The sequence below is a fragment of the Carcharodon carcharias genome, chromosome 34 (assembly GCF_017639515.1).
Source record: "Carcharodon carcharias isolate sCarCar2 chromosome 34, sCarCar2.pri, whole genome shotgun sequence".
NCBI classification, from domain to species: Eukaryota; Metazoa; Chordata; class Chondrichthyes; order Lamniformes; family Lamnidae; genus Carcharodon; species Carcharodon carcharias.
Window position 1 is genome coordinate 8,836,088 of NC_054500.1, and position 288,358 is coordinate 9,124,445.

Consider the following 288,358-nt stretch of genomic DNA (forward strand, 5'->3'; position numbering starts at 1 on the left):
GGGTAAAACGTCGTTAGACCCGCCCGCTACCGCTCCTCGTGCAAACCTGGGACGATTGCACCCACTCCATAAATACAAGCTGCTCCTCCCCCGATCACTCCAGTTTCCCTCTCTTGCCCTCCAATTGGAACGCTCGTACGGTGTCTGAGAAGTGGAAATGCTGCACAATCTAACATCGTTCAACAAAATACACCACAAAACCATTTAGGGAAATATTTCCGATGCAAAATATTTATCGAAAGGTCTTCGACACCAAGGGAAGAATTGTACCCACCCCCACCAGTGGGTTTGTCGGCGGGTGGAGGGACTGAGCGTTAAATTTCTCGGATGACCTTCCCACCGGGCTCCCGCCCACTCTGACCTCTCCACAATTTTACTCTTGGACTTACGAGGCCCAGGTTGGCTCATCCACTCTTGTCCCAATTGAGGCCTTTAAGTGACTAATTACTTAAGGGTCGTTTCCGTCAATTTTCAGGCTAATGGGAGGATTTCTGGGGCAGGGTCTTGTGCCGTAAGGGGGGACTGGGGAGCGGCCTCCATCAACAGCCCCTTTTTAAGATCGGGTGGCCCCCCCCCCACCCCCTAGAAGGCCTGGTGCTCCCTCCCCACTGGCCTCACGAGCAACAACACCACCTCCCCCTCTGCCCGGACAGGACTGGCCCGGCAGAGGTGGAGGCACAGTGGTATACAGTTGAGAGGGAGTTGCCCTGGGAGTCCTCAACATCGAACATGGGCAAGGAAACCCCTGCTGGCTACCACCTACTGCACCCCCCAACCCCTCCACCACCTCAGCTGATGAATCTCCCATGTTGAGCACCAATTGAAAGAAGCACTGAGGGTGGCGGGGGCACCATCAAGAATGTACCCTGGGTGGGAGCCTTCAATACCCATCACTAAGAGTGGATCAGTAGCATCACTACTGACCGAGCTGGCTGAGTCCCAAAGGACATAGCTGCTAGGCTGGGTCATGGCTGGGAGTGAGGGAACCAACAAGAGGGAAAAACCTACTTGACCTGATCCTCACCAAGTTATCTGTGCAGATGCACCTGTACATGACAGTATTAGTAGGAGTGATGACCACACACATAAACCTTGTGGACACCCTTAAGTCCCATCTTCACTTTGTTGTAGTTTTCCTTGACAAACCACCAGGAGACTCCGGTACAGGTTTGGATTGTTTATTATCCAAATGGATGCAGAGAGAGACAGCCTTGGGCAGTTCAAAACTGTACTCTAAAAAGTTACAGGTGTTCCCTCCTTATATACACCTTGAGTCACGTACACATATCCTAATCTTGTCAATTTACAATCACATGCTTCTCCAGTCTCAGTTACTTGTGTGTACATACATCAAGCATTGTTCTCATCCATGCAAGACCACCATATCTGGCTGATTGTGAAGGAGTCTGGGCCTCCTTGATTTCAACACCCATTCCCTGGCCTTGTCCTTTGCTCTACTAGCTTGTTTGTTTCATTCCTTACCCTGTCTAAAGCACATCTGCCACTTTCCAGTTCTACTTTTCTGCTTATATTTTATGTTTACGAAAAGACACTTCTCGCTAAAATTGTTTAAAATCATTTAACCTTTTTGAGGATACCCTCCATTGCGTTATGTGGCACCACCACCACAATGCTAAATGGCCTACATTGCGAGAAGACTTGATTTCAGGAGCATCATACTGCAGCTGTACAGGGCCTTGGGGAGACCACACCTGGGGCTGAATTTTGCCCTTGATGGGTGGGCGGGTCCAACCAACTTGGCAGTGGGCAGGCAACTGATCGCTGCCGCCGAAACGGGCCCTGCCGCCATTTTACATGGGCGGGCCAATTAAGGCCCGTCCAGCGTGATGCCCGAGGGAAGCGCTATGTGGGGGGGGGGGGGGGGGGGGGGGGGGGGGTGTGGGGTGGGGTGGTGGTGGAATTCCCCAACTGCATGCATGTGAAAGAGCGTACATCCCCCTGAGGCTAAGTGCTGCCTCAGGGAGATCGCTGAAAGGATGTGAAAGATTAAAAATAGAATGATAAAAAAAATCATTAACATGTGCCCCTTATGTGAAAATGTCACACAGGATGGGACATGTTATGGAAGTGCACAAAAACTTTATTAAACTTTTTAAAAACCGAAAGCAAACCTCATCCCGTTTATTAAAAAATAATTTATCCATCCGCCTGTTGGGCCCGTGTGCCGAGCGGAAGTTTGCACGACCTCCTCAAAATCTTCGTCAATTGGTGACTTAATGGGCTTAACAAGGCCTTTAATTAATGGCGGGCGCTGCATAGCGCTCCCACCCACCAACAGAAACATCGCGATGCTGTGCGCTGACATCGGGATGCTCGCGTGACATTTTAAGCGCTGGCATGCGGGTTCTGCCACCCACACGTCAGCCAGAAGATTCAGCCCCTGGAGTATTGTGTACAGTTTTGGTCTCCTTATCTAGGAAAGGATAAAACTTGTCTTAGAAGGAGTGCAGTGAAGATTCATCAGACTGATTCCTGGGATGGCAGGAATTTCTCTCTTCCAGCGGTGCCATTGTATAGATACAGTGATGATGGCGGTTCGTGAGATCCTAGGTATTGTTGGCTTCACCTCTACCCGTAGACATGACCCATCTTCGAATCATCGGGCGCATTCATAAGACTGATTCCTGGGATGGCAGGATTGTCTATGAGGAGAGATTGGGCTGATTAGGCCTCTGTTCACTGGAGTTTAGAAGAATGAGAGGTGACCTCTTTGAAACATATAAAATTCTAACAGGGGTGGACAGACTGGATGCAGGGATGATATTTCCTCTGGCTGTGGGGGTCTAGCACAAGGGGTCACAGTCTCAGGATACGGGGTAGACCATTTAGGACTGAGATGGAGGACAAATGTCTTCATTCAGAGGGTGGTGAACCTGTGGAATTCTCTACCACGGGGAGCTGTGGAGGCCAAGTCACTGAATATATTTAGGAAGGAAATATTTGGTTTTCTAGACTCTAAAGGCATCAAGGGGTATGGGGAGAGAGTGGGAGTATGGCGTTGAGATAGACGGTCAGCCGTGGTGACATTGAATGGCAGAGCAGGTTCGAAGGGCTGAATGACCTGCTCCTGCTCCTAGTTTCTACGATTAGACCCAAGCTCTGCAATCCTGTCACATCCAGTCATGAATGGTGCTGGATGATTAAACATCTAACTGGAGGAGGAGACTCCACAAATATCCCCATCTTCAATGATGGGGGAGCCCAGCACATCAGTGCAAAAGCCAAGGCTGAAGCATTTGTAACCATCTTCAGCCAGACGTACCAAGTGGATGATCTTGGCCTCCTCCAGAGGTCCCCAGCATCACAGATACTTCAGCCAATTTGACTCACTTCAAGAAATAGCTGAAGGCCCTGGACAATGCAAAGGCTATGGGCCTGACAATATTCTGGCAATAGTACTGAAGGCACTAGATAATGCAAAGGCTATGGGCCCTGACGATATTCCGGCTATAGTTCTCTAGAACTAGCCATGCCCCTAGCCAAGCCGCTGCAGAACAGCTACAACACTGGCATCTACCCGCCAACATAGAAAATTGTTCCAATATGTCCTGTACACAAAAAGCAGGACAAATCCAACCAGGCCAGTTATCGCCACATCAGTCTACTCTCCATCATCAGTAAACTGAAGGAAAGTGTTGTCGACAGTGCTATCAAGCGGCACTTAGTCAACAGCAACCTGCTTACTGACTCAGTTTAGGTTCTGCCAGGGCCACTCAGCTCCTGATCCCATTACAGCCTTGGTCCAAAAATGGACAAAAGAGCTTAACTCCAGAGGTGAGGTGAGAGTGACTGCCCTTGACATCAAGGCCGCATTTGACTGAGTGTGGCATCAAGGAGCCCTCGCAAAACTGGAGTCAATGGGAATCAGGGGAAAATTCTCCATTGGCTGGAGTCAAAGCTAGCAGAAAGGAGGATGGTTGTGGTTATTGGAGGTCAATCATCTTGGATCCCAGGGCATCACTGCAGGAGTTCCTCAGGGTAGTGTCCTCGGGCCAACCACCTTCAGCTGCTTCATCAATGACCTTCCTTCCATCATAAGGTCAGAAGTGGAGGTGTTTGCTGATGATTGCACAATGTTCAGCACCATCCAGGGCTCCTCAGATACTGAAGCAGTCCATGTCCAAATGCAGCAAGGCCTGGACAATATCCAGGCTTGGGCTGACAAGTGGAAATGACCACGTCCAACAAGAGAGAATTTAACCATCCCCCCTTGACATTCAATGGTATTACCATTGCTGACCTGCTGAGTATTTCCAGCATTTTCTCTTTTTATTACAATAAAATCGAATCAGTGGCATATCAATGTTTGTGACTCAAGAGAATCATAAGCGAGCCTTGACTGGTCTTGCAATTAATCCCAGCTTTGGAGGAGGAATGAATGCATGTTACTGTTAAAAATTAGTTGCATCCTGCCAAAGACAATTAGAAAATGAATCTAACCACAATCTGAATAAACAAAAGCACTCTCACTTTTATCGTGTACCAAATGTAATTGTTGAATGTGTTCATAATTCATCATTGTGTAACCTCTGCACTATGTTCACTCATCAGTATTAATAAGCGGTGTATGGGTTGACAAGAATGCTGATGTAATTTATTTTAATTTCTGCAGTGTTTTAATAATTTTTACCAAATGGATTTTGGAATCTGCTTAGTGTTGCAATGTCTCTGAAAGGTGGAGTGGACTTTCTTACCATTGTCTTGCTCCGCAGTTTTTTAACCGGACCAATAATTCTTGACTTTGCTTTTTTACGGCAGGTACTGGACCCCTTATCCGACATCCCAAAACCCTGAAGGACCCGAAAACGGGCTACATTCAAAGTTGGCGGCCTGGATAGTGATTTGAATAAAACATTTTTATTCTTTATTTTTCATGCTTTATGTATTCTAAGTGCATGCCAGACCTAGGAGCCAAAGTCCCTAAGATCCCCAAATCTGGCACACGTCCGGTCCCGAGATTCCCGTGTACGGGGTCCGGTGTCTGTATGACCTTTCCCACTCTCCATGACATCCTTTGTCATTTAATCTCCCTGCCCTCTGACCTTTCCCTGACCTTCTACTTTGCTCCACCTGCCCCTCCTCCCATTTTTAACAGCATAAAAGCCATCACACTCCTACCTCCCTCCGATTCCAAAGAGTCAAAACTGGACTCAAAACATTCACCCTGTCTCTATCTCCACAGATGCTGCCACAGCTGCTGAGCTTTTCCGCCATCTTTTATTTTCATCTCAGATTTCCAGCATCCGCAGTATTTTGCGTTTACTCTTTGGAAGCGTTGCCTTGAGTCAGCAGGTCTGTCAAGTTCAAGAGGAAATCGCTGGAAAGGCTGAAAGAGTTCCATTTCTATAGTGCCTTTCATGACCTCAGGACATCCCAATATGCTTTACAGCCAATCCTTTTGAAGTGTGGCCACTCTTGTATGAAACACGAAAGCCAATTTGTGCACAGCAAGATCCCACAAACATGAATGTGATAATGATCTGTCTCAGTGGTGCTGGTTGAGGGATCATTATTGGTCAGGACACTGGGGAGAACTCCCCTGCTCTTTGTCGAATAGCATCACGGGGGCTTTTGCATCCACCTGAGGGGGTAGATGGGGCCTTGGTTTAAGGCCTCACCTGAAAGATGGCCCCTCTACTGTGCAGCGCTCCCTCAGTACTGCATGTAAGCATCAGCCTAGGATTTGCACACAAGGGCTGAATTTTACATTGCGAAAGTAGGGCTGGTATCGTCCCACAGAAGCATAACATTCAGTGTGATGACATTGGCTCACAGGAACATAGGAACAGGAGAAGGCCATGCAGCCTGTCAAGCCTGCTCCTCCATTCAATGTGATCATGGCTGATCGAACACTTCGATGCCTTTTACCCACACTATTCCCATAGCCCTTTACATTATTGTTAATCAGAAATCTATCAATCTCTACCTTAAACATACTCAATCGCTGACCTTCCACGCCCCTCTGGGGTCGAGAATTCCAAAGATTAACAACCCTCCGTGTAAAGAAATTTGTCCTCACCTCAGTCCCAAGTGGCTTCATTATTGCTCATGCAGTAATGTCCGCAATATTATAGTAGGTGGGTGGGCTCGAAAATCGGAAGCCCTCTGCCATTTTGAAATGATCAATTAAAGAAGGTTTAAGCTAGTTAGCAGTCCCAGTGACTGCAGTAAGATGCTCCTGACGTTATAATAAGCTGGGTGCATGTGGAACATGCCCAGTGGGGAGCTCGATTTCTTTCAGGGTCTCATGAAAGGCAGGTGCAAAGGCTGGAGGCGGGTCTATGCCTGACTTTAGCAGGAGACACTGCTGAAAGCAATTCCTTTCAGAAATCTTTGCATCGCATTAACCTTTGATCATAATCAGGCCCACCCCTCAGGGGAGTGTCCGGAAAAAGTTGGTGCTCCCATCATCTTTGAGCACTGCTCCATTCGTGGCGAGGAATGGGTGTCCTCTATGGGATGCCATTGAGTGGGAGGTGAGGAGGAGGAGGGGACGGGGAAGGGGAAGAAGGAGGCCAGCTGTCCAGGGGAGGGGGGCGACATGAGTGGCAGGAAGGTGGGTGAGCTGCTGTGGGGGCGGGGGGGGGGGGGGGGGCAGGCAACAGCAGGCACTCGGGGTGGGCAAAGGCCGTATGCGGCCAACCGCATTTACAGGGGGCAAGTGTCATCTTTTCAGATGACGGAGTCACAGTGTCTCTGCAGACTTTGCCTTTCATGAGCGATTGCCACATCCATATGTGATACGCTTGTGCCCGAGAGAGCCTCCAGTAGTGTGGGTGACCACCCAACACCTGTGGTAATATATGTGACAGTTGCATTACACTTCTTCACCTCTGGGACATTTCAGACCGCCTGTGGAGACCTGAGTGGGATCCCCCAGCCTGCCGCACATCCGTACATAAAGGAGTTCACAGATACCGTGTTTCATCGTGCCCATGGGATGTTTTCGGGCCTGGATGCTTTCAGTGGATGGCTGCTCGGATATGAAGGGTACCCAGAGGAGATGAGTGAGATAGCCCAGTCCTCTGATGAGTAGTGACAGGAAGAGGAGACTGAGCTGCACAAGGTAGATGCCTGAGCTGGTCCCAGGGAGGGTCTTGCTGGCTGGGAGACATGGGAAGCTCTGAGCATCGGAAGATTCCAGTAGCGGAGTCTCTCCAATTCAATTGGCTTCATGGCCAGTGACACATTCACCGTGCACATCCATGACAGGAACACCAGTGTTGCTTATGGCAACGTTACTCAGCCAAACAATGTCAATCGGTAAGACGCACATAATCACAGAATCAAATAATAGCATCAATTGAACCCTTATCTGTACAAACAGTCAATGAATGAATGCAGTCCGATAACATGTGGAAAACAGCAATCATTTATATACATGTTAACTCATGAAAATGTGCAAATCTCAAAATTTAGAAAGGCACCCACCCAAGTATGACTAATGTATGGTTTTGTTCGTTCGTTTCCGTGTGGCACAACTTGGCAATCCTCCACCCCCACCCCAACCTGCAGCGGAGACAGGCTGCCGACCCACCTGTCTGGGATCACTTTGGCAGGTGCCCTCTGGTTGCGTGAGGCTGGGAGGGCCCTGGCGTGATGGGAGTCCCCTGCAGCTCAAGTGACAAGGTGATGGAGTGCAGGTCAGAACGCGCATCCACTATCATAACAGTGATCTGCTGAGCTTGGCCATCCAAGATAGTCTCCAGTTTGTCAAATTTCCGCTCCTACTTCCCTTAGGCTGAATTAAATTTTACCCTCCATGCTGATTCCACCTATTAGTTGTTGTAGCTACATACATTTTGCATTATGCATGTGGGTTCCAGCAGTGTCCTTCCAACATGTACTCATGTGAATGTTCCTGTAAATACACATGTGCTCAGATCATCTGTGAAGATGACTCATTGTGAATCCTAAATCTTTTTGAATCATTATAAAACTTCATTTTATTTGGCTCCCTTTCATCAAGCCACCTCAAAACAATCCACTGCTCTGCCTGTTCTGCAGGTTTAGGTGGGTATAAAGGACCTGACAAGGCAATGTAGCCTAACACTCACAGAAACCTACAACCCATTACTGGAATAGTGAGACAGGATGTAGAAACGCTCACCCTATCATGACTGTAGTAAAATACCCCACAAGGAGAGGGTTTTAGTTCCCTGTCTGCAAATCCTTCCTTTCTAACTCCGAAAGTCCATCACTGTCAGTCCAGGATAGAAATTCATAACATTCTCTCCTCCTGCTGCATATTGCCCCCTACAAATATGGCAGCCATTAAAGTTGGGCCTACAGCTGTGCATGAATGGTGTTTGCAGCAAACACAGCCGAAATGAAATTATTCAGAGACACAGGCTCAATGGATTGATTTCATGAATATCCTAACCAAGAAATAACTGGTTCAATCAGACCACACTTAGGTGTCAGTTTGCCCAGATTTAAGTGACTGTCTTGACCATTGACCACCCTCCTCCATGGCCAACCTGTTAACAGCACCTACAAACTAATAGCCATGGCTCCCCATGTCAGGATTGGTCACCAGATCCTTTGGAAATGCAATCCCCCAAACTGTTACGGAGGGTAAAACTCTCCCACCAACCCGATGATGCTAATAAATCTGGAAATTTCCCCATCAAAACACTTCTGTATGTGAATGGGCTGTTCACCAGCCCAGGGTGTGGAATTGATGCAAGATTTAAGAAGTTACAATCAAATTGGGGGTGGCAGTAGTGGGGTTGTCATGGAGGTTGCATCAATCATTGTCACAAGCGTGATTTTCACATATAGGAAGCAGATATTTAGGGGCAGGGGAGTGACTTGCAGGGATAACCACAGGCAGCAGTGATCGTTGCACAGGTGAGTGCTCATCCAGGTGAGTACTGTTTGAAATTAAGAAGAATTAAAGGGAACAACTTATGTGGGTACAAATTGATGGGAACCGTGTACTGATGTTTGTGTGGCATCCATGGTCAAATAAATAGTTAAAAGAATCTGGAGTTGGACTGAGTTGTGAGCCTTGACCATTTTACCCCACCTGGATGGATTCAGGTCGGAGTCTGGAGTTACAATCTGGAGTATAAGAGGGTTGGTGGGGGTTTACCTATCTATAAAGGGTAGAGAGATACCCCCCTGGCTAATAGTCAACCCTAACCAATACCAGAAAAATCAAATTATCCGGCCATTCATTCATCTGAATCTTGTGTTATCTTGCAATGTATAACTTGGCTATCAAAGCAACATGCTGACATAACATCAGCGATGCAATCCATTGGTTGTAGAGTGATTTGGGCTATTGTTAGGATATGATGTAGCACTACATAAATATATTTTATTCCTTTCTTGTACAAATTCTGCTTACTGTACCCTTCAGCATCCTTAGTCTGTAACATCGCTAGTTAACTTTACCTCTGTTTGCAATCTCGTTAAATTCACTGCTGAAGCTGCTACAGTGCAACCTTTCAACTTTCTCAGAAAGAAATGTCAGCCAATTACTTCCTCCCCACAGAAGAAGCTACTTCTGGCTATTTGCCAAAGGTGCCCGTTAATTCTTCTGCCTCTTCTTTTCCATTCCACTCCTTTCTTAGACTGCGGCTGCTAGAGGTTTGTGAGTGTGTGCAACTCTCTTCCCCAGAAAGTGATGGGGTTGGGGGGGTTCAATGAATATTTTTAAGGCGGAGGTAGATAGATTAGACTCACAAGGGAGTCCAAGGTTACAGGGGGCAGGCAGGAAAGTGCAGTTGAGGCCACAATCAGATCAGCCATGATCTTACTGAATGGTGGAACAGGCCCAAGGGGCTGAATGGCCTACTGCTGCTCCTGATTCATATGTTCATACTAGCTCTTCTCCAGAGGAAGCCACACTTTTTAGCCCATTTACACCTTTCACTCCAATTCTTTGCGTTGCTCCATTCCAGTTGACCATTGTGATCCTTATTAGATTTTACCCGTGCCAGGAATGTCAGGACTTATAAGTACCTACAAACAGATGGTGAGGATGGTCTACCAAGCATGTCCCACCATGGCGCTCAGAGTATCATGACCAAACACTTCCTCCCTCCACCCAACCCCCTACCCTCTCTCCCTCCTCCCCATCTTCCCTCACTCGCCCAAAACCTTGTAAAAACACACAGAAAGAACAAACAACAATGCTTATAAGGGAAAAATCTACTCTGGAAAATTCCCCTCCAACCTTCCAGGCATTTAAAACCTGCCCAGGATATCACAAATCACGAGGACCTCGTACTGTCTCTATAGGCATGCAACATTCAATATCAGCTCTTCGCAAATTATGTTCCAATGCCACCCCGTTTTAATAGTCAAAAGTTGACACACCCTCCAGGACTCCAACAAAACCAAAACAACAATGAAGCAAAATAGTAACAGATAATTATTAAATTTAGCATATTATAGATCAATAATTAATTCATCATATAAATATGAAAACCTGTGTTCTTAAAGTATTTTGCAAAAGTGTGATTATTTTACGTACTTGCCAGTCCATTTAAAAAAAATATTCTTTCATGGGATGTGGGTGTCACTGGCAAGGCCAGCATTTGTTGCCCATCCCTAACTGCCCTTGAACTGAGTGGCCATTTCAAAAGGCAGTTAAGAGTCAACCACATTGCTGTGGGCCTGGAGTCACATGTAGGTCAGACCAGGTAAGGATGGCAGATTTCCTTCCTTAAAGGACATTAGTGAACCAGATGGGTCTTTACAACATCAATTATAGCTTCATGGTCACTATTACTGAGACTAGCTTTCAAGTCCAGATTTAATTAACTGAACTTAAATACCACCAGCAGCCATGGTGGGGCTTGAACCCATGTCCCCAGGACATTCGCCTGGGCCTCTAGATTATTAGTTGTAATGATTGTAAGTTAAACCATTTCTTACTGTTGTGGGGATCATGTGACTGTTTAGATGAATCAGCCCTAAGTGTGGGGAATCTTTGGGGTGGAGCTTTTCAGCCTTGGTCTTGGAACAAGCATGTAACCTCATCTGGAGCCTGTAAATAAAGTTTACTGTTTCTAACCAGAAACTAGTCCTGCACTCCAAACTTATTACAACTGCCGACGAGGATAAATAGCTCCGATGCAGCACCTTGCCTGTGAGTATTAAGATATTTTAAAGGAAGGAAAAATGAAGTATACTCAAAAGCAATGCCTCTCTTTGGTAGAATTGACCTGTACAACTCATCCCTCGAGGACTGGAGTCAATACATTGAGCGATTAGGTTTCTATTTTGTAGCTAATGAAACAACGGTGGAGGAGAAACAGGAGGCAATTCTCCTAAATGTCTGGGGGAGCAAAAGGTATAGACTAACCTGTAGCTTGACAGCTCCAGACGTGCCAAATTCCGGATCCTTCACCAAGCTAATCAACCTTGTGAAAGGACATTTTTAGCCTAAATCCTTGGTGGTCATGCAAAGATTTAAGTTTAACTCTCGAGTAAGGGCCCCCGGTGACTCGATCGCAACGTACATCACAATGTTAAAACAGTTAATGGAGCACTGTGAATTCGGTGATACTTTAAACGACAAGTTGCGAGATCGTTTGGTTGGTGGCATAAACAATGATGCCATTCAGCGCCATTTGCTTGCAGAAGTTGAGATAGACCTGAAGCGTGCCATGAAGACAGCGCTAGCAATGGAGAGTGCTGAGAGGGACTCACAGGCTCTGCAGAGTGTGCAACATGGCGCTGTTTTGCAGCTAAGGTGGGAACCTGCCACTGGTCGTGTCGCCAAGATCAGGGAAGCTGCAGTGAAGTGGGACTTGGTCCCAACCACTAGAAAAATAAAAAGAAATGCTGGAAGCAGTTCACCAGTAACCCAGAAGTTAAAGTGTTACTGTTGTGGGGGAAATCATGTACCTGAAGTCTGCAGCTTTAAAGAGGCAGAATGCCAATACTGCCACATAAAAAGGCATGTTGTTAAACAGTGCAGGACTAGATTAAGGCAGCCATTCAGATATCAGGTCAAGTTAAATGAAGTGCACAATATAAATGAGCCAGAAGTTACTGAGTCTGACGCTTATTCCCTACATAACCTGAAGGCCAGGAAAACTGAACCAATCACTGTTACAGTTCAAGTAAATGGAAAGCCTCTGCTCATGGAGGTGGACACAGTAGCATCGACCACAGTGGTGGGAGAACACAGCTTTAAATACCTAAGAGAAGGTACCCAGCCATTGAGTTTGGAGAAAACCGCTGCTCAGTTAAAAATATATACAGGAGAAGCAATACGGATGAAAGGCATCACCTCTGTACCTGTATCCTACAGGCCACAGACAGCTCAGCTGCCAGTAATTGTTATAACAGGAGAAGGACTGTGCCTTCTTGGCCATGATTGGTTTAAGGAAATCAAATTTAACTGGTCAGAATTTTTTCAGGTCAAGACAGGAGGAATGCCAGAGTTGCTGAAAAAGTATGACAGAGTATTCCGAGATGAGGTGTTGAAAATCAAAGGTGTCCAAGCTAAAGTATACATGGACTCTGAAGCAACACCCCTGTTTTTTTTAAGGCAAGAGCTTTGCTTTACACGGTAAAAGAAAAGGTAGATGTGGAATTATGTCATTTGGAGAAGTTAGGAATAATGCTGCCAGTTCAATTTGCAGAACGGGCAGCGCCCGAAAACCAGACCAAACCATTCACCTCTGTGGGGATTTTAACTTAACGGTAAACAAGGCTGAGAAATCACAAATACTCAATACCAAAGATTGAAGATCTGTATGCTAAACTTGCAGGAGGAAGATGCTCCACTAAACTGGACACAAGCCATGCATATCAACAGCTCGAGTGGGACAACACATCAAGAAGTTATGTCACCACAAGTACGCACAAGGGCTTCGGTGTGTCATCTGCCTGTGCGGTTTTCCAAAGAACCATGGAAAACATGAAAACAAGGACTTCCCCGAGCTACAGTGTACCTGGATAACATCCTGATCACAGGATCCACAGAAACAGAACATGTGGCAAACCTGGAAGTGGCTCTGAAGAGATTTTTAGAGCCTGGCGTTTGGTTTAAAATAGAAAAGTGCATCTTCCAAATGAAGGAAGTAGTGTATCTGGGTCATCGAGTGGATGCCCAAGGGTTGCATCACTTAGAGAAGAAAGCCAGGGCAATCGAGGGAGTGCCCTTTCCTACCAACTCATATCTTTTTTGGGGCTGGTAGACTATTATAGGTCGCTTCTTGCCTAATCTATCTACAGTTTTAGCTCCTTTACACTTATTATTGAAAAAGAACAACAGGTGGCCCTGAAAGGCATGACAAGAGGAAGCCTTCACTAGAGTTAAGAAGCTTTTACACTCGCCATGTCTGCTAGTGCATTACGACCCGCCTAAGGATGGGTCCCAGGTACAATCGCCCCTGAAACAGGAGCTTTATCTTATCAAATCAAAGTGGGGAAACGGGATTGTTGGGAAACAGGATTGTTGGGAAACAGGATTGTTAGGAAACAGGATTGTTGGGAAACAGGATTGTTAGGAAACAGGATTGTTGGGAAACAGGATTGTTAGGAAACAGGATTGTTGGGAAACAGGATTGTTAGGAAACAGGATTGTTGGGAAACAAGATTGTTGGGAACAGGGTTGTTGGGAAACAGGATTGTTGGGAAACAGGACTGTTGGGGAACAGGATTGTTGGGAAACAGGATTGTTAGGAAACAGGATTGTTGGGAAACAGGACTGTTGGGAAACAGGATTGTTGGGAACAGGATTGTTGGGAAACAGGACTGTTGGGAAACAGGATTGTTGGGAACAGGATTGTTGGGGAAAAGGATTGTTGGGAAACAGGATTGTTGGGAACAGGATTGTTGGGGAACAGGATTGTTGGGAAACAGGACTGTTGGGGAACAGGATTGTTAGGAAACAGGATTGTTGGGAAACAGGATTGTTGGGGAACAGGATTGTTGGGAAACAGATTGTTAGGAAGCTGGATTGTTGGGGAACAGGACTGTTGGGAAACAGGATTGTTGGGAACAGGGTTGTTGGGAAACAGGACTGTTGGGAAACAGGACTGTTGGGGAACAGGACTGTTGGGAACAGGATTGTTGGGGAACAGGAATGTTGGGAACAGAATTGTTGGGAAACAGGACTGTTGGGGAACAGGACTGTTGGGAACAGGATTGTTGGGGAACAGGAATGTTGGGAACAGAATTGTTGGGAAACAGGATTGTTGGGAACAGGATTATTGGGGAACAGGATTGTTGGGGAACAGGACTGTTGGGAACAGGATTGTTGGGAAACAGGATTGTTGGGGAACAGGATTGTTAGGAAACAGGATTGTTGGGGAACAGGACTGTTGGGAAACAGGATTGTTGGGAAACAGGATTGTTGGGGAACAGGGTTGTTGGGAAACAGGATTGTTGGGGAACAGGGTTGTTGGGAAACAGGATTGTTGGGGAACAGGATTGTTGGGAAACAGGACTGTTGGGGAACAGGACTGTTGGGAAACAGGATTGTTGGGGAACAGGATTGTTGGGAAACAGGATTATTGGGGAACAGGATTGTTGGGGAAAAGGATTGTTGGGGAACAGGACTGTTGGGAAACAGGATTGTTGGGAAACAGGACTGTTGGGAAACAGGATTGTTGGGAACAGGATTGTTGGGGAAAAGGATTGTTGGGAAACAGGATTGTTGGGAACAGGATTGTTGGGGAACAGGATTGTTGGGAAACAGGACTGTTGGGGAACAGGATTGTTAGGAAACAGGATTGTTGGGAAACAGGATTGTTGGGGAACAGGATTGTTGGGAAACAGGATTGTTAGGAAACAGGATTGTTGGGGAACAGGACTGTTGGGAAACAGGATTGTTGGGAACAGGGTTGTTGGGAAACAGGACTGTTGGGAACAGGACTGTTGGGGAACAGGACTGTTGGGAACAGGATTGTTGGGGAACAGGAATGTTGGGAACAGAATTGTTGGGAAACAGGATTGTTGGGAACAGGATTATTGGGGAACAGGATTGTTGGGGAACAGGACTGTTGGGAACAGGATTGTTGGGAAACAGGATTGTTGGGGAACAGGATTGTTAGGAAACAGGATTGTTGGGGAACAGGACTGTTGGGAAACAGGATTGTTGGGAAACAGGATTGTTGGGGAACAGGGTTGTTGGGAAACAGGATTGTTGGGGAACAGGGTTGTTGGGAAACAGGATTGTTGGGGAACAGGATTGTTGGGAAACAGGACTGTTGGGGAACAGGACTGTTGGGAAACAGGATTGTTGGGGAACAGGATTGTTGGGAAACAGGATTATTGGGGAACAGGATTGTTGGGGAACAGGATTGTTGGGAACAGGATTGTTGGGAAACAGGATTGTTAGGAAACACATGGATCATCTCAAAAGTTGAGAAACCCTCCAACAGCCAGTTAATCCCCCTGAAATCGAAGTCTATACTCAGTCCCCTGCCAGATCGACAAAGAATAGACATACCTGATGTCCCTGTTGAAGTAAATGATTCTGAGCTGCCAGTGTCTAGGGATGTCCCTGAAGCTGTAGTTCCTGTGCAAGTCGATCCAATAGGAGAACCTCCAGTTGTAGAGTTGCACCGCTCTACCCGAATCCAAAAACCTCCTCAAAGACTAAATTTATAACGGCATGGACTGTATATAATTGTATATAATATGGGTTAAGATGCTTTTTGTAACTAAGAGAGTAAAACAAAATTAAAGGGGGAGGAACGTAATAATTGTACGTTAAACCATTTCTTACTGTTTTGGGGATCATGTGACTATATAGACCAATCAGCCTTAAGTGCAGGGAATCTTAGGGGTGGAGCTTTTCAGCCTTGATCTTGGAACAAGCATGTAGCCTCCCCTGGAGTCTGTAAATAAAGTTTACTGTTTCTTACAAGAAACCCGTCCTGTACTCTAAGTTTGTTACACTAGCCCAGTGACATTACCACTACGTCACCAACTCACCCATCATCTGAGCCACACCAGGTCATGGACCTTGACCAAGAGGAATCTGAGCACGGGCTGAGGGTCTTGAGTTGGCTAATGTTGGAGCCCAAGTTGTTCTGCAGAGCCAGAGCAATGGGGTTGGGCTCAGGTAGGTGGAGTAACTATGAGGTTCACAGCCAGGGTTTATGAGGAAAGTGGAGTGTTCCCTAACGGGCGTGGAACATAATGTGTGACAGTTACTGGCCACTGAGGTTTCAGACAAGCTCTCCACATTCTGGAGTGGCAGAAGACGCAGTGAAGCAGCCACGGGAAAGAGCCCATCATCCGGAGAGAGAGAGAGAGACGGAGAAGCGAGCAGGGCAAAGGGAGGTCTGGACTCTGCTGGGCCTCGGTGGCGTGTAGGGCACAGTCTCCGAAGAAGGGGAGCTCGCGACCTCATTCTCTGTTCCTGTGACCCGAATTGGGGTCTTGACCAACAGTTTGGGAACCATTGTTCTATCTGATATATCCCCCTGCCTAAATCAAGGACTGGTCCAGTCCTTTCTAGGAGAGAGGGAGCTGCAAAGAGTCAGCGCCCGCCAGAGTAGCTGGCAACACACTCCAGAGACTCTCTGCTCGCTCGTCATTCAGTAAGGTGATGCCATTTCGATGCCATCCCTCCCATCATCCTCTCGAAGTATCCCATGCAATCTCTTCACCTTCACCACCCATCTCTTTCTCCATGGAAATTTGGCCATGCCTACCCAAACCTAAAGAAAGCTGGTTTCCTTTTCCCATTCGAACTGATGACCTGTAGCCTTTACATCAGCACAAAAGTGGCTATTAGTCCTCAAATTATCCATCACCTTAAAAGTCCTGGCCCAATCCGTCTGCCCCAGTAAGATTGAGGCGGGGAACATTGACCTGGATACAGGGTTGGAGGGGGAGTGGGAGGGGGTTGAGGGTTCTCGGAGTGTGGGGGGGGTGCTCCTCGCTGGTTCTCCATCTGAACCAGCTGACAGAGCTTTTCCTCTGGAAAACTGAAAAAAAAATGAAGTCCATAGGTACATGCGGACATCCCAATGAGGAGCAGGAGTAGGCCATTCAGCCCTTCGAGTCTGCTCCGCCACTCAATAAGGTCATGGCTGATCTGATTATAAACTCAGCCCCACATTCCCACCTGCCCCCGACTAACCTTTCATCCCCTTGTTAGTCAAGGATATATCTACCTCTGCCTTAAAAATACTCCATGACCCTGCCTCCAACGCTCCCTGGGGAACAGAATTCCAAAGATTCATGACCCACTGTGGGGAAAAAAAAATTCCCTCCACCTTAGTTGGGAGACCGGTTATTTTTAAATAAGGAATCTAAATTTAAATTTACAATTTAATTGAAATTCCCTGGGGCTGGAAATGGTAGATGACTGATTCCTGCTCAGGGAAGACCTGGAGTATAGTTCTGCCAGAATAACACATCTTTTGGGTTGGACACTTAAACGTTTGGTGAGGAAAGGTTCTGTCTGCTGATTCAGATGGAGGAACAGCGAGGATTCCCTACCAACTCCCCCAACTCCCCCCCTGCCATTACCCCTACCCCCACCCCACCCCCTCCACCACCCAGTGACCCCGTGTCCTGGACAATGTTCCTCCCGCAATCAACATGGCATAAAAACAGGCAGAGGCCACACATGTCACAGCTGTTTCTGGGATCCTGCTGTGCACACAAAGCAATGTCACGGAAAGCTCCGGCATAATGCAAGAGAAATCTCGTTACCTAATAAGTCATTGCTTTCTCATCTCTAGCTCCCAAGCTTTATTTTAACCCATACTTTACTCTCGCTCTTTATTAATGCCAATTTCAGGGTTTCCCTGGTCTTCCCCTTTTTGTTTGTTCTAAGCTGCAGTGGCCTCATTTTAGGTGTTCTTCCTCCTCCCTGTGTCGTTACCAAAATTAAGGCTTATTTATCTTTTACTTCAACTCCTTTTTTGCCAGGACTTCAAAGCCGTACAATTCCTTAATTCACAATGGTCCTTGGCATTTCATGTTGGTCTCTGAGAGAAAAAAATGAACAACAACCATTTGCTTTTATAGAAGCTGTCAAAGGAACAGTGTGTCCCGAGGTATTGTTGAAAAAAGAGACATGTCAAAACTTTCCATCTTGCACTCAACAGGACACCTCGCAACAATACCAACATAGAGGAAAACGACACTTTCAACCCTGAAAAGTGCCAAGTCTACCTCAGATTAGCCCCGGACAGACAAGGAATCTCAAAATTTGAGCAACAGGTGAAGTGAGCTGTTTCACGCTGCTACTATGCAGTAGCAACATGAGTGGTATTCACCACTAACAGGATGCTGCTGCCCTGTCAAAAGGACATTCTGACTATCACACAAATGAGTAATGTGGTGTATGAATTTCAGTGCTAGTGTGATGCTGGGTATGTAGGCCGAATGTCCCAAAGACGGGTGGATTGTATCAAACAGTCTGTCCCAGCTACTGTTCACCACGGACAGGGTACAGACCATATCCAACCAGCCCGTGCTTGCAAAACTCAAAACACAGTGTCCAACATTAGATGTGATTCTGTGATTGGACAACATTTGCTAAATATTCCTCAGTGTGCTAAGCTACGCTGACAGCCAATTTAAGATTGTCAGTCAGTCTCGCAGTGTGGCACATTTGCATGTACTGGAAGCTACATGTATTAATACACTGTTCTTTGCAGACAGAAAGAACATGTACACACATTGCGCCTGCTTCAGCTAAACAAAATAAGTGACAGCCATTCGCTGACTCATTCCTCAGGACAATGCCTTGACCAATCAGGGTCAAACTGCTTGGTTTAAATTTCAAACAATGCTTGGCAGTTAACTGTCAGTCACCATCACTGCTGCATTCCCCATGGCAATGCCACTTCTCAACCAATCAGCACTCTCTTCACATACAGTATAAATTGTTGTTTCGTCCCCTTATATTGGTATTCATGTGAGGTGTCCTGATGAGTGCAAGACAAAAAGCTTAGACTTGTCTCTTTTTTCAGCAATACTCAAGTTCTGTACTACCAAGTGACTACTTATGTCCCAAGGTACTTGATGAGCATCATCAGGCAAAATATGACACCAAGCCACATAGAGAGGCTTTTTTCATTCTTTCATGGGATATGGCCATCGCTGGCTAGGCCAGCATTTATTGCCCATCCCTAATTGCCCTTGAGAAGGTGGTGGTGAGCTGCCTTCTTGAATCACTGTAGTCCGTGTGGTGTAGGTACAGCCACAGTGCTGTTAGGGATTTTGACCCAGTGACAGCGAAGGAACGGTGATATATTTCCAAGTTAGGAAGGTGAGTGACTCGGAGGGGGCCTTCCAGATGTTGGTGTCCCCATGTCTCTGCTGCCCTTGCCCTTCCAGATGGTAGTGGTCGTGTTTGGAAGGTGCTGCCAGAGGACCCTTGGTGAGTTTCTGTAGTGCATCTTGTAGATGGTACACACTGCTGCTACTGTGCGTTGGTGGTGGAGGGAGTGAACGTTTGTGGATGTGGTGCCAGTCAGGCGGGCTGCTTTGTCTTGGATGTTGTCAAGCTTTTTGAGTGTTGCTGGAGCTGCACTCATCCAGGCAAGTGGGGAGTATTCCACCACACTCCTGACTTGTGCCTTGTAGATGGTGGACAGGCTTTGGGGAGTCAGGAGGTGAGTTACTCGTCACAGGATTCCCAGCCTCTGACCTGCTCTTGTAGCCACAATATTTATATGGCTCATCCAGTTCAGTTTCTGGTCAAAGGTAACTCCCCAGGATTTTGATAGTGGGGGTTCAGTGATGGTAATGCCATTGAATGTCAAGGGGCGATAGTTAGATTCTCTCTTGTTGGAGATGGTCATTGCTTGGTACTTGAGCAGTGTGAATGTTACTTGCCACTTGTCAGCCCAAGCCTGGATGGTGTCCAGGTCTTGCTGCATTTGGACCTGGACTGCTTCTGTATCTAAGGAGTCACCAGTGGTGCTGAACATTGTGCAGTCATCGGCGAACATCCCCACGACCTCATGATGCAGGGAAGGTCATTGATGAGGCAGCCGAAGATGGATGGGCCTGGGACACTACCCTGAGTCAGGAGATGAGTTACTCTGTGCAGAACTCTCAGCCTCTGACCTGCTCTTGCAGCCACAATATTAACGTGGCTGGTCCAGTTCAGTTTCTGGTCAATGGTGACTCCTCGGATGTTGGTATTAGGCTGGTGACCTGGTCAAAGTTTAAGGAGTGTGTTAAACGAGGAAAGAGAGGTAGAATGGCAGAGGGATTCAGGGGAAGGAATTCCAGGTCTTGGGTCCAGGTAGCTGTGGACAGTTCAGGGAAATGATTCACAATCAAAGGGGACGGAGTGATTAAAATCAGGTATGGTCACGAGGATCGGGAGTGGTGGGGTGCAACGATCCTGGGAGGGCTGTAAGGTTGGAGGAGATTGCCGAAATAGAAGCGGGCAAAGCCAGGGAGGGATTCAAAAACAAAGATGAGGATTTTAAAATCAAAGACGGCTTAACTTGGAGTCAATGGAGATCAGTGAATGGGTCTTGGTACGACTTAGGGCATGATTTGTGGAGGGTTGAAATAGATGGCTGGCCTGTAGTGCATTGGAATAGTCAAGTCTAGAACTGTAACTAAGGATTATGACATGGACTTGGCATTAGTACGTTTTAGCTTTTGTTCTTTCATGGGACATGGGTGTCAGTGGCAAGGCCAGTATATGTTGCCCATCCCTAATCGCCCTTGAACTGAGTGGCTTTGCTAGCCCATTCCAGAGGGCAGTTAAGAGTCAGCCACATTGCATTGGTGTAGCCCAGACCAGGTAAGAACAGCAGATTTCCTTCCCTGAAGGACATTAGTGAACCAGATGGGTTTTTATAGCTTTACATGGCAAATTTGTGAATTGAATTCCACCAGCTGTCATGATGGGATTTGAACACATGTCCCCAGAGCAAGGGCTTCTGATTACTAATCCAGTAGCAGTACACCATCACTACATCACCACCACACCACCATTACACCATCACTACACCACCATTACACCATCACTACACCACCACCACACCACCATTACACCATCACTACACCACCATTACACCACCATTACACCATCACTACACCACCACCACACCACCATTACACCATCACTACACCACCACCACACCACCATTACACCATCACTACACCACCATTACACCATCACTACACCACCACCACACCACCATTACACCATCACTACACCACCATTACACCATCACTACACCACCATTACACCACCATTACACCATCACTACACCACCATTACACCATCACTACACCATTACACCATCACTACACACCACCACACCACCATTACACCATCACTACACCACCATTACACCATCACTACACCACCATTACACCATCACTACACCACCATTACACCATCACTACACCACCACCACACCACCATTACACCATCACTACACCATTACACCATCACTACACCACCACCACACCACCATTACACCATCACTACACCACCATTACACCATCACTACACCATCACTACACCACCATTACACCATCACTACACCACCACCACACCACCATTACACCATCACTACACCACCATTACACCATCACTACACCACCACCACACCACCATTACACCATCACTACACCACCATTACACCATCACTACACCACCACCACACCACCATTACACCATCACTACACCACTACCACACCACCATTACACCATCACTACACCACCACCACACCACCATTACACCATCACTACACCAAGACCACACCACCATTACACCATCACTACACCACCATTACACCATCACTACACCACCACCACACCACCATTACACCATCACTACACCACCACCACACTACCATTACACCATCACTACACCACCACCACACCACCATTACACCATCACTACACCACCATTACACCATCACTACACCACCACCACACCACCATTACACTATCACTACACCACCACCACACCACCATTACACCATCACTATACCACCATTACACCATCACTACACCACCACCACACCACCATTACACCATCACTGCACCACCAATACACCATCACTACACCACCACCACACCACCATTACACCATCACTACACCACCATTACACCATCACTACACCACCACCACACCACCATTACACCATCACTACACCACCACCACACCACCATTACACCATCACTACACCACTACCACACCACCATTACACCATCACTACACCACCATTACACCATCACTACACCACCACCACACCACGATTACACCATCACTACACCACCACCACACCACCATTACACCATCACTACACCACCACCACACCACCATTACACCATCACTACACCACCATTACACCATCACTACACCACCACCACACCACCATTACACCATCACTACACCACCATTACACCATCACTACACCATTACACCATCACTACACCACCACCACACCACCATTACACCATCACTACACCACCATTACACCATCACTACACCACCATTACACCATCACTACACCACCACCACACCACCATTACACCATCACTACACCACCATTACACCATCACTACACCATTACACCATCACTACACCACCACCACACCACCATTACACCATCACTACACCACCATTACACCATCACTACACCACCATTACACCATCACTACACCACCACCACACCACCATTACACCATCACTACACCACCATTACACCATCACTACACCACCACCACACCACCATTACACCATCACTACACCACCATTACACCATCACTACACCACCAGCACACCACCATTACACCATCACTACACCACCACCACACCACCATTACACCATCACTACACCACTACCACACCACCACCACACCACCTTTACACCATCACTACACCACCATTACACCATCACTACACCACCACACCACCATTGCACCACCACTACACCACCATTACACCACCACCACACCATTACACCACCATTACACCATCACTACACCACCATTACACCATTACACCACCATTACACCACCACCACACCACCACACCACCACACCACCATTACACCATCACTACACCACCATTACACCATCACTACACCACCACCACACCACCATTACACCATCACTACACCACCACCACACCACCATTACACCATCACTACACCACCATTACACCATCACTACACCACCACCACACCACCATTACACCATCACTACACCACCACCACACCACCATTACACCATCACTACACCACCATTACACCATCACTACACCACCACCACACCACCATTACACTATCACTACACCACCACCACACCACCATTACACCATCACTATACCACCATTACACCATCACTACACCACCACCACACCACCATTACACCATCACTACACCACCATTACACCATCACTACACCACCACCACACCACCATTACACCATCACTACACCACCATTACACCATCACTACACCACCAGCACACCACCATTACACCATCACTACACCACCACCACACCACCATTACACCATCACTACACCACTACCACACCACCACCACACCACCATTACACCATCACTACACCACCATTACACCATCACTACACCACCACACCACCATTGCACCACCACTACACCACCATTACACCACCACCACACCATTACACCACCATTACACCACCATTACACCATCACTACACCACCATTACACCATTACACCACCATTACACCACCACCACACCACCACACCACCACACCACCATTACACCATCACTACACCACCATTACACCATCACTACACCACCACCACACCACCATTGCACCACCACCACACCATTACACCACCATTACACCACCATCACGCGATGTAATCGCTTTGTTTATATTCCAATATGGTTTGGGCCAGTATAGGAAATATTTACTCCAGAAACTTGAGTGCACAATCCAAGCTGACACACTCATCCTTCAGTCTGAGGAGGAGCCATATTAGACTCGCAACGTTAACTCTGTTTTTCTCCCTCTACAGATGTTGCCAGACCTCCTGAGTTTTTCCAGCATTTTCTATTGCCAGCTCTGATTTTTTAGATGGGATATTAATCTGAGACCCTCTGTCCTCTTCTGTGGGCATAAGAGATCCTTCACATTATTTTGCAGAAGATCAGGTGATATTCCTCTGGTGCCCTGACTAACATTTACCCCTTAACCGACATCACCAGAGAACAGATGATGTGGTCATCATGACATGCTTTGTGTGGGACTTGGGCGTGCAAAAGTTGGCTGTCGCTTTTACCACACTGCGGCAGTGGCTACATTCAAAAGTACTACATTGGTAGTAAAGTGCTTTTTGACATCATGAGGTTGACCTGGATTGGCTCTCGGCCAAGCAACATCTTGATATTAAAATTTGCATCCTTGTCTTCAAATCCTCCCATGGCCTTGCCTCCTCCCTATCTCTGTAACCTCTCCCAGCCCCACAATCCTCTGAGTTATCTGCTCTCCTTTAATTCTGCTTTCTTGAGCACCCCTGATTTTAATCCCTCCACCTTTGGTGGTCGCGCCTTCAGTTGCCTGCGCCCCAAGCTCTGGAATTCCCTCCCTACACCTCTCCACCTCTCTACCTCACTTTGCTCCTTTGAGACACTTCTTAAAACCTACCTCTTTGACCAAGCTTTTGGTCACCTGATCTAATATCTCTTTACGTGGTTCAATTTCATACTTCGTTTTATAATGTTCCTGCGAAGCTTCCTTGGGATGTTTTACTATGTTAAAGACACTATAAAATACAAGCTGTTGTGCTACATAAACATTAATCTTCCTTTAGCACAAAACAAGCAGGACTTCTGTGTTTACAGTGCAGTAAGGCTTGATGCTGTACCTAGTGATGACTTTAATCAGAATTGGTACTCATGGTTTATGTACCGTAAGATATATTTTACGCGCTTGGATTGGAAACAATTTCAAAACACTGGTATAAACAGGTCTTTAAGTAAGTGCTTGTTTGGAGAAGGGCTCTGCTTGTTCCTCCATCTGAATGCAATTTTGCTTGAAAAATGCTAATGCGGGAGCTGAACCTTGACGAAATGTGATCTGGGAAAGAAGTTGAAGTGTGGTACTCAGTGGGATTCATAAACATTTCATCCGACATCAAAGCTGCTCTAGCCATGTCTCTGAGCCTGGCCTCACATCAGTAGGCCACTCTTGCGTGAAATCTGTGTGAAATGGCTATCAGCACATCCCACTCACTCCCCAGAAAATGTACATTCTCAACCGTAGAGCCCTCAGTGAATTCAAATAAACGCTGCAACCAAAATAGACCCTGAGCTAGGCGGGAAGCTGGTTGGGAACGGCTGGAAGGCTGATGCTATATTTCAACAGAGAACGAAAACAGTTCGGATGTAAGCGTGTGTGCATCCAATTTGGTCAGTTTCCCAACAGTCAGGCTTTAAGTTAACGTGCAATACACTGTTAGTGAAACTCATCGTCACCCAAGTACAATCCAAATTCATGTGATGCTTCTAAGATTAATTTTAAGCTAATTTGGTGTTTTTCTTCCCCTATTTCCACACCCCTTATCCTCTCTAATCTGTCCTGTTTGTCACACCTGCTGCAATATGCCTTTAAGGGAATGCGGCATGACATCGCGAAGAAGGAAGTGTGTCATGTGATCCAGTTTTAGTTTCACTTTTGTTTTTAAGCAGAGCACAGCACAGACAGCTCTGCCGTTGGTGTTTTCAAGCTATATACCCATGGATATCTATTTTTGTGTGCCTAGTCTCAATAATGAACCTGAATGTGTTTACCCAATCACCTATGAGTGATTGGTGCCTTTATATCATTTTAAAAACACGACAATACCTCACCAAAGATTTCTCTGTCGGTAAATATACACCACAGCTTGGCACTTTCCCCATTCACCACACTAGCACCTTCTTAAAGAGCTCGATCAGGTTATCCAAATACAATCTTCCTTTCTGAAATCCGCATGTTTCTAACTAAATTTTTCTTCAATTAAATGTTTAGTCAATTTGCTTTTAAAGACAGCGTCCAACATTTTCAAAGCATAGGTGTTAAACTAGCTGGCCTGTGATTACCTGGGTTCACCCTGTGCCCCCTTTTGCAAAATAGGTGTTACCCTGGCTAGCTAACCCACAGGCCGCTGACACGCACCTGCTTAACCTTCTCGGACTGGTGGGCTGGCCTTCAAGTCAGGGTCTGGAGGAATTTCGGAGACGTACACGTCTGGTGAAATTTTGTCAGTGACGTGCCATTCCCGGAGACGGATTCGGAATTTCACACCTCTTCTGGCTTTTGTGCTATTTCCCACGTGATGACAATTAAAATTTGAAGCGTTGGTGGCCCTGTACAGGGAGCATGTGCGATCACACAGCGCGGGGAGTCAGTCAGGGGTGAAGCCTGCCATCTGCTGATGGTGCTGGAGGTCCACGGCCGGGCTATAGAACAGCCTCCCGGACAAACAGGGAGGATCAGCATCGCAACCCCAACATTCCTGCTCAACTCCACTGCCATTAGCATTGAGGCTTATTCAGATCACAAAGCTGGCATGGGTGTTTTTTTCACATTTAAACTTTTCACCTGGAAATATTTTGCTTTGCATTGGTTTCACTTTGTTCGTGTGAGCATCATTGTTATTTTTTGAGAATAGCTTAGTCAGCGATCTAAACGCATTGACGCGCCTCATGGTTGACGTACGTTGATGGTTACAAGGAGTTAGGTGCATTCCCTTTATTGTGGAAGAAACAATGTTGTGTTTTTTGTTCACTCTTTATTGAATGTTCATGTTAGTGTCCAGTGTTGTACCCGCCACTCTGTGGGACATGGCTGAAGCTGCAGGCTCAGCTGGTCCTCCCTTCTATGCATTGTGAAGGAGCCTGCCCGAGATCACTCTCAGCGGGGGTAATTGGTGAGCTCAGAACCCTATGAGGATTCTGCCAGGCCACACCGAGCTGGGCTCACATTTAGACAGCACTGACACTGCCCTTTAGGCTTCTTATTTTCTTACCTTGACTAACTGTCTCCACCAACCCTCTCCCCACCACACACAGGATGCCTGGCCCTTCCCACTTCACTCCTCCATTTCCCTGACTCCACGCTCTGTCCTCCCTTAATCCCTCTTCTACTCCTCCATGCCCCTGGCCCCACTCCACACCTCCCCCCTCACCGCCGACTCACCCTTGCCAGTCCCGAGACTCCATGCAAGCTGCCATTCTCCTGCTGCCCTCCCTTGTGCCATTGAGTTAAACAAGGAAAACCGCTGACCTGGTGCACGCCAGCTACAAACAAACATGAAATGGATTCTCACATAACCGCTGACTTTATCTTGAAGGTAGGCCATAACTTGAAAAAGTTTTACGCTAACGAGGATTCATGGGATGCAAATGTATTACAAACACAGGCTGACGTGAAGCCCAATACACCACAGACATGCCATTGGTTCAATCTCTGCAACTCAACCCGTCATCAGGAAATCAAAATTGCACATCCTGCCTAATTCAGTCACCCCCCCACACCACGTATCCCCTTCGTGTGGGTTCCATAAGATCCTTCCTGCTGGGTCAACAGCCCAACCCTTTCATGCCCTGGAACTCTTTACCCAGAGACAGTTCACCTGCAGCAGAGCCTGCCAGTCCGTAGTGGTCCCGACTCATACTCACAGCTGAAAAGCAGAAGATTCCAACCAATAGAATTGCAAAATACAATCCCTTTGGCCTTCACAATTTTTCCACACACCTCCCTCACAATCTTTGGGTGTATCCTCTCAGTTCTCAGTACCTTGTCCTCTTTCAGTCTGTCCAACTTATCTAACACCGTGGTTCCTACAGCATAGCATTGCCTACACTTCAAAGGACTATAAAGCACTTTGAAACATCCTAAGGTTGTGAAGGGCATTATAGGAATGCATGACTTTCTTTCTCTCTCTCTTAATTCTCCCTCATTAATATCCGTTTGGGTTTTGAAATTCAACAGTACTACATGTCCTACCTGGCTTGCTGTAGTCATGTGATCTCTGCCATAAGGCAAGCTCCCTGTAGGCTGCCATTTTACATCAGTTCAATAAAGACCTCACACTGAGAAAGACACTAAGAAGAACTGCTGTCTTTGAACACGAAACATGGTGTCAGAAGTGGGGATAAAGTAAAGTTTTGAGACCCTGGAAATGCTGCAGAAAAGTCACAGCTCAAAGGCACACAGAAATGTTCAAATCTGCTAAAAACTGCTGAAAAAGGACAAGGAAAAGCAAACTCAAACTGAAAGCTGCAAGTAAAACACTGGGTGAGTTAACATGGCTGTACACTTTCCCACCCCTGCTCCAGTAGAAATGAAAGGCGATATGTGGAGAAACTGGCAGTTTTTCCACTTGCAATGGCAAAAGTACGGGCTCACAACAGATTTACTTAACAATCTGGAACCGGTACGAGTAGCCACACTTCTAAAACTGCTGGGGAGGAACTGCTACAAATTGTATTTCACCCTAAACCTATCTGCCGAACAAAGGAAACAGACAGAAAAGATTTTGAAAGTTTTAAATGCACGCTTTGAACCCTGAGTGAATGCTGTTTATTTAACACTAGAGCTCAATAGATCGATACGTGATTGCAGTAGCACAGCCTGCAGACTCATGTGAATTCAGATAGCTAACAGATGATCTGATTAAAGATCGAATAGTCTTAAGCATACAAGACCCCAGTGAGAGCAAGTCTGCTGAAAGGGGAGAAACTTACATTCAGGAAAGCAATAGGTGTGTAGAAATGCAGTGCTTGTAAAATGTCAGTTAGAGACCATGTACAACAAAACTGACCAGGAGATGCATTATGCTGAGAGATATTACAGGCCAAAAGGGCAGAGCAATCTGCTCAGACTAAGGGCAGGATGCAAATACTGTAGACAATATCATACAAAGGAAAAGAAGGATTGCCCAGAGTGGGGAAAGCAATGTTTTAACTGCAAGAAGCCAAATCATTTCGCACATAAGTGTTTGCTAGAAAAAAAACAAAACGAGCCTATACAGATGGCCACAGGAGAGATATCAGCAGAAGAGTCTATTGAAGAGCTATATATGATACAACAGGTTGGTTCCATCAAGTCTATAGGTGAGAACTAGTTTGTGATTGTTACAATGATGACCACAGAAGGAGAATATCAAGTGAACAAAAAATGTCAGATGGACACTGATGCATCATGTAACATAATGACCTTCACAGGTCTGTGCTTAGTGGCTCAACATGATGATCTGAAAATAAAGCCCCTGAAAGTGAGGTTGAGACTGTACAGTGGCACCAACACTCATACTGAGAGGACAACTTAGTCTGAGAGTCCAATACAATGGCAAGAAGGAAGGTCTAGAGTTCTAGATCATAGGTGGGACACAGCGGCCACTCATCTCAGCTGGAGCAAGTCTAAAGCTTGGACTGGTAACCCTGAATGTGCCAACAGAGATTTACAATGTGTCACCACACACTAAACCATTGCCTGCCCAAAGATCCTAGAGGAGGACAAAGATGTGTTTCCAGGGTTGGGATGTCTACCAGGAGAAGATCATCTGGAAGTAGATTAGTGGACCAGTTTAGCATCTACCGAGAAGAGTTCCAGCTGCCCTCAAGTCAAGCCTGAAAGACAAGATAGAAGAGCTGGAAAAGAAGGGAGTAATCGAGAAAGTGACAATTCCTGCAGACGGGATTAGCAGCTTGGTAACAGTGAAACAACCTGGGAAGCTGAGAGCTTAGACCCAAAGGATCTAAATGAAGCACTGAAGAGATCTCACTACCCTATGCCAACCATCGAACAAATTTTGCTGCAACTTGCCAAGGCAAAGATCTTTACTACCCTAGATGTGAAGGATGGTTACTAGTAAGTGAAGCTGGATGAAAGCAGCAGCTTTCTAATAACATTCTGGACTCTGTTCGGGTTGTGCATGCTGTTTGGCTCTAGAAGATCATCAACATTGACAGCATGAGATAGTCAGTGATCCTCCTAGAGTGGAATCCATAGTGGATGATGTACTGGTCTATGGATGTGGAGACACAAAGGGAGAAGCCATTGCTGACCATGGTCAGAATGTAATATGACGGCTGGAGAAAGTGCATCAGATGAACCTGAAGCTGAATGAGAAAAAATTGCAACTGAAGATACCTAAATTCAAGTACACAGGTCATGTACTGACAGCAAAAAGTCTTTGCCTGGATCCTGACAAGGTGAGAGCTGTAGCAGCGATGCAGCGACCAACAGATGTGAAGGCAGTGCATGATTTGTTGGATTCATGAACTATTTGGCAAAATGTTTGTCTAATTTGTCATCGGAGTGTGAACCATTCTGCAAGCTCACTGCCAAGGATGTGCAGTGGCATTGGGGAACAGAACAAGAAACAGAGTTCACTAAAATCAAACAACTAGTGAGGATAATACCATAAGTATTATGATGTCAGTGATGAAGTCACCTTGCAGTGTGATGGCAGCGAGACAGGTCCTGGAACAACCCTAATGTAGCAAGGACAACCAGTCCCACTTGCATCCAGGGCACTAACGAAAATGGAACAACACCACATTCTGATCAAGAAAGAGTTTTTGCTTGTGAGCATTTTCATTTTTCATCAATACCTGCTTGGGAGAGACAAAGTAACAGTGGAGTTTGACCACGAGCCACTTCAAAGCATTTTTCTCAAATCGCTACTCTCTGCTCCAAAGCATCTGCGAAGAATGATACTTCGCTTACAGAGATATCATCAGGACGTGACATACAAGCAAGAGAAACAAATGTACATCGCGGACATGCCATCAGGAGCACCACTCTCCATGAAGAAAGTTGAGGATGCTACAACAGAATGTGAAATCTTCCAGATACAACACAAAGCAGGGACATTGAATCTTGCTCAAATCAAGTGAACCACCCAACAAGATGCAACTCTTCAAGTGGTGCAAGAAGTAGTGATGAAAGGAAGGCCTGACAGTGAAAATCACCAAAGGAATCACCATGAAATTGAATAAATCCAGCACAGATATATACAAAGCAATCCTCGAGTGGAGAAACCCACTGACTGAAGGCATGGAAAGTAATCCAGTCCGAAGAGCAATGTCACGCCGCACCCAAACTACTCTTCCAATAGCAAAAAAGCTCCTGACACCAGAAGCATTAACAGGCACGAGTGAAAAATTCAAAGTGAAACAGCAAAAAGGCAAATTTCATTTTGACAAGCCTGCAGAACCATTTTCAGAGCTGAACATTGGAGAGCCAGGCAAGGTGCAAACCTTCAACACTCTCAGCAGGAGTCAGCCCACATGCAAACTTGAGACATGCATAAAGGAATTGTCACCTCAATCGTACATGGTAAAAGCGAATGAGCAAATATAACTGTGCAGCCGCAGGCATATACAAACAACTAGCGAAGCTGCTCCTGCACTGCAGTTGGCTGGTCAGAGAGAAGGGATCTCACCAGCTGTACTGAGCACAGAACTACCATCAATCCCAGAGGTTGAATGACCCCAACAATGGAAATGGAACAACAACAGTTACCATGGCAACATGTGCCATGGGGACAACACCCCCCAGAGAGGGAACATCATCTAGATGAACAGCCAATGACAACACGCATGAGTACCACTAAAAGATCTGCATGATTTAACTACTATCTATGCATGTGCAGCGACCGATGAACAGTGGCTGAGTAGTGGGTAACTCATAGTTACACATGATCGTGCATGCAAATTTGTCTTTTGCTCGTTCAGAAAAGGGGGATGTTTGGATTATGAAATGCAACAGTACTACATATCCTATCTGGCTTATTGTCATATGACCTCTATCATGAGGCACTCTGTCTTGAAGCTGCCATTTTCCATCAGTTCAATAAGGACCTCACACTGAGAAAGAAACTAAGAATCACTGCTGTCTTTGAACATGAAACAATATCTATCTTGCTTCTTTAATGTCCTCCCCTTTTTTAAACATTGATGCCAAGTATTAGTCAAGCATTTGTAGAATACTTCATTGATCTTTTATATTTTTTTGAGATTTTTCTTTCATTTTTTCCTTATATCCCTTGGAGAGCTGTAGGAATATAATTCATCAGAGTAGCTCATTCAGCACCTTGAGCCTATTGTAACATTCAATTAAAGCATCACTGATCAATAACTCATCTCACTTCACCTGTCTTTGATCCATATCCCTTCATATCTTTTATCAGATAAAAATCTGTCATCTTCAGTTTTGAAAATTTCAATTGACATAGCATCCGCAGTTTTTTTCTGGTGAGAATTCTAGAATTTCACTATCCTTTCTGTGAAAAAGTGTGGCTGATTTCACTCCTAAATGGCTTAGCGATAATTTTAAAATTGCGCTGTCTCATTCTGTGACATCCCGCCAGAGGAAACAGTTTATCTACTCTTATCAAATCCTTATCATTTTAAACATCTAAATTCGATCACCCTTCATTCTTTTCAGAGAAAACAAGATGAGTTTATGCAGACTGCCCACAGAATTTAATCCTTTAAACCCTGGTATGAACATGGTGAATCTGCACACCCTCCATGCCAAACATACTCTTCCTAAGAGCTCTGCCCAGGTCTGAAAACAATATTCCAGATGACACCTGACTAAGGCAACTCACCACCATCTTCTCAAGGGCACTTAGGGATGGGAAGTAAATACCAGTTTTGCCAGTGATGTCCATGTGCAAATATATAAAAAACAAGGCTCTGTACAATTGAAGAATGGCTTCTTTATTTGACTGCTTCTCTTATTTTCTCATATTCGCTTGAATTTTTTTAAGCATTGTATCCCGCTCTGCTGATTTAGTTTGCTTCCACTATCTTCCCTTACCCACAGCATCCTGGAACCTGTCATAGCTTTCTTTTGTAATCTATTTATCCTGCATTACTTAAAAATAATTACCCGTTGTTCAGCTATAGTCCTGTAGGCCAGTGTTTCAGTCTGCCTCACTCCAAGGACATGTTCGCCTGGAACGTTGAACAGGCTGGGCCCATATCCATTGGCGTTTAGAAGAAAGAGAGATGATCTTCTTGAAACATATAAGGCGCTGAGAGGACTCTATAGGGTGGATACCCAGAGAATGTTTCCTCTTGTTGAGGGAAACTCAAGCTAAGGGACATAGTTTAAAAATAAGAGCTCCCGCTTTTAAGACAGATGGGGAGAAACCTTTAGGCGGGATTTTCCGGCCCTGACACCGGTGGGCATCATCGTGGGTGGGACGGGAAAATTTGGAGACCGCAACGGTGTCGGAGCTGGAAAATCCCGGCCTTTGTTTCCTAGATGGTCATTGGTGTGTGGAATTCTCTTCCCCAGAAAGCAGTGGAGACTAGATCTTTGAATTTATTCAAGGCTGAGCTGGATAGGTTTTTCTTAGGCAAGGGAGTCATGGGTAATGAGGGAGCAGACAGGAAAGTAGAGCTGACACTACAAGCAGATCAGCCATGATCTTATTGAACAGTGAAGCAGACTCACAGGGCTGAATAGCCTAGTCCTGCTCCTATGTTCCTGTGAAACAGAGCACTGACTAATTCATAGCTCTGGAAGGTTGAACTCAGTAATTGGTTATGTCCTGTTTCCACAACATAGTAGGGAGCAAATCAGTGCAGCCAATGCAACAGTGGCCTGGTATATCAATAAACAGGGTCCTGATCCCATGTTCAATGGAATTTAAAAGATTGAGAGGAGATCTCATTGAAATGTATAAAACTCTGACAGGGATGGACAGACTAGATGCAGGGAGGCTGTATCCTCTGGCTGGGAGTGGGGTCTAGAACAAGGGGTCACAGTCTCAGGATACAGGGTAGATCATTTAGGACTGAGATGAGAAGAAACTTCTTCAATCAGAGGGTGGTGAACCTGTGGAATTCTCTACCACAGAGGCCTGTGGAGGCCAAGTCACTGAATATATTTAAGAAGGAAATAGATAGATTTCTAGACTCTAAAGGCATCAAGGGGTATGTGGAGAGAGCACAGGAGGACGGCTTTGAGATAGAGGATCAGCCATGATCATATTGAATGGTGGAGCAGGCTCGAAGAGCTGAATGACCTACTCCTGCTCCTATTTGCTATGTTTCTGTGTTTCAGTAACACTGCCAAGGGTGGACAAGGACTTAACTGGGATGAGCAACATGACAGCTCATGCCCCGAGAGATTTGGCAGTGTACTCAGGTAACACGATTTTCCATTCAGAGGGTTAACAGCTGTCATTAAAAAAATGCATTGAGCGTCTGTGAAGTAACAGAATTAATTTTATCATGGAGTCAGAGTCATTGCAGCACAGAAGGAGGCCTTTCAGCCCATCAAGTCCATTCTGGCTCTCTGTAGAGCAATCCCGCCAGTCCTATTCCCTGCTCTATCGCCGTAGCCCTCCGAGTTTATTTTCCTCAAGTGCCCAACTACTTTGCTTTTGAAATCATCCATTGCCTCCGCTTCCACCAACCTCATGGGCAGCGATTTGCAGGTCATTACCACTTGCTGTGTCAAAAAGTATTTCCTCATATTCCCCCTTGGATCTCTTGCCTAAATTCTTAGATCTACGTCCCCCTAGTCCTTGTACCATCAGCCAATGGGAACAGCATTTCCTTGTCCACCTTATCCAAACCCATCATAATCTTGTACACCTCTCTCAAATCTCCCCTCGATCTCCTCTGCTCCAAGGAGAGCAAGCCCAGCTTCTCCGACCTAACCTTGTGGCTAAAATCCCTCATCCCCGGAGCCATTCTGGTAAACCCCATCTGCATCTCTCTGAGACATCAAGTGCCTCACATAAAAGAGCCTTTCTCAGAACTTCAGCAGCTGGACTTGCGTAGACAAATGGAAGTGGGTGTTTTGCGCACAGCAAGATCCCACACGCTAGCAACACCCTGCCCTCAGCCACCCCTCGCCCCCCCCGCCCCCCAATCACAAACAGCCCATAACCACTCATGACTTGACTAGCCCACTATACTTTGGCCACCCCATTAGCGCTGGAAATGAAATCTGTATTTGCACCAATTCCAGTTGCCGTGCAGCCGTGACTAGGTAGATGAAGATGACACACGTTAGGTTGCTAAAAACCTAACTTCAGCACTGAAACTCACCCCCTCAAATGATGCCTCACTTCACCACAAGGATACACACACCATCTTAAGGAGATGCTTTTCAAATCTGTTCAAGACAACCTCTGGTTTAGAGAACACAGAAGCCCTTCGATTCTGGCTGCAATATTTTTGTTCTTGCTTTAGCACGCACAGTAATTCTTCTGAGTCAACCAAACAAACTAAATTTACAAAATCAGGGACAAAGTAAAGGGCAGCCCCTTAAAGGGAAACTGCAAAAACAAAAGACAAATTGCAGAGGAAACTTGAAGAACATCAAACCAAAATATGATTAAGAGGATCAGTAAAACACTGCACGGAGAATAATTAAATAGAGGTTTGTATTCTGTCCCACCTATTTTTAGTGAAGCTATGCATTCAAATCTCCCATTTAATTCCTTTACCTCTGTGATTGGTTATAATTTTGGTGCATTACCTTTATGCGGTGCATCAGCCTCAACAAAATTCCAACTGCTCCCTGTCATAAATGAGTTTTCAAGCTGTTAACTTTAATCAGTCAGCGCAATGACCAGGGCCTGTTAACCTAATCACGTACACATTATCACATGGCCCATCATTTGTCCCAACCGTTCTCCCTGCTCCCTTTCAGCTGAGCACCTTCCCTCCCGCGTCTCAGCCATAGAAGGACAAAACCAGTAAGAACTGGGAATTTTGATTATTGATCCGAACTGTCTTTTTCCTTTGGGAGTTCCTTCAGTATTACGTTCTACTGAATTGATGGAATTTTCCGTGACACATACCATTTTTGCTGAAGGGCTGGGGGTGCCTTAGTTTACAGGCACCTCACAGCCCTCTGGCCTCGATGCTGAGTTTGATCATCTCAAACTGTAATCTTTTTGGTTCCTTTTCTTTTCGTGTTTCTGCCCTAATCTTGCTTTTCTCTTAATTTCGCTTTCGGCCAGCAGTTGTTCATTATACCGTCATCTCTGGGTGCATCCTTTATAGAACCGTTACAGCCCAGAAGAAGTCCCTTCGGCCCATCACCTCCATGCTGACCTGCCTCAGGAGCCCGCTGCCACTCCCCCGCCCTCTCTCCACATCACTGCAGAGAGGTTTATGGCACAGAAGGAGGCCACTCTGCCCATCACCTGCCACTTTGGCTGCGCCCCACTGACACTTTTTGTCATTTCACGTTCCCCGTCTTCCACGCTCCCACATTCCTTGGGCGGAATCACCCTATCCCATTGGCGGCAGGTGTCACGGTGGGGGGAGGGGTAAAATTCGGGTGTGAGGGGCGGAAACCAGTTTCGCGCCGGTGCGAGATCACGGCGGCAGCACGTCAATCCTGCTGAAGGCTGGCGTGAACCTGATTTACAAACTGTTAATGGGATGCAAAGTAAGGACCGACTGGAATGGCCCTGCCTTACCCACCCCTACGCCCGGTTTGCCATTACTCTGGCGGGAAAACACGCCGGCCCAGAACAGGTCTGGACAAGTGGGACGTGCAGAAGTCGGGACTCACCATTAGGGCCTCACTCAGATCGCGGACGTCCGAGGAGCAGAAGACGCTGGAGCCCTACAGCTACTGGGCCCTGGAGGAACACGTGCATCACGTGCTGGGTGGAGTCTCACGGACATGGCTCCACCACGAGGCAGCTCACGGGAGGTGGGAGGTCTCCATTGATGCCTAGGGACATCATGGTCTTGGCCACAGGCTGCCACGGATTCTCGGTGAAGGTGGGGAGAGGTGGGTCTAGGTGTGAGTGGGAGAGGAAGGCGAGGTTAGGATGTGGAGGGTGAAGGTTTCAGGGGGGTGTAAGGATGGGAGAGGGGTCAAAGGTGTCCGGGGACAGGAGAGTGCAATGGGGGAGAATGCTGCAAGTGGGGAGGTAGGCCTGAGGGGGAAGGAAGTTATAAGGGAGGGAGTTTGGAAGGGTAAAGATGTCCAGGGGAAGGAGGGAGTTCAGAGGGGGTAAGGTGTCTGGTGGGAGGAGGGAGTGAGGGGGGAGGAGGGAGTGAGTGGGGAGGAGGGAGGGAGTGAGGGTGGAGGAGCAAATAAGGGTGGAGGAGGGAATAAGGGTGGAGGAGGGAGTAAGTGGGGTGATGTCCAGATGACCATGTAAGGGAGGCGTCTGTGGAGTCAATGACTGCCTCCAGGTGAGTGAACTGAGGGTGGGCGTGGCAGAAGAGAATGGTGAGTGTGAGAGGGAGCAGAGGGAGCTGGTAGGGTGGGAGGGTGAGGGTGCGTTGGTAATGGTAGAAGGGGTGGTGAAGGTGGTTGATGGGAACACAGACCCTGAACCGCCAGTGGAGGAGGTGGGGTGGGGGGCTAGGTGGGGGTTCAGAGAGAGGACTCATGAAGCCTGTCAATGAAGCTGAAAGACACCATTACACATTATTCAGTGAAAGTGAATATATTTTCAGATCATAAAGTGACAAAATGTGTTCACCTGTCCAACCACTTGTGATCAGAAATTCTTAACTTTTCTAGGCCAATCACTTCTTCTAGGTGCTACCCTGACATCCGCAGGAGGGGTGGAATCAGCCTGTGCAATGGTTGGCCCTGTTGCCTCTGGTCACTTTGGCATGCATCCCCTGGAGGGCCAAGGCCTTGAGGCCCTGGCTTGCTTTGGCTGTCCTCCTGTGGGCCAGCTGCTCCCTCTGCATTGACAGAGGACAAGATTGAGGGGGGTCATAGGCAAAGGGGACTCGGAGGGAGAGGCCAGACTCTGAGATTCCTGAGTGGATGACCCAGGGGTGACCAGCTGCTGCTCCTCTTCTCTTCAGATGCCTGAGGGCCCCGGCCTGACTCCTTGAGGAGAAGGAGCACCTAGAGGGCTGTCAAGACACCCCGTTTCCCTCTGGCATTGTCACTGCAGAAACTCACCCATGGCTCCGGCGATGGAGTGCAGGTCTGCACACATCTCCGCGTTCTGCTGGACCAGGGTCCCCATCTTCCCCATGGAGACCTCCATACCCGCACATGTGGGCACCATTTCATCAGAGAGCAGGCGGATGCTCTCCTCCGACTCGTGTGACACTCCGCTGTGGGCTTCCAACAGCTCTGCGTGATGTTCCCCCTCCTTCCGCTGACTCTCCACGACGAGTTGGAAGCCAAATCCAGAGGCTCATCCTCTGACTCGGACCTCACAGATACCTCTTCCCCAGCCGAGTCCTGGGGAACTCAGCTGAACCTGCCTCCTCCTGCTGTGGTGACCACCAGATTGTGAACCCGAGCCTGCTCTGGATCTAGGTCCCTCCGAGGTGTGTGACTCTGCACTAGGGGAGGGTGTGGGTGAGCTCCGTGATGGGTCTTCAATGGTGCTGCCCTCAGAGTCCTCATTGAGGCAGTCTCAGTGCTGTGGTTGGGGTCAAGGTTGCCTAAGGGTGATGCGGCATGTGTGCCTGGGACAGAAAGTGGAGATTATTAGTGCTTGGTAGCCGCGTTACACACAGAACAGTGGACTCAGAATAGCGTTGAGAGAGGGACCATGCGGTGCAGGACCCTCATGTGCGTGTTCACCGCCGACCTCACCTTCACCGCAGGAATGGTCCACATCCTCTCTGCCAGGGTGGGGGGTAGAGGACTTCGCGGTGGGCCTCCACAGTGTCCAGAAGGCGTCCCAGGGATGCGTCACTGAACCAGGGAGGGAGCTGCACTCTCCTTGGCTTTTGGGGCCAAGTCTTCACTGGAGCAGCCCTGGGCTGCAGGCATTGAGAAGTCTGCACGCGGCTGAAGTTTAAATATGGCACCCGGTGTGAGGGAACGGTGAGGTTGTGGGCCAATCAGAGGCCGGCTGCCAGTGAGATGGCCTGTTTCCCGTGAATGTATTGTTAATGAGGCCGGATGCGCTGGGAATGAGACGAAATGGCGGAAAAACCCACCACTGCGGCCAGTGGATAAAACGTCATTGTTCACGCCCACTACCGAACTTGTTGCAAATCTGGGACGATCCCACCCAGTACCCTTTGTTCTTTCCCCACTCTCCACCATTTGAACTACTTAAAATCTATTCCATTTCTAACGTCTCCCAGTTCTGACCAACGATCGTCGATCTTAAACCACGTTAACCCTGTTTCCCTCTTCCTCCACAAATGCAGCCTGGCCCGATGGGTATTTCTAACATTTTTCCATTTTTATTTCAGATTTCCAGCATCCTTATGCTTTTGCATTAGCTTACAGGCCGGTTTATTTGTTCTTATCTTTGAAGTTAGTGTACCTGTATTTGTTTTTTCCTACTTCCCCTAAAGCCGGGAGTTCAGAACAAATGAGCAGTTTTGATTCTGACAAATCACGTTGATCTCAGACACAGTGTTACAGCAATCTTATTCTCCAGCAAAGAGACCTTCCTTCTCAACAATCGGATGAGGTTCTCCTGGCCACTGTTAGCTAATGGCTGTTGCTTCCTGGAGGCTGGCCTTCCACTCTTAGTGGTGGACGATCTATTAAAACATCCGCAATTGAGCTGACAATGTGAAATGGCAACGATTCATTCAGTGGTGGTTCACAGAGCCTCGGAGTTACGAGGGCCAGTTTAGCTTTGGCCTACTTCCATCACCTGGCGTTCTCCCATCTGTGAGTAACTTATGTTTGTGCCCATGTGGCAGCCATCATGCCTGCCCCCAAACCCTTCCAAACGAGCCTCTCATGGGTCATCCCCTTAATCCCTCACTTTAAGAAAGGATTGTGAGAGTGAAATCCCCTTTCATTCTCTTTTAGTCCCGCCAACGGATTCAAATCTTGTTCCGGGCGATGCAGATATTCTCCCTTTGGATCCTCGATTTCATTCTTCAAATGCAGGCGGTGTTCAGGCGCTGAAATTTCAGCCGAAATGCCTTGCACCTCCTTGAGCTTCATTTGTACTGGGTGATCAGGACAAAATGAAATGACATTCTACGCCTGGGACACACCCTTTCTGAGCAGGAGGTGTGGAGTCAGGGGGTTAATATCAGCAATACTATTTAAAAGAAATATTGTTCCTTCATGATTTTCCCCATATTTGGAACATGACTGTTTTGATGGGCCAATCAGTCTGCAGACGAGTACTTGGTTAGAATCGTGTCCTTTGACAACCATGACCCGAGGTCTAGTCCAACCCCACTGTCACGGGCTGAAAATGGCTTTCTCAAATGTTAAATTGATTTGGGCAACTTTAACCCTGTTTCCATTGGACGTAAGCTGTTTCCCGCTAAGTCATTATGGAGTTGGCAACTTCAGTCAGACAGGACATGCGATTTTCCTACATTTGGAACATATCTGGCAAAGCAATTAGCCTGTAGGACACATCCAGGTTTGAGAAATGCAGAAAGACCTGCAAGAAAGCTTTGACAGGTGAGTTGACTGAGGTGTTCAAAATCATGAAGGGTCTAGACAGAGTAAATAGAGGGCTGCTCCCATTGGCAGAAGGATTAAGGACTGGAGGATGCAAATTTAAAGTGGTTGGTAAAGAATCAAAGGTAACATGAGGAGAAACTTTAGTACGCAGTGAATGGTTATAATCTGGAATGCACTGCCTGAGAGTGTGGTGGAGGCAGATTTAATCATGGCTTTCAAAAGGGAACTGGATAAGCGCCTGAAGAGAAATAATTTGCAGAGTGCGAGCCGAGGGAGTGGGACTAACTCAACTGCTCTTGCAGAGAACCAGCACAGCCAAGCTGGACTGAAAGGCCTCTGTCAGCACTGTGACCATTCTGTGATTCTATATGATTAGATGTTTATATTGTTCTCCGTACAAGTGGAGACTGAAAACTGGGAATTACCTTTTTTTTTGATTTTCTCACTCTCGTCACCATTGTCCAATCTTAGGTTAGACGTATCCCAGACCAAATGCAAAGAAAGGCTCCCTTTGCTCCACTTCAACACTAGCACCAGTCTCATGAGACTACAGCCTAACCTGCCATTGTAAATCCCCTCTCCAAATCAGCAATCACTATGTCCATGTAAGATTGCCAATTCCTTAACAAATCATTAGATTGTTGACAGCTTGTGGCATGCAGCCTCCTAGTAGAAAGTGGGTTAAAATTGCCCAAGTTAAATTAGAGTTAGACAGAGAATCCAGTCATTCATCCCTGCACCACATGTTGGGCCACGTCATAGGTAACATATATGAAGGGACATTAACCTAAGCATGTGCACTGCTCTACCCCCACCACTGACAATTATGTTACACTTTAGTTAACCCCCCTTTTTATGCACATCAGTCATGTGAAAAGATATGACAGAATGTGAGTCATAAAATAGAGTTAAGCAAGAGCAGATAGGAATATTGTGTGATATGAAAGACATTTCATTTAAATCTAAACACATCTTTATGCCAGTGCACAGATTAATTGTGTATCTGTATCATTCAGACAGCGAAATAACAAAAAAAAGTTACAATTTAGAAATTAAGATCTTTTGTTGCTGGATAGTATGTTCCAGGAGTATATTTTTTATTCATTTGTGTGATGTGGGCTCCGCTGGCTAGGCCAGCATTTATTGTCCATCCCTAATTGCCCTTGAGAGGTTAATTAAATAATTACCCTTGACAGCCAGTGCAGACATGATGGGCTGAATGGCTCCTTCTGCGCTGTAACAATTCTGTGATTCTGAGAAGGTGGTGGTGAGCTGCCTTCTTGAACCGCTGCAGTCCATGTGGTGTAGGTACACCCACAGTGCTGTTAGGGAGGGAGTTCCAGGATTTTGACCCAGCGACAGTGAAGGAACGGTGATATATTTCCAAGTCAGGTTGGTGAGTGACTTGGAGGGGAACTTCCAGGTGTGGTGTTCCCACCTATCTGCTGCCCTTGTCCTTCTAGATGGTCGTGGTTGTGGGTTTGGAAGGTGCTGTCGAAGGAGCCTTAATGAGCTCTGGTGGAATTTGAGGCCAAGACTCTTTCTGACTCTTTATCAGGTCTGATTTATTCCATTGCTGTTTCATTAAACTCTCTAAAAATTTGTTAAGAATAATTAGCAACATAGGAACAGGAGAAGGCCATTCAGCCCTGTTCTGCCATTCAATGTTTTTTTTTATTTATGCTTTCATGGGATGTGGGCATCACTGGCAAGGCCAGCATTTGTTGCCCACCCTTAACTGAATGTCTCGCGAGGACCATTTCAGAGGGCAGTTGCTGTGGGTCTGGAGTCACAGGTAGGCCAGGCCAGACACAAGTGAAGCAGATGGAACATGGCCACCATTGCTGAGACTGGCTTTTCAATTCCAGATTATTAGTTGAATTTAAGTTCCACGAGCTTCTGTGGTGGGAGTTGAACCCTTGTCCCCAGGACATGCTGGGCCTCTGGGATTACTAGTCCAGTGACATCACCCACTACACCACTGTCTCCCCTCATCCTTGCTCCCTCTGTACCTTAACCCCTTCTACCTGCCTTGGTTCATTATCCTTAGCTCAAAGGAAGCTATCAGTTTTGACTTTTTAATGGACACCCCCTCCCCTCTCCCCTCCTCTCCTCTCCTCCTGGTCGGCCTCCCCACCTCCATTAGACCTAGTTTGGCAGTTTTCTGTGTGAGTTTCAGGTTTCCACAACCTTGACATCACCCAATGGCCTGACTTTTATTTCATTAATTATTCGTCCCTTTAGACTTCCCCATCAGAGGAACTAGTTTCCAGCTAAGTTAATAATTATTTTAATGATCATAAACACCTCAATTAGACCACCCCTCATCTTTTACGGCCAAGAGAACGCAGAGGTGCCAGCTTAAATTTTTTAAACTATTCATTTTTGGGCTGTGTGGATATCACTGGCTAAGCCAGGATTTATTGCCCAACCCTAATTGCCCTTGTTCAGAGGGCAGTTTTAAGAGTCAACCACATTGCTATGGGTCTGGAGTCACATGTAGGCCAGACCAGGTAAGGATGGCAGATTTCCTTCCTTAAAGTGCATTAGTGAACCAGATGGGTTTTACAACAATCAGCAATGGTTTCATGGTCATCATTAGACTTTTAATCCCAGATTTTTATTGGATTCAAATTTCAACTTCTGCTATGGTGGGATTTGAACCTGGGTCCCCAGAGCATTACCCTGGGTCTCTGGAATACCACTAATACCATTCAGTGACAATACCACTATACCACTGCCCCCCCCGCAAATGGGCACGTAGACAGTTTTCCTGCCCATTTAAGGGTTGCCAGTTTGAGACGAACAGCTAGCTGCAGTGGAGGGTGAGTAATTGGGAGTTACCTTCAACATAGGGTTACCCCCTCACTACCTCCTTTAACATAGAATACAGATTCAGCAGCCAGGCCACTACTGTGGGTGGGTTGGGGGAATCCCTCTACAAGGTGGCCTTTGGCTGTACTCACACCCAGGTAGGCAGGAAGGGACTGTAGGCCTAGCTGGGGCACTATCCCTGCATAACCTGCAGCTGAAAGGCTACCTCCAGGCAGCTAAACTGTCCCCTTTTGGATCAGGAAACTGGAGGCTGACTGGAAAATCGCAATTGGCCTACTTAAAATGCTTTTTTCATTCATTCCACGGAGTGTGGGCTTGGCTGGCTGGGTCCAGCATTTATTGCCCACCCCTAGTTGCCCTTGAGAAGGTGGTGGTGAGCCAACTTCTTGAACCGCTGCAGCCCATGTGGTGTGGGCACACCCGCAGCGGGCCTTGTAAAGGCTCTTAATGAGCCTAATTGGCTACCTGCCCCTTTATGGGTGGGTTGCCCAGCTGCTCCCAAACCTGCCGTTGCCAAAATGGCTGGCGGTGAGAACGACATCAGGAAACAGGCATGCCAGCCAGTGCCAGTATTTTTGGGTTCCTTCCCTCTCTGCACCTACCCTCAGCAGGGCCTAAAAACCCAGCTAGCCAGTCCTGTTGCGGTCTCAAATTGGCGCGAGCGGGTACGTGCAGCGGTTAAAGTGTTGTACCCGAGAGATGTCGGCCCATTAACAAATGCTTGCAAATGTTTAGCTTTAGGGCACAAGGAATAAGCATGAAAAGACTTGCCTGTCTTTTATTTCCCTTTTTTCTTTATAATTAAGTGTCGTCACACTGTCAAGTTCTTGGGGGTCGTTTATTGACCTGTAGGTTAACTGTGCCAGCCGTATAAAAACAGGGAAGAGCCTGTACACTGAGTCACGAGTGAGTTGCTCCTGACCATTCGACAAGAGGGATCTTCCCCTCCGCGGACTAAGTGCGGTGGTGGGCGGGTGAAGCAGCTTTAACCCCGCCGGCTGCCATGGCGTTTTCTCGGGCCCAATCGTCCGCCTCTCGCTTCACCAGCTGGAAACACGCCAAGCTGCCGGCAGGCAGCCTCTGATTCGCCCGCCCCGCCATGATCTCAACGGGACCTCGCTTCGGCCGCCAGATTTAAACCGCACCCACGCACAGATCTTTCAAGGGCAGGAGGAAGGGCCCAGCCGAAAAATGGGCCCCCCCCACCCCCCACCAAGAGCAGGAAGCATGCAGGCACAGCCCCTGGAGTTTCGCGATGCCTCGCTGGATGCTGTCAAGGCCCGCAGTGGCCTTCTCTACCCTGGGGGTGGCCAAGCAACAGGGTCACCAACCCGGCTTGGGGAGGAGGTGCCTCTGGCGGCGAGCGCCCCCTCAGCTGGCAGGAGAGCAGCAACACAGTCCCGCAAACGGGTGAACGATCTCACCCGCACAGCCAGGGTAAGTCAACCTCCTCATTCCCCTCAGCCCACAAGCTCCCCTCACACGTTGGCAGGGATGACAGTCCGCAGGGATCTCACACACGACCAGCACAGGGGACATTGCCACTCACTCCCGCCCACCCGCGCACCCTCACACCCCGTGCCGTTGGCGCCCTCACCCCGTACACAGCTCCACACGCAAGGCGGGCACCCTCGCCATCTGCCTTGGCATGCTTCCTGCTCTCACTTCTCTCCGTGCAGGACAAACCCATCCAAAACAAGAGGGAGAGGTCCCAGGCCGGTGTCAAGATGGCAGAGATCGGGGCTGTCACCCAACATGAGGAGCGGGCAAGACGCCTGGCTGGAGAGGACCAGGATTGGGCCTGCGGCGATGGTGACGTTGGCAGCTCACACCCAAGTGAGGATCCCGCACCAGCTGATCCTTCAGACAGCGAGACTGTGGGTGCAATGTTATGTTTTGGAGCCTGTTGCCATGCACTGATTACCTCTACTTTCTTTCATAGGCATCGCAGCCAAGCACCCCAGGGATACCGGGAGCCAACCCCTCATCTCCAGCCCCAGAGATGCCTCGGATGAGGATTTTGCGGGTCCACTTGTGGAAGACCCGTCACAGCCCTCAGTCACGCCCTGCTCCAGCACAGAGATGTGCCACAGCGGGACCTGGATCCAGAGCAGGCCCCGTGTCACAATCCGGTGAGCAGGGCACAGATTCTGGCCCATAGCAGGCGGAAGCAGGGACAGCCAAGGTCACCGATGCTCGGAGGACTGCCCGAGGCCAGGATTCTGCTGAGTCGCAGTCAGATGACCAGCCTGTGGACTCGGTCCTGAGGCAGATGTTGGAGCAGCAGCAGCAGACATGGGGATATCAGGCAGGGCTGTCAGCTGCATTCCACAGACTGTAACGTACGATGGAGGAGCCCATCTGCGTTCAGTCTGAGGTGATAGCGTCAGCATGCCAGCACACCAAGGCCAACACTGGGAAGATGGTGCCCGCCATTGAGATCTTAGTCCAGGACATAGCGCCTGCTGCAGGAGTTGCACTTCATTGCGGTAGGCATTGGTGACATCCACCATTGGCATAAGAGAGGGGGCCTGGACACCTAGATCTTACTTCAGTTGCCCCTTTCTCCTCAAGGTATCAGCCACAGGCCCTCGGGCACCCATAGGGACAAGGACCAGAAGCTGGACACCCATGGCCATCCATCCTGGGGGCTGCAGGAGTGTCTAGCCAATCTCAATTCCTTCTAACTGTGACCCCCCCCCATCTCCTCCAGCTCCACAGGCCAAGAAGGGCACACCTGCCCCACAGCAGGAGACCCAAAGCAGGCCGGGGCCCTCCAAGTCTTGGCCCACCAGACGACGCCTACTAAAGTCATCACAGAAAGCAGGGCGTAAGAGTCAGCAGGATTCCTCCACCTCTGCTGTGGATGTCAGGGATACACTAAGCTGTGGCCATAGGGTTAGGAAGATCACAAAATATTAGGGGCACAACGGAGGCTTGGACATTCACCACATGTATATACTTTCCGCCAATGTAAATAGAATTGCATCCATTCCACATCTCCTCTTGTGTATGCCTCCTCTGTGTGCTGAGTTGTGTTGTGCTCAATCAGGTGTCACACCGTCCCCCCCAACTTATCACAGATTTTGCACCATGTGCCTCTGGTCGTTGTTGTGTGCATCTCATCACAGTGTGTGTCCCTTCTCAGGCCATTCCCAACGTCGGCGATGCCTCACCCTCAGTGTAAAGTGTGCTTGTGCCAGGCGTCTTGTCGGCATACTTTGCAGGTTCAAGTGATGTTCGTTCTTGGCTGTGTACGATGGAGGCTCGCGTAATCACCCAACTCACCTGCATCGTGGAAAGGTGAAGGTGTCGTTTAGAAGGAGAGATGTAGAGGTGTACGGGGAAGGGTCATCTTTCCTTGAATGCCACGAGGGCTTTCAAATCCACAAGCCCATACTCGGAGGCCGTGTGCGCTCCTGCCAGCCTTGCTGGTTGCCGACTCTACGAGTGTGCGTCTGCTAAGCTGACCAATAAGTGTGCGCAGCTGCCCACCGCAACCATAAGACCACAAGACCATAAGACATAGGAGCAGAAATTAGGCCATTCGGCCCATCAAGTCTGCTCCGCCATTCAATCATGGCTGATAAGTTTCACAACCCCATTCTCCCGCCTTCTCCCCGTAACCTTTGATCCCCTTACCAATCAAGAACCTATCTATCTCGGTCTTAAATACACTCAATGACCTGGCCTCCACAGCCTTCTGTGGCAATGAATTCCATAGATTCACCTCTCTCTGGCTAAAGAAGTTTCTCCTCATCTCTGTGCTATACACTGTGCCAGTGCTCTGCTCCTCGCGGGCGCGATTTTGCCCTGGCTCTCAAAGCCAAGCTTTAACCATTTCGCACCTTGGAATTGTCTGCTTAGAGTCCACAAGGCTTTCATCAAAAAGACGGGGAGCAGCGCTGGCACATTCATTCTGCTTAGCCTCCCCTCCCTTAATCACTAGCTGAGCTCAGTGATCTACATCCATATGGGATGTGTGCTGGGGTCAATGGAACTGTTGAGCATGGTCTCAATGCCCATATGTTAGCTTGATGTGCCCAGAAGGAAAAAGCAGTTTGGACCAATATCCTTATTTCCCAGTTTTTACTGGTGTTCCATTTTAAGGTATACAAGACCAGTTCGGACCAGTACATTTATTTCCCAGTTTTTACTGGTGTTCCATTTTAAGGTATACAAGATCAGTTCGGACCAGTACGTTTATTTCCCAGTTTTTACTGCTTTTTTTCCTCCTGGGTGGGAGGACAATGCTGAGGGCAGCTCTGGGCTGGGAGCTGGAATATGGTGCAGCTGATTTGTCCTGTTTGATATCAGTGAAACACAGCCTTGAGGGCTTCACGGTGTGTCTGTATTTTTGGGGTCACAGGGGCTGACTATTATGGGAAACTGATGATGTCAAAAAGGAGGCTTATTCATGTCCATCAGGCAAATGTGTGAAGATGGTAATCGTGAGGTGATCTAAGTCCATTGAAAGGTCAGGATAACTGGAGCCCCGCATCCCTCACTGAGAGTGGAGGGTCTCAGTGTAATGGGGACTAAGGTAATGCTGAGGGCTGAGGGCTGAGAGCTTTGAACAAGCGTTAATACCCGTTGAACACCCTCGCCTGCCTCGGCCTGAATCTAGCCTCGCAGAATGACTGGCACAATGGGCGTTTTCCCACTGCTGGAGATGGATCTCCTTGAGGCGTTTTGTTGGACTGAAGGTATACCGCCATGATTCCACTGAGGACTGCAGTGCAAGTCCTGCCTCTTGTAGGCTGCCTGAGTGACTGGGATGCTGGAGAGACACTCGGAGCAGCAGCATTTTCTGTTGTGTGATGCCAGAATATTTCATTCTGAGATTGAGTATTCCCATATTGTGCTCACTATGGCCTCCTGCTGGAACCTCACCTCAGCAAGGACACATACCCCTCAGGCTTCATCACCCTTCAAAGAATGAGGACATGGTGAGCAGAAAGGGGAAATACTCCTTCTCACAATGAAGAGGGTCGTTGAGAAGACTAGCCTTGCTGGTGATGATGTGGGCCCATCATGGAGGGCATTGGTCCAATAGGATAAGCTACTTGTCATCACCCTCCTGGAATCTGATGGTTACGAGCGCCTCATATACACGCCTGCCCCGTGTGGCCCACGCTATGGCTTCTTCCCCTGCAGCCACGGCTTCCTCAACCTTATTGCCCTCATCCGTCTCGATGCCCTCCTCATTGGAGGAGATGTACACCTGGCAAACCCTCCCCCCTTTGAAGCGCCAGATTGTGCAGGGCACGGCAATCCACGATGATCCGTGAGACCCCCCTGGGGAGTACAATGGGGTGCTCCACCAGATCAGCCGATGCATCGGAATCACATTTTCAAAATGCCAGTGGTCTGCTGTGCCAATGTTTGCATGGCGGAGTGAGCATTATTGTAACTTCCCTCAGTTGGAGTTCGTGGCTGTTGGGTGGGCATCATCAGCCCTGCCCTGTAGCCTTTGGCACTGAGGAGCCAATCCTGGATTCTGCGGGGTCCCTCGAAGATGTCCAGGACCTGCGATCTACTCAAGATGCAGGAGTTGTGGCAGCTTCCCTGGTATTTCGCACAAACTTGCAAGTTTCGTTTCTGGTGGTCGCAGACCAGCTGCACATTGAGCGAGTGGAAGCCTTTCCTGTTGATATATTGGAGTGCCTGTTGCCAGGAAGCGTTTATAACCACATGAGTGCAGTCCGGGCATCCTGCACCCGTGGGAATCCGGAAATCGCGGCAAAGTCCAGCTCTCCGGCGTTCCAGCTAGCTTGATCTCTAGCAAAGTGCACGTAATTGTGGGCCTCGGCGATGGGGGGGGGTCTGTTACCTCTGGTGCGTGGAAGCTTGAGAAATGCCACAGGGATCCCAAATGGAGCCTTGGAAAGAGCCACTCGTGTACAAGTTAAGAGCAGCAGTGACTTTTAGAACCACTGGCAAAGGAAGTCCTTCCAGTCCCCGCGGCATCTACTCCCGGAGGATGTGAGCCACCAGATCCCTGGACTTGTGGAGACATTGACAGCACTGTAACTCATTCAGCTGCAGAAAAGGACATGTGTGCTCTGTACACCCTCAGTCTTAAGAGGCGCCTACTCGCAATGTTTCTGTGAGCCTCATCCTCCTGGTCTGGAGGGAGCTCTGCTGCCTCTTGCTCATCAGGGTGAAGCCCCCTCCCTTCGGCGAGGCTTTTCTCCGTGATGATGCAGGCAACATTAAATATACCCTCCATCTTCCTGAAGGTTTCCACTCTGCAGGAGCATTGTAAGGAAGACATGACTGAGCATCAGACTCCAAAGGTTCTCTTCCTGACACTGACTCAGTGACTGTGGGTTCAGGGGCTCGGTTACAGACTAGGCACCTATTAGCCAATACAATCCTGGCCATCGCTATGACTGCTCTCAGTGTCAGAGGTATGCTTTCCCCAACCCCCTCCCACCACCGCACCCCCCCTCCCCCACCACCGCACCCCCCCCACCCTCCCCTCCCCAACCCCACTTCAGTAGACCTGCAGTGAGATTCGACCAGGCGCTTGGATGTCCTGCATTTATTTGAGGCAAATTACTCATTCAGTGGACTCTATGACTACCACCTTTGGAATACATATGAGGGCACATGCTCTGCGAGGGGATGGGATTCCTTTAGGGGGTGCCTGGGAGTTCCCATCTCTGAACCCGGCAGCTGCAAAGTTCCAAGAGGTTCCTCCTGTCTGTCGAGGTGCCCACTTGTTTTCGGAGTCATTATCACACTGGGGAGTTACCATGATTGGTCCAATGGGTTATTGCAGGGCGATCGATGATTGCAATGCATTGGAATTAATCTCACTATTACATTGAAGGCTCCAGATTGCCTCTATAGTCACTGAAATGCTCCTAACCTGTCTCCGCTGTGCATTCCTCCTCACGTGGTAATACAGATTCCAGATGGGTGCACCTTTAATTGTCCCCCTGACCCCCCAAGTGCTGTGATCCACCCCTCCCAGCAGCCCTAATATCACCCCCCCCCCCACCCCCCCAGTAGGGTTTTTTCTTAGTTTTACTTTCTCTATGCCAATACATGAGGTTCCAAGCTGGTAGTCCTCTGTTTTTATTTCCAGACCAGCTTCAACCTTCCCTGTGTGACTGTGGAAATCGCTCCCATCGTCCTGGAGGAGCAGAGCGCTCAGGATTCCCTCCCTCCTGTTACTCTTAGTCCTCCCCCTGTAACACTTGAAGCCGTTGTAATTATGGTTGATAGTCCTGTGTGTGTGTCCCATGTATACCTTACCCTATCCCATCTACTGCGGACTACCATACCACCACATATAGGGCCCCCCCCCAACCATGAGACCATCAAGTGCCCGCCCCTACACTACCCCATCTAGAGGCTCAGGTGTTTCCCCAAGCTACAAATGTACCACCTGAAGCTGAATATTATGCCAGAAAACTCTGGGCTGCCGTGTGTGAGGTGATGACCACACCCTGCGCACACTATGCAGGACACGACTGCCACTGGGCTGATATACCCTCTCTCTCCCAGGACTGGGACAAGGACTATCTTTGGAAACTCAGCAATGTAAGCAGAAATGCTTCTCCCCTCCACAATCCTCCCATTCTTGCCCCCATTCACTTATGTTCTTCTGTAAGAGACTCTGTCCCAATTCTGGCCCAGAGGACACTTCGAAATTGAACTGGACCAGCCAACTAAATAATATGGCTACAAGAGCAGGTCAGAGGCTGGGAATTCTCACTTCCTTATTTCCCCAAAGCCTGTCCACCATCTACAAGACACAAGTCAGGAGTGTGATGAAATACTCCTCATGTTCCTGGATGAGTGCAGCTCCCACAACACTCAAGAAGCTTGACACCATCCAGGAAAAAGCAGCCCGCTTTATTGGCACCCTATCCATCACCTTAAACATTCACTCCCTCCACCACCGACACACAGCAGCAGCAGTGTGTATCATGTACAAGATGCACAGCGGCGACTCACCAAGGCTCCGCAGGCAGCATCTTCCAAACCCGCCACCTCTACCACCTAGAAGGACAAGGGCAGCTGACACATGGGAACACCACAACCTGCAAGTTCCCCTCCAAGCCCCTCACCATCCTGACTTGGAAATATATCGCCGTTCCTTCACTGTCGCTGGGTCAGAATCCTGGAACTCCCTCCCTAACCGCACTGTGGGTGTACCTACACCACATGGACCGCAGCCGTTCAAGAAGGCAGCTCACCCACCACCTTCTCAAGGGGCAATTAGGGACGGGCAATAAATGTTGGCCCAGCCAGTGAAGCTCACATCCCATCAATGAAAAAAATACATGGTCTTCATTATATAAAGGGTTGCATAAATGCTGTTTATTATATAGAGGATAACATACATTGTGTATATTATATAGAAATAAACATATACAGTCCATATTTTACAGAGGGTAATAAATGTATTTTATATTGCAGAGACAATTGCATAACTAGTGTACATTATATAGAATAACATACACTACATACATTATATATAGGATATGATATACTGTATAGAGAATATCAATCAGTGTATTTTACAAAGAACTAACAAGTTGATAACACTCATAGTAAATATTATAGGCTATGATACAGTAAGTATATAGGTAATAAACAAATTGTCAACAGTGCTATCAAGTGGCACTTACACAGCAATAACTTGCACATCGATGCTCAGTTTGGACTCCACAAGGGACATTTGGCTCCTGACCTCATTAAAGCCTTGGTCCAAACATGGACAAAAGAGCTGAACTCCCAAGGCGAGGAGAGAGTGACTGCCCTTGACATCAAGGCAGCATTTGACAGAGTGTGGCATCAAGGAGCCCTGGCAAAACTGGAGTCAATGGGAATCGGGGGGAAAGCTCTCTGCTGGTTGGAGTCATACCTAGCACAAAGATTGATGGTTGTGGTTGTTGGAGGTCAGTCATCTCAGTCACAGGAAATCAATGCAGGAGTTCCTCAGGGTAGTGTCCTTGGCCCAACCATCTTCAGCTGCTTCATCAATGACCTTCCAACATAAGGTTAGGTGGGAATGTTCGTGGATGATTGCACAATGTTCAGCATTCGCGACTCCTCAAGTAATGAAGCAGTATGTGAGTATGTGTCAAAATGTAAATATTCAGGCTTGGGCTGATAAGTGGCAAGTGCCAGGCAATGACGATCTCCAACAAGAGACATCTAACCATCTCCTCTTGGCATTCTATGACATTACCATTGCCGAATTCCCCACTATGAAAACATCCTGGGGGTTACCAATGACCAGAAACTGAAGTGGACTAGCCATATAAATACTGTGGCAAAAGAGCAGGTCAGAGGCTGGGAATTCTGTGGTGAGTAACTCACCTCCTGACTCCCCAAAGCCTGTTCATTATCTATAAGGTAAAAGTCAGGAGTGTGATGGAATACTCCCCACTTGCCTGGGCGAGTGCAGATCCCACAGCACTCAAAACGTTTGATACCATCCAGGACAAAGCAGCCGCTTGATTGGCACCCCATCCACAAACATTCACTCCCTCCACCACTGACACACAGTTGCAGCAGTGTGTACCGTCTACAAGATGCACAATAGCAACTCACCAAGGCTCCTTCGACAGCACCTTCCAAACCCATAACCTCTACCACCTAGAAGGACAATGGCAGCAGATAGATGGGAACACCACCATCTGGAAGTTCCCCTCCAAGCCACTCACCATCCTGACTTGGAACAAAATCCTGGAACTCCCTCCCCAACAGCATTGTGGGTATACCTACACCACATGGACAGCAGCGGTTCAAGAAGGCAGCTCACCACTGCCTTCTCAGGGGCAATTAAGGATGGGCAATAAATGCTGGCCCAGCCAAGGATGTCTACATCCAGGAAAATTAAGAAAAAGGCATCTGGAGTGTGATGGAATACTGTCCATTACTTGCATGAGTGCAGTTGCAACAACACTCAAGAAGCTCGACATCATCTAGGACAACGCAGCTTGTTTGATTGGGCAGCCCATCCACCACCTTCAATATCCACTCCCTCCACCACCGCCACAATGTGTATTCTCTACAGGATGGACGGCAGCTCACCAAGGCTTCTTCAAAAGCACCTCCCAAACCCCCTCTACTCTACTACCTAGAACAGCAAGGGATGAAGGTGTGTGAGAACACCACCACCTTCAAGTTCCCCTCCAAGTCACGCACCATCCTGACTTAAGCATATATTGCTGTTCCTTCATCGTTGTTGGATGAAAATCCTAGAACCCCCACCCTGACAGTACCTTCACACACAGACTGCAGTGGTTCAAGAAGGTGGCTCACCACCACCTTCTGAAAGGGAGCTGGAAATGAACGACAAGAGTTGGCCTTGCCAGTGACACCCATAGCTCAAGGATAAACTTCGTACTTGGTATTCCAGATCTGAAATTTACAATAATTAGGGGCAAATTACTTTTTGAAGCCAGTGATTTTTAATTGTTTGGACTGGCTCATAAAACTTCCTCTGGGGTTTTAAGTCAAAGTTGTGAAATCCAGCAAACAGGTGGCGTGACGAATATGTCATGAGGTCTTGCATGGTGTCACATTGCTAGAATTATAAGTACAGTATATAAAACTTCCTGAAAACTCAACAAAGCTTTTTCTAATGTATGCACTCCACCTTCACAAGCAGCTCTGAAACCAGTGTAGCTCCTGTGACATGATGTAGAAACAGGTGCCGGGTAACTACATTCTGAGAACATGAGAAATGGGAGCAGGAGGCTATTTGGCCTCTTGAGCCTGTCCTGGCACTCATTAAGATCACGGTGGATCCTTGACCTCACTTCACTTCCCTGCTTGACCCTTATATCCCTTAATTCCCCTCTGGTCTAAAAATCTGTTGATATCATCCTTGAATATAGTTAATGACTGAGCATCCACCACGTGCTGGGAATGATAGTTCCAAAGATTCACAACCCTATTAAAGAGGAACTTTCTCCTCATCTCAGTCCTAAGTAGCCACCCCCTTATCCTGGGACTATGCCCCTTAGTCCCAGATTCTGTAACCAGAGGGAAACAATCTCTCAGCATCTATTCTGACAAGCCTCCTCAGAACCTTGAGATCGCCTCTTGCTTCTAAACTCCAATGTGGTCAAGTCCATGCTACTCAACCTCTTATCATAGGTCAATCCTCTCATCCCAGTAAGCTTTCACTGCACTGCCTCCAAGGCAAGTACATCCTTCCTTAGATATGGAGACCAAAACTGTGCACAGTACTCCAGATGTGGTCCTACCAAATCTCTGTACAATTGTAGTGAAGCTTTACCCTTGTACTCCAGCCTCTTTGCATTAAAGGTCAACGTGCCATTTGCTTTCCTAATGGCAGAGCATTAATTAACACTCCATCAGGGGTTAATCTTCCTTTTTGTTTTGCCTCTTGTTATTAGATTAGTTAGGCTAGCTACTCACTGCATTTAGTAGTCAGCCATCGTTTGCATATATACAATGTCATTTGACCACATCCTTACCTTTCTGACCTGCACGATAAGCCTGGACCCAGGCAATACTCACAATGTTGTATCTCCAGCAGCCCAGGGAGCATGGGAGACTCCAGAACTCGATTTCATTGAGAGAACGTCCTCACTCATGATATAACAACTTGCCTTTATTGGTTATTGTGATTTCAAACGATAGCACAGCAGCCCCTCACGTCAAAGGGCAAAATACAGTCGCACATTTGCAAAATTAAAAGCGTTGTGTCAAGTCGAAGAAGGCGGTTGTTCTGCGGAGTTCAAGTGAATGTTCTGGAATCCTAGCTTCAGTGAATGCTCAGAAGTAGCCTGACTGGAAATAGCTCGATTGTTAAAGAAGTTCTTTTTTTTAAAAAAAAATGCAATCATAAATACCTATCTGCATGATTTTTTCTCTTTTTGACCAACCCACTGTAATCGCTCCCTGGCAGACCATCGTGCTGTAAAAAAAAGCACTTCTTGATACTTTCAGACATGTTTCGACACTGATTTTTAACATTTACATAATTTAACCCCACTTCTTTGCAACAGCGGCCAACTGCGTGAATGTGTTTGCTTGCCCCTAACGGGTGCCATTTATACCCGCCTTGGTTTACTCCTGCCCTCTATTTTGCCGGCCTTTTTTGGGTTTTGTTTCGGGCCAATTCCCCAGGTTTATAAAGCGCTACTCTGGAAACAGACAGCAGCTTTTCTACAACTCTCCCCGGGCCCCTCCCCCCCCCCCCAGTGCCACCAACAAACCCAAGCCCACCCCTCCCTCCCCGCCCCCTAATCCAAATCTATGGAGATGCAGCGGCACTCCTTCACCAGCTGGATGCGCCGACGCTTTGATGGGGGGTGAAGCCTGGGGCAGTTGAAAGTGACAGTGACAGTGTTGAACTTCTTGGGCTTGCAGAAGGAGCAGGACCGGAACGGAGCCCCGCCGTGTTCGTGGCTGGGGATGTAGAACGAGTTGCACTGCCCATAGCAGAAGCGGTTGACCACTGTGCGGCTCATGCAACTGTCCTCCGTCAGGGTCTGGATGAGCGGGTGGGACTTGCACCAGTCCCTGCGCACGTTCCGCCGCTCGGTGACAGGCAGCGCGGCGTGGTTGGAATCCAGGACGTCCTCTTTCTCCTTCGTCTTGCGAGGCCGGCCCGGGTCTCCGCGCTGTCCTTTCCCAGGGGAGGGAACGGCACCAGGAGCTCCTCCGCGATCAGCAGTCTCTTCACCGCGTGAAAGTCCAGATATGATTAACAAAGCCAGAACGCTGTAAAACATCCTGCAAATAGAACAGGCAGGACATTAGGGAGATTGATGGCAGCAGCACCGTTGACAGACCTAAAGAGGTTTTCCTGTTGGTTGCACACTGATTAATACGCTCACATCAAATTATTTTCTGTCCCTTTTGAACTTAGATGCTATCCCATTTTAAATCAGTACATTAAGGAATCCCTACTCGAACATGTTAAGAACTGTGCTACAAGAGATCGGCCAAGAAAATAGGCAAAACGACTTCCACTAAAAGGGACATTCACCATCATATTGACTTGTATTTCCCCCACTCGGAGGTCTTGTGGTGCCCCTGCTTCTGAGCCAGAGGCTCTGGGTTCAAGTCCCACCCCAGGACTTGACGGCCAAGGCGGGTGTGTTCATAATGTGGCCAATCAGGTTGAGTGTCAACTTGTAAATCCTTACAACACAAGGGGCAGAATTTCCAACCCCCACCCCCGTTGGGGGGGGAAATTCTGGAGCGGGTGTGCCGCCATTTTACGTGGGCGGGCCAGAAGGTGTGACATCTGCCGGGAAGCGCTATGCGCACCCTGTGCGGACGGGGGAGGGGATTCCCTAAGCCGAGAGTGCATTCATCTCTCTGAGGCTAAGTGCAGCCTCAGGGAGATCGGCACCAAATTCAAAAATGTTAAAAATAGAAAAATAAAATTTTCCTGACACTGTCACATGAGTTGGGACATGTCTATCGCTTTTAGTTAAATTGTTACTACATTTTTAAAAACCTACATGAAACCTCATCCCGCCCTTTAACTATTGCAATGACTTTTTAAATGGCCTCAATAGGCCTTTGACAGGTCGGCGGGCACACAGCTGATTCGGCTGCACCCTCGCCGACCTGAGAATTGAAATGGCGTGGGGTGGTGTCGGGAGTTCCGCCCGATGTCGTCCAGCGTTATTTTACACGTCAGCGAGCGGGTCTCGTCCCCCGCATGCCAACCGGGAAATCATGCCCAAGGTGGTAAGAGTGTGAGAGGTTCCTGGTCAGCCGTGTGATGGAAAGGATGTTGGAGCCTCTACCGTCACTGTCCATGGCTACAACATGCATGTTATAAGTGAATGTGGCCACAGCAACTTGGACTCTGTGTGTGAACTGTAAATACCACCAATGCCTTCCATTCAACAATGATGACTAGCATTTATACTGGCTTTAAATGTGACAAAATGTCTCACAGCACCCACAGAAGTGTTAGGAAGAAATGTTGACATTAGCAGCTATCAGGAGAAGTGACCAGAAGCTTTGTCACAGAGAAAGGTTTTAAGGAGTGTCTTAAAAAATGACTGAGAGGTGGGGAGGTTTCGAATCATAGACTGGTTATAGTGCAGAAGGAAACCATTCAGCCCATCATTCTGTGCTGGCTCTCTGCAGGAGCGACTCACTTAATTTGCCCCCACCCCCACCCCTGCACTGCCTTTTCCCTGTAACCCAGCACTTTTTTTCTCTTCAGATAAATACCCAATCCGCTTTTGAAAGTGTCAGTTGAACTCGCCTCCATCACAATCTCAGGTGCTGTATTCTAGACCCTAACCACTCGCTGAGTGAAAAGGCTTTTCTTCATGTCACCTTCGTCATGTTATTATAATGATTATAATACCTTCAGCTTTCTTACTGTACAAAACAAGGCATCAATCACTCGTAAGGAGTTGGGTTAACACGTTGTGGGTTTACTTATTAAGATGAGGCGCATGAGAACAGTTATGCGCGGGCAGAATTTTGCCCTTGTCGGGCAGGCTCGGTGGGGGCAGGCGGGGGGAGGTGGGTGGGAAGCCGACTGCTGCACGCGCTCAGGGCCAGACTGCAATTTCTTGCTGGGCGGGGCCAGTTGAGGTCAGCGCTGCCTGTGGGGGGAGGGGGGCCAGAGGGGAACGTCGCTCATGCATGCGTCTGTGCGCTGGAAAAACTCCCTGAGGCAAGGAGCCGCCTCGGGGAGGTGAAGAGTTTCGAAAAACAAAATGTCCCCTCATGCGACTCGGTCACATGAGCAGGGACACGTTATGAATGTGATGTAAAATTTTTTGTTTCATTTTTATTTACTGTTCATTCCCGTCCGTGGATGAAGTTTCCTAAAAAGTGCCAAGGCCACTTGGCCTTTTTGCCTGCCCGCTAACCTTAATAGGCTGTCTAATTGGTGGGGGCATGCTGCCGACTCCTGCGCGTGCTCGCCGACCAAACTATCAGGCGGCTGCTCGTTGGCGTCGGGACGCTTACCCATCATCGCGCATCATTTCACGCTCGAGCGTGAAAATTCTGCCCCACAGGTATAAAGTTTGAAGGCATCAGAGCTGTATGTGTGTGTGCTCTGTTCAAAGCAGAAGTGAAACTAAGACTGGATCGCGTGACACATTTCCCTTCTTGTGATACCATGCTGCTGTCCCTTAAAGGCACATTACAACGACCTTTGCTTCTTTTGCCAATCACCTTCGATCAGCTTCCTCTGATTTTTGCTCCTTCCACCAACAGTTTCTCCCTATTTACTCCCTCCAGACTCTTCATTATTTTGAATACCGCCATCAAATCTCGGCTCTCCTTCTCCAAGGAGAACAGCCGCTGCATCTCCAATCTATCCACGCAACTGAAGTCCCCCATCCTGGAACCATTCTCGTGAATCTTTTCTGCACCCTCTCTCAAACATTCACATCTTTACTAATGTACAAGGTTATGAGGGGCATGGACAGGGTGGATAGGGAGCAGCTGTTCCCCTTAGTTGAAGGGTCAGTCACGAGGGGGCACAAGTTCAAAATGAGGGGTAGGAGGTTTAGGGGGGATGTGAGGAAAAACTTTTTTACCCAGAGGGTGGTGAGGGTCTGGATTGCGCTGCCTGGGAGGGTGGTGGAGGCGGGTTGCCTCACATCCTTTAAAAAGTACCAGGATGAGCACTTGGCACATCGTAACATTCAAGGCTATAGGCCAAGTGCTGGTAAATGGGATTAGGTAGGTAGGTCAGGTGTTTCTCATGTGTCGGTGCAGACTCGATGGGCTGAAGGGCCTCTTCTGCACTGGGTGATTCTGTGATTCTGTGATTCTGTGAATGTGTGATGGCCTGATATGAACGTAATATTCCAGTTCAGGTAGAGCCAATATTTTATACAGATTTATCATAATTTCCTTGCTTTTGTACTCAATGTCCCTGTTTATAACTGAAATGCTCTATTAAACATTTTCTCAACCTGCTCTACCAATGATTTCTGCACATACACCTCCAGGTCCCTCTGCTACTGTAATCCCTAGGCCACTGAAGGTGCGGCCATCGATGGTGCAGTGATTAAAACCAGGGATGCACATGAAGCCAGAATTAGAGGAGGGCAGACACCTCGGAGGAATGTGGGGCTGGAGGAGAACACAGAGGTAGGAAAGCGTCATGTCACAGAAAAGCTATTTGAATACGAGGATGAGAATTTAAAAATTCAGGCTTTGATGGATTGGGAGCCACTGTAGGTCATTGAGCGTATGGGGTGATGCGTGACTGGGACTTGCCGTCGGTTAAGATAGGGGCAGCAGTGAGGGTATTAAGGGGAGATGGTGGTGTAGTGATAATGTCACTGGGCTAGTATTCCAGAGACCCAGGGGTTCAAATCCCATCACGGCAGCTGGTGGAATTTGAATTCAGTTAATAAATCTAGCATTAAAAGCTAGTCTCAGTGATGGTGACCACGCTGATTGTTGTTCACTAATGCCCTTTAGGGGAGGGAAATTTGCCGTCCTTACCTGGTCTTGCCTACACGTGACTCCAGACCCACAGCAATGGGGTTGTCTCTTAACTGTCCTCCGAAATGGCCCAGCAAGCCACTCAGTTCAAGGGCAATTAGGGATGGGCAGTGATACCTGCATCTCATAAAAGAAAATCCCTTTTGGGATATCACAGAGGAGGATGCTGTAATAAACTGACACAACTGGGTGCTTCTGGGTTGCACTGGGAGCCCAGATCATCACGCTTGCTCAAGTTTAAATTGAAGCTGCACATAAGTGATATCTTGACATCCTTCCTAAGCTTAGTTGCATATTAATTGTGTGTAATGGTATAGAGCTGATGGGCCTTAGTGTTTCACTTGAACACATATATGAATAATTAAAATAAAAGCAAAATAGTGCAAATGCTGGAGTCCTGCAATAAAAATAGAGGGCGGAATTTTGCCGTTGGTGAGCAGGGGGCGGGGCCTGCTCGCCGACGCGTAAAATGACGCGGGATGATGTCAGGCGGAACCCCCGATGTCATCCCGCCCCATTTAAATTTTCAGGAAGGCGGGGGCGCAGTAAAATCAGCTGCGGGCCCGCCCACCTGTCAATGGCCACTTGAGGCCACTGACAGGATCATTAAAACAATTAAAGGACCTGCCCGTCCGACCTTAAGGTTGGCAAGTGGGCCAGGAGCCCCAGCGGGGAATAGAGAAAACACGAAACCTCATCCAGCGGCGGGAGGAGGTTTCATGTAGGGTTTAAAAAACTTTAATAAAGTTTCAGTGAAATTTATTAACACGTCCCATCTCGTGTGACATTGTCACCATGAGGGGGACATGTTAAGGATTTTTTACTCTTTCTATTTTTAATGTTTGTACAACTTTCAGCGATCTCCCTGAGGCTGCACTTAGCCTGAGACCAGCTGAGTTTTTCCAGCACCTTTTTTTTTATTAAAGAGACACTTACCCCTTTAAGGGGCTTTCAATTAGTTAATTAGTTTGTATTTGTTTATGTGTTTTACAAAAAGTATAAAGAGATACTAATTTAAATGGTGGTGTGGTGGAATTAGGAGGTGTATGCCTATAACGTGAAACTCTGTAAATAAATGTAAGATTGAGTAAAGACCAGCTCGAGTTCATCCTTCACCAACTGGCTTTCTAGAGAATAATAGTTTCCATTATTGGACACATAACTCCCACTGAGGGCTAATCAGTGATTTCTAAATGTTTAGCATAATTTCCTTGCTTTTGCCCACTCTGCCTCTATTTATAAAGTCAAGGATCCCATATGATTGTTTAACTGACTTCTCAACTTGTCCTGTCACATTCAAACACTTGTGTACTTACTCCCCCAGGTCTCCCTGCTTTTGCAAGCCCTTTGAAATTGTGCCATTCCGTTTATATTGCCTTTCCTCATTCGTCCTGCCAAAATGAAGCTAGTCCTACTTCTCTGCTTCAAGCTGCATCTGCCATGTATCCTATTCATTTCACCAGTTTATGTCCCCTTGAAGCCTGTTACTATCGTCCTTATTGTTGACTAGATTTTGAGTTTTGTATCATCTACAAACTTTGGAATTATGCCCTGTATACCCAAGACTGATGTAATTTGCACAAATGTCAAAAGCTGCCTAATTTAAAACAAAATAACATCAATAATGGATTTACTAAACTGACAATGAAAAGGTTGTAAACATACAGAAATCACCTTAAATAATCCATTGTATCGGTGGTGCAGTAGTAATGTCACTAGACTAGTATACCAGAAGCCCAGGTTAATGCTCTGGGGACACAGGTTCAAATCCCACTACAGCAGCCAGTGGAATTTAAATTCAATTAATTAAAGCCTGGAATTGAAAGCTAGTCTCACTAATGGTGATCATGAAACTTCACCAATTGTTGTAAAAACCCATCTGTTTCACTGATGCCCTTTAGGGAAAGAAATCTGTCATCCTTACCTAGACTGACCAACAAGTAACTCCAGATCCACAGCAATGTGGCTGACTCTTAAGTGCCCTCTGAAATAGCCTAGCAAGCCACTCAGTTCAAGGGCAATTAGGTCTGGACAACAAGTGCTGGCCTTGCCAGTAATGCCTACAATCAATAAAATGTTGTTTAAAAAATGTATATATTCATTCCCATTCATTAAGTGTCAGCAGTAGTATTCTTGTCTCTTGAGTCTGCACGTTCATGTCCCACTCTTGATCACACTGTCTTGGTTGACACTTCAATGCAGCACAGAGGGAGCTCTGCACTATCAGAGGTGCTGACTTTTGATGAGATGTTGAACTGAGCTTCCATCTGCCCCCTTAGATGCACATAAAAGATCCCAAGAAGCTACTTGATGAGAAGCAAGGGAGTTCTCCCAGTATCCTGGCAAATAGCAATTACTCAACCAACATTACCTGTGGGACTTGGCCAAGCGCATTTCGGCATTTTGGCTGCCTTTCCAACTCTATGACAGTGAGCACTTCATTGGCTGGAGAGCGCTTTGTGGTGTTGAGAGACATTATGTAAATACGGAAAATTATATTACAAGCCTTATAATCATCATGAACAAGTTTGAGAACATGGAAAGAAAATAGAAAATGCTGGAAAAACTCAGCAGGCCTGACAGCATCTCTGGAGAGAGAGACAGAGTTAACGTTGCGAGTCCATATCACCTTTCTTACGGACTTGAAACGTTAACTCTGTTTCTCTCTCCGCAGAAGCTGTCAGACCTGCTGAGTTTTTCCAGCATTTTCTATTTTTGCTTCAGATTTCCAGCATCCACAGGATTTTGCTTTTATCTTTGAGAACATGGAAGCTTTTCAGTTCGAAATGTGAATTACACCAATGTCATTAAAATGCATTAAAACAAACAGAAAATGCAGCAAAGGTCTCAGCAAGAATAAATATTTTAAAATTCTTTTGAAAACTTTAATCCTGGAACTCCCTCCCTAACAGCACTGTGGGTGTACCTACACCAGAGGGACTGCAGTGGCTCAAGAAGGCTGCTCACCACCACCTTCTCAAGGGGCAATTAGGGATGGGCAATAAATGCTGGCCCAGCCAGCGAAGCCCACATCCCGGGAATGAATAAAAAAAATTATAATTTTTAAATTATTTTAAAAACAAAAAATCAAAACAGAACACCTGTTAAATGATTTTGCTGCTGCCCAAAATTCTGGGTTTAACTTCACACCCTTTAAAATCAGCCTAATTGCTGGAAATTCAAGTCCGCTGTTCCTCAGCCTGGGGATGGATATAGCCGTTTGAGAGTAGGAACTGATAAGAGAGCAAGGAAATTTGGGGCTAATGTAATTATGACATAATACACTTGCGCTGGAGTTTCCTCAGCATTTTACATCGGAATCTGCGCCATGTTCCGGCCTCGTGTCTCGTGGTGGTAAAAACCCTGTGTGGTCACGACACCCGGGCTTTGGTTCTCTGGAACAAGTTCCCTGGAATGTGACTTGAGACACTCGCAATGAAATATGCCAGTTGCTCCCTTTGCTTATTTGTAACTTGTCCCATCTCCAGCCGTCTTTTTTCTCCGCGATTAATCAGGATAGGCCTAAGTCAAATAAAGCATCCTCTTTGATTGTAATTTATGTCAGAATCAAAATGAGAAATCCCATTATTTGTTCAACTTGGACACACTCCAGAGTCACACAGCAAATACATTTAGTTGAACCCTTTCCTCTCTGGAAGCCAACTCCTATTCACAGACATTATCGCCCCTCGAATTTTGACTCTGACTGACTGACATTCAAACTCCCATTTCAGTAGATCCCACAGTCATTATTACTCCTGCCATGGGTTTCTGGAACAAAGTCCCAACAAAATATAAAGAACTGTAACATTAGGTTCAACCAGTTCCCCTGGACTCCTAGTTTAGATTGATGAAAAGAATTGATGCAGTCACCACTATGTATGCAGGCAAATGGAGAGAAGAATCCTCATGCAGTTAAAGGGAAGGGTCATTTGACTAACACCGGACATTCAACTTGTCTGAACTTTTATTTATTCACTCATGGGATGTGAGAAACATCGGCCAGGCCGGCATTTATTGCATATCCCGAATTGCCCTTGAGAAGGTGGTGGTGAGCTGCCTTCTTGAACCGCTGCAGTCCCTGTGGCATAGGTACACCCACAGTGTTGTTAGGGAGGGAGTTCCAGGATTTTGATCCATGAAGCAATTGCCTTTTACCGGCTCTTGATATTTTCATCAAGAACTGTCAGCGTGACATCGGCCATCTTAATTTCTCTGCCCCTCCCACCCACTCCAATCTGTCTCCTTCTGAACTTGCCGTACTCCATTCTCTCAGGTCCAACTCTGACCTTGTTATCAAACCTGCTGACAAGAGTGGTGCTGGTGTTGTCTGGTGTACTAACTTCTACCTCATAGAGGCTGAGCGCCAACTCTCAGACACTTCTTCCTACCTCCCCCGGACCTTGATCCCCACCACCGAACATCAAGCCATTGTTTCCAGGACTGTTACTGACCTCATCTTCACCGGATATCTTCCCTCCACAGCTTCCAACCTCATTGTCTCCAACCCCACACAGCCCACTTCTACCTCCTTCCCAAAATCTACAAACAGGACTGTCCTGGTAAGCCCATTGTGTCAGACTGTTCCTGCCCACGGAACTCATTTCTTCCTATCTTGACTCTGTTCTCTCTCTCCTTGTCCAGTCTCTTCCCACCTTTGTGATTTCTCTGATGCCCTACGTCATATCAATAATTTCCAGTTTCCTGGCCCTAACCGCTTCCTCTTCACCATGGATGTCCAATCCCACTACACCTCCATCCCCCACCGGGATGGTCTGGCGGCTCTCTGCTTCTTCCTCAAGCAGAGGCCCGAACAATCCCCATCCACCACTATTCTCCTCCGTCTGGCTGAACTTGTTCTCTCGCTGAACAATTTCTCCTTTAACTCCTCTCACTTCCTCCAAATAAAAGGTGTGGCTATGAGTACCCACATAGGCCCCAGTTATGCCTGTCTCTTTATGGGGCATGTGGAACATTCCTTGTTCCAGTCCTACTCAGGATTCCTCCCACAACTTTTTTCTCGCTACACCAATGACTGTTTCAGTGCTGCTTCATGCTCTCATCTGGGCCTGGAAAATTTTATCGATTTTCCTTCCAATCTCCACCCCTCCATCATTTTCACATGGTCCATCTCTGACACTTCCCTTCCCTTCCTTGACCTCTCTGTCTCAATTTCTGGTGATAGACTGTCCACCAATATTCGTTACAAGCCTACCGACTCCCACAACTACCTCGACTACAGCTCCTCACACCCTGCTTCCTGTAAGGACTCCATCCCATTCTCTCAGTTCCTTCTCCTCTGTCGCATCTGTTCTAATGATGCTACCTTCAAAAACAGTTCCTCTGACATGTCCTCCTTCTTCCTTAACCAAGGTTTTCCACTCATGGTGGTTGACAGCGCCCTCAACCGTGTCTGACCCATCCCCCACATCTTTGCCCTCACACCTTCCCCTCCCTCTCAGAAACATGATAGGGTATCCTTTGACCTCACTTTTCACCCCACCATCCTCCATATTCAAAGGATCATCCTCTGCCATTTCTGCCAACTCCAGCATGATGCCACCACCAAACACATCTTCCCCTCACCACCCACCCCCCCACCCCCACCGGTGGCATTCCATAGGAACTGGTCCCTCTGGGACACCCTGGTCCACTCCTCCATCACCCCCCACACCTCATCCCCTTCCCACGGCACCTTCCCATGCAACCGCAGAAGGTGTGACACCTGCCCCTTTACTTCCCCTCCCCTCACCGTCCAAGGGCCCAAACACTCCTTTCGAGTGAAGCAGCATTTCACTTCCACTTCCCTCAACTTAGTCTACTGCATTCACTGCTCCCAATGCGGTTTCCTCTACATTGGAGAGACCAAACGCAGACTGGGTGACTGCTTTGCGGAACACCTTCGGTCTGTCCGCAAGCATGACCCAGACCTCCCTGTCGCTTGCCATTTCAACACTCCACCCTGCTCTCATGTCCACATGTCTGTCCTTGGCTTGCTGCATTGTTCAAGTGAAGCTCAACGTAAACTGCAGGATCAGCACCTCATCTTCCAATTGGGAACTTTATAACCTTCCGGACTTAACAATGGCCAGAATTTTACGTTCCGCAGGCAGGCACGCACCCGACCCGAACGGGCGTAAAATCACGCGAGATGACATCGGGCGAGCGTCTCGATGCCATCGTGCACTCACGCGATATTTTGCTTGGTGGGTGCGCGCAAAAGTCAGAAGAGTGCCCGGTGACAATTAAGCAAGCAATTAAGCTCATTAACAGCTCAACTGTAAACGATTTTTCACGGCCCATCCAACCTTACAATTGGAGGATAGGCCAATCAACTGGGTGGGCTTTACATTTTTGACGAAACCTCATCCAAGGACGGGATGAAACCTCCATTAGGATTTAAAATAAAAATAAATATCTGGGGTCTGTTTTATTTAATGTGGTCTGCTTTCAGGTGCATGGTTGTGTCGCATGGACATTTGCTGAAGCATTTTTGTGCTTTCTTTTATTACCTGGAAGCCTGCAGCTCCCTGAGGGGGTCTGTCTGCCTTCAGGGAGCTTGGTGGAAGTGCCCCACCCTCACTCGGGGTGAGGTCAGCACCTGCCCTCTTCCCACCACCTCCCCCCCCGGCAGCGCTGAGCCTTTCTCCGGGTGTGTTTCACACTGGCTGCCCCGCTAGTTGGGCCCAGGCAGCGTAAGGTCACATCCACAGCGCAATCTCGGCCGGGAGCGGGTTTTACCCCCGCTTCCGGCAGCGCCGACTTCGGGGGCATCCCCGGGGTAAAATTCAGGCCACTGAGTTCAACAACTTCAGATTGTGAACTCTCTCCTCCATCTTTACCCCTTTTTAATCGAATTGTTTTATTTTTTTTTATATTTTAGTTTCCTTATTTATTTATTTTTATTTTTATTTATTCATTTTTTTATCCTTTTTCCACAAATCCCCCCCACCCACAGGGCCATCTGTCGCTGGTTTCTACATTGTGCTTTCACAGAGCGCCGACTCTTGTTCTGCTAGTAACACATTCTGCTCTTACCTTTATGCCACCATCAGCACCTTCTTTAGTCTTTAACACCATCAATAATACTCCCTTTGTCTTGTGTCCATGACATCTTTGTCAATCTCTCCTGAGCTCCCACTTATCCCTCACCTATTATTTTGCTTCACTCGCTCTACGCCCTCTTAAGCAGCCTTAAATCCATCTGATTTCTACTTCTCTTTAGCTCTGGAGAAGAGTTGTATGGACTCGAAATGTTAACTCTGTTTCTCTCTCCATAAATGCTGCCAGACCTGCTGTGTTTTCCCAGCACTTTTTGTTTTTATTTCAGTTTTCCAGCTTCCGCAGTATTTTGCTTCATTTCCTCAATGCTACATTTGGTCAAATGCTGCCTTGACGATGGGCAGTCACTCTCACCTCACCTCCGGAATTCAACTCTTTTGTTTATGCTTGGTCCAAGCTGTAATGAGGTCTGGAGCCAAGAGGTACTGGTAGGTCCCAAGCTGAGCATTGGTGAATGGTTATTGGTGAGTAAGTGCCAGTTGATAGCATTGTTGATCACTTTGCTGATTATTGAGGGTAGGCAGATAGAGCAATAATTGGCCAGATTGGATTTGTCCTGTTTTTTGTGAGTAGGACACACCTATGCAATTTTCCATGTTGTTGGGTGGATGACAGTGTTCTGGTGCTACTGGTACAGCTTGTCTGAGGTGCAGCTAGCTCCAGAGTGCAAGTCTTCAGCACTATAGCCAGGATGCTGTGGGGCCCATAGCCTACACTGTCTCCAGTGCAATAAATTTCGAGATACTGCATGGAGTGAATTGATTTTGTTGAAGGCTGGCTTCTGCAATGGTTAAGATCTCAGGGTAAGGACCAGATGGATCACCCACTCAACACTCCTGGCTGAAGATGGTTGCAAATGCTGTAGCCATGTAGGGTGAAGGTGCAGCTTATCTGAGTGCAGTCAGGCCAAGTGCTTACCCTGGGCAATTTTGTAAGTGACATAATTTTAAGGTGTTGATCTCTTTTCTAAAGTCTAGTGAAGTTTGAATTTAGCATTTAACTGATTTGTTACCGTAAATTTTAATTTATTTCAATCTTAGTGAGAAACAAACTCTTGCTGAAAGGCAGCTGCAGCTACTTAACTAGGTACTAGTTAGAACTGCTTCCCTAGCCAGCGGTGACTGACTCACGTCACTGGAATTCCAGCTAGTATAAAAGTTTAGCAGATGCGCAAAGTTAAGTAGCACAAAAAGGCAACTTGTCTGAATGCAGCAAAGCCAAGTGCTTCACTCTTGTGAATCTGGTAAATGAGGGAATTTGGTGCAGTGAGGGAAGAGGAGCTGTCCGGTCTTTTACAAAAAAAGTGACCCATGAGAGGGAGCCGGAGACAACAAGACCTGAGAGCTGAAGTCCAGAGGCATTAATTGGGCGAGTATGTAAGTAATTGATGATAAAAGCAAAATACTGCGGATGCTGGAAATCTAGAACAAAAACAAAAATACCTGGAAAAACTCAGCAGGTCTGACAGCATCTGCGGAGAGGAATACAGTTAACGTTTCAAGTCCATATGACCCTTCATCAGAACCAAGGAAATAGAGAAATGGGGTGAAGTATAAGCTGGTAGAGGCGGGGGTGGGACAAGTGAAGTTGGATAGAGGGCCAGTGATAGGTAGAGGCAAAGACGAGATTACCAAAGATGTCATAGACAAAAGGACAAAGGGGTGTTGATGGTGGTGATATTATCTAAGGAATATGCTAATGGGGACATTAAGGGTAGGAAGCAGGACAAACTAGTGGCAGATGGCCCTAGTGGGGGTGGGGTGGGGGAAAGTGGGGAGGGATTGAAATGGGCTAAAAGGTGGAGATGAAATAATAGATCAAAATAAATTTTAAATAGTGGGAAAAGAAAAATATATTTGTAAAAAACTTATAAATTATTGGAAAAAGGGGGATCGGAAAGGGGGTGGGGATGCAGGAGAGAGTTCATGATCTGAAATTGTTGAACTCAATATTCAGTCCGGAAGGCTGTAAAGTGCCTAGTCGGAAGATGAGGTGCTGTTCCTCCAGTTTGTGTTGAGCTTCACTGGAACAATGCAGCAGGCCAAGGACAGACATGTGGGCAAACCCCTGTGGAACTCCACTCGTCACATTCTGTCAACCAGGAAAAGACCCATTTATGCATACTCTCTGTTTTCTACCAGCCAGCCAATCTTCTATCTGTGCTAATGTGCTACCTCCTACAACATGAACTTTCATTTTTTGCAATAATCTTTGATGTGGCACCTCATTAAATGGTAATTGGTGAGTTTTCTTCTCTCTCTCTAAACTGGGACAGTAATTTAAAATGGTATCGAGGAGAGGTAAGTATTCTATTAAATTTCTAGCATAACTAGTTAAACTCCATAACATAACTATTGGTAAACATTGAGGAAAAACTTCCAAATTTGAAACCTGATAAGTGAAATAAAATAAAATAAAGATGACAGGGTGATGTGCTGCAGCTGTTGCTTTTGGGAGATGGTGGATACTTGTTTGATCCACAGCAAACAAACATACGGGCATATGAAATAGGAGCAGAAGTAGGCCATTTGGCCCCTTGAGCCTTTCCCAACATTCAATAAGATCAAGGCTGATCTGTTTGTGTTTTGAATTCCACATTCCTATCTACCCCCAATAACCTTTGATTCCCTTTGATCTACCTACCACTGTCTTAAAAATGTTCAATGACCCTGCCTCCACTGCCTTCGGAGGCAGAGAATGACAAAGTCACACAACCCTCTGAGAGAAAAAAAATCTCCTCATCTCTGTCCTAAAAGGGCAACCCCTAATTTTAAAACAGTGCCCCCTAGTTCTGAACTCACCCACAAGAGGAAACATTATTTCCATGTCCATCTTGTCAATACCATTCAGGATCTTAGGCACTTCAATCAAGACACCCCTCAATCTTCTAAACTCCAGTGGAAACAAGCCCAGACTGTCTAACATTTCCTTATAAGACAACCCATTCATTCCAGGTATCAATCTAGTAAACCTCTTCTGAACTGCCTCCAATGCATTTATATCCTTCCTTAAATAAGGAAACCAAAACTGCACACAATATTTGAGATGTGGTCTCACCAATGCCCTGTATAACTGAAACATAACATCCTTTTATGTTCAATTCCTCTCATAATAATGGATAGCATTCCATTAACCTTCTTAATTACTAGCTGTACCCACATATTGACTTTTTGTGACTCATGTGCTAGAACACCCATATCCCTCTGCACCTCAGAATTCTGTAGCCATTCTCCATTTAAGTAATGGTCTGCTTTTTTATTCTTCCTGCCAAAGCAAACAACATCACATTTTTCCACACTATACTCCACCCGCCAGATTTTTGCCCACTCACTCAAACTATCTATATCCATTTTCAAAATCCTTATATCCTCTTCACAACATACTTTCCTACTTACCTTTGTGTCATCTGCAAGTTTAGCTACCATGCCTTCACTCCCCTCATCCACTCATCTAAGTCATTGATATAAATTGTAAAAAGTTGAGGTCCCAGCACAAACCCCTGCGGAACTCCACTCGTCACATTCTGTCAATCAGGAAAAGACCCATTTATGCATACTCTCTGTTTTCTACCAGCCAGCCAATCTTCTATCCATGCTAATATGCTACGTCCTACACCATGAGCTTTTATTTTTTGCAATAACCTTTGATGTGGCACCTTATCAAATGTCTTCTGGAAACCTGAGTACACCACATCTACAGGTTCCCCTTTATCCACAGCACATGTTACTCCTTCAAAGAACTCTAATAAATTGGTTAAAAATGATTTCCCTTTCACAAAATCATGCTGGCTGTTCCTGATTATCTTGAGTTTTTCTATGTGCCCAGATATAATCTCATTAATGATTGATTCTAACACATTCCCCACGACAAACGTCAAGTTAACTGGCCTATAGTTTCCTGTTTTCTGCCTTCCTCACTTCTTGAATAAAGGGGTCATATTTGATACTTTCCAGTCTGACAAAACCTTTCCACAATCTAGGGAATTTTGGAAAATCAACATCAACACATCTACTACCTCAATAGCCACCTCTTTTAAGACCCTAGGATGAAGTCCATCAGGACTTGGAGACTTATCATCCTGCAGCGCTATCAGTTTGCTTGGTGCTGTTTCCCTAATGATTGTAATTTCACCAAGTTCCCCTGTCCCTTCCACCACCTGATTTACTGCTATTCCTGGAATGTTTTGCATCAATCTGCAGTAAGTACCTGCAGCTTGAGGAACTTTAGCTCAAGGTTGATGAGCTGGACTCTGAACTTGGGCACTGCAATACCTCAGGGAGAGCGATATTTACCTGGACACTTTGTTCCAGGAGGTAGTCAAGCCCTTAGACTAGGAGCTTCAGATTTGGTCCATGGTCAGAGACAGGAGAGTGTAATAGAGGCAGGTATGGGGATCCAAAAGGAACTTCAGCCTTTGCAATTGGCCAACAGGTTCCATGTTCTTGTAGCTTGTGTGGATGAGGGCAGGAACTGCAGGGAGGACGAGTAAACTGACCACAGCACTGTGATGCAGGAGGCCATTCATGAGGGGAGAATGAAAAGTGGTGTAGTTGTAGTAAGGGATAGAATGGTTATGGGGATAAATACTGTCCTCTGCAGCCAAGAACATGAATCCTGAAGGCTGTGTTGCCCGCCTAGTGCCAGCATTAAGGACACCTTCATTCAAGTATATAAGATCCTGATCGGCCTTGACAAGGTGGACGTAGAAAGGATGTTTCCTCTTGTGGGTGAGTCCAGAACTAGGGGGCACTGTTTTAAAATTAGGGATCGCCCTTTTAGGACAGAGATGAGGAGAATTTTTTTCTCTCAGAGGGTTGTGTGACTTTGGAACTCTCTGCCTCAGAAGGCAATGGAGGCGGGGTCATTGAATATCTTTAAGACGGAGGTAGATAGATTCTTGTTAGGCAAGGGAATGAAAGGTTATCAGGGTAGACGGGAATGTGGAACTAGCAAATCAGACAGATCAACCATGATCTTATTAAATGGCAGGGGAGGGTCAAGGGGCTGAATGGCCTACTTCTGCTCCTATGTCAAAGGTTCGTATGTTTGAACATTCATATCTCCTTGGGGCTGGAGAGGAACTTGGATTGGGAGGGGAAGGATACAGTTGCTGTGGTCCACATGGGTCCTACATACGTAGCAGTAAGAAAGGGAGAAGAGCAGCTAACAGCTAAATTAAAAAGCAGAACCATAAAGGTCTTGGATCACTACCTGAACCATGAGCAAATTGGCATAGAGTAAATAAGACCAAAGACATGAATACATGGCTCAACAAATAGTATGGGAGAAATAGGTTTTGATTCATGGGACACTGACACCAGTACTGGGACAGAGGGAGCTATACTGTAGGGACAGGTTCCACTGAACTATGCTGTTTCCAGTGAATTGGCAAATTTTATAACTAAGATTATGGAGAGGGCTTTGAACTATATAGTGAAGGGAAGGCGGAGTTCACATGAGTAGAGATTTGGAAAGTTGAAGAGAAAGGACAAATCTGTAGTGCAGGTAGTGATGTGGGTTATTATAACCAGAATGGGACAGGAAAAGACAGAGCATACAAACTTAAGAGTGTAGCAGCAAATAAGGTCAGGGTAGGGTAAAATGGTAAAAGGGCAGATTAAAGGCTCTTTACCTGAATGCACACAGAATCTGTAACAAGATGAATGAATTGATAGCACAAATAGACATAAGTGAATATGATACGATAGCCATTAGAGACATCGTTGCAAAGTGACCACGGCTGTGATCTGTATATTCAAAGATATTTGACATTTTGGAAGTACAGGAAGAAAGGAAAAGGAGGTGGGGTAGCTCTGTTAATAAAGGATGAGATCAGTACAGTAGGTGAGAAATGATCTTTGTTCGGAGGACCAAGAAGTAGAATGAGTGTAGGTGGAGATAAGAAATAGGAAAGACAAGTCACTGGCAGGAATGGTTTATAGGCCCCCTGACAGAAGCTACACTGTAGGACAAAATATACATCAAGAAATATTGCGGGCTTGTTTAAATGTATTGTAATAATTGTGGGAGAATTTAATCTTCATGTAGATTGGATGAATCAAATTAGCAATGGTAGCCTGGAGGATGAGTTCATAAAGTGTATTCAGGACAGTTTCTTAGGGTAATACATTCTAGAACCAATCAGGAAATAGGTTATTTTAGACTTGATAATGTGTGTTGAGATGGGATTAAAACATCATAGTAAAGGAACATATAGGTAAGAATTGATAGAATTTCACATTCAGTTTGAGGGTGAGAAATGTGGATCTGAAATTAGTGTCTCAATCTTAAATATAGGCAATTACAGAGGTATGAAAACAAAGTTGGTTAAAGTGAAATGAGAAAATAGGTAATACAGTAGTGAAGAAAATTCTTCAATACTCTTAACAAAGGTATTTCCCATTGAGAGAGAAGGATATTAAGGATGTGCCATCCATGGCTAACTAAGGTAAGGATGGTATCAAGTTGAAAGAAAAGACTTCCAATGCTTCAAAGATTGGTGGTAGCCCAGAACATTGGGAAAATTGTAGAAACCAGCAAACTGGAAAAGGATGACTTAAAAATGAATGAAGAGCGAGAAATTGGAGTGTCTGAGAAAACTAGGAAAAAATACAAAAACAGACAGTAGAAGCTTCCACAGTTATATAAAAAGGGAAAAGACTAACTAAAGTGAGCATTGGACCCTTACAGGGTGAGACTGGGGAATTAATAACGCGAAAAAAAGGAAATGAAAGAAATTTTGAACAAATATTTTGTCTCTGTCTTCACAGTAGAACACACAAAAAATCCCAAGAACAGTAGAAAATCAAGAGGCAAAAGAGAGGGAGGAACAGAAAGCAATGCCAACCATTGGAGTAAAGGCACTAGGAAAACTAATGGCACCTGGATCTAATGCCCTTAAAAGTGGTGACTGAAAAGCTAGTGGATGCATTGGTTGTAATCTTCCAAAATTCCCTGGGTTCATGCAAGGTCCCAGTGGCTTGGAAAACTGCAAATCTAACATCTCTACTCAAGAAAGGAGGGAAACAGAAAGCTGGAAACTAGAGACCAGTTAGCGTAACATCTGTCACTGAGAAAATGCTAGAATCCATTATTAAGGAGGTAGTAGCAGGACGTTTAGAAAATCATAATATAATCAGGCAGAGTCAACATGGTTTTGTGAAAGGGAAATTGCCTTTGACAAATCTATTAGAGTTGCTTGAGGGTGTAACAAACAGAGTGGATAAAGGGGAACCAGTAGATGAAGTGTTTTTGGATCTCCAAAAGGCATTCGATAAGGTGCCACAAAAAAGTTTATTGCATAAGATAAGAGTTCATGGTGACATATTGGCATGGATAGAAGACTGGCTAAATAACAGGAATAAGGATAATTTTCAGGTTGGAAAACTGTAGTGACTGGAGTGCCAGAGGGATCAGTGCCAGGGCCTCAACTATTTATGATCTATATTAATGATCTGGTTGAAAGGACTGACTCTATTGTAGCCAAATTTGCTGATGGTACAAAGTTAATTAGGAAAGCAAGTTGTGAGGAGGATAAAGGGATATAGATATATTAAGTGAGTGGGCGAATATTTGGTAGATGGAGATTAATGTGGGAATATGTGAGGTTGTCCACTTTGGCAGGAAGAATAAAAAAGGAGAATCTTATTTAAATGGAGAGAGACTACAGAATGCTGCAGTACAGAGGGATCTGGGTGTCCTTGTACATGAATCACAAAAAGTCAACATGCAGGTATAGCAAGTAGTTAGGAAGGTAAATGGAATTGCGGCCTTTATTGCTAAGGGAGGATGGAGTATAAGAATACAACACTACAGAGCATTGGTAAAACACACCTAGAGGACTGCATACAGTTTTGGTCTCTTTACTTAAGGAGGGATATACTTATACTGGAAGCAGTTCAGAGAAGGTTCACAAGGCTGATTCCTGGGATGAAGGGGTTACCTTAGAAGCAAAGGTTGAGCAGTTTGGGGCTATTCTGATTGGGGTTTAGAAGAATGGGAGGTGATCTTACGGAAACATAGAAGGCTCTGAGGAGGGCTTGACAGGTTAGATGCTGAAAGGATGATTCCCCACATGGGGAAATCTAGAAGATATAGTAGACATAGATTCAAAATAAGGGTCCTCCCATTTAGGATGGGGATGAGGAGGAATTGCTTCTCTCAGAGGGCTGTAAACCTTTGGAATTCTCTTCCCCAGAGAGCAGTGGAGGCTGGGTAATTGAGTATATTCAAGGCTGAGTTAGACAGATTTTTGATCGACATGGGGAGCAGGCAGGAAAGTGCAGTTAAGGACACAATCTGGTCAACCACGATCTTATTGAACAGCAGAGAGGGCTCGAGGGGCCGAATGGCTGCTCCTTCTGCTCCTATTTCTTATGATCTTATTTTGAGTGCCACGTCACATGAGGCAGGCAGCATGCCAACTGCAGGAGGGCAGGGCATAGATAGGCTCCCAAGTGAATGGACAACTGGAGGCAGGAAGATGGGGAAGAGGTAAATCTGTGCGGGAGGTTGGAATGGGGGCGGGGGAGGGGTAGCTGGGGTTTTTTGTAGGCCCAAGGGGACGATATATTTGAAAAAATTTTCACCCAAATGTACACCGACTCCCCAGCTGCTTAAAAACACTGCCTGGCCATTTATTGTCCATGCCAAGTTGCTCTTGAGAAGATGGTTGTGAACCATCTTCTTGAACTGCTGCAGACTGTAAAGGTACTCTCGCAGTGTAAGGAGTTGCAGGACTTTGATCCAAGACTACTGTTTTATTTGCCAATTATTCCTATTCAGACGAGATTTGACTTCATCTCCTTGGCTTCATTACCCAGAAACAAGCCCTTCCTTGTTGAAGCAGCAATATATTAACTGAGGGAAAAAACCTGAATTTCAAAACATCTCTTTCTCGCTACAATCCTCTTCTCTCTCCCGGTATGTCTTGGCAGAATTAAAATCATCTGCCATTTTCAACAAATATCAACGACCCTGGGGTGGAATTTAATCCATGCCTGGAGTTGATAAAATGTATTCCTGGAGGTTCCATCACATGACTCACCCCCACACTCCAGCCATTAGTCGGCCAACACATCCATCCTTGTGACGCACGGCCTTCCTACGCCAATTGGAAAGCAAAAAGACTCATTACCCAATTGGATGATGATTGACTATCAACCAAACAGTCTTTTCTCCCCCCCCATTTTCAATATTTTCATATCTGGTAAAGAGAAATGAGCAAAGAATATGACCAAAAAAAACAATCTTTTTTCAACATCTGGATGATTTTCCTCTAAGATTGCACACAGCAGTGTCCTGGAGATTGATCTTCAATTCCTGGAGTCTCCAGACCAATCCTGGAGGGTTGGAAACCCTATATGTGAGGCACGGGTACCGATGGGGGAAATGGAAGGGTGCACTATTTCCACTTCTCTCTCGGCAGCCAACAGACACGAAATGTAATGTTAATTTTCAAGGTTGGGTGGTAGGTACGTGAGGCACGAGTGACTACGTGGCTGGGGTGGGAAGCAGGAAGCAGCCAAACCCACCATCAGGGGACTGCATCACAACTCCGAGCAAGCAACTAAACAGCCCCTTGCACAAGCCTGCAGGCTCTGCAGAGGCAGGGGACAGGTCAACTCGGGGGTTGGGGGGGGGAGGGGCAAAAGCTACAGTTTGGCAACTGATATCATCTGGAAGCCAAGTGCTCATCCCTCTTTGCAGCTCTAAATCTTCTACCCCCGTCATTCGCCTCCTCATAATTCCATATCATCTTCTGGGATCACTCCCCCACCACCACCCCCCTCATCACTTCCACCCCTCCTCCTGCAGTCCAGTCATCTCCGGGACTGCCCCCTCCTCCACTCGCCCCATCACCCAACCTCCCACTTTGCCCTTTCTGCTATTGGCAGTTCAGGTCCCCGAACGTTCCCTTGCTCCCCCCCAACCCCCCACCGTTTCCTCAGTGCTCACCTATGACAGCAATGGACCATCGGACTTGGTGGACCTTTAACCAGGCGTAAATCAGGTGGCGTGGACTTTCCGTCCGGCGCTGACTTAATCTTGAAGGTCTGGCGGAGTTTGGGGCAGGATCTTTACCTCGCTGGGCGGGCGAGGTGAACAGGCCTGGGAGCGGCCACGAAACCAACCACCACCCGTGATCGGGGCCCCGGCCAATCAACGGTCAGCCGGTGTGAATCGCGGGCTGCAACGCTCAGCGGTGCCTGGGTGGAGGTGGGCCAGCGCATGCGGGGAGGGGGGTTGCGCTCAATGAAGGCACAGAGCTGCCTCAGGGAGCTGAAGGTTTTTAACATTGAAAATAAACGATTGGAAAATAAGGAAAACACATCCCCTCACGTGACTCTGTCACATGGGCCTGAATTTTCCAGTCAGCGTGCAAGGGCGGGCCTAACCATGCCGGCGTGGAACATGACGTGCGATGGCGTTGGGCGTGTGTCCCGACGCCATCGCGCAGTCTCGCGATGTTTCATTCGACGGGCGCCCACCAGAGTCGGCTGAGCCAGCCAATATTTAAACTGCCTACGAAGGCCATTCAGGAAGTAATTATCGTAATTGTTAACGCTGCCCGTCCAACCTTCGGGATGACAGGGCAGGTGAAAAGGCCAAGCAGCCTTCACATTTTTTAGGAAACCTCATCCACGAGCGGGGTGAGATTTCCTACAGCTTTTATTAATTAAATTTTAAAAATATCTGAAACATCAAAACATGTCCCATCTCATGTGACACAGTCACATGAGGGGACATAAGAACAAGGAGCAAGAGTAGGCAATTCAGCCCCTCGAGCCTGCCCCACCATTCAATACGATCATGGCTGATCTCATTTCGGCCTCAACTCCAATTTCCCACCCTCTCCCCATAACCTTTCAACCTGTTACTAATTAAAAATCTGTCTATCTCCTCCTTAAATTTATTCAGCGTCCCAGCATCCACTGCACTCTGAGGTAGTGAATTCCACAGATTCACGACCCTTTGAGAAAAGTAATTCCTCCTCATCTCTGATTTAAATCTACCACCCTTTAGCCTAAAACTATGGCCTCTCATTCTAGAATGCCCCACAAGGGGAAACATCCGCTCCATGTCTACTGTGTCTACCCTTTAGCATCTTATATACCTCAATTAGATCTCGTCTCATCCTTCTAAACTCTAGCGAGTATAGACTAAACTGCTCAATCTCTCCTCATAAGACAAGCCCCACATCTCTGGAATCAACCTAGTGAACCTCCTCTGAATCGCCTCCAATGCAACTACATCCTTCCTCAAGTACGGGGACCAAGACTGTGCACAGTATTCCAAGTGCAGTCTCATCAATGCCTTGTACAGTTGCAACAACACTTCCCTATTTTTATACTCTATTCCTTTAGCAATAAATGCCAAAATTCTATTTGCCTTCCTTATTACCTGCTGTACCTGCATACTAGCTTTCAGCGATTCATGCACCAGGACACCCAGATCCCTCTGCACTGAAGCATTCTGAAGTTGACGGTGTTTAATTAAATTTTTAATCCATTTATCTAATAATTTCAAAAGTGCTTCAATCTACCTGAAGCAGCTCGGTGCCTCAGTAAGATTGAAGCGCTCTTTTCAAATGAGCGCTGGCCCTGACTCTCCCTCCTCACCCCCCCCGCCCCCCCACCGCCCGCACAGGTAGCGCTGAGTGCTATGGCTCACGTAGTACACTGGGAGGGCCTTAATTGGCCCGCCCATGTAAAATGTTGGCGTGGAGCTGATTATGGGCAGTGGTCAACTCCACGACCAACCCCCACCCTCTCCCGCCGAGCCTGCCTGCCTAATGAAAAATGCAGGCCATGATCAGGGACGTGTTAAAAATGAGATTTTAAGGTCTTTTGTTTGGTCACTGGTCCGAAACCTCATCCTGCCCGTGGGTGAGATTTAGCAAAAAATGCAAAGGTGATTTGGCCTTTTCATCCACCTGCCAACCAAACAGTTCGAAGGGCAATGAAAAATTCCATTTAATTAATTGACTAAGGGCCTCTATAGGCTTTTTAATTGTTGGTGGGAGCGCTGCCACCTCTCGTGAGTGAAATATCGCGAGAGTGTGCGATGACATCTGGACGTTTGCCTGACCTCATCGCGCACTATTTTTCTTCTGTTCGGGTTGGACACACGCCTGCCTGACAAGGGAAAACTGCTGCCCTTGGAGAAATTGTGACTTAATGAGTATTCTTGGCATGCACGCTCCTGAGCTCATTACAGCCTTGGTCCAAACAAGAGCTGAACGCCAGAGGTGAGGCGAGAGTGACTGCCCTTGATAACAAGGCAGCATTTGACCGAGTGTGGCATCAAGAAGCCTCAGCAAAACTGGAGTCAATGGGATTCTGGGAAAACTCTCCACTGGGTGAAGTCATGCCTAGTAGAAAGGAAGATGGTTGTGGGTGTTGGAGGTCAATCATCTCAGTCCCAGGACATCACTACAGGAGTTCCTCAGGGTAGTGTCCTTGGCCCAACCATCCTCAGCTGCTTCATTAAGAACCTTCCCTTCATCTTAAGATCAGGAGTGGGGATGTTTGCTGATGATTGCACAATGTTCAGATCCTGAAGCAGTCCATGTCCAAATGCAGCATGAGCTGGACAATAGCCAGACTTGGACTGACAAGTGGCAAGTTACATTCGCACCAGAAAAGTGGCAGACAATGACCATCTCCAACAAGACAGAATCCAACCATCTCCCTTTGACATCGCTGAATATCAACACTCTGGGATTTACCATTGGCCAGAAACTGAACTGCCATATAAATACTCTGGCTATAAGAGTAGGTCAGGGGCTGGGAATCCTGTGATGATTAACACAGTCCTGACTCCACAAAGTCTGTCCACCATCTACAAGGCATAAGTCAGGCGTGTGATGGAATACTCTCCATGTGCCTGGATGAGTGTAGCTCCAACAACACTCAAGAAGCTCAACACCATCCAGGACAAAGCAGCCTGCTTGCTTGGCACCCCATCCACCACCTTAAAGATTCACCCCATCCATTACCTTCAACATTCACTCTCTCCACCATCGTCGCACAGTAGCAGTAGTGTGAACCATCTATAAGATGCACTGCAGCAACTCACCAAGGCTCCTTCAACAGTACCTCCCAAACCCACGACCTCTAACACCTAGAAGGACAAGGGCAGCAGACAGATGGGAACACCAGCGCCTGCAAGTTGCCTCCAAGCCACTCACCATCCAGACTTGGAAATATATCGCCGTTCCTTCACTGTCACTGGGTCAAAAGCTTCCCTAACAGCACTGTGGGTGGGCCTACACCACATGGACTGCAGCGGTTCAAGAAGGCAGCTCATCACCACCTTCTCAAGGGGAAATTAGGGATGGGCAGCGATGCCCGCATCCCGCAAAATCATTTCAAAAGCTTAGGGAAGCAAGGTTCCTGCCACCGGACACTGTGGCTGGGATTTTCCAGCCCCCCAGTGGGCGAGAATCGTGATGAGCGGTGCGGGAAAATTTGGAGAGCGGCCCCTCTCCCGCCCACTGGCGGGGCTGGAAAATCCAGCCTTGTGAGTCCGACCCACGGCTGAAAGGTCACCTGTTTTATTGCTTAGACCTAGCCTGCCAGCGGGAAGTTTGAATTTTGTCTCCCGCTTATGTCACCCCGCGCACCCCGATATACGGGGCAAAATTTCAACGTCGGCAGGGAACATGAAGCCCAGGAAAGCATGGAGGACGATTGTGGCTATCAGCAGAGGATAATAACTACATCATCTGTTTCGGGCATTAGATGAGAGCAAAGGATTGGCAGTTGCTGTGTCGACTAATGCAGCGGCCACGTGTATGTTGAGTAAGGGATGGCAGTGTAGGGGTCACACTACCGGATTAGTAATCACAAGGCCCAGCTAATGCTCCAGAAACTTGAGTTCTCTCCATGTGAAGGCACTTCCATGTTGTGAATATGTAGGATTATAATTTAGATGAGGAAGAGCTCTGCAATTACTAATCCATTTGAGAAAAGGTCTTTCAATCTGAAACAGTTGAGAGCCATTGCTTTAAGCAGTGCTCCAGTCTTAAAAGAAAAGAGCAAAGAAAGGCTCATATTTATAAAGCTATCTCACGGCCACCAGACATTGCAAAATGCTTTACAGCCAATGAGATACTACTGAATATTTTTAAGGTGTCGTCACTGTTGGAATGTAGGAAACGTGGCAGCCAATTTGTGCACAGCAAGCTTGCACAAATAGCAAAGCGACAGAGGCCAGATGATCTGTTTTGTTGTAATTATCAGAGGCAATTATCAGCCAGGACAACAGGCCTTCTTCAAAACTCTGCCATGGGATCTTATACGTCCACCCCAGCAGGCAGATGGAGCCTCGCTTTAAAGTCTCATCCAAAAGACATCGCCTGTGACAGTGCAGCACTTCCTCAGTACTGGATTTTAAGGCAGCCTTGATATATTCTTATGAGGAGAGGCTGAGTAGGTTGGGCCTGTACCCATTGGAGTTTCGAAGAATGACAGATAACCTTATTGGAACATATGAGATTCTTAGAGGGCTTGACAGGGTAGATGCTGAGAGTGCGAGAGTCTAGGACCAGGGGGCATAATCTCAGATTAAGGGGTCACCCATTTAAAGCAGAGATGAGGAGGAATTTCTTCTCTCAGAGGGTAGTGAATCTGTGGAATTCTTTACCGCAGAGGGCTGTAGAGGCTGGGTTGTTAAGTATATTCAAGGCGGCGATAGACAGATTTTTAATCAGTAAGGGAATCAAGGGGTAAGGGGAAAAGGCAGGAAAGTAGAGTTGAGGATTATCGGATCAGCCATGATCTCATTAAATGGCAGGGCAGGCTTGATGGACCGAATGGCCTACTGCTGCTCTTACGTCTTATGGTCTTGTTTGTGTTCAAGCCCTGGGGCGCTATTTTACTCCAGCATCCTTTTATGGTCCCGCCGAAGTCAGTGGACCTTTGACCCACTCGCTGCATTTTACAGCCCTGCCCCCGCCATGAGGGGCTGTAAAATTCCACACCTGGAGTCCTGAACCTGGAAACCTATGACTGAGAAAAGGGTGGTATCCAGGGAGCCCCAGCTGTCACACATCAAACCTACCTGCTTCACTATTGCTCTTGAGGGAGGGAAATCTGCCACCCTTACCCGGTCTGGCCTACATGCAAGTCCAGGCCCACCGTGAGGCGCTTGACTCTTAAATACCCTCCAAAACGGGTGAGCAAGCCACTCAGTTCAAGGGCAATTAGGGATGGGCAACAAATGCTGGCCTTGCCAGTGACACCCACATCCCGTGAAAGAATATTTAAAAACGCAGCGTAGCAACATGTAGGCGTTTCTTAAAAGAAAATAGAAAACGCTGGAAAAACTCAGCAGGTCTGTGGGGAGAAACAGGACGGGATTGGCCAGTCCCGATGGGCTTCGTGGAGGGTGGGGGGGGGGGGGGGGGGGGTGGGGGGGGGGTGCTGGGGAGAGAGAATTCAGTGTGAGGGTCAGAAATCGGTGCCGGCGTGAAAGCACAGCGGGATCATCCGATGGTGTCCGCCACGGCAGAACGCCAATCCCGCTGCAGGCCGGAGTGAGCCTGATTTGCATCCTGGTAACGGGACGCTAAGTAAGGCCCGACCGGAATCATTCCCCACCCCCCCACCCCACCACCCCCCACCCAACGCCAGATTTACTGCTGCACCAGCAGGAAAATGTGCCAGCCCAGAATGCGTCCGGACAAACGAGAGGTGCAGATGTCGGGACTGGTCGTTAGGGATATGTTCAGATCGCGGGCGTCCGAGGAGCAGACGATGCTGGAGGCCTACAGCTACCGGGCCCTGGAAAAACACGTGCACCACATGCTGAGTGGAGTCTCACAGACGTGGCTCCGCCACAAAGCAGCTCACGGAAGGTGGGAGGTCTCCGCTGATGCTTTGGGTCCACTTCGGAACATCACGGCCTTAGCAATCGGCTGCTATGGGTGACCGGCGAGTTGGGGGGAGAGGAAGTTCTAGCTGTGAGTGGCAGAGGAAGGTGTGCCGGAGTGGGTGAGGTTGGGTGGGGGGACCCAAGGTGTTGGGGGGCGTCTGAGGTTGGGAGGAAGGAGTATGAGGAAGGAGGGTGTAACAGGGGAGAATGTGGCAGCTGGGGAGGTAGGTGTAATGGGGGAGGTAGATGTAAGAGAGAGAGTTCAGAGAGGGTAAGGTGTCTGGGGAGAGATGGGAGTTTGGTGGGGGAGCGTTCAGTGGGAGGAGGGAGTTTGGAGGGAGAAAGTTGTTGGGGGATGGAAGGAGTTTGGAGGGGGGAAGAAGTCTTTGGGAAGGAGGGATTAGGGGCAGAGGAGAGAGTAAGGGCGGAGGAGGGAATGAGGGTATGTCTAGGTGAACATGCAATGGAGGGGTCTGTGGAGTCAATGACTGCCTCCAAGTGAGTGAACTGAAGGTGGGCATGGTAGGAGGGAATGATGAGTGTGAAGGGGGCAGAGGGAGCTGGTAGGGTGGGAGGGTGAGTGTGCGTCGGTAGTGTTAGAAGGGACGGTGTGGGTGGTTGGTGGGGACTCAGAGATAGACACAGACCCTGGGGGTGGGAAGGAGGAGGCCGGGGAGGTCAATGTGGATGGGGGGTGGGATTCTCGGGAAAGTAGGAAATGTGCACATTCACCTGGACATCCCGGAAAGACATGGGTTCAGGTTGGTAGGTGATGGTAGGGAAGTGGAAGGTGATGCCAAGGGGCCATCAATGATGGGGGAAAGGACATGGGTGACTGGGGGAGGGGAAAGGATGGGGGAGCTAACAGCACACTTCACCACTATCAAAGTTGTCAAGTCAAAAGTGAGCGGAGCCTCATTTTGGATGGGCACAGAGTTACATGGGAGGGCAAACAGTGGGTGGGTGGAGATGCAGGTCAGCTCAGATGGACAACTGAAAGAGAACCCCAGCAGGCAACATTGAAAATGCTTGAGACAGTGAAATAGGTATGATGGATGAAGGCTCCATGTGCGTGGGGGAGTGACAAAATGTGTTCACCTGTGCAACCACTTGTGATCAGAATTGCTTCACTTTTCTAGGCCAACCACATCTTCTAGGTGCTACCCTGACATCCGCAGGAGGGGTGGAGACAGCCTGTGCAATGGTTGGCCTTGTTGCCTCTGGTCACTTTGGTGTGTGTCCTCTGGACAGCTGAGGCCTTGAGGGCCCCGGCTTGCTTTGGCTGTCCTCCTGTGGGCCAGCTGCTCCCTCTGCAGTGATAAGGTTGATGGGTTCACAGGCAAAGGGGAGTTGCAGGGAGAGAACGACCTCACAGGTTATGGAGTGGATGACCCAGGATGTCCAGCTGCCACACTTCCTTGCTTCAGGTGCCTGAGGGCCCCGGCCTGACTCCTTAAGGGGAAGAAGCACCTGGAGGGACGTTGAGGTGCCCCGTTTCCCTCTCGTGTCGCCACTGCAGGAACTCACCCATGGCTCCCGCGATGGAGTGCAGGTCTGCGCACATCTCCGTGTTCTGCTGGACCAGGGTCTCCATGGTGTCCGCCATCTTCCTCATGGAGACCTCCATGCACACACAGGTTGGCACCATTTCATCAGAGAGTAGGCGGATGCGCTCCTCTGACTTGTGTGCCACTCTGTTGAGGGCTTCCAACAGTTTTGCATGATGTTCCCTGCCTTCTGCTGACTCTCCATGATGAGTTGGAGGGCTGAATCCAGGGCTCATCATCTGACTCGGGCCTCACAGATGCCTCTTCCCCAGCAGCCCTCCGAGTGCCAGGGAGCTTGGTTGAACCTGCCTCCTCCTGCCGAGGGCACATGTCCACGCGGTGACAACCAGATTGCAAACCCAAGCCTGCTCTAGATCTAGGTCCGACCGAGGTGCGTGTCTCTGCGCTGGTGCAGGGTGTGGGTAATCGCTGTGATGGGTCTTCAAGGCTGCTTATTTTCAGCCGTTCCATCCAGTCCTCTTGGCTGGAGGTGAGGATGTGGATGGAGCTGAGGGATTGGCTGGCTGAGGGTGTCGGTCACTTGTCAGAGCTCCCTGTGAACCAAAGTAGAGATAATTGCTGCATGGCAGCAGAGTCAAAAGCAGGAGAGAGAGACACTCACAGTTGTGCTGAGAGAGGGATGATGTGGTGCAGGATCCTCACGTGGGTGTTCATCACCGAACTCACCATCTCCGCAGGCAGGGTCCATGTCCCCTCCAGTCAGTGCGATGGTCGCTCCTCAAAGTGAGTGAGGAGCCTAATGTGGGTCATTCTACCCCCGGTCTGGGACCTCTCCCTGATGTGAGCAGGCTTCTCCTGCATGAAAACAGATGGAGAGAGGGTGAGCGGGACACATAGCACTGAGTGGAATGTTTGTGTGGTGAGCAGAGCCATGGGCAAGATGAGGACACAATCTCCAGAGGAAATGAGCCTGATGGAGATGTGAGGGTGTGTGTGAGAGTTAGTGGTGTTGTCCCTTGAGGTGTGAGATTCCTGAGGATGTATGATGAGTGTGTGAGAGTTGAGAGTGATGAGAGGAGTGACTTACCCTGATGGAGTGAATGCCAGAATTCAGCATCTTCCCACACTGACTGGCTACGAGTGGGTGCTGACCACTGCTGCTACCCCTTTCCATGCTGGGTTGGTGATCTTGCTCGCTGGCCTTTGCCCAGAGCAGGGGTCGAGGATATCGCGGTGGGCTTTGATGAAGCACCGTGATCACAGAGTGGTGGGCAAATCCGAGCCCACCCACCAGCAATCCAGTTTGTTTCCACGGACGGATAATCAATGAGGCTGTGGAGGTGACAATACGCTGCAAGTACCTGTCACTGCGGCCGGTGGGTAAAGTGACTTTTTCACGCCTGCTACCATACTTAGTGCAAACCTGGGACGAATCCCCCCCCACCAAGAGTTAACATTTCGAGTGCGTTTACTTCTTTTTCAGAGTCCTTCATACCGACTCAAAACGTTGACTCAGTTCCTCTCTCCAGCGATGCTGCCAGACTTGCTGAGCCTTTCCAGCACTTTCGGTTTTTATTTCAGATTTCCAGCATCTGCAGTATTTTGCTTTTATTGCTGGACTTTCTGGTCCCAGCCAGACAACCGGGGTCTCTCACACCTTCACGTGCGAGTGTCTGGAAGATTCAGTCTGATAACATGCAGATGTGCGCTCAGAAACATCTCTACTTAACTTCCCCCATAAATCACCGACTCTCATCAATCATGTGAAGTCAGATCCTGCAGTTCTGATATCATATTGGTGCCCACAATCCGAAATCGGGGTCAATTCAGCTGATTCCTGCTGCCTTTTCTTTTTAGTCACAAACAGGGTGGGTATTAAATGTTTAACACAAAACGATAGCCTTCTCTGGTTTGCTGAAGCGGCTGTTAGGAGGGAAGCAATGTGTTATTGAATTCTCATATCCAGTTGCAGACACAGCGTCCAGGCTCTTGGTAGCTTTGCCATTTATGATACAGCAAAGTCCGAGTGGGATCACACCACGGAGGTAAGATCAGGAGGGAAATCCAAAAGGCCGATGTCAGGTTGGAGGGCTAACATGTTCTCACCTCTAGGCAATTGTTGCAGGATCAGCGCCCCACCCAACAGCAGCGGCTAGCCAACGCTAAGCAATTAAGCGGATAATCATTGGCGACAGGGAGGGATCTCCCTGGTGACCGAGTAGCCTCCAGCTGAGCACCCAGCCCAGCAGCTCAGTGGAGGCAGGGCCAACTAACCTCAGGGGCTGGAGGCTCCACGTCCCAGTGAAGGGGACCCGAGTAGGAAAGTGCAACCTGCAGCCCAAACCAATTCACCCTCTGCCCCTACCAGCCATCGTAATTTTTAATTGCGCTGCGTGTTTCCCAGGGGCGTCTCCATGTTGAGGTGCCCCTCGCGTTCTGGTTACTTCCTGGGCAGTGCCCACCTCGCCTGGCGAGACTGCTGACCTTCCGAAACTCCAAGCCCTCTGACTGGGCCTGCAGGCTCAGGAACCTGCCCGCCACCCTTAACTAGACGGGGCTCTGAGAGGCTCTGAGATGATCATGCAGACCGGATGGGACTCATAGGACTCATCGATCACTGGGATGGGACCCGTACATTTTCAAAGGTGGTATGACTCCCACCCTCAAAGAGCCAGCACCGGCACAGCCAACGAACTGAATGGAATGAATATAATTTAATCCAAAATGTCAAGAGTTGATAAAGAATAAATATAAGGCTGTAATTTAATCTCACAATTGGAAAACGAATTAAACTTTCCTGGTATAGCCTGTGATGTCTCATAGACGTTCACAGCACAGGAGGAGGCCATTCAGCCCATCGTGTCCGTGCCAGTCAACAAAGATCTGCCTACACTCAACCCATTTTCCAGCACTTGGCCCATAGCCCTGGAGGCTATGGCAACACAAGCAAATATCTAAATACTTCTTAAATGTTATGAGGGCTTCTGACTCAACCACTCTATCAGGCAGTGAGTTCCAGACTCCCACCACCCTCTGGTTGAAAAAAATTCTCCTCAATTACCCTCTTAGCCTTCTACCTCTTACCTTAAAGCCCCTTGTTTACTGGCTCCTCTACTAATGGAAAAAGTGCCTTCCTATGCCCCCTATCCATGCCCCTCATAATCTTATACACCTCTATCAGGTACCCGCTCAACCTTCGCTGCTCGAAGGAAAGCAATCCCAGTCGATCCAATCTTTCCTCCTAGCTCAGACCCTTCAGCCCAGGCAGCATCCTGGTGAATCCCCTCTGCACCCTCTCCAGTGCAATCTGAATACTTTAACTGGAGCACAGCCTGATAATCTTCCAGTGAGGCACTCAGTGCCCGTTCTATTCTGGGCTAACGGCTGGATTTATGTAATCGTTTCAATGTCCATATATTATTATCTGGCTGTATAAAGAAGGCTGGCTGCATAGAGTATTTAGCATTCATGGGGCTGGTTTTAATTCTGGGGTATATATTTTGAAGGGCAAGATCATGGCAACTTTACCAAGTTAGAACTTACATTCTTTTAATTTAAAAAAAAATTGGAATATTTACAATGTGAGTTCAACCCTTTCCTTTAGGCCTGAGGTGACCCCACTGTCTGACGCAGTCTGAAATAATAGCATGAGCGTGTGTAGATCAAGCACATTGTGGAGTGAACTGCCAGTGGAGTTCTGGGAAGTGGATCTTAAATTGTAGTTGCAAAATTTCAAGTCTGCTCATGGAATTCAGCGTGAGGTGGGTAATACACACTCGTACAAAACTGCACTGTCAGTTTAGCTCTGCAAATCAGGCATCCAATGATGTCATTGAATTGACCGAAAATGGCACAGAGATGCCTGTCCTCTCAAGGGGAACGTTAAGGTTTTTATGTATTAAATGTATTTGTTAAGAAGATATCGTTTGAAAAAAAGTAGCTTCCTCAGACCAACAACAGAAAATGATTTGCTTGGTAAAGAGTTGTTTGGTCGACCTTAACCTCATTCTCCCCCTTACCCCTGGGTCAGAAGGTCAGAGTTCAATCACCCCTTCTGGATTTGAGCACTGAATATAGGCTGCATGACCAGGCAGCCCTGAAGGGGTGCTGCACTGCCAGAGATCAGATGTTAAGCTGAGCTTGTCTGTTTCTGGACATAAGAGATCCCAAAAGCACTAGTCAAAGAGCGAACAATCTCTGTCATTCTCTGAAGGAGGGTCACACGGACTCGAAACGTTAACTCTGTTTCTCTCTCCACAGATGCTGTCAGGCCTGTTGTGTTTTTCCAGCATTTTCTGTTTTTATTTTAGTCTCTGTCGTGTCCTGTCAGCGTTCCTTCTTAAAGCGTCACCGCTAATAGCAGGTTAAATGGTTTGTGGAACCTACCAGTGCTCAAGTTGGCTGACAATTTGCCTGTAGGAAAACAGCGATTGGGATTATGATAAAAGCAAAATTCTGCGGATGTTGGAAATCCGAAAAAATGCAAAAAATGCTGGAAAAACTCAGCAGGTCTGGCAGCGTCAGTGGAGAGAGAAACAGAGTTAACGGGCAGGATTCTTACCTCGATGGGTGGGTGGGCCCCACCAGCTTGGCAGGCGGGCGGGCAGACGATCGCCGCCGCCGAAAGGGGACCCGCCGCCATTTTGAGTGGGCGGGCCAATTAAGGCCCCGCCCAGCGGCCTGCCCGACTGGAAGTGCTATGCTCTCCCTGTGCGAGGGTTGGGGGGGAGGGAATCCCCAGCTGTCAAAGTGCACACTGCTCCCTGAGGCAAAGTCATGTCTCAGGAAGGTTCGTGAGAGGTAAATAAACTCTTAAAATAGAAAAATATTAAAATTATTAACATGTCCCCCTCATGTGACAATGTCACACAAGATGGGACATGTTAATAATAAACACATAAAATTTATTACATTTTTTAAAAAACGGACATGAAACTTCATCTCGCCGGTGGATGGTTTCATGTATAATCTGCAGCCCGCTGAGACTCCTGGCCTGCCCGCCAGCCTTGAGGTTGGAACAGGCAGGTCTTTAATGATCTTTATTATCCTGTCAGTGGCCTCAATTGGCCATTGACAGGTCGGCGGGCGGACAGCTGATTTCGCTGTCCGCCCGCCTTCCTGAATATTTAAAGGGATCGGGAGGACGTCGGGGGTTCCTCCCGATTCATCCCGCGTAATTTTCCCCTTGGCGAGCGGGCCCCGCCCCCAAATCGCCAATGGGAAAATCCTGGCCAATATTTCGAGTCCACATGACTCTTCTTCAGGGTGATTGGAATCAATTTGCGATGAAGCATTTTGGGACATTTTGAGGGCACAGAGAGATACGATATAAGTACAAGTTCCTTACTCCATCTGGGAAAGATACACGGAAGAAGACAACTAGAAGTGATGGCTTCTGACATACATTCAGGTAGAAACAGTCCACTGGCAGACAATTCCCATCAAGCAAATACTTAATGATGAGGTACCAAGCAAAACAGAAAAGGTACTAGCTCAGGAGGATGTAAATGACTCCAATGCTAACAGGAGAAGTGGATTAAGGGGAAACTTGGGAACAATGTCAGAAAATATTTCTTCACGCAATGATTGACCAATCGTCTTCTAGATAAGATAGTGTAAACCAATAGGTTGTAGTGATTGATAGATTTTCTTGTTAGGCAAGGGTATTCATATTGATGGAACCAAGGTGGGCAGATGGACTTATGAATAGGGTAAGTTGGACTTACAGATAGACTTATGACATGGATAAGATGGACTTACAATTCAGCCATGATCCAATTGAATGGCAGATCAGATTTGAGGGGCTAAATGGACTCCCCTTGTTCCTATTTTCCTATGTTTCAAAGCTCTGGAATTATTCAAGAGGCACAGAGGTCAAAGGCGAGGACATTGTGATAAACCTTTATAAACCTCAGCTGGAGTATTGTGGGTGCCATACTTTAGAAAAAATGTCAAGGCTTTAGAGAGAGAGAGTGCGAAAAAGGTTTATGAGATTTGTTCCAGGGTTGAAGGACTTCAGTTGCGTGGATAGATTGGAGGAGCTGGGCTGTACTTCTTACAGCAACAGAAGAGCAGGTTGAGAGGAGATTTAATAGAGGTGTTCAAAATCATGACAGGTCTGGACAGAGTGGATGTTCACATTGGCAGGAGGGTTGAGAACCAAAGGACACATGTTTAAAGTGATCAGCAAAAGAATCAACAATGATATGATAAAAATCTTCTTACCCAGCCAGTGATTACAAAGTAGAATGCACTGCCTGAGAGTGTGGTGGAGGCAGATCCCATCACAGCTTTCAAAAAGGAATTGGATGAGCACCTTAAAGGAATAAATTTGCAGGGCTACAGGGAATGGGCTGAGGATTGCGACTAGCTAAATTGTTCTTGCAGAGAACCAGCACAGGCTTGATGGGCTGAATAGCCTCCTTCTGTGCTGTAACTGTTCTATGTTTCAATGATTCTAAGAGGCAGTTACATTGTGTGACAAGGGGTGTTGGAACTGTGTTTTTTATGGAGGTATGTGCTAGATGGACTGAATGGCTTTCCACGCCTGTGCTTTAGATATATTTCTTCATCGGAAAAAGATCTTCTCTTTTTCTCACCAGTCTTCTGCCCTTCTATCTTGAAACCTCCACCCCCAGCCCTCCACCAACTACAATGCCCAAGAGTTCATTATTAATGTGATGCTGACTGTCAACGGGCCATTTGGCTGCAGAAGTCATCACAGATGGAACCTGACCCTGTTTTACCTGCTGTGCATTCACAGATTTGGGTTGCTGAAGAATAATCAGGAATAAAGACCCTGGAAAATGTTCCTTTCCCTAATCCTGGATTCCCCAGCCTACATAAAACAGTTACTCTCTGGACAAACTACATGAGGCATTAGAGGAACCAAACTGCTTGCTTCAGATTATCCTGACTCAAATGGAGATTGAGGGCTATGAGGTCCCAAAGCTCCCCTTCCTCACCCATCGAACCAGTCTATTCAATGGAGCAACTCAGATCCACAGATGACAATCCACAACATTCTGCCACTATTCTGACTTTCATAATAATGGGACAGATTTGTAGCTGGGTATATACGGGCATCTGCCATTAGTTAGATTTTCTCCTCTGTCCTTCGGATCAAATGAAAGTGGTTGAAAGTGTGAGCCGTTAACAGCGCAGTGAACGAAACAGGACACAAGGAACCTGAGTAGCTGGGACAAATAATGCGGCATCTCCTTATCCCACGAGACACATGAAACATCGGAAAGATAAACAGTGCAAAGACTGAGAAGGAGGGTGAATTAAAGGGGAGATTTCAATATCAAATCAGGTACAGAAAGAGTAATAAAGAGAAGGAAAGAAAGATTGGACTGTGATAGAGGGAAAAAAGAGATAGAAGGGAAAAGTAGAAAAAAATTACATTTAAAACTGTGCATTATTGTCATCTGATAAAACAATTCACAGCCTGAAGGAATGAGACTCCACATTTATAATACTTCATCTTCAGTGCCAGAGAGGTTGAGTGTTAGTCATTAACACTTAGTCATTAACACTTAGTCATTAACACTTAGTCATTTAGTCATTTGGTAGTACAGAACTTGACTATTTCTGAGAAAACAGATTCATGGTCTTGAAGCTTTTTGTTTTGCACTCATCAGGACAGATTTGCAAGATGCAGCAAGAGTAAAAGGGACAACAATTTATACTGCATGGGAAGAGAGTGCTGATTTGCCAATCAATCAGCACTTTCTTCTCATGCAGTATAAATTGTTGTTGCCTTTACTGTTGTTTAATCTTGCATTGCTGTCCTGATGAGTTCAAGATGAAAAGCTTCAACAGCATGTCCCTTTTTTCAGCAAATACTTAATCCATTGTTAAAAGGGTACTAACTATTGAAATTCCTAATCCTAAATACCTGTGACAAATGTAGCTCACATGTATCATGCAGATACAGCACCTTCATGCCATTCAATGCATCTCGATGCTGAGGCACACAGTGAGATGCTGTTTTCACAAAGCTAATGGTAGAGGGGCATTTTTTGGGCCATTACTTTTAGATTTCCATGTTTAATCTCACCCGACATCACTGCAGCACTTGTGTAAATAACCCCGAGTGCTATTAGCCTTGCCCTTATTTTGACAAAAAAAAATCTGACTCAATACATTAATCAAAACATTAAAAAGACATCTTGTCTATTTTTTTCTTCATGCTTATTTTGTTCCTGAATTTGTTATTGGAACATTAAACATTATTGCTGGCAAACATGGATCTGGTCTCCATTAGTTATTGTAACACTGTCGTTCCATCTTGATCTCTTATGGAAGTTAATAGTCATATTATCAATGACTGAAATCATCCCATTAGGAAGTATTCTCAAGCCAATGTGTTAGGATCATGCCCGTATCCAGGTTTGGTCAGCATTCCCAATCTTTCTCTAACATGATCTCACCTGATAATTGTGTCATTAGATTCCAATTATCCATTATTTTCGGAATGAACACTAAACACATTCCACATGCTCTCTGGCTTCTCCCCATCCCACTTAATAATACTCAGGAGATCCTTTCCTTGTGTGGCTAGTTCTGAAAGTCAACAACATGAAAGGGAAGAGAGAGCAGCACTAAGATGAAAAATCTACCTTTCACTTCTCTTTCACCCCTCTGTCCTGAAGTTGATCGGGGCAACTAGTTGAGCAGAATCCGAACTTTCCTTGATTTGGGCTTGGAACGTTTGATTTCTTTATTTGTGTTTTTTTTGTGCTTTCATTTTTTTCAGTGTTGCTGTTGGATACATTGGCAAAGAAACAGAGCTGGACGCTTGAGCCAAGGCTTGCCATTGCCATCAAGCTAGGGGAATAAATGATCACATTTATCGGACTGGAATCAAGGTCAGTGGACTTGTTTATGTCCAGATGGAACCAAATGGAGTCATCGCTCGCAGGCTGCGTGCTCATCACTAATGCAAAACACTCCTCATCATTTTCCCAACAAGGTTTCAAAATGCAAGGGAAAAAAAAAAATCTTCCAGTCGTCCAAGGGTGAACCTGTTAAGCGGCACAGACCCTGCGTCTAACTTTGAACTGAATGCCTTGGGGACGAACTGGAGTCTGTATTTTCACTGGCACCAGGATCTTCCCTTTGTGAACTTTTCACATGTGTGTGCCATTATAGAAATGAAGGACACGTGAAGTAGATACAATTCAGTACAGATCCTCATCCAGCCTCGCACTATTATTTACTGTCCACTGGAATACTCTGCACTAAAAAAAATACTGATATGGAGCTCTGTGCCAAACAGTAGACAAATCTAATTGATGGGAGTCAGTCAGTTGTTGTGGCCATTAACTGTTTGGCAAAACAGTCAACAATCAATCCACCATTAACTGTTCTGATACTCTTAAAGATATTTATGTTTCAGCTCCATATTATTCAATTATTCTTTTCCCCTCTGGAACATATTTAATTAATATTATGCTATTTACACCCAAAAGATAAACACACTGTACTGTTTATACCCTAGAGAATGTACAAAATCTTAATACCGTGACATACGGTCCTTCATCGTTTTTCTGTTGAGTAATGTGCAATGAACCAACTGAGCTGCAAATATTAGTTCCATAGGAATTTGATCAAATGATAATGTTTCCTTCAAAGAGATATGAAGAAAAGATTAATGAGGAGAGGAATAGTGATACAATTTTACAAGGGGTGCAGGAACATAGGAAATAGGAGCAGGTTTAAGTCGACAGCTCATCACCCACCTTCCATCTTTTCAGTGCCAATTAGGGATAAGCAATATAAATACTGGCCATGCAGCACTGCCCACATCCTGTGAAAGAATAGAAACAGGAGTAGGCCATTCAGGCCCTTCAGCTGGCTCCGCTAATCAACTAGATCATGGCTGATCTTCCATCTCAAAGTCATTTTTCTCGAAAATCCCCATATCCCTTGATGCCTTTAATATCTAGAAATGTATCAAGCTCTGTCTTCAATATACTCAATGCACAGAGAGGCCTGGGGATTTACATACACAAATCTTTGAAGGTGACAGACATGTTGTTGGAGCATATAGGATCCTTGGCTTTATACAGTGAGACATAGAGGCAAAAGTAAAGACGTTATGCTAATTCTTTGTAAATAACTGTTAGACATCTCCTGCCCTTCAAGCAGGTTGTCAAGGCCTTGGGAGAGGGTCCAGAGGAGACTCACTAGAACGGAACAAATGATGAGGGGCGTGGGGAGACTGGAGAAGCTGGGGTTGTTCTCCTTGGAGCAGAGAAGGTTAAGAGGTGATTCAATGGAGATGTTCAAAAATTACGAGGGCTTTTGATTGTGCGAATAGTCGGTGACCAGAGGACAGACACATCTCTCAGATGTGAATTTTTTTTAATGCAGCGAGTTGTTATGAGCTGGAATGTACCTCCCTCAAGCAGAAACACCTGGGATTATGGTTCCATTGTCAAGTCCAGAGTCCAGATTTGTTTTAATAGCACACAGTGGGGTGGGGACAGGTGGGAGGGGGGGTGTGGTCCACAGGTAGCCTGGCAATACCTGCAGACAAGAATGTTTGCAGATTCTTATTATTGAGAATGTAGGGGGTCACTTTAACTTTCTCACAGATTTTCCACGCCGCAGTGTTGCACTGTATACGTCCCCCTCTCCTTCAAGCCGACAGGTAGGAATTTCTTTCAGAAAACAAGCCTTAGAAACATCATCAGGAGCAGCCAGAAAGGCCAGCCCTGATGGCAAGACTACAGATGTGCATTTCTAATACTCCTATATTCCAGACCACTAATCTCACCAAGGGCCCTGTCTGGGTGGGAACCTGTCCTGGGAGGTCATCCAGCTAGGCCTTGCACATAGCCCCGGACAGGAACTTTGTCATTAAAAATTCCATTCAAGCCGTCAGGAGCATGTTTTATCCTTTAGGGCCCTATATATTATAGGGGGTACAACTGTAAAAGATGTGCCAGGGCAGAGGGACATGGGTATCAATCATTAAAGGTGGCAGGACAGATGGAGGGAGCTGTTAATAAAAGCAAAATGCTGAGGGTGCTGGAAATCTGAAATAAAAATAAAAAATGCTGGAAAAACTGGCAGCATCTATGGAGAGAGAAACAGAGTTAACATTTTGAGAAGTAGAAATGTGATGAAATTTATACAATTTAAGGGGTTTGGAGTAGGAAAAGCTGGATAGGAGGTGTTGACAAAGATGTCATGGACACAAGACAAAGGGAGTGTTAATGGTAGTGGTAAGGGCTGAAGAAGGTGCTGATAGCAGCATAAAGGTAAGAAAGCAGAAGGTGATAATAGCAAAACAAGGGTCAGCATTGTCTGAAGGAACAACATGGTCCTTTTGGGGGTGGGGTGGGGAGAGGGGGCAGTGGTTGAGGAAGAAGATTGGAATAATGGTTAAAAAGGGGGATAAAACAATGAATAAATGAATAAAAATGAAAATAAGTGGATAAAAAATAAAAATAAATTTTTAAAAAGTGAGGGTTAAAAAGGGGGTGAAGAAAGAGGAGAGAGTTTATGGTCTGAAGTTGTTGAACGCAATGTTAAGTCCAGAAGGCTGTAAAGTGCCTAATCGGAAGATGAGGTGCTGTTCCTCCAGTTTGGGTTGAGCTTCACTGGAACAATGCAGCAGGCCAAGGATGGACATGTGGGCATGAGAGGAGGGTGGAGTGTTGAAATGGCAAGTGACAGGGAGGTCATGCTTGTGGACAGACTGAAGGTGTTCCGCAAAGCGGTCACCCAGTCTGCATTTGGTCTCTCCATTGTAGAGGAGACCGCATTGGGAGCAGCAAATGCAGTAGACTAAATTGAGGGAGATGCAAGTTTGGCGCTGCTTCACCTGAAAGGAGTATTTGAGCCCTTGTACGGTGAGGAGAGGGGAAGTAAAGGGGCAGGTGTTGCACCTTCTATGATTGCATGGGAAGGTGCAGTGGGAGGAGGTTGAGGTGTAGGGGGTGATGGAAGGAGTGAAAAAGGGTGTCCTGGAGGGAATGGTCCCTGTGGAATGCTGACAGTGGGGGTAAGGGGAAGATGTGTTTGGTGGTAGCATCATGCTAGAGTTGGCAGAAGTGGCAGAGGATGATCCTTTGAATGCGGAGGCCGGTGGGGTGAAAAGTGAAGGGGGACCCTATCATGGGAGGGAGGGGAAGTTGTGAGGGCAGAGCTGCAGGAGATGGGCCAGACATGGTTGAGGGCCCTGTCAACCACCGAGGGGGAGAACCTTGGTTAAGGAAGAATGAAGGCAGTTCAATAGCACCGTTTTGGGAGGTGGCAACATCAGAACTGATGCGACGGAGGCAAAGGAACTGAGAGAATGGGATGGAGTCCTTACTGGAAGTGGGGTGTGAGGAGCTGCAGTCGAGGTAGCTGTGGGAGTTGGTGGACTTGTAATGAATATTGGTGGACAGTCTATCACCAGAAATGGAGGCAGAAAGGTCAAGGAAGGGAAGGAGAGGTGTTGGAGATGGATCATTTGAAGGTGATGGAGGGGTGGAAATTAGAAGCAAAATTGACAAATTTTTCCAGGTCTAGGTGAGAGCATGAAGAGGCACCTAAACAGTCGTCGATGTACCGAAAAAAAGCATTATGGGAGGGGCCCTGAATAGGACTGGAACAGGGAATGTTCCACATATCCCATAAAGAGACAGGCATAACTGGGGCCCATGCGGGTACCCATAGCCACACCTTTTATTTGGAGGAAGTGAGAGGAGTTTAAGGAGAAGCTGTTCAGTGAGAGGACAAGTTCAGCCAGGTAGAGGAGAGTGGTGGTGGATGGGGATTGTTCGGGCCTCTGTTCAAGAAAGAAGCGGAGACAGTTAATAAAGCAAACAGTATCCTAGGTTTTATTAATAGGGGCTTAGAGTACAAGAGCAAGGAGGTTATGCTGAACTTGTATAGGACACTAGTTAGGCCTCAGCTGGAGGATTGTTTACAGCTCTAGGGGGGTGCCACACTTTAGGAAGGATGCAAATGCATTGGAGAGAGTGCAGAAGAGGTTTATAAGAATGGTTCCAGGGATGAGAAACTTCAGCTATGAAGATAGATTGGAAAGGTTGAGACTGTCCTCCTTAGAGAGGACAAAGCTAAGAGGAGATTTGACAGGTGTTCAAAATCATGAGTGGGCTGGACAGAGAAGATAGGGAAAAACTCATAAATGTCGAGAACAAGAGGGCACAGATTTGAAGTGATTTGCAAAGGAAGCAAATGCGAGGTGAGAAAAAAACTTTTTCACAAAACGAGTGGTTCGGGTTTGGAATGCACTGCCTGGAAGTCTGGTGGGGGCAGGTTCAGTTGAGGCACTCAAGAGGGCATTGGCTGGTTATTTAAATAGAAACAATGTGCAAGGTTACTGGAAAAAGGCAGGAGAATGGTACTGAGTCATAATGCTCATTCAGAGAGCCAGTGCAGACAGGATGGGCTGAATGGCCTCCTTCTGCACTGTAACAATTCTGTGGCTGTCTCCCTTACCGCTGACTGCATTCCCAAAGCAATGTGGTTGAGTCTTAACTGCCCAATGAAGTGGCCTGGCAAGACTCGCAGTTGTATCAACCTACTACCAATGGTTCTAGAAGGAGGATCACCACCACCACCACCCCCATTGTCTCAGGGCATTTAGGGATGGGCAATAAATGTGAGACGGCCAGGGATGGCTACATCCTTAAAACTAAAGGTGTGCCCTCAGGCCTTTGCTGCTCACTCTCAGCAAACTGCAATACCTGTGTCTGATGGGAAAGCTGCCTGAACGATCAATGGGGCCAGCGTCTCACTATCTCTTCACTTTGACATGGGGTTCGAGCATTGAGACTGCTTTAGCCCCCGGCCAAACATTCCTGCCTCCTCAGCAATCATGCCGCCTTTGAGCTTTGCCACTGCTGTTCAAACATGGATTAAAGTTATTGGTAAAGATTAGCAATTACTTTTGACTGCATTTGTAGCCACTTAGCTTTCAAGTGGCTGTATGCTTTTACATTTACTCATTCATCTTGTCTATGTAACCCTCTCATGGACTTCAACACCATTTCCTCATCAACCACCAACCCCCAACATTGACCTCCTAAAATGGAGGGGGGAAGGAATTGGCCACATTATGTAAATCCATCAGGGGCAAAACGCTAATGATCAGGCAGCACTAGTAAGTTACCATCTGACTAACTGCCAGTCACTAAATCTATGTTATGGAGTAAATCAGCTAAAAGAAAACAACATTGTTTATTAATCTGTATATTGGCATCTTGCCATCTGTGAGAGATGATGGGAATGCAGCCTCAGGACTTTGGTGAGGTCAGATGAGGTCACCCGCTGCACTTCTGTTGTTGACTGAGCAAACCTCTTCTGGAAAGGCAAAATCTGCCGCACACGAAGTTGTCCCTTACCAGAGGTGCGAGGTGATCTCGGCCGATGTCTCGTTTCCAGGGTTGGCGTCTGCTTTGGAGTTTCTGAAGCCCCATGTTGTTATGTGAATCCCTGGCCACAGCTGGTGCCGCCATTTGCACTGGTCCATCAGCTGGAGTTTCCCACTTGTTGTGATTGATGGCAAGGGCTTTCATATCTCTACTGGCAGCATCCTTGAATTGAAGCTTTGGGAACTCTGCTGGTCTCTTGCCATGGGCTACCTCCCTGTATAGCATATCCCTGGGAAGCAGCCATCTTCCATCCTGTGCACATGCCAAAGCCAGTGAAGCCTCCTTTGTTTGATTGGTGCTTGCATGCTCAGGACATTTGCCCTGGACTGCATCATTGGTGAATTTGTGTTATACAAAGATTTCTGAATATGAGTATTGCTGACCAAAGAGACATGCTGTTGAATCTTTTCGTCTTGCACTCATCAGGACATTTCGCAAGAATACAAATAGTAAAGGGAACAACAATTTATACTGCATGAGAGGAGAGTGCTGATTGGTTGGCAAGTGAACTCTGATTGGCAGGGGTGTTGCCATGGGGAATGCACCAGGGAACAGTTAACTGCCAAGCTTTTGCTCAAATTTAAACCAGGCAGGTAGACTCTGATTGGTCAAGGCATTACCCTGGGGAATGAACCAGGGAATGGCTGTCCCCCAAGCTTTTGTTTAGTTGAAAAAGGCGCAATGCGTGGACATGCTCCTTCTGTCTATAAAGGACAGGGTCCAATACTCAATTCTGCACTACCAAACAACTATTTCTGAATATTTTCAGAGAACAGAAAACAAAATGAATTTGTTTGGCCTGCCTTACAAGGGCAGAGAAAACCACTGTTTTCACTCCAATTTTATTCCCCTCTTTAATAACGTGGTAACTGTTTTTCTTCAAAGTGTTTTCATGTCTTTGTCAAACAGTCCCTGTTTCCAATCCTCTAACTGTATATGTTTCAGCAGCTGGAGTCTAGTCATGGAAGTAACACATCCATTCATCTGGAAAACTCTTGATTGGAAGCTCGAGGATGAAACAGCTTGAAAACTTTGGCCTAAAGCAATTGGTTTCTCTCTATTCTTCATTTAATGTAGTTCCACACGTACACAATACTCAGAAGGAAAGAGGGTGAGGGAATTTGCAGAACTTGAGCACATCTGCTAACAACTCATCTCTAAGCATCCCTCACTATTTCAGGGAAGAGTTTTCCTCAGTATTCTTGGCCAATACTTATACTCTAGCCTGTGGTCACTAAAAACAGTTGATCTAGTTCTCAAAACATTGCTATCTGTGGCAGTTTGCTGTGTGCTAATTGGCTGCCACAATTCCTAAATTATATCCATGCCTACACTTCAAAAAATATTTCATTTTCTGTAAAGCGCTTTGCGAGTTGTGCACGTTACTATATAAGTCAACGTTTTTTTTCAGAATAGGTAGTTGGCCAATTCTCTCAGGGGAGTGCTCCTATAGGGAGACCCAGAGGAGCAGAAAAAATTACTTCCTTTTAAAAAAAAATAATAAATTGTGGGTACATTTACAGAATCGTAGAATGGCACAGCGCAGAGAGAGGCCATTCAGCCCAGTAAGTCTGCGTCAGCTCCTTCCAAGAGCAATCCACTTGGTCCCATCGCTAATCTTCCCCTATATCTCTGCAATTTTTTTCTCCATATATTTATCTGATTCCCTTTTGAAAACAGTTGAATCAGTATCCACCCTAATCAGAAACCAAAACAGAAAATGTTGGAAAAACTCAGCAGATCTATCAGAATCTGCAGAGAGAGAAACAGAGTTAATGTTTCGAGACCTTATGACTCTTCTTCAGAGCTCTTCAAAGAAGAGTCATAAGGACTCGAAACATTAAATCTGTTCTTTTTCTCCTTCCACAGATGCTGTTAGGCTTGCTGAGTTTTTCCATTTTTTGTTTTTGTTTCAGGTTTCCAGCATCTGCAGTATTTTGCTTTTATCCACCCTAATCTGGCAGTGAATTCCAGGTCTCAACCATTCGTTGTGTTAGAAGATCTTTTGCTCATTCTGCCTCTGGTTCTTTTGCCAATCACCTTCAACCTTTTCCCTCTGGAGATCAACCCTTAAGCCATTGGAAACAGTTTCTCTTTATTTACACTTTATCTAAACTCTTCATGATTTTAAACAGCTCTATCCAATCTCCTATTAACCTTCTCTGCTCAAAGGGAAACAATCCCAGCTTCTCCAAACTCTCCACATAACCGCAATCCCTCATCCCTGAACCACACGAGTAAACCTCTTTTGTACACTCTCCAAATCCTCCTTGCCCTTCCTAAAGAGAGGCGCCCAGAATTGGTCACAATACTCCAGCTACAGCTTAACTCATGTTTAAGATTAAGGTTAACTGTTAAGGGAGCATTCTACTGCTGGTTTTGTTGGCACGTTAATTTTTCCAGTGCTAAGATTGCATTGTTATGGAAAATCATTTGGGAAGTGCTGTTCTAGAAGCTTCCCCATCATAGACAAACATACGAACATATGAATTAGGAGCAGGAGTAGGCCATTCGGCCCCTCGAGCCGGCGCCGTCAGTCAAAGCATCATGGCCGATCTGATTGTGGCCTCAACTCCACATTCCTGCCCGCCTCAGATAACCTTTGACTCTCATTAGTCAAGAACCTATCTACCTCTGCCTTAAAGGTATTCAATAGCCCCGTGAAATCACTGATGTTAAACTCGCTCGTCTGTAATTGTCAGGTTTAGCTGGCTCCCCTTTTTAATCAGCGGTGTAATGCCTGCAATCCTCCAGTCCTCCGACACCAACCCCCTATCCAAAGTTGACTGGAAAATTATAACCAGCTCCTCTGCAGCTTCTACCGTCAGTGCTCTCGGAAGCCTAGGACGCAGCCCGTTCTGAAAAAGAGTCATACTGGACTCGAAACTTTAACTCTGTTTCTCCCACCATGGATCCTGAGTTTTTTCCGACACTTTTTTGTTTTTATTTCATATCTCCAGCATCTGCAGTGTTTGCCTTTTATTTCATCCTGCATCCTGCACAGATAGGATGACTCATCTACTTTATATATTGCCAAGCTAGTTTTTTTTTTAAATTTATTCTTGGGACATAAACAAGGCCAGTATTTAGTGCCTGTCCCTGATTACCCTTGAGAAGGTGGCGGTGAGCCACTGTCTTGAACCGCTGCAGTCCGTGTGGTGTAGGTACACCCACAGTGCTGTTAAGGAGAGGTGGGGGGACCTCCTTTTTATCCATTTCTATCTCATCCAGTATTCCAGAAACCTCCTCAAGCTTTAGTGAAGCCACTTTCCTTGGTGACCACTGATACAAAGCAATCATTTAGACCCTTAGCCATGCATTCTGCCTCAGGCCTTTCATTTTGGAACCTTACCAGCCCCATTGCTCCTCTTTTTACTGTTAATATGATAGAAGATCTTTGGATTCTCTTTTGTGTTGGTTTCCTTATTCTTTCATGGGATGTGGGTATCCCTGGCAAGGCCAGTATTTGTTGCCCATCCCTAATTGCCCTTGAACTGAGTGGCTTGCTAGGCCATTTCAGAGGGGCAGTTAAGAGTCAGCCACATTGTTGTGGGTCTGGAGTCACATGTAGGCCAGACCAGGTAAGGATGGCAGATTTCCTTCTCTAAAGAGTGAACCAGATGGGTTTTTTTTACAACAATCAATGATAGTTTCATGGTTACTGTTACAACCTTTATATTCCAGATTATTTTTTTAATTGAATTTTAATTCTACCAGCTGCCATGGTGGGATTTGAACTCATGTCACCAGGGCATTAGTCTGGGTCTCTGGATTACTAGTCCGGTGATATTACCACATTGCCATCATCATCATCATCATCCTCCACCACCACCCCCACCCCCACCCCCACCCCCCACCACCCCCCGTCCCCTTACCTGCTAATCTATTCTTATTCTCATCTGCTCTTATTTCCTTTGTCATTGTCCTCTGTAATTTTCATGTTCATTCATGGTTCTCTCTTCTATTATCAAGCCTCACATCTGTCATTTGCCCCCATTCTTCTGCTTCACCTTACTCGCTAACACCTTGGTAAGATCTTCAGATTCACTTATGTGTGGGTTTCTTCATTCTTTCACAGGATGTGGGTGTCTCTGGCAAGGCCAGCATTTGTTGCCCCATCCCTAATTGCCCTTGAACTGAGTGGCTTGCTCAGCCATTTCAGAGGGTAAGACTCAACCCCGTTGCTGTGGGTCTGGAGTCACACGTAGGCCAGACCGGGTAAGGATGGCAGATTTCTTTCCCTAAAGAGTGAACCAGATAGCTTTTTACAATAATAGTTTAGCAAAGCCACCTTTCTTGGTAACCATCAATGCACAGCAATCATTCAGACCTTCTGCCTCTACTTACATTTTGGACCCTTACCAGCCCCATTGCTCTACTTTGTATTTCATTGCACTACATCTCCCTTTTTCCTCTTGTGGGAATGCACCTAGGCTTTACCCCAACCGTCTCCTCTGTCCAGGCTGCCCATTGCTCTATCCCATTCCTACCCACCCCAGTCTTTGACTCTACTTACCCAGGCCAGATTCCCCCCTCAATTCACTGAAATATAAGCAAGAATGAGGAGGCTTTGTTTCAGGCCCCAACAAACTCTGACAGAAAGTTCGGTCCTGTTGACCCGCTGCTTTTATTTCAAGATTCTGGCAGTTGCTGGGTTTGTTTTTCTCTTTTGATCTTAACTGCGCATATTTTTTCAAAATCACCTTGGACAATCTTTTTGAAGGAGCCATGCTGTCGAGCTATTCTAGTTTGATGCGTGCATAGCTAGATTTAAAGAGTTGCCCAGATTGGTCCAGGCTCGAGACGAGTGCCTCCAAACATGCGGACGGCCAATTTTTCTTTTAAAAAAAGAATTGAAAAATTTAACAGATGCTGTTTTATATTTTTCTCTGAAACATATTAACGACTGACTTGTTTCCAGGACTCAAAGACCTTTACCTATCCAAATTTATGATCGAGAAATGTTGGCAAATTTGCAAACCCTTTTCACTTTGCTTCCAGATTCGTCAAAAACCAGGCTGGAACCCATTCACATTGATGTTATGAAGGGTTGGGCAGCCAATGAACCACAGCTGTAAAATCAGCCCCAGTCAGTCAAACAATGAAACACAGATCAAGGGGAAAGTAATTGGAATCCTTACTTTCACTTCTTGGTATACCAGTCACTTGCCTTCAACAAAAAAAAAATCAAGAATCATAAAAAGCCACTGACAATAAAAGCTGGGTGTCACTGAGGTGTGAACGCTGGCTTTTAGGTTGTTAACCATCCAGAATTGCTCTGGGGGCTCGAGGATCGAAAGATTAGTCTCCTGGACACTGCTGGAAGCAACAGTGGAGAGACAAATGTGTTTTTAATAATTTCCTTTCAATGCTTTTGCTTGTTGTTAATAAAAACGTTGGAGGCGGGAGAAAAGAGTGACTGACAGTCAAGGATCATCCAACCAAGTGATAACGCCTGCTCCCCTTCCAACCAAATGGGGACCCTGCGAGGATTGGCGTGTGAGGTGACCAATGGCAGGAGCATGGGGACGGAGCAGTCAGAAGGAGGGCTGTCACGTGATCAAACCTCCAGGAGTAGATCTGATGAGAGTTGGCAACCCCGCCCACTTCAAAGTGATGACCACTGTCCCGTTCAAACTGTCATAAAATTCAGCAAATTCGACTGTCGTTCTCACATAAACAGTCAGAAGTTTACATAATAGAAGGAAGAACCAGGCTAAAAACCAATACTGGGTTTTGGTCGGGAGGGGGCACAGGTGGGGGCAAATGGATGGACAACTGTTTAGAGGTAACGTCTCTGCCAACAGATGCTGTGAGCTAGTGACATAAAAAAAGCACCTGAATTTTTGTAAAGCAACTGAGAACAAATACTTAAAATAAAAGAGCACACAGCACAGAAGGAAGCCATTTTGAAAAATTCACTCATGGGGTGTGCTAGGGTGTGCTGGCTAGACCAGCATTTATTGCCCATATCATTTATTGCCCATTCAGCTCAATATATCTATGCTAGCTCTCTGAAAGAGCTCACCAGTTAGTGCACCTCTTGTTTCCATTTCTTAAATCTCCACTCAGAAACAGGAATGTTAATTATGTCATCATGTTGTTGGGTTGGAATAGTTACAATAACTCCTGGCCACCAAAGCGAGTACCAGGTTCTGGCTCTGCACTTGGTAATACCTAAATTATTTGATGTAGGTGTTGTAAGATCTCAAGTTTAAATGCTCTTGGCTTTACTATCCTAACATCACGTACCAGTAAACCTTCAACCACTGCCAGATGTGCTCACTGCTCAAAATACGGGGCCGAATTTTACAACCCATCCTGCTGGCGGGATTTTACAGTCCTGTCAAAGCCAATGGAGTTTTGAACAGCTCATCACATTTTACAGCCCCATCCCCACGATAAGGCCGTAAAATTCTGACCCATGGTCTCAAGATAAGACTACGCGGTATATATATCCAATGCAAAATTCTCTGATTTGCTTGCATTCCTTGTCTGATTTTTGAGCCTCTTTGATTTCACTCAATCTGTGTGCAGTTGCCGGTAATGTATGGACTGGTCATTGTAGCAAACTCCTCAACTTCTTCCACAACTCAATGCCGCATCTTTCTGGATTCTCAGTTTCGGTGCATGATAATGAGTCTGCTGCGCTCTGTGGTCTCCCTTGGCCATATACCACCTGAGTACCAAACCTTATCAATTAATTTGAACCTGTGAACTCCTGATGTCGCCACTTCAAGCTCTTCAGAATTCGATAGTGTGTCTAAAGGTTTATGGTTTATTTCTATCGTAATGTGAAGATCTAAGGTGTAGGCAGCAAATTTCTCGCACACCTGCGTGGCTGCTAATGCTTCCTTTTTGATTACTGCATATCTCTTCTCTGTATCTATCAAGGACTCGATGCATAATAGACTGGTCTACGTTTTCCATCTCTTTGTACCTGAAAAAGTATTAAGCCCAATTGTGTAGAGGACGTGTCCAATGCTATTATTGTACGTAATTCCAGATCATAATATGTTAATATCTCTGATGACCTCAACCTTTCCTTGATTTTTTTCAAATGATTTCTGATGTGCTTCTTCCCAACACCATTCATTGTCTTGGTATAATGCTGTAGTGGCTCTTTACATTTTATTTTAGAAATTTTGCCACATGATTCACCATTCCCATGAACCTTTGCAGCCCCATGATACCTCTTCGAGCTGGAAATTCTTTGATCACTCCAGTCGTCAGTGGATCAACCATTATTCTTGATACACTCACTGGCCGGGATTTTCCTGCCCCAGCACAGTGGCTCCTGCGGCGGCCCATTCGAAATTCCATTCACTTTGGCGGGACTGGAAGATCCCACCGGCGGGAGGGTCCTGAACGTTCCGGCCACTGTGTCAATCCTGAGTGTCAATCCTGCCTCATGTACTCTTCTCAGCACTGATCTCACTCTCATGTCATGCTCAGCTTGAGTGGCCCCATGCATCAACACATCATCCATGTAGCCAACAATTTTGTGCAAGCCCTCTAAAGGATTTGACATTGTTCTTTGAGAGATCTCCGGTGTTGATGTTACACCAGAGGGTAACCTGTTAAAACAGAATCTTCCAAATGGTGCTATGAAAGTTGTGAGAAGCTTGGACTCCTCTTCTAGTGCTATTTGCCAGAATCTATTCTTAGCATCTAGTTTAGAAAATATTGAGCTCTTCCCTAATTTAGCTAAAGCCTCAGCTACTGATACTATTGGATGGACTTCTCTTTTCACAGCTTTATTGAGTTATGTGAGATCAACACATATTCTTATGGAGCTGTTTAACTTCAGGATGGGTACCATCCCTGAGCACCAACTTCTTGGTGACTTCTTGTCTCACCATTGAGTCAATCTTTGGAAGTAATGGGTATGGAATCTTCCTGGGTGTGTATAGCATATTCCTTTATGCTATATATGCTTGACACCTTCACCAGCGTCAAGTCTGTTCAGGGCTGAAAATTTTTATCATAATGCATCATCCACTACTCAAGAAACTATTCTGTCGTGATTTAGCTCCTCTTTCAGATTACAGTGCTCACATTATTCTTCTAATTGGTACAGATCATTAATAAATGCATCGATGCCTTCCCCATGTCTCTGGGGATGTATATTGAACTTTGCAGATTCCACAATGGTGTTCTTGCAGAGATTGGATTACGTCCCCAAAGCATCAATAACTTTGGCTTACGTGGCTTTACCCTCATTGATCCCAGAGTAACTAAAATGTCATCCACATAGTTACCCATTGCATACAAAAGCGTACTGACCTACTCACAGTCTGGCTTCTCTGTGAGACCCGATGTGGCGCGAAATTAAGCAAATCTCTTGTACTACTTAGGCCACACTTCAGTCTGTAACTTTCTCAAAACTCTCTGGTAGAGGTAAAGATTTTCCTAGCACCATCTTTTTACAGCCTGCCACCATACATTAGTGTGTGGTCAGGTTGGAGTAATTTCAATAACTTCTGAGGATTGCAAACACTAACTTTATTGTAACATATTTATGGTTAGGACAACATTCCCTTGCACTAGTTCATCCCCAGGCTGCTTTCTTCGAGACTCTGAGATCACATGAGTATATGTACTTCCTTCTATGACATCAAGAGAGGGATTGGACATAAAAGTAAGGATGTTATGCTTCAGTTATACAGGGCATTGGTGAGACTGCATCTCAAATACTGTGTGTAGTTTTGGTCTCCTTATTTAAGGAAGGATGTAGATGCGTTGGAGGTGGTTCAGAGGAGGTTCACTAGATTGATACCTGGAATGAGTAGGCTGTCTTATGAGGAAAGGTTGAATAGATTGGGCTTGCTTCCACTGGAGTTTAGAGGAGTGAGGGGTGATTTGATTGAAGTATACAAGATCCTGAATGATCTTGACAATGTGGACATCGAAAAGATTTTTCCTCTTGTGGGGAGTCCAGAGCTAGGGGGCACTGTTTTAAAATTAGGGGTCACCCTTTTAGGACAGAGATGAGGAGATTTTTTTCTCTCAGGATTGTGCGACTTTAGAACTCTCTGCCTCAGAAGGTGGTGGAGGCGGGGTCATTGAATATTTTTAAGGCAGAGATAGATAGATTCTTGTTAGGCAAGGGAATCAAAGGTTATCGGGGTTAGATGGGAATGTGGAAATAGAAACACAAGAAGATCAGCCATGAGCTTATTGAATGGTGGAGCAGGCTCGAGGGGCCAAATAGTCTACTCCTGTTCCTATTTCTTATGTTCTTACATTTTTATCAGAGATATTACAGTAAACCCTTTATGGTATTAACTCGGACATATTCCATTATAGTACATACATTGCTGCTGTTTTACTCAACGTGTAACAGGTCAAATATAAATTGCAATTCACAGCCTGTGTATTTGTAACCACCATCAGCTGCTTCATCAATGACTTTCTCCCCATCATAAGGTCAGAAGTGGGGATGATTTCTGATTGCACAATGTTCAGCACCATTCGCGACTCCTCAGATACTGAAGCAGTCCATGTCCATAGGCAACAAGACCTGGACAACACTCAGGCTTGGGCTGAAAAGTGGCAAGTAACACTCACAACATTCAAGTACCAAGCAATGACCATCTCGAACAAGAGAGAATCTCCCCTTGACATTCAATAGCATTCCAATATCTGAATCCCCCACTGTCGACATCCTTGTCACCGTTAACCAGAAACTTAGTTGGACCAGATACATAAATACTATGGTCACATGTGCAGCTCAAAGATTGGGAATTCTGTGGCAAGTAACTCACCTCCTGACTCCCCAAAGCCTGTTCACTATCTACAATGCACAAGTCAGGAGTGTGATGGAATATGTTCCACCTGCCTGGATGAGTGCAGCTCCAACAACACTCATGAAGCTCAACACCATCCAGGACAAAGCAACCCGCTTGATCAGCAACCAATCCACTGCCTTCACTCCCTCTACCACTGGTGAAAAGTAGCTGCAGAGTGTACCATCTATTAGATCCATAACAGCAACTAGCAAAGATTACTTCATCAGCATTTGCCAAACCTGTGACCTGGACTGTTCTAATGCAGAAAACCAGTAGGTGAAGGATAGAACTGGTGCCAAACTTTACACACTTTTATATTTACACATTACAAGCATATACTACCTAAACCAACAACCATAGCTTTAGTCTATTTCTATTTATAGGGGTTCAAGGGAACCCCCAGCTAATACCCACCACCTGTATATTTAAACACAATTAATATACAATTAAGATTAACCAGTTAAAAGAACAAAGGCAGCAAACACATGGGAATACCAGGACCTTCAAGTTCCCCTTCACTTCACATACCATCCTGACTTTGAAGAAGTTCCTTCACTGTCTCTGGATGAAAATCCTGAAACTCCCTCCCTAACAGCTCTGTGGGTGTGCCTGCACCACACGGACTGCAGCGGTTCAAGAAGGCAGCTCAGCACCACCTTCTCAAGGGCAACATCGCCAAAACAGATCATCTGTGCATTACTGGTTGTGAGAGATCGCTGGGTACAAATTGTCACATTTCCTACATTGTAACAGTGACTTCAAGAGCACATCATTGGCTGGAGAGCACTTTGGGGCATCCTGAGGTCACGAAAGGGTGCCATAGAAATGCAGGTCCTTCATTCACCTTGACTTATTTTGAAGTAATATGTGATTTCTCTCAGCAGCAATTGGTCGAATAATTATGCACATATATGAAACTGACAAACAGGAAAAGAGCAGCTTGGCGATAGAACCCACCCCACACTCTTAATGGCAGGCATGTGATGGTTGGAGCCAGTTTCTACTTCCTCCTCACCACACTTTCCACGACCATTTAATCTTCATCAAGGGTGAAAGGGAAAACGAAGAGAAACATAGGGTCAATAAGGGAAAAAATATACTCTGGAAAATTCCTCTTGGGTTCCCTCAGGCAATCAAAATCGTTCCAGGAGATCAACCTGCAGTGCGGAATTCTTCATTATAAATCACTCCAGACTTGCATTCAAGTCTTCCGGTTTTTTTTTTGACTGATAACATTTTCTTGGCTATAGGCCCGGATGAGGTAACCTAATCTTAGAACCTGACTTGACCCAGTTAGCTACAATATAGCTAGGAAATTATTAAACATTTCACATTCACTGAGTTGCAGCCTTCCTGCACTATCCACCTCAAGTTTCCCTGAATGAAAGGCTGTTCAGATCTTAAAAACATCGGGAATGGTGGTCCTTGAAAATGGGTCATTAGGCCCAATAAAAAAATCCTGTCCTTTTTTTCATAGGTAGCATCAGGTGTCTCACTTGCAAATCGGAGAGGGGAAAACTGTTAACTCAAGGGATTTGAACACCAGACAGGCTTTCCACATGCAGTACTAAGGGAGTGCTGCACTGTCAGAGGTGCCATCTTTTGGATGAGACATCAAGCTAAATGCAGTGGACATAAAAGAATCCCAAGGCATTATTTTGCAGAAGGGCAGGGGTCTTCTCCAATATTTAGCCCTCAATCAAGCGTTTTTGGTCATTATCACGTTGCTGTTTGTGGGAGTTTACTGTGCATAAACTAGCTGCTATGTTTCCTACATTACAACAGTGATTACACTTCAAAAGAGCTTCATTGGCTGTAAAACACTTTGGGATGTCCTGAGGTTGTGAAAGGCATTCTTTAAGGATTTACGTCACCGTGCCCACCCTTACACCAGAAAGGTGTCCTCTTGAACCCATTTAAAATGTCTAGTTTCTCCAAAAACTTATTCCATCACCTTGGTGTTCCACCACTATCATACAAAAGAGAGATCTGGCTTCATAAAAACATAAGATCATAAGAAAGAGGAACGGAACCAGGCCATATGACCCTGTGAGCCTGCTCCATCATTCAATAAGATCAGTGCTGATCTTAACTCTACTTTCCTGCCTGTCCCCCATAGACCAGAGTCCCTTGTTGATCATAAGTCTGCCTAACTCAGCCTTAAATATATTCAATGTCCCAGCCTCCACTGCTCTCCATGGAAGAGAATTCCAAAGACTAATGACCCACTAAGAGAAGAGATTCTCCATAATCGACATCTTAAGTGGGAGACTCCTTATTTTGAAACTATGCCCCCTAGTTCTAGACTCCCCCATGAACAGAAATACCATCTCAGCATCCATCTTCTCAAGTCCCCTCTGAATCTTACATATTTCAATAAGGTCACCTCTCATTCTTCTAAACTCCAGTGAATATAACCCCAATCTGCTCCATATTTCCTCCATATTTCCTCCAATCTGCTCCATATTTCCTCACAAGATACCCCATCAACCCAGGAATCAGTCTAGTGAACTCTCTCTGAACTGCTTCCAATACAAGTATATTCCTCCTTATCAAAACTGTACACAATGATCCAGTTGTGGACTTCCTCTACTTTTATACTCCATCCCCTTCCAATAAAGGCCAGCATTCCATTTTCCTTCCTAATTACTTGCTGTACCTGCATGCTGACTTTTTTTGATTCATGTACAAGGACACCCAGATCCCTCCGTACCGTGGCTCACTTTTGCGCTGCTGTGAAACACGTTGGCGTGCGGGCGATGCAGTGTGGGGGGGGACAAGTCTGGCGGGCTAGCCTTATAACGATATGTAGAAGGTATAACAATGAGATTCCCGCGGCCCCACTATGGACGGGCTGAGCGGACAATCGCAAACTGGTTTCACAACGTTGCGAAACCGATTTTTGGCCTTCTCGCCATATTGTCCACTCACTCCGCCAACCATGCCCGATGCCAGCTGGCATGGAAAGTTCTGCCCAATTTCACAAAAAAAACCATGTTGACTCTGCCTGTTTGCATTCAGGGCCAGTGTTACAGGTCCACATCCATTCTGTTGGCTTTCCTCCAGTTAATTATTCTTACTCTGGATTGTTCCTTATCCTTTTCCATAACCAACCTAAACCTTATGATCCAATGATCACTGTTCCCTAAATGTTCTCCTAATGACACTTGATCCACTTGGGCCATCTCATTCCCGACAGCCGGATCTAATAATGCCTCCCTTCTCGTTTGATTGGAAACAGACTGCTGTAGAAAAAATTCCTGAACACACTTTGAGAACCCTTTCCCATCTCTGCCCTTTACACTACTTCTATCCCAGTCTATATTCAGATAATTAATGTCCTTCATTATAACTCCCCAATAATTCTCTGTAATTACTTTGCAAATTTGTTCCTCCACATCTTTCCCAGCAGTTGGTGGCCTATAGAGTATGCTGAGCATGGGTGAGGTGGTGGTATAGTGGTATTGTCACTGGACTAGTATTCTAGAGGTTTTGAGGACCTGGGCTCAAATCCCACCATAGCAGATGGTCAAATTCAATAAAAAACTGGAATTAAAACTCTGATGATGACCATGAAACAATTGTCATAAAAACCCATCTGGTTTGCTAATGCCCTTTATGGAAGGAAATTTGCAATCCTTACCTGGTCTGGCCTACATGTGACTCCAGACCCCACAGCAATGAGGGCAATAAATGCTGACCTAGCCAGTGACACCCACATCCCATAAATAAAATTGCACCTTTCTTGTTTCTTAGCTCTGGCCAAATAGATTATGTCGTCGGCCCCTCTGAGACATCCTCTCTCTCCATCAATGTTCCTAATCAATACTGCTACCCCTACACCTTCCCTTCCTGTCTTTCCTGAAACCTTGTACCCAGGAATATTTCATACCCAGTCCTGCCCTTCTTTGAGCCAGGTCTCAGTTACTGCCTCAACATCATATTTCCAAGTGGTAATCTGCAGCTCACCAATTATATTTACCACAGGCAGTGCTGCCCTCTCTCCTCTACCTTGTTGGTGCGTTGTATGGAGCTTTTTGACGAGTCCATCAGGAAGGATCCGGGCATTAGACGGGTAAAAATCCCAGGCAATGGAGCCTCTCAGGCCAAAGCCTCCCTGTAAATGGAAGATGTCATTATCATCTGATCGGTTCCGCTGTCAGTTTGTAGACTGATGAGCATCTGAGACCCGTTCGAACTGACCTCGCCAGCCAAAGTAAATCATGGCCAGTTACTTTGAGAACTGGGCCGACCAATCCTTTGTTGCCTTCGCCATCAGGTCAGACTGCCTGAAGATGTGGTTCAGAGGGGCTGGGGCGTCTGCCAAAAACTGTAAGGAGCATGGCGCCATGGTGAAACAAAACTGGACATGTGGGAGTGACACTCCATCTCCTTTGAAGATAAGAACAGTAAGAGTCAGGTGTGAGCCAATCTCAGTGTTGCAGGCCTGGCCCACACTCACTGCTGGACCATGGCAGTCAACTGAGCCTTCATCCAATTTGGATTGTCCACAGGGACATGATGTATAAACCTTTAGATAAAGGAGGAAAAACGTACTCAACATTGCCCTCATCCAGATGACCAACTTTGTGTGTGCCTGCGCCGAGCTGTGCGCAGGCCTTCAGTACGCAAACACCAAGTGTCACTACGTGCTGAGGCTCTACCTGTCACGGCGTTGTGAAGGATGGGTCTGGCCATGTCAACGCGGAATGCTCCATTCAGTTGGACAGTGCTGTACCACCTGTCCCTCATGGAGAAGGTGATGCAGGAAAACACATTTGGCCACAAGTCCATCAGGCTGTGGTCACATAATGTCCTCGAGACCCTGCAGGAAAAGGAGCTGGTGGACCCTGTTGGATGGTTCCCCGAGCAGACTGTCTCAGTCACTTGGCAGAATGCCACATTGCCAAAACTTTCAAACAAGCACCAAGATGTAGCTTGGCTGGTGGTGAGAAAGGCCCTCCCCGTCAGATCCTTCCTACATGCCTGGAGTCTCACCCCCTCTGCATGTAGCCCTCAAGGAGGCTGTAGTGGGGAAGAGACCGTTGTTCGCCTCTGTCTGGAATGTGCCTTTGCAAAGAAGGAGATGCAGCGGTCGAGGTTCATTCTGAGCAGTTCCGTGATGAAGGGCCCTGTGCTCTAGAGGCTGTTCTCAGGGACACACACCAAGATCAGCACCAACTGCTGATGGAGGACCATCAACTCAGTGAAAGACGCTCTTTGGTCTTCTTGAAACTTCTTGAAACTTCTCCAGTGCAAAAAGCTGTCCATGACCGAGTGTTACAGGCTGGCATGTATTCCAAGATTCCGGACTACATGCTGAGTGATGGGGAAAGGCACAATGGAGAAAGGCATCAGTCCCCCAGCTGGAGCACATCAAAGGGTCTGGAAGCTGTGAAAACCCCCTCGGGCTGTGTGCTTGACATGTACACGTTGACTATAATCAAACATATAGTGAGTAACAACCAGCATTGGACAAAATGGATATTTTTCCTTTATGGGATGTGGGCATCATTGGCAAGGCCAGCATTTATTGCCCATCCCTAATTGCCCTTGAGCTGAGTGGCTTGCTGGGCTATTTCAGGGGGGAGTTAAGAGTCAACCATGTTGCTCTGGGTCTGGAGTCACATGTAGGCCAGACTGGGTGAGGATGGCAGATTTCCTTCCCTAAAGGGAACTAATGAACCAGATGGGTTTTTACAACAATCAGTGATAGTTTCATGGTCACCATTACTGAGATTAGCTTTATAGTTCAGATCTTATTAATTGAATTTAAATTCCACCAGCTACCATGGTGGGATTTGAACCCATGCCCCTAGGGCATTACTTTGGGCCTCTGGTTATTCATCTAGTAACACCACTACTGTGCCACCATCTCCCCTGGGTGCTTAACATGCCTGTTTAATGTTAACATTACATAATGTGCTTTTAGAAATTTTATGAAAAATGTACATTTCCAGAACAAAGATTTAGTTTGAAAAGATTTGACTCCAGTGGTGCCACTCTCAACCTCAATGCTCCAGCTCCACTCTCTCTTAACCATGTACAACTGGACATGTATTCAGTAGACGGAGCTCCCCCCCAGTGCTTTTTAAAGATGTCAGCTATCACTTGCAGATTAGTTGCTTGTTGATTTCTATTGGCTGTTGCTAGGTTTTTAGAAGTGCTTGGTAGCGTGTACAGCTATTTAAAGTTGGTGAAGTCTAAAGGGAATGGTGGTGGCATGTGATGACATCCTTGATTCAGACCACTTACCCCAGAAACGGGTGCAGTAGTTTGTAACCCTGCAGAATAACAAAGGGGGTGACCAGAGGTGAGACAGAGCAGGACAAGCTGCATGAGGAAGGAGGAGGAGAGGGGAGAAGGACTCTTAGTAGGGGGGCCATATCTGCCCAGGGTCTTCAGGGAGTGGCTATTTTTTTCATTCATGGGATGTGAGTGTCACTGGCAAGGTCAGCATTTATTGTCCATCTATAGTTTTGAAGAAGAGTCATATGGGACTCGAAACATTAACTTTGTTTCTCTCTCCACAGATGCTGCAAGACCCAATGGGTTTTTCCAGCACCTTCTGTTTTTATTTCAGATCTGCAGCATCTGCAGCATTTTGCTTTTAATTCATTGTCCCTCTGGTGTACAGTAGGAGTTCCAGGATTTTGACTCGGTGACAGTAAAGGGATGGTGATATAGTTCCAAGTCAGGATGGTATGGGACTTGGGGGGCAGGGTGGGGAACTTGCAGGTAGTGGTGTTCCCTTGCATCTGCTGCCCTTGTCCTTCTAGGTGGTGGAGGTCATGGGTTTGGAAGGTGCTGTTGAAGAAGACTTGGTGAGTTGCTGCAGAGCACCTTGTAGCTGGTGCACGTTGCTGCCACTGTGTGCCAGTGATGGAGGGAGAGAGTGTTTAAGGTGGTGGGTGTGGTGCCGTTCAAGTGGGATGCTTTGTCCTGGAGGAACAGTGCATTAAATGTCTGCGAATCACCAAGGGCGTTCTCATTGAAATTTGTCACCAGTCACATCCCAAACTGCAGCCTCAGAGCAGGGTGAGGACGGCATTGCCAATGGCTGGAAAAGCCATGAATTTTTATGTGCCAGTCTCCTTTCAGGCTGGAGCAGGCAATTGTTGCAACACCTCCCAGTTCACCATCCATTGTTGCATGAGTGAGATCACTGAGGTTCTGTATGCAAGGAGAACTGAGTACATTTCATTCCCTCTTGCTAATGAAAAGCAGATGGAGCGAGCACATGGCTTCATGAGGATTGCAGGTTTCCCCATGGTGCAGTGTGCCATTGACTGCATGCATATTGCCTGATGGGCAACACATGTCAATTTTGAGATGGATCACAGTCAGAAGGAATTTCACTCCCTCAACATCCGCTGCTGTGTGACCATACGGAGCATATCACCCAGATCAATACCTGGTATCCTGGCAGTGGTCCCGATGCTGTGTGCCATCAGCACTTGTGCCAGCATAAGAGGGCAGAAAACGGCAACTGAGTGACACAAGCTATTATGGGTCGCCAACCCTCCAGGACTGGCCTGAAGTCTCCAGGAATTGAAGATCAATCTCCAGGACACTGCTGTGCGCAACGCTGGAGAAAAATCATTGGGATATTAAAAAAGATCTTTTTTTCCCCACAATTTTCTTTGGACATTTCTCTTTGCCAGGTATAAAAATGTTGAAATTGGGAAAAAGAGGCTGTTTGGCTGACAGTCAAGCATCATCCAATTGGGTAATGAGTTTTGTTGCTTTCCAATTAGCGTAGGAAGGCCGTACGTCGCAAGGATGGACGTGTTGGTCGACTAATGGCTGGAGCGTGGGGGCGAGTCAGGTGATGAAACCTCCAGGAATACATTTAATCACAGTTGGCAACTCTAGAGTTATTCTCTGACCACAAAGCACATGACTCACGTGTGCAAACCGCACCTCTGTGACAGCCAAGCTGTTACACGGACTATCATTGAGCTGATCATTGGGATGCTTAAGAAACACTTGCACTTCCTGGACCGCTCTGGAGGTGCCCTACTGCACTCTCCAAAGGATGGGTCATCATCCATCATGATCTGCAGCATGCTGCACAACCTCGCCATCATGAGGGCCCAAATCTCCCCTTAGACTTTGAAATTCCAGGGAATAAAACCCAAGTTTGCACAATTTCTCCTTGTAATTTAACCTTTGGAGTCCCAGTATCAGTTGGGTAAATCTACGCTGCACTCCCTCCAAGGTCAATATATCCTTCCTATGATGTGGTGGCCAGAACTGCTTACGGGATCTCCAAGAGTGGCATAAACCAGGCCTTTATATAGCTGTAACACAACTTCTACCCTCTTGTGTTCTAGTCCTCTGGAATAAAGGTCAGCCTTGTATAAGCTTTTTGAACATTTTCTGTGCCTGTTCATGACATTGTAAAGGTCCACGAAGCAGAACATCCAAGTACCTTTGAACCTCCACTGTTTCTAGCTTCTCACCATTAGAAAGTTCCCTGTTCCATCCTATTTAGGTCCAAAGTGGATGACCTCACATTGGCCTACATTTAATCTGTTTGCCACAGTTGTGCCCATTCGCTTTACCTGTCAATATCTTTTTGCAGTGGTACTTTTGTGGCAGAATGATAGTGTCCCTGCTCTGAACCAGAAGCTCCAGATTCAAGTCTTACTCCAAGACTTGACGGTAAAGGAAGGTGTGTTCGTAACGTGGCCAAACAGGTCAACATGTAAATCCCTTCCATACGCGCCAGTGGCAGGTGGTAAGAGCAGAAGAGATTCCTGGTCCGCCATGTGATGGAAAGGAATTGGAGCCTCTCCCATCACTATTTGATAGCTCCAGACTACAACATGCATGGAAAAGTGTATATTGCCATGGCAACATGGACTCCTTGGGTGGGGGCTGGTTGGCTCAGTTGCCAGGATGGCCGGTGTGGATCAGATTGGTGCGAAGAGCACAGGGTTTGAGCCCCATTCCAGCCAGGGTGGACTTTGTCCCCATTGTGGAGTCGTGGTACTATGGATCGGACCCTGCCTCTGACAGGGAACTGAAGAAGAGAATGGTACAATTCCATCTACGCAGTTTGCAATGCTGCTTTTGTCATTGGCAAACCTGAATATGAATCTTTCAATCTAATTATCTAAGTCATTACTAGATATGGTGAACAGTGAGGTCCCAACACAGATCCTTGCAGGACATCACTAGTCACATCCTGCCAATTATAGTACCCGCCCATTATCCCATCTCTCTCTCCTGTCACTCAGCCAATTTTCTAACCAGGTCAATAATTGGCCTTCAATTCCTTGAGTTTCAATTTTAACTAATAGTCTCTTACAAGGGATTTTGCAAATGCATTCTATAAGTCCATATAAATAACATCCATAGACATTCCCCTGTTCAATATTTTAGTCACCACTTCAACAAATTCAATCAGATTCCTTTTCTGGACTTAGCGAATTTAACTACTCGTGTTTGTGCACACTTCTTGCCTACAAAATCTTCCTTCCTGTTGTCATGCTTTTCAATCACACTTTGGTGACAATTTGCATACATTATAAATTGCTGTGTCCACATAATTGTAATTAGCTCCATAAACTCATTACCCTGTAATTGCACAGTCTAGCCACCAAGTGGTGCTGTATTGTCTTCTCCCCAAAAACCTCACAAATGTTTTGTTCCATTATTTTTCCCCATTACTCTTTGAGCTTGTTTTTTTTTAGTAACTGAAATATCTAATCTCCAAAATAAGAGTTTAAATAAATTGTAAAATTCAAATAAATATATTTCACAATAACATGGCTGAATGTCTTAATTAAATTGTCTTTTCTCTATTTTGATGCCTCCAATAACATTGTTATTTGAAGGATCTCAACATTTTTCAAAACTCTGGGCTTGGACTTCATATTTTGAACCAGAGCTGTGACTCAGTGAGCTATGGCACTCATGGTTCTAAGCCAGGAGGTCGTGGAATCACATCCAACTGAGAGACTAGAATAATCAGACTATTGAAATTTACAGCACAGCGGGAGGCTATTCAGCCCATCAAGACCCTGCTGGCCAGCAAGGACTAATCCCACTTTCTAGCCCTTGGTCCGTAGCATTGAAGGTTTTGGCACTTCCAATGCCTATCCAAGTAATATTTAAGTGTTGTGAGGGTTTCTACCTCTACCACCCTGTCAGGCAGTGGGTTCTAGACCCCCATCGCCCTCCAAATGAAAAAGAAAGCCCCTAAAATCCCCTCTAAACCTCTCAAACTTCCAACTCTTACCCTAAACCTATGCCATCTGTTTATTTATTTATTTACTTTATTCATTCATGGGATGTGGGCATCGCAGGCTGGGCCAGCATTTACTGCCCATCCCTAATTGCCCTGGAGAAGGTGGTCGTGATCTGCCTTCTTGAACTTCTTGAGTCCATGTAGAGTAGGTACACCCACAGTGCTGTTAGGGACGGAGTTCCAGGATTTTGACCCAGCAACAGTGATATATTTCCAAGTCAGGATGGTGAGTGACTTCGGGGGGAACTTCCAGGTGGTGGTGTTCCCATCTATCTGCTGCCCTTGTCCTTCTAGATGGTAGTGGTCATGGGTTTGGAAGGTGCTGTTGAAGGAACCTTGGTGAATTCCTGCAGTGCATCTTGTAGATGGTACACACTGCTGCTACTGTGCGTCGATGGTGGAGGGAGTGAATGTTTGTGGATGTGGTGCAAATCAAGCGGACTGCTTTGTCCTGGATGGTGTCAAGCTTCTTGAGTGTTGTGGGAGCTGCACTCATCCAGGCAAGTGGAGAGTATTCCATCACACTCCTGACTTGTGCCTTGCAGATGGTGGACAGGCTTTGGGGAGTCAGGAGGTAAGTTACTCGCTGTACAATTCTTAGCCTCTGACCTGCTCTTGTAGCCACTGTGGTTATATGGCTTGTCCAGTTCAGTTTCTGGTCAATTGTAACCCCCAGGATGTTGATAGTGGGGGATTCAGTGATGGTAATACCATTGAATATCAAGGGGCAATGGTTAGATTCTCCCTTGTTGGAGATGGTCATTGCCTGACACTTGTGTGGCATGAATGTTACTTGCCACTTGTCAGCCCAAACCTGGATATTGTCCAGGTCTTGCTGCATTTGGACATGGACTGCTTCAATATCTGAGGAGTCATGAATGGTGCTGAACCATTGAACTATGGACCCCTCATAAATAGGCTCTTCATATCCACTGTATCTGGACCCCTCATCATGTTATACACTTCAATTATCTCTCCTCTCAGCCTCCTCTGTTCCAAAGAAAACAACATCCCTGTCTAATATTTCCTCAAAACTAAAATTCTCCACTCCTGGCAACATGCTCGGAAATCTCCTCCGTACCCTCTCTAGTGTAATCACACCTTTCCTATAGAGCAGTGAACAGTACTTAGCACAGTAACTTAACTCGTGTTTTATATGGTTTCAGCATAACATCCCAAACTATTCAAGGAACGTATCCTGTATAAAAGCAAAATACTGCGGATGCTGGAAATCTGAACACAGTAACTTAGTATCCTGTATCCGTTCTTAACCAACTGGTCTACCTGTCCAGCCACCTTCAGGGACAAGCACACCAAGGTCCCTATTCCTCTTCACCTATAGTTTCCAATGGTTTGAATGAGTATTGAGGCTGGTATTTCAGCGCAGTCCTAACACAGATGCTGTCTTTTGAGTGAGATGTTAAACCAAGGCTCCATCTGTCCTTTTAGGTCCAAGCAGAAGAACCTGTAGCACTAAACAACATTGAGCAGGGCTGTTCGCCCAGGTCTGCTGGACAATAGAAACAAGAAAATAGGAGCAGGAAGAGGCCATTGGGCCCTTCGAGCCTGGTCCCCCATTCAATATGATCACAGCTGATCCTCTATCTCTCAACGCCGTACCCCCGTGCTCTCTCCATACCTCTTGATGTCTTTAGAGTCTAGAAATCCAAATATTTCCTTCTTAAATATATTCAGTGACTTGGCCTCCACAGCCTCTGTGGTACAGAATTCCACAGGTTCACCACCCTCTGAGTGAAGAAGTTTCTCCTCATCTCGGCCCTAAATGGTCTACCCCATATCCTGAGACTGTGACCCCTTGTTCTAGACCCCCCCAGCCAGAAGAAACATCATCCCTACATCCAGTTTGCCCATCCCTGTCGGAATTTTAAACATTTCAAAGAGATCCCCTCTCATTCTTCTAAACTCCAGTGAATACAGGCCTAGTCCACCCAATCTCTCCTCATAAGACAATCCTGCCATCCCAGGAATCAGTCTGGTGAACCTTCGCTGCATTTCTTCTAAGGCAAGTATATCCTTTCTTAGGTAAGGAGACCAAAATTGCACACAATACTCTGGGTGTGGTCTCACCAAGGTCCTGTACAGCTGCAGTAAGACATCCTTGCTCCTGTACGCAAATCCTCTCACAATGAAGGCCAACATACCATTTGCCTTCCTAACTGCTTGCTGCACCTGCATGCTTACTTTCAGTGATTGGTGTACAAGGACACCCAGGTCCCTTTGTACATCAACATTTCCCAATCCATCACCATTTAGATAATACTCTGCCATTCTGTTTTTCCTACCAAAATGGATAACTTCACACTTATCCATGTTATACTGCATATCCCATGTATTTGCCCATTTACTCAACTTGTCTAAATCACTTTGAAGCCTCTTAACATCCTCCTCACCGTTCACATTCCTGCCAAGTTTCATTTCATGTCATCAATAAACTTGGAGATATTACACTTGGTTCCCTCATCCAAATCATTGATATATATTGTGAAAAGCAGGGGCCCAGGCACTGGTCACTGTGGTACCCCACCAGTCACCACCTTCCACACTGAAAAAGACCCATTTATTCCTACTCTCTGTTTCCTGTCTGCTAACCAATTTTCAATCCATGCCAATAAATTACCCCCAATCCCATGTGCTTTAATTTTGCACACTAACCTCTTATGTGGGACTTTATCAAAAGCTTTCTGAAAATCCAAATACACCTCATCCACTGGTTCTCCTTTATCTATCCTGCTAGTTATGTCCTCAAAAAACTCCAGTAGGTTTGTCAAACATGATTTCCCTTTCATAAATTCATGCTGACTCTGTCTAATCCCGTTGATATTTTCTAAGTGTCCTGTTGTCACATCCTTTATAATAGGCTCTAGCATTTTCCCTACAACTGAGGTTAGGCTAATCAGTCTATAATTCGCTGTTTACCCCCTCCCTCCTTTTTTAAATAGTAGGATTACATTGCCACTTTCCAATCTGCTGGGACTGTTCCAGAATCTACAGAATTTTGAAAGGTGACAACCAACACATCCACTATTTCCATTGTCACCTCCTTTAGTACACTGGGATGTAGATTATCAGGCCCTGGGGATTTATTGGCTTTCAGTCCCATTAATTTCTCTAGCACTGTTTTGTCAGTAATACTAATTTCCTTCAATTCCTTCTTCTCACTAGGCTCTCGGTTCCTTACTATTTCTGGGAAGTTATTTGTGTCTTCCTTCATTCCCCAATCTATCTTAGCCAACTCACGCCTCATACCTTCTAGTTTCCTTTGTTTAGATTTAGGACCCTAGTTTCAGATCAGACTCCACTTTCCATCCTAATGAAGAATTCTATCATGTTATAGTCACTGTTCCCTAAAGGACACCACACAACAAGGTTGCTAATTAACCCCTTTTCATTGCACAATACCAAATCTAGGATAGCCTGTTCCTTAGTTGGTTCCTTGATGTATTGGTCTAAAAAACCATCTCGTACACACTCCAGGAATTCATCCACCACAGTATTATTGCTAATTTGGTTTGCTCATTCTATATGTAGATTAAAGTCACCCATGATTACTGAGGCACCCTTGTTACATGCATCTCCAATTTCCTGTTTAATGCCATCCCTACCTTATCACTACTGTTTGGAGGCCTATAGACAATTCCCACTAATATTTTCTTCCTCTTGTTGCTTCTTAGCTCCACCCAGACTGATTCTACATCTAGATTTTTTGAGCCAATATCCCCTCTCATTGTCGCACTGATTTCATCCTTAACTAACAACACCACACCACCTTCTTTCCTTTTTTGCTTGTCCATCCTAAATATTGAATACCCTTGGATATTCAGTTCCCAGCCTTGGTCACCTTGCATTCATCTACCTTATTGTGAATGCTCCGTGCATTCAGATACAGAGCCTTTAGACTTGTCTTTTTAACATTTTTACACTCTTTTTGTACTATGGCCCTATTTGCTGCTAGCCTTTGTTTCCTCTGCCTTCCACTTTTGCTTTCTACTTTTCCGTCTTTAATCCCCCTCTTGTGTCTTCCTCTCAGGTTCCCATCCCCTGTCAATCTAGTTTAAGCCCTCTCCTCAGTACTAACGAATACCCCTGCGAGGATATTGGTCCCGGTCTTGTTGGGGTGCAACATGTCCAGTTTGTCCAGGTCCCATCTTCCCCAGGATTGGTCCCAATGCCTCAGGAATCTAACCCCTCTCTCCTACACCATCTCTCCAGCCATGCATTCATCTGGTCTATTCTCCTATTCCTGATCTCGCTAGCACGTGACACTGAGAGTAATCCTGAGATTACTACCTTTGAGGTCCTGCTTTTTAATTTATTTCTTAGTTCCCAATATTCTGCTCCCTCTTTTTACCTATGTCGTTGGTACCGATATGGACCATGGCCTTTGGCTGTTCACCCTCCCCCTTCAGAATGTCTTGCAGCCAATCAGTGACATCATTGACCCTGGCACCAGGGAGGGCAACATACCATCCTGGTGTCACATCTGCAGCCGTAGAAACATCTGTCTGCTCCCCTTATGATAGAATCCCTCATCACTATTGCTCCCCCCCACTCTTTTTCCTCCCCATAGCAGCTGAGCCACTCGTGGTGCCACAGACTTGACTCTAGCTGCATTCCCTGAGAAACCATCTCCCCCAGCAGTATCCAAAATGGAAAATCTGTTAGAGAGGGAGATGGACCCAGGGGACTCCTGCACTACCTGCCTTGTGCTTTTACTCTGTCTGGTGGTCACCCATTCTCTTTCCTTCTGTGCAGTCTTTACCTGTGGTGTGACCACCTCTATACACAAAGCTATCCATGTGCTATCCATGGATGCAAAATCCTTTTGGATGCTGCACAGTGACTCCAGCCACAGCTCCAGTTCTGAAATGCAGATTTCAAGTAGCTGCAGCTGGAGACATGTCCTGCACACTTGGACACTGGAAGTATCCCTGACTTCCCACATTGCACAGGAAAGCATTCCACATGGCCAAGCTGCCCTGCCATGACTCACCCTTATATTACCCCCTTCACTTTTACTTCTTCTAATTTAGAGAATATTAAGGACAAAATAAATGCTCACCAGGTCCTATTTACCAAGGCCACTGATCTTCTTTCTGAGAAAAGGTTGAAAATGAAAGGATCACCTCCTTCCCTCTTCATCGAACTCCCTCACTCACCAAACTCCAACTTAAGCACTCTAATGCAGCCCAAAGCAGCACTACAATATTTATCCTTCGATGAACATCACTAAAAACAGATTATCTGGCCAGTGTTACATTATTGTTTGTGGGAGATTGCTGCGTGCAAAATGACTACAGCAGTGACTACACTTCAAAGGTATTTCATTTGCTGTAAAGTGCTTTGTGGCCATCAAAGCTGCTGTGTAAATGCAGATGTTTCTTTTAGGATTTTTGGGTGGGGGTAAGGAAAATGACTGGGGGTCATGCATGCATGACTGGAACAGCAGCATGACATCACTAAAAGGAAAGTGTGTCATGTGATCCAGTCTTAGCTTTATTTTTGCTTTTGAGCAGAACACACACACACATGCACACTCATGCACACGCATGCACACGCATGCACACGCGTACGCCTCTGCAGCTGATGATTTCAAGCTTTCTTCCTATGTACAAATGGTTCCCTTGTGTCTAGTCTAAATAAATGAACCCATAATGTTTTTACCCAATCCCTCATGAATGAATGTTGCCTTTATATCATTACAAAAACACAACAAACCAGTTAAGTTTTTATAACAATCCAGTAATTTCATGATCGTTAATGAGACTAAAATTTTATGCCAGGTTTATTGTTTTTAAATACCCATAACTCCTATGGTGGGATTTGAAATCATATCGCCAGAGTATTAGTCCAGGCCTCGGGATTACTAATCCAGTAGTGTAACCACTATGGTACTTGAGCGTTGCTGAAAGAAGAGGCATGCTGTTGAAGCTTTTCATCTTGCACTCATCAGGACAGATGCAAGAATGCCAAATTTCAAAGGGAACAACAATTTATACTGCATGCGAAAAGGGTGCTGATTGTTTGGCAAGTGGACCCTGATTGGTATAGGTGTTGCGATGGAGAATTCAGCAGGGAACTATGGTACTGTTTAATCGAGAAGCCTATGTGAACAGTCAAGAGCAGTTGTGCATGACATCATTAAGACTACAAAGAGTAGGATAGGGAATGATGAGATGATACCAGGTTTCAGGTTTCTGAAGAATTATAGTTTGGTTTAAGATGATCTCAAATAAAATAGTCCCCATTCCAATTGGTTAAAAAGAGCCCAAGAGCCTTAGAGAAGACACCTTGTGGTCAAGAGTTATTTGGGCTCCCTGACTGGTGAAATGGTCTGAGTATTGCACTCTCCCAGCTAGTCTCCTCATTATGGCTGTGCTATGTATTAAACTGAGATAGCAAGCTGATGACATGAGGGCACCTGTTACTGGAAAGTGATTGGAATGCTAACACAAATGCAATCTCAGTCCAGACACCCCGCAGCTCAATTCCTCCATGCCTGCAAGCCCTTCATGCATCTCACCCATTCAACAGTGATTCAAGTCAACCCAGCTTCAAGTTGCTCACCCATTCCTTTCTTCTACAGGAGGCGATGGCACCATGCTAATCGAGGATGGGGGGGAAACTGAGGCTTGCGTGGAAACCACGGCAGGACACGTGACCCAGCATTTACTGTCTAACGTGAGCTGCCACAGGTTACTTTGCGAAAAGAGCAGCTCACCATGAACCTCCCTGTGGATTTCGAGGGTCCGCTGAGTTTGCATGTTTGTTACCCACTAAAGTCACCGCGGAAAGGCAGACTGGAACTTAACAGCCTAAGTACATTTTTAACGAGGAGATTTACGTTCCGGCAAAGTCGTTCAGCCTCTCCAGCCTTCAAATGGAACAACTTAAACTGCAGAGTTTTATTTCTAGGGCTAGTTTCCAAGTGTCTCCATAACCTTGCCCCCTCCCTATCTCTGCAACCTCCTCCAGTCCTACAATTCTCCAAGATATCTGCGCGTGTCTGATTCTGCTCTCTTGATCGTCCCCAATTTTAATTGCTCAACTATTGGTAGTTGCATCTTCAGTTGCCTTAAAGAGATCCTAAAAACTGGAATCCCTCCCTAAAAATTCCACACCACTCCTTCCTCCTTTAAGATGGTCCTTAAAACCTACTTCTACGACCAGGCTTTTGGCCATCTGCCCTAGTATCTCCAAAATCTGTTTGATAACATCCCTATGAAGCACCTTGGAATGTTTTATAATGTTACAGGCACTATATAAATGCAAGCTGTTGTAGTAAGATAGAGATCAGAGCATTTATAATTTTAACATTTAAAAAAAATCTTGCTTTTCTTGAATCTTTCTTTCTTGCCGATTCCATTCTTTTTTTCCCTCTCTTTATTTTTATTTCTGTATCCAATTTGGCTCTAATTCGCCCCGCTTTCCTCTTTGTTGCTCCTTCATTTCTTTCTCTGTCGTTGTTTAAGGAGAGAGAGCACTGGGCCTTGTGGTAATCTGAGGTGCAATATACCTTTAAGAGAATGTCAGCGGATCGGCCATGTGATTGCATTACCCAATGGCTGCGCTGAGCGGGCTGCATTGTTAACTGGTAGTTCAGAGTGGGTTTGGGTTTGAGAAGCACACGTGTTAGTGCTCCGTTACCTATGTGAATAAACAGCAGGTGCTTCATTTTGCAATGGTCGCTTCATCCACATCCTCTTGGCTACCACCTCACTCATCAGGAGATAAATGTGCAACAGTGTTCACTGAACAAAGCGATTCGATAGAAGGAACGTAACAGGCCTGTAGTCCAGCGAGGTCACAGGTTCCCCATCATCAGTCCGCACACTCAGCAACTTATGGGATAAAATGTTTTCAAACCAAAGCTTGAGGGAAGGAGACCAACTGAAGAACCGTGGGGATATGCCCTGTGACAGTGAAATGGCAGCCAGTGCATCTTCATGCATGTTAGCATTTCTGTCTGAAAACTGCGTCCCTCTTCAAATCCTTAGAAATAATGCATGAGTCCTCAAGGCGATACCAGCTATTGTACACATCCTGTAAACACTGAACTTGGAATCTCTTTTCTTCAAATATCCAGACAGCTGTGGCCTAATTCCCAATTATTGAGTCCAAGACCTTAAATTAGTCTCCCTGATCAGACTACTAGTAATTGTGACATGTCCCTGTGTAGCAAATTTATTACTTCATTATTGCCATGGCAACGGCAGTTAATGCTCCCCCTGTACCCAATGCAGGCAGCCATTATTGAACAACAAGATAAAAGCAAAACACTGCGGATGCTGGAAAGCTGAAATAAAAACGGAAAATTCTGGAAAAACCTCAGCAGATCTGACGGCGTCAACGGAGAGAGAAATGGAGTTAACGTTTCCAGTCCGTATGACTCTCCTTCAGAGCTGCTCATGGGAAATTTCGAAAGGACGGTCTGCATTTCCACAATCTGCTGACCCATGATGTGTAATCTCGGACGATGGGCCATCAGAATCAACGCCCAACTCTGAAGCTGTGCTGCCAGCAGGAAGACTACTGCCTCCATTGAATCAAATATGATTGTAAGGGCTCTGCAGTCCGTTGACAAAGCGAGCTTCCGACTGTGCAAACGTTTGTGTAACTTAGCAACACATAAGATTGCTAATGTCCCTTTCTCAACTTGTGAGCAATTTTGTTCTGACCTCATTAAAGTGCATGAAGTGCATGCTGTAGGCCTCTCCACACCTGATTCCATTATGTGGGGGTCACACCCCACCTAACCCCTGTGCTGAGCCATCACATGCTAAAACCAATTGTTTTTTGGGATGGTAAGTGGGTCAAACCAGCATCACTAGTCAGTATCTGACACCTCTACAGATGCTTCCTCCGTGCACCCGCTCTTAAACATCCCCCCCAACGGGGGTAAAATTCTGCCCCTAATCTATTCCATCTTTGGGCAGTTGATGTGGAGTGAATGTGTCAGCCAAGTCGGGGATGAACTTTGAATAATAGGCAATAATCAGTATGATTGTTCTAAGTTCTTCCTTGTTCTCTGGTCCTTCTGCTTTCAAAATCCCCTCAACCTTCTCCTGCATTGAATGGGATACCTACACCATTAAATTGGTGACTCAGGTTTGTTACACTTGGCGTCATGAAGCAACGCCTGTGTTTTTTTAGCTTTGATGCCATACTCTTGAAGTCGATCCGGGGACTTTGTTCAACCTTATCAGGTGCTTTTTCTCTGCCTTAGTGCTAATTAGAAGGTCTTCTAAGGAGGAACACTCTCCTTTCATCCCACTCAGTACCATTTGGCCTGTTATTGAGGAAGTGCTAAGAGAGCACAAAGTGGTCTCTGAGGAAAGAGGACCAAATGATGAAATTAGGCATCACGTACACACATACATATGGACATACGAATTAGGAGCAGGAGTAGGCCATTCAGCCCCTCAAGCCTGCTCCGCCATTCGATAAGATCATGGCTGATCTGATTGTGGCTTCAGCTCCACATTCCCGCCTACCCCCCGATATCTTTATCATGCCTTCAAGGCTGAAGTTCAAATAGAAAGCAGTGTACAGCTGACATGTTGCAAGGCTGGGCCAGTGCCTTATGCAGTGTTAGAAGCAGTAAGTAAAACACTGAATAGATTAGAAAGAACAGGGACAATTAGGAACGTGATGGGCAGTGAAAAGATCGCACTTGTTTCTTTTTTCACTCATTCACAGGATGTGGGCTTCGTTGGCTGGGTCAGCATTTATTGCCCATCCCTAGTTGCCCTTGAGTAGGTGGTGGGTGAGCTGCCTTCTTGAACCGCTGCAGTCCATGTGGTGTAGGTACACCCACAGTGCTGTTAGGAAGGGAGTTCCAGGATTTTGACCCAGCGACAGTGAAGGAACAGCCGATATATTTCCAAGTAAGGGTGGTGAGTGGCTTGGAGGGGAACTTCCAGGTGCTGGTGTTCCCAGGTGTCTGCTGCCCTTGTCCTTCTAGAGGGTAGTGGTGGTTCAAAAAGCAGACAGGTCTGCTTGGATTTATGGGGATTATAAACAAACAGAAAATAAGGTGACTGACGATAACACCAACGCACTGCCTGCCAATAGATAGAGGTTCAGTAGGATAAATTTGTCAAATGCATATTTGCAATTAGGATTAACTGACAAGAGCAAGGAACTGCTTCCCATTCATACACACAAAGGGTTGTACCAGTGTGAAAGGCTACCCTCTGGGGTGTCTGCTGCTCCCACATTTATGATGGAGATAAGGAAGAGATTTTTCTCTCAGAGGGTTGTTAGTGTTTGGAATTCTCTTCCCTAGCGAGCAGAGGAGGCTGGGTCATTGAATATATGTACGGCTGAGTTAGATTTTTAATTGACAAAGGAGTCAAGGGATATGGGGACAGGCAGGAAAGTGGAATTAAGACCACAATCAGATCAGCCATGATCTTATTGAATGGCAGTACAGGCTTGAGGGACTGAATAGTCTACACCTGCTCCTATTTCTTACATTCTTTGTTCTCGGCTCTCCCACCAGGGGTAAAATCTCTCAGCCCCTCAAGTCCACTCCGCTCTTCACTGGGGGAGAGAATTCCAGGCACCAGCTACCACCTGAGAAAAGAAATTCTTCCTCATCTCCGTCTTAAATGGGAGGCCTCTTATTTTTAAACTGTGCCCCTTAGTTCTAGACTTCCCCATGAGGGGAAACATTCTCTCAGCATCCACCCTATCAAGCCCCCAAGAACAAAGAACAAGAAAAGTACAGCACAGGAACAGGCCCTCCGGCCCTCCAAGCCTGCACCGGTCATATTGCCCGTCAAACTAAAACATTTAGTTCAGTCAAGCCCCCAAAGAATTTTTCAACATTTCAATGAAGCCTCTCATTTTCCAAACCCACCGTGAGCCAGGAAGTGAAACACAAAAATATCGTCAGGACCATACAGGGAGCGCAGGAATAGCTACTCAACCATGAGTTCAGCACTTAGCATAAGAAATTAGACAAGATCAAATTCAGCTTTAAGGGAATGATGTCATAGCCATTACAAAGACTTAACTACAAGCTTGGGCAGGAGTGAAATGTTCTCACCTGCAAGATCTTCGGGTAAGACAGGGAGATTGGGAAAGGAGCAGGAGGAGTAATATTTATAAAAAGCAGAAATACAGCAGAGGGAAGAAGGGCTTTCACTAAGGGTTAGCCAGAAGCACAAACACTATGAGAGGATTAATAGCAAACAAAGAAAGATTCTGATAGGAGTTGACTACAGACTTCCTAACGGTAACAATGTAGTGCTGGTGGAGGGAGATGTATAATCAGGCAACCCAGACAAGCATGGAGCAAAAACAATGAGGTTATAATAAAAAAAAATTGCATTTATATAGCGCCTATCAAGGCAGCCAATGAAGTGCTTTTGTTTTGAAGTCACTGCTGTATCAACCCTAATGTAGCACGTACCAGTTTGGGGCTTGATCATTACGGAAGGTGAGTTCATAATGTGGTCAAGCAGATTTATTATAAGCCTGTAAAATCTTTCCAATACACCGGATAGCAGAGAGTTTCCTGCACAGCCAATGCTGTGCAGATGGCAGAGGCAAATCACGTCAGTACTTTGCCAAGGAGAATCAACTAAAATGGAAGTTCATGGTCACTAACACCCTCTTGGGGTACAGGACCTGAAGGAGGAGCCTGTAATGTAGGAAACATCATATAATCAGAGATATTAATACTAATGCAGTCCAGGAAAAGTAGAACGGCTCAAGTTGTAAGGACAGCAGCTCTATTCAGAACAGTTTTAACTGACAAGGAAACAGGCCAGATCAGATACAGTAATGAGTAAGGAACCAGAGTTAGTCACTAATCTGATGGTGAGCGAACATCTTGCAGATAGTCCACATAGGATTAAATTTATTGTTAGGGAGAGGGAGAAGGGAGAGTCACATAGCGAGGTTTTGAATTTAAGTAAGGTAAACTTCAAAGGGATGGGAAATGAATCGGGTTGAAGCTACAGTTAAACAACGGGAAGCATTCAAAGAAGCATTTGGGATGATAGAGAACCCATATATATCTCGAAAGATCAAGGTCCCACTTGTGTCGTTAAGTAGCTTTGAGATACGATCAAGCTAAAAGAAAAGGATTACACAATTGTGAGGAAATCAGACAGCCTGAGAGAGCTATAAAAAGCAACAAAAGGATGACAAGAATGGAATGAAGGGTGCAAACAGGGAAGTTTGAAAAAGTTTTGCAGGGAAACGAAGGAGGAGCACGGGAAATGTCAGTTGAATTTCTTAGGGTGGAGATTGATGGATTGTTGCTGGGGAAGGGTACCGAGGGGTGTAGAACAAAGGAGGCCAGATTGAGTCGAGGTTCAGATCAGCCATGATCTAATTACATGGCCACACAGGTTTATGAGTATTCTAGGGTGGCCCAGCTGTGCTATTAGTAATAGAGTTGATCTGCAGACAACTTTCTAAGTGGAAACATTAAGTTTATTTACAATATACTCAGCAGCAACCTACATGTGTGCTTTCAACTCCAACTCTATCTCTACACTTACTGCTGAGGTGGTCCGCACTACTCTCTATTGGTTTCTACAGATCATGTGATCTTTCCAACCACTATTATTCTTGCACACTAAATAAAACCATGATTACGACATTCCTCCCCTTTTAACTCAGCTATACATATTATATTCACAAGTAACTATTTTTCAAGATGACATAATATTCGCACTGGGTAAGGAATTTACAAGTTCAGTCTTTCAGGTGGTTTCCTGGTATGTGTGGAACATCACAGCTCCACAACTTCAGATTCTTTGTGAGGAACCTTCTATTCCACAGTTACCCGAACTTCGCTGGGCACTCGCAGTTCTGTATCCTCAACTCTCACAGGAACATCAGACATCAGTCCTGGGTTGAGCATCTTCAACAGGAAACACAGACCTGGTCATGATCATTGGTGGAACCAAATCTTGATGATTTATCTCTCTCTTTCTTAAATGGTCCACATGTTTATGAATGATTCGGCCTTCCAACTCCACGTGTAAGATAGAGGTCTAGTCACTGCACTTATTTCACCCGGTAACAACTTTGGTCCTTCCCTGAAGTTTTTCACATAGACCGGCTCTCCCACGGTAACTTTCCTCTCGTGACTATGCCAGTTGTATCTAGTTTTCTGGCTTCCCTGACTCCTTCCCTTCTAAATTTGGCATTATTAAGCTCAATCTCATCCTGAGATGGTGTTTCAACAATAACTCTGCAGGTGTGACACCTGTTGTTGTGTGAGGGGTGGTCCTGTAATGAAAATGAAAGCATGCTGGCTTAATTGCCAAGAAATCTCCAGTTAGCTTTCTCATGCCTGTCTTGAACATTTGAACCACCCTCTCGGCCAGTCTGTTTGAGGGAGGGTGGGTACGGTGCAGTTTTCACATGAGTGATATCATTGAGGCTGATAAACCGTTGAAACTCAGCACTCGTAAATGCCATGCCGTTATCAGAAACGATTACTTCTGGCAGTCCGTGAATGCCAAAATGCTGACGTAGTTTCTCAATTGTAGCAGCCGACGTTGGTGACTTCACCTCATATACATCCAACCATTGTGAATGGGCATCAACAATGAGCAGAAACATTGTTCCCAGGAAAGGTCCAATGTGGTCAAAGTGTAACTGCACCCAGGGTCTACCTGGCCATTCCCATGGGTGTAACGGAGCTGACACTGGCAACTTTTGCAGTCGCTGACATTGCACACAGGGCTTTACTAAACTCTCTATTTCACCATCCATCCCAGGCCATCACCGAAAACTGCATGCTATGATCTTCATTCGGGAAATTCCTGGATGGGCACTGTGTAGTTCAACTAAAAGAGGCTCGCTTCCTTTTGGAGGAACTATCACTCGTGCTCCCCACAATAAGATGCCATCCTGACTGGTTATTTCAGGTCTTCTGCTGAAGTAGTTTCATTTCATCAGATACCGGCTCCTGGGACCAACCATGTGGCACTTGTTCTTGTACCTGAGATAGGACTGGGTCCCGACTTGTCTAGTCTCTGATCTGTTGAACACATACCGGCGAGGAATCTAAGAAATTTAACAGTAAAACAAGTTCCAGTGGAACTGGGACCTGCTTATCATTTCATTTTCTTGTAAAGGCAAAGGACTAAAGGCATTGGTGTTTGATTTGGTTGCCAGGCCTACGTGCAAAAGTGTATTCATATGCAGCCAGAATTAAAGCCCATCGTCGTATTCTTGCTGAGACTATGGGTGGTATTGCCCTGTCCTCACTAAACAATCCTAGCAATGGTTTGTGGTCTGAAACAATTGTAAAATGATGGCCGTGTACATACTGGTGAAATTTCTTGACAGCAAAGATGATGGTCAGGCCTTCTTTTTCCATCTGTGAGTATCCCTTTTCCGCTGTGGTGAGCGTTCTTGAAATGTAACCTATTGGCCATTCCGTGCTGTTGTCCATCCAATGAGAGACCACTGCTCCCACTCCGAAGGGAGTTGAGACAATTCTTTTGTCTGATCCCAATGCACCAATAGACTGGACGAGCGCAACAATTGCTTCACCTTTATGAAAGCTTCTTTCTGGGGCACCTCCCAAGACCAACAATGGTTCTTTTTGAGTAGAGAATGCAGGGGGGGCCAGCACTGTAGACAAATTGGGTAAGAACCACCCATAATAGTTGATCATTCCTAGGAACAATTTAAGCTCTGAGGCATTCTTTGGCACAGGTGCCTCTCTTATGATTCTCATTTTCTCCTCAACTGGGTGAAGGCCCTGTGAATCTACCCGTGACCCAAATAGATTACCTCCCTCGCTTGGAATGTGTGTTTTTATTTTCTTAGACACACTCCAGCTTGCACAAAACATTTCAAGACTTCTTCTAAGTTTGCCAAATGCTCTTTTTCAGTGAATCTTGTCACCAGTACATCGTCTAAACAGATTACAGCCTGGGGCAGTCCCTGCAGTAAGCTTTCCATTGTTCTCTGGAAGCTGGCACTAGCAGAGGAGACATCGAAAGGTAATCGTGTATATTGGTACAACCCCCTGTGGGTATTAATTGTGACAAATTCCTGGGAGGCATTATCCAACTCTAGATGTTGATAAGCATGACTCATGTCAAGCTTTGTGTACATTGTCCCTCCTACCAGCTTGGCATACAGGTCTTCGATTTTTGGAATGGAGTGTCTGTCTAGCTTAGCTACTTTATTAACCTTCAGGTTGTAGCCTCCACAAATTCGGATGCTTTGGTTGGGTTTAAGGACGGAGTGCTGCCCATTCCGAGAACTGAACAGGTTGTATAATGCTCAGTTTCTCTAGACTGTTTAGTTCAATGTCACCTTTTTTTCGCAGGGCATATGGCACCCGTCTCGCCTTCATGAAGCAAGAAGTTGCTTCCGGATCCACATGAATCTTGGCCTGCAGACCCTGGATTTACCCCAGTTCGTCCTTGAGGATGGTGATGTACTTTCTAAGTAGCTCTGGTAGCCCACTTGCTCTCAACTGGGAAATTTCAGCCCATTCTAACTTAATCTCCTTTAACCAATTTCACCGCAGGAGGCTTGGCCCTTCACCTACTACCACCATCATGGGTAGCTGTACCAATTGGCTTCCATAATGGACAGTTACTCTGCTTATGCCTTTTACTTGAATATCTTCACCCATTTATGTTTTTTGCTTGGCAGCTGTTTGTTCTAAACTTAATTGATGTTCACCATTATTCAGATATCTGAAGGTATGTTCCCCAATTACTGTAGTGGAAGCTCCTGTGTCCACTTCCATTCTAACAGGTTTGCCATTTACTTTCACTGTGACAAATATCGGTTCTGTCTTTCCAACTTTCAGATTAAATGAGTAAATGTCTGAATTTGTTGTTTCAGGCTCTTCCACATTGTAGATTTCATTGGGCTTCTTCTTTTGTTTACAAGCCTGCTTGAATCTTTCCTTGCACTGCCTCATTATATGTCCATTTCTGTGACAATAGTAGCATTTGATTTTTTTAAACTGCCAATCGCTAAAAGACTGCTTGTTTCCACCTCTATCAAAATTATTCTTCAATCTCACTGCTAAGTTATTTTTTTAAATTCTTTGTCTAACGGGGGCTGTTTCCCACTTCTTTGCAGGGTCTTGCTTTTTGGCACCACTTTCGGCTGAGGTTTCCTGCCCAGTGTGTTGGACGGCGCTATGTTGCGCACCCTGTGTTGCTATTGATTCTCTTACAGCACTTTCCATGGTCAGCACCATCTCTAGCGCCTTCTTGAAAACCAGATTCACTTCGGACAATAATCTTTTCTGAATAGTGTCTTCTTTCACCGCACACACTAAATATCTCTGAGCATGTCGTTCAGAATCATACTGAACTCACAATGTTCCGTTAGCTGCTTCACATTTGCCACGTAGCATGCAATTCTCTCACCTGGGGCTCTATTTTGCAAGTTAAACCTGAACCTGCGCATCGTGACTGAGGGCTTTAGTTGAAAATGACCCTTCACGAGGTCCACCAATTCATCACAATTCTTCAAATCTGGGGCACAGGGTGCTGTCAAACTCCACATCAAACCGTAGGGTTTTGCCCCCACAAATACTTAAGAGGATTGCTTGTCTCTTCCCTTCTCCTGTAATCTCGTTCCTTGAAAAAAGAACGTGAGGTATTCTATTTATTGAGACCAATCATCTGTGGCTGGTTTCCAAAATATCAATTCTCCTAATTTGTGGCATTTTGAGAGGGGATAACTTCTTCAAATGAAATGGAGCTTGCTACTTACAATCACTGGGCGAGGTACAGTACTGGTTTCTTTTTAACTTGATTTCTTCTGTTTAATCCTGTTTTATCCTCATTGCCAGTTTGCTGTAGGGTGGCCGAAATGTACTATTAGTGATAGAGTTGATCTGCAGACACTTCTTGGGTGGAAGCTTTAAGTTTATTTACAATATACTCAGCGTCAACAACATGTGTGCTTCCAACTACAACTCTATCTCTACATTGACTGCTGAGGTAGTCTGTGCTACTCTCCTATTGGTTACTACAGATCATATGATATTTCCTAACAAGTACTATTCTTAAAGGTACATTGCACACTAAATAAAACCATAATTATTACAAAGGGCTGAATGGCCTCCTCCTGATCCTACATTCTTACATATAATACAAATTCTTCTTCCTGAGCTCTCTGCCTGAAGGCAGGTCCTTGGTGATTAATCGGAGGACTGCTGTGATTTTCTTACCAAGACTAGGCCAAGGAGGCAGGCCCAAGTGTACCTTGGCCAGAATGGGGATTGAGCCCTGTGCTGTTGGCACTAATCTGATCCACACGTCAACAGTCTGGCCAATGGAGTTAACCGGCTCCCCAGCGCCGAAATGAAGGATGCTTAAATAAAAAGATCAGGCTGACATGTAAAAGAGGACAAGCAGAGACTTTAAGCTTATTTTTCTATGCATTACTTCCAGGTAAAAGAGGCACTACAAGTTGAGCATCTACCAATGCGTTTCAGGCCTACCTGGAAGGACCTCCTGCTCAGGCCTTGTTCCTGACAGGAAGCTCGTAGCTGAGGTATAACCTGCCATTTACAGCCAGATGGCAGTGACAGTAGGAAAGAGTAAGTAAATTGTTACTGGGTGAGCAATCCAGAGGCCCGGACTAATGCTACGGAGACACAAGTTCAAATCCCATCGCAGCAGCTGCTGGGATTTAAATTCAAATAATTAATAAATCTTAAAAAAAACATCAGCTTCACCAATTCCCTTTCGGAAAGGAACTCTTCCGTCCTTACCCGGTCTGGCCATACATGTGACTCCAGGCCAACAGCAATGTGGTTGACTCTTAGCTGCCCCCTGAAATGGCCTAGCAAGGTGCTCAGTTGTATCAAGCTGTTACAGAAAAGTTTAGACATTCACTCCCTCCACCCTGGGTGCACAGAGTGTAAAAGATGCACAGCAGCTAATCACCAAGGCCCTTTTGACAGTACCTTCCAAGCTCATAACCTCAACCACCTAGAAGAACAAGGGTAACGGACGCATGGAGACACCACCTGCAAGTTCCTCTCCAAGCCACTCACCATCCTGACTTGGAAATATATCGGCCGTTCCTTCACTGTTGCTGGGTCAAAATCTTGGAACTCCCTTCCTAACAGCACTGTGGGTGTACCTACACCACATGGACTGCAGCTGTTCAAGAAGGCAGTTCACCCACCACCTCCTTAAAGGCAACTAGGAATGTACAATAAATGCTGGCCTAGTCAGCGATGCCTACATCCTGTGAATGATTTTTTTAAAAATTGGACTGCATCCTTGGTGGAGAATTCTAGAACCAGGGGACATAGATTCAAGATAAGTGGCAGAAGGTGTAGGGGGGACATGAGGAAGAACTTTTATACGCAGAGGGTAGTGGGTGTCTGGAATTCACTGCCCAAGTTGGTGGTAGAGGCAGAAACTTTAAACTCTTTAAAAAAGTACCTGGATCTGCACCTAAAGTGCTGTAAGCTGCAGGACTATGGGCCGGGTGCAGGAAGGTGGGATCAGAAAGGGCACCTGGGTGTCCTCGGGCTGGCATGGACAAGATGGGCCGAATGGCCTCCACCTGTGCTGTAACTTTTCTATGGCTCTATGGTTCTAAGGATGTTGTTTGAGAGGTGCTTCTGCAAGGTTGCCTGCTTGATTGGCAAGAGTGCACTCCCCCTACTGGAGAACCGTACAATCTGCTTCAGCAGACAGAAGAAGCATTGCCAAAGGAGGCGGGTGCAGATAAGATAAAAGGCTAATGCTCTTCAGAAGCTGCTGAGGTAAAGGCCAGCAAGAACTGCATTAAACCAGGAAGGTGGGCAAGAGTATGAATGCTGCAAAGGCTGTCCTGCCTCATATTAAACTACACGTTGCATTACTGTTTGCAAACAGCTGAGCCCACAAGCCAAGCCTACAACACTACCTACCTGCGCAGGCATCCTCGTTTAAACACCAACACACTAAGGCACAGACGGTCTGATTATTGCCTCACTGCCCATTCGTGGGATCTTGCTATGCGCAAACTGCCTGCCACATTTCCTGTGTGACAACAAGTGATTGCGCTTCCCAGTCACTCCACTGGCTGTAAAGCACTTTGGAAGGTTCTGAGGTCATGAGATGTCCTGCGAGTTGCAAATCTTTCTTTCGTTCTGTCTCCTCGGAGGATTTCCCTGCTAATGTGGGGTCCTTTTGTTAAGCATTGCTCCACCGGAGTTACCAGGCAACTATGCCTGGTCCTGATGGCATGGTGGAACTTGGCAGTAGGACATCTCCGATAACCCTTTGCTGTCCTTTGCCAAGGCTCCCGAATACCTGGAAGGTGGAAGGTGGGAAAGTGTTCATCTTACTCACCTTTAACTAAAGCATTAACCTTCTCCATAAATCTTCATCCTCCAACTCTGAGCTGGATGAGATGAATGGATTGAAAAAACTGGACGATAAGACAGCAGTGGGCAGAGCGGGGGTGTCGGGGCTGGTCCCACTTAATTGTCCAATCCGAGCTGTTAGTCTATGTGCTGCACATTTTCTTTATTATTTATTCATTCAGGGGATATAGGTGTCACTGGCTGGGCCAGCATTTATTGCCCATCCCTAAATGCCCCTTGAGAAGGCGGTGGGTGAGCTGCCTTCTTGAGCCACTGCAGTCCGTGTGGTGTAGGTACACCCACCGTGCTGTTAGGGAGGGAGTTCCAGGATTTTGACCCAGCGACAGTGAAGGAACGGAGATATATTTCCGAGTCAGGATGCTGAGGGGCTTGGAAGGGAACTTGCAGGTGGTGGTGTTCCCATCTATCTGCTGCCCTTGACCTTTCAGGTGGTAGAGGTCGTGGGTTTGGAAGGTGTTGTGGAAGGAGCCTTGGAGACTTGCTGCAGTGCATCTGGTGCACACTGCTGCCACCATGTGTTGGTGGTGGACGGAGTGAATGTTTAAGGTGGTAGATGGAGAGCCAATCAAGTGGGCTGCTTTCTCTTGGATGGAGTCATTGGAGTTATTTTCACCCAGGCAAGTTGAAAGTATTCCTTCACACTCCTAGAGCCATTCCGTGACATCCTTGACCCTGGCACCAGGGAAGCAACACACCACTCTAGAGTAATTTTGGGTACTGGTGAGGGCGATGGTTCCTCAAGGGGGTGCAGCCAAAGCCAAGTCTCTGGCACCACAGGCGGCTTGGCTGCACAAGAGGGGAGAAAGTAGAGTGGAAGAGCAATTGTGATAGGAGATTGGATAATCAGGGAATAAGACAAGCGTTTCTGTGGCAGTAGCTGTGACTCCAGGATGCCTCCCTGGTGCCAGGGTGTCTTAGAATGGCTGCAGGATATCCTTCTGGGGTAGGGTGAACAGCCAGATGTCGTGGTCCACGTTGGTACCAACAATATAGATAGAAAAAGGGATGGGGTTCTGCAGGCTGAGTTTGGAGTTAGGAAAGAGATTAGTGAGTAGAACGTCACAGGTAGTGATCTCTGGATTACTCTCAAGGCCATGTGCTAATGAGTGTAGGAATAGGAGAATACACCAGATGAATGTGTGATTGGAGAGATGGTGTGGGAGGGAGGGCTTCAGGTTTCTGGGGCATTGGGACTGGTTCTGAGGAAGGTGGGGTCTGTACAAGACAGAGGGTCTACACCTGAACAGGATGGGGACAAATGTCCTTGCAGGGAGATTTGCTAGTGTTTTGGGGGAGCTTGGCAGAGGAATGGGAACCTGAGGGCAGATTCAGAGAGGACAAATACAGAACAGGCAGTGCGAAACAGAAAATTAGCAAGTGGCTCTGGAAGACAGAAGGAGCAAAGGTTAAAAAGTGCACAGCACAGGAATCTGGCAGTGTTAAAAGGTACGTATTTAAATGCAAGGAGTAAAGCAAACAAAGCTGATGAGCTGATGGCACAGATAGACACCTGGCAGCATGATATCATTGCTATAACGGCAACATACGAACAAATGGAATCAGTATAGAAGTAGGCCATTCGGCCCATCGAGCCTGCTGTGCCATTCAATAAGATCATGGCTGATCTGTTTGTGTTTCAAATTCCACATTTCCATCTACCCCCGATAACCTTAGATTCTTGTTAGGCAATCGAATCAATCCACCTCCGCCTTAAAAATATTCAATGACCCCACCTCCACCACCTCCTGAGGCAGAGTTCCAAAGTCGCACAACCCTCTGAAAGAAAAAAATTCTCCTCATCTCTGTCCTAAAAGGGCGACCTCTACTTTTAAAACAATATCCCCTAGTTCTGGACTCACCCACAAGATGAACCATCCTTTCCATGTCCACCTTGTCGAGACTGTTCGGGATCTTATATACTTCAATCAAGTCACCCCTCACTCTTCTAAACTCCAGCAGAAACAAGCCCAGCCTGTCTAACATTACCTCATAAGACAACCCGACTTGGCTTAAGGAGGGGCAAAAATGGCAGCTCAACATCCCTGCGTGCAGGGTTTTCAGGCAGGATAGAGAGGGGGCTAAAAAAAAAAGGTGGGGGTGTAGCATTGGTTAAAGAATCAATTACAGCTGTGAGGAGGGATGATATACTAAATGAAGATCAAATGAGGCCATATGGGTTGAGCTCAGAAATAAAAAAGGGGTAGCCACACTACCAGGAGTGTACTATAGACCCCCAACTAGTGACAGGGAGTTAGAAGAGCAAATACGTGGGCAAATTTCTGTTCAAAAACAATAGGGCAGTAGATTCGGGAACTTCAGCTACCCTAATATCAACTGAGATACGAACAGTGTGAAGGGCACAGAGGGCACAAAATTCTTGAACTGCATTCAAGAGAACTTTTTTTGACCAACAAGTAACAAGCCCAGCGAGAGGGAGTGTAATTCTAGATTTAGTATTAGGAAATGAAACTGGGCAAATGGATGATGTAGCAGTGGGTGACCATTTTGGAGATAGTGACTATAATATAGTTAGATTTAGCCTAATTATGGAAAAGGATAAAGGTACAAACAGGAGTAAAAGTTCTAAATTGGGGACAGATAAATTTTACAAAGCTGAGAGATGACCTGGCGAAAGTGGACTGGTTACAGTTACTTGAAGGGAAATCAGTGACAGACCAGTGGGACGCATTCAAAAGCGAGGGTCTATGGGCACAGTGTAAACATGTCCCCACAAAGGAAGAGGGCGGCACTGACAAATCTACAGCCCCCTGGTTATCTAGGATAAGGTGAAGCAGAAAAAGAAAGCTTGTACTGCCACAAAAAGAATAATAAACTAGAAAGCCTACAGGAGTCTAGAAAGTACAGGGGTGAAGTTAAAAAAGGAAATTGGGGAAAGCAAAGAGAGGATATGAAAATATATTGTCAGGTAAAATCAAGGAAAACCCAAGGATGTTTTACCAGTGCATTAAAAACAAGACGATAACTAAGGAAAGGGTAGGCCTGATCAGAGGTGTACATGGTAACTTGTGCATTGATGCTGAAGATGTGGGCAGGGTTCTCAATGAGTACTTTGTCTCTGTCCTCACTAAGGAGAGGGATGATGCAGACATTCTAGTTAGTGAGGAGGAGTGTGTAACATTTGATACAATAAGCATAAGGAGACAGGAAGTATTGGTGGGATTAACATCCTTGATGGTGGGTAAGTCATCAGGGCTGCATTGACTGTATCCCAGGCTGTTGAAGGAAGTCAGGGAGGAAATAGTGGATGCTCTGAGGGTCATTTTTCAACCCTCACTAGATACAGGTGAGGTACCAGAAGACTGGAGGTCTGCAAACATTGTACCAAAGCTTAAAAACAGTGCGAGGGATAGGCCAAAAAATTATAGACTGGTCAGTCTGACTTCAGTGGTGGGCAAATCATTAGAATCAATTCTGAGAGACAAGATAAACTGACACTCAGAAAGGCACGGATTACAGTCATAGAAATTTAACGGCATAGAAGGAGGCCATTCGGCCCATTGTATCTGAACCGGCTCTCTGAATGAGCATTATGACCTAGTGCCATTGCCCTGCCTTTTCCCCGTACCCTAGCACATTGTTTCTATTCAAATAATCATCTAATGCCCTCTTTAATGCCTCGCTTGAACCTGCCTCCACCACACTTTCAGGCAGCGCATTCCAGACCTGAACCACTCGCTGTGTGAAACAGTTTTTTCTCATGTCGCATTTGCTTCTTTTACAAATCACTTTAAATCTGTGCCCTCTTGTTCTTGATCCTTTTACGAGCGGGAACAGCTTCTCCCTAACTCCCCTGTCCAGCCCCCTCAGGATTTTGAACATCTCCATCAAATCTCCTCTTAGCCTTCTTCACTCCGAGAAGAACAGTCCCAACCTCTCCAATCTATCCTCATAGCTGAAGTTTCTCATCCCTTGAACCATTCTTGTAAACCTCTTCTGCACTCTCTCCAATGTGATTAATCAGGGGTTGTCAGTATGATTTTGTTAAGGGAGAATACTAACTTAAATGATTTTTTAAAAATCATTTAGGGAATATGGGCATTGCTGGCTAGGCCAACATTTATTGCCAAGCCCTACTTGCCCTTGAGAAGGTGGTGGTGAGCAGCCTTCTTGAACCACTGCAGTCCCTATGGTGTAGGTACACCCACAGTGCTGTTAGGGAGGGAGTTCTGGGATTTTGACCCAGCGACAGTGAAGGAAAGATATATTTCCAAGTCAGGATGGTGAGTGGCTTGGAGGGGAACTTGCAGGTGATGGTGCTCCTATGTATCTGCTACCCTTGTCCTTCTAGATTGTAACGGTCGTGGGTTTGGAAGGTGCTGTTGAAGGAGCCTTGGTGAATTCCTGCAGTGCATCTTATAGATGGTACACACTGCTGCCACTGTGAGTCAGTGGTGGAAGGAGTGAATGTTTGTGGATGGGGTGCCAATCAAACAAGCTGCTTTGTCCTGGATGGTGTCAAGTGTTGTGGGAGCTGCACTCATCCAGGCAAGTGGGGAGTATTCCATCAAACTCCTGACTTGTGCCTTGTAGATGGCGGACAGACTTTGCGGAGTCAGGAGGTGAGTTACTCACCACAGGATTCCTAGCCTCTGACCTGCTCTTGTAGCCATGGTATTTATATGGCTGGTCCAGTTCAGTTTCTGGTCAATGGTAAGCCCCAGGATGTTGATAGTGGCGGAAGTAACAAGGAGAATTGATGAGGGTAGTGCAGTGGATGTGGTCTACGTGGCTTTTAGTAAAGCGTTTGACAAGGTCCCACATGGCAGATTGGTCAGAAAACTAAAAGCCCATGGGATACAGTGGAATGTGGCGAGTTGGATCCAAAACTGGCTCAGTGACAGGAAACAAAGGGTAACGGCTGAAGAATGAAGCAGTTTCCAGTGGTGTTCCACAGGGCTCAGTGTTGGGTCCCTTGCCGCACCTGGATCAGTGCCTGAAGCACTGTAACCTGCAAGGCTGCGGGACAGGTGCTGGAAAGTGGGATTAGAATGAGCGGCTAGGTTTTTTTTCAGCCAGTGCCAACATGATGGGCTGAATGGCCTCTTTCTGTACCGTAACTTTTCTACGGTGCAGACACATTTCGCATCACCACTGGTGTGGTTCTGTCATCGGATGTCAGGGAGCACCACTCGGGGGATGGGCTGACCTTGCCAATTCTCAGCTCCTACATGATGCCAAGTTCTTTATTGCAATGCCAAGAGTATTTAGAGCAATGCTCTAAAACCACGGCCCAACTGAGAGTTCAGATTCTTCTTCCAACAGCAATAATAAAATCGAGATGAACGGACAGCCCAACTATTTGAATTTCTGCTTTCCCGATTGGTATCCATCATTCGTTTAGAAACTCTGCAGCCTCCTTTAGGTGGGATTAGTGAAACTAATAAAGCTAAAACATCAGAAAATCAATTTATTTATTTAGCAGATGTAGATCTCCGAAACCAGGCAAAAGCTTCTCCATTTCCTGAGTTTAAAGTGGTTCGTCCACCAATTAGCAGGTTTTATAATCACAGGCCAACATGACTATCTAAATATCATCATTTTTTCTTGATTGCTTAAAAGTTCACAAAATAACCGTCAGCAGCATCATTCTAGCACAAAGGAAACTATGAAGGTATAAGGGACAAATTGGCTACGGTGGTTTGGGAAAATTACGTTTAAAAATTTTAAAGGTAGACAGGCAATGGTTAACTGTGGTAAAGTGAGGTGCCCTGTCCCTTCAGAAGAATGTACGTGTATTGATCATGTGACAGCACTAGTGAATCACAGTACAGTGTGGGCAACTGGGAACTGTAAGTCTAGTTCTGGAGGTTTCTGAGTGAGCACGTATGATCTGGTGCTCTGCCCTATGTCTCAATAAACCATCACAGTTTATTCTTACATCAGTCTCTCCCCATTATTGATTGTGAGCAGCCATTGATGAGAACATAGGAAGGCGTGCAGTTAGAGTTCGGTTGGCCAATGAACTCATTTACCCAAGACATAAGATTAACATCACAAGAACTAATACATAGATTCCAACAAAAAAACATTTCTTTAATGCACAAAAACCCAGCAAGGGAAGAGTTCCATCTGTGGCTAATGAAAGAAATCAAGGATTGTATTAGATCAAAGGAAGAAGCGTATAAAGTTGCCAAAAAAAAAGGTAAAGCTGAAAATTGGGAGCAATTCATAATTCTGCAAAGGAAGACCAAGAGAAAGATTAAGAAAAGGGAAATAGAATATGAGAGTAAACTAGCAAGAAACATAAAACAGACTGTGAAAGCTTCTCTCGGTATGTAAAAAGGAAAAGGTTAACAAAAATCAATGTGGGTCCATTACTAATGGAGTCAGGAGAATTTATAATGGGGAATAAGGGAATGGCAGAGAAACTAAACAAATACTTAGTGTCTGTCTTCATGGAGGAAAATACTAAAAACCTCCCAGAGATCATGGAGAATCAAGGGACTAGTGTAAATGAGGCACTGCAAGATATTAATATAAGTTTAAAAAGCACTAGAGAAATTAATGGGCCTCAAAATAGATAACTCCCCTGGACCTGATGGTCTACATCCCAAAGTGTTGCAAGAAGTGGCTGTGAAGATAGTAGATATGTTGATGGTCATCTTTCAAAATTCTATAGACTCTGGGACAGTTCCTGCAGATTATAAAGTGGCAAATGTAGCCCCACCGTTTAAGAAAGGAGGGAGAGAGAAAACAGGGAACTACAGACCTGTTAGCCTGACATCAATCATAGGGATAATGCTGGAATCTATAATAAATGAAATGTTAACAGGACACTTCGAAAATAATGGTAGGATTGGACAGAGTCAACATGGATTTGTAAAAGAGAAATCATGTTTAACAAACTTATTGGGATTTTTTGAGGACGTAACTAGCGGAATAGGTAAGGGGGAACCGGTAGATGTGGTAGATTTAGATTTTCAGAAAGCTTTTGATAAGGTCCGGTACAAGAGGTTAGTAAACAAAATTAAAGCACATGGGATTGGGTGTAACATACTGGCTGGACTGAGAACTGGTTGATGGACAGAAAACAGAGAATAGAAATAAAAGGGTCATTTTCAGGCTGGCAGGCTGTGGGGTACTGCAAGGATCAGCGCTTGGGCCCTGGTTATTCAATGATTTGGATGTGGGGATTAAATGTAACATTTCCAAGTTTGCAGATGACACAAAGCTAGGTGGAAGTGTGAGTTGTGAGGAGGATGCAAAGACACTTCAAGGGGATTTGGAGAGACTAAGCATGTAAAAAATTGGCAGATGGAATACAATGTGGAGAAATGTGAGGTTATCCACTTTGGTAGGAAAAACAGAAATGCAGAATATTTCTTCAATGGTGAAAGGCTGGGAAGTGTTGAACTTCAAAGGGACTCAGGTGTCCTTGTTCATGAGTCACTGAAAGCTAACATACAGGTACAGCAAGCAATTAAGAAGGCAAATGGTATGTTGGCCTTTATCACTAGAGGATTTGAGCTTTGGAGTAAAGATGTCTTACTGCAACTCTATACAGCCTCGGTGAGACTGCATCTGGAGTATTGTGCACAGTTCTGATCTCTTCATCTAAGGAAGGATACACTTGCCACTGAGGGAGTGCAACGGAGGTTCACCAAACTAATTCCTGAGATGGAGGGATTGTCCTATGAGGAAAGATTAAATAGGCTGGGCTCTTATTATCTGGGGTGATCGCATTTAGACATACAAAATTCTTACAGGGCCTGGCAGGGTAGATGCAGGAAGGGTGTTTCCTCTGGCTTTGGGGGGGTGGGGTCTAGAACCAGGGGACACAGCCTCAGAATAAGGGGCAGGTCATTTAAAACTGAGGTGAGGAGGAATTTCTTCACCCAGAGGGTGGTGAATAGACTCATAGAAGTTTACAGCACAGAAGGAGGCCATTTAGCCCATCGTGTCTGCGCCAGAATTTTCTACCCCAGAGGGCTGTGGAAACTCAGTATATTCAACTCAGAGATCGATAGATTTCTACATATTAAAAACATCGAGGGATATGGAGATGGTGCAGGAAAATGATGTTGAAGTAGAAGATCAGCCATGATCCCATTGAATGGCAGAGCGGGCTCGAAGGGCTGAATGGCCTCTCCTGCTCCTCCTATTTCTTAGGTTCCATCTACATGGAGTGATGGGCTTGCAGCAAATCCATTGGCAACAGCAGTTCCACATGATGCACTTTTACTGACACTGAAGAGGTTAATCTGAGAGAGCCAGATGTTTCCACAACTGCAGTAATCAGGTGTCGTTGTGGGGTACTGTTTTCGGCGTTTGCACCTTTGCCAACCTGCTGTAGCCACTGATCGTCATGGTGACACACACTGGTCCCACAAGTGATGTTGCCACTTCCCACCGTTGTTGGCCAGTTCCTCCCAAGTGTGAAAATCAATGTTCAGAGCCTTCTTGTCACACCTGCAAGCATCCTTGAAGCTGTCCCCTTGTGGCTCCAGCTAGCTCTCCACACACAATATCCTCAGGAATGTTAATTCCAATAATTGTATGTTGAGGAAGAGTGCCTCTGAAGCTCGCCTGTACCTTAAAACAGGTTTATTTCCAAAACAGCAAATTGAAGTCACAGTCTCTCCCAGTTGTTCCCAGTCACCCAGAGTGAGCTGGTTTATACACTCTTACAATGATTCCCTAATCCACACCCAATTGGGGACAATTGTACTTGATTACCAACTTAAAGTATGTATTCTATTCCAGCACTAATTCAACATGAACAAGGAATGCACCTAGCTTCTACCCTGAGAATATGCCTGAGCCAGTGAAGTCCCCTCTGCTTAATGAGTGCTCACACGTTAGGGAGATTTGAGAGCGTTGTCACATTCATGATTCCACCCTTCCTTGAGATGCCAAGAATACGCCACAGACATCGAAGATGAAAGTTGTGGGGCTTCCTTTTCTTGATAGCTGTAAGTCAAAGCCACACACACCAAGATCACCGCATCATAAACAAGCATCTAGTCCTTAAGGGTCAGATAGGGAGTCGGCATAAAGAGTAGACACCCTTGCATGGAGGGATATGAACATTCGTGTGCCCCATGGATATATTCTAGGAGTTCAACTTTTCACCATGCTTATTAACTTGGATGAAGGAATAAAAAATTATATTTCCACATTTGCAGACGAAGCAAGGTTGTAAAGAAACATGGACTCAATGGGTGGACAGAACTAAAGCAGATGGAGTTCAATATGAGGTTATCTGCTTTCTAAGAAAGGTAAAATAGAGTATTTTACCAATGGAGAGATATTAAGCACAATAGGGAGATTTTAAGTTTTGAGGTTCTGGGTACACAGACCAGTAAATGCGAGTAGGCAGATCCAAAAGCCAATCAAAAAGAGTGATAGAATGTTGGCCTTTCTCTCAAAGAACCAGGATTACAAAAGGGAGGATGTGATGCTTTAGATGTGTAGAGCTCAGGAGGTGGTGGTACAGCAGTGTTGTCACTGGATAGGCAATCCAGGGACCTAGGATAACTCTCTGGGGACCCAGGCTCAAATCCCACTGCAGCAGATGGTGAAAATTGAATTAAAAGTTTAATGGTGACCACTGCTGATTGTCATACAAACCCATCTGGTTCAGTAATGTTGTTTAGGGAAGGAAATCTGCTGTCCTGGCCTACATGTGACTCCAGACCCATGGCAATGTGGCTGCCTCCTAAACAAGGGCAATTAGGGATGGGTAATAAATGCTGGCCTAGCCAATGACACCCACATCCAATGGGCAAATAAAGAGCTTTAGTTGAGCACTGGCTGGTGTTATTGCTTTCACTTTTGGGAACTACACCTAAGGAAGGATATACTAGCTTTCGAGAGGGTGCGGTGCAGATTCACCAGACTAATACTGGGGTCATGAGGCTAGTTGCATGAACTTGGTTTGTATACCCTTGAGTACAGAGGTTTGAGCAGTGACACGATTGAGGTGATTAAAATGATAAAAGAATTCCACAGCTCCTCTGGGGTATCAGGCATCTTAAAATTGGAACTAGGCCATTTAGCAGGAAAATCGGGAAACGCTTTTACAAATAAAGGGTATTAAAACCTAGAACTCTACCCCTCAAAAGGCTATTGACTCTGAAGCTTTCAAAGCTGAGATTGATTTTCTTTTATGAGGTAAGATTGTCAAGAGAGATGGGCCAGGGTTTTTACCAATCAGGCGATCACAGTGGGCAGGCCTGGGAGTGGTCACGAAGCTGACCACTGCCCACGATCAGGGCCCAACATCGATTTAATGGCCAGCCAGCGTAAAATACGCACTGTGCTGCCAGTGGGAGGAGGGCGAGCTGATGGTTCAAAAACACAAAAATAAGGAAGTTACCACAGTTAAAAACATGTCCCCTCATGTGACTGAGCAGGGACATGTCATAAATGAAATTTAGAAATGCTTATTTAATTTTTAATTGCCGTTGGAAACCTCATCCCGCCCGTGGATGAGGTTTCCTTAAAAAATCCAAAGGCCGCTTGGCCTTTTCGCCTGCCCGCCAACCATAAGGTTGCCACCGGCAATGAAAAGTTTGAACTTAATTGTGACTTTAATGGCCTTAATAGGCCTGTTAATTGTCAGCGCCCACCGACCGAATTATCGCGTGAGTGCGGGATGGTGTCGGGACGCTCGCCCGAAGTCATTGTGCATCATTTTACACTGGAATGGGTCAGGCACACCCCTGCCAGCTCAGCACAAACTTCAGCCCATGAAGTTCAAGCAGGTAAATGCACTTGAGGTGCAGATCAGACATGACCTAATTGAACGGTGGGCTGGCCTGAGGAGCTGAATAATCCCTTCCTGTTCCTAGGCTTTAATATTTGCTTTGGCACAAACGCAGTTAAACTCAATTGTCTCAACGAAAAAAAGCCTTCATGATTACTTCCCCTAATCATCTAGGCCAGAAAAAACCCTTTTCAGCTTAACGTGAGCTTCAGGAACAGCACCTCTGATTGGGTGCTTTACAGCCTTCTGGGCTCGACGTGAGTTCCAACAATTTATGGCAGTGAACTCTGTCCTCCATTTTGATCCTAGTTTTTGTAACGTGAAGGTTTGAATCTTGTTATTCGTGTTTTTGCTTTCGGACGGAGCTGTTCACCATTCTGGCATTTCCACTCACTCTGGACCAATGGTTTCTTTCTTTACTGCAGCTATTTGCCTTTTGTTCCATGACACCTTGGTGTTTAATCTCTCCTGCCCTCCACTCTATCCCAGACCTTCCCTCTTCTTCATCCTCCCCCACCCCTCTTTTGACCGCATAAAACTCATCACACTCCGACCTTCCTTCAGTTCTGAAGAAGAGTCACATTTGACTTGAAATGTTAACTCTGTTTTTCTCTCTGTCCACAGGTGCTGCCTGGCCTGCTGAGTTTTTCCAGATTATTTCAGAAAAATGCTCTCTTTTCTAGGGCTTCTTTTGAATCACCACTGTATGTTAAGCACTTGCCCCTTTCAACTCAGCATTAGGTTCAAATACAGCCTACAATGTAGGGCCTTCACAGTCGCTGGGTCAAAATCCTGGCACTCCCTCCCTAACAGCACTGTGGGTGTACCTACACCACATGGACTGCAGCGGTTCAAGAAGGCAGCTCACCAGCCCTTCTCAAGGGCAATCAGGGATGGGCAATAAATGCTGGCCCAGCCAGCGAAGCCCACATCCTGTGAATGAATAATTAAAATAAATAATACGTAAAGTACTGTCGGGCATTTTTATTCCATTGAGAAACTTGGATGAAGTTCTGAGGCTCACAGTCCAGGACAGCAACTTAGGTAGTGTTGTGAGTGGTGGCCGAGTTGAGACTGTTGATCAAGTTGATCTGCAGACACTCCTTCGGTGGAAACTTGGGTGGAAAGTTTATTTACGAGGTACTCAGCAGCAACTACATGCGTGCTTTCAACTCCAACTCTATCTTCACACTACTGACTACTGATGACTGAGGTAGCCCACGCTATTCTCCTATTGGGTACTGAAGATCAGGTGATCTTCCTTAACAAGCGTTATTCTCAAAGGTATATTACACACTAAATAAAACCATAATTACCACAGGTAGATGGTAGGAGAAAGGTAACTGAGAAGGCAAGGCAACCCACAGTTTTCAGCACCTCGGAGATGAATTATGATAACAGACCATGCAACAACAAAGTAGCAGAATGAGTTGGAGAACTCAGTTTGTGCAAGGAATGTGAAATTTCCCTGATCTCCTTCAAAGATTGCAACAAAGGTCCTTCATACCAATCAAACTGCAGGGAAAGACCCAAATATTTCCACTGGACATGAACAGAGAAAAATGAAAAGGAAGATCTTTGTGCCATGTAGAAATTATACTAGACAGAAATGTAGAACCAAAGGAAGTTTATGGGACATAAAGAGGCCACTCAGCCCATTGTGTCTGTGCGGGCCGAAAAATGAGCCACCGAGCCCAATCCCACTTCCCAGCATTTGGTCTGTAGCCCTGCAAGTTACGGCTCTTGAGGTGCAGATCCAGACACCTTCTCAATGAGTCGAGGGTTTCTGCCTCTACAACCCTTTCAGGCAGTGAGTTCCAGGCCTCACAACTCTCTGGGTGAAAAAATGTTTCCTCATCTCCCCTCTAAACCTTCTACCAATCACTTTAAATCTATGCCCCCTCTTCACTGACCTCTCCGCTGAAGTAATTAGGCCCTTAAATATGGTCCAAGTAAATGGGGAAGTAAAGTGTGATTAATATGATATTACTTGTGCACCGGAACATTGGATATGTCCCCATTGACGCATTTCATTAACTCAATTCTCAACTGTAAATATACATGCTATCACAGGGGAACAGGATACAGATAAGGTGGAGTTAACTGCTTGCCTGCAAATTGCACTATCAAGTGTGAAATGTGCACATGTGGCAGTGTCTTTAGAGGTGCCCATAGCCCATGATATTTCACTGGGCGGAATCGTCCGCTCCCGTTAGTGGCGGGTGTCATAGTGGGCAGGATCAGAAAATATCGGGAGATCGCAAGAATCAGTTTCGTGTCGTGACAAAACCAGTTTGCGATCTTCTGCCCCAGATATCAATGACTAGCCACGTTTACCACCACCACATGTCAGGAACCTACCTTCAATACTTTAGCATCTCATTATGAGCCCTGCTCTCTGGAATCATCCTTCCCCTCGCTGGATCATCTGAGCCCGTCAGTGTGATTACACGCTGACGTGTTTCACAACTGTACATAAGCGACATGCACTTGGCAGGCTTCCCTTCACTCGGGACTTTGAGGTTTGTTTGCCTACCTTGCTTCAGGCAGCGCTCGTGGGCATCAGCGCCAGGCTTCACAGGCAGCACCACATCACTTTTAGAGGGGCTCACGGGCAGGTCTCTACCCACCAGACCAGCCATAAGGCCGGGGGTGGCTTTTCAATGGCTGCAGGGCTAGGGCTTGCTTGGGGAAGGTGGGGAGAAGTGGCCTCAGGCAAGGGAAGAGGCTGCAGGGCGAGGGCTGTACTGGGAAAGGGGGTATCCCAGGGTGTGTGTGGGGGCACATGTTGATCTGTTCAAGTGGCCTCAAGATGGTGAAGGCTGAGGAGGCAGTCTCCAGAGGAGATGAGGCCAGATGGAGATGTGAGGGTGTGTGTGAGAGAGTGAGTGGTGATGTCTCTTGAGCTGGCAGTGAGTGAGATGCCAGTGAGTGTGTGATGGGCTTGTGAGTGTGTGAGTTTAGAGCGATGAGATGGTTGCCTTACCTTGGGGGCACGGATGAGATTATTCATCCTCTTTCTGTACTGGATGGCCAACCTCTTCTGTGCAGCACTGGCACCGACCACCACTGCCACCGCCTCCCAAGCCGGACTGGTGAGATTGCTAGACTTCCTGCGGCCAGAGCGGGGGTAGAGGACATCACGGTCAGCCTCCAAAAGGCATTCCAGTGATGGGTCACTGAACTCTTCTTGTCTATCAGGGCCACATCTTCACTGGAGGAGCCCTGGGTAAGCGAGCATTGAGAACTGTGCATGTGGCTGCAGTTTAAATATGGCACCCGGAGTGAGGGAGCGGCGAGGTAATGGCATGGCGGGCAATTCAGAGGCTGCCCGCCAGCAAGACAGCGTGTTTCCTGTGGCTGCATAATTAATGAGGCTGGAAGCGGACGATACAGCGCAAAAGCCTGCCATTGTGCCTGGCGTAAGATGTCGTTTTTCACGTCCGTGACTGCATTTGATGCTAGTCTGGGTCAATTCCGCTCATAGTTTCAGCTTGAAGAGTATGACATGCAGGGAGCAGGGAGTGACATTTCTCGTTGTGTAACCAGAGAATGGATTACAAGGATGGGAAGGTGTTAAATTATCCTGGGGGTTAAATGCCAAGGTCTTCCTGGGATCTAATCATGAGAGTACAGCGAGCACCGTAAACCACAAGAGCAAGACTTGAGATGAGATTATTGGCTTGAACCCACTCCCTGATATTGGGCACTTCATGCAATACACCCCACTGATACACTTAGCTTTCTTTATATTATAGCACTCAAGAGCCTAAACGTCTCTTGCACTCTGTGATATTAGGAAGGGGGGGGGGTTGGGATAAATTTCTATAGTATTCGCCCATATCATATAGTATCATGCAACTAGAATGTAACTCCTAGAATAGATGATGGAACAGCAGAAACCCTGGGAACAAAAAAGGTTGGCAGTCATGTAGGAAGAGACCATATATATTGTGGTGGGAAAATAAAATACTGGAGGTGTTGGAAGTTCTAATGAAAGGTCATTGGCCCGTAGCATTGGCCAGGGTGTCCCCACTCCAATCGGAAAACTGATGGGAAACCCATACACTTCCATGGGAAAGGGCCAATGCTATTTAACTCTGGCACTTAATTGGCCAAAGGGAGGCCTTCCATGCAACTGAGCCCCCAACAGGGTGGAAATTCTGCTCCTGAGAGCTGCCAGCCAATTAGAGGCCGGCAGCCATATTGGATGCAGCTGGTAATGATCCAAGGCCTAATCTGAGGATCATCACTGGATCCCTGCAGAGGTGAGTGAGGGCAGGATGGGGGTCGAGGGGTAAGGGTCACCAGGGAGGAGGGGCAGGGGACGCAGGCAAGGTGGGATTGGGTTTTGACAGCTGACCCCTTCACTAATGCCAGATCCTTTGAATGGGCATTGAGTATGTATCAACGAGGGACCCCCCCATCCCTGCAAGACCACAGGCAAACACGACAGGGATTGCTGAGCAGCCTTCAGGAAACAGGGAAAACCAAGCAAGTCCCATTAAATCCCTCAGCCACTGCTAAATTTTGGTGGCCTCAGGGATAATTCCTGTCAAGTAGCTCACAGGAACATAGGCTTTAGAAGCAGGAGTAGGCCATTCAGCCCTTTGAGCCTGCTCCACCATTCAACAAGATCATGGCTGATCTGGTTGTGGTCTCAACTCCACTTTCCCATCTGCCCCCCCCCATAACACTTGGCTCCCTTGTCTATCAAAAATCTAACAGCCGTGAATTAATTCAATGGCCCAACCTCCACTGCTCTCTGGCAAGAGAGTTCCACAGACTAACGACCTTCTGAGAGAAAAAAATTCTCCTAGGCCTGGATTTAAGGCCCCTCCTGCTAAATGGAGATTTAAATGGCTCACCATATCCACCGGGGGGAGACACACTGCAGCGGGGTTGTAAAATCCTGGCCCTTATCTCCGTCTTAAAAGGTAGGCCTCTTATTCCTAAACTGTGTCCCCTAGTTCTAGTCTCTACAAGTGGAAACGCCCTCCCAGTATCCACCCTACAAAATCCCCTCAGGATCTTATATGTTTCAGTAAGATCACCTCTCATTCTTCTAGACTCCAATGGACATGGGCCCAAACTGTTCAACCTTTCTTCACAGGACAAGCCCCTCATTCCAGGAATGAGTCGATTCAATATTAATGAGCCTCACTGACATCCCACCATTAGGCCCTTTGAGCCCGCAATTTAATTGGGGTTAGTTTTCCTGACAGCAGGAATTTAATGTGGGTACTCCTGCCCAATTCTCCTGGCCCCACCCACCAAAATGCCCACTCTGACAGGTTCCCCTAAAATTCAGCTCCTTAATTCTGAGTACTGCCAGCCTTTTCTGTTGTTATTTTGTATGTTGAGGGGCTTATGTTAGTAGTGGATCATGGAGAGGAGGAAGTTACTGCTCCTGTTTAATGATATGGATTAGGGTTTCAACGGTGGTGGGGAGAAATATGGGCATAAGCACTTGGAGGAGGGGATGCATTTGTTGGTGATGGAGCGGATATTGGATAAGAAGGGCATCTCAGGAAGATGTTTTCATTTAGTTATATATTTGGAAGTTTTTTATTTAAATATTCATAGGATGTGGGCATCGCTGCAGTCCCTGTGGTGTAGGTAAACCCACAGTGCTGTTGGGGAGGGGTTCCTGGATTCTGACCCAGTGACAGTGAAGGAACAGTGGTATAGCTACAAGTCTATATGGATGGTGAGTGGCTTGGAAGGGAGCTCAACTGCAGGTGGTGGTGTTCCCATGCATCTGCTGCCCATGTCCTTCTAGATGGTAGAGGTCGCAGATTTGGAAGGTGCAGTTGATGGAGCCTTGGTGAGTAGCAGCAGTGCATCTTGTAGATGGTACACACTGCTGCCACTGTGCGTTCGTTGGTGGTGGGGCCAGTGAATGTTTAAGGGGGTGCCAATCAAGTGGGCTGCTTTGTCCTGGATGGTGAGGGACTTCTTGAGTGTTGTTAGAGCTGCACTCATCCAGGCAAGTGGAGAGTATTCCATCACACTTTTGACTTGTGTCCTACAGATTGGGGGCAGGCTTAGGGGATTCAGGAGGTGAGTTACTCACAACAAAATTCCTAGCCTCTGACCTGCTCTTGTAGCCACAGTATTTAGATGGCTAGTCCAGTTCAGTTTCTGGTCAATGTAACTCCCAGGATCTTGATAATTGGAGATTCAATAATGGCAATGCCATTGAACATCAAGGGCTGGAAAAATAGCTGGAAAAACTCAGCAGGTCTGACAGTATCTGTGGAGACAAGGGACAAATGGAAATCCTGTCGGAGAGAAGAGCAGAACTTTAAGGAGAGATGGTTGGATTCTCTCTTGTTATACATGGTTATTGTCTGGGACTTGTGTGGTGTGAATGTTACTTGTCACATATCAGCCCGAGTCTGTATATTGTCCAGGTCTTGCTGCATTTGGACATGGGCTGCTTCAGTATCTGAGGAGTTGTGAATGGTGCTGAACATTGTGCAATCATCAGCGAACATCCCCACTTCTGACCCTATGATGGAGGGAAAGTCATTGATGAAGCAGCTGAAGATGGTGGGGTTGAGGTCACGACCCTGAGGAACTCCTGCAGTGATGCCCTGGAGCTGAAATGGCTTTGGTGAACTACAACATCATAGTATCAGTGTTCCTGGCCTTGCTTATGCATTATTTTATCCGGTGAAAAGCCCTGTATTGGGAAAGCATTTTATACTCCTTGCAAGTTGGGAATGATGGGTTCAGTCTCTCGATGCAGGAATGAGACTTCGGGTGAGATTTTCCAGTCCAATCTGCGGCCGTGATTTTCCGGTCCCGCTGAAAGTCAGCGGGCTTTTGCCGATATCCCCAAAGTTTCCATTCCTGCCCACGACGGTTCCCACCACATCAGGGACGGGAAATTCCCAGCCTTAGCGTTGGATGTGGAATGCTTTACAAGAAGGAATTAACCTCTTTTCTCATGTCATCCATGCAGCAATCCCAGGAAATTCTTCACACGAGGATAAAGGGAATTCTATTCATTTTCCAAGCAATATTGAGGCATGGCCGCTTACTGGTTATACCACGGCATTAGCAAACCAAGGGTCCTGCGCTACTAACCTGGAGAAATGTGTTCGAATCCTGCTGGGGAACTTAAATTCAGTCCAGTCAATAAATCTAGGGATACTAAGTCAGCAATAGTGGCAATTAAACTATTGGATAGTTACAAAAACCCATCTGGTTCACTGGAATTCACTGTAACTTGGTCTAGAATTTATACTCAGTTCATAATAAATCTGGAATAAAAAATTGGGGGAGAATTCTCCCCCTGTCGGGGGTGTTATGCGGAGACGGGCGTGGGCGGGGACTGATGTGGACCCGATCGATGCCCCCGATCAGGTCCGTGCCGCCATTTTACATGGGCGGGCCAATTAAGCGCTCCCTGCGCAGGCTGTGCGGGGGGGTTCCCTGAGTCAGGGCCCCATGCTCGTCCGTACATGCGAAAGAGCGCAGAAATGGTACAATGACATTTTAATAAAGAAAATTTAAAAGTTTTAAGGCATATCCCCTCATGTGACAGTGTCGCGTGAGCTGGGACATGTCAATGAACATTAGTGAAAACATTTATTTAATTTATAAGCCCTTCAGGAAATGTCATCCCGCCTGTGGATGAGGTTCCATGAAAAATGCGAAGGCCGAGTGGGCTCTTCACCTGCCCCAACAATCTTAAGCTTGGATGGGCAGCTCCGTTTATTAGTTTAGTTGATATTTAAATGGCCTTGATCGGCCTTTAACAGTTCGGCGGGCACGCTGCCGACTCGGACGCAAGCCCAATGTCACTGAGTGTCATGTTATGCCTTGGCGAGCAGGCCCCACCCCCGCTCGCCAAGCCGAAGATTCAGGCCTTAGCTTCAGTAACGGTGACCACGTAAACCTATAGTATCAAAACCCAGCTGATTCCCTAATGCTCCTTATTGTTGATAAAGATTCATTTTTGTCGAAGCTTTCCATTTTGCACTCATCAGGATGATTTGCAAGAACACCAAATGTCAGGAGAAACAATATTTTGATACTGTGTGAGAAGAGAGTGCTGATTGGTTGGCAAGTGGACTCTAGGCAAGAACCACTTAGGGAAGGAAATCATCCATCCTTACCCGTCCTGGTTTACATGTGACAACTGGCCCACAGCCTGTTGACTCTTAATTGCCCTCACTCAGTTATCAAGAAGGCAGATCACCACCACCTGCTCAGGGGCAATTAGGGATGGGCAATAAATGCTGTGAAATAATTTAAAAAGTGGGAAAATTCAGCATGGATTACAAAAAAGGCCACGATGTACATTATCGCACTTATAAACAGCCAAACGTTTGCATATGTTTATTATTCAGTGGTAACATCAACCCATCTGAAATAGTGACCGGGATTTTTCGGCCTCGCTGTGGGTGAGGTGGTACCCCAGCCAGAAGGCTGTTGACTTGCGTCGGGACCGGGAGATCCCAGCGGCGGAGGGGTGCAGAAAATCCCACCCAATGTCTCTGTCATGAAAGGAGAGAGCTTACGCTCATGGAGCCTTCCGTACCTCACAGAACATTCAAATTGCTTCACGGTCAGTTCAGTACTTTTGAAATTCAGACGCCTGTTGTAATTTAGGAAATTCAACAACCGACTTGCACTCAGCCACGCCCCACACGATAATGGTCGGATAATCTTTTGTCAATAGTTCCACTCATTTGACTCCAGTCCTCACTGGCTGCCGGTCAAGCAACGTCTTGATTTCACAATTCTCATCCTTGTTTGCAAATCCCTCCATGGCCTTGCCCTCCCCTGTCTCTGTAATCTCCGCCAGCCCCACAGTCGCCTGTGATGTCTGCACTTATCCAGTTCGGGCCTCTTGAGTGTCCCCGATTTTAATCACTCGACCATTGGCCGCTGCTAACCAGCTGTCAAGGCTCTAAACCAGAGGTGAGGTACCTTTTCCTTATCACGGGCCATTCACACATAGGCAAAATCAGTCGCGGGCCACACACATAAAAAATCAACTTAATTTTGTTTTTCTAGACGGAATGTAGAAACGTTTAACTCACCCGCTGTTCTAATGCGGATGGCTGAATTTGAATGTTATATTGTTAAACATTATTGTAGGAATTTAGCTGACACTTTTATCCAAAGCAGATCTGTAACGGTGATGATAAATGCTATTTGAAGGCGCTACTCTCATGGGGCTATATTTTTAGAAATCTTGCTGTGGTACGGATGAAATTGAGCAAAGGCCTAGATCCGGCCCATGGGCTGTAGGTTCCCCACTCCTGCCCTAAGCATTGGAGTTGGCCCCCCCTAAACCTCACCACCCCTCTGCTTCCGTTTAAGACTCTCCTTAAAACCTATCTCTACAACCAAGCTATCGGTCCTCTACCCCAACATTGCCTTATCTGTCTCGGTGTCAAATTTGGCTTTACAATGATCCTGTGAAGCACCTTGGGATGTTTTATTACATTAACACATGATATAAATAAGGGTTGTTGTTCCCGCATGCGCTAGCACAATTGCCTCTGAGCCACATGGTTGTGGGTTTGAGTCCCAACTCCAGAGACTGGAGTCCAAAATCTAGGATGAAGCAGCAGTGCAGTGCTGTGCTGAGGGGGTGCTCCATTGTTGGTGTTGCTATCCTCTTGGAGGATACAGTAATCTGAGGGCCCGTCTTACTGTATAGGAGTTTCACTTGGAGCTGGTGTACTTGGTCACTGCACTTGACCCTTCTGACATGGCGTGCTTGGCCAATTCCCCGGGCAGTAGCAAGCACACGGCGGTCTGGATCTCCCCGGAGCTGATGGTGCTGCTCTTGTTGTAATGGGCCAGATGGGAAGCCTCACCCGCGATGCGCTCGAAAATGTCATTGATGAACGAGATCATGATACTCGTGGCCTTGGAGGAGATGCTGGTGTCAGGGTGAACCTGCTTCATCGCTATGTGGATGGAATAACTGTCTTCCCTGGATCTTCTCCTCTTCTTGCCACCCTTTGCAGGCAACTTTCTCTGCACTGTCTTGGAAACCTGTGCTTTCTTGTCACCAACCCATGGTCACAGTCGGCTTCAGACACGGAACACTTACTGTCCGTGGGGATCTCGTGCATGCGCTTTTTGGAAGAGCAGCAAAACCTCCTGCTTTCTTGACCAACATTTCTCTCAATATCATCATAAACCAAACAGCTGCTCATTCAAGCCCTCGAAGAGCTCGAAAGGGGCGGGAACATGGTTTAATATCTACACTTCGGCATTATGTTTACAATCGTTTCACCATCCTTCTTGTCATATCTGAATGGCTCCCAAAGAAGATCTTTTTTCTGTGAATGTGTTCCTTGTGTTGGCTTTTATTCACTGACTCTGTTTACTCATGTATTTTTTTCCTGTAACCTCTCCTTCTATAACTGGAACCCTGTTTCCGCTTTCAGCAGATAAGGATTCGCAGAAGAATAGTATATACAATTCGAAAAAAACTCTGATTTCCACTTTTTCTCGGAAGCTGAGGTGCTGCTGATCTCACTTATCTTGCCAGCAAATGAACCCATGTGGTTAGCCTGACAACCATGGCCTTGAACTTGGTAGGGGAGGCGGTGGTGTAGTGGCAATGTCATTGGCCTAGTAATCTAGAAACCCAGGCTAATTCTCTGGGGACGTGGGTTCAAATCCCACCACACCAACTGGGGAATTCAGTTAATCAATCTAGAATATAAAGCTAGTCTCACTAATGGTGACTGTAAAAGTGTCATTTTTTGTCATGAAAACCCATCTGGTTCACTCATGTCCTTTAGGGAAGGAAATCTGCTGTCCTTACCTGGTCTGGCCTACATATGGCTCCAGACTCACCACAACTACTCTCTGAAATGGCCTTAGCAAGCCACTCAGTTCAAGGGCAATTAGGGATGGGCAACAAATGCTGACCTTCCATTTTCATGAAAGAATTTTTAAAAAATCCTTCAAGAGCCTTGAAGACACCTGCTTACTCATTCCTGTTTGCATATTACCTACCTTTTGCTCTTCATATGCCATAGTTTCTCCATGATGCTGGTCAGATATGCCATTAACTAAGGGCATATAAGAAAGAAAGACTTTACATGGTGCTCTTCCTCAACTCAGGGCATCAGTGGTAGGGAGGTGCTGGTATCACACAGGAAACCTGAAGGTCTGGGTTTCCCTGCACACCACGTGCATCTTTTGTCACCATTGACATGTCTAGCCAAGACTGACAGGCTTGACTTCCAATCGGGCGAGTAGGCCTCAGTACCAGCTAGGTCAGACTCCTGGCCCCAAAGGTGGGAAAGTGGTGGGGGTGGAAGCGGGGGGGGTGGGCAAGGGAGTCAAATCCCAACGGAGGTTCAATCACTGACCCCAGGCGTAGAGGGGTAATCTGCGTTCTTATCCCAAGGAAGGAGACCCAATCCTGGGGAAGCCTGATCCCAGCAGAGGTCCATGCATGGAGTGTGGGTGGTTTGCTCAGGAATAGGCATAAGAACATAAGGAACAGAAGCAGGAGCATACAGCACCTCAAACCTGCTCCATCATTCAATAAGACCATGGCTGATCTTCTGCCTCAACTCCATTTTGCTGCCCACACCCCATATCCCTTGATTCCCTGAGAGACCAAAAATCTGTCTATCCCAGGCATAAATGTGTTCAACAATGGAGCATCCACAACCCTCTGGGGTAGAGAATTCCAAAGATTCACAACCCTTTGAGTGAAGAAATTTCTTCTCATCTCAGTCCTAAACGATCAACCATTTTATAGGTTGGTGGCACCTAAAAGATCAAATAATGTCACCTTTTCCAATGATACACAAGACTGTATCATTGTAGGAAAATAACTGTCAGTGAACAGGGTGCACAGATTCAGCAAGGTTGAAGGATGAGGGCACAGAATCAGGGTTGCCTTGAGATGCCAAGAAGCCTTTTGTTATATCCAGAAGAGGTTACCTACCAAGGTCAATAAACTGGGTATGTTTGTGAAGTAACCTAAATGGTCAAACAGAAAGATGCTACCATTGGGATTCTAGAAGGATGACCTCAAACCTACTTCCGATCACTCCACTGCATCACAGCAATTCACCAATGTTAATCGGCTCTAACTTAATGTTCATCCAACTGTATCCACCAAATTTCATCCAGCTCTATCCAAATACCCTTCAGTAAGACCTTTACTTCCCAAATGTTTTCCGAGAATACTCCCACCAATCACTCCCTCAGTCAGCCCCGATAAAAACAATATAAGAACATAGGGTCAGAAGAAATTGATGCAGGAGTAGCTCATTCGGCCCATCGAGCCTGCACTGCCATTCAATAAGATCTTGGCTGATCTGATTGTGGCTTTAACTCCACTTCCCTGTCTCCCATAACCCTCGACTCCCTTGTCGATCAAAAATCTGTCTAACTCAGCCTTGAATATATTCAATGACCCAGCCTCCACTGCTCTCTGGGGAAGAGGATTCCAGACACTAACAACCCTCTGAGAGAAGAAATCCCTCCTCATCTCCATTTTAAATAGGAGACCCCTTATATTTAAACCGTGCCCCTGATTGTAGATTCCAAGAGGGGAAACATCGTCTCAGCATCTACTCTGTCAAGCCCCCTCAAGTTTTTATACGTTTCAATAAGATCACTTCTCACTCTCCTAAACCCCACTGAGTACAGGCCTAACCTGCCCATTCTTTACAATGATACAAACACTTAATGTTCATCCAACTGTATCCACCAAATTTCATCCCAGGAATCAGCCTAGTGAACCTTCTCTGAACTGCTTCTAATGTGAGTATGTCCTGTCTTAAGTAAGGAGACCAAAACCGTACACAGTACTCTAGGTGCAGTCTCACTAATGCCCTGTCCAGTCGAAGTAAGGTTTCCATATTTTTATACTCCATCCCCTTTGGGATAGAGGCTAACATTCATGTGCCTTCCTAATTACTTGCTGTACTTACATGCTGACTTTTTGTGATTCATGTACCAGGATATCCAGATCCCTCAGGAGTGCAGCATTTTGTAGTCTCTCTCCATTTACATAATATACTGCTTTTCTATTCTTCCTGTCAAAGTGGACAACCTCACTTTTCCCACATTATACTCCACCTGACAAATTTTTGTCCACCTACTTAATCTATCTACATCTCTTAGCTGACTCTTTTGGATGGAATTGTCCCACATTTGCACTGAGTGTGGTAGTGGGCAGGTAAAACGATGTTCTACCCGTTGGCCGCGATAGTGGATTTTCACGCTGTATCATCCCAAACCCGCCGCGTTACTTATACATTCCCCGGGATACATGCTGTTTCTGTGGCAGGCGGGCTCTTATTCGCCCACCACACCATCACCTCGCTGCTTCATCACACCAGGCACCCCATTTAAAGTGCAGCTGCGCTCAGGGCTTCCAGCCCAGGACTGCAGCAAGGAAGACAAGGCCCCGAAAGGCAAGAAGACTGCAGCCTTTGAGCACTTTTTGGACACTGTGAAGGCCCCACTGTGATGTCCACTACCCCCGCTCTGACCACAGGAGGGGTAGCTACTCTGACTTGGTGGGCAATGGTAGCAGTGGTCAATGCCAACGCTGTACAGAAGAGGTTGGCCATCCAGTGCAGAAAGAGGATGAATGATCTCATCCGTGCCCCCAGGGTAAGGCAACCATCTCATCACTCTAAACTCACACACTCACAAACCCATCAAACACTCACTGGCATCTCACTCGCTGCCAGCTCAAGGGACATTACCACTCACTCTCTCACACACACCCTCACATCTCCATCTGGCCTCATCTCCTCTGGAGACTGCCTCCTCAGCCCTCACCATCTTGAGGCCACTTGCACAGATCAACATGTGCCCCCACACACACCCTGGGATACCCCCCTTCCCCAGTACGGCCCTCGCCCTGCAGCCTCTTCCCTTGCCTGAGGCCACTTCTCCCCCTTCCCCAAGCAAAACTTTTCCCTGCAGCCATTGAAAAGCCACCCACATACGGCTGGTCTGGTGGGTAGAGACCTACCCATGACCCCCCTAAAAGTGATGTGGTGCTGCCTGTGAAGCCTGGCGCTGATGACTGCGAGTGCTGCCTGAAGCAAGGTATGCAAACAAACCTCGAAGTCCCGAGTGAAGTGCAGCTCGCCAGGCACACATTGCTTATGTGCTGATGTGAAACATGTTGGTGTGTTTTCCCGCCTACTTGGGTGGGTGATCCAGCGGTCGGGGGGCGTGGTGTGAGTGGTGGGATGAGTCTGAATCCGCTGGGCTGGTTTTATAATAATATGCTGATGTTTTACAATGAGGTTCCTGGTGTCTGATGTTGGGACTACAGAGCTTCCAGCCAACTGATTGGCCAACAGATCTGTAAGATGTGACCTTCTCTCAAGATATGGGCACAGGTCTTGCCTTAAAGCAATTAACACCAATCGCACCATATTGTCCACTCACGTCACCAAAGACACCCGCTGCCAGCGAGCACAGAAAATTCCAGCCTTTGTATCCTCCTCACAGCCTGCTTTCCTACCTAATCTGTATCATCAGCAAATTTGGCTACATACAGTCGGTCCTTTCATCAAGTCATTAATACAGATCGTGAACAGTTGAGGGCCCGGCACTGATTTTCCAGTCCTGCCGGAGTCAGTGGAGTTTTGAACGGCTTGCCGCATTTTCCAGCCCTGCCCCTGCCACAACAGGATGGGAGTTTTGGAAAATTACAACCAGCTCATCTTCTATCTCTACAGCCATTATGCACAGGAATCATTTGTGGTGACTTTTTACCATTACAGGTCCATTAACTGAATTCAAACCCTCAAGCTGCCCTATTGGGATTATCGTTATAAGCATTATTCATGCAGGCTCTGGGTTACTAGCCCAGTAACATAGCCACAACTTGACTGTGGGTTGGGTTGCAGAAGGCCAGGAAATGGCTGGGACTGAAATGAGCCTCATTTCCCTATGAAAGTGGATGACACAAAGATTGGTCGGGTGGTTAACAGTGAGGTTGAGTGTCTTGGGCTACAGGAAGATATAGACGGGATGGTCAGATGGGCAGATAAGTAGCAGATGGAATTTAACCCTGAAAAGTGTGAGGTGATACACTTTGGAAGGAGTAATTTGACAAGAAGTACTCAATGAACAGCATGACACTAGGAAGTTCTGAGGAATAAAGGGACCTTGGCATGTGTGTCCATAGATTTCTGAAGGTGGAGGGGCATGTTAGTGGGGTGGTGAAAAAGACATATGGGACACTTGCCTTTATCAATCGAGGCATAGATTACAAAAGTAGGGAGGTCATGTTGGAGTTGTATAGAACCTTGGTGAGGCCACAGCTGGAGTACTGTGTGCAACTCTGGTCACAACATTATAGGAAGGATGTGATTGCACTGGAGAGGGTGCAGAGGAGATTCACCAGGATGTTGCCTGGGGTGAAACATTTAAGTTATGGAGAGAGGTTGGATAGACTTGGGTTGTTTTCGTTGGAGCAGAGAAGACTGAGGGGCGACCTGATCGAGGTGTACAAGATTATGAGGGGCATGGACAGGGTGGGTAGGGAGCAGCTGTTCCCCTTAGTTGAAGGGTCAGTCACGAGGGGACACAAGTTCAAGGTGAGGGGCAGGAGGTTTAGGGGGGATGTGAGGAAAAACTGTTGTACCCAGAGGGTGATGATGGTTTGGAATGCGCTGCCTGGGAGGGTGGTGGAGGCGGGTTGCCTCACATCCTTTAAAAAGTACCTGGATGAGCACTCGGCATGTCATAACATTCAAGGCTATGGGCCAAGTGCTGGTAAATGGGATTAGATAGGTAGGTCAGGTGTTTCTCACGTGTCAGTGCAGACTCAATGGGCCAAAGGGCCTCTTCTGCACTGTGTGATTCTGTGATTCTGTGATTCTGTGAAAGCTGTATTCACTAGCCACTGGGGCCTCCTGAGGGAAAAAACGGTCCCAAACTACTTTAGCACTGGCCCAAAATCCCACGCTGATTGGACGCGGGTCTCGGCCCCACTCAATTGGCCAGCATTGCAGTCATTTCAGGCCCATCAATCAGGTGTTAAATTTGGACCCTAATTTAATTTTTAAATTCACATGGAGCCAGGGTGAGCAGGAATGCCTCTCCCAGCTCCACAGTGCTTTATGGCAACCTCGATTGCCCCTCCCCCACCCACCCTCAGACTCCCCAGCTCAGGCGCAATATCGGGATAGTTTTCCCCCTTCAAGTTTGGGACCGGACTCTGACAAATCTCCCTCCCAGGATGTAAAACCGCAACATGGGAAAACAAAGTGCCCAATAACGTCTTCCTCTATGTCAGGAGTGCTGTATTATGCTAATTTCTTTTTAAATAATACATTTCTTTCTGAGGCACAAAGATCTTCATGTCCAGTTCTGATGAAAAGTCATCGGCCTGAAACATTAACTCTGTTCCTCTCTCCACAGATGCTGCCAGACCTACTGACCAGTTTTCTGTTTTTGCTCTGTTTCTTTTCCTTGATCGTTTGTTCCTCGGCCAACATTCTTCCCTCCCCTCTACTCGAGTTGCCAACTAGTTGGAAGTAACTCTGGAGGTTTCATCACACAATCTCCAGCCTTGAAACTGCTCCTGCGCCCCCCATCCACCCCCCCACCCCAACAACACCCCTGCATCCAAACTCTGTCCAGTCAAACACCCTCTTCTCCCCAATCCCCAATTTGTTTATGGCTAATAAACAAAAGTACTCAAAGAAAATGAAAAACAGGGCCGTTATTTTTAAAGTCTGAGGCTCTGTGTCGTGATCTCTTGACCATTATTCATGTGTGTTCAGGGCTGGTAGGTTATTCATCCACACCCAACCCTGCTCTCATATGACATCCACACGCACGTACCTCCATTCAGGGGACAGCGATGGTTAGCAGAAAGCTTTGCCAATTTTCCCTGCTCCAGGGGCAGCTATAAGACCCATAGAACTAAACTGAGGTTGGATAGGGCAGCTCAAACATGTGACTGAACGTCCATCCTTTCTACTGGTAATGGACTAACCATTCAATGGCCCATCGTTTTAATGTTAATCCAATGGGAATGGTTTATTTGCAATCAGATTTCCCACAACTCAATAAGCAGTCCCGAAATTTCACTCAGACAGTCAGCTACACCACAATGTTTGCTGTGGTTTTACTTAGGAGCTTGTTAAAACAGCTTATTAACCTCCTGACTCCATCATCCACTCCTCATAACTTTTTTTTTCAATATGTAGATCTTCCAGTGTAGGGTGGTTTTAAGTTCAGCTTGAGGAGATAAGATGACTTCTCAGAAATATAAAATTCCAGAACCACCTTGATCTCCAGTTTTTCCAAGTAACGCCTATGCTCCTAGAGTCACTTATCTACAAGCAGGCGGGTACCGTACAGTCGATATGGCCATCGGAGCTTGAACTTGTGGCTTATTTAGCAACCGGCATTTTGCTATTAGGGTGATGAACTTGACCATTCCCACCCTCATTTGCTCATGAATTGTGAAGGAGAAGCATCAGAGGAATAGTGTGCAGTTCGCTACCTTGTTGTTGTTGGTGGGACATTGCTGTACGTAAATTGGCTACCGCATTTACTACATTACAATAGTAACAAAAAGTACTTCATTGGCTATAAGGCACATTGGGATGTCCTGATCTCATGAAGCTTGACACCATCTGTAAGAGCAATTGACATAGTGCCACTTCCCCTACCTTTTTCCTGTAGCTCTGCAAATGTTCCCTCCTCAGATAATTACCCGATTCTGTTTCCAAAGCCATGATTGAATCAGCCTCCTCCAGACTCTCAGGCAGTGCATCCCTCACCACTTGCTGTGTGGAAGAGCTTTTCGTCATGTCACCATTGCTTCCTTTGCAAATCACCTTAAATTGGTGTCCACTGAACATAAGAAATAAGAACAGGAGTAGACCATTCGGCCCCTCGAGCCTGCTGCATCATTCAATAAGGTCATGACTGATCTTCTTGTGTTTCGATTTCCACATTCCTATCTAACCCCGATAATCTTTGATTCCCTTGCCTAACAAGAATCTATCTACCTCTGCCTTAAAAATATTCAATCACCCACCACCACCATCTTCTGAGGCAGAGTTCCAAAGTCGCACAACCCTCAGAGAAAAAAATTCTCCTCATCTCTGTCCTAAAAGGGTGACCCCTAATTTTAAACCAGTGCCCCCTAGCTCTGGACTCACCCACAGGAGGAAACATCCTTTCCATGTCCACCTTGTCAAGGCCGTTCAGGATCTTATATACTTCAATCAAATCACCCCTCACTCTTCTAAACTCCAGTGGAAACAAGCCCAGTCTGTCTAACCTTTCCTCATAAGACAACCCACTCATTCTAGGTATCAATCTAGTAAACCTCCTCTGAACTGCATTCACATCCTTCCTTAAATAAGGAGAGCAAAACTGCACACGGTATTCGAGATGCAGTTTCACCAACGCCCTGTATAACTGAAGTGTAAGATCCCTACGTTTATGTTCAATCCCTCTCATAATAAAGGATAGCATTCCATTAGCCTTCTTAATTACTTGCTGTACCTGCATACTAACTTTTTGTAATTTGCGCTAGAACACCTAGATCCCTCTACACCTCAGAATTTTGCAGCCATTCTCCATTTAAGTAATATTTTGCTTTTTTGTTCTTCTCGCCAAAGTGAACAACTTCACATTTTCCCACATTAAACTCCATTTTCCAGATCTTTGCCCACTCGCTCAACCTCTCTATATCCGTCTGTGTCCTCTTCACAACATACCTTCCCATCTATCCTTGTGTCATCTGAAAACTTAGCTACCATTTCTTCACTCCCCTCATCTAAGTCACTGATGTAAATCTTAAAAGGTTGAGGCCCCTGTGGGACTTCACTCATCACATTCTGCCAATCCGAAAAAGACCCATTTATGCTTATTCTCTACTTTCTGCCAGCCAGCCAATCTTCTATCCATGCTAATATGTTACCCCCTGCACCATGTGCTTTTATTTTCTGGAATAATCTTTAATGTGGCACTTTATCAAATACCTTATGGAAATCCAAGTACAGTACTTCTACAGGTCGCCTTTATCCACTGCGCATGTTACTACTTCAAAGAACTCCAATAAGTTGGTTAAACATGATTTTCCTTTCACAAAACCATTCTGACTCTTCCCGATTGCCTTGAGCTGTTCTAAGTGCCCAGCTATAACCTCCTTAATGATCGATTCTAATAACTTCCCCAAGGCAGACATTAAGCTAACTGACCTATAGTTTCCTGTTTTCTGCCTCCCTTACTTCTTGTATAGAGGGATTATATTTGATACTTTCCAATCTGATGGATCCTTGATCCTCCCTCCAAAAGGAAGTTTCTTCCTATCTACTACCATTGGTCTACATCATCTGAGACAAAGCAGCCTGCTTGATTGACACCCCATCCATCACCTCAAACATCCACTCCATCCACCACCGACGCACAGTAGCACCAGTGTGTACTATCTACAAGATACACTGCAGCAACTCATCAAGGCTCCTTCGACAGCACCTTCCAAACCCATGGCCTCTACCATCTAGAAGGACAAGAGCAGCAGATACATGGGAACACCACCACCTGCAAGTTCCCCTCCAAGCCACTCACCGTCCTGCCTTGGAAATATATCGGCCGTTCCCTCACTGTCACTGGGTCACAATCCTGGAACTCCCTCCCTAACAGCACTGTGGGTGTACCTATACCACATGGATTGCGGTGGCTCAAGAAGGCAGCTCACCACCACCTTCTCAAAGGGCAATTAGGGATGGGCAATAAATGCTGACCTTGCCAGAGAAACCCACATCCCATGAATGAGTAAAGATGTTGAAAGGGGCTATACAGATGCAGGTCTTTTTACTCTTTACCAATGGTAGTTGACAGGGAGAAGCTGTTCCCATTGGTGGAAGGATCAAGAACCAGAGGGTGATTAGTAAACAGCAATAGCAACATGCGGAAAAACCTTTTTCTAAGCAGCGAGTGGTTAGAATCTGGAATGCAGTGTCAGAGAGGGCATTGGAGGCAAATTCAATCGAGGCTTCCCAAAGGAAATTGAGTCCTTATCTGAAGGGCAAATATTGGCAGAAATACAGGGAAAGGATAGGGGGATGATACTAGGAAAATTGCTCTAAACTTGTTCTTATTCTTTCATGGGGTGTGGGCATTGCTGGCAAGGCCAGACTTTGCTACCCAGACCTAATTGCCCTTGATCAATTGAACTGAGTGGCTTGCTCAGCCTTTGTGGAGGACAGTCAGAAGTCAACCACATTGCTCTGCAGTGACATACAGGCCAGCCCAGGTAAGGTTGGTAGATTCCCTTCCCTCAAAGGGCATTAGTGGGTTTTTATGACAATTGATGATAGTCGGGTTGGTCACCATTAGAGAGACTGGCTTTACATTCCAGATTCATTGATTGATTTTTAAATTCCACCAGCTGCCATGGTGGGATTTGAACCCACGTCCCCTCGAAGGCCAAGAGTGTTAGCCTAGATCTCCAGATTACTAGGCCAGTGACATTACAACCACACCATCATCTCCCATTGCAGAGAGCTGGCACAGACGCGACGGGCAGAGTGGCCTGCTTCTGTGCTGCACTCATTCAATGATTTGGTGTTAAGATCAGTTTGCCTCAGATCAGACTGTGGCCCTCTTATCTTTGAGGGAGATGGTCAGCGTTGCAAGCCCACTTGCGGACATTGGCACATGACCTAGGCCGAGGCTGTCCTGCACCAGCTGTGTGAGTGCTGCATTGTTGGGGTTGTTCAGATGAGGCGTGGGACCAGGTTTTCTGCTTTTGCGTCACCGGCTCTCAATGCTCTGCCTGTTTCTCTGGATGGGCAAAAAAATTGCTGGTTGTAAAAAGGTAAAAAATGAGGAACCTCCTGCTCATTAACTGTTGGCCTCATCTGCCTGTTATGTGTTTCAGGAAGGTGTTAAGAAACCCAAGGCATCTGAAGAGGAACAGGACACCCTCCTGGCGTCACTGTCCAACACGCCTGCCCCAACCAGCAGCGCCAAAAATCAATGAAATGGTCATTCGCCTCTTGGCCCTCTGTGGAGCCTTGATGACCATGTGCCTGCACAACAGTCAAATCAGCCTCGATTTTAAATGCCCACCCTTGTATTGAAATCCCTCCATGACCTTGCCCCCTCCCTACCTCTGAAATCTCGCCCACGGCTCTAACTCTCCGAGAACTGTAGTGTCAGAGTGTTCAGCATAGCAAGGGTTAATGTGGGACTGGAGAACAGTACCACCCACTGTACGATGTAGAGAGTTGCACGGCACGAGACAGAGTGGTGCAGAGAGAGTCTGGGAGAAACCAGCAAGAAGGTATCCCCTAGATAGGGCTATGCCTTGGAGATATGTATATAATTGTGTCTTAACAATAAACACTTTATGTTCAACCACACAGCCCACAGACTCCAGACCTCTTGTTTAGTGAGACACCCATCAACCTTACAACAGTCACAATGACAGGGAGGGTCAAAGCTATGAACGGAGTTGACCACAAGGATGAAAATTTTAAATTTAAGGCCCTAATGCTTAAAGGGGGTGGGGGGCAATTGGATATAGCCGCTGAATCTAGCCACAGGGATTGTGAGGCACTATTCGCCTGCGCCTGTTTTCTCCAATACAGGCAGGAGGCAAACTTCACGCTGCTCGCTCAGTAAATGATCTCAGTGTGCGGCCAACACTAAGCACAATGTTGCTTGGCTGTGTGTCTATGCAAGGGTTACAGCATTGTGAGAGGCCAGCAGGAACTCAAGCCTGACTGCACCTCTTAAAGCGAAGGCACAATGTGGCTGCAGCTGATGCTCTAAGTCATAGCAGAAGTGAACCCGGGCTGGGAGAGACACAAGGATGACACAGCAAGCCAGAGAGCAGCTCCAAGATTCTCTGGCACAGCGCTGGAGCCCTGCTGCAGGAGGTAAAGGGGGAGGAGAGGGTATCCACAGGGCACTAGCGGGCCCTCCAACAAACACTGAAGTCTGTGGCAGATAGACGTCAGCGTCAATGCCAGTAGTGTCATCCCAAAGACCTGAGTGTAGTGCTGCAAGAAGGTCAATGCCTTATGCGCATCCTCAAAGTCAGTTGATGTATCTTCATTGCCGTACCCTGCCAATTGAACAAGTCCCTCACACACTGGTCAACACACTGTCCTCCCGCACACAGCTCCCAACTACAACTCATATTTCACAATCATACCTCACACACTTATAGACAGCGTCACACCCGCATCTCACAGCTGTCATGTATTTATAATGATATAAAAAGCACCAATTGCTCATAATGGATTGTGCAAACATGTTGTGGGGTCATTTATTGAGATTGGCCCATGGAAACATTTATACAGAGGTATAAAGCTAAAAGACATCACAGCTGCAAAGTTGTGCACTGCTTAAAAGCAAATATGAAACTGAAACTGAATTGCATGATGCACTTCCTCTCTAGTGATGCCATGCTGCATTCCCTTAAAGGCATATTACAACAGCAGCTTGCACATACAGCCAGCTATTCAACCATGGCATCAATCACAGTGTACCACACTCACTAACACACTTAAACCTCTTTTGTAGGACAAGGTGGTGAAACGATAGGCACCAGGAGCAAGCCAACAGAGGACAAGCATGGCTGCATGTCCTCACTCCCAATGGAGCAGATGTTGCTCACCAGCGTCGGAGTTGCCACGACCCCGGCTGTGTTCAGCAGCAGGACTGAAACTATCGCAGTTGATGGTTTCCTCATACCTAATCCTCCTTCTCACACCCCACTTCCCTCATCCCACAATCTCTTTGGATTTTAAAGCTGCGCTTGGCCGGTGCCCTTGCTGTTGCCCATCAGCCAGCCAGCCGAACTGTAGCAGTCCATGCCATGGTGATGCAGGCCAAGGCCGGGCCTTCCGGGGCCAGAGCTGCTCCAGGTCATCCTGCAAGGCCATCTGCAGCCCCCCTCACAACGGAAATCAGCAGCCTTCTGCCAGCTATGCTGCAGGCACTGGGTTAGCACTGCATAGGAGCACGGGGACAGGCAAAGGCAGCGGGGTGATAGACACAAAGTAAATGCACAAGGGACATTAGTTGACTTTGTGTGAAATATTGGATGGTGTGATTTATAAAGTTGATTTGGAATTTTTTTTACTTTATTTTTTCAAGGGATGTGGGTGTCGCTGGCTGGGCCAGCATTTATTGCCTATCCCTAATTTCCTCTTGAGAAGGTGGTGGTGAGCTGTCTTCTTCAACTGCTGGAGTCCATGTGGTGTACGTACACCCACAGCGCTGTTAGAGAGGGAGTTCCAGGATTTTGACCCAGTGACAGTGAAGGAACTGCAATATATTTCCAAATCAGGATGGTGAGGGGCTTGGAGGGGAAATTCCAGGTGGTAGTGTTCCCATGCATTTGCTACCCTTGTCCTTCTAGATGGTAAGTGTTGTGAGTTTGGAAGGTGCTGTTGAAGACCCTTGGTGAGTTGCTGTTGTGCATCCTGTAGATGGCAAACACTACTGCTACTGTGTGTTGGTGGTGGTGGGAGTGAATGTTTAAGGTGGTGGGTGGGGTGTCAATCAAGCAGCCTGCTTTGTCCTGGATGGGGTTGAGCTTCTTGAGTGTTGTGGGAGCTGCACTCATCCAGGCAAGTGGAGAGTATTTCATCACACTCCTGACTTGTGCCTTGTAGTTGGTGGACAGGCTTTGGGGAGTCAGGAGGTGAGTTACACCCCACAGAATTCCCAGTCTCTGGCCTGCTTTAGTAGCCACAGTATTTAGATCACAGAATCACAGAATCACACAGTGCAGAAGAGGCCCTACGGCCCATCGAGTCTGTACCGACACGAGAAACACCTGACCTACCTACCTAATCCCATTTACCAGCACTTGGCCCATAGCCTTGAATGTTATGATGTGCCAAGTGCTCATCCAGGTACTTTTTAAAGGATGTGAGGCAACCCACCTCCACCACCCTCCCAGAGAGCACATTCCAGACCCTCATCACCCTCTGGGTAAAAAAGATTTTCCTCACATCCCCCCTAAACCTCCTGCCCCTCACCTTGAACTTATGTCCCCTCGTGACTGACCCTTCAACTAAGGGGAACAGCTGCTCCTTATCCACCCTGTCCATGCCCCTCATAATCTTATATACCTCGATGGCTTGTCCAGTTCAGTTTCTGACCAATGGTAACCCCCAGGATGCTGAATGTTTGTTTGAAGGTGGCTTTTATTTCAGCTTTGTGACTAAGAGAACATTGTGATGATCAGTAAGAGAGGGCGGTGATGGGAACAGATAGTGCTGATTACTTTAAATGCAAATTGGATCAATCACTTTGTGAAATTAACACTTTGGGATCCAGTAGGTGAATTTTTTTAACGTGTGTGCTTGTGACGGACACCCTGGGTAGTCAACCATGGTCGGCCCTGGCAACAACCAGGAAATGTAAAAAGTCCGATGACAACCATGAAACCATTGTTGATTGTTGTAAAAACCCATCTGGTTCACTAATGTCCTTTAGGGAAGGAAATCTGCTGTCCTTACCTGGTCTGGCCTACACATGACTCCAGATCCACAGCAATGTGTTGACTCTTAATGTTGTAGACTCATTAATGGAGGTTGGTTGTTATTAATAGTCAACGTCTCCATTATTGTTGTATATCATGTGACCACCAGGGTGGTAGAAGATGAAATAGGTGGACCTGTGTCATTTTTGTGTAGCAATTCCTATCTTCCTGACTTCAAAAGCCCAGGGAGAAATGGAAAATGGCTGCAAGGTATTGTGCCTGGTTGGAAGCAATAGTGAGACCACATCTGGAGCACTGTGTACAGTACTGGTCACCTTAGTTAAGGGAGGAGGAAAATGCATTGGAAGCTGTTCAGAGAAGGTTTACCAGACTAATACCTGGAATGGGCGGGTTGTCTTATGAGAAAAGGTTGAACAGACTAGTCTTGTATCCACTGGAGTTTAGAAGAGTAAGGGGTGACTTGATTGAAACATATGAGATCCTGAGGGGTCTTGACACGGTGGATGCGGAGAGCATGTTTCCTCATGTGGGAAAATCTAGAACTAGGGATCACTGTTTAAAAATAAGGGGTCGTCCATTTAAAACAGAAATGAGGTGAAACTTTTTCACTCAGAGGGTGGTGAGTCTTTGGAACTCTCTTCCTGAAAAGGTGGTGGAAGCAGAGTCTTTGAATATTTTTAAGGCAGAGGTGGATAGACTCTTGGTAAGCATGGGGGTGATAGGTTACTGGGGGTAGGTGGGATGCAGATTTCAGGTTACTATACTATCCAATCAACCATGGTCTTATTAAATGGCAGAGCAGGCTCGAGGGGCTGAATAGCCTACTCCTGCTCCTTGTTTGGATGTAATAGCATTCCAAGAATACTGACAAATGACAAACCTGAAGTATCATACTCAACTATGCAGTTTTCAAAAGCAAGTTCAGACAGTGAATCAATAGGCTATTATAACTGTGGCCATCCTTTGCTGATGATAGCATTTTCCAACAAATATCATCAGAAGCAGGTCAGGAACTCTTTTCCTTACCCAGAGGTTAATGTACTCTGTGGTTAGGATGTGGAATGCACTGCCTAAGACTGTGGTAACTGAGGCAGATCCAATCGGGGCCTTCAAAGGGGAGTTGGATAATTTGACAAGAAAAAATGTGCAAGGCCACGAATAAAATGCAGCGGAGTTGGACGAGGTGAGTTGCTTTTGCAGTGGGCCAGCATGGACACAATGGGGCTGAACGACCTTCTCTGTGCTGTTACCATTCTATGAGTCCATTAATGAGGCCAATCCAGTACTTTTTATTATAGTCCTGACTGGATATTGAGTATGAGGCATGACCTCTTCTCTCAGGGTGGCAGTGCAGCGCTTTAACCGAATGAGCCAGGTCATTTAAAAAAATATATATATATTTCCTCCTCAACTGCTAAACACCACTGTCTGAATGATCAACAAGTGACATAATCTCAGGCTATCTGAGCTACTCAGAGAAGGGACTTGCATTTATACAGCGCCCTTCACAACCTCAGGAGAGTCCAAAGCATTGTACAGCCAGTGAAGTAGCTCTGAAGTGTAGGAAATGTAGGAAACACTGGCTCCAATTTGCGCACAGCAAGCTCCCACAAACAGCAATGTGATCGTGACCAACCTGTTTTGGTGAGGCTGATCATGGGACAAATATTGGTCAGGACACTTGTGGCTGCGTTTCTTCAAACGTGATCTTTTCCATCTCGCTTGATGATTCAATCAGTTATAATATCTCATGCAAGAGACGGCACCTCTGATAGTGCAGCACTCCCCCGTTACTAGTACTGGAGTGTCAACGTAGGTTTCGTGCTTGAGGCTCCGCAGTGGGACTTGAATCCTTAAGCTCCTGATTTAGAGGACTGAGTGCTACCCACTGATGCATAGTCAGTGTGGTCCTTAGAGAAAATGGGGCCCTGGGTGCCCCCCACACCACCCCCCACCAAGACTACGGCACCCTGAGTAGTCAACCATGGTCGGCCCTGGCGACAACCAGGAAATGTAAAAAGTCTGATGATGACCATGAAACCATTGTTGATTGTTGTAAAAACCCATCTGGTTCACTAATGTCCTTTAGGAAAGGAAATCTGCTGTCCTTACTGGCCTGGCCTACACATGACTCCAGATCCACAGCAATGTGGTTGACTCTTAAGCAGCCTCCGAACAAGGGCAATTAGGGATGGGCAATAAATGCTGGCCTAGCCAGCGACTCCCACATCCCATGAATGAATTTTAAAAAATGTTCTTCCTACCAAAATGCATCACCTCACAATTCACTGCATTGACCTTCATCTGCCACTCATCTGCCCATTCCACCACCTTGTCTATGTCCTCTTGAAGTTCCACACCGACCTTCTTACAGTTCACAACACTCCCAAGCTTTGTATCATCCGCAAACTTTGAAATTGTCCCTCGCACATCAAGATCTAGATCATTAATATATATCAGGAAAAGCAAGGGTCCCAATACCGGCCCTTGGGGAGCTCCGCTACAAACCTTCCTCCAGCCTGAAAAATATCCATTGACCGTTACTCTCTACTTCCTATTTTTCAAACAATTTTATATCCATGTTGCTACTGTCCCTTTTATTCCATGAACAATAACTTTTCTAACAAGTCTGTTGTGTGACACTGTGTCAAATGCTTTTTGAAAGTCCATGTACACCACATCAACAACATCACCCTCATCGACATTTTCTGTTACCTCTTCAAAAAACTTCAGCGAGTTAGTTAAACACGATTTCCCCTTTAGTAATCCATGCTGGATCTTCCTTATCAACCCATTTTTCCATGTGACTACTAATTCTACTTATGACTACTTATCCCGAATAATTGTTTCTAGAATCTTGCCCACCACTGATGTTGAACTGACTGGTCAGTAATTTTTGGGCTTATCCTCACAACCTCTTTTGAATGTTTGCGATTCTCCAGTCCTCTGGCACCACCCGAGTCTAGAGAGACCGAAAGATTATTGCTAGTGCCCCTGCAATTTCTACTCTCACTTCCTTCACTATCCTTGGATGCATCTCATCCGGTCCCGGTGCCTTGTCAACTTTAAGTACCGACAGTCTATTCAACAATTGTCAATTTTGAACTCTCCTAGTGACAGTTTCTCTGTTTTTATTTCAGACTTCCAGCATCCGCAGTATTTTTCTTTTATTTCCATGGTTAATAATTTGAAAGTTTTCCTTATTTTCTTCCTGTGTTCAACTCATACACAATTTTCCCCATAAAATACAGGAATGTGGATATGTGAGCTTTGTGGCGTTACCAGTACAGTTAAACCCACACACACAAAGAACAATGCCCCAAGCAGATAGCTGCCGATGACCTGATATCTAGGGGCTGGTCCCAGTTCCCAAAACAATTCCTTCCAGCATTTCATGGAGCAGCTATCTTGTTACAGGAAGTTTGGCCGCAGGCATCTTCCTCTGTCTGTCCCAATGTATTACCCATAAAATCTTGGAGAAGATATTTTTGGAAACTGCCAAAAGTCTCTTGACTGTTACCCTGCCAGTTCCGAGTTTTGAACAATGAAGTGTAAATGAGGTTCCTGAAAACTCCAGCAGGCAAACACGGAATTGGCCAATGGCAGCCTCCACACCCCACCCCCCACCTCCCCCCACCACCCCAACACCAGAGAAGGTCCCAAGCGGACTGGTAAATTTAGAAATGCAATGCTGTGACTGCATTTGGGTTTTGGAGTAACTCTACGTGTGTCACTCTTTCTTAAGCCTTTGCTGGTGTTCTCCCAGTACCTTTGCCCTCCTTTGGCCCCATTTTGGCCCTTTTCAATTCCACAGGCCCTCCTCTGGCCTCTGTAATTTTGGCTGCTTTAAACTGTACGGGCTCTAACCTCGCCCCCTGTAAATTCTGCTGGCTTTTCTTTAGTCCTTACCGATTCTGTCACCCCCCCCCACCTTGTATTTTAAGGGGTTTCCTCATCCCTCTGTTTCATCTACCTCCAGCCTATCTCTCTCTAGCTTGCAGGAGTTACTAAACCCAGGTGTATTCCGAGTTAGAGGTTTGTGGGTCAACTCATAGCCTCTGCTATGATAGCTGCATCTCTGGCTTTGGAAACTCTTTGTTCCTCCACATGGGTTTTAAGGTTGTATGAGAGGCAGGTTTTGAGCTCTTCCAACAAAATCATTACCCTTAATCCATTGTAGGCACTGTTAATTTTTAGGGCTCGCACCCATTGCTCAAATGCTAACTGTTTAATTCTCTCGAATTCAAGGAAGGTTTGAGTGGGTTTTTAACAAGAGTTCCAAAATTGTTAGCAGTGCACCTCTTGTACGGCTTCATAGGCACTCTTTGAATAGAAGGATAGCACCCTTCTTCTGATCATAACTTGCAGAACTGTCTGCAGGCAACATAGAGTAAACCTCATGGGTTTATCCTACCAGCTGACCCTGCATTAGGTGAGTCCAAGACCCTGCCGGCCACCTTTAACCGATCTGCCAGCTTCTCTATGGCTGTGAAGTTAGGTTTCCACATCCTCTTCTTCCAACTTGGGCACCAGTCGAGAATGCTTCAAGAAACCAAAATTTGTTTCGGAGCTAGCGATAGTTGATTTAACAGCGTCCGTCTCGATAAAGACATGTTCTCCATAGCTGCATCAATCTGCCTTAGTTCCTGATCCTCTTGAGCTTGTGGTTCTTTCTCCAGCTGGAAGGCCCGCTCCCATTTTCATTCCTCGAATTCTTCCTCCTCCCTTTCCTTCTGGGATTCCCTTCCGCTTTCTTTCTCCCTTGCCTGAAACTCTAACTCTAGCCTTCATTCTTCTAGGTGAATGTTGGCTAAGGTAACCAGGTCTGTTTCAGGTTCTAGGTCTTATACCTGTTCCAAATCTGGGGTGAGGCCAAGTTGCTCAGCCGGCATTTTTAATACCTCTGGCTTCTGTGCTTTATGAAGTATATTAAATTCTACCTGTTTAGCTATGACCGTTAGCTGTTCTATGGTTAGGGCCACAAATTTAGCCCAAGTTAAGTCCTCCTGTTGCATGAATGCTTTAACGTCAAAGTCAGCCATCTGACTTTCTGTTGTTAGTATTCACAAAGCTTAGAGCTGTATTCCCTTTTGTTATTGTTTCAACAATTTTGGCTATGTCACTTTGCCCTCTACTTCCAATTTTCCTTTGAAGTCAGATTAGGCTTTCTTTGCTCCAATGGATTTAAATCCTTGATGCAGCTCCAATTCTGTCACAAACAGAATGCATCCTCTTTCTTACTGCCTGTAACCAGTAGGTTTTTGTATAGAAAGAGGTGTGCCTTTTTTTACTCATGGAGTGTCTATTCCAATTATATAGTTCAGTAGCAAGCTTTCATGAATTTAAAAATAAAGAAGGTCATTTACTTTCACACACTTACCCAAATTAATGCAAGGACACGCTCTCAGTCTCCTGCACACACACACACACACACACACACACACACACGCACACACACACACGCACACACAAACAAACACACACATACACACACATACACAAACACAAACACACACACAAACACTCACACACACACACACATAAAGATGGTGCACTCTTATAGATTACAGTTAATTTCATCCCTGATTTACGATTTCCAGTCTCCCACATGGCAAGCATATGGTTTTGTGAATGGATTTAATGATTTAAAGTTGAAGTAAGGGCCTTGTAAAGCAAAGGGTTCACAGCAGTTTGCAAGGTTTCTTGTAGTTGAATATCTAGGAGGTTGTTTCTCGGCTGAACTTTGAAACTGGAACAGGTTGTTCCAGTTTGGCTGTTTGACAACTTGCAGCTAGTTTCTGGGTCTGGTTCTCAGGCTGACTGGCGACTGATGGATCTGCTGAATCCTGGGTAATAAGGATGCAGTCCCTATAATCAGCCAGTTTAGTTTGGATGGGGGAGGCCATCATGATACAAGGGGGTGTTACTAGCAGCCACTGAAGTTCAATCTTCCCTTTTGTCTGGTATGAGACATGGAAACAAGTCATCTGGAAACTCTTTGGGTGTTGGTCCATCCTTAAACAATGAGATGTGCAAATTCCACTAATGGCTGTGAGGTACCCTCATCTATGTCCATATTTAATTAGGTAATCGCTGGAGACTTGATGCTGTCTGTAGTCCAAATGTCAAAAGTCACATGATTTGTGACAGCCATCTTAACAGCTTGTTTGTGTCCAAATTTATAAAAGTATTGACTGAAAGTTCACAATATGACATGTATTTACTGAGCATGGCAGCAGTATTTGACACTGGGCTAAAGAAGGCGATGATCAGACAGCTGACCTAGTGGTACATTTTAAGGAGCGTTTTAAGGAGATGAGAGAGAAGTGGAGTGGTTAATGGAGGGAATTCCAGAGCTGAGGAACTAGAAAGCTGAATGCATGCATGCCAATAGTAGGGTGAGGCCGGAATTAGAGGAACTTAGAGTTCTCAGAGCCTATATGCTTATTTCTCCAGCCTTTGCTGTTGGTAATTATTAGGCTACAGAGAAGCGAGAAGCCACTGCTGAATCTCCGTACCTCTGATTGGTGGAGTCACTAGTGGGTGGGTTATGTTGTGAATCTATGCCAAGGCCAAAATGATGGTGGTACTACATAGCCATGTTGCCTAGCGAGCAGTTCATGAGGAGCTGCTAGTGTCTGATGGCAGTCTCACAAGATCTGCTACTTGGCAATTTCCTAATGATCACGAAGTGACTATCCTCCTTGACTGATGGTGGAGGTAAGTGTTGGTGTTGTACTGGTTCTGATATGAGATACTCAGCCATGGAAGTTTGGGACCAAATCAAATCTCAATCTGAACACAGTAGCCCTATGCCAGATCCAAGCATGTTTGCAACTTTGCCAAGCGTTGTTGATGATTGGTCAGGTAGCCTGGCTCATGAATGGAATCAGAGAGGTGGACCCATCACTCAGAGTTGGGATTCTTCCCACTCAACACCAGATAACCTTGCAAGCAGGTGCCCTGATAAGCTGGGCGGTCCTGACTGAACAAGTGGTGGAAAGCTTGCCAGAGCTCAATGCTGTATAGGTTCAGTTGGTCAAATTTTAACTGGCCCCTGTGTGCAGTTGGGTGGCACTAAGCCTTTGCTCTTGCCAACATTCTATGTACTTAAGTAGGTGGGATGTGTCTCTACTCCATACTGGCAATCAGAAACTCTGTCTGTGTGGATTCCTCCACAATTTGGTTTGGAGACTTAAGGGTAAGCTGGATAATCACATGAGGGAGAATGAAATAGATACGGCTAGATGGAGACAGGAAGGAGGAAACTTGTGTGAAGCATAACCACCAGCATGAGCTAGTTGGGCCAAATAGCCCGTTATTATGCTGTGCAATCTATGAAATTCTATGCATAATAATAGGTTTCCATGCATGTTAGATACATGACTGGTTGAACCTGAAATGTGATTGCTATTCCCATTGAGTGGTCCTGGATGGTCTCATTAAGTTGATGGAAGTGCATAGTGTATTATTGTCATTCCAATTGGAAATGTGCCCTGCTGTATTATCATTATTATACAGACTGTACTAAAGCTGCTAACAGTTTATCGAATGATCATTGAGCATCTTTTGGGCAAACTTCCTTCCATTTTGCCTCACCCGTCACAATTGTGCCTTCAGATGTTTTGGTTTCACTCCCCGCAATTCCTTTATTAAACCTCCTTCCCCCTCTCCACGATTTCACTTCTCCTTAAAAGCCATCTCATTGACCAGGCTTTTTACCACCTCTCCTTCTTTAGCTCAGCATTCATTTTTCTGTATATGTACAGTGAAACATCCAAAAACACTCTCCTATGCTCAAGGTGATTTGTAAATGCAAGTTAATGCCAGCTCCTCTGTAACAAAGGAAGAGCAGATAGCTAACAAAATCACTAGAAGCAGAAGCAACACTATAACCAGATAATAATCTTTACTGCAATACAGAACCTGTGCAGCTAGACATTATTAGTGGACACACAGGAAATGGAGGAGGCCATTCAGCCCCTCACACCTGTTCTCCCATTCAATTAGATCATGCTGAATCTGTTATCTTAACTCCCTCTATGTGCCTTTGCCCCTTAATCCTCTCATCTGACATTGTTATCACAAAATTCTCAGTTATAATACAATCTGTGATAATTACTAGACTTTTGCAGGTGACTTTATACTAAATTAAGGCAATTCAAGACATTATTGTATTATTAATATGTATATGTCTACAATATACTGGAAGTCTTGCAACTCTGTCTACATGCTATGCACAGTACTATGACTTCCTGGGAATAAAGCCTTCCTGTCAAGAATTAAAATGGAAAACCTGGGGGGGTGGGAACTTTTATAGCGTTCTCCCAACCATCTGCCATACTTCGGCATAAGATTTATGGAACTGCAGGGAAACAGGGAAATTGTGGCTTATGTTGTTTCACTGGGGTTTCTGCATGTATTCCACTGAATCTACAGCATATAAGCTGGAGAACCACTACAGTCATTCATCTCCCACTCCCATGTGTTAATATTAATAACAGTGAAACCGTATGTAAACATCTTGCCCATCGCACTGTTGTTTCACAACAGCCTGAGGGGCTTCCTTATGAACTGTAACCATTCGATGGTTCTATTTGCAGAATTTTCAATGTGCATTAGCACTTGCTACATGAGGGATTGATGTCATTAACACCTTAGGCTAAGGCACCAGTGGAGTATTAACCAGGAAAGGTCACAGTCAAGGAGAAGTTGTTGCATTGAATTTATTGTGTCCCTGAAGTGGGACTTGGACCCACAGTCTACAGACTCAGGGCTGCACACTGGGCCACAGGTGAGGTCTAAAATGCAGGTTAGCTTCAAAAGTCAGGTGACTTTGATCCTAGAGTCAAGGGGCTGTTGATTCAAGTCTCATCCCACAACGGGTTGACTCACACAGTGTGGTACTGAGGGAGTGTGACCCTGCTAGGGGTGCTGCCTACTGGATGAAATGTTAAATTGTGGCCCCATCTGCCTCTCAGTTGTACGCAACAGATCAAATAGCACTTTAGGAAGGAGGTTGCATGATCTGGAATGCATTATGTGAAAGGGAGGTGGGAGTAGATTCTATGGCAACTTTCAAAAAGGGAATTTGATGTCTACTCAAAGAGAGAAATTTGGAAGGGAAAGAGCAAAGGGCTCATTGGATCGTTCTTTCAAAGAGTCAGCACAGGCATGATGGGCTGAATAGCCTCATCTGTGCTATCTGAATCTACGGAGATCAGAGGAATTATTTCTGCAGTCCTCCAATGCTTATCCCACAACCAGCACCTTGAAAAACAGAATATCTGGTCATTATTACGTTGCTGTTTGTGGGCTCTTGCCATGCACAAGTTTGCTGTCATGCTTCCTACATTTTAACAATGATGACACTTCAATAAATATTTCATTGGCCGTAAAGTGCTTTGGGATGTTCTGAAATTCGTGAAAGGTGCACATCTTTATTTAACAGCTGGGCCAAACCCTGTTCTCTCTTTACATTCACTTCCATGCACTTATCACACACTGGCTATTAATCAAGAATGGGACCACTAGCTGATTTGGCCCTCTCCAGCCCTAAACGTGTTTGACACACCCAGCAGCAACCCTTGCTAACTCCGTGCAAATTAGTTAGGAATGGTCAGGGTGTACTTTATTCTTTCATAGGATGTGGGCGTTACTGGCAAGGCCAGTATTTGTTTCCCATCCCTAATTGCCCTTGAACTGAATGGCTTGCTAGGCCATTTCAGAGGGGCAGTTAAGAGTCAACCCCATTGCTGTGGGTCTGGAGTCACATGTAGGCCAGGCTGAGTAAGGATGGCAGATTTCCTTCCCTAAAGGACATTAGTGAACCAGATGGGTTTTTATGACAATGGACAATGGTTTCATGGTCACCATTACTGAGACTAGCTTTTTTTTTTGAATTTAATGATAAACTGCACCAACTGGCATGGTGGGATGTGAAGCCATGTCCCCAGATCATTAGTCTTTCATACTTGGTAGCTCTACATGCAGTGCGCTTGGACACCATGAAGCAGCAAATATCATTTGTAAATGATGATGGAAGTAAATTATTTCAAGGCTGCAACATAACGTCTTTGGTGCTGGAGATCTGATGGAGAAGGAAAAAGCTGGAAGTACCCAGCAGCTCAGCCACACTCTTCCTTTTGCTCAAAGCTCTACATCCAAATTGTTAACCTGCTCTTTAGACCTCAGCTGTAGCCCAGTGTGTAACCCTGAGTCAGTAGATTGTGGGTTCAAGTCCCACCTCAGGAACTTAAGCACACAAACAACTCAATGCAGCAACACACCAAGGCTCCTTTGACAGCGCCTTCCAAACCCGCAACCTCTACCACATAGAAGCACAGGGACAGCAGATAGGTGGGAACACCACCACCTGCAAGTTCCCCTCCAAGCCACTCACCATCCTGACTTGGAAATATATCGGCCGTTCCTTCACTGACGTTGGGTCAAAATCCTGGAACTCCGTCCCTAACAGCACGGTGGGTGTACCTACACCACATGAACTGCAGCGGTTCAAGAAGGCAGCTCACCACCACCTTCTCAAGGGGCAATTAGAGAAGGGCAATAAATGCTGGCCTAGCCAGCGATGCCCACATCCCTGTGAAAGAATAAAATAAAATGAAAGTTTTGTGCAATACTGAGGGGGTGCTGCACTGTTGTCGGTGCCATCTTTCAAATGAGAAGTTAAAGTGAGGCCCTGTCAGTCCTCTCACGTGGATGTAAAAAATCTTCCTAATAGTTATTCCTTAGCCACCATCGCTGAAACGGATTATCTGGCCATCATCGTTTTGCTGTTTGTGTGAGCTTGCTGTGCGCAAACTGGGCGAAACTGCATCTCCTATATTGCAACAGCCGCTACACTCCCAAAGGTACTTCACTCACTGTAAAGCGCTTTTAGATGGCCTGAGGATGTGAAAGGTGCTATATAAATATTATATGTTAATGACTTGAGATTCGAGGCACAGGGAATAATTTCAAAATTTGCAGGTGATACGAAACTTGGAAGTGTAGTAAACAGTGAGGAGAGAGTACAAGAGAGCAGAGATAGGGCGAGGGAATCTGTGGACACGTGACAGTGGAAAGAAGAATGACAGGAGGTTGAAGAGAGACGATACAAACTAAATGGTGAAATTTTAATAGGGGTGCCCAAACAGAGAGATCTACAGATGTTGGTGCTCGAATCTTTAAAGATGGCAGGACAAGTTAACAAAGCTATTCATAAAGCGTATGGGATCCTGGGCTTTAAATAATAGAGTGCAGAGTATAAAAACCAAAAAGTTACGCTAAAACTTATTTAAAACACTAGTTCAGCCACAGCTGGAATATTGTGTCGAATTCTGGGCACCACACTTTAGGAAGGACTTGAAGGCTTTAGAGAGGGTACAGAAGAGATTTACTAAAATTATTCCAGGGATGTGGGATTTCAGTTACCTGGATAGATTGGAGAAGCCGAAATTGTTCACTTTATGTCTTAGGTAAATGAGTTTGTTGGCCAACCGAACTCTAACTGCGCACCTTCCTATGTTCTCATCAATAGCAGCTTACACTCAACAACAGGGAGAGACTGATGTAAGAATAAACAATGATGGTTTATTGAGACATAGGGCAGAGCAGCTGATCATACGTGCTCGCTCAGAAACCTTCAGGGCTAGACTTACAGTTCTCAGCTGCCCACTCTGTACAGTGATTCATCAGTAATGTCACATGATCAGTACACTTGCATTCTCTTAAAGAGACAGGGTACCTCACTCTACCACTCTACCAGAGCAGAGACAGCTAAGAGGAGATTTGATAGCGATGTTTAAAACAATGGAGAGTTTAGGCAGACTAACTCAAGAGAAACAGTATCCAATGGCTGAAGGGTCGATAAGCAGCAGGTACAGACTTAAGGAAAAAGGACTGAAGGCGACTTGAGGGATAAGGAATAGAAAAGGAAAGAAGTCACTGGTGGGACTATCCAGGTAACTGTAATCCCACATCCCTGGAATCATTCTAATAAATCTCTTCTGTACCCTCTCTAAAGCCTTCAAGTCCTTCCTAAAGTGTGGTGCCCAGAATTTGACACAATATTCTAGCTGTGGCTGAACTAGTGTTTTAAATAAGTTTTAGCATAACTTTTTGGCCACTCCCTATCAGTAGCTGCACTGTAGCACAGAGTATGTAGGAATAAATAATGGGGGCTTGTGAGAAAAGTACCGCAATGAACATGGGTGATTTTAATCTACATATAGATTGGACAAATCAGGTTGGCAAAAGTATCCTGTAAGATAAGTTCATAATGTTAATGTTGAAATTGTACTGCAATAAAATACATGCGTTAAGTTGGTAATTAAGCATAGCTGCCCCCAATTGTCGAAGGATTGGGGAATCATTACAACAATATAGTTAACTCTGGATGTCTGGGTGGAACTGGGAGAGTCTGTGACTTTACTTTGCTGTCTTGGAAATAAACTTGTTTTAAGGTATGGGCTTCCTCAACAATACAATACTCATTCTTCCTCAACATACCATTATTGGAATTAACACATAGAATGTGTGCATGACAATTTCTTTGGGAAGCATGTTCTACAGCCAACCAGAAAGCAGGCTATTCTTTTTTTTATTCGCAGGATGTGGGCTTCGCTGGCTGAGCCAGCATTTTTTGCCCATCCCTATTTGCCCTGAAGGAGGTGGTGGTGAACTGCCTTCGTGAACCACTGCAGTCCTAGACCTGGCAATGTGCAATGAGATAGGATTAATTCATGACCTCATGGTAAAGGAGTCTCTAGGTAACAGTGATCATAACATGCTTGAATTTTCATTCAGTTTGAGGGTAAGAAGTGTGGCTCTAATACCAGTGTTTTAAACTTAAATAAAGGCAATTACAAGGGTATGAGCTGGCCAAAGTGAACTGGGAAAGTAGGTTAAAGGGTAGGACAGTAGAGGTGCTTAGACAAATGTTTAAGGAGGTATTTCAAAATTCTCATTTTTGAAAAGATACAATCCAGTGAGAAAGAAAGACTCTGTGAGAAGGATGCAGCATCCATGGATGACTAAGGAAGTTAAGGGTAGTATCAAATTGAAAGAAAAAAAAGTACAATTGTGCAAAGATTAATGGTAGGTCAGAATTTAAAACCTAGCAAAGAATGAGTAAAAAAAGAGGGAGAATATAGATTATGAGGGAAAGCTAGCTAGAAATATAAAAGCAGATAGTAAGAGCTTCCACAAACATTTAAAAGGAAAAGGTTAACTAAAGTGAGGGCTGTTCCTCCAGCCGTTGAGTCTGGGGATTTAATAATAGGAAATAAGGAGGTGATGGAAACATTGAACAGATAGTTGTCTCTGCCTTCACTGTAGAAGACACAAATAACATCCCAGAAATGCTTATAAATCAAGAGGTGAAAGGGAAGGAGGAATGCAAAGCAACTACAATCACCAGGGAAAGGGTACTGAGAAAAATATTAGAACTGAAGACTGTGGGGTCTCCAGGACTGATGCTCAGTGTCCCTGGGTCTTAAAGGAAGTGGCTACATTGGTTGTAATTTTCCAATATTCCCCAGATTCTGAAAAAGTCCAATCAGATTGGAAAATAGTGAATGTAACTCCTCTATTCAAGAAAGAGGAAGACAGAAAGTAGGAAGCTACAGGCTGGTTAGCCTAACATCTGTCATAGGGAAAATGCTAAAATCTATTATTAATGAGGCTATAGCAGGGCACTTGTAAAATCTTAATGAGATAAAGAAGAGTCACCATGGCTTTGTGAAAGAGAAATCATGTTTGTCTAATTTATTAGATTTCTTTGAGGAAGTGACAAGCAGAGTGGATAAAGGGGAACTTGTAGATGTGGTGTCCTTGGATTTCCAAAAGGCATTTGATAAGGTGCCACATCGAAGGTTACTACACAAAATAAGAGTTCATGGTGTAGGAAGTAACATATGAGCATGGATAGAGGATTGGTTAGCAAACAGGAATCAAGAGTAGGGATAAATGGGTCATGTTCAGGTCAGCAAGCTGGAACTAATAGAGTGCTACACGGATCAGTGCTGGAGCTTCAACTATTTACAATCTATGTCAATGACCTGGATGAAGAACAGAATGTATGGTTGCTAAATTTGCCAATGACACAAAGACGCATAGCAGAGTAAGTTGTGAAGAGGACATAAGGAGACCACAAAGGGATATAGACAGGTTGAGTGGCAAAAATTTGGCAGATGGAATATAATGTGGGAAGAAGAACAGGAAAGCAGTATACTATTTAAGAGATAGATTGCAGAACTCGGTGGTACAGAGAAATCTGGCTGACCTGGCACATGAATCACAGAAAGTTAGTATGCAGGTATGGCAAGTGATTAGGAAGGCAAATGGAATGCTGTTGATTATTGCAAGAGGAATGGAATATAAAGTAGGGAAGTTCTGTTACAGTTGGACAGGGCCTTAGTGAGGCCATATCTGCAGTACTATGTACAGTTTTAGCCTCCTTACTTAAGAAGAAATAGAATTGCATCAGAAGAAGTTCAGGGAAGGTTCATTCGAATGGTACCTGGGGTGGGGATGGTTATCTTATGAGGACTTTGGACAGGTTGGGCCTGTATCCATTGGAGTTTAGGAGAATGAGAGGTGATCTTATTGAGACATATAAGATCCTGAGGGGACTTGGCGGGACAGATGCTGAGAGGATGTTTCCCCTTCTGGGAGAGACTAGAACTAGGGGACACAAATAAGGGGTTTCCCATTTAAGTCGGAGATGAGGAGCATTCTTTTCTCTCAGACGGTCATTAGTCTCCTCCCCAGAAGGCAGTGGAGGCTGGATCATTGAATAATTTTAAAGCTGAGTTAGATAGATTCTTGATTGACAAGAGAGTCAAAGGTTATAGGGGGTAGGCAGGGAAGTAGAGGCTGAGGCCACAATCAGATCAGCCATAATCTTATCAAATGGCAGAGCAGGTTTGAATGGGGCTGAATGGCCTACTCCTGCTCCGAATTCACATGTTCATATGTTTGTATAATCGTAAGCAATGAGTTGTTCGGATCTGGAATACGCTGCCTGATTGGGTGCTGATACTGATTCAATAGGAGTTTTCAAAACGGAATTGGATAAATACTTGAAGGAAAAAGAATTGCTGAGATATGAGGAAAGAGTGGGGGAATGGGACTAACTGGATTGCTCTTCGAAAGAGCCGACGCAGAGTCAATGGACCGAATGGCCTGCTTCAGTGCTGTACTATCTTATCAATCTATGATTCTAAATCTTTTTTTAGCGTTTCAAATTTTGACTGACCAGTTGTCTAGTCCCACCATTACCTGACAATGCGCTGCTTCCACACAAGTATTGCCCCCTACTGGCACTGTGCATTGATTCTGCACATGTTCCATAACAACATCCCAAAAAATCAACTGCCAAAAAGGGAACCAACCCTGATGGCTGATCAACCACTAGTTTCAATGCAACGAACTTGAATGCATTGGCTGAAAACTAATTTTTAAAAAAATATTTCCCACGCCCACGCATACTTGCAGTAAACAGAGCATTTCTGAGATTGTGTTACATCACCAGGTTTATTTACCTCAAACATGTCCTCGTTATTCACTTCCACGTCTCCTCACCAGTGCCACATGTCCCTGTGGTTCCTTCAACACTGCCAGAAGCATGAGCGAACAGTCTTTAGGTCTTTCCTCAAATGTAATACCTTCACGCCATGGAAAGTTAGCATTTTTAGCCATTTTTATCCTGAGTTATATCTGTGTAACTGGAGCATCATGTCTCAGCTCAAGTCAGTTGGTACTTTTTTACTTCTTGAGTAAAAAGGTCATGGGTTCCAGCTCCAAACTGGAACTTGAACATATAATTTAGTTGACACTTCAGTACAGTATTCATTGTCAGAGTTACCAGGTTATGGATGAAATGTTAAAACTGAGGTGCCTGATCAGGTGGGCATTAAAGATCCTGTAGAACTGTTGGAGCAAGAGCACCCAGTTTCCTACATGCCCTGGTCAATATTGCTGCCTCAACCAACACCTCCTCCTTCAGGTATCATGCCCTTAAGGGAGGGCAACAGCAGCCATCAACTTCCATTGGATTGGACCATGATTATGCTTGGCAAAGCACTGCAGTGGTTTGCTGTCGCCTTCTGCAGTATAACTGAACCAGGAAACTCACCTGCTCTTACCATCTGCCATCAAGCACATTAGAAGGATTGACAGGCTGACTGACCACATTATGAACACACCGTCCATGGCTCTTGAGTCCTAGAAGTGGGACTTGAAACCAGAGCTCCTAGCGGAGAGACAGGGGCACTACCCACTGCACCACAAGACCTCTCTATTTTCATGTAGCTGTCTCAATCAACATGACCAAAGACAAAACAGAAAATGCTGGAAAAACTCAGCAGGCCAGGCAACATCTGTGGACAGAGAAACAGAGTTTAAAGTTTCAAGTCCATATTGCTCTTCTCCAACTCTGGTAACCACCAACATCAAATTGGCTCTCCATCTGCTGTGCATGGGACCTTGCTGTGTGTAAATTGGTTGCCATGTTTACTTACAAAACAAAAGTGCATTTCAGAAAGTAATTTTGGCTGTTATGCTCTTTGGGATATGATATAAGGGCTTCTTGCTTCTCAAGGGAAAGTGACTTGCATAGTTACATTCAATTGTGACTCATTCCTTGATTCGATAATGGAAAATCAAACAGACTCAGCTTTGGCTTTTTGGAAAATGAGTTATAGAAGAAATGTGGACTTATTTAATTTTAAGAGGACATTAAAAAAAAGTGTCAGATGTAATTGGAATTCAATATAAAACATAGAATCCATCTCAGAATTCCCTTCCTAACAGCACTGTGGGCATTCTGCCACCACATGGACTGCAGCAGTTCAAGAATGCAGCTCACCACCACCTTCTCAAGGGCAATTAGGGGTGGACAATAAATGCTGGCTTAGCCGGCGACACCCAAGTCCCATGAACAGATATAAAAAAAAGAATTTGATGGGGTCAGGTGTAACGCTGCTTTTAAACCCTGTCTGACTTCACTCTCCAGGACAGCAGTATTGGGCAGGCTGTAAGATTGGAATTCCTCCTGATCCTGTGGATTTGCTGCTCGTAAAGTTAGGTTAAAATTATACACCACCCGCTCCCACCATGTCTTTCAGTGCTGGAGTGTATAAGAGGGACATTGCTTCGTGCACTAATGTCCCACTGGTTGGTCGTAGTTGGTTTTAAAGTCACAGTGAGCTCCCAGTCTCAAGTTGACCATTTGTGGTAAGGTTGAAAGCAAAGCAGGGAGAAAGGGGCTTGAGGGATCAGAAAAGCAAGTCCAGTTATTAAAATGCTATGAACAGGTACAAAACATAATCCAAAAGGTTAATGGAATGGAGGCTTTTATATCTAGAGGATTAGACCCCAATGGATTAGAAGTTATGATACAGCCAAACAAAGCCCTGCTTAGACCACACTAGTAATGTCTTCTGTTCTGGACACTGCATCTTAGGAAGGATATGTTGGCCTTGGAGGAATTGTAGTATATTAGAATAATAGAATTAAGAAGAGATATACTTGTATTGGAAGCAGTTCAGAGAAGATTCACTAGGCTGAATCCTGGGTGAAGGGTTTGTCCTGTGAGAAGAGACTGAGCAGGATGGCCCTGTATCCACTAGAGTTTAGAAGTGGTGATCCTATTGAAATGCATTAGATTCTGAGGGGGCTCGGCAGGGTGGATGCTGGCTGGATGTTTCCCCTTGCAGGGGAATCTGGAACTAGGAGGGCACAGATTCCAAGTAGGGGTCTCCCATTTAAGAGGAAGATGAGGAAGAATCTCTTCCCTCAGAGGGTCTTTAGTGTTTGGAATTCTCTCCCCCGGCAAACAGTGGGTACTAAGACATTGAATATATTCAAGGCTGAATCAGACCAATTTTTGATCGACAAGGGAGTCAAGGGTTATGGGGGACAGGCAGGAAAGTGGGGTTAAGATCACAATCAGATCAGCCATGATCTTATCGAAAGGCGGAAGAGGCTTGAGGGGCCGATATATTTCTTATACCTATTTAATTAGAACAGAGATTGCACAAACTAAAGTTGCATTTCCTGGAATTTCAAAAGTGATTTGATGGAAGTATTTAAGGAGGACTGATTGAGTAGGATAGAGAGATACAATTTCCACTAGTTGGGAAGTACAGGGCTAAGCCAGAAATGAAGCATTTCTACACAAAAAGGGTTCTAGAAGCTTGGAACTCAACTGGCAATTGACACTAGGTCAACTGAGATTGATAGATTTTTATTGGTAGATGGAAATTGTTATTGCCATTGCCCATCCCTAATTGCCCTTGTTCAGAGAGTGTTTTAGAGTCAACCACATATCAATGGGGTCTGAAGTCACATGTAGGCCAGGTAAGGATGCCCCTAAAGGGGACATTAGTGAACCAGATGGGTTTTTAACCATGATCATCATCAGAGTTTTATTGGATTCAAATATCACCATCTGCCGTGGTGGGATTTGAACCAAGGGCCCAGAGAATTACTGTTGGTCTCTAGAATATTTGTCCAGCAACAACAGCACTATGCCACTATCTCCCCTGAGAAACATGGGGAAAAGGCAGGCATATAAAGTTAGGTCACAGATTAGCCATGATCTCATTGAATGGCAGAACAGGCTCAAGGGGCTATACAACATACTCTTGTTCCTGTACATGTTTCTGTGCACAGTTCAGGGACCAGTCACAGAATCAAATGGACAAGGCACGTCTTTATGCTCATCTTGACTGGGGAGGTTGAAGTAGGATGGAAAGAGTGATGAAAGAGGGAGACAGGAGAGAACTACAAACAAAAACACTGAAAAAAGGAAATAATGGAGTCAACTTTCAGAATGCACACATTCTTCCTTTCAGAGACATAGGGAGAGACGGTGATGTAGTGGTAATATCACTGGACTAGTAACTCATAGGCCTAGGCTAACCGTGGCAGCTGGTGGTGGAATTTAAGTTCAAATATAAAGCTAGTCTGTGTAACAGTGCCCATGACAACTATCACTGATTGTTGTAAAAACCCTTGCAGCTCATGAATGTCCTTTAGGGAAGGAAATCTGCCATCCTTACCTGGTCTGGCCTACATATGACTCCAAACCTGCAGCAATGTGGTTGACTCTTTTAACTACTGTCTGAAGTGGCCCTGGTGAGTCACTCAGTACAAGGGCAATTAGGGATGGGCAACAAATGTTGGCCTTGTTGACGACGCCCTCATCCCATGAAAGAATAAATTTTTAAAAATACAGTTTAAAATAAGGAACGTACATTTCTAAACTATTATCATTTCTGAAAGGAAAATCACAATAGCAAATATGGTAACAAATGAAGTTCCTCAATCGCTGCACACAATATTTTCAGAATAATCTCCATAATGCTTACCTTGTTAGTGTTTCAAGTTTAGCACCATCATTGCAAAGTGAGAACAGGCATAATGTGCTAATGATATAACCTAAATTTCACAGCATGGTCCAAACATCGCATTCATTATGATCTTCAAGTGACCCATTCTGAAAGTATCATTCAAGTGGGAAGTAATTGGTTTAGCCAGACTAATCGCTGCATCAGTGTCAAAGAGACACTCTGTAAATTCAGTGAATGATAGACACTCAATCCAGTGAGTTTAACAAACCGACAATGACTGCAAGTAAAAGAACTGCGAATAGCAGCTGCACTATCAACATCTGAAACATGTTGATCTGATGAAGGGTCCATGCAAAGAGGTAAGATGAAAATGTTATCAAACAGAAAATGCTGCAAAAGCTTAGCAGATCTGTGGAGAGAGAGACAGAGTTAACATTTTGAGTCCGTCTGACTCTTCTTCAGAGCTGGATGATGAATATGTTCCCTATTTTCAGATATTAAAGAGCCTATTTTACCTTCCCAGCATCTTTGTTCTTGTATCAGGTTCCTGGGGTTGTTTTTTTTTATTTGCATTTTTTATCTCTTCAAGAAAGAGATGTTATACGAACATATGAACAAGGAGCAGGAGGCCATTCAGCCCCTCGATCCTGCTCCGCCATTTACTAAGATCATGGCTGATCTGATAGTAACCTCAAATCTGCCCCCGATAACCTATTACTCCCTTGTTTACCAAGAATCTATACAGCTCTGCCTTAAAAATATTCAGAGACTCTGCTTCCACCACCTCATGGCATAGGATCAGCTTGTCTACATTTCTCAGTCAGGTGTCATCTGCCCCCTGCGCTGGAGTTAACATTGAGAACTTTGCTGTCTCCGATTAGCATAGAGACAGTGATCTTAACTGAGATTGCTTTTAAAACATGGAGCAAGATTTTTGTTCCTCCTTTGGGAGTGGCAGTAAGTAGGTGTTATCAGCTTAAGGGGGGGCAGCATTCTCCTCAAGGGGGGCATTCAAATTTCAAATTTGATTTTGCCCTTTCAGAATACCCACCCGACTGTCCCCCTGTTGGAGCTTTCCAACACCCACCTGGACAGACAGATAAACCCGCGCTTTAGCACCTCCGTCTGACAACGCACTGCCAACCCAGCACCATCCTGGACACTTATCCCTCTTAAAGGGCAACAATAGGGCATTCCCCTCTCAATCAGTCATTGGCTGATTTTCACTTTCTCTCAGAACAGTGGGCTGCTGTCTCCACCTGATGTAAGGTGACACCCGGAGAGAGATTTGAAAAATTCTGCTCCTCACGCTCCCACTCACAACAAGCGAGCTCTCACTCAGCCTCTCAGCTGAAATCAGGAGCGCCACAAGCGGCAATGGTAAGTAAACATTACTCAAACGCTCAAAAACTATTTCGTACGATGGGAGAGACAAGAACAATGGGGCATCAACTTACAACCTTTCATTACACAATTGATGAAAACACTGATTTATGTTCATGTTAAGCTTCTTATAGTTTGATTGAGCCTCAGTTGGATTATTTTTCATGATGCCTCCCTGAAGACACACTTGCAGTACTGTTTCTGGGCACCCACCCACCTTCACCCCCCCTACCCCCACCGCACCACCCACCACCACCCACCCCCACAACTACCCCCACACCCCTACCCCACCCCCCCACCTTCACCCCCCTCACCCCCTACACCCACACCCCCACACCCCCTACCCCGACACCCCCACTCCACCCCCACACCCCCTACCCCCACACCTCACACCCCACACCCCCACCCCCCCCACCTTCACCCCCCCTACCCCCACACCCCCACACCCCACCCCCCACCTTTACCCCCTACCCCCACACCCCCACTCCACCCCCCACCACTACCCCCACCCCAACTCCCACCCCCCACACCCCCACCCCACCCCATCCCCCACACCCCCACCCACCCCCAAACCCCCCACCACCACCCCCCCTCCCCAAACCCCCTGGCTCCATTAGCCCAATTCAGATAGACACAATCTGGTCACAGAGAATACCTTTGAATCAGGGGGAGGCCATTCAGCCCCTCAAACCTATTCTCCCATTCAGTCAGATCATGGCTGACCCGTATCTTAACTCCACCTGCCCTGTAAGCATTAATACCTCCGCCCAACAAAAATCTATTGATCACAGTTTTGAAATGTTCCATTGACCCTCAGCCTGGACAGCGTTTTGGGGGAGAGAGTTCCAGATTCTCACTCCCCCTTGTGTGAAGCAAGTGCTCCCTGACATCACCCCTCAACGGCCTGGTTCGAATTTTGTGGTTATCCTCCCTTGTTCTGAACTCTCCCAACATAATAAACAGATTCACTCTTAACTCCCTGATCAAATCCTTTAATCATCTCAAACACAATTAGACCACCCCTTAATTTTCGATGATCATGATCATTTATCTGGGTTTTAGAGCAGCGACATAGCTTGTGCTGGTGAATCCTCACACTTTTTTCAGCAATGGAGCATGAGGAGTAACCAAAAAGAGTACCCCACCCACAGATTCTCTACTCTAACACACAGCAGTTGGGGGGAAAGAAAGTGACATGAGGGAGTAGAAAAAAGCAAATGCTGTGAGCAAAAGCGAGGTGTAACAAGGTGTCAGATGTCAAAATAGGGTCAGAGGAAGGATGGACAAGATAAACAGTGGAGAAAGCCAAGGAGAGCGAGAGAGAAATTGAGACAGGCAGGAGTAACGAGAGAAATTCAGATGCAAGAGAGAAGTAAAAAGGGACAACCAGATAACCTGAGAAGCCATCAGCAAGAGAGAGGGCGAGTTAACCATTACTGCTGATTAAACATCCTTCCCTTTAATCCCTTTCACCGACTACCTGGGGAATATGTATCTCTGCCGAGCACAAAGGGTCACGAAATATCGCTGCCCCGTTACAGAAGGTGCGAAGGATTTCAGATTTTGGAATGACATTTCCGCTCCACACAAATCAACCCTTAAAACAGGCGCCAGCAGCTGGGAACAGGACCCTGGTTAAAAACAGGACTTCGCCAAGAACAGCTGAGAAAAATGAAGTCAATAGATGCGTTTTATTTCCAAAAAAAAATCTGGGAACACGTTTTGAAAATTCCTGCATTTAAATGCTGCTCATTCCAAAAAGATACGATTAAAAATTACGAGTTTGGCGTGCGATCCAAGAACAAATTTGACACATGGAACATAAAATGGAAAGATGTTTTATGCTGATGAGGAATTGGTAATAAATAGTGAAGCTATGATGAGAAGCGGTTGATAGATTGATTGAAAAAAAAAACATATTTTGCAGCAATCTTTAAATTGCTACCTAGCTTCTGGTTCACATTTTATGGAGTGGCAGAGGGAAGGGAAAGGTTACTTTTCCGAAGTTACAGTAAGAAACGTGCGCTTATCTCACCTGGAGCTGCTGGACAGGACACGGCTTCACAGATGGTGCGCTTTGGAGTTCTGAGTGTCGCTGGCTCAAACGTGTCGGATCCCGCACTGTGTGTGCAGGAGAGCTTCGTCCTCGACACAGCCACAATCTTTAAAAGCACCCTTCCCTTCCCTTCCCTACCCCTCCCCTCCCCTTTCCCAGTGTCTGATTTCAACACCCACTTCCAGCCGGGGAGAGTTCCTGCCGTTACTTCCAGCACATCACCTGTGAGTCTCCATTCCACCGTCTCACCCAGTCCGCCTCTCCCCCAAACCCCTCAAATATGCAGGCATCCGCAAAACGCCCGAGTGAGTGGACATCCAAGTCCAGCGTTACATGTATCTGTATATTATTTTTTTGGCCCGTTCAATTCCCACGTTGTGCTGCTGTGGCTTTTAAACGCGCACAGTCTAATGCTTTGAAGGCTCCTCACTGTGTGCCGCAGAATGCAGCAGAACATCCATCACATTGACAGGGACGACACCGGCCATTCAGCCCCTCTGGTCTATGTTGTTCTTGCCCCACACGAAGCCTCCTCCTGCCCCTCTTCATCTGATTCCACCAGGACTTGTCTGCTATCCCATTCTCCCTCGTGTGTTTACCCACCGTCGCGTTCAATGCATATACTGCAAGTGTAATTAAGATTAAGTAACGCATTTAATATAATGTAATTAATGCATTTAATAAGTTTGGAAACACACTATAAAGCATTTTGAGAAATCCAGCATTAAATGCTGCTCATTCGAAAAATATGTGATTAAAAATTACAAGTTTGGCGTGTGGTTGTAAATAAATTTGGCATATATAATATTTACAAATGGAAACATGCTTTATGCTGATGAGACATTTGCAATAAATGCTGAAGTTATGATTAGAAATGCTTAATATATCAATAAAACAGATTTTGCAGCAGTCTTAAATTGTTACCCAGCTTTTGATTCAAATTTTTGAAAATGTTTAGAATAGAAGAGGAAATTAATAAAATTAAAACTTCTAACTATTATGATTATATAATAATCTAAACTGTATCATTATGTAATGATTTAAACTTTATAATTATCACAGAATTACAGAATCACACAGTGCAGAAGAGGCCCTTCGGCCCATCGAGTCTGCACCGACACGTGAGAAACACCTGACCTACCTACCTAATCCCACTTACCAGCACTTGGCCCATAGCCTTGAATGTGATGATGTGCCAAGTGCTCATCCAGGTACTTTTTAAAGGATGTGAGGCAACCCGCCTCCACCACCCTCCCAGGCAGCGCATTCCAGACCCTCATCACCCTCTGGGTAAAAAAGATTTTCCTCACATCCCCCCTAAACCTCCTGCCCCTCACCTTGAACTTATGCCCCCTCATGACTGACCCTTCAACTAAAGGGAACAGCTGCTCCCTATCCACCCTGTCCATGCCCCTTATAATCTTGTATACTTTATAACACTACAGAGTAGAGAAACAGTGCTGCACAGAGCATGAAGGAATAAGGCAGCGTCGGACTGGTCAGGCAACCAATCTATTTTCTGCTTCACAAAAGAATGACTTGCATTTATATAGCACCATTCACGACCACTGGGCGTCTCAAAAGGCTTTGCAGCCAATTTAATAGATTTGAAGCGTGCTCGCGATTGTAATATAGGAGACACAGCAGCCCAATTGCGCACAGTAAGCTCCCACAGCAATGTGACAATGACCAGCTAACCTGCTTTGGCGAAGTTGACTTGAGGGATCAACATTGGAGGCGATCTCGTGCCGGGCGGGCCTTAATTGGGGAGCAGCAGCCATAAGGTTGGACGGGCAGTGAAAAACTTAGTTCAATTATCTTTTTAACAGCCTCCACAGGCATTTTAATTATCACCAGGCGCGCTGCTGGCTCTGGCGCGTGCATGTTGAGTGGAATATCGAGCGACTGCGGGTTGACATTGATACACTCGCCCGATGTCAACGGGCGTCATTTCACACTGGAGCAGGTCGGGCACGAGCACCCCCAGCCCAGCTATAAATTTTGCCCAGAGGAACATTGGAGTGAGGAGCAGGAGTCGGCCATTTGGCTCTTCGAGGCTGCTCCACCATACGATAAGATCACGGCTGCTCCCCATCTAAAGAGGGAGACCTCGTCTTCTTAAGAAGTATCCCTCCATTCTATTCTTCCCCATAAGTGGAAACGTTCTCCCGGTATCCACCCTGTCGAGTCCCCGCAGGATCTTACGGGCAGAACGTTTCAGTCGGTGTGCTGGGGCGGGCCTGACACACTAAAATGAAGGCCGGTGACATCAAGCGTGCATCCCGACATCATCGCGCTGGGTAACGATGCTTCTTTCAGTGAGCGCACACCCGCCGCTATTTAAACAGCCTATCAAAGCCTTAATTGGCCCGCCTGTGTAAAAATGGCGGCGCAATCGGCTCTGCGGCCACACCTGCCCCCTACTGCAGACCCCGCCTACCGCCTGAAAAATTCAGGCCTATATATTTCATTCTTCTAAACTAGGCCCAACCTGCTCTACCACTCCTCATAAGATAAGACCCGCGTTCCAGGAATGAGTCCAGTGAACCTGCTCTGAACTGCTTCTAACACAGTCATATATTTTTTTCAAATAAGGAGACCAAAACTGTACACACTACCCCAGATGTGGTCTCACCAAGGCCCTGCAGAGCAGCACTAAAACTTCCCCACTTGCACGTTCCACCTCCCTTGCCATAAATGCCAACATTCCATTTGCCGTTCGAATCACTGGGGATGATTCTCCTGCTCTTCTTCGAAATAGCGCCATGTGATCACAGAGCGAAAAAAAAGAAAATCCCGAGGATGCCGCAAACCTGATCGGAAAACGCCGGAAATACTCAGCAGACCAGGTGGCATCTGCGGAGAGTGAAGCTAAGTTAACATTTGAAGCTGACGACTTTTCTTCAGAACTGAGGAACGTTTGTAATGTGATAGGTTGACTGCTCCATTTTCTGTTTTTAGGTAGCCCTTTCTCACTGCTGCTGAGCGATGGGCTGCACAGAATCCTGGGTTCCTGGTGTGGGGCGTGGTGACTGTCCACTCGCACCACACCGGCCCTGTCAGACAGCCTGAAAACTTGCCTTAATTTCACTCGCGTGCAACCGCAAAAATCGAGGTGTCTAAAACTGATCGGTATTTTCACAGGAAGAGCGTTGTGGTTTAGGGGGAATGGGCAGGGCGTTGGGGTAAGAAACATGGCCAGCTGTCACACATCACAGAAAGGTAGAGCATGCACCAGGCCTGAGGCCTACTGCAGTTCCTGTTAACAAGGTGCAATTGGGATGTGGGTGTGAAGGGACAAGGGGCCCTGGGTAAAAAGTAAATCTCTTCTTTTATTATTCATATCATGGCCTCACCCATTTCAGTCTCTGTAAGCTCCTCCAGCCCTGAATCCCTCAGAGAACTCTGCATTTCTCCAATTCTGACCTCTTGGACATCCCCAAATTTGAGCGCCACAGCATTGGCTGCCAAACCTTCAGCCATTCAGATGCTTAAGCTTTGGAGTTTCCTCCCTAAACCTCTCCCCACCACTGCCTTTCAATAAGATGCTCCTTTTAATACCTACCTCTTTGACCAAGCTTTAAGACACCTATCCCTATGTCTCCTTTGACTTAATGTCCAATAACATTTATCTTATAACTCTCCGGTGAAGTGTCTTGATATGTTTTAGAATGGGAAAGGTTCCGTATAAATGCAGGTTGTTGTGACTCAAGCAAGTGGCTCCATCAAAAACAATTTCCTGCATTTATATAGCACCTCTAATGCAGTAAAACATCCCAAGATGCTTCATAGTTAGGTTCTCAGACAAAATTTGACACTGAGCCACATAAGGAGATATTAGTATTTTTTACTCGTTCATGGGATGTGGGTGTTGCTGGCTAGGCCAGCATTTATTTCTCTAATTGCCCCTTGAGAAGGTAGTGGTGAAGCCGTCTTCTTGACCCGCTGTAGGTACATCCATAGTGCTGTTAGGGAGGGAGTTCCAGGATTTTGACCCAGCAACAGTGAAGGAACGGCGATATATTTCCAAGTCAAGATCTGTGTGACACTTGGAGGGGAACTTCCAGGTGGTGGTGTTCCCATGCATCTGCTCTTGTCCTTCTAGGTGGTAGAGGTCATGGGTTTGGAAGGTGCTGTCTAAGGAGCCTTGGTGAGTTGCTGTCGTGGATCTTACAGATGGTACACACTGCTGCCATTGTGCGTTGGTGGTGGAGGGAGTGAATGTCGAAGGTGGTGGATGGGGTGCCAATCAAGAGGGCTTCTGTCCTGGATGGTGTTGAGCTTCTTGAGTAGTGTTGGAGCTGCACTCATCTAGGCAAGTGGAGGGTATTCCATCACACTCCTGACTTGTGCCTTGTAGATGGTGGACAGGCTTTGGGGAGTCAGCAGGTGAGTTAATCTGTGCAGAATTCCCAGCCTCTTACCTACTTTTGTAGCCACAGTATTTATATGGCTAGTCCAGTTCAGTTTCTGGTCAATGGTAACCCCCAGGATGTTGACAGTGGGGGATTCAATTATGGTAATACCATTGAACGTCAAGGGGCGATGGTTGGATTCTCTCTTGGAGGTGGTCATTGCCTGGCACTTGTGTGGCATGAAAGTTACTTGCTACTTATCAGGCCAAGCCTGGATATTGTCCAGGTCTTGCTGCATTTGGACATGAACTGCTTCAGTATCTGAGGAGTTGTGAATGGTGCTGAACATTGTGCAATCATCGGTGAACATCCCCATTTCTGACCGTATGATGGTTGTTTTTAAGGAGCATCTGAAAGGAGAAGAGAAAGGGAGAGGGCCAGAGGAGTTCAGGGGGTGTGGAATTCTAGAGCTTTGCAGCTGAAGGCACGGCCACCAAAGGTGAACTGATTAAAATTGAGATTCAGATTGGAGGAGAGCAAAGTTCCAATCTTATTACTTCACAACCAGAAGCATGTTCAGAGTGGGTAAGTGGAAGGGGAAAGGAACTGAGACTCATACAGGCCTGGGACTCTATCTATCCAAGCTGTAGACAACTGGCAGTGGAAGAAAACCAGGAATTGGAGAGTGAGATATGAAAAGCAAATCTATTTCAGGCAGGCACGAGGCAGCCCTGATATATTTCAATGCCCCACAATGTTACAGAGAATGGGCATACGCCCAATGCAACACTCCATGACATACTGTTCCCACATTCCTGAAACATGTGCCTGTTTAATATCCCATTCCTTAAGGAAAACTCTAACAGATCCCCAAATGGAGCCATTGGGGTAATTCCAGTTAGTTTGGTTAGGGTTTCATTTGATTGATCTTTGACCAATATCAAAGCACTGAGCAGGTGTAAAGGTAGCAGGTAATAATGGGGCATAAAAACAGAAAACACTGGAAAAACTCAACATCCGGGGAGAAAGAAACAAAGGTGATATTTTAGGTATTTGATCTTTTATCGAACTGGCAAAAGTTAGAGATGTAACAGGTTTTGGCAGCACTCTTTAAATGAAGCTCAATGGAAGCTTCTGGAACAGCACCCTACCTTTCCGTTAGGCACTTACAGTCTTCTGCACTCAACCCTAAGTTCAATAATTTGAGATCATAATCACTGCTCCTAATTTTTCAGACAGCACTGGTTGGGAATGACTCTGCTGTTGCCATTTACACCTACCCCTGACAAAACTTTTGTTTCTTCACTTGTCCCTTTACCATCCCCTTTTGTCTTGCGCCATCAGCCCTTTTGACACTTAATCACTCCTCTCTTCCATTCTACCGATCACTCTTCTCTTCCATTCTACCGCAGATCTTCCATTTTCTTCTTTTCTACCCTATGGCAGTAACCTCCCCGCCCCCCCTCCCCCCCACTACCAATATTCCCTGCAGCCCAAAAGGAAAAACCAGTTTGGACCAGTACTCTCATTTCCCAGTTTTACTGGTGTTCCATTTTAAGGTATGTAAGACCAATTCGGACCAGTACTCTTACTTCCCAGTTTTACTGGTATTCCATCTTAAGGTGTACAAGACCAATTCAGGCCAGTAGTCTTACTCCCCAGTTTTACTGGTATTCCATTTTAAGGTATACAAGACCAATTCGGACCAGTACTCTTCCCAGTTTTACTGGTATTCCAATTTAATGTCTACAAGACCAATTCGAACCAGTAGTCTTACTCCCCAGTTTTACTGGTATTCCATTTTAAGGTATACAAGACCAATTCGGACCAGTACTCTTCCCAGTTTTACTGGTATTCCATTTTAATGTCTACAAGACCAATTCGAACCAGTACTCTTACTTCCCAGTTTTACTGGTATTCCATTTTAATGTCTACAAGACCAATTCGAACCAGTACTCTTACTTCCCAGTTTTACTGGTGTTCCATTTTAACGTATACAAGACCAGTTTGGACCAGTATTCTTACTTCCCAGTTTTTCCTGTATTTTTTTTCCTTCTGGGTGTCTCTGTACTTGCTTAAAACCTGTTACAAACTCTAACTTTTGGCAGCTCTAATGAAACAGCATTGAACTGAAATGTTTAATCTGTTCCTCTCCCAACAGGTACTGCCAGATCTCTTCACGTATTTCCGGCATTTTATGAGTTCACTCTCAAGGAATAGGCAATAAAAGTGCTAGCCCGGCCACTGAGGCCTGCATCCCGTGAGAGAATTTACAAAAAGCCTTTCGGCATCCACACTCTGTTGCCTTTTTGAGAAAAAAAAACGTAATAGTCAGGAGCTTTATACAAAGTTATACAGATGAGTGCAGAGCTTAGACTGAAAAACCCGAGTTATATCGAGGCTGTGAGTTCCATTCTGCTGCCTTGCCCAAATTTCCACTGTCTGTCTGATGAGTTTTTAATATCCGGAGAGTCGGTAGACGTTGGGAGAGTTCAGTGGGAGCAATGAATCCTTTAAATCTGACTCCATTCTGCATTGGCATTCCAATTCATGTTGTACCTCCATCCAGGCAATGACAGACAAGCCTCCTCTGTGTGATCTCTCACCACTCGGGACTCGCGTTGCAATGACCTGAAAATGCAAGAGCAACTGGAAGTTTAGAGAGTGTCCAAGACCCCGGTTGCCCTCTCAGGTGGACGTAAAAGATCCCGTGGCAACTTTTCAACAAAGGGCAGAGGAGTTGTCCCCAGGGTCCTAATCAGTATTTAGCACTCAGCCAAATCACTCAAAAAGCAGACTATCCGATCATAATCATAACTGTTGCTTGTGGGAGCTTGCTGTGCGCAAATTAGCTGCCCCATGTCCAACAAGCCAACTGCCGACATTTCAAAAGAACCTCATTGGCTGCAAAGCACTTCGGGACGTCCTGACTGAGGTCGTGAAAGGCACTATATAAATGCAAGTCTTTACTTTTCACTGAATCAACTCCTGAGCTTCTGAGTCAAATAAAAGCTGCTGTTATGCAAAGGTAAAAACTAATGCTGGCATTGTAACTGTGATGGACGGTGTGTGCACAGGGGCCTAGCTGACTGTGTTTGGATCAGAGCAGAGTTTGTGTTGTTAAGAAACCTGCAATCTAACATGAAACACTAAAGAATGAAGCAACAACTGTAAATTGACTAAGCAAGAACTGTAGCCATCAAAACAAACACAGCATGAGTGAAGCGGTTAAGGCTCAAGCAGTAACAACAACTACTTGCATTTGTGTAGCGCTCTAACAGAATAAAACATCCCAAGGTGCTGCTCAGGAGCATTATAAAACAAAAGGTGACACCAAGCCACATAAGGCACTTGATCACAGAGGTAGCTTGTTTAGACGTGTCTCAAAGGAGGGAATGGAGGTAGTAGAGGTGGAGAAGTGTATGGAGGGAATTCCAGAGCTTGGGCCCAGGCAACTGAAAGCATAGCCGACAATGACGAAGTGATCAAATTCGGGGATGCTCAAGAGGCCAGAATTAGAGGGGCACAGATATCTCAGACAGTTGTGGAGCTGGAGGAAATTAGAGATTTCTCAGGGTTTGGGATACAAAAAGAGTCATTTTCCCTTTAAAGAGAAACTGCTGACAGCTGTCTGGATAGTTGGTTGTAATATTTTAACATAAACTGACCGCTTTCAGGGCCACAGCTACTGGTTTGGCTACCAAGGCCCCTGTTGGACAACCCTGGTAATGCTAACACTTCTCTTTAATATGTCCACACATTGTATATCCCTAGGGTTTGCTACTCAGGTTCTTTCTTTTAAAAGTTGGAGACTGATCTGAATTTCCTTTCCCACTCTCCTTTTCTCTGGACCCTGCTTCTATTTTATCTCCCTCCATCCTATCTCTCCCTACCTTGTTAGAGTTATTTTGACTGAGAGATTTGTAGATCAATTCATAACTGTCCGCTATGATGGCTGCTGCTCGGGCTTTTGAAACTCTTTGTTCCGCCACATGGGTTTTTAAGAGTGTACAGGAGGCAGTTTTGAAGCTCCTTTAACAGGATTATTTCCCTTAATCCCTTGTACTTGCAGTCAATTTTGAATGCCTACATCCACCAATCAAATGTGAGCTGTTTAATTCTTTTAAATTCGAGGCAGGTTTGAGTGGGAATTTTGCAAAAATTCCTAAGTCTTTGGTCAAATGCTCCTGGCTCTAATTCACAGGATGGCACTTCTTGCCTGTTCATAGTTTGCAGAGCTCTCTGCAGGCAGCATGGAATAAACATCATGCACTTTCCCTATCAACTGACTTTGCATTCGGAGAGTCCATATCACTGCTGCCACTTTTAACTGATCTACCAGTTTCTCAAAGGATGTGAAGGAGGTTTTAACATCGCCTTCTTCAAATTTGGGTATTAGTCAGGAATACTTTTAAGAAATTAAAGTTTGACTTTGAGCCAGGGTCGTATGAATTACCAACAGTTTCCCCACTAGGTAAAGACAATTTCTCCCTCGTGACTTCAATCCGCCTTCTTTCCCTAACCGTTTGTGCTTGTAGCTCCTTCTCAGGCTGAAAGGCCTGCTCCCACTCTCCTGGAATTCTAACTCTAGCCTCCATCCTTGGAGGCGAATTTTGGCTAAGGTAAAGCTGGTCTGTTTGAGATTCGATCTCTTCTGCTTGTTCCAATTATGAGATGAGGCTGAAATGCTCCACCAGCGTTTGTAGTATTTTGTTTTTTTCCCCCCCCACCTTTCATTTTATACTAAGTTCCATCTGCTTGGCTAATGCTTTAAGCTGTTCTATGACTAGGGCTGCTAATTTATGCTAAGTTATATTCTCCTGTTCTACAAATGATTTCGCATCAAAACTAGTCATTCTATTTAGTGTTAATGCATAAAACTCGCTGCCAGTCATCCTTTTGTTTTAAAGGCACAATTTCACCTACCGAGCTTTCCCTTTTGGCTTCCCATTTATTCTTTTAATATCACATTCAATTCACTTTAGTTCAATCGATTCAAAACCCAGATGCAGCATCTAATTGTGTTACGGGCTAGGGAGGAGATATAAGCGGAAATCCCCAATTCCCTTCCTTAACTGTCCATAATTAGTGTGTTTTTTTTGAGAAGGGTAGCAGTAGGTTTCTAAGCCCCTCTTAGCATGTGGTCAATATAGATATAACAGGAGCAAGCTTTTGTGGGTTTAAATAAAGAGGGTTATTTATTCATATGCGCGCGCACACACACACACACACACACACACACACACACAAAATTTAAACCTACATCACTTACATGCAGCACACTCAAGAAAGATACAATTAAAGAGGATAGTGCACTCCTGCCAGGATTAAGCCAAAAGAACAGTTTACAGTTCATGTGTTGGGTTCGTGGAAGAAGATCAGTGGCCGTGGGCACAAATTAAGACCAAGATAGATAGGTGCATGATTGGTCAGGGGATCAAAGGTTATGGGGAGAAGGTGGGAGAATGGGGCTGAGAAACTTATCAGCCATGATTGAATGGCACAGCAGACTCGATGAGCCGAATGGCCTAATTTTTGCTCCAATGTCATATGGTCTTATAAAGAAAGAAATTTTTTTCCACTCTTGAGCTGTAGCTTACTTGAGTCTAAACTCCCACAAATAACAATGACCAGATTATCTGCTTTCATAATTTTGTTTGAGGGATAGGTATTGGCCTGGACACCAGGGAGAACTTCCATGCTGTTCTTCAAATAGTGCCTTCTTATTTTTACATTCAGCTGAGAGAGTGGAAATGACCTTCGTTTAATATCTCATCCGAAAGACAGCACTCCGACAATAGTGCACTGGGAGTGTTGGCCTACACTACATGCTCAAGTCTCTAACTTGGGGCTTTGAACCCCGGCATCTCTGGTCTGAGGTGAAAACTTTGGCCAAATGAGTCACAACTGATTTTGGTAAAAATTATGTCAAAGCATTCAACTAAGGGCATACATTGGTAGTTGAAGTATACCTAAAATTATAACCCTATCAGTAAAACACAGCAGGGTTCATTTTAATCTAATGCACCAGACATATCCATTGAAGTCAACAGGGTGCAAAATACGGTGGGGTATAAAAAAGGCCTCTGCCCCAACCCCTGCCTCCTCCCAGTGACCAGGTCAGGTTAACGTGACTCCCCAGTGCATTCAAAGTATATAAAGCGATCTTTTATGCAGCCTTGGATCTTGCACGTCCTTCAGCTAGATTTATCGAGTCATTATGGCACAAAGTTGACAACGTGGCTGAACTGTTGATTATCAGCTTGTAAATCCTTCCAGCAGGCCTGATGATAGGTGCTGAGAGTGTAGGGTTGCCAACTGTGACTAAACTTATTCCTGGAGGTTTCATCACCTGACTTGCCCCCAAGTTCCAGCCATTAGTCGGCCAACACGTCCATCCTTGTGAGGTACGGCCTTCCTACGCCAATTGGAAAGCAAAAAGACTCATTACCCAATGGGATGATGCTTGACTGTCAGCCAAGCAGCCTTTTATTTTACCAATGTTTAATATTTGCATCTCTGGTACAGAGAAATGTTGCAGTAATTTTTTTTTTAAATCTGTTTTAACGTCCTGATGATTTTTCTCCAGGGCAGCACACAGCAGGGTCCTGGAGATTGGATCTTCAATTCCTGGAGGCTCCAAGCCAATCCTGGAGGTTTGGCAAGCGTATAAGAGCAGGAGAGTTTCCTGATCAGCCATACTGCAGAAGGCAATGGAAAACCACCGCAGTGCTTTGCCGAGCAGAATCATGGACCAATTAGAATGGAAGTCCATGGTCACCAACACCCTCTTAGGGAATGGTACCTGGAGGAGAAAGCACAGAAAGCTGGCTCTCGGTGGAGCAATCCAATCAGTCTCAACCCACCGCTCCATCCCCAAAGCCCTGCAAGTTTATTTCATCCACTTTCATTCTGATGTTACATAAAATTCTGCGTCACCACATGAGGATTTACTACAGCACGTGACCAATATATTGGTCAAAGAGGTAGGATTTAAGGGCAGTCTTAAAGGAGGAGAGAGAGGTGGACAGGTTTAAGGAGGAAATTCCAGTACTTGGGGCCTATAAAGCTGAAGGCACACTTGCCAACTGTGGGACAAAACAACGGGGGCTAAAAAAGAGGCCAGAACCAATGTAGAGATCTCATGGGGTGGAGATCATAGATATAGGGAGGGATAACCACATGGTCCAGATCTTAGCTCAGATTCACTCTGTTATTAGGGAAGGGTTAACCAATTGCATGAATGCTGCATGCCTCAGTAAATCCTTTGGCAGATCTCAAGTTCACTGAAGGCTGCTTTAGAACACATGCTCAATGGAAGCAATTAACATGTTCCACAATGTATTTTTAATGTTGTCGTAATAAGATTAGAACCCAGCACAGACCAATCGAATGAAAGTCTCTTCACTTCCATAACTGGTTAGGTCCTTGATGGTCAATTCCGATTCACTTCCTTGCACAGACAATCTTACTGACAGTGGTCGCCAGAAGCAATGGGAATAGTTATGGTGGAGCAACCCATGGCCCCTGGTTATTTGACCTTCAACTCAATCCTACTGGTGCTTTTCTTAGTTATTTTCTGGTTTGCTCTGTTTGAACATTGTTGATTTGGAGGTTCAGAAAGGGCTGCATTTAATGCCAATTCCACATGGGTGGATAAATCTTTATCAGACAACCTGGATGTAGTAGGGTGGCCGAGTTGTGCTATTAATGGTGAAGTTGCTCAGCAGTCACTTCTTGGGTGGAAACTTTTAAGTTTATTTACAACGTACTCAGCAGCATCTACACGCGTGCTTTCAACTCCAACTCTAACACCACAGTGACTGCTGAGGTAGCCCATGCTACTCTCCTATTGGTTACTACAGATCATGTGAGCTTGCCTAACGCATATTACTCTTAAAGGCACATTACACATGAAATAAAACCATAATTACTACACCGGATATGTCAGGAACATTCATTCAAACTGAATGGAGAACCAAATTGGGCACACCTATGTAGCTTAGTAGAAATAAGGAAGCAACTCTGTGCACAGCACCCACCTTTTAACGCCATGCATCATAGGGCAACACTTCCCAAGCTTTTTTCCAATGCGACCCCATTTTAACACTTGAAAATTAATGTGACCCCCCCACCCCAGGCACCAACAAAAACAAAACAGCAACAGAGCAGCATAGTAACATTCAGCATGTAATAGGGGGAGATGGGGGCATAGTGGTCCCCAAAGGCCCAGGCTAATGCTCTGGGGACACGGGTTCAAATCCCACTCCGGCAGCTGGTGGAATTTAAATTCAACTATTGCAAATCTGGAATATCAAGCTAGTCTCAGTCATGGTGACCATGACAACCATCATTGATTGTCATACTGGACTTGAAACGTTAACTCTGTTTCTCTCTCCACAGATGCTGTCAGACCTGCCGAGTTTTTCCAGCATTTTCTGTTTTGGTGCCATAAAAAAAAATCTGGTTTGCTAATGCCCTTTAGGGAAGGAAATCTGCCATCCTTAACTGGTCTGACCCTACATGTGACTCCAGACCCACAGCAATGAAGTAGACTCTTAACTACCCTCTGAAATGATCAGTTTAAGGGCAATTAGGGATTGGCAACAAATGTTGGCTTTGCCAGCGATGCCTACATCCCATGAAAGAAAAAAAAATATTGAAGTTCACCTATTACATATAAGACATCATTATAAACACGAAAACCTGTATTTTAATCTACTTTGTTATTATTTTGTGTACTTGTGTTGATTTCAGTCAAGCTCTCCACATTCCCCAGTGATAGAAGACTGAGTGAAGGCAGGCGCCCTAGCCTAAGATGGCTGTGCATGCTTACGGCTGCATATTGCCCCCCTATAAAGATGGTGGCCAAGCTTGCTTCCTGCTGCACATTGCCCCCTATAAAGATGGTGGCCAAGCTTGCTTCCTGCTGCACATTGCCCCCTATAAAGATGGTGGCCAAGCTTGCTTCCTGCTGCACATTGCCCCCTATAAAGATGGTGGCCAAGCTGGCTTCCTGCTGCACATTGCCCCCATAAAGATGGTGGCCAACCTTGCTTCCTTCTGTACATTTCCCCTGTAAAGATGGTGGCCAAGCATGTGACCTGCTGCACATTGCCCCCTATAAAGATGGTGGCCAACCTTGCTTCCTTCTGTACATTGCCCCCATAAAGATGATGGCCAAGCATGTGACCTGCTGCACATTGCCCCCTATATAGATGGTGGCTGAGCATGCAACCAATGGCAAATTGCCCCCACACAGATGGCAGCTTTTAATCTGGGCCTGTCCTGAGAAAAGCCCCACAGCTGCCGCCCAGCTCTCTGCATGAGACTGGTAGCTCCTTATTTGTGGTCTACACAAGACGTTTATGAAGCCTTCCAGCCCACTTGTGAGGTCCATCGCTCTCCTGCACCACACCTCAGAGGGACCAAGAGACAAGCAGAGCAAAGGCTGGACCGGACCCCACTTAGGCCTCGCTTTCGGTGTACTTGCAACCCCATCTTCTGCTTCTGCAACCCCAAAAGGCGTCGAGACCCACAGTTTGAGAAGGGCTGCCATAGGGTATTGACAGAGGAGACCCCAGGGTGTCTGCAAACTCCTCATTGTTCAGCTCGTATAGGCCAAGGCAAGGCATATCATGCCAACGTGGGCAGAGCGCCACACAGAATTCTACATTCTCTCTTATCTTTTTGATTTGCAAGTCAATTATTTATTATACAAACAGAAAAAGCTGGAAATTCTCAGCAGGTCTGGCAGCAATCGGTGGGGGGTGGGGGTGGTGGGGGGAGGGGAACAGGGTTAATGTTTCAGGTCGATGACCTTTCGATTATTGACATCGCTGTTATTAAACACATTTTCTGCAAAGGTCGTGGGTTTCATGTGTTCCCCGAGCTTCCTTCACTCCACGTGCCTTCAGTCTCTTCTAAACTTCCCTCCCTGACCTGATCTGTTCTATCTTCCTTTAACGTGCTTCTTAAAATAAAACCCTCTCTTTGATTAAGCTTTAGGTTATGTGTCCTAATATATCCTTATGAGGCTCGGTGTCAAATTCGCTTGATCGGAATTGGGATACTTTACGACATCGAAGGTGTTTTAGGAACCCGCATCATTGTTGCTCCATTTTGAGGGAGCTGACACGAATTTAAGAATTGGGTGAACGTCCCCGCTTTGGAGGAAGGGGACCTTCAAAAGGATTCTCTTGAAAACTACTGCAGTAGAGGCAGAGGTTGAAAACACAACGCTGGAACACGCCCATGGCTCCAAACCTGGTGCAAGGCAAGCAATGGCAATTTTCTATGTTTGCCGGCAGTACCAGTATTAAGCATTCCCAAGACAGGAATACTGCAGACTAAAGCTCCGTTAATACTGTGATCTAATACTGTGCTGTAAACTTAATCTCAAATGAGAACACCTGACCCCAGCAGCCTGTTTGATCGGCACCCCACCCACAAACATTCACTCCCTCCACTACCAACGCACAGTGCAGCAGTGTATACCATCTGCAAGATGCACTGCAGCAACTCATCAAGCCTCCTTAGCACCTTCCAAACCCATGACCGCTACCATCTAGAAGGACAGGATGCACAGGAACACCTGGAAGTTCCCCGCCAAGCCACTCACCATCCTGACTTGGAAATATATCGGCCGTTCCTTCACTGTCGCTGGGTCAAAATCCTGGAACTCCCTCCCTAACAGCACTGTGGGTGTACCTACACTACATGGACTGCAGTGGTTCAAGAAGGCAGCTCACCCACCACCTTCTCAAGGGCAATTAGGCAGGGGCAATAAATGCTGGCCCAGCCAGTGACACCCACAACCCATGAAAGAATTTTAAAAAAAAAAAGAGATTTTGCTTTCTACTCCTGCTCATGGCCTCTCCTGAAACAGTGTCTCGTCAGCTTGGGTGACATTTGCACCCACAAGGGGTTAGTTTTGAGATTTGGGAACCCCACACATTTTAGGGACAGAAATATTGCTGTCAATTTTCATGTGCTGATGTAGGTCAGTCCCAAATGGTTGAGTACTGGTACAAATCTCACCAGAACGTTGATGTGTTAATTTACACAATTGTTCCACATGCAGGCAGCATCCACAATGGTGATGCGCTGAAAGCCAAGCTATGGTGAAATTTAAAGGGATCAAGGGGTAGTGGCCATATACAGGGTCATAAACCTTTCCGAAATCTCAAACTTTACAAGCACTCTCTCAAGGACGAAGGAGTCGAGGGCAATTCATTTCATTTACATGAGAAAGAGATGTACTGTAGGAAACACAGCAGCCAATTTATGCACAGCAAGATCCCACTAACAGCAATGTGATAATGACCAAATAGTGTTGTTGAATGAGGGTTAAACATTGGCCCAAGGGAGTACTCTTCTGCCTTTCTTTGAAATACTGCCTGTCATGGATGTTTTAGGTCCGCCTAGAAGGGCAAACGGGGTTTAATGTTTCACCTAAAACATGGCATCGCTGACAAGTGCGGCACTCCCTCAGCGCTGACCCTCTGACGGTGCAGCCCTCCTTCAGCGCTGACCCTCCGACAGTGCGGCGCCCCCTCAGCACTGACCCTCCGACAATGCGGCACTCCCTCAGGACTGACCCTCCGACGGTATGGCACTCCCTCAGGACTGACCCTCCGACGGTATGGCACTCCCTCAGGACTGACCCTCTGACGATGCGGCACTCCCTCAGGACTGACCCTCCGACGGTACGGCACTCCCTCAGGACTGACCCTCTGATGGCGTGACACTCCCTCAGGACTGACCCTCTGACGATGCGGCACTCCCTCAGGACTGACCCTTCGCCGGGGGGAGAGGGGAGGGGGCAGTGGGCAGGAAGCATAAAATGATTCAAAAGGCCAAACACCCTTACGCTTCATATCAATGCCCAGAATCCTTCCATGATCCATATTCAGCCATGGATCTGCCTTCCATTTGTCACCATGTTAATAGAGAGGAAGACGATGACCAAATAGACTTCATGGTGACCAACAGCCAATCTCGTCAGTGGAGGCAGAACTAGATTCATCCCCTAGGCAACCACAGATGTGTTTTCCACCTCAACATCTCTTCAACTGCACTAACAGCTCACATAAACACTTCCACATATAAAGCAAAGATCAAAAGAACACTGGAGTACAAAAATTAATCTGGAAGCACTCTGTTTTAATGTTCAAAATAATAAGGCCAGTTAGGACTCCTTGAAAATTAGAGCTGTACGTGAGATTTACACTAAAAGTCTAAGAAACAACCCCAAGGGTTTCTGCACAAAATATCGCACCATCTCATGCAGTAAAGTCAAGTTTAACAAAAAATAATTTCTACTGCTTTGAAATGTGTGAATACTACCATACGAATGTTTTCCACATGAACTTGCTCTGTCTGATTCTTTTAAAATCGAAATGCTAACGTATTTTAAACGGGTTGATACTCTGGTCAAGATAACAGTGAAAAGAATGTCGTCGGATGGATTCATAAAACAATATTGACACTAGGTAGCTCAAGGTTTTACACAGTCTTTGAAACCAATGCTTGCCCTCCTCGAGACTGCCTATTGCAAGGCAAGTCCCTTTCTGAGCTGTCTCAAGGAGCAGGCCACCTACAAGAAAATGTTTGCTGCCCATATCCTAACCTGCACCAAGTCCCATTCATCCATAACCCCAGTCTTGCACCGACTCAGTTTGAAAATTCTCATTCATATTTTCAAACCCTTCCCATGGTTTTGCTCTCTTCCGACCCCGCCCTATCTGTTACTAGCTTCAGTCCTACAACCCTCCAAGCGATCGGTGCTCCTCTAATTCTGGCCTCTTGTGCAACTCTGATGTTCATTGCTCCAGGAACGAGGGCAGTGCCTCCAGCTGCCAAGGCCCTAAGCTCGAGAATTCCCTCGCCACCTCTCGCCACCTCCTTTACCCCTTTGACCAAACTTTTGGCCATCATTACGGTGTCAAAATTGGTTTGACGATCGCTTCTGCGAAACATCTAGGAATGTTTGATGTTGGAGGCTTTACCAATGCAAGTCGTGGCATGGCAATCGCGTCGGTTACTGCAAGAAACTGGCCACAAATCACAGCCAGGAATCCCTGCTGATGGTTACGGCTGCATTCTCGGGGACTGATTTCTCCTATAACGTAATCCCAGCCCCATCAGAATAAGGTGTCCACATCAATATCAAGCACACACATGGGCCACCTATATGGGGGAGACAGTGGTGTGGTGGTAGTATCACTGGACTAGTAATCCAGAGGCCCAGGTGAATTGTCTGGGGAATGAGGGTTCAAATCCCTCCACAAAACCTGGAATTGAAAAGCTAGTCTCCTTGATGGTGGCCATGCAGCCTTGTTGTAAAAAATCCACCTGGAAATCAGCTGTCCTTACCTGGTCTGGCCTACATGTGACTTCAGACCCACAGCAATGTGGTTGACTCTTAACTGCCCTCTGGAATGGCTGAGCAAGCCACTCAGTTCAAGAGCAATTAGGGATGGGTAACAAATGCCGGCCTTGCCAGCGACACCCACATCCCATAAAAGAATAAAGGGAAAAAAAATCACAGTGCAGGTTAAGAGCGAAGCAATAACCTAATGGCAGGGCCAAAAATAGAAAACCTCTCTTAATAGACAAGATATTGTGGTATTTACCCTTTTTCCAAGAGGGCAGGTACTTTGAAAGCCCTCTTCCCCGACATGACGTCCATATAGCAACCCCCATTGTAAAGCTGGGGTCAGTAAGCCTGCCCGTTAAGTTACAGACCAAGGTTACTAACATCAGTCAACCTCAATAGCTAAAATGAGGAGTGCTCTCAACTTGTTTTTAAACAGCGTTGGCCAGGACAAGTCAAAATTCACTGGGGAACAAATTGATTTTCAAGAATTTATTTGGATTGATGTCGAGAGAAAAATGCACGGGGTTTAGATTTAAGTATTCGCACCGTCACTTTTAAAGCTGATAAATGCTCCAACTCCAAGGGTCACTTGGTCAAACGTATCTAAGAAAACGGTAGCATAGAACAACAAAGCAATAAGACACAAGTTGCTCCTGTAATTTTCTCCGTAGTTCTCGGCTCTGCCCTACAGACATGTGGAGTAGACGATGAATTGTCCTACCAGCCCTGAGGGAGAGGCCGTGGAAGTCGCTCCATGCCAACCTCACCAGCCTTCTTCGCAAGAGGCTATAGCGGGACATTGCAGAGGCCTAGTTACTGGCTCCCTTGCCTGATGGATGGCACATTGTTTAAAAAAAAACAAGAAACACTTAAACAGTTCAGGAAAATCTACATTGAAATTTGATGAAAAGGGCAGCTACGCCTTGTAATGAAAACCCAAACATTCATAATGCCTCAAGATCCAATGTAACTGGCAAAGAAATAACAAACAAAAATCTTCTCAAGGCTTCATTTGTACAATAAGCCCTGATGTGTTCATTAGTTATGCTTTGCGTGAATCTCCCACTGTACTATAAACCCAGAGAGAGAGAGAGACAGACCCTGGCCGGGATTTTCCAGCCCCTGCTGTGGGCAAGGCGGTGCCCCAGCCAAAAGTCCATTGACTTGCAGCGGGACTGGAAGATCACAGAGGCAGGTGGGTGAAAATCCCGCCCTCTATCTTTCTCCCTGTCACGTTAGTCTACTCAAATTAAAATTAATTTTAAAAAAAAACTATGTTTTTCTCCCCAAACCCAGAGACTTGATATTGTAATTTCCATCTAAAATGATGGATTTAATACATGGCTTCAGAATTAGAAGTGGAGTTGTAATCCAAGTGTTTGCACACACTGTTGGCCATCCTCCTTTTCAGGGTTAGTGAGGCCGTACCCCAGTCCCAGACCTGTCTGGGGACGTTTGCTTCCTGCTCTCCTCCAAGACAGGCCTTCTCACTGGGCTCGGCCTAGACATCTTTCTTTGAGGTGAATAGAGAGTTGAGCTTTTTGTGTTGCCGGAGAGATGCTGTTCTGAGACCCCCGAGCCGTCTGGGTTATTGGTTTCGGGTAAGTAGGAGTCACTTTTATCATGTGAGAGAGCACAGTCATCTTCTAGCCCCTTTAGATTTTTACAAGCACTCTCAAGACTTAGTGACCTTCTCATGGGTGGCTTTGCTCCTTGATGCTTGCCTCCCACGGATTTCTTTCCGAACAGTGTACTTGCATGCTGGGTAAATCTGAAAACTGAGGACTGATGTGGAGTTTGCTCGGAACTCAGTGGGACCTTTGAGAAACTGTGCTTTGCACTCGGTCTTTTCGCAGAGAGCTTGTTGAGTTTACGGATGCATTCAGTCACAGATACGCGGGCAAGTTCCATTATGCTTGGCTGCGGAGACGGCTTCCCACTCGTATAAGTAACTGAGTCACAGGATCCAAGTGTGCGCTTCTCCGCAGACCTGAATCTGTCTCCTGCATCGCACACAGAGTGGAGGACGCAGTTTTCTCCATAGTCTTCTTCTGTGAGGACAATGAAAGGCCTAGGCAATCCCTGGGTCATTTCAGAGTTTCGGTTCCTGCCCCTTGAGCTATCTTCCTCTTTCGTAGAGGGATGGCGAGCTTCAACACTCGGCACCGATTGCATTTTGTGTTCTCCATTGAAATTTCGAGAATTCTCCACAGGTAAGGCATCATTATCGCCATCCTGGGTCTTTTGGTAGACATCAAGATCCTCCACAAACCGTGCCTCGACATCTCCCTTGGCAGACCCGATGCCGTTGCTCTCTGAAATGGCCTCGGGCAAACTTAACGATCGCCGAATCACCTTGCCATCTGGAACCGAACTACAGTGAGGCCCTTGAAGAAAATATGGTGTGGAGATATCAGAGCCAACAGAGAAACCAAGGTCCAATTTGAAAATACCATCGTGCCCTCTCCACGCTTGATCGCACTCGGCTACCTTTGACCCTGGAGTGCCAGCAACTCTTGGCTGTTGAGGCTTTTTGGCATCGAATACAGGGTCCAATGAGCTTATTAGTAGACCAAGGCTGTCCTGCAGAAGAGCTCCTTTGCTCTTGCTCAGTTCAGCATCCGATGAGATATTGAATTCCAGTTGAGATGACAGATGATGAGAAGCATAACCTTCTGATTCAGACTTATTGATAAACCCTGGGGCAAAGGAAAGAAACAGACATTCAGCCTGACTCAATATACGTGTAAACTTACTGACAAAGAACATCACTCTATCATGAAAAATGATTAGTTTCTAATCAAAGAATTGGCTTCCTATCATGACTTCCCACATCACAATAACAACTGGCATTTATATAGTACCGTTAATGTAGTAAAATGCCCCAAGGTGCTTGCAAGAGTGATTTTTTTTATCCATTCACAGGATGTGGGCATCACTGGCTGGGCCAGCATTTATTGCCCATCCCTAATTGCCCTTGAGAAGGTGATGGTGAGCCACCTTCTTGAACTGCTGCAGTCCATGTGGTGTAGGTACAGCCACAGAGTTCAAACAAAATTATCAAGCAAAAATTTAACACAAAAGGAGACATTAGGATAGGTGACCAAAAAACTTAGTCAAAGATTTTAAGGAGCACCTTAAAGTTGGAGAGAGAGGTAGAGAGAGAGAGAGAGAGACAAAGAGTTTAGGAGTGAACTCCAGAGCTTAGCCCCTTGGCAGTGGAAGGTACTGTGGAGCAGCGAACATCGGGGTTGTGTGAGAGGTCAGGATCAGAAGAACGTGGAGATCTCGGAGTGTAGTTTACGGTATAAAAAGCAATACGTGAAATGTGATCTATGTTAGTACTGAACTTCACAGTCCAAGTGTACAAAGGATTGCCAATACCAAACCACTTGATTGTTGTAAACCAATACAGCGGTCAGCATCTTAATATAACAAAAATTCATTATACTCAAAAGCTTTCAAAATGTGCCCAGCTGCAGCTCAATTTTGAGAGACTTAGCACAGGGTCGCAAACAGGCGATTTAGAAATTAGAGTTCAGGGACTTGGCAGTTTTCTGGGCAAGGTCAGCTTATTTTGTGTTGATTTTCAGGGAAACGATGTTGAAGAATGTAGCATGTTCCTACTGGAAGTTCCAGACTAGATTTAGAAGATTAAACATCAGGAAGTGCTAAACAAAGTACAGACAAAGAGAAAAGCAGAGGTACTTCACTATTAACAGAAGTGGCAAATTATATAAGACAACATTGTGCATTTATATAGCACCTTTAATATTATAAAACATCGCCCGCCTTTCACATATGGGTTATTGGACAAAATTTGATACTCAGCCACACAAGGAAATGTTAGGACAGGTGATCAAAAGCTTAGTCAAAGAGACAAGCTTTCAGGAGCAATTCAACAGGAAGCGGGGGGGGAGGTTTTGGGAAAGTGGTTGAAGACATGACATTAAAGTAGGGGACTTGCAAGAGTTGGTGGGACAGAGATCTCAGAGGGTTGTAGTGATGGAGAACATTACCAAGATTGAGGGATGATAGGATGAAACCATGGAGAAATTTGAAATGGAGAGACACCTTGACGAACATTTTAATGCAATTACTAAATATTGGAGGAATTGTGCCAGAGGACTTGACGGGTTAGAAAAATGGGTGGCTGGCTGATGCACAGAATTTCAAGACTCTGAATTCAACATCAATAAGAGGTGGAAAAATAAGAGAAGGCATTCTGAAAAAAATATATATCAAGGCATCGGCAGGAATAGAATGATAAGCAATGAACATCTTTCCAGGTGGCAGATGGTACTGTTCAAATCTCCTAACATTCCCTTAGGAAAGAATTAGCTATCGAAAAGTAGAGCGAAGAAGAATTAACATTGCAATCATAGAATTTCCTCATGTCTAGCTAAGTGATTTCCTATGTTGGGACTGTTCTCCGTGAAGAGGAGAAGGCTAAGAGGAGATTTGAAAGAGGTGTTCGAAATCATGAGGGGGCTGGACACAGTAGAGAGGGAGAACTTGTTCCCGCCTGTAAAAGGATTGAGTATGAGAGGACACAGATTTAAAGTGATTTGCAAAAGAAGCAAACATGATGTGAGATAAAAACTTTTCCACGCAGCGAGTGGTTCGGGTCTGGAACGCACTGCCTGCATGTGTTGTGGAGGCAGGTTCAATCGAGGCATTCAAGAGGGAATTGGATGATTATTTAAATAGGAACAACATGCAGGGTTACAGGGAAAAAGCAGGAGAATGACGCTCATTCTGAGAGCCGGTGCAGACACGATGGACCGAATGGCTTCCTTCTGCATTGTAACAATTCTGCGATTCTGTGATTATGGCGCTCAAAGTAGAAATGTTACACATGGCTGGCGTTAGCAGCACCCACGTGGAGAGAGGGAGGTCTTGTGGTGCAATGGGAGTGTCCCAACCTCTAGGCCAAAGGTTCAAGTCCCACTTCAGGGGTGGAATTGTCCCAGATTGGCACTAAGTGCGGCAGCGGGTGGGTAAAACCATGTTTTACTCGCCGGCCGCAATGGCAGGTTTTCACGCTGTATCCACCCAAACCCGCCATGTTATTTACACATTCCCAGGAAACACACCATTTCCATGCCGGGCGGGTGAACGAGACCCCACCCTCCATCACGCCACATTTAAAATCCAGCTGTGCGCGCACATCTCAGCGCTTCCAGACCACCACTGCTGCATGGAAGACATGGCCCTGAAACCAATGAAGACTTCAGCCCCCAGGTTCAGCAACACATCCCTTGGGTGTCTTCTGGATGCTGTTGCGGCCCGGAGGGATGTCCTCTACCCCTGCTCTGGCCGCAACAGCACTAACCCGACTTGGGAGTCAGTGACAGCGGTGGTCAGCGCCAATGCCCTTCAAAAGAGGACAGCCTCCCAGTGCCGCAAGAGGATGAGTGATCTCCTCCGATCCGCCAGGGTAAGTCACTCTTCTCATCACTCTCAACTCACACACTCACAAACCCAGCACACACCCACTGCCAGTTCAAGGGACATCACCGTTCACTCTCTCACACTCACCTTCATTGTCCTCATCCCATCCATGGGATCACTCACCAGCAACACATGCCAGACATGCTTATCATCTGGCCTGGCAGGCATCCTGCTTACACTCTCTCCATCTCTATCCATGCAGGACAAGCTGACACACAACAAGAGGGAGAGGTCACAGACTGAAGGACCAATGCCAGAAATCAAGGCCCTCACGGACTTTGAAAACAGAGCCATCCAGCTGGTCGGTGAGGATCTGGACTGGTCCTGCTCTACCAAGTGAGGATTCATCAGACAGCCATGCTGTGAGTGATGTGTCCTGTTTCGCAGGCCACTGCCAGGCACTAATTATCTCCCCTTGCTTTCACAGGCACATCTGGGAAACAGCTGACAGAGGCCATGACCCAGGGCCAACATCAAGCCCCAAAGCAACCTCTGAAGAGGAATCTGGAGGCACTCTCCCTGAAGACCCATCACAGCGCTCACTCACACCCTCCCCCAGTGCAGAGACACACACCCCAGTGGGACCTAGCTTTAGAGTAGCCTCGGGATCACAATCTGGTGAGCACATCGCACTGTCTGATCCACAGCAGGTGGAGGCAGAGACTTCCCAGGTTTCCAGCACTTGGAGGACAGCTGGAGGCCAGAACGTTGCTGAGTCTGAGTCAGATGACGAGTCTCTGGACTCGGTCGTGTCACAGTTGTTTGAGCTGCAAAGGCAAGCTCGGGAACATCAGGAAGGGATGTCCACTGCACCCCTCAGATTGTGAGGCACGATGGAGGAGTCCGTCTGTCTTCAGTCTGAGGTGAAAGTGCCGGCATGGCAACGCACTGAGGTCAACACTGGTAGGATGGTAGTCACCATGGAGACCTTGGTACAGGACATCGCTCCTGCACTGCTGCATGGGTTCAACTCCATCACTGATGCCATGGTTGACCTCCAACAGTGTCAACACGAGAGGGGTGCCAGGCAGCTCAATCTCACTCCAGCTACCCAGTCTCCTCAAGGAGTCAGCCTGAGGCCCCCAGGCACCCATCAGGAGGAGGATCAGCAGGTGCACACCCCAGGGCCATCCATCCAGGTGACTCCAAGAGTGTCCAGTCCATCTGAATCCCCTCTTCCTGTGACCCCAGCAGCTCCAGCTCCACAGGCTGAGGAGGGTGTCACTGCCACACAGCAGGACCCTGAAAGCAGGCCGGGAATCTCCAAGTCTCAGCCCCCCAGACGACACCCGCCAAGGTGATCACAGACAGGGGGGTAGCAGTCAGCAGGCGTCTCCACCTCCACTGTGGATATCCAGGGAGCACCAAGATGTAGCAGCAGGGTTAGGAAGGTTAAGGACAATTAGTTGCACAGCCTGGGCACGGGTGTTAATCACTTGTACACACTGTTCACTATTGTCAATAAACTCCCAAAATTGTCTCCCTACCTATGGCTCCTTGTTCTGATGAGCAGTGTTCATGTTACTCAGATGTGAAGCCTTTCTGCACAAGATAAAGGCAGGTGTCTCAATCCAGGGCCTCTTCCCTGTGTCTGTGCAGCCTTCAGACAAAGTGACAGTCCAGCCTCACACTCCCTGGACACATTACTGATACCTGCACCTCGATGGTGCTGGTCATTGCTGCCAGAATGTAGTGGGCAGGCATCACAGAGTTCCCTCATTCTCTCTGTGTGCTCTCAGCACCTTCAAGGTGGGGCTGGACCCCATCTCTTCAGCGTCTGTGACCAGTGATGCTGTGATCCTGAAGGGCTCAGGTGTTGGAAGTGGACAAAGGATCAGATGCTTCTAAAGTTTAATGGTTTTGTCTCTATGATATGACCCTGGTCAAGGAGCGATCTGCCCTCAGCCAGACAGGAGTCAGACATTCTCAGAGGGTATGTGAAGATCTATGGAGTGTCCTCACTGCATGTCATCATCATCCTCCTGAGATCGAGCGACCATTAGAGCCTCCACTGTGTCTCCATGACAGGAGCCTTCTCACAGAGGGTATTCGCGCTGCTATTAACCAGACTGGAGTCAAATGTTCATGGGTGTAATGTGAGGATCTAATGGGGTCACCTCACTACATGTTGTCGTTGCAAATCCAGCAGCTATGAGGGCCTGCTGAGCGCACCTGCCTCATCCCCATCATTGTCGCCTCCGAGGACCTCCACACCCTTATACCCATCAGCTTCCTCCTCATCAGAGGAGACCTCCATCTCCTCCTCAGGCAGTTCCTCTCCCCATCGCAGTGCCAGGTTGTAAAGGGCACAGCAGGTGACGATGATGTGTGACACCCTCTGTGGACTATATTGCAGGGCTCAGCCAGACCGGTCCAGGCACCAGAACCTCATTTTCAGCATCCTGATGGTCTGCTCCACCAAACTGCGAGTTGCAGCGTGAGCCTCATTATAGCGTCGCTCTGCTGCAGTCTGAGGCTGCTGCACGGGTGTCATCAGTCACGGCCTGTGGGGAGCCCTTGTCCCCGAGGAGCCATCCCTGCAGCCTCTGTGGACCCTGGAAGACTCCAGGGATCTGTGACCGACTGAGGATGTAGGCATCGTGCACACCCCCTGTAAACCGTGCACATACCTGCAGGATGTGTTTCAGGTGGTCACACCCCAGCTGCACATTCAGTAAATGGAACCCCTTGTGGTTGGTGTAGTCACCGTGTGTTGTGACGGAGATCTGAGCGCCACGAGTGCAGTCGATCAAACCCTGCACCTGTGGGAAACCCGAGATCTGGGTGAATCCAATCGCTCTTATATCCTGGCTATCCTGGTCCCGGGAAAAATGCACAAAGTTGTGTTGCCCTCACAAAGATGGGTATCTGTGACCTCATGGGTGCATTTGTGGGTGGAGGCTTCATTCTCCTGAGAGGGCAGACAGGCATCGGTTTCACGTCTGATCAGACAGATGGCACCACCGGCAGAGCAGCACTCGTTCAGCACTGCACTGAACCGTCCTTGTAATGAGGCTCCTGACGTCCGATGCCATAGAGGTCATCTGGGGGGGGGGGGGAAGATCTGGAACACTTGGTGGCACTTTGATGCCTCTGCGTCGCTTGAATGGGCAGATAATCTAGGAGTCCGACCCCAACCATATCAATGTGGCTGGGCCTGAACTGTCTCAGCTGCAGAGGGATGGTCACTTTAAACAGGTGTCCTGAACGCGTGGCCACTTCCCTCGCCCACCCTGTCCACCCCCCACTCCGAATGCTTGTGTGGTTATATTGAACGGAAGGGCTGCCCTTAAACCCCGACCCCCCCCCCCCCAAAACAACGCCCCTCAAGCTTGAAGCCCAACAGGCGACCCTAGCGAGCGCTGCACAGCGTTTACCATGTACTCACCTCCGAGTTGCCCCGGAAGTGCAGCCGCCAAGTACACATTGTGTACGTGCTGGTGCGGAACATGTGGACGTGGATGGATGACCCAGCAGTTGGGGGGGGGAGTTGGGGGGGGGGGGACCGATTCTGGCGGGCTGGCCTGACAACGACACGGTCCTGATGTCCGATGGTGGGAAACGCGGCCCCCACCATTGGTGGGCTGAGCGGACGATGGCGAGCGGGCTCCCCGCTACTGTAAAACCGATCGCGCCATGTTGCCCGCTCATGCCGCCGGTCACGCCTGACGCCAGCGGGCATGGAAAATTCCGCCCCCAGGGCTTGATGGCCACGGAAGGTGCATCCACAAAGTGGCCAAACAGGTCGATTATCAGCCTGTAAATCCTTCCGATGCGAGGCGGTAAGAGCGGGAGTGTTCCCTGGTCAGCCGCACTGCAGAAGGGAACGGCAAACCACTGCAATACTTTGCCGAGCAGAATCATGGACCAATCCAATGGGAGCCCATGGTCGCCCATGCCCTCTTAGCCAATGGTACCTGAAGGAGGAGGAATATGGATAGAAGAGACATGCAGGTTACTGAAAGAATTGGTCCTCTGGCCATTAATGATTTGAAGGAAGGGACCAAGTGGAGTCGGATCTTGCAAACACTTAATTCTTAGAGAGGAACTGGGATTGTTCCCCTTAGAGCCAAAAAAAAAAAGGTCGCAGGGAGATTTAATCGAGGTTTTCAAAGTCAAGAAGGGTTTTACCAGAGGTCACTGATTTAAGGTAATAGGCAAAAAGAAACAGACAATGTGAGAGAGAAAAAAATTCTGTAGCGAGATGTAATGATTTGGAAGTTAATTCTTGAAAGGATGCTGGAGAATCAATCATAATTCTGCAAAGAAAATTGGGCAAATTAGGATTGGAAACATTTACAGGGCAGTGGAAGTGATTGGTAGAGCTCTTTCAAAGAGATAGCACAGGCACAATGGGCCGAATGACCCTTTGTATTTTTGCTGAGTCTACATTCCTAATGCCCAGCCTTAGCATATGACACAAACCCAGACCTAAACTGGCACTAAGGCTCCTCTTACTGGCTTCCATCTGGCCCCACCTACCCTGCTCCTGTGTTTGACCAAGACAACAGGCCAACCTCTTCCTCAGCTCGCAGGCAATGATAATGGAGAGCAGTTGATGAACAGAATTAGTGAAGGAAAAGAAAGGTTATGCATCATGTACCGGTAGCTCTATGACCTCAGGATGACCCAAAGTGCTTTACAGCTAATGAAGTACTTCAGTAGCGTAGTCACTGTTATAGCGTAGGAAGCACACCAGCTGACCTGCGCACAGCAAGTTCTCACAAAAAACAACGTAATCATGACCAGGTAAATCTGCTTTCAGTCCCTTGCTGAGGGATCAGTATCGGCCAGGACACCACTGGAGAACTCTGCTCTCCTGACAGCATCGGTGGAGCGAGAAACAGAGCTCACTGTTTCGAGCTCTGAGGAAGAGTCACACGGACTCGAAACGTTAACTGTTTCCCTCTCCACAGAGGCCGCCAGACCCGCTGAGTTTTTCCAGCATTTTCTGTTTTGATTTCAGGCTCCCAGCATCCGCAGCATTTTGCTTTTCCCTCTGTTTGGTCCTGGGTGAAATGCAAAAAGTTGTGTGCCCTCACAAAGATGGGTATCTGTGACCTCATGGGTGCATTTGTGGGTGGAGGCTTCATTCACCCGAGAGGGCAGACAGGCATCGGCTTCACGTCTGATCAGACGGATGGCACCACCGGCAGAGCAGCACTCGTTCAGCACTGCACTGAACCGCCCGTGTAGATTTTGTGCTCAGGAGGGGAATTTAAACCTACAACCTTCTGACTTAGAAGCGAGCGCTCTGCCCACAGAGCCATCTTAAATCTTAAGAGCCGAGATCCTAAACAAACGCGCGTCTGTGATATTCCTTGTCGCTCCTGCTGCTCCTACACGCCTGCAATAAAATGGCACCAAACTGCTCACAAACATCACTGCTTGTCCCAGGCTTAGATGCTGAAGTTGAAGTGCCAGCAATGACTGGTTTAATTGCCACGTACCACTAACCAATGGGCCGCTCTTGTGTGGCACAGGGGTCAAAAGGGCATCTTTCCCAGCCAAAGTGGATCTGTCCAGAATTCCAGCCACAGTCGAGGTCGGCAAATCACAGCAAGTCGCTCTCACGCCTTTGGACATCAAATTGAATGGGGGGGTTAATTTCTGAGGGAAAAGAATAACGAGGAGTGAAAACAAGCCATTAAGGGAGAAAGATACCATTTTATTGCTAAAGAGAAAGTCTTAATCCACAACATGAACGCATAAGGAAGGTCAGCAACTGTTGAGGGCTTTTTCCTTAATATCCAGGCAGGAAGTGTCTGTTTTTGTATGGCAGACTGCTAAATATTTTGCTACTTTATACCCAGTCCCAACGTTAAGCACACCCAGGTAACAAACAGCATGGGCCAGACATAACATAGGACTACTCCACCCAAACTCCCTATCTGAAGCCACAAATAGGCTCTGCAGCTGTGGATATTCCCTGTTGCATACCATTTTTATCAGTGATAAAGCTCAGAGAGCTATTGCTGAACTAGCAGTCTCTGTATTAACAAACGCAAAACACCATGGTGCCATAGACTTCTTCCTACTGAGGCAGAGAAGGGTGAAACAGTTTGTCTCGTCAGAACTGTCCCATAGGCTGTACAGTGGTGCCTACAGGTTACTCCGATTGCCCCATAGTCAGATTGTTTCAGGAATAAATCAAAAAAACTTCATGAAGATATTTCTCCTCCTGGGAGATGCTGGCATAGCTTAATGCCCTTGGACAACTAAGCTAAAGGTCCAGGCTAAGGCTCTGGGGACACGGGTACAAATCTCACCGTGGCGGCTGGTGGAATTTAAATTCAATCAACACAAATCTGGAATTGAAAAGCTAGTCTCAGTGATGGTGACCCTGAAACCATTGCCGACTGTCGTAAAAGCCCATCTGGTTCACTAATGTCCTTTAAGGAAGGAAATCTGCCATCCTTATCCGGTCTGGTCTACACGTAACTCCAGACCCACAGCAGTGTGGTTGACTCTTAAATGCCCTCTGGAATGGCCTTGCAAGCCGCTCAGTTCAAGGTCAATTAGGGATGGGCAACAAATGTGGCCTTGCCAGTGACACCCACATCCCACGAAAGAATAAAGGGAAATAGGATGATTAAACAATGTTGAAAGGCTTTGGAACTTTATTCTGTTCGGACTTATCTAATGGTTATAATGCCCAAAAGAGCCCAAGTGACAGAGATTAGGCAGGGATTCTCCAGCTCCGGTGTGGCAGGACCTGCCGTGGGGCGTGAGGTGGGCTAGGTGAAAGCCCACTGACCAGAGAGTCCCAGCCTATATTGCAGTTTCCTTTTTCCTTCTACAAAGACGAGAGCGAGAGAGATTGTGGGAATGGGGAGACTGGAATGGAGGAAATATAGGGAACAGCAGGTGGTGGAAGAACGGGAATAAGCGTAGGAGGAGAGGGGGGGGTGTCAGGACTATATGAAAAAAATCAGGGGAGTGGAGACTAACTGGCTCGCTCTTTCAAAGGGCCAGCACAGGCATGGTGGACCAAATGGTCTCTGCCTGTGCTGTATGATTCTATATAGCTTTACCCTCCCTTAACTAGGGTCAGCCGAGGTCAATTCGCAACACCCCAAATACCAACTTCTCTGAGCACCAACCTGCGATCCAACCCGGAACAAACTAGTGGGCAGGCTCAGCAACATATTGCCTCAGCCAAGTGAGGCACCAGGGAAAGTGATGGTTAAATCATCCCGCGATCCAGCGGATAAATTCGTTCGATGAGTGTGATTTGGGGTAACGTGGATATCCTGGATAGGTTTCTAAGCCAGAACTAATACTGCATGTCGTGTCAACAAGAGGTTCAACTCCTCCGCAAAGCTCTCCTTCCCGCCGCAGATTTAACTTACTGAATCTTTGCCTCTGTTGAGGGCGAAGCATTGTAGTGATTTCCGGATGCCCGTTCGGTGGCCCCAGTGCCAAGGACTGGCTTCTGTCTTGGGTAGAACTCTGGGGAAAAAAACAGAGGGAGAGCAGTCAGCAAGGAGCGCTTGGCAGATCTCGCCACAACAGTGCAGTCGGGTGGGAGAGACTCATTCTGAAAGGGAAAGGGGAACTTCCTCCTGGGTGAATGAGAAAAGGCCAGGAGAGGCAGTGCGCTTGACTGAGGTAGCAAGAAGGTGCAGAGGGGATTTATCAGAATGGCTCCAGGGATGAGGGATTTTAGCCGCAAGGTTAGGTCGGAGAAGCTGGGCTTGTCCTCCTTGGAGCAAAGGAGGTTGAGGGGAGATTTGATACAGGATTAGGACAGGTTTAGATAATGTGGACAAAGAAAAGCTGTTCCATTAATTCAGGATTGTAGGTTTAAGGTTTTGGGCAAGAGTTGCAGGGGGATGCGAGGAAGAGGTTTTCATTTTACACACAGCAAGTTTTTAATGACCTGGAATTCGCTACTTATGAGGGTGGTGAAAGCTTCAGAGATTCCAAAAGGAAACTGGGTGGACTCTCAAGGGGAGATAAGTTTGCAAGGCTAACAGAAAGAGCAGGGGATGGGATTATTCTACAGAGAGCTGGCATGCACTCAACGGGCCGAATGGCCTCCTTCTACGACATAGCGGTTCTATGCCTCAATGGAAGACTGCTAGGCTCAGTGTGCCCAGCAATGAAGTGTCCCATCAGTAAGGGAGGGAAAAGTCACCACCAAAAAACAATTGCTCCAATTTCTTTTTCCCCATGTCGCTAGCTTTCTCTCGTAGCAGAAGTGGTCACAGGCCCTGGTGGACGCCCAATTGTTCTGTGACACCTGATCCAAGTGACCATTCTTCATGTGCAGCCCTGACAGGCCAGTTTAACACGGAGAGCCCGAGAAGGATTCAGTCCTCACCCAAACTTACTCATTCCAACCAGACCGACTGGATAACGGTCAGGAGTGATTTGTCAACTCCCGAAAGGAAGCCTTACATTTAAACAGTACCTGTCGTGACTCAGGATGTCCCAAAGCACTTTACGGCCAAGGCAGTACTTTTTGGGACTGTGGTCAGTGCTACAATGTAGGAGGCACAGCAGCCAATTTGTACACAGCAAGCTCCCGCTAACACCAATGAGAGAAATGACCAGTTCATTAAGTGAATGGACGGATTATTATTAGCCAGGACACCAGGGGGAGCTCCAACGCTCTTCTTTAAAATTGTACAATGGGATCTTTTCTGTCCACCCAAGAGGACAGACAGGACATCTTAACGGAAGGTGTGACCTCCAATGCTGTGGCACTCCCACAGTGCTGCATTGTCAACCTAAGATTTTGTGCGCAAGCCTCTGGAGTGGGACTTGCAATTACAACCTCTGGACAATTAACAACGTAATTGACAAAACATTTAGGTTTATTAATGTCAATTATGTTGTTATGGTTAAGAGAAAACAGGCGACTGTCTTTGAGCACATATAATTAGGGGCCAGCTGGGTTCAATGGGAGGAGTGCTATGAGACTGAATAAATCAATAAACTCTCTCAGTAAAGAAAAGCTCTGTGTCTCGGTTTTGGCTTCACCAATTGGCCTGGATCCTAACAAGAACTCAGAAGCACAAGAGCTACCCAGTGCGCCATAGCAGACAGCAAATCTAATTCGGACGAATGGTTAGCAACCACTCTGCCAGCTCGGTTAGCACCAACTAATTCAGCACCAACCAGGGACATAGTCAATCTGAGAGACTTTTAGTAATTGGGGAAAACAGCGAGATGTAATTTTTACAGAGCTGAATAAAACATATATAAAGAGAAACAAAGGGCGGAATTGTCCCAGAATTGCACCGAGTGAGGTAGCGGCTGTGAAAAACAACGGTTTTACCCGCCAGCCACAATGGCGGGCTTTGGTGTCGTAGCATCCGCTTCCCACCTCATTAATTACGCAGCCACAGGAAACGCATCATCTCGCAGGCGGGCGACCTCTGAACCGCCCGCCATGCCGCTACCTCACTGCTTCCTCATTCTGGGTGCTACATCTAAACTGCAGCCGCGCCCACAGTCCGCAATGCTTGCAGCCCAGGGCTGCTCCAGTGAAGACGTGGCCCTGAAAGCCAAGAAGAGCTCAGTGACCCATCACTGGAATGTCTTTTTGGAGGCCGACCGTGATGTCCTCTACCCTCACCCCTGGCTGCGAGAGGCCCAGCAATCTCACTGCCACGAAATTGTGGCGCTCTTCACAATATTATTGTGAAATATTGTAAAGTAGGGTTGTGTGTGTGTCTGATTTAGTTAAATTAGAGATGGGTAGACTGCAAGGTTGAAATTATCAAAAGAGTTAGGTGTAAAAAGGTATTTGAAATGCTAAATGAGTGAGCTGGGGTAAAGTCAGCAGATAGGATGTGAATGAAATTTGCACTTTTAGGTAAGGAGAAAAGTTGTTAGATTTTCAAAGAGACGTGATATGGTTTTCATGATGGGAAAAATAAATAGGCCAAGGTTATGATGTTGATTTTTCCCAAACGTGCTGACCATAATGATAACATAAAATATTTTTGTATTATGGGAAAAATAAATGGCAAAGATATGGGGGAACAGTGAGATTTACAAATCAAAGATGGAGAAATGTATTTAAAAGAGAATGGAAGGCTGTATAAGGTGTGGCTGTGTGAGATCTGAAAGGTACACCATGTGAAACAGACTTGGGGGAAAGCCTCTAGCCATTTTGCAGAAGTCTGCTGTTCCAGTAACCAAAGTTGTGTAAAAAGCCTTTGGACTTCCACTGTCGAGTGGGTGTTTGTGGTAACCTTGCTTGATTGTCTCTATAAATTTTAAATCTATTTTGGACTGTTGCCTTAAAGGGGGTGTTGGGAGTCTGGTTAATTAGGAATTTTGGGAATTGTTATAATATAAAGTCGCTGTGTGACTGTAATATTATGTGTTTTTATTCTTTTCTTTTGTTAATAAATGTTTTAATTTAATTATTAAAATTGTTAAAGATGTTAGTGGACTCATTACTTCTGAACTCAGTATACAAACTTTCTCGTAATAAATTGTTCCGATAGCGTGGCCAAGTTTCCCTTGTGGATTTGGTCAGTCTGGCATATACCACCTGCCGTATCATAACATCACCACTGTGGCTTAGGAGGCGGTGAGAGTGGTGGTCAGTGCCAACGCTGTACAGAAGAGGTCGGCTATCCAGTGCAGAAAGAGGGTGAATGATCTTATCTGTGCCCCCAGGGTAAGGCAACCATCTCATCACTCTAAACTCACACACTCACAAACCCATCACACACTCACTGGCATCTTACCACTGCCAGCCTAAGGGACATCACCACTCACTCCCTCACACACACCCTCACATCTCCATCTGGCCTCATCTCCTCTGGAGGCTGCCTCCTCAGCCCTCACACTCTTGAGGCCACTTGCACAGATCAGCATGTGCCCCCACACACACCCTGGGATACCCACCTTCCCCAGTACAGCCCTCACCCTGCAGCCTCTTCCCTTGCCTGAGGCCACTTCTCCCCGCCCCCCCCACCCACCACACTCCCTCAAGCAAGCCCTAACCCTGCATTGAAAAGCCACCCCCAGCTTATGGCTGGTCTGGTGGGTAGAGACCTGCCCATGAGCCCCCCTAAAAGTGATGTGGTGCTGCCTGTGAAGCCTGGTGCTGATGCCCACGAGCGCTGCCTGAAGCAAGGTAGGCAAACAAACCTCGAAGTCCCGAGTGAAGTGCAGCTCGTCAGGTGCCCGTTGCTTATGTCCGGTTGTGAAACACGTCGATGTGCAATCACGTGGATGTGCCCGGATGATCCAGCATGTTGGGGGGGGGTTGGGGTGGATGATTCCAGCGAGCAAGGCTTATAATGAGATGCTAAAGTATTGAAATTAGGTTCCCGATGTGCGGCGGTGGGAAATGTCATTGACAGGTGGAGCAGGCGATTGCAAACTGGTTTCACAACGATGTGAAACCAATTTTTCCGATCTCCCGGTATGACACCCGCCACAAACAGGAGTGGACGATTCCGCCCACAGACTTGCATTTTATATTGTGCATTTCACAACCAGCAGATGCCTCAAAGTGTTTTACCGCAACAAAGCACTTTTGAAGTGCAGTCACTGCTGTAAACCTCCCACAAACAACAACGTTACAATCTGTTTTTTGTGATGTTGATTGAGGGATAAATATTGGCCAGGACACCGGGGATAAATCCCCTGGTCTTCTTTGAAATAATGTCACAGTATCTTTGGCATCCAGTTTAATGCCACATCCAAAAGACAGCTCCTGGCAGTGCAGCACTCCCCCACACTGCACTCGAGTGTCAGCCAAGACTTTTGTGCTCAAGTCCTGGAGTGGTGCTTGAACCTGGAACCCGATAGCTCAGAAGCACAGGTGTGACCAACTGAGCCACAGCTGACACATAAATACATATAAACATCCATCACACTTATCTGAAATGATCAAATTCAGTGTCAAAGCTTTCTTACTGCACAGCAGTTAGACAGTCTGTCCCTTACTCAGGTTTTCCACGATGCTGCTATACATGTGGAGTTTGAATAATTCAATTTTAACTCCGTTACAAAATGAACGCTGGTGATTGTTGAACTAAGCTATTCACAAAACAAACATCTCCCTTTGTAACATGTCACTACAGGGATGCTACAATAGCCACAATCCCGCTGAATGCTTTGTTTCAATAAGGTCATCTCTCATTCTCCTCAATTCCAATGGGTGTAGAACCACAGAACAGTTACTGTGCAGACAGAGGCCATTCAGCCCATCGTGTCTGCGCCAGCCAAAAAGAGAAAAGAGAAACTAGCCGCTCAGTTTAATCCCACATTCCAGCACCTGGTCCGTAGCCTTGCAGGTTACAGCACTTCAGATGCAGATCCAGGCACCATTTAAATGAGGCGAGTGTTTCAGCCTCAATCACCAACTTAGGCAGTGAATTCCAGACACCCATCACCCTGTGGATGAAAAAATTTTTCCTTATGTCCCCTCTAATCCTTCTACCAATCACCTTAAATCTGTGCCCCCTGGTAACTGACCTCTTGGCTAGTCCTTCCTGTCCATCCTATCTAGGCCCCTCATAATTTTGTACACCTCAATTAGGTCACACCTCAGCCTCCTCTGTTCGAAGGAAAACAACCCCAGCCTATCCAATCCCTCTTCAAAGCTGCAATTTTCAAGCCCTGGCAACATCCTTATAAATCTCCTCTGCATTCTCTCCAGAGCAATTATGTCCTTCCTGTAATGTGGTGGTCAGAACTGTAGACAAAATTCCAGCTGTGGCCTAACCAGCGGTTTATACAGTTCCATCATTACATCCCTGCTTTTGTGTTCAGTACCTCGCCCAATAAAGGAAAGCATTCCATATGCTTTCTTGACCACCTTGTCTGCCTATCCTGCCACCTTCAAGGACCTGTGGACATGAATACCAAGATCTCTCACTTCCTCAACCCCTCTCAATAACTTCCCGTTTAGGGAGTATTCCCTTGTTTTGTTTGCCCTCCCTAAATTGAATTCCATTTGCCACCTCTCCGCCCACTTACCCAAACCATTGATATCACTCTGGAGTCTATAGGCCTAACCTGTTCAAACTTTCTTCATAAGATAAGCCCTTTACCGCAGGGATGCGTTGAGGGAACTTCCTCTGCACTGCTTCTAACACAATTATATCCTTTTCCAGATAAGGAGACCAAAGCTGTACACAACACTCGAGATATGGTCTCACCCAGGCTCTGTACAGCCACAGCAAAACTTCCCTACTTTTATATTCCATTCCCCTTGCAATAACGTTCCATTTACTGTCCTATTCGCTTACTGCACCCGCATACTAACTTCTTGTGATTCATGTACCAGGACGCCCAGATCCCTCTGTACCACAGAGTTCTGCAATCTCTCTCCATTTAAATAGTAGACGGCTTTGCTATTTTTCTTGCCAAAGTAGCAATGTTCACATCTTCCCACATTATACTCCATCTACCAAATTTTTGCCCACTCATTTAACCTATCTATATCCCTTGGTAGACTCTTTACCTCCTCTTGACAACTTACTTTCCTACCTGTCTTGGTATAATCAGCAAATTTAGCTACCATACATTTAGTCTCTTCATTGAAGTCATTGATTTAGAGTGTAAATAGTAAAGGCCCCAATACTGACCCCAGTGGCATTCCTCTAGTTACAGCTCGCCAACCCACACTCTGCTTCCTGTTAGCTAACCAATCTTTTATCCATGCTAATAGGTTACCATCTACACTGCGAGTTCCTATTTTGCATAGTAACTTTTGGTGTGGAACCTTATCGAATGCCTTTTGGAAATCCAGCTACACCACATCTACAGGTTCCCCTTTATCCACCTTGCTTATCACATCCTCAAAGAACTCTATTAGTTAAACACAACTTCCTTTTCACAAGACCATTTTGACTTTGCCTGATTGGATTATGATTTTCTAAGTATCCTAAGAGCCTGCTCCACCATTCAATAAGATCTGAGTGTAACCTCAACCCCACATTCCTGCCTACTCCCAGTAACCTTTCACCCCCTTATTAATCAAGAATCTATATAGGTCTGCCTTAAAAATATTCAAAGACTCTGCTTCCACCACCTTATGAGGAAGAGAGTTCCAAAGACTCTCAACCCTCAGAGAAAAAATATCTCCTCAACTCTTCATATCAACTGGCATTTTGTCACATTCTTCCTTTGTATTAATTACAATCCCCAATTTAGTGCCATCCACAAATTTAGAAATTGTATTTTTGATTTCCAACTTCAAAACGTCTGTGCAAACTGGGAACAAACAGTATTTCCAGCACCATTTACCAGTTTGAGTAGCTATCCTCAACACCGACTCCCTGTTTTCTGCTTTGTAGCTAGCTTGTTACCCATTCTGCTACTCAGCCCCGGATTCCACACATTCCAACCTTAGTCATGAGTCTACTAAGCAATATCTTTTTGAAGGCTTTTTGAAAATCTAAATATATTCCATCTATTGCATTACCCTGGTCTACTCTTTCTGTTACTTCAGTAGGGTTGGTCAAGCATGACTCTAAACATAAAAGTAATTTGATCAGAGTTCATGAGTTGAAACTGGCCTGTTGGTTAGGAACATACTCTGAACACGATGTTGCCCTTTGACAAAGGACTAGAGTCAAGTCTGTGTCTTTGTCTGATGTGGAATCCAAGGTTAGTTTGGTACTCTTAACAGTAAACCATTTAACTAGGTGAAGCACGCTCAATAATCATGCCATATCTCAAGATCAAAGGGAACGCGTTAGAAGGTGGTGAGCAAATACCAGGAAACCTTCCTTTACAGAGAGAGAGAAACAATAAGCAGAAACCTTTATTCCTCTGTAGCAGTTGTTAAGTTCTTCCAACTTTCATGCAGTGAGACATAGGAAATCATGTGCTCAAGCCTCTGGGGTGGGACTTGAACCCATAATTCTTTGCATTCAGAGATGAAAGCAGTATAGCTGTTACATTTGGTACTGAGCCCTGCAGACCAAGTTAGTCCCAGGTTCAACTCCTCTACGATATATTGGCAAACTTCAAAATAGCGATTCAGCACTCTGGAAGGGGAAGATGCTGGGAAGATTTTTTGCCTTTTTCCTCAAATAACTTCCAAATGGCCACAGTGTAGGCTGACATGCAAAGCTACTAGGGCTCAGCTGATACCCCAAAATTGGTGACTGGGCAGGAAAGTTCATCAGCTTTGCTTCTAATTTTCATCCTTCTCTTTCCTTCACATGGCCCATTTGCAGACTCTTCCCTTCCTCGACTTCTTTGTCTCTATTTCTGGGGATAGGCTATTGACCAAATCCCATCATAAGAAGCCTATTGGCTCCCATCACGACCTCAACTATATTTCCTCACACCCCATCGCTTCCTCTAAGGACTCTTTTTTCTCCCCCGTGTCTCCGTTGCATCTATTTTGATGATGTTGCCTTCAATACCAGTGCTTCCAATACATCTTCCTTTCTCCTCAGCCAAGGACTACCCTGCAACTCCGGCACCCCTCACCAACACACGCCATGGTTGACAGGTCCCATGACTTTGTCCATCCCATTTCCCAGGCCTTCCTCTTCCTCCCAGAACAATCCTTACATTTTACGGATCCAGCCATTTCCACCACCTCCAGCCTGATGCCAACGATGCCACCACCAAACACATCTGCCCCTCCCAGCATTCCAAATGGGCTGTTCCCTCCACAACACCCTGGTCTGCTCATCAATCACCTGCAACTACATCCCCTCTCCCCACGGCTCCTCTCCATATAAGCACAGGAGATGCAACAACTGCCTTTTGCTTTTTTTTCCCCTTCTCATTGTCCAAGGCCTCCAACCCTGAAACTTCCAGTTAGCGGTCATGTTGATTCTCCCCTCAGTCCCACTCCGACCTCTCTGTCCTCAGCCTCCTACACTGTTCTAATGAAGCTCGGCACAAGCTAAGGGAACAGAACCTCATCTTTCGGCTTAACTTGCGTACAATGCAAGGCACTGTCGAGACTGAAAATAGTAGGAGATGAGATGAGGGCATCATGTTGAGGTGGAAGATGTACTGCAGCAATGCACCAGGGCTCCTTCGACAGTCCCTCCCAAAACCTTCAACCTCCATCACCCACAAGAGCAAGTGCAGCAGCTGCATGGGAACCCCACCCCTACCACTGAGTTCTCCTCGAAGTCACACACCATCCCGACTTGGAAGTACATCGACCGTTTTTGCATTGTCAAAATCCTGGAATGCTCTACCCAAGAGCTCTGGGGGTCTACCTTTACCATATGGACTGTGGTGGTTCAAGGTGGCGGCTCACCACCCTTCCCTTGGGCATCTGGGAACAAACACCAGCCTTGCCAACAACGCCCAAGTATTTTTAAGAAGGTCGATGACAGCGAAACCTCAACCAGACTGATTTTGAAAATGCTGTGATGAAATTTCAAAATATTTCTGTGGTATTTTCGCAATTTATAGAGTCAGCGTTGGATGTTGCTTTTTTTTTGAGTTTCACCGTAGATGTTGTGGACTCCTGACCACATTTGACATATGATGATGTCCAGACCGAGGATTTCAGGAGTATAACTTACTCTGTGCTGGAACTGGAAGTGAGTCAGTTTGTGCTATAAATGAGATCACACGTTCGATCTTATGTATATCATTGCAGTTGATTGAGAAAATGCTATTTTCAGTCCAGAATATTAACCTTTGGTTTCACATCATCATCTGGCCACAGCCCCAAGGGACCCAAAGCGTCTCTCACCGCTACAGACAGATAATTTTTTGGCAACTCGTAGGTTGAGGGGCTCCACTCCACAAGCTTGGGTCAAGAAAAGGAGGCAGGGGCACCACAAAATACCACAGCTGGTACAGGGATTGATCCTGCACTGTTGGTATCATTCTGCGATTCTGCATCATGCTGCAGCTTTCTAGCCTACTGAGCTAACTGACCCCCGATTGCTTATAAGTTTCCCCCACTTATCATACTGGGCTGTTTTGGAAAGTTACGGCTACTTTAGCTGTCTCGGTAGGAACGTTTTCCTCACTTTTCCCTTTCTGAGAAGTCATTGACTTACGTCGGAAACTAACAGCAGGAAATGCTGGAAAATACTCAGCAGGTAGGGTCGCATCCATTGAGAGAGAGAAAGAGAGAAAGACACAGAGAGAGACACAGACAGAGAGGGAGAGACACAGACAGAGAGGGAGAGACACAGACAGAGAGGGAGAGACACAGACAGAGAGGGAGAGACACAGACAGAGAGGGAGAGACACAGACAGAGAGGGAGAGACACAGACAGAGAGGGAGAGACACAGACAGAGAGGGAGAGACACAGACAGAGAGGGAGAGACACAGAGAGAGAGAGAGACAGAGAGGGAGAGAGAGAGAGAGAGACAGAGAGAGAGAGAGAGAGAGAGAGAGACAGACAGACAGACGAGAGAGTTAATGTTTCAGGTCTGTGGCCTTTCATCGGAACTGGAAAAAAGACGAGAGAAGTAACAGGTTTTAAGCAAGCATGGTGGTAGGGAAATATAGCGGGGGGGGGGGGGGGTGATAGCGGTGGGGAGTTTGGGAAAGAAACAATAAAATGGAAGCTGTTTGATAGATGTGATGGCAGGAATAATTACACGACTAAAGGGATGATAGTGCCAAACAAATGGAGGTGGGTTTAGAGGAGGTGCAAGTGGGACAATTAGAATCATCACCAACAGCTCCTGTCAGGAAGAAATGTGAGCGGTAATTGTTCAACTGGCATCGATGCTCCAGAAGACCTTCCACCTAGTACTTCATCTCAGGCTCGCTGCATATCCTTCTGTTCCCTTGTCCCTCATGTATTTATGTAACTTCTCCTTAAGGGTATCTTCTAGCTTCCCCTTAAAGTCATTCCTGCTTTGTAGACACTAATCAATTTGCACATAGCAAGATCCCATACACAGCAATGTGATGAATGACCAGCTATAGGGTGAGAGAGAAATGTTGGACTGAACACATTAACCCCTCTGAATCGATACCATGGCATTTTTTTTTTATTATTCGTTCGTGGGATTTGGGTGTCACTGGCCACATTTATTGCCCATCCTTAATTGCCCTTGTTCAGATATCCATCGGAACAGGCACATGGGACCTCAATTGAAAGACAGCATCTCTGGCAATACAGGACTCCCCCAAGGACTGCACCAGCCCAGATTAAACCTTACAGGTCCATACTAGTGTTTGATTCCACAGCTCCGACTCGGGAGGCAAACTTGCTCCCAGGCAAATTGAAGTGACATTCACCTCATCTCCTCTCCTGCTGCGGTCAGCCTCGATAGTGTCCTGCATTATACGCAAGTTAGGTGCTTTAGGATCACTCTTTCAAAATCACAATGCTGGGGTAAGCAGCCATGGCGAGAAGCACTGAACATAGGAACCGGACAGATCATTTCACTTTTCCCCACACAAGAGACTGCTCATCTCAGTGATCCAACTTAAATAAATCTCAGAATTTAGGAGGTCTTTTTCTGGCTTGTGGGGTCAGCTGAGACCCCTGGCCACCTCAGCGCTGAGGGGTCCTCCCAGCAATCCAACAGCGCTGGAAACGTGCGGGTCTATCCGCATCTGTGAAAGGTTAACATCACAATTAAGCCACCTTCGCTCCAACTAGGTCCCATCTATAACATTCATCTGCCTTTAAACATACATCACCACCTCCACAAAGGGCTGCTGTTTAAATAGAAAGCATTTCACCTTCTTGCTTTTCCAGGGCTCCTGACAACTGGGAGCATCCAACAAGTTCAACCTTCACCTTTATTTCTTCTTTATCCCTTTACCAGAATGACTGCCTGGATGCAATAACATCTATATCTAAATCAACATCTTCTCCTTGCAGAGCCCGGCTTTACAAGAATCAAAGAGGGAATGTACATTGCTCAAGAGCCAATTATGTTCATTCTGTAACTCAATCCATGGTGAAGGAAGCCAACATGTAACACTTTAGCACAGTTTCCAGCATTTACCTTTGAGTCTGTTCACATGCTGCCCTCCAGCTTCCACGCCTCATCACTGTGGAGGGAAGTGGAGTGTTACTGCCCCCTGCTGACACAATGGCTCCTTCTGGTGATGGGTCCAGGAAAGCAGACGGACTCCCAATCCCCTCATCCGAGCAGCAAACTGTAAAGAGAAAACAGCCAAATGAGGGCAATTAGGGTTGGGCAATGAATGCCGGTCTAGCCAGCGATGCCCAGGTCCCATGAACAAAATTTTTTTAAAATCTGAGATGAGAAACTTCCCCTAACAACAATTAACGCTACAACCACCACACCGCAATTAACGCCGCGTCCGCTCACCGCAATTAACGCCGCACCCGCTCACCGCAATTAACGCCGCACCCGCTCACCGCACCGCAATTAACGCCGCGTCCGCACACCGCAATTAACGCCGCGTCCGCTCACCGCAATTAACGCCGCGCCCGCTCACCGCAATTAACGCCGCGCCCGCTCACCGCAATTAACGCCGCGCCCGCTCACCGCAATTAAGGCCGCGCCCGCTCACCGCAATTAAGGCCGCGCCCGCACACCGCAATTAAGGCCGCGCCCGCACACCGCAATTAACGCCGCGCCCGCTCACCGCACCGCAATTAACGCCGCGCCCGCTCACCGCACCGCAATTAACGCCGCGCCCGCTCACCGCACCGCAATTAACGCCGCGCCCGCTCACCGCACCGCAATTAACGCCGCGCCCGCTCACCGCACCGCAATTAACGCCGCGTCCGCTCACCGCAATTAACAACGCGCCCGCTCACCGTAATTAACAAAGCACCCCTGCCCCGTAATCAACGCCGCGCCCGCTCACCGCCCCGTAATCAACGCCGCGCCCGCTCACCGCCCCGTAATCAACGCCGCGCCCGCTCACCGCCCCGTAATCAACGCCGCGCCCGCTCACCGCCCCGTAATCAACGCCGCGCCCGCTCACCGCCCCGTAATCAACGCCGCACCCGCTCACCGCCCCGTAATCAACGCCGCACCCACACACCGCACCCACACACCGCACCCACACACCGCACCCACACACCGCACCCACTCACCGCACCCACTCACCGCACCCACTCACCGCACCCACTCACCGCACCCACTCACCGCACCCACTCACCGCACCCACTCACCGCACCCACTCACCGCACCCACTCACCGCACCCACTCACCGCACCCACTCACCGCACCGTAACTAACACCGCACCCACTCACCGCACCGTAACTAACACCGCACCCACTCACCGCACCGTAACTAACACCGCACCCACTCACCGCACCGTAACTAACACCGCACCCACTCACCGCACCGTAACTAACACCGCACCCACTCACCGCACCGTAACTAACACCGCACCCACTCACCGCACCGTAACTAACACCGCACCCACTCACCGCACCGTAACTAACACCGCACCCACTCACCGCACCGTAACTAACACCGCACCCACTCACCGCACCGTAACTAACACCGCACCCACTCACCGCACCGTAACTAACACCGCACCCACTCACCGCACCGTAACTAACACCGCACCCACTCACCGCACCGTAACTAACACCGCACCCACTCACCGCACCGTAACTAACACCGCACCCACTCACCGCACCGTAACTAACACCGCACCCACTCACCGCACCGTAACTAACACCGCACCCACTCACCGCACCGTAACTAACACCGCACCCACTCACCGCACCGTAACTAACACCGCACCCACTCACCGCACCGTAACTAACACCGCACCGTAACTAACACCGCACCGTAACTAACACCGCACCGTAACTAACACCGCACCGTAACTAACACCGCACCGTAACTAACACCGCACCGTAACTAACACCGCACCGTAACTAACACCGCACCGTAACTAACACCGCACCGTAACTAACACCGCACCGTAACTAACACCGCACCGTAACTAACACCGCACCGTAACTAACACCGCACCGTAACTAACACCGCACCGTAACTAACACCGCACCGTAACTAACACCGCACCGTAACTAACACCGCACCGTAACTAACACCGCACCGTAACTAACACCGCACCCACTCACCGCACCGTAATTAACACCGCACCCACTCACCGCACCGTAATTAACACCGCACCCACTCACCGCACCGTAATTAACACCGCACCCACTCACCGCACCGTAATTAACACCGCACCCACTCACCGCACCGTAATTAACACCGCACCCACTCACCGCACCGTAATTAACACCGCACCCACTCACCGCACCGTAATTAACACCGCACCCACTCACCGCTTAATGCCTCCTCAAATCACCCTCTCAATCCCCTTGCCCTGTCTCCTCTGAATTCCCTGCCCTCGTCTGCCCAACCTCTCCTGCCTGTGGTCAGGATCACCCACTGGACCTTGCCATCGCTCGTGGCCTCTACACGCGTCGGGTCTTTGATGGATAACACAGCCACCAGAGGAAAAGAAAACTAGAACAACCAAACATTCTTTTTGCCCAACAACTGATCTGCTGCAGTAAATGTGGTGGGATGAGGCAATGGATATACCCTGGTTACCCGGGATGAGCAATAACATGTTGAGAGTGGCATAGTGCTCATGTTACTGGTCTAGAGACATGTGTTCAAACCCCACCCACTGCAACTGAGGAACTTATGAACTGAATCTAGTATTAGTAATGGTGATCCTGAAACTACCAGCCTGTCAGTTAAACCCAGCTGGCTTACAGGTTGGGCCAAGAATCTGCTATTCTTACCTGGCCTGGCCTACGCATGACTACAGACCCTCAACATGGATGACACTTAACTGCCCTCTGAAATGTCCCAGTAACAGGGTAACTAGAGATGGGGAAATGGATGCTGACCTTGCCAGCGAAGGCCCACATCCCATAAATGAAGGAAAAAAGAAACATTTTTAAAATCATACGTAACCGACATTGACCTGCAGAGTTTGAAGTTGGGGCTCCTGGACTGTGATCTTCTGGAGGAGACTCGGGATCATTCTCAGCCGGTGACTCAGTCAACGATTTCCTTCCGTAATTTTTTTTTTTAAAATGAAAAAGGAACAGTTAAAAAACAGAGGAGAGCGAGATAGCAATGCCCAGGCCGAGCAGAATTAGACAAGCTCTCCAAAATGCTTCTGCATTGTTAGATAGAGAACGGGCGGCCATGGGACCGGTGTCCAACCCTGAAATAGTCACAAGCAGCCAGGGGCTTCTGGCTGCAACAACTCGAATTTATCTCACGCTATTAAATGCAGTGGAAGCTCTCAAGGTTCTTCAGGGAGACAGAACGTGACGCCAAGTGTGTGGGGGGAGGGTGGTGAGGCGGGGGTGGGGGGTGGGGGGTTCTACTCCAGAACTTAAGCCCCCGGGAGCTGAAGGCACAGCTGCCAAAGGTGGAGTGACAGAAATCCAGCACCATCATCCCTCGCACTGTCTCCAGCCTGCTTTGCAGTAATGTTGAAGACAAACAGAAACTTGCTTTCATATTATTGCAATAATCTTGATTTTTTAAAAAACGCACACAAAGCTATTATGATAGCTAAGGGCCATATATTCTGTTTGGAACAATCATTTTAATCAAATAATAGATGATCTTTGGTTGCACATGAGATTGCAGAACACCCAGTGAGAACCTTGCTCTGATCTCTGCTTCCTCATTGCTAGTTTTACTATCTGCTACCCAGCTCCCTGGAGAGTAACAGTGAAAAGGCAGATTTTCAGTAAGAGTCACAGTGGCTCAGATGTTAGGGTGCTTTATAATAACAGCAGCGATATCTACAATGTCCAGTATTTACAAAATTCAAGATGTCAAGTTTGACCTGGGTGGGGGCACAAAGATGCTTTTTTGTTAAATTCGTCCACAGGATGTGGGTGTCGCTGGCTGGGCCAGCATTTATTGCCCATCCCTAATTGCCCTTGAGAAGGTGGTGGTGAGCTGCCTTCTTGAGCCACTGCAGTCCCTGTGGTGTAGGTACACCCACAGTGCTGTTAGAAAAGGAGTCCCAGGATTTTGACCCAGCGACAGTGAAGGAACGGCCGATATATTTCCAAGTCAGGATGGTGTGTGACTTGGAGGGGAACTTCCAGGTGGTGATGTTCCCACCTTATATACCCTTGTCCTTCTAGGTAGTAGAGGTTGTGGGTTTGGAAGATGCTGCCTAAGGAGCCTTGGTGAATTACTGCAGGGCATCTTGTAGATGGTACACACTGCTGCTACTGTGCGTCAGTGGTGGAGGGAGTGAATGTTGAAGGTGGTGGATGGGGTGCCAATCAAGCAGGGCTGCTTTGTCCTGGATGGTGTCGAGCTTCTTGAGTGTTGTTGGTGCTGCACTCATCCAGACAGGTGGCGAGTATTCCATCACACTCCTGACTTGTGCCTTGTAGATGGTGGACAGGCTTTCGGGAATCAGGACATGAGTCACTTACTGCAGAATTCCCAGTCCCTGGCCTGCTCTTGTAGCCACAGTATTTATATGGCTGGTCCAGTTCAGTTTCTGGTCAATGGTAACCCCCAGGAAGTTGATAGTGGGAGATTTAGTGATGGTAATGGCATTGAATGTCAAGGGGAGATGGTTAGATTCTCTTATTGGAGATGGTCATTGCCTGACACTTGTGTGGCATGAATGTTACTTGCCACATATCAGCCCAAACCTGAACATTGTCCAGGTCATGCTGCATTTGGACATGGGCGCCTTCAGTATGAGTTGCGTGTGGTGCTGAACATTGTGCGATCATCAGCGAACATCACCACTTCTGACCTTATGATGGAAGGAAGGTCATTGATGAAGCAGCTGAAGATGGTTGGGTCGAGGACACTACCCTGAGGAACTCCTGCAGTGATGCCCTGGGACTGAGGTGAATGACGTCCAAACAACCACAACATCTTCCTTTGTGCTAGGTATGACACCAAACAGTGGAGAGTTTTCCCCGATTCCCATTGACTCCAGTTTTGCCAGGGCTCCTTGATGCCACACTCGGTCAAATGCCACCTTGATGTCAAGGGCAGTCACTCTCACCTCACCTTGAGAGTTCAGCTCTTTTGTCCATGTTTGGACTAAGATTGCAATGAGGTTAGGAGCTGAGTGGCCCTGGCGGAACTCAAAATGTGCATCGGTGAGCTGTGTAAGTGCCATTTGTTAGTGCTGGCAATGACACGTTCCTTCACTTTACTGATGATGGAGAGTAGACTGATAGGCAGTAATTGTCTGGGTTGGACTTGTCCTGCTTTTTGTGTACAGGACATAGCTGGACAATTTTCCACATAGCCAGGTAGATGCTAGTGTTGTAGCTGTACTGGAACAGCTTGGCTCGGGGCGCAGCTAGTTCTGGAGCACAAGTCTTCAGTACTATTGCTGGAATATTGTCAGGGCCCACAGCCTTTGCAGTATCCAGTGGCTTCAGCTTTTTCCTGATATCATGTAGAGTGAATCGAACTGGCCGAAGACTGGTATCTGTAACCCCGGGCACCTCAGGAGGAGACCAAGTTGGATCATCCACTTGACACTTCTGGCTGAAGGTGGTTATGAACACTTCAGCCTTGACTTTTGCACCGACCTCCTCGGCTCCCCCATTGTTGGTCGGTGGGGATGGTTGTGGAGCCTCCTCCTGTTAGCTGCTTAATTGTCCACCACCATTCACAGCTGGGTGTGACAAGACTGCAGAGCTTAGGATCTGATCTGTTGGTTATGGGATAGTTTAGCTCTGTCTAGAACATGCTGTTTCTGCTGCTTGATGGGCACATGGTCTTGTGTTGCAGCTTCACCAGGTTGGCACCTCATTTCTAGGTATGCCTGGTACTGCTCCTGACAAGCCCTCCCACACCCCAACAGGCCGGGGTTTGATGGTAATGGTAGAGCGAGGGATATGCTGGGACATCAACCCAGCTGCCTTTACACAACCAACCAGAAGTTTGGTTCCATTAACATCTGGGAGAAACCGGGAGAGGCTTAGTGATTTCACACAAATCAACTTTTGCTCCCCCCCATACACCCCATTGTGTTTTCTGAAACATTTTATAGGTGCCCTAACAGATCACAAAAAGCAGAAAAATGAACAGATCTCTCCTGGCGTTGCTTACAGGGCGCGAGAGATTCCATTGTAACAAGTTGGGGAAGAAGCGCAAGCCAGGCCCCAATTTCAAAAAGGTGAGAACTCTCCCTGCACTCAGCAAAGGAAATGCCTGAGAGTGGTTCCTGCGTTTCCTTTCTCAACTATAGTTAGGAGGATAAACAAGAATGTATACAATACAGGAGTAGGTCACTCCATTCAATAAGGTCGACCTCAACTTCACTTTCCTACCCAGCCCCTTGATTTGTTCAACACCAAAAATCTATCCATTTCCACCTTGAATAGACTCATCCAGCCGAGCAGCTGCTGGGATAGGGAATTCCAAAGGTTCACAGCCCGAGTGAAGAAATTGCTCTTCATCTCAGTCCTAACTGGTCAACACTGTATCCTGAAACTATGACCCTTAGTTACAGACTCTCCGGTTAGGGGAAGCAGCCACACAGCAGGAGTTACCTTTATATTCATTTACAGGATGTGGGCTTCGCTGGCTGGGCCAGCATTTATTGCCCATCCCTAACTGCCCTCAAGGAGGTGGTGGTGAGCTGTCACTTTGAATCGCTACAGTCCATGTGGTGTAGGTACACCCACAGTGCTGTTAGGGAGGGAGTTCCAAGATTTTGTCCCAGCGACAGTGAAAGAACGGCCGATATATTTCCGAGTCAGGATGGTGAGTGACTGGGAGGGGAACTTGCAGGTGGGGGTGTTCCCATGTGTCTACCACCTGTCTCCCTCTAGGTGGTAGAGGTTGCAGGTTTGGAAGGCACTGTCGAATGAGCCTTGGTGAGTTGCTGGAGTGCTACAATTGCTTAAATAATGCTGTTTATACCAGCAATTGTTGGGTGTCAACTCTGACAGAACGGACTTCAAAACGTTGGCTGGAATATCTGGTCAGACCACATTTAGAATATTGTGAGCAATTTTGGGCCCCATATCTCAGGAAGGATGTGCTGGCCCTGGAGAGGGTCCAGAGGAGGTTCACGAGAATTATCCCAGGAATTAAAGGCTTAACATATGAGGAACGTTTGAAGGCTCTGGGTCTACACTTGATGGAGTTTAGAAGGATGAGGGGGGATCTGATTGAAACTTACAGAATACTGAAAGGCCTGGATAGAGTGGACGTGGGGAAGATGTTTCCATTAGTGGGAGAGACCAGGACCCGAGGGCACAGCTTCAGAGTAAAGGGAAGACCTTTTAGAACAGAGATGAAGAGAAACTTCTTTAGCCAGAGAGTGGTGAATCTATGGAATTCATTGCCACAGAAGGCTGTGGAGGCCAGGTCACTGAGTGTAGTTAAGACCGAGATAAATAGGTTCCTGATTGGTAAGGGAATCAAAGGTTACGGGGAGAAGGCGGGAGAATTGGGTTGAGAAACTTATCAGCCATGATTGAATGGCAGATGAGACTCGATAGGCCAAATGGCCTAATTTCTGCTCCTATGTCTTATGGTCTTATAATTTTATGGCCCCATTGTGGAGGGGGTGGGGTGGTAAAATGCGGCAAGCTGTTCAAATGTCCATTGACTTTGGTGGAACCGTAAAATTCTACCGGTGTAAAATGCCACTCTGAATTGCTGAAAGTTTAATTTTTCATTCGCGATTCATGCTGTATCAATATAGTGAGAGAACCATAAAGTTTTAACTTTGGATCCAATTTGAAAAAAAAACATTGGCATCCAAAGTGAAACATAGGTGGGCTGCAGGCACTGGTTCAAATACCTCTTTCCCGGGGTGACCTTGGGGCTACGAGATGTGTCGTCAGCTGCTTTCCGCTTGGTCTTGAGCAGCGTGTTGACCACAGGACCCATCCATTGTTGAACAGGAGCAACTGAACAGAGGAGAGCAGAACACACATCGTCAAATCTCAGAGTGTAAACAGGACAGAGTTTCTGGAGCCGCTCTCTCTCTCCCCAACATGCAAAGACTGATATATTCAGAATCAAGGAGAACAAAAAACATTTGGTGATATTCGTTTGTATTGCAGCAGACCCTTTCACATCCTTAAATTTCTCCAAGTGCTTTCCAACCCCATGAGGCAAGGGTAATTAAGGGAGGGCAATTAATGCTGGCCTGGCCAGTGCCCACATCCAATGAACGGAAAAAAAAAGTACAAAATATAAAAATGCAAAACACAATATACAGTAACGTAGGAAACAATTTGCGCATAGCAAGCTCCCATAAACAATGCCATGATAACGGCTAGATAATCTGTATTTTGGGATTTTGTTTGAGATTAAATATTGGCCAGGACACTAGGGATAACCCCCACCCCACTCATCTTTGATGTAGTGAGATGGGACCTTTTATACCCCCCCATGAAAGGGCCTCTGTTAATTTTGTAAGATGTACCTGCACGCCACTGTAACGTAAAGGTGCTCAGCAGAGCAAGGGTTAATGTGGAACTGGGGAATAGCACCACCCACAGTTCGATGTATAGAGTCACCTGGTAATAGGCTGAGAGAACAGTCTAGAGAGAACATTCTGAGACCAGTCCGCATGGAGGTAACAGCACCATGCGTGAAAGTAACTTGGGATCTGTAAGTAGTTAAAGTTTAACAATAAAGGGTTCATGTTTAAATATACAAGTCTCAAGATCGTTGAGCCATCTTAAGAACCCATATTACAACAGTTAACATCCCACTCGAAGGATGGCACCTTCGACAGTGCAGCACTCCCTGTGCACTGCACTGGAGCGTCAGCCTCGATTGTTGCGCTCGAGTCCTGGAGTGGGTCTTGAACCCGCGACCTTCTCACTCTGGGGTCAGAGTGCTACCTCGCAAACCACGGCTGACACACCAGGCCTAATCACACCAAAGCTGGCTCAAAGTGCATCACACACTTTACAACTTTGGAAACACAGGCCTTGATATTAAAAGGGATGCAAGGAGTCCGGTATGGGGACGGTCAACCCAACAAGGCTAGGGACGGGGGAGTTCCTGCTGATTTTTACCAGCACAGCTTCATTTAAATATCCCCTCCCTGCCTCCTGCCGGGCGGTGGGCCAGATTAACAGCCTCTTCAGCAGGCAGGGCTGAAAATTCCACAAGAGGAGCCCGCAGCCTGGGGCACACAGGGATGATCCAGAGGACACGCAACTGGCCAAAGAGCCGAGGGGAGAGCAGGAGAGCCTATTTTTAATGCAGTGAATTTCCACGATTGGGAACGCACTGCCCAAAGGGGTGGTGGAGGCAGGTTGATTGGTCAACGTTCAGAAGGGAATTGGGTAAATCCAGGTGAAAGGGGAAAGCCCAGAGGGGATACAGGGAGGCGCAGGAGACTGGGGCTAATTGGATAACTCCTTTAAAGATCCAGCACACACACAATGGGCCAAGTGGCCTCCATCTGTGCTGTACTTACTGTTCTGTGAGCTGCGCATCTACCAGTTAGATACGCTAACTAGGGCCGTCAGGTCATAAATCCCAGAGAGAATGTGGTTTCCACCAAACTAATGTCAACAGTTAGATCAGTTTACTTTCTGCTTCCAATTAAAAAGCGGATTTTGTGTCAATGAATTTGCTACCTGTCCTGGCCATGAGTTATAGGGATACACACCAGTACATTATGGTGCCTGCGACCAATCACTTCAGCCCTCTTGACCACATCCCATTATGCAGTAAGTCCTGTTCACCCATCAACCCTGTGTTCTCTGAACTATATCGGTTCCTAGCCCCACAGCAGCCCAAGTTTTAAAATTCTCACTCTTGTTTTCAAATCCCTCCATGGCCTCACCCTTCCCCATCTCTGTAATCTTCACCAACGCCAGCTCCCTCTGAGGTAGCGGCGCTCCTCCAGTTCCGGCCTCGTGTCCACCCACAATTTTAATCGCTCCACCACTGGCGGCCGTGCCTTCAGCTGCCTGGGCCCCAAGCACTGGAATTCCTTCCCTAAACCTCTCACTTTCCTCCTTTAAATGGATTTGTTAAAATCTCTCTTCGACCAGACTGTTGGTCAGCTGTGTGGCTTGGTGTCAAATTTGCTTTGTGAAGAACGTTGTGATGCTTTACTATGCTACAGATGCTTTGTAAATGCAAGTTGTTGTTGTTGTACTGCTATCTTAGGTCCAGGACCTTGGGGTCAATGCCCGAATTAATGGAATGCTCCAGACTATCACAGCTTGGTCATGATGAGCATGGTTGAGGGACTGGGCCAAAGTAGGATCATCTCTGGAACAGCAAGGGCTCCCACTTCAGGAATGAGGGAAACCCAGCCAACGCGGAGTGGAGCAGAGAGCACCCTCAGGATGATTGGAGAACGCCATGGACTTACGGCGATTGTGGACAGGCCCACAGTCCAAAGGGACCCAGCCCCCTCATCTGAAGGAACCACACGTGTCCCTACGACTGTGGGCCTTCCCTCGAACGCAAAGCTACATCGGAAAGTTAAGTGGTGGACATGAATATGGCAATCACCTTGCTTAAAAAAAAATACTGCTGGTTAAGCAGGCGACGGGTATTGATTATCCCATCTAAATAGAATGGAAAGATACAACTGGAACACTTTGTGTGGAAACTACTTGGAAGTCGGTAGCACTGAGGAGCTGTCTTGAGAATCAAACAGCTTGAAGCAAAAGGCCTGCCTGGATTAATTCTTCCACCACAACCTCTTAATGTGAATAACAGTACAGATGTGCTTGAAGCATGAAAGACGCTGTTGACTTTTGCGAAGTGATTCCCTAACACCAGGTAAAAAGACAGGTGTCAATCGTGATGAAAAGCGAGGTGGGGGTGGTGGGTGAGGGGGGCAGGGAGGGGTTTGTGGAACTTAACGGCCATTTCTGAATTTCCAAGAGACCATTCACGAGGGTCAGGCAAAGTGGGTACGCTTTAGAAAGCAAATATCACGAGGTGGTAGACTCTGCTGTCAGTCAGACAGCGAGGGGTCTCAGAAACACAACATACCAGAGGTCCTGTCAGACTGGGCAGCGATCGACATCTTCAGCTTGCTCACAGCTCCTCTCACAATACCTGGCCGAAAAATAAATAAAATAAACGGAATAAAACGAGGGCCTAACGTCTCTGTTAACACCCCAAGTTACCCACATACAGGGGCCCTGCCTTCCCGATTAGAATCGCAGTGCGTCCACAGCACAGTGACTTATGCTATGGAATGTTGCTGCAGTTGAAACATTCCTAATGACCAGTGATAAACTCTGGGCACCTCTCGCAGTCTTTGCCTTGAATTTTAATATAAAGAACTTTCCACGGGGGTTACACCAGAGGTCGGGCGCAGAGTAAACGTTTCGTATGCATATCCCAACAACAGGTCTCACTCTAACCTCCTGCTGTAACAGTAAACGCACATTGACAGGGACTCCGGAGTTTCAGGTGTCCTAGAACCTGTCTCCGAGGTAAATTCCAGTGCAGTCGACGGACACTAAGCAGATGATTGGCTCACCAGCTGACCGTATCCTTACTGACGCCGAGTTGCACTCACCAACCACATCTGTGATGGCTGATTTACATCGACTCCTGGGTCACCAATGACCGAAATTTGAAATTCCAATCCTCGGTTTTCAAATCCTTCCGTGACCTTGCCTCCTCCCTATCGTTGTAATCGTCCCTAGCCCGACAACTCGGAGTTACTGTGCCCCTCCAACTCTGGTCCCCTGTGCATCTACTACTTTCTTCATCCCAAAATTGGTGGCTGTGCCTTCAGCTGCCTGGGCCCCAAGCTCTGGAATTACCTCCCTAAACTTCTCCACCTCTCTCTCCCCTTCTTAAGGCACTTCTTATAACCTACCTCATGCACTAAGCATTTGGCCACTTGCCCTGGTGTCTCCTTTGATGCTTCATTGTAAAACATTTACTGGTTAATGCTCCAGTGAAGCAGCTTGGGATGTATTACTATATTAACACGATGTAAATGGAAATTTTTGCTGTTTTCGCAGTTATCCCAGCTCCGCCCGTGTCCTCCCAGTGGTCAACCTCAGACTAACTGGCTTAATGAGCCAACCATTTGGACTGGTTGTCGTGTCTTGTCATTCTCCCATTGTAGCAGAGAACTCACAGGCAAGTTACCAGTCTTTTTCATTCTTTCAATGGACGCGAGTCTCGCTGGCTGGGCCAGCATTTTTATTGCCCATCCCTAATTGCCCTCGAGAAGCTGGTGGTGGTGAGCCGTCACCTTGGACCGCTGCAGTCCATGTGGTGTAGGTACACCCACAATGCTGTTAGGGAGGGAGTTCCAGGATTCTGACCCAGCGACTGTGAAGGAACGGACGATATATTTCCAAGTCAGGATGGTGAGTGGCTTGGAGGGGAATTTCCAGGTGGTCGTGTTCCCCATGTGTCTGCTGCCCTTGTCCTTCTAGATGGTAGAGGTCACGGGTTTGGAAGGTGCTGTTGAAGGAGCCTTGGCGATTTGCTGGTGAGTGACAGAAACAATCCTTCAAATGGTCGTAACCATCTGGATATCAGCCAATAGGGGGAGAGAGTTCCAGATTTCCACTCCCCTTTGTGTGAAGCACTTCCTGACATCACCCCTGAAAGGCCTGGCTCCAATTTTAAGGTTACGCCATCTTGTTCTGCACCCTCCCACCAGAGGAAATGGTTTTTCTCTATCTATCCTGTAGGCCCCTTTAACATAGAGGTGGAAATTTCTCATTGAACCAAAGGTCAATGGATAATTATTGACATGGTGACATCTTGACAACAATGGAGGAACCTTAAGTCAAGAAGACCTTTGACCTCTCATTGTGACATCCAACTCCTTCCAAGAATTGAACCCTTAATGATTCCATTTTCTAATACTGACCACCAACGCAGTGCCGAGTCTTCTTCCTCTGCTTCACCGTGGATACCAGGTGGCCTTCGTCTTGAGAATCGCCAGAGGAAGGCACATGCTCAGCACCTGTGTCCAGGAGGACAGGGAGCTTGTCCAGAATATATGGTGGAAGATGACCTTAAAAGACAAGATAACAGAGAGTAGGAAGTGAACAGGCAGACATAGGCACAGCATCAGGATTGAGTCCACACAGAGCAAGAGAGAGGGTTGGATTAAAAAGAAAGCTGCTCCTATTAGCTATTGGCACAAGGGCAGAGGGCACAGATTTGGGCAGAGATACAGGGGTGCTGGGGGGGTGGGGGTGGGGTTGGATGTGAGGAAGAATTATTTTTTAAATATATAAATGCAACGAGCCATAATGATCCGAAATCTGCTACCTATGAGGCTCCTGAAAAGGAATTAATGATTTCAAAAGGAAATTGGATGGGTACTTGAGGGAAATAATGGCCAATCTGTGCACAGCAAGATCCCGCAGGCAGCAATGAAATAATGACTAGTGTTAATAATGCTGGTTAAGGAATAAGTATTAGTCAGGAGGCCAGGGAGAATCTCTTTACTCTTCCTCAAAAGAGTGCCATGGGGTCTCATACATTGACTGGAGAGGGACGGCAGGCTTAACTTCTCACTGAGAGGAAATCACTTTTGGAAAATTTGAAGGTCATTGAATTCTGGACATTCCTCCTCCAGAGTTACTTGTGAAAGTTTGCAATATTAATTCGAGGCTGTGAATGTGCCATTCTTTAAGAAACCACGGGTCAAGATAGATGTCCAGTGGGGACACCTGGAGAGGAAAGAGGTACTTTGTATATCGAGGTTAACAAAGAACTGCTGTTGCCAGGCGAAAAACTCTTGCTGATTGGTTAAAAACACCTAGCCTAAGAGAAGTATTCTTTAAATATCTTAGTCTTTAAAAACTCTCAGTCAGAGTGAGTGTCCACCTTAGAAGCAGGCTGCAAGAAAAGACTCTTTTGCCCTCTCTCCACCCCGCCTTTGTGTTAAACCTTCCTCAGAAACATTGTCTCAGAATAACTCCTGATTTTTTTTCCCAAGTCTGCTAAGTTGTGATAAGTAAGGGTCATCAAGGACAGTTTCACCAAAAAATCCATCTGAAAGAACTTTGAGATCTATTGATCAAGCAGAATTCTGGTCACAACAGCGCTGAGATCTAAATAAACGTTCCCATACTCCAGCCACTGCAGGGACTGTGTTTGTGTGTGAGTCTGTGTGTGTGTGTGAGTCTGTGTGTGTGTGTGTATTTGTGTGTGTGTGTGTATTTGTGTGTGTGTGTGTATTTGTGTGTGTGTGTGTATTTGTGTGTGTGTGTGTATTTGTGTGTGTGTGTATTTGTGTGTGTGTGTATTTGTGTGTGTGTATTTGTGTGTGTGTATATGGGGCTTTGAATATCTCTTTTTTATAGAAAAGGGGGAAAATCATTACACCTCTAAACTACAACTTGTATGTTAACCAATTTATTAACTTGCTTTTTAAATCGTTGTTTGTTTTATAATAAATCAAAGAAGAAGAATACTGGTCTGAACTGGTCTTGTATACCTTAAAATGGAACGTCAGTAAAAAGGGGGAAATAAGCGTACTGGTCTGAATTGTTTTCTCCCCTTCTGGGTACCCAGCTGCCATGTTATCCCCTTACCTCACCCGCGTTACATCACTCATTCGCTAATACACTGAAGAGCTGTTTAAACGTCCCAAAGTTTTTCAGTGTGTTTGCAAACACTTCCTGAAATACATCAACTAGTAAAAAAACAGGGCCTGGCCTCCGTGTGGATTCCCTTCACTAATGTCTCCAAAGTTTCCTGCGCTGACTGCGTTCTGCAGGATCCTCCATCAGAAGATTGGCCAGAAAAATCGGAGGAAGTTAAGTGGGTTTTTTTTGGGTCTGACTGGGGTCAGGAATAGGGGTTCTGACCCTGAATGGAAGACTTGGGCCATTGTGTTGAGCTTTGGTCTATCTTCTCAGGAAGGTCCTTTGAACCTCTCCAGTTCCATCATATTGACTTCACCCAATCCGGGCTCCCACACATAGCGAGGGTTCTCGCTGCGCATCTGGTGAAGTTAAGGTGGCAGGGTGGGGAGCAGAGATCAGCCTACATGACTGAGTGAGGAAGAGCAACAATGAGGGTGATCCCTGGCCTGAGAATATCGAGCTGCGAACGAAGACTCCATGTCTCATGCCTGTAATCAATAGCGAGGCATGGGAGGTATCATCCAGGCAGTTAAGATTATCAAGGATATGTGCAACACACAGAGGTTTTAACTCTGCCTAAGTGAATGGGTTTTGAGTAAGTTAAAGTCAAGGCCTAAAGTGTTCGATGTGATAGGATCAGGTGGTCCAGAGGAAGAGGCCGAATTGGATGATCTTTGCCCCTCACTCAAAGATAGACTCAAAACTCAATATAAGAGAAGAGCATTAATACCCAGTATGGTACTCAAACAGCTTGTTACTGAGGACATTTTGCAAGGGGATTGGAGTACAGTAATAAAGAGCTTGTTACAGTTGCACAGGTCTCTGTTGAGACCACATCTGGAATATTATGTGCAGTTTTGGTCTCCACATTTAAGAAGATATCCTTGCATTGGGAGCGGTACAGCGAAGGTTCACTAAATTGGTCCCTGGGATGAAGGGGTTGTCCTGTGAGTAAATTGGGCTTATATTCTCTGGAGTTTAGAAGGATGAGAGGTGATCTTATTGAAACCTACAAAATTTTGAAGGGGCTTGACAGGGTGGACCCTGAGAGATTGTTTCCGTTGGTTAGGGAATCTAAAACATGGGGGCTACAGTCTCAGGATAAGGGGTCAATCAAATAGGACTCAGATAAAGGGAAATTAGTTCACTCAACGGGTTGGGAATCCTGCGAATTCTCTTCCCCAGAGGGTTGTGGGTGTTCCAATGTTGAATACATTTAAGGCTGAGACAGACGGATTTTTGGTCCCTCAGGGAATTAGGGGAAATGGGGAGCGGACGGGAAAATGATGTTGAAGCCCAAGATCAGCCATGATTGTATTGAATGGTGGAGCAGGCTCGATGGGCTGAGTGGTCTACTCCTAGCTCTTGTGGACATTGCTGATCAGGCCAATCAAAAGACAGTTGCATCCACATCTTAAGAGCAGTAAGGAAAATAAAGTGTAACTAAAAAATACCCATTGGTTTTACAAAGTTCTATTAACTTGGTAACTAGAATCATGGAATGGTTACAGCACAGAGGGAGGCCATTTGACCAGGTACATCCATGCTCTGCAAGAGCAAATCAGCTGGTCCCACTCTCTCACCCTTTTCCGTACCCCTGAAAATTTCCTCTCTCCAGATGATGATCCAATTCCATTTTGATAGCCCCGATTGATCCTGCCTCTGCCACACTCTCAGGCAGCGCATTCCAGGTCCTAACCACTCGCTGCGTAAACTGATTTCGCCCCATGTCACTTTTGGTGTCGTCCTCTGGTTCTCGACCCTTCTGCCAATGGGAACAGTTTTTTCCTACCTACTTCATCCTGAGCCCTCATGAGCCTGAATTGGCAAAGAGGAGCATGAAAGCTGAAAGATATTACAGGTCAAGTATTCTTTATCTGTAAATCCAAAAAAAAGCAAAAACTGCACTTTTTTTGAACCTTGTTGACTTATAGTGTGGGAAGTCCCTGACTCCAGCTGACACAAACCTCACCGACTGCATGAAACCTTTAGCACGGGTAGTCCAGTTGTTTGTCTGCACTGTTCACCTCACGAACCCTCTCTTACCAGCAGGATTGCTGATGGTGCCAAGGGAGGGAATTTATCACATGTGCCCTGTATTTATTATTCAGTGGTACATCTTACTTCCTTAGCCATCTTATTTACTTTAGACTACAGATAGCCTAGGCTTCGACCAGTGCAATGTAAGTAGGCCTACGCCCACATGAGGTTTCTGAAAACCAAAATGATCTGAAGTCCGAAATGCGATCAGCCCTGAGGGTTTCAGATAAAGGATACTCGGCCTGTAGTGATGTAATTACACACAAAAATCATCGAACCTTTCAGATTGTAACTGGAGATTTGCTGCCAAACTAGTTTTTTCCCCCCACAGACTCACCAATGCTTTGTGCTTGGATGATGAGAGTTTCTGCAGCCATAGTAAGCAAAGGAAGACCTTCCTCCATGTTAGTGGCCAACTTGTCATTTGCATCAAAGAGTTGGAAGAGATTCGGAGTGAAGACAACAGCTAGATTGTGAACCCCCATCTTATTCTCTTCCGATCTGAATTAAGGGGGAAAAAGGAATCAGTAATTAACAAAGATCATTATTTAATGACAGACAGACAGTAATCCCTTTTTTCCTTTCAGTGTCCCTCCCACTATAAACCCCACAACTTTAGATCTTAATTCCCCATTTTCCGATTTGTAACCATTTACATCTCCAGCTTAACATCTGATCCAAAAGACAGCACCCCTGACAGTGCAGCACTCCCTCAGCACTGCACTGAGTGTGTCAGCCTAGATTTCAGGCCCAGTCTCTGGAGTCGGACTTGAAACGACAAGCTTCAGTCTCAGCTGCAAAGGTGGTGCCCACCGAGCCAAAGCTGCTGTTGGGGAATTTTACTTTTGCTCATTGGGTACTACAGGCCCCATTGCTGCCTCGTTTTTTTCTCCTTCACATGGTCCATCTTGGTCGGTGCTGAGCTGCCCCTTATAATGCCAGCCTCGCCTCCCCCTACTGGATGCACGTGGAACTGTTGGTCGTAACACCCAAATGCTTAATGCTTATAAAGGCTCTCCACACGGGGAGACAGTGGTTTGGTGGTAAAGTCATTGGACTAGTAATCCAGAGGCCCAGGCTAATACTCTGGGGGACATTGATTCAAATCCCACCACGGCAGCCACAGGAGTTTAAATTCAATAATAAAAATCTGGAATTAAAAAACTTTTAGAGATCATGATCGATTGTTGTAAATAATTATCTGGTTCACTAATGTCCTGTAAGGAAGGAAATCTGCTGTCCTTACCCAGCCTGGCCTACATGTGTCTCTAGGTCCGCAGCAATGTGGGTTGACGGTTAACTGCCCTCTGCCATCAGTTAGGGCAATTAGGGATGGGTAACAAATGTTGGCCTTGCCAGTGGCGCTCATACATACCCCGTGAAAGAATAAAAGAAACGTGAACCGATGACCGTGCCCCACCTCCTCGGTCCAGACCAGTCCGAGAGCAAAAAGGAGTCACCTACCTGGCAGCCACTGTCTGGAGGAAGGACAGGAAATAGTTCATGGTGGCAGCGTTAATCCTGGGCATGAGGCACGTCAGCAAGATGGTGGCCGCTTGGCGCTCGGCCTCCGCGTGGAGCTGCTGGGCCTGGCACAGAGGGCCCCGGAACCCCGCCGGAATGATAGGCTCGGGCAGCTCGCGGAAGAACTGCTTCAGCAGCCCGGCGACATCGGAGGGGGACGTGAACTCGAGGGAGCAGTCTCCTCGCTGCAGCTTAGCCTGGAGAGAGAGAGAGAGAGAGAGAGAGAGAGATCCACACCAGGGTAACAACTTAAAAAAAAAGGAGCCGACTCCGCGCCTTAGAAATAAACCCCGAACGGCGATGAGATAAAATACGTCACAAGCCTTTAAATAGATGCATTATTAATCTAAAGATTGGTCGTTAGCACAAAAAAATAGCCACGGTGAGTAGCGTCGTTTAGAACGTTAGATAAATATGAGGGTGAAAGGAACAGGATGTGAAGTTGATGGGGTCTGAGGAAGAGGAGAGGGAGGAGGTCTGGACTTGTTGAGCTGAATCCAAGTTCTATGTCATTCAATAATGCCAATCGCACCAGCCTGCATTTAGATAGCACCTTCAACACCAAGAGATATCCCATGAGGCTTCTTAACACAAGTGGAGCCAGACAAACATGGCTACCAAGCCAAAGGTGGTTGACCACACAATAAAAAAAGGTGCCCAGGGGAGTCTTAGAGTAGGAGAGGGAGGTGCAGAGACAGAGGGGTTAGCGAGGGGATTCCAAAGCCGGAAGCCGAGGAAGAAGGTTGTTAGCTCCAGACCCCATCCAGAGGTTTGAGTGCAAAATCCCAGGCTACCACTCCGGTGCAGGGCCGAGGGTGTGCTGCACTGTTGGAGGTGCCGACTTTTGGATGAGATGTTTCAATTCAGGCGATTAGGAACGTTTTTGGCGGACCAATAGGAGGAAGGGAAGCAGAAAGGAGCTAGCATTCTAAAGCAATTTTCACGGTCTCCGGAGGTCTCAAAGCACATTACAGCCAATGACGCAGCTTTTAAAATGTAGTCACTGTTGCAATATCAGAAGCATGACAGCAAATGGCACTGACCAGGCAGTTTATAAAACCACTGGTAGAGAGAGGAACGTTGGTCGGGACATATGCCTCACTATATCTTTCACATCCAAATGAGGGGGAAGATGGGCCTTGATTTATCATCTCAGCTCTGCACTAAAACGTCAGCCTAGGTCATGCACTTCAATCTCTTGAAGTAGGGTTCAAAGATATGACCATCTGACTCAGGAGGTGAGAGTGCTACCACTCAGCCATGGCTGACCCCACTACAGGAAGACGAGAAACTTTCTATAACTGATAGCACAGATACACCCACCAGGAGGATAGCATCAATGCAACACTGGGGGCTTATCAGTTTAAACTAAGTTGTGCAACCTACTGAACTTTTTTTTTGCAAAAATATACTTTATTCATAAATCTTCAAAAACATTTCGAACCATTTCAAATCACCAGTACAAAAATACAAACTGGTTCAACTTTTACAACATGAAACACAAGGTGTATCAGAACAAACAATGAATATTTCAATCATTGGCAGACATACATTTTAATCTGTACAGCCTGAGGGGCTCTTTACAGTTCCCAGCCCCCCAGTGCACTGTGGCAGAAAGGTCTTAGACAGCGACCCTTCCCCATTGCGCCTTTGTGGCGACTGCCCCAAGCTTAACTGTGTCCCTCAGCACGTAGTCCTGGACCTTGCAATGTGCTAGTCTGCAACACTCGGTCGGGGACAACTCTTTGTGCTGGAAAACCAACAAGTTTCGGGCAGACCAAAGAGCGTCTTTCACCGAGTTGATGATCCTCCAGCTGCAGTTGATGTTTGTCTCGGTGTGTGTCCCTGGGAACAGCCCGTAGAGCACAGAGTCCTCTGTCACAGAACTGCTCGGGATGAATCTCGACAGAAACCACTGCATCTCTCTCCAGACCTTCTTCGCAAAGACACAATCTACAAGGAGGTGAACAACGGTCTCGTCCCCACCACAGCCACCTCGAGGGCAACGTGCAGAGGGAGTGAGACTCCTGGTGTGTAGGAAGGATCTTACAGGGAGGGCCTTTCTCACCATCAACCAAGCTACATCTTGGTGTTTGTTGGAAAGTTCTGGTGATGAGGCATTCTGCAAAATGACTTTGTCAGTCTGCTCAGGGAACCATCCCACAGGATCCACCCTCTCTTTTTCCCTCAGGGCCTTTAGGACGTTACGTGCCGACTACTGCCTGATGGACTTGTGGTTAAAGGTGTTTCTCTGCATAAGTTTTCCCACGAGGGACAGGTGGTACGGCATGGTCTTGGAGCGTTCCGCGGCAGCGTGGCCAAACCCATCCTTCGCAACACCGGGGGCAGGTAGAACCTCAGCATGTAGTGACACTTGGTGTTTGCATACTGAGGGTCTACGCACCACTTGATGCAGCCACACACAAAGGTGGCCATCAGTATGAGGGCGATGTTGGGCACGTTTTTTCCCCCTTTATCTCGAGGCTTGTACATCGTGTCCCTGCGGACACAATCCATTTTCGACCTCCAGATAAAGCGGAAGATGGCTCGGGTGATCGCCACCACGCAGGAGTGTGGAATGGGCCAGACCTGCGCCACGTACAGCAACAGCGAGAGTGCCTCACACCTGATGACCAGGTTCTTACCCGCAATGGAGAGGGAGCGTCGCTCCCACATGCCCAGTTTTCTTTACACCATAGACACTCGCTCCTTCCAGTTTCTAACACATGCCCTGGTCCCTCCGAACCATTTCCCCAGCACCTTCAGGCTGTCAGCCCTGACGGTGAAGGGGACAAAGGATCGGTCAGCCCAGTTCCCAAAGAACATGGCCTCGCTGTTCCCACAATTTACCTTGGCTCCCGAGGCCAGTTCGAACTGGTCGCAGATGTGGATCAGTCTGCGCACCGACAGCGGATCCAAGCAGAAGATAGCAACATCGTCCATGTACAGAGAGACCTTGACCTGAGTGCCTCCACTACCTGGGATCGTCACTCCTCTTATGCCCGGATCCTTCCTGATGGACTCAGCAAAGGGTTCTATGCAACACACGAAAAGAACAGGCGAGAGAGGGCAGCCCTGCCTGACTCCAGATTTAATCAGAAAGCTATCTGATTCCCACCCATTGATAGAGACTGCACTACTGATGTTAGTGTAGAGCAGTTGGATCCAATTGTGAATTCCCTCTCCAAACCCCATTTTGGAGAGCACATCCACCATGTAGGTGTGCGATATTCTGTCAAAGGCCTTCTCCTGATCCAGGCTGATGAGGCAGGTGTCCACACCCCTGTCCTGTACATAGGCAATCGTATCCCTGAGCAGCACGAGGCTGTCAGAGATCTTCCTGCCCGGCACAGTGCAGGTCTAGTCAGGGTGGATCACCAATTCCAGAGCGGATTTGACCTGATTGGCAATGACCTTGGACAGAATTTTATAGTCCACATTCAACAGTGAAATGGGTCGCCAATTTCTAATTTCCTCCCTTTCCCCCTTGTGCTTGTAGATGAGGGTGATAATGCCTTTCCTCATGGATTCTGACATGCTGCCGGCCAGGAGCATACTCTCGTACACTTCTAGCAGGTCTGGGCCGATCCAGTCCCACAGAGCCGAATACAACTCCGCCGGCAAGCCGTTGCTTCCGGGAGTTTTACTCTTCTCGAAGGACTCAAGGGCCTCAGTCAGTTCGTCAGGAGTTAGCGCTTTGTCCAGACTCTGCCGTGTACTGTCATCTAAGACCTCCGTGATAGAGGACAGGAAGGACTGGGAGGCTGTGCTGTCTGTGGGCTTCACGTTATATAATCCGGCATAGAAGGATTTGCTAATCCTCAAAATGTCAGATTGCAATGACTTAACTGAGCCATCTTCTTCCTTCAGGCTGCTGATCACAGAGCTGTCTCTGTGTACCTTTTGGAAGAAGAAACGTGAGCACGTCTCATCCTGCTCCACGGAGCGCACTCTGGAACGGAAGATGATCTTGGAGGCCTTCGAGGCAAAGAGCGAGGCTTGCTGGCTCTTCACCTCTTGGAGTTCCTCCTTGACATCGACCCCCATCAACCGCAGCCAGAGCAGGTTCTGCATGTTTTTCTGGAGTCGGGACATTTCCCTCTGTTCCTTTCTAGCTTTCTGGGTGCCTTTGAGGACGAAAAACCTCTTGATGTTTCCCTTGATCACTTCCCACCAGTGTGTCAGTGACTCAAAGTGGGGTTTCATGGTTCTCTAACCTTTGTAATCCCGCTTGAGCTCCTCAATGTTCTCTGGGGTCAGCAGTTGCACGTTTAGCTTTCATGCCCCCCTGCCAACCCTCTGGTCCTTCTCTAAGTGACAGTCAGCCAGTAGGAGGCGGTGGTCAGAGAAGAACACCGGCTTGACGTCGGTGGATCTGACTGCGAATGCACGGGACACAAACAGGAAATCTATCCTAGAACAGACGGACCTGTCAGGCTGCGACCAGGTGTATCTAAAATGCGCTCCGTCTGCAGGGTTGCTGAAGACGTCGTGCAGCTTGGCATCCTTTACTGTTTCCATCAGGGATCTGGATGTAGCGTCCAATCTGCTGTCGGCCCTGCCGGATTGTCCAGCCGCATCGATGATGCAGTTGAAGTCACCGCCCAGAATGACCGGCCTGGAGGTCGCCAGCAGCAGTGGGAGCTGCTGAAAAACCTCCAGCCGCTCAGCCCCTTGTGACGGGGCGTAGACTTTAATTAACCGGAGTGGAGCGTTCTTGTTCATTACGTCTGCTACGAGGAGGCGCCCGCCCACCACCTCCTTAACCTGGGAGACGGTGAAGCTGCCTCCCCGCAGCAGAATCCCCCGGCCGGAGGAATGAGAGTCGTTTCCTCCCAACCAGATCGATGGCCCGTGGGACCACCACGGTGACCATTGCCTGTAAGAGCTGAGGTGCAGTATCGCACACTCCTGCAGAAACACCAGGTCAGCTTTGACCTTGGCAAGGTAGTCCAAGGTCGCAACACATCGCGTAGTAGATTTAATGCTACGCACATTTATGGATACAATCTTTATACCCATTTTAAAGCAGTTAGTCACTTACCAAACCTGTTGTCTCTGAGAGTTCCAGACCATTGGTCTGCTCCTTCATGCCCGTGGTGTGCTCAAATTGCCTCACTTGGGATGGGCTGAGGAGAGCGTCCTGAACCTCCCCATTGGAGATGTTCTGCTCGGGTGGCATCTGGGGGTCCGTGCAGAGAGCGGGGTTTGAAGTGTCCTCTGTTGGAGAAGCTTCTCCAATCCTCTGCCCCTCTGGGGCGTTGCTGCTCCCAGCTTCCCGGAGCTGGGGTGCGCTGAGCGCCTCACTGCTCCCAGATTCCTGGGGTTGTGGTGCACTGGCCTCTTTGGGTTGTGGGCCAAGTTGGAGTGCGCAGGTCTCCTCATTGTCACCAATGTTCTGGAGCTTGGGTGTCTCGTCCTCCAACTCCCTAGCATTTTGCCGCTTCTTCTGTTGGCGCCGCCCTGGCACTTCTTCATCCGAAGAGCTGCTGCTCTTGTTATCCGTGTCGGATAGGAGACGCCTCTTGACTCTTGTCTGGGAAGTGGCTTGGTTTCTTTTTAGCCCCTTCTTCCTTTTGGCTCTCTTCACCAGCTGCCACTCCCCCTGCTGCTTTCCCACTGCTGCCTCCTCCTCCTCCGTTGATTCGGTCTCCTGAGGAGTGGGAGGTTCAGGGGGCAGTGCTGTTGGTTGGCTGTCTGTTGCCCCAATCTTTTCCTCCACCTTGTCTCTCTCTGTGTCCTCCTTTGTCCTGTTGTTCTCCCTGGGGGCCTTGGTAGTTGGAGTGACACGAGGCATTTCTTCTGCTTCCCCCTCGTTGGCTTTGGCTGCCTGTGCGTAAGTACGGCAACGTTTGGGGCAGGTCTTGTAGAGGTGACTTGCCTCACCACACAGGTTGCAGCACTTAGCCTGTTTACAATCTTTTGTCTGGTGCCCTTCCTGTTTGCAATGCTTGCAGAGGACGGCGCTGCAGTTGGCCGCCACATGACCAGACTTGCCACATGAGCGACAAAGTTTGGGTTGCCCAGCGTAGATAAGGTAACCACGGCTTCCCCCGATAGCAAATCTGGAAGGGGGGTGGAAAACGGCTCCCTTACCGTCAGTCTTAAGCGTTACCTTAACCTGGCGTTTACATGTCCAGATCCCCAAATTATCTTTAACTTCAGTGCTGCTCCCAACCTTATCGAAGTACCTGGTAAGGAAGGGGAGCACGTCAGCGACAGCGACGTAGGGGTTGTACAGATGCACCATCGCAACACGTTCACGATGCAACGGTAGAGCAAAGAGCGGCTCTGCAGTCAGGATCTTAATTTCTGGCAGGTCTTTCTTTTCTTCAAACACCTTCAGGAGTTTGACACAAGCTGCCACTTGCTTGAAGGTCACATCAAAGAAACCAGCGCTGGGGAAATCCTGTAGGCAGTAGATCTCCACAGCCTCGAAACCACACAGCTTGAATAGGATCCTCTTGGTGAAAAAGGTCCTATCCATTCCTGTTCCTTGCTCGCTGCCCTTCACCATGACTCGGATGGTGTTAGGTACCCCATGGTAAGGGGTTTGACTGGTTATAGCCATTTCTCTTTCCCTGGCAGAAACGCGATGAAGGTCTCTCCCCTGCCAGGTAAGTATCAACCTACTGAACTGGAATTTGTCTTGGCTCATTGGTAGCAGGGCCATCTTAAGACACTGTCTTGTGCATCCACAGTTCTGCTGGCTACACCCCACATCCAGCTCACCCTATCCAGCTTACTCCTGGCCTTGCTGACCTACATGATGCCCAATTCCGTCTCCAATTTAAAACTCTCCTTGCGGTCTTCAAATAACCTCATGGCTTCACTTCACCCCACTCTGCTGTGATATTGCTTTAACAGAGAATATGCTAATGAGTAAGTAGCCAGGATGTAAGCCGTGTGACCAACAGATATCGTTCAGAGGAACTTTCAGTTTAGCTAGCAGCATGTGGTGTGAAGCAATTGCAACTGGTCTTTTCCTATTAACAATAGCTGTTGAATCTTTGCAGTAAATCTGTCTGCTGAGCAATCCAGTACATTTTCAAATAAACCAAACCTACGTTTAGCTTACCAGTCCTGCGTGAGATGGGCAAGTTTGTATTAAGCAAACCCAGAAGTGAAACACACACCCCATCTTCAACCCCATAACTGCATCCCTACCACACAAACATGCTTCATCTTGTACATTCCTCCCCCCTTTCCACCCATCATTATCAGGACCATCAGTCACCTCGTCTTCATACCCTGCTATTCCCCTCCCTAATGCCCTTCCCCTCTCAAGTGCTCCTTAAAGCCCACCTCTGATCATGACTTTGCTTATCTCTCTTGGTAGTTCCTTCTTTGGGATGGTGTTTTTATTTCTGATTACCCTTCTACTTGAAAGACAAAACGGAAAGAAAGAAAGGCATTTCTAGAGCATTTTTCATGAACACCAGACATTCCAAAGTGCTTTACACCCAATGAAGAATTCTTGAAGCGCAGTCACTGTTGTAATGTCGGAATCACAGTGGCCAACTGTACACAGCAAGCTCCCATAAACAGCAACGTGCTAATGGCCAGATAATCTCTTCCTTTCGTCGTGTTGATTGAGGGATTAATATCGAGCAGGGCACAAGGGTACCTCGCCCTGAAATAGTGTCTCGGGATCCTTCACGTATACCCGAGCTGACAGTTGGAGCCTCGGATTAATTGTCCCAAAAGCACTGCCTCTGACGGCGCAGCACTCCCTCAGTGTACGCCGGAGCGTCAGCCTTGATATTGTTGCTCAGGCCCGATACTTGAATCTGGCACTTTGTGACTCAGAGGTGAAGGGGTTACCCACAGCAACAGGTGCTAACTAAAAGTCGCTGCAGGGGTCTCAGGCTCTTGTACATCTGCCTCTCTTTAGCTCACCATTGACGGCCATCTCTTCTGTTATCAATGTACCCTCCCCCCACCACCTCCGAGATCTGAAATTTGCCCTCCAAGCATATCTCTCTCCTGATTTAAGACCTTCCTCCAAAGCCAACTCCTTGGCCAAGCTTATGCCCATGTCGGAGTATCTCATTCTATGGTTTGGAGTCCAATTCCAACAGAAATGATGGCCGCCAACGGCGGTCATGCCTCTGCAAAGGATCTCGGGACATTTTCCATATTAATGAAGCTGGATAAATGGTGTTGTTGAGGGGGAGGGGGTGGGAGGAGAGCACTGCCCTCCATTATAAAGATGGAGAGCCAGCCTTGCCTTATAATGGAGCTCAATTTGGACTCCTGGCTGGTTTGTGGTTTAAGGCAGCGTGTTGAGGAAGCATGAGTTAGCAGAATGGGCAAAGAAAAAGTGGCCAGGTCAGTGCAAAGAAGGGGCCTCGTAACGGACAGAGACAACATTACACGTCCCATCAGCCCACACAATGGACAGAGCACAAACTGCCCCCCCTCCCATAACAGTGTCGTGATCGATCCGTGACACTGCAGCTGCCCTGTGGAAACGATTTGCACATCTCCGTGCTTCTTTTGAGATTAAATCAACTCTGGAAAAAAATGGATGTTGCAATTTCTCATTCGGGCTTGGACACACTTCCTCAAGATGTGTATGTGCTTCCTGTAGCGGTGTCCGGTTTTGACATCACTTCCTTCCCCCTGTGTACCCAGGGCTGTTGTCTATGTCTTGCTTCTCTGAAACTCCTTCCGCAGAGTGGAGGCGCTGACCTTTAAATTAAGCCGTAGCAGGGCAGCGGGATTGGAGAGGAGACGAAGGCTGATGGTAGGAGCTCACTGAGTAAACTCAGTGCCTCCTCCGTTATATATACACACATACACACACAATTACAACGGGTCAAACACATCACCATCGTTCCCAACGCGCAGGCTGCTAAAGGAAGCAGCCCATTCCAATTCATCTCCACTCTGTGAAACTCCAAGTGGATCAAATCGCTTCCCAAAGTACAGAGCAGGCAGTCAAAGTCTCCTGATCACACACAAGTTCAACCTAGGCACAGCAGTACGGTGCTGAGGGAGTGCAGCATTGTCAGCAGTGCCGCCTTCTGGATGAGATGCTAAACCAAGGTCTTGTCTGCCCTTTATAGTGAACATTAAAGACTCTATTCAAAGAAGAACTAGGATGTTCCACCTGTCCTGGCCAAATATTTAATCCTTCATACCATGCCACTAAAGCAGATTATGATGCTGCTGTTTCTGGGAGCTTGCTGTGCGCAATTGGCTGCCATGTTTCCTACATTTCGACAGTGCCTACTTCATTGGCTGAAAAGCATTTTGGGACATCGTGAGGTTGAGAAAGGCGCTATATAAATGCCGGTCTGTATTTTGAGACAAATTCCTTATGAAGCACTCTGGTTATCGAGCTGCGGTTAGACATGAGCCTCGAAATTATTGGCACCAATATTGGTGGGCAAGCACTTAACATGCGTGGTCACATTCACTATATCGACGCGGGGAGTAACCTGCTAATTTGAAACGTCACGCGAGGGTGCTGAGAATTCTCCTATGAAATCGCCACCTGCCCTCGGGGTAGTGTCCTCGGCCCCACCATCTTCAACTGCTTCAACAAGCACCTCCCCTCCATCATAAGGTCAGAAGTGGGGATGTTCACTGATGGTTGCCCAGTGTTCAGTTCCATTTGCGACTCCTCAGATACTAAAGCAGTCCATGTCCCTTATGCGTCAGGTTCTGGACAATACCCAGGCTTGGGCTGATAAGTGGTAGGGGACACTCGTGCCACACAAGTGCCAGGCAATGACCACCTCCGACAAGAGAGAATCTAACCATCACCCCTTGACGTTCAATGTCATTACTATTGCTGAATCTCCTACCATCAATATCCTGGGGGGTTACCATTGACCAGAAACTGAACTGGACTAGCCATATAAATACTGTGGCTACACGAGCAGGTCAGAGGCCAGGAATCTCCTGACTCCTCAAAGCCTGTCCACCATCTACAAGGCATAAGTCAGGAATGTGATGGAATACTCTCCACTTGCTTGGGTGAGCGTAGCTCCAAGTCATACACCACCCTGACTTGGAAATATATCACTGTTCCTTCATCATCACTGGTTTTAAATCCTAAAACTCCCTCTCCAACAATGATGAGTTTAGACAAAAACAGAATTACCTGGAAAAACTCAGCAGGTCTGGCAGCATCGGCGGAGAAGAAAAGAGTTGACGTTTCGAGTCCTCATGACCCTTCGACAGAACTTGAGTTCGAGTCCAAGAAAGAGTTGAAATATAAGCTGGTTTAAGGTGTGTGGGGGGGGGTGCGGAGAGAGAGTCTCTCTCTCTCTCTCTCTCTCCACCCCCTCCACACACCTTAAACCAGCTTATATTTCAACTCTTTCTTGGACTCGAACTCAAGTTCTGTCGAAGGGTCATGAGGACTCGAAACGTCAACTCTTTTCTTCTCCGCCGATGCTGCCATACCTGCTGAGTTTTTCCAGGTAATTCTGTTTTTGTTTTGGATTTACAGCATCCGCAGTTTTTTTGTTTTTATAATGATGAGCTTAGGTTCAATACATTAAATAACTTTATAAAATAGGCAGAGGTTCTGATTGGCGATAATCAATATGAGAACTCTGCTATCTTTAAACAAATGAAAAAAACAGGATTCCGCTTACCCAGGGCTGAAAAATTAATTGTCTTGTAAACTTCTTGAAGCTGAGCTGGCCAAAAGTTAACTGCTTTGCTCACCATAGCCACTAGATGGTGATCTCGTACAATTTGTAAGCTAGCCCAGCCCGTGTCCTGGATTCTTTAGAAACTCCTCCTGTTGACAAGTTATTTAATTCTTGCTGTTTTTTTTCCAGCACGAAACCTTTCACGTAATATTTGCTACATGATTCAACACCTCTCCCTTCACTATCTTAGCAACCGCTCAATGGGCAGCACTCTTGCCCTGCATCAGAAGGTTGAAGGTTCAAGTCCCACTCCAGGGACTTGAGCACGGAAATCTAGGCCGACTCTCCCAGTGCAGCACTGAGGGAGTGCTACACTGCCAGAGGTGCATTTTTTCAGCTGAAACATTAATCCATGGCACTATTTGAACAACAAGGGAGTTATCCCTGAATTCAGGCAATATTTAGCCTGCAACATCACTAGAACAGATAGGGAGGCGCTTTTTCCATTAGTAGAGGGGTCAATAATAAGGTAAGAGGTAGAAGGCTTAAGAGGGGAGTTGAGGGGAAATGTTTTCACCCAGAGGGTGGTGGGAGTCTGGAACTCACTGCCTGGAAGGGTGGTTGAGGCAGAAACTCTCGTAGCATTTAAGAAGTATTTAGATATTCACTTGTGTTGCCATAGCCTCCAGGGCTATGGGCCAAGTGCTGGAAAATGGGATGAGTGCAGTCAGATCTTTGTTGACCGGCGCGGACATGATGGGCTGAATGGCCTCCTCCTGTGCTGTAAACGTCTATAAGATCATCTGGTCATTATCAGACTGCCGTTTTTTTGGGATCTTGCTGTGCACAAATCAGCTGCTGCGATTCCTACATTGACAGCAGTGAGCAATTAGGCAGGCAAACGGTACGTTGGCCTTTACTGCGAGAGGACTTGAGTACAGGAGTAAAGAAGTCTTACTGCAACTATATCGAGCCTTGGTGTGGCTGCACGTGGAGTATTGTGTACAGCTTTGGTCTTCTTACCTAAGAAAGGATATACTTTTAAATTCATTCCTGGGATGTGGGTGTCGCTGGCTGGGCCAGCATTTATTGCGCATCATCAGTTGCCCTTGAGAAGGTGGTGGTGAGCTGCCTTCTTGAACCGCTGCAGTCCATGTGGTGTAGGTACACCCACAGTGCTGTTAGGGAGGGAGTTCCAGGATTCTGACCCAGCGACAGTGAAGGAACAGCAATATATTTCCAAGTCAGGATGGTGAGTGACTTGGAGAGGAACTTCCAGGTGGTGGTGTTCCCATCTATCTGCTGCCCTTATCCTTCTAGATAATAGTGGTCATGGGTTTGGAAGGTTCTGTCTAAAGAGCCTTGGTGAATTCCTGCAGTGCATTTTGTAAATGGTCCACACTGCTGCTACTGTGCGTCGGTGGTGGAGGGAGTGAATGTTTGTGGGTGAGGTGCCAATCAAGTGGAGCTGCTTTGTCCTGGATGGTGTTGAGCTTCTCGAGTGTTGTGGGAGCTGCACTCATCCAGGCAAGTGGAGAGTATTCCATCACACTCCTGACCTGTGCCTTGTAGATGGTGGACAGGCTTTGGGGAGTCAGGAGGTGAGTTACACGTCTGGCTATAGAGGGAAGTTCACCAGGCTAAATCCTGGGTTGGCAGGATTGTCCTACGAGGAGAGATTGGGGAGACAGGGCCTGTATTCTTCAGCGTTTAGAAGAATGAGAGGTGATCTCATTGAAGCAGACAAAATTCTTACGGGGCTCAACAGGGTAGATGCAGGAAGGATGATTCCCCTGGCTTTGGTGGGGAGGGGTGGGGGGGGGGATGGGTCTAAAACCAGGGCCACAGCCTCAGGATGAGGGGCAGGCCATTTCAGACTAAGATGAGGGGGAATTTCTTCACTCTGGGGTCGAGAATTCCAAAGATTCTACCACTCTGAGGGCTGTGGAGGTTCAGTCATCGGGTACATTCAAGCCAGAGATTGGTAGATTTCTAAATATTAAAGATGTCAAGGGATATGGGGATAGTGTGAGAAAAATGGGGTCGAGGTAGAAGATTAGCCATGATCTAGTTGAATGGTGGAGCAGGCTCGATGGGCTGAATGGCCTACTCCTTCTTCTATTTCCTATATTCCTATGACTACACTTTAAAAAAGTACTTCATCGGCTGCAGGGCTCATTAGGATGCCCCAAGCTCATGAAAAGGCAAGAGATTAAATGCAAACCTTTCCACCCACCACCTCCACCCCCTCCCCGACATCTCCCCCAGTGAATGAAAAAACGCCATTGAGATGTGAGCTTGCCCAATGTCATAGGTCAGAGGTTAAGAAGCCAAAACGTCGCTCACTTGGAAAGGATAAAAGCCACTTGTTCTTCGGTTAAATTGTTACAGAAACGTACGAACGCCCAAAAAAAGAACGCTTCACGAGGAGACAGCTACTCGAAAAAGATTTCTGCTCCGGACTAGATGGAGCCAGTGCTTTGTTACGGCCTTTGGTACAGTAACCTGTTACTAGGCTACGAGGCTTTGAGAATACAGCTGGGTCTGACTGTGGAGTCACTGTGCAGTCTACTTTGTACAGTTATGTAAATGTAACATGGATGGTTGCTTCGGGAAACGGAGGTGAAGGCTTGAGGCCCAACGTGCTTCCAATTGGGTCAAGTGGGCATTCGGCAAATTAATCAGGGATCCGATTCAACTCAGATTTGTAATCCGTGCTCTCTCTTTCTAAGCAGCCTTTGTTCGAGCCCATTATCTATTCTCATTCCCACTTCTCCTCAATTATTTCACTCACATGGATGGCTCGGGAACCCGATGAAACTGGCCCGGCAGTACTGAGCTTGTACAGCACCAGTCGGTTAAATACTGACCCCTCGCTGGGGCAGGGAAAGTGAATTGTGGAGTCTTCTGAGGCCCTGCTTAGTCCAATTCATCAACCGCACCTAACGCCGGACTTCCAGGGGTACCATAGTGCTGTCAGGCAACTTGTTTGGCCAACAGGACACACTTCAGCCACAACGCTCTGAGCCTCAGCACTTGCCCTTTTCATACTCCGCAGGCGCTGGCAAAGGTCATCGCACACCACCCACCACCACCCCCCCCACCCCCTCGTGGACACTCAATCGAATGCAACAACGTGCATCGTACCTGGAGCCCTCGGCTCAACACACCCTCCCCCCGCTCCCTGTCCTCATGCGCAGCGCACCCCCCACACATCCGGCGACTGACAAAAACCCACCAGCTGGTTGAAACCATCCAGGCCACACCTCACTTACCCCCCCACCATGGCAGCCTCTTCAACCCACCTACTGCCCACCTTCCACCTCGACGCCCTGTATGGAGCACCCCTCCCTGAGCAAGATCTACCAGCTGACACCCTTTAGGTTAAGGAACAGGAATCACGGGAAGCCACTAACAAAAGTTCCTTGTGACAACCGCCCCACCACCCCCCCATGCCAGAAGGGAAAAAAAACAGTAAAAATTGGGAAATAAGAATACTGGTCCGAACTGGTCTTGTATATCTTAATATGGAACACCAATAAAACTGGGAAATCAGAGCACTGGTCCGAACTGTCTTTACCGTCTGGGTCTGTCGAATGGGAGGCTCTGAGCTAGCATAGAGAGAGTGGCCCTTGCTAAACAGGTTCAGGACAGGCCAGAGTCCCTGTGCACCCACAGGGCCTCAGTATAAACCCCTTAGGCACTTGTGTACAGGCAGAACCAATGTGGCACATTACCCAGGAGGGTGACCTTCCCGATTAAGTGCCGGACTAACCACCTTAAACTCAGTAAATGAGGAGGTTATCGCTCGGCTTCGGGGATTTGCATTTGTTGAATATAAAATAGAGCGAGCTGTACAAGGGACTAGACAAAACATCCACTTTAATATACTACGCTGACACATGGAGGGGATATCACTCAGACCTCTGCAGTCTTTAAACTTCTGGCTGAGAGTTGATCACATTATTCAGATTCATTTCTCCTCATTAAGGACCCAGTTGCTTCACCTCCCCCCTCTCCTCCTCTTCCTCGAATCTGGTCGCCCAATTCTAGCAGGCACGGGAGCAATGGTGAGCTGTCTGTGGATACTGGCGAGGTGGGGGAGGGTGAAAGAGGGCAGGGTGGGGTACAACAGCAATTTGCATTTATATAGCGCCTTTAACATAGTCAAACTTACCAAGGTGCTTCAAACTTAACAAGAAAGAGTGACAGCGAATCACATTAAGGAGGGACTGGGGGAGATGACCAAGAGCTTGGAGGAAAGGTAGGTGGGGAGACGGAGAGATTTAGGGAGGGGATTCCAGAGCCTAGGGTCCAGGCAGCTGAAGACACGCTCACCGATTCTGGGGTGATTAAAATTGGGGATGTGCAAGGAGGTCAGAACTGGAGATGCAAATTGCTGTTGTACTCCGCCTTGCCCTCTTTCTACCGACCCCCCCCCCGCCACACACACACCTCGCCAGTATCCAGACAGCTCACCACTGCTCCCGTGCCTGCTAGAATCGGGCGACCAGATTCAAGGAAGAGGAGGAGAGGGGGGAGGTGAAGCAACTGGGTCCTTAATGAGGAGAAATGAATCTGAATAATGTGATCAACTCTCAGCCAGAAGTTTAAAGACTGCAGAGGTCTAAGTGATGTCCCCTCCATGTGTCAGCGTAGTATATTAAAGTGGATGTTTTCTCTAGTCCCTTGTACAGACTCACTCTATTTTATATTCAACAAATGCAAATCCCCAAAGCCTAGCGATAACCTCCTCATTTACTGAGTTTAAGCATGAATGAGGCTTTCAGCAAACCCTTAATCATTATTGTACTGGACGCAGTTTTGGCGTCTAGGGGTTGCCAACTTTGACTGAATCTATCCCTGGAGGTTTCATACAAATGAACTTCTGGGTAATGTGCCACGTTGTTTCTGCTGGTTCACAAGAGCGTAAGGGGGTTTGTACTGAGGGTCTGGTGGTGAAGGTTGGCTGTAAAGGGACTCAGGCCTGCCCTGAACCTGTTTAGCAAGGACCACTCTCACCATGCTAGCTCAGAGCCTGCCATTCGACAGGTCCCAGAGGGTAAAACCAGTTCGGGCCAGTGCTCCTACTTCCCAACTGCCCTGCCCTGCCCACATCCTCCCATGACTGGTCCATCCGTCCGACACCAGTCGGAAAACAAGAGAGGCTCCACAGCACGCGGTTGGCTGAGGAGTTGCAGGGCTGGAGGAAGGGACAGAATCAGCCGCTCGTCTTTATACCTGGAAGTGAAACAGGGAAAGCAGTCCAGCCACTTCATGTTGGTGTCAGCTCTGCAAAACGATCAAATCGCTCTAATCACGTTTACCCACCCTGCTCCCTGATCCTTTCAACCCAATTTCCCCTTCATCTAATCTAATCTTGAATGTCGATCAAATTTCTGCCTCAACCACTAATCCAGTGTGAACTCCGCCCCCACAAAACGCTCCTGTGTAAAGGTGCTCATCTTCCCACCCACCTCCAAATCTCTTACATTTAACCTTCAATTTGCAGCCTGTCAGCGGAAACCCCTCAAACCTTGGAAACAAACCTGACACTGGGCATTCAGTATCTCACTTTGGAATCTGCACGTTTCTTAGGAAGAAAAGACCAATTTTTTTTCAGATCTGCCTTTGCACTTCTGCAAGCCAGGCACAGTTGGCCTACCCCATTCCCACTCTAAAATCTCAATATCTCCCTAAAGAGCTGGGGTTGCCAACTTTCCAGGATTGCCCTGGAGCCTCCTATGATAATCTCCCATGAGCAGCCCTGGAAAAATAGCCAAGCAGCTTCACAAACTATTTCCTATTTGCTTTGAACTGTTTCAGTTTCCGCTTCTTTGTTCTTAGAGAAAAAAAAAATTGGAGATGAAGGGGGGGGAAAAGAGAAAAGATGCCTTTGACTGACCATCCAGAATCCTCCAATCGGGGACTGAGAAGACTTGTCGCTCTCTGATTGGTGTCTGAAGGCAGGGCATCGCAAGGATGGATCAGCATGGGGGGATTGAGGGGGGGTGCAGGGCAGCTGCTAAACCTCCAGGGATAGAGTCAGTCATAGTTGGCAACCCTAGACCATGTGGAGCCCAAAACTGCGTGCAGTACAGAAATTATTATGGGTTTGCTGAAAACCTCACTCATGCCTTCGTTACCTCTAGACTCGACTATTCCAATGCACTCCTAGCTGATCTCCCACATTCTACCCTTCGTAAACTTGAGGTCATCCAAACCTCTGCTGCCTGTGTCTTTACTTGCACTAGGTCCCCATTCCCCTATCACCCCTGTGCTCACTGACCTACATTGGCTCCCAGTCAAGCAACGTCTCAATTTTAAAATTCTCATCCTCTTTTCAAACCCCTCCAAGGTTTCCCCCTCCCTATCTCTGCAACCTCCTCCAGTCCCACAACCATAAGACCATAAGGCATAGGAGGAGAAATCAGGCCATTCGGCCCATCGAGTCTGCTCCGCCATTTAATCATGGCTAATAAGTTTCTCAAACCCATTCTCCCGCCCTCTCCCCGTAACCTTTGATCCCCTTACCAATCAAGAACCTATCTATCTCGGTCTTAAATACACTCAATGACCTGGCCTCCACAGCCTTCTGTGGCAATGAATTCCATAGATTCACCACTCTCTGGCTAAAGAAGTTTCTCCTCATCTCTGTTCTAAAAGGTCTTCCCTTTACTCTGAGGCTGTGCCCTCGGGTCCTAGTCTCTCCTACTAATGGAAACATCTTCCCCACGTCCACTCTATCCAGGCCTTTCAGTATTCTGTAAGTTTCAATCAGATCCCCCCTCATCCTGCTAAACTCCATCGAGTATGGACCCACAGTCCCAAGCTCTGGAATTCTCTCCTTACCCCCTCTCTGCCTCTCTACCTCACTTCCCTCCTTTAAGACACTCCTCAAAACTTACCTCTTCGACCAAGGTTTGGTCACCTGACCTAATATCTCCTTATGTGTCATACTTTGTTTTATAAAGTTCCTGTGTCGTGCCTTGAGATGTTTCACATTGCTGGTATTTCCTGGATGCTCATCATTATGTAGGTGATAGATCAGATGGAAAGTCAACACCAAAACTGAAAGAACATCAGGTAGTCGAATAAGTAATGCTTTAGGGGTTTCCTTCTCTGACCATTTCATGACTTCCACCAGCAAACAGTGGGCAGTGATCAGAAACAGGGACCCACCGTAGTTGTTTCACCTCGTGGTCGGCCAACATAACCTAGATCAGTTAGACAGCATCAGCTACAGCCCATCATACAGAGGAATCCAACCTCAAATTGGACTCAGTGCCACACGGTGCGGCGCCTCAGCATGCTCACCAATCGGGCAGCAATTAGCCCGTTGCACACACAACCCCGGTGACGTACCTTCAAATTCTTCATCCGAGACGCAGAGCCCGATTTGCGGAAGATGCCCTCGGTCTGGAGGTGCTGACTTAGAAAGCTGCAGGCCTCAACCAGAAACCTGCCAGGAGGACATGGGTTCACTTAGAGCAACAGCACAATGTAGAAACCAAGCAGAATTCACACAAAGACCTAATTGGAAAGGTCAACGTAACACAGCTTTTCAGAAACTATTCAATGCAGTTTGCATACAACAAACCAAACTGTTGAGTAACATAAAGGTCTGGTAATGATACACGCCATTACTAACACACAATTTTGACCGTAAATTCAGGAGATTAAGAGACGTGTTGTGAATTGCAATTCTCTAGAACCGGCTGGGTCATTTACCTTGCTCCCCACTGAAGGCATTGTGCCCCTTGGCCTCAGAGATATTCTGAAGAACGAGTTGGATTTGCATGTTAATTGTCCATTAAACTCATCATGGATGGTTAGGCTTGATAAATAATGGTACAAGAACACAATTAACAATGTGGCAATTGTGAATGAAATGCCAAATCAACCTCTCTGGCCTAGAAATGAAACAATTTCAACTGTGGAGTCGCCTTCCACCAGATGGTAATTTATTCAAAATTTTTGAAAGGACAGTTTTGTTTCCTTGCTTCTCCTCTGTCTCTTTTCTCTCCCTTAATCCAATCTTTCTTCCCTCTCTCTATTTCTCTTTCTGTGTCAGATTTGACTCCATTTCACCCCAATGCAAAATACCAACATCCTGGGAGTTACCATTGACCAGAAACAGAACTGGACCAGCCAAATAAATACTGTAGCTACAAGAGCAGGTCAGGGGCTGGGAATCCTGTGAAGAGTAACCCACCTCCTGACTCCCCCAAAGCCTGTCCACTATCTACAAGGCACAAATCAGGAATGTGATGGAATACGCTCCACTTGCCTGGATGAGTGTAGCTCCCACAACACTCAAGAAGCTCAACACCATCCAGGACAAAGCAGCCCCGCTTGATTGGCACCCCACCCACAAACATTCACTCCCTCCACCACCGACGCACAGTAGCAGCAGTGTGTACCATCTACAAGATGCACTGCAGCAACTCACCAAGGCTCCTTTGACAGCACCTTCCAAACCCACAACCTCTACCACCTAGAAGGACAATGGCAACAGATAGATGGGAACACCACCTCCTGCAAGCTCCCCTCCAAGTCACTCACCATCCTGACTTGGAACTAAATATTACAATCCCTAGCTATCGAATCCTTCCCTCTCCCTGGCAACAGTCTGAGATTAAGCCAGACTGTTCGCAATCTTGATGCCACAATTGTTCCCGAGATGAACTTCTGACATTACTGCATCTGCATATTTCTACCTCTGTATCATTGCCCAAATCTTGCCCCTGTCTCAGCTCATCTGCTGCTGAAACCCTCATTTGTGATTTTGTTACCTCTAGATTCCACTGTTCCAACACACTCCTGGCTGGTGTCCCACATTATACACTCCATAAGTTTGAGATCATCCAAAACTCTGCTGTCCGCGTCTTAACTCGCAGCACGTCCAGTTCCCATATCACCCCCTCTGCTCATGGACCCCACATTGGCTCCTGCTTAAGCAACGTCTTTGTCTTAAAATTCCCATCCTCGTTTTCAAATCCCTGCATGGCCTCGCCCCTCCCTATTTCTGTAATCCCCTCCAGCCCCACAGCCCTCCGAGATCGCTGCCCTCTTGCAGAATTCCTAATTCTATTTGTTCCACCACTGGCAGCCGTGCCTTCAGTTGCCTGGGCCCCAAGCTCTGGAATTCCCTCCCTACGCTTCTCCGCCTCACTTCCCTCCTTTAAGACGCTCTTTAAAACCTACCTCTCTGGCCAAGCTATTGATGACCTGCCGAGGTTGTTGAACAGTCTAGTGAAATTTTTGAGTGGCCGGGGGAGGGATGGATCTTGGTGGTTAGGAAACAGGATTTGTGGGAGAGGCCAAATACAATGGCTTCAATCTTCCAATATTTAATGGGAGAAGGTTTCTGCTCATCCAGTGCTGGGTGTCACACAGGCAGTCTGGCAAATCCAATAGTGCAGGGGTCAAGTGAGGTAAATGACAGAGAATGTGGTCCCCCCCACCCCCCCAGTGGAAGCAATGCTGATAGATAACGACTCCAAATTCTTTAAGATAACTAAATGACCTAATTATTACGCCCAGCATTGTAATAAGTCACAAAGACCAGAAAGGGTTAGGGTTCAGTCCCTGATCTGTTCCAAGCTCACTGCTCTCCGTCAAAAACTGTTTCCACTGGTAGGAGGACCGAAATATAAAACATAGAAAATAGGATCAGAAGTAGGCCATTCGGCCCTTCGAGCCTGCTCTGCCATTCAATATGATCATGGCTGATTCTCTATCTCAACGCTGTACTCCCACTCTCTCCACATACCCCTTGACGCCTTCAGAGTCCAGAAATCTATTTCCCTAAATATATTCAGTGACTTGGCCTCCACAGCCTCTGTGGTAGCAAATTCCACAGGTTCACCACCCTCTGAGTTAAGACGTTTCTCCTCATCTCAGCCCTAAATGGCCTACCCTGTACCCTGAGACTATGACTTCTTGTTCTAGACCCCATCCCAAGCCAGAGGAAACATCTCTGCATCCAGTCTGTCCATCCCTGGTAATAGACTGGGAACCAAGATAATTGGTTACAAAAGAAAACACAAGGCGGAGGGGAGTTCAGAACACAACGAGTTAAGATCTGGAATGCACTGGCTGAAAGAATAGTGAAAGTGTTGGTTGTAATTTTCAGAAGGGATTTGGATTCCAAACAAAAAGGAGATATTTGCAGTGTGTGGGGTAACAGAGAGACTAATTGCTCTTTCAGAAAGAACCTACCCAGGCACGATGGGCTGAATGGACTCCTGTGCAGCATGCAAGCCCATGACATTGGGGTAGAAATACTCAAGTTGCCCTCACTGTGTCACGAAGAGCAAATGAGTTCATGGTTTGTTTCCCACTCCTGACTGTTGGTAAGCAGATTTACTCTGGGCAATCGAATGAATAAGGACTGGGCTGGGCAGGGTTGCTGCAAGAGTCTCGAATACCGAGCCGACATCTCATTAGCCAGACTCAAAAGTGAAGGGCAGCCCCACAAGGGAAGGTATTGGAGAGCCCCTGGACCTTTAGAAACCTCACCCCAGTGACAGTCAGCACCATGAGGCGAAGAGGGGAAAGGGAAAGGTAGTGATTCTGTCGAGGGTTTTCTCACAGCCTCTTGGTCACTGTTACTCACCGTGGAATTGTCCCATTCGGGTCTGGCAGTGGGTACTGAGGTAGGACCTGCAGTGGAATGCCGAACACTAATCCATTGGATGATGACTTCTCCTAAGGATAAGCAAACCCAGATTTGGTTAACACTTGGAAATATCCTGGATTCAGCTCCTCCAACCATCAATTCCTCTCTCTTTTCTGCCCCATCTCATTGCTTTGCCAATGTGCACCCTACAAAATAGGCTGCCTGGTGACCCTCCAGCTCCAACTAAATTGCACTGAACTGGGCCACACGTGAAAGTTCGTATCTGTGGGCGCAAAACGAATGAGGAGGACAGTGGCAGGAAAGGTGGCTTGTGGACTACGCTCAGGTTCACGTGTGCTTCCTGGCTGAGATAAGGGACTTGCAGAGTGTGGATCACAGTGCACAAATCTGTGCCATAACCAGTTACATTTATATTGCACCTTAAACAGAGTAACTCAACCTTAGCATGTTTCACAGGAGCACTCTCACAGACATAATAGACCCATAGATAAGTAACAGCGCAGAAAGAGGCCACTCAGCCCATCATGTTTGCGCCGGCCAGAAAAAGCTGAAAAAGAAACTAGCCGCTCATTCTAATCCCACTTTCCAGCGCTTGGTCTGCAGGTCACAGCACTTCAGGTGCAGATCCAGACACCTTTTAAATGAGTTGAGCATTTCAGCCTCAACCACCGACTTAGGCAGTGAATTCCGGACACCCACCACCCTCTGCGTGAGAAAGTTTTTCCTCATGTCCCCTCTAATCCTTCTACCAAATCACCTTAAATCTATGCCCCCTGGTAACTGACCCCTCAGCTAGGGTAAACAAGTCTTTCCTGTTTACCCTACCCTCATAATTTTATTCATCTCAATTAGGTCACACCTTAGCCTCCTCTGTTCTAAGGAAAACAACCCCAGCCTATCCAATCTCTCCTCATAGCTGCGATTTTCCAGCCCTGGCAACATTCTTGTAAATCTCCTCTGCACTCTCTCCAGAGCAATGATGTCCTTCCTGTAACGTGACCACGAGCCACAGAAGGAGATACTTGGACAGGTGACTTAAAGCTCAGTCAAAGATGGGGGGATTTAGGGAGCCGCTTAAAAGGAGGAGAGAGGCAGAGAGGTTTAGCGAAGGAATTGCAAAGATTTAAAGAGGCTTGGCAGCCAGAGGCACAACCGTAAGTGGTGGGGAAAAGGAAATTGGAGATACACAAAGGGCCAGAATCTGAGGAGTGCAGAAATCTTGGACGGTTATGGAGCTGGTGGAGATCGCAAAGGTAGGAAGGGACAGGGCAGTGGAGGGATGAGAATTTTAGAACCTAGATGGAGCTCGATCAGGAGTCAGTGTAGATCGGGGAGCACAGGGGTGCTAGATGAACAGGGCCCGGTGCAAGTTAGGACGCAGGCAGCAGAGTTTTGGGTGAGCTCTATTCCCTGAAGGGTAGAGATGGGAAGCCTGCCAAGGGAGCATTGGGATATTTGAGTTTGGTGGTTGTAATAGTTTATAATACTCTCTGACATCGCTCACTGGAATGTCAGCACACAATACAAAAATGTTCAGTCACATGGCCCATACTCATCATCGGATATTGTGGCAAAATATAAGCCATCAGCTCAGAGTAGCTCAGATACTTCAAAAAGAGAGTGAAAAAAAAAAGGGTTTGATAGATGTCATCAAAAAAAAAACATTTTAGGAAGTTGCAACAACTTTGCTTTTCTTGGCTCCGTTGACCTTTGCTCTTTGCCACCAGGACTCAGCCGTTCACAAGAGTTCGAACCCAATTCCCAAGGTCAATCCTTCGCAAGCCAAACCATGAAGGAAATCGATGGCAGAGGAAATCTTCAGTGGAGGGCCCAGAAGAAATAACTTGATTCGTTTAAGATCAGATTTTGTCCCCTTGGGAATCCCGAATATTAGCCTTCTGATGGTTAATATAGTGCGGAACAATTAAAATGGCAAAGCCAACAGCAGTGCCACAAACACACCAGTCAGGCAAATACAGCGATCACTATGGCTGCTGCATTGCCACCACATGATTGGCCATGGAGAAGCCAGTTCAGTTTAATACTTTCCTTCAAAATAAATGCAAAGCCACTGGACAGAAGCCACAGAGGGTGAGTCACCCCAGGGCTGCTCTCACTTGTCTCCTAGCAACACAGTTGGTAGCACTCTTGCCTATGAGTCAGAAGGTCGTGGTTAGCAGCCCAGTTCCTGAGGCTCAAGTACATAGCCCAGGCTGAAACATCACTCGAGGGAGTGCTGTACTGACAGAGATGCCACCTTTTGGGGTGAGATGTTCAACTGAGGTTCAAGCCGGACATGAAAAATCGAGTGGCACAATATCAGCCATGGTCTTATTGAATGATGGAGCGGGCTTGAAGGGCTGAATGGCCTACTCTATAGGCCCTGAGTCCTATATTCCCATTTACAGAAAAGTGGGGGAGTTCTCCTGATGCCTTGGCCAATATTTAGCCATCAACCAACGTCAGAAAGACAGGCTGCATGGTCATTATCCTATTGCAACTTGTGGGATCTTGCTGTGTGCAAACTGGCTGCCATGTCTCCTACATTGGAAGAATTAGCTACACATCAAAAATAATTAATTAGCAATGATGCACATTGGCATATTCTGAGAATGGCAATGAATCATAGGGTGGTTACAACACAGTAATGCTGATTGAGGGACAAGTATCAGCCAGTACAGTAGTTGGAATGCCCCTGTTGATCTTCAAATAGTGCCTTAAGATCCTTCATGTCTTAGTGAGAGGTCAGGCGGAGCCTTGGGTCAAACTCTCATCAGAGAGATGGCACACCTTCGACAGTGCGGCATTCCCTCAGTGCTGGACTGGAATGGCATCCTGGATTTTGAGCTCAAGTCTCTGGGGTGGAATTTAAACCCTCGACCTTGGGGCTGAAGAGGCACGAGTCCAACCAAAAGATCCATGGCCATCAGTTATACAATGGAGGGAAAATGAAAGGAGGGCAAACTCAGAGAGAGTCCGAGAACGGGGGAGCTGAGATGCAGGGTGAGGATTCCTTGTTCGGAGAGAGAAGCAATGGAAGGGTGGGTCAGTAAAGAAGTGGATTTCAGAAGTGGTAAACAGTAAGATTTTGAAAGGCGTGAAGACAGAGATATATCCAAGTGCCTGAATGACTGTGCAAGAGAATAATAATTCAACAGTGAGAGCTTTCCCCCATTCAGTTAAAAGAAATGCAAATGCTGGAAATACATCTTAGGTTAATCAACATCCTCCAGAAACAGAAAAGGCAGTTTAATGTTTATGTTAAATCCTTAGCCTGTATTCTGTTCAACAATCAGTCTTAGAACGCTATATGTTCTCCTTACCAATACTGGCTGACTTGCTGTGTACAAGTGTTCCCCAACTAGAATGAGATGTTTTACTGCACCATCCTCTGTCAATGGCTCTCCCCAACTGGGAGGCACCTGGTTCCATTCTTAGCCATCCAGTCGTTACCAGCGAATCACCTGCAATGGCTTCCCTCCCCATTCCTGCACCATTCAAATTCTTCCAAGAGTCCCCTCAGAATCTGTCCTTGACCTCCCCCACCCCACCACCCCCCAACTCAGCTGACTTCTCGCCTACGTACTGCCCCTCAGTGATATCGTCTGAAAATGCCACTGGCAACACACAGCTCTACCTCACAACCACCACTCTCGCTAAGTCATCAGGTAGTTTTCAGCATCTGGTATTAAATGGGCAAAAACATTCTCAAACTAAATATCGGGAAGACCAAAGCCATCGTCTCCCTTTCCTCATCACTGATTCCATCCCTCTTCCTGGCAATTGCCCAATACCATTTGCAACCTTGGCGTCGTATTTGCCTCCGAGACGAGCTTCTGACCACAGAACTGCTCTGTCTCTTCAAGATTCCTTACCTCCACATCCGCAGCTCCATGTCTGCCTCAGCTCAACTGCTGCTCAAACCCTCAGCCATACTTAGCTACCTCTAGGCCTGACTATTCCCACACTCTCATGGCCGGCTTGCCATCTTCATTCTCTATAAACTCAAGCTCCTTCAAAACTCTGAGGCTTACGCTCTGACTAGCACCAAATCTCATTCACACATCAGCCCTGTGCTTGCTGGCATACACTGGCTTCCAGTCTAGCAATGCATTGGTTAAATAGTGCTGAAAAAGAGACGTGAAGGATTTTTTCTCCTGCACTGATCAGGGCACTTTGCAAGAATACCAGAACAAGAGGAAAACAACAATTTATACAGTACGTGAAGAGAACACGCGAAATGACATGTCTCTTTTTTCCGCAATACTCAATGCAGCGATTTTTAAATTCTCATCCTGGTATTCAAATCCTTCCTTGGCCTCACACCTCCAGCCTTAACAACCCTCTGGGATCTCTGCACTCCTTCAATCCCAGTCTCACATGCATCCCTGATTTTAATCGTGGCCCCCATTGGCAGCCATGCCTTCAGCTACCTGGACCCTGCTCCCTGGAATGCACTCCCTTATCCTCTCTCTCCTCAATTAAGACACTTTTTAAAACCTACCTCTTTGGCCAAGCTTTAGGTCACCTGACCTAATGTCTCTTTAAAGTAGCTCAATGTCAAAGAGGGTCAACTGTGATTAAATGTATTCCTGGAGGTTTCATCACATGACTTGCCCCCCACGCTCCAGCCGTTAGTCAGCCAACACATCCATCCTTGTGACGTACGGCCTTCCTACGCCAATCGGAAAGCAAAAAGACTCATTACCCAATTGGAAGAAGCTTGACTGTCAGCCAAACAGCCCTATTCCCCTCCATTTTCAATGCTTTTACATCTGGTAAAGAAAAATGTTTGACGAAAATGGCCAAAAAAAACCCCCTTTTTTTTTTAAATAAACTCCCCAATGATTTTTCTCCAGGGTTGCAGCGTCCTGGACGTTGACCTGCAACTCCTGGACACTGACCTGCAACTCCTGGACACTGACCTGCAACTCCTGGACACTGACCTGCAACTCCTGGACACTGACCTGCAACTCCTGGACACTCCAGGCCAATCCTGGAGGGTTGGCAACCCTGGTCTCACACTTTGTTTGATAAAAGTTTCTGCGAAGCACCTTGGAACATTTTACTACATTGAAGGCGCTATATAAATGCCCGTGCTGTTACTATACAGATCGTACAACTTGACCCAAGGTTTCTAGAAGTAGCATGAGATATATATATATATACATATATATACACCCTTGAGAAAGACTCTTTCCCTGATTCCCTCCCCTCCAGGTCTCCCGCTTCCCTCCAGCAGGGCTCGGAATTTCTGAAACATTTCACATGTCAAACGAGCAAATGGTCAGTTTTTAGTTTTCAGCTTTCAGGAAGAGGAGCGGGCCAGAGGTCGTGTGCGTCCTGCGCATGAAGGGCAGAGGGAGCAACTGGTTCAATGTCAAGTCTTCTTTAAAAGGACTCCAGTCGCACCCGCCGAACGGAGGAAGCTGTAACCGCTGGAAGCCACAAAACAAAGGTCTACAAGATATTCTGCAAAGCAATTAGAGCCGTGGGTGTTGGGTTTTAAATGACTAGCTGTTTCATGACCTCCTCCTCCTCTTACCGTGTCGCACTTGAAGTTTCTGACTATGATTCCCAAAGATTTCAGGTGGAGGACCAACACACGGGACAGCTCCTGCTGCCTTGAGTCCTTCATGGGTCGCTGGATGAGTTCAGGAGGATTCTCAGTTCCACAAATGAGAGCCTTAGGGGGTGGTGGGGGGGTTCAATCTTGTGCCTAAACCCTCCTTCAGATCAATGAATCAGGGCTTCCACACTCCCAGTCTCTCTCCAGGAAACTGCTGTCGCTTTCATTCTGGAAGAAGAGATTCTGGGACCTCTCTCTCTCTCTATTTGGCGCCACAGATTCAAATTAGTGGCACTCCCTTCCATTGGAAAGGAGGCTAACACAATGCCTGAAGTCAGTCCTACCATAAATCAGGCCCTATTGGGGTGGGGGCGGGGCAAATTTGGGTTGGGTTGGGTTGGGTTGGAACAAAAACAAAAGAAACTGGAAAAACTCAGCAGGTCTGACAGCATCTGCGGAGAGGGATACAGTCAACGTTTTGAGTCCGTAAGACCCTTCATCAGAACTAAGGAAATATAGAAATGAGGTGGAATATAAATTGGTTGAAGGGGGGGGTGGGACAGGTAGAGCTGCGTAGAGAGCCAGTGATAGGTGGAGGCAAGAAGAGATTGCCAAAGATGTCATAGACAAAAGGACAAAGGGGTGTTGACGGTGGTGATATTAGCTGAGGAATGTGCTAATGATGACATTAAGGGTAGAAAGCAGGACGAGCAAGGTACAGATAGCCCTAGTGGGGGTGGGGTGAAGGGATCAAAAAAGGCTAAAAGATAGAGATAAAACAATGGATGGAAATATATTTAAAAATAATGGGAATAGGTGGGAAATACGTTGGGTTGGGTGACAGCTTTGGGCAGAGAATGGACAGAGTTGGGATCTCTGGTGTTGTAACACAGTCTTGAACCCTCCCCCGTGGGCAGACACACTCACAAAACACAGACGCAGGCTGCAGAGAGCTGGAATGTTTATTGTAGCTTTTGAGGTCCTGCTGACCAGAGCAATCTCCAGACTTTGAGCTTTATCAGACTGTCCAGTTCCTAGGCCAGTCCACTTCACAAAAAACGCATCAGATCCCATTCCGAGCTGTGGGGCAGCAGTACCTCTGAGACAAAAGCAAAATACTGCGGATGCTGGAAACCTAGAACAAAAACAAAAATGCCTGGAAAAACCCAGCAGGTCTGACAGCATCTGCGGAGAGGGGTACAGTTGATGTTTGAAGTCCATATGATCCTTCATCAGAACTAAGACATATAGAAATGAGATGAGATATAAGCTGTTGAAGGGGGTGGGACAGGAAAGCTCGATAAGGGCCAGTGATAGGTGGAGGCCAAGAAGAGACTGCCAAAGATGTCATAGACAAAAGGACAAAGGGGTGTTGACGGTGGTGATATTATCTAAAGGATGTGCTAATGGGGACATTAAGGGAAGCAAGATAGTGGTAGATGGCCCTAGTGCAGGTGGGGTGGGGTGGGGGGAAGGGATGGAAATGGGCTAAAAGGTGGAGATGAAACAATAGATTGAAATAAATTTAATAATAGGAGGGAAGAGAAAAAAATAGTTGTAAAAAAAATGATAAATTAATGGAAAAGTGGGGGTTCGGAAAGGGGGTGGGGGTGGGGATGTGGAGAGAGTTCATGATCTGAAATTGTTGAACTCAATATTAAGTCCGGAAGGCTGTAAAGTGCCTAGTCGGAAGATGAGGTGCTGTTCCTCCAGTTTGCGTTGAGCTTCACTGGAACATTGCAGCAGGCCAAGGACGGACATGCGGGCATGAGAGCAGGGTGGTGTGTTGAAATGGCAAGTGACAGGGAGGTCTGGGTCATGCTTGCGGACAGACTGAACGTGTTCTGCAAAGTGGTCACCCAGTCTGCGTTTAGTCTCTCCAGTGTAGAGGAAACCGCATTGGGAGCAGCGAATGCAGTAGACTAAATTGAGGGAGGTGCAAGTGAATTGCTGCTTCACTTAAAAGGAGTGTTTGGGCCCTTGGACGGTGAGGAGAGAGGAAGTAAAGGGGCAGGTGTTGCACCTTCTGCGGTTGCATGGGAAGGTGCCGTGGGAAGGGGTTGAGGTGTAGGGGGTGATGGAGGAGTGGACCAGGGTTTTCTGGAGGGAACAATCCCTCTGGAAAGCCGCCAGGGAGGGTGAAGAGAAGATGTGTTTGGTGGTGGCATCATGCTGGAGTTGGCGGAAATGGCGGAGGATGATCCTTTGAAAACGGAGGCTGGTGGGGTGATAAGTGAGGACAAGGGGGACCCTATCATGGTTCTGGGAGGGAGAGGAAGGTGTGAGGGCGGATGCGCGGGAGATGGGCTAGACACGGTTGAGGGCCCTGTCAACCACCTTGGGTGGAAACCTCAGTTAAGGAAGAAGGAGGACATGTCAGAGGAACTGTTTTGGAAAGTGGCATCATCAGAACAGATGCGACAGAGGAGAAGGAACTGAGAGAATGGGATGGAGTCCTTACAGGAAGCGGGGTGTGAAGAGCTGTAGTTGAGGTAGCTGTGGGAGTCGGTAGGCTTGTAATGAATATTGGTGGACAGTCTATCATCAGAAATTGAGACTGAGAAGTCAAGGAAGGGAAGGGAAGTGTCAGAGATGGACCACGTGAAAATGATGGAGGGGTGGAAATTGGAAGCAAAATTAATAAATTTTTCCGGATCCAGACGAGAGCATGAAGCAGCACCAAAGGAGTCATCGATGTACCAGAGAAAGAGTTGTGGAAGGGGGCCGGAGTAGGACTGGAACAAGGAATGTTCCATATACCCCATAAAGAGACAGGCATAACTGGGGCCCATGTGGGTACCCATAGCCACACCTTTTATTTGGAGGAAGTGAGAGGAGTTAAAGGAGAAATTGTTCAGTGAGAGAACAAGTTCAGCCAGATGGAGGAGAGTAGTGGTGGATGGGGATTGTTTGGGCCTCTGTTCGAGGAAGAAGCGGAGAGCCCTCAGACCTTCCCTGTGGGGGATGGAGGTGTAGAGGGATTGGATGTCCATGGTGAAGAGGAGGTGGTTAGGGCCAGGGAACTGGAAATTGTTGAAATGATGTAGGGCGTGAGAGGAATCGCGGATGTAGATGGGAAGGGAGTGGACAAGGGGAGAGAGAATGGAGTTAAGATAGCAAGAAATTAGTTCCGTGGGGCAGGAACAGGCTGACACGATTGGTCTGCTGGGACAGTCCTGTTTGTGGATTTTGGGTAGGAAGTAGAAGCGGGCCGTCCGAGGTTGGGAGACTGTGAGGTTGGAAGCTGTGGAGGGAAGATCTCCAGAGGAGATGAGGTCAGTAACAGTCCTGGAAACAATGGCTTGATGTTCAGTGGTGGGGTCATGGTCCAGGGAGAGGTAGGAGGAAGTGTCTGTGAGTTGATGCTCAGCCTCTGCGAGGTAGAGGTCAGTACGCCAGACAACAACAGCACCACCCTTGTCAGCAAGTTTGATGACAAAGTCAGGGTTGGACCTGAGAGAACAGAGTGCGGCAAGTTCAGAAAGAGAAAGGTTAGAGTGGGTGAGAGGAGCAGAGAAATTGAGATGACTGATGTCACGCCGACAGTTTTCAATGAAAAGATCAAGAGAAGGTAAGAATCCAGAAGGATGGGTCCAGGTGGAGGGAGAATATTGGAGGCGGGTAAAAGGATCTCTCAGATCTCAGGTAAGAGTGTTAGATCACAGACAGCACTGTTACATCTGGATGGAACACAATTCTCTGTCAGTCTCTCCCTCACCCTGTCTCATTTTGCCTTTTCCAAACTCTCTCACTCTGTTCTCTCGCTCACTTTCTCTTTCCCTATGTCTTTTTTCTCTCTTTCCCTCTCCTGTATTTTATTTCTCTTTCTCTCTCTTCCACCTCCACACCCCCCTTGCTCTTTCTGCCTTTCACTCTGGCTCTCTATTTTGTCCTTTTCTCAATCTGTCTCTGTTGTCTCACTCACTCACTCTCGCTTCCCTTTTTTCATTCTCTCTTTCCCTCTGTCTTTCTGGCCCTTTCTCTGTATTTCTCCCTCTTACTCTCCCTCTTCTTCTTCTCTCCCTCTTACCCCGTCTTATTCTCTCCCCCTCTGTCTGTCACCCTCTTGCCCCTCCAATCTCCCCCTCTTCCAACTCTCTCTCTCTCCCTTCTTCCCCGTCTCTCTCCCCTATCCCTCTGCCACTCTCCCCCCACTCCCCATCCCTCACTCGTCGATCTCTCCCCTCTCCTCCCTCTCCAATCTTCTCCTCCCTCCCGGATCTCCTCCCCACTCCCTGATCTCCCCACTCCCCCACTTCTCAATCTCCCAGCTCCCGATCTCCCCCTCCCTTTCTCGCCCTCCCCCCACCCCCTGCCACTTCTCCCCCTCTCAATCTCCCCCCTCGTGATCTCCCCTTCCCCCTCTCGCCCCTCCCCCTCTTGATCTACCCCTCCCCCTCTCGATCTGCCCCCTCCCCGCTCCTCTCCCTCCTCCTCAATCTCCCCCTCCCTCTTTCTCGATCTCCCCCCTACTCGATCTCCCCCCTCTCCCTGCTCCTCGATCACCCCCCTCCCTCCTCCCCAATCACCCCCTCCCCCATCTCCCCCCTCCCTCCCCGATCTCGCCCACGATCTTGATCTCCCCCTCCCCCCCCACTTTGATCTACCCCCGGCCCCCCTCATAATCTCCCCCTCGCACTCCTCCCCCTCTACCTCCACCTCTCCCTCCCGATCTCCCCCCTCCCCGATCTCCCTCTTCCCCGATCTCCCCCCTCCCCATCTCCCCTGTCCCCACAGTCCCCCCATCTCCCCAATCACCCCCCCACCCCCTTCTCCCTCCTCCCCCAATATCCCGCTTCCCCCTCCCTTCTCCCCCCATCTCGCTCCTCTCACTCTCTCCCCCTCTCTCCCTCCTCTCATCTCCCTGCGCTCGCTCTCTCTGACCCCTTCCCCTTTCCCCTCCCTCTCTCCCCCCTCCCTTCCAACCCCTCCCCCTCTCCCTCCCTCCCCCTCCCTCCTCCCCTCGCTGTCCCCCTCCTCCCCTCTCCCTCCCTCCCCCTCCTCCCCTCTCCCTCCGTCCCCTTCCTCCCCTCTCCCTCCCTCCCCCTCCTCCCCTCTCCCTCCGTCCCCTTCCTCCCCTCTCCCTCCCTCCCCCTCCTCCCCTCTCCCTCCATCTCCCTCCTCCCCTCTCCCTTCCACCCCCTCCCCCTCCTTCCCTCGCCCTCTCCCACCTCCCCCCTCTCGATCCCCCACCCCCTCTCGATCTCCCCCTCCCCCTCAATCTCCCCCCCCAATCCCCAATCTCCCCCTCTTCCCCTCCCCCTCTCGATCTCCACCCCCTCCCGTCTCCCCGATCACCCCCTCCCCCCCTCTCCCCTCTCCCTCCCCCTCCTCCTCTCGATCTGCCCCTCCCCCCACTCTCCGGTCTCCGCCCTCTCCCTCCCTCTCGATCTACCCTCCGACCCATCTCCCCCTCTCCCCTTCTCCCCCTCCTCCCCCTCCCCGATCTACCCCCTCCCCCTCAACCTCACAATCTCC

General features: G+C 46.7%; 2 protein-coding genes across 2 annotated transcripts; both read right to left on the reverse strand.

Moving 5' to 3' along the window:
- Positions 1-55,384: 55,384 nt before the first annotated feature.
- Positions 55,385-195,956, reverse strand: LOC121272734 (gremlin-1-like). The gene is made up of 2 exons (XM_041179514.1): positions 195,841-195,956; positions 55,385-55,877 (listed from the first exon to the last, which is right to left on the reverse strand). The coding sequence occupies exon 2, from the start codon at positions 55,874-55,876 to the stop codon at positions 55,385-55,387; it is 492 nt and encodes a 163-aa protein (XP_041035448.1). The 5' UTR covers position 55,877; positions 195,841-195,956.
- Positions 195,957-214,073: 18,117 nt separating this feature from the next.
- On the reverse strand, positions 214,074-249,354 carry LOC121272528. Its single transcript, XM_041179144.1, has 8 exons — positions 249,280-249,354; positions 248,903-248,968; positions 245,724-245,832; positions 240,879-240,967; positions 237,943-238,096; positions 226,404-226,503; positions 224,502-224,661; positions 214,074-216,296 (listed from the first exon to the last, which is right to left on the reverse strand). The coding sequence occupies exons 2-8, from the start codon at positions 248,934-248,936 to the stop codon at positions 215,011-215,013; spliced, it is 1,932 nt and encodes a 643-aa protein (XP_041035078.1). The 5' UTR covers positions 248,937-248,968; positions 249,280-249,354; the 3' UTR covers positions 214,074-215,010.
- Positions 249,355-288,358: the final 39,004 nt, after the last annotated feature.

Coding starts and splice junctions, on each gene's coding strand:
- LOC121272734 (XM_041179514.1), bottom strand. CDS start 55,876: ATGTTTTACAGCGTTCTGGCTTTGTTAATCATATCTGGACTTTCACGC.
- LOC121272528 (XM_041179144.1), bottom strand. CDS start 248,936: ATGTCGATCGCTGCCCAGTCTGACAGGACCTCTG. Junction 224,662..226,403: donor TCAACAGAGGCAAAGATTCA/GTAAGTTAAATC, acceptor CTTTTCCCTCAG/AAATTAACCCCCCCATTCAA. Junction 216,297..224,501: donor GAGCGGCCCATTGGTTAGTG/GTACGTGGCAAT, acceptor CCTTTGCCCCAG/GGTTTATCAATAAGTCTGAA.